At 39.5% G+C, this 251,937-nt stretch overlaps 2 protein-coding genes across 4 annotated transcripts; both read left to right on the forward strand.

The window, feature by feature from the left end:
- Nucleotides 1-11,131: 11,131 nt before the first annotated feature.
- WWC3 (WWC family member 3) lies at nt 11,132-109,679 on the forward strand. The gene is made up of 23 exons (XM_040055602.2): nt 11,132-11,355; nt 46,947-47,056; nt 51,880-52,083; nt 55,079-55,155; nt 57,292-57,371; nt 63,515-63,644; nt 69,836-69,985; nt 71,994-72,067; nt 80,924-81,166; nt 84,052-84,141; nt 85,247-85,821; nt 91,818-91,938; nt 92,705-92,779; nt 93,779-93,865; nt 96,154-96,346; nt 100,010-100,177; nt 100,826-100,977; nt 101,545-101,704; nt 102,838-103,002; nt 104,112-104,204; nt 105,261-105,488; nt 106,259-106,386; nt 107,218-109,679. Exons 1-23 carry the CDS (start codon nt 11,147-11,149, stop codon nt 107,282-107,284), a joined length of 3,579 nt encoding a protein of 1,192 aa, XP_039911536.2. The 5' UTR covers nt 11,132-11,146; the 3' UTR covers nt 107,285-109,679.
- Nucleotides 109,680-110,358: 679 nt separating this feature from the next.
- CLCN4 (chloride voltage-gated channel 4) lies at nt 110,359-154,130 on the forward strand. 3 transcript variants are annotated; one of them, XM_040055322.1, is made up of 12 exons: nt 110,359-110,434; nt 123,556-123,707; nt 124,072-124,171; nt 129,828-130,015; nt 135,389-135,511; nt 137,037-137,243; nt 137,335-137,415; nt 137,933-138,478; nt 140,475-140,661; nt 143,633-144,031; nt 148,647-148,863; nt 150,261-154,130. In XM_040055322.1, the coding sequence occupies exons 1-12, from the start codon at nt 110,431-110,433 to the stop codon at nt 150,349-150,351; spliced, it is 2,295 nt and encodes a 764-aa protein (XP_039911256.1). In that variant the 5' UTR covers nt 110,359-110,430; the 3' UTR covers nt 150,352-154,130. The 3 variants fall into 3 exon arrangements, with proteins under 3 accessions (XP_039911256.1, XP_058275295.1, XP_039911257.1); XM_058419312.1 differs by lacking the exon at nt 110,359-110,434 and adding an exon at nt 110,441-110,523; XM_040055323.2 differs by lacking the exon at nt 110,359-110,434 and adding an exon at nt 112,961-113,047.
- The last annotated feature ends 97,807 nt before the right edge of the window (nt 154,131-251,937 follow it).

Genomic DNA, 251,937 nt, shown 5'->3' on the forward strand with positions numbered 1-251,937 from the left:
TTGTACAGTGCAGTCCTGTGACTTTGTGATAATGTTGACAACCACAGGTTAAGAAAGAAACAACAGTCAGGAAACTCACAACAGGAAAGAGAACACCACCTGAAGTAGTCATTGCTCATTTTCTAGATTTTCCTGACAGCATTTTCCATGCTGACCAAAACTTGAGCAGAGGTAGTGGTTATAGAAAAGTGCATACTAATAATAATGTATGTGAGGTAGATGGTACCAGGAAGATCCAGTGGACTGCCACAGTTTTCATGCACGCAATTACAATGTTCTGAATAGCATTGGAAATGAATGCTTTTTTTTTTTTTTTGCTTTCATTTTCCTTTTCTTCCCCCCTCTGTGTGACCTCTCTATTGTTTTAGATCTGATGATGAAATTAAAACAGCATAATCTATAATCTTCAATTGAGGCATAGATTTAAATTATGTCTCACCGGATTTAAGGCACATCATACATACTATTCCATTTTGAGCTTTTTTTGATTTAGTTTGGTTTGGGTTTTGTGTTGATTTAATTCCAGGAAACATTTAATGGTCTACAGATTTGTTTTCTCCTGGTCGTGTCAGTTATTGGCAGAAGTGGTTTCTGAGACCTACAAGCCAAGGAATCATTTAGTGGGCATCATTAGGACAGCCAGGCCTGGAAGATGGGCATGGCAGCCTCCCTTCCATCATTCCATTGGATGTCTGCAGGGTGCTGGCAACTGTTAAAAGGAAAAAGAAGCAGTGCCTCAACCTTCTCCCATGGAAATTCCCCTCTGGCAATCTCAGTGTCAGCATTTGTGAAGGGAACACGGGCAGCCCTTAGACCTGCACTCTGTTGTCAGTGGCATTGCTCAGTGCTATGCTAGTCATACAGGAAGATCTCTTCAGCCCCATACTCAGTGTCCTTTTAAACCTCTCACCTTTGATTTTCATTGGACTTTGCGTTTTTCCCTTCTGCGTCCCAAAACCTGGAAGTGTTTAGTGCATGAGGCAAGACACTGTGCTTAGAGAAAGTCTGGTGATTAAATCAGCTGCTTCCTGTCCCAGAGAACTGGATTGCAGCACTGTCTTTGCCACAAAATTCTTCATTCTTTGTGATGATGGGCACATTTACAACAGATATATGACAACAGTAATTTATAACAGAGAAAACCAAAGGGAGTATCTTCATTATCTGCTTAGGCAATTCATGGTGTATAACTCAGTTACAAAAATCCAGAGCTTCCACAGCAAGAGTAGTGTCAATAGGGAGGAATATACATTGACTTTGCTAGAGGAGCGTGGAAAATAAGTTCTTTCTATTTGGAGTCAGACCAAATCTGCAGAGTAATATTTGTATAACGCAAGGAGTAACAGCACAGATCTCTCCAGCATCAAACTCTTTGACGGGTGCTGACCTTGACAAGGATTTTTCTGTGCTAATGAGGCATTGAATAAAAAAATAGATTTTCAACCTTGTGCCAGATTGCTGTGTTTAGTGACAAAAGCTCATTGCTGGACACAGGTCTTAATTCAATATTGTCAGCTCAGCAAATGCTTTTCTTAGGTTGTGTTATTGCTGTATCAAGTATAGCAATATGGTTTTTACAATACTAGGCAATACAGAAGATTACTGCTTTTCCTATTATAAAGGTAAAATAAAGAAAAGAGCCTTTGGTTTTCAAGGCTTTCAAAGGGCTGAGAAATCTTAGATTTTGGAAACTAATTACAGGTTTTTAAGCACTGGGAAAAACATCTAAACAGTCCATATGATCATTCAAACTTTGCTTAATATTACATGATCCAGTGAAAATATTAATTCACCTATATTTAAAATGTAATCTCTGGGGATCAGTTTAAATTTAAACATTAATGTAAATTTGACAAGAACTTGAAGATATGTGAACTTTAAGGGCTTTCAGAGCACATTGAAGTCTACCTAGGTAATTTGTCTAGGTAGTTTTGGTGAGGAGATACTCGCTAAGGGACGATGTAGGACAAAAATTTCAAAGGACAATCATCCAACTAATTTTGTTTATTTTTATTTTGCTGGTTCTAACATTTGGTCAAAGGTTGGACTTGGTGATCTTGGAGGTCTTTTCCAACATCAATGATTCTCTGAAATTAAAAAGATTAGAAATTCTTTACACATATATCCTATATCTAGCAATGATCTGTTACAACACTATAAAATATCACCTTGATTTCTGCGAGGGCTGTTGGCTTAAAAGAAGAATATGCATACAAATGGGTTGGCAGTGCTGCCCAGAAAAGTGAAAACAACAAAAAAACTAAACTAAACTAAACTAAGGAAAAAAAAAAAAAAAAGAAAAAAAGCCCTGAAAAAGTATTGATGACTGCTCTGCTGCCTAAGAGGAGAAGCTTTCTAGTTATGAATGTAATATTCCTATAACATGAATGTAATAGTATTATGGTTATATTTTTCTGATCTGGGCATACTGGGGAATTCTGTAAGGAATTCTGCTTTTCAGAACTTACATACACTTCAGAGCTTCTGATACTCAGCACTTCTGTGCATATCCACAGCACATGAAAAATGAACTGAAGGCCAAAATAAACCATTAAATTGCATTTTTGCCCTTATTTCAGACTAGTGGGGAGTATTATCCAACCCTGTTTTCTAATTCGTTGGTCAGCCATCATGGTGAATGTGGGGCAGCGATCACTTCAGTCCAGTTTGAAATAAGTAAAGATATTTCTTCTTCCATAAGACTGGGAATATCACAAAAACACATCACAGTGAGGATGGATGGGAGATATGATGCATCTCCATGCAGAAAACAGAAAATCATCACAGTTTCCTTTAGTACAATAGATAGGAGGCATCAAACTGGTAACAGCACAAAAGATAATACTTCTCCAAGGGTACTGATAAAGATATCTGCTATATATAATGTAGATACTAAAACAATTGGATGAATCGAATAAAGGAAGTCCCTTGGAAACTGTTGAATACAGGGGTGCTGGTTCTGGACAAGAACATCCTGAGCTGGAATTCGCTGAAGATTGGAAGACAGTTCTTGAAAAATGTCACTGTATGTCTGATTTGTCCTTAAACTCCTCTGGGCAGCTGGGAGTGACCACTGTTAGAAACACAGTACTGGGCTGGATGGACTTTGATTTGACTTGCTAAAATCACCCGCATGTTTCAGAGGTATTACATATATATTTATGTTTCCAGTATCCAAATCACAACACGCATTGTCAGTGATGCTCATCTTGCTGAACTGGAATGTGTACACTTACTGAAACATATGGGAGCTGGCACGTTTCTTTAAGATGGGAAAAAAAGGGAAAAAAAAAAAAAGGTGTTGCTGGGGGGTTGTTTTGTGTTGTTTTTTTGCTCCTAAGAGTAGGCAATGCCACAGACATCCTTTGATGAAAATGAAAAATGAACTGTAATAATGTGCTTATGTAAAACAAAATTGGACATATTCTGCACAGCCAACATCTTGTGTTGGAATAAATGTCTCTCTGGTGATGTCAATGTGAGAACAAGCACTCCAGTCTTGTTGAAGTAATTGGGAGTCACTGAGCAAATGTGCTGGGGAATCCTGCATAAAGCCTATATATGGTAATTTATCTAGAATGTTCTCTATTTCTGTTTTGTAAAAGCTCTATGTGGGACAGTGACTACATTTACTGTCTTTCAAACTGACACAAGACACACACACACCAGTCTTCAGGCCTTCCTCCAAGCACCCTGCCCAAGGGGTGGGCAGCACCAGCAGCAGGAAAAGGGCCTCCTTGCTGTGGGGTGGGCACAGCACCCTGCTGGCTCCAAGGTCAGGAGGCAAAAAAGCAACTCCTGTTAGAGCTAGAATGCAGTGGGCTGTGGCCACTGCGTGTATAAAATGCTGACATGAGAGGTTTCTTTGTTAAATCTTACAGGACAAATAACCCTTACTTTAAGTATAAACTGAAGTGAAATAACTTTATTTTCCTCCAAGTTTAATCTAACTATAATTTGGAAAAAAAATCAAGCTAACTTCAACAAATATTTGTAGAGAAGTTGCTTCCAACAACGTATGATTATACAATTAACACGAAATTGTCATTGCAGTTGCTGAAGTTAGCATACAGTACAATAATCCCTAAACTGTCATCTCAGTTAGTTTAAATATATTTTTCTATGCTGTAGTTCACCATTGTCTCTGCTAACATCTCCACGGGTCCTCCCTAGCACCCACCATCTTGTCCTCCAGGGTCCTCCTGGGCAGCTCCGCCCTCACTTCCACCATCGTATTTTATTTTGGGCACATGACAAGTCGGAGCTCAGACTTAATATGTTTCTTCACATTATTTTTAAAATAAGAATTAATAGCAGCACGAATAATGAAGCGAAACAAATAATAATGTGCCAGTATACAATCATACTGCAAATGGTTTGAACCATTAAAGCATTCCAGCTCCCCTGTGGCCAATTGCAAAGACCTGGATGGAGGAGGAAAAAACAATTGCATTCTGTCAGGAGAAGCTGTTAAATTCCTGTGAGTGAATGTGGTCCTGACTTAATTACCACTTCCAAGAGACTATTTATAGTTGTCTGGGAAAGCACTTAAGCGAAATAGGCTTAAGTTTGCAAATAGAGTAAGTGTGTGAGTATTCAGGGTTAAGACAGAGTTGAGAGAGAGGCACTGTGGGGTAACTACCCCCTGTCCTCTCACTCTGTGCTGGGATGCTTGAGCAGGAATTTTATATTGACTAAACTAGCTTGACGACTCATCAGATCTCTACAGAGACTTTTAAAAATCTGAAATTTAAAAATATTGTGCAATTTATGCACAGCACTATATGATGAGCTTCAGACTTGAACATTGGCTGGGACAGAATGTACCACAGGAAGGCATATGAAAATGTTCTTGTATCTCAATAAGAAAAATTAACAATTTTTCATAGCTATAATCATCTGAAATGTTTTAACAGATAAAATGCTGAATCTAGGCATTTAAATAGTTGGCAAGAAGAGGTGTAGCATAAAGAATGGGATTTGTCACGGGGAACATAGTCAGGAGGATTTCCTGAGGAGAGCACTTATGCCGTGTGAAGAAAATACAGCTGATAAATAAATCAAGTGGAATGTTACATTAGAAATGATAAAGAGAAATTCACATTGTTGTTATCCCAGGCTGTTTGGAGACAAATGAGTAGGTGCCATGACAAAGAGGATTAGAAAGGGATATGCAAGCTGAAGGTTATCAGGCCCGCACACTTAGGGAATTGATCTGTATTTAAATCTATTGCTACAGTTGTTTAATATCTAACTTCTATACATTTCATAAATTTTCTGTTTGTAGCTAATACAGTCTTATTAAGCTGTGAAGCCTAGATGATTATCATATCTTACTATTTCTACATAATCTGGTTTATTTAAAATTTGATGTTCAATAATTCATCCTGTATATGGTGTATTAAATCAATGTAATAAAATAAGAATTTTGGCATGCCACGGAATTTTGAATGTGCATTATAAAAGCATATTATATATATATTTCAGTGGTTTATGGGCGTAATGATAGGAGGAAAAAACAGTTGTATATACATTTCATTGCAGTGAGTATGTAAGCATTTGAATTGCATTTATTCAAAGGCAAACCACAGCCTTAATACTTGAAGTAAAAATACTGTAAAGAGGGTATTTTCTGAGCATGCCCAGATGTCCTCTGTGTTGTCTACCTCACGTGTCATCTATGCACACTATGCACTATGGCAATGCAACTCTTTGCTATTTCCCTACCAGGAAGTGAAGCACCAAACAATAACTTGTTATTATTTATTTCTTCAGTTGGATGTGGACTACCGACCCAAAAACTCTAAATACAGACCTTCCATAGTCCATTTAAGTAGAATTACTGTGGAGAAAAGAAGCACGGGAAAAATATTCATGATTACAAAAGTCCCATAGGATTCCTTGTCCTTTTCTCAGATGACTTGTTGCTGCAGAATAAAAGCCTCCTGATAACACTCTTGTTTGTGAAGTCTTTCAGTAATACTTCATGTTAGATTCAGACCTATCCTCTGTTTTTTTCCCCACTGATTTGGAATTTTCAGTCTACTTTTCATGTGGAAATACCCTTCCTCATGAAAAGTGTCAGACATGCTCGATGTATAGAGGGAAAAACTTGCTTCCTTCACATGTACACAAACACAGCTCCTTGCTGTGTAACCCATCCTGAAAGCCCTCAGAGATTTTACATTCCTGTGTTGGTTCCTGGCACCCTTCACACCAGATGAGCCAGAGAATGATCATCAACAGGCCCTCTAATCCTGGAGCCCTGCTCTTGGCTGCTGACACCAAGTGAGAGTTTAGGGTTTGCTACTTTCTGGTTCCTTTGAAATGGATGACTGCTGATCACCCTTCCCACTACACACTGCATCTGGCATCTATTAAACCATCTCTGAACCCTGTGTAATCCCTGGGGATTAGTTCTTGTCCAGTTTCCCTACCATCTCAATCAGTAGCCCTCGGGAAGAGACAATGTCCCACCTTGTTCCACATACTTTAACTCAAGTATCAAAACTCTGCTTTGCCCAGTAACCTCTGAAAGAACATCAGACACCACACCAGCTCGAGGCTGCAAAAGCAGGGAAGCCACTATGATTTCCACCATTCTGGAAGCAGCCCAAGGAAAGCCTTCACCTGAGACAGATTTCTCAGCAGCAAAGCCATTCAACCAACTAACAGATTGTCATAGACAGAGTGCATATTTGTTTGATTTGGAGAGATGGCCCTTACAACATATCTTTCTGTGTATTTGTGTACATGTACATGGGTGTACATATTTCTGTGTCCTCTCTATCTCTAATTTATCTTTGCCTTTATATTTATATTTTTGCATGCATGTGTATGTGTGGGAAACATAAATGACCCAAAGGGACAGAGCTAATGAGAAATTATGCCCCTGTCTCTTATGATTTTGTTCTGTTAGATATGGAAAGAGCAGCAAGCCCCAGCTTGCAGGATAAGCATGATAGATCGCCACAAGGACAATGATGATGAAGGAGACTGCTCTGCTGTTCCAGATGACATCTATGATCCCAGAGCAGTGGCAATTTTTAGTTAGATGTCAAGACAGTACAAAGGTCCCACTGAGGTTGGAATATCTGCTAAATGGGAAATAAATTGCAAATAAGTATTCACAATTAGAAGATGAGGATGGAGTTATTATACACAATGAGATACCTGTTCTGACTGGCTGCCACTTTCCAGCAATTGTGAGAAAGGAGTGGAGAGCCAAAATGAGGTCGGGATTTTTATGCAAAGTTAATGGCTTTTGCTGTGGACAGCAATAAAATTAGAACTTATCTACAACCTACAGTGGGAAATAGTTACATTTTCTGTGGAAACACAATATAGATAGGTTGTGATATCAATCAAGACCTGGGTTTGAGAGCAGGTATAACAGAGCGGATGTGTAGGTAGAACGTGTGATTATAAACATTGAACATGGCAAGGGAGGGCACACGAAGAAAAGCTGCTTATGTAATTTTGAGTTAATGGGTATAGGTGTGCCTAAGGAATGAGTGAATGTGTGAGCAATGTTTGTGGGTGGAAAAGAGTGGAAGGAAAACAGGTGTGGAATGAAGGTGTGTGAAATACATGAGAACTGAGATGTGTATTATGTATATATGGAGAAAATGTGAGACAAAAATTGTGTAAATTTATGTTGTTATCTCTTTATATGAAATATTATTTATTTCTATTTGTTCAGATTGATTAAAATATGACCTGCAAGCATTTAATTTCCTGTGGTGCACTTTTATCTATTTTAAGTCAAAATCTTCTGTGTTATTACATGTTGCATACTATGCAGGTCATCTTTCTTTGGTAGAGTGTTTCTTTCTGCAACCCAAACCAGGTTCTCTGTCCCTCTTTTTCCTTTTACCCTCTGGATGTAGGACAGACATTAAAGAGGAAGGAAAATAAAAGGGAGGGAGCAGCCATGCAGGCCTGGGAGGGGTTCATTGGACAGCCCAAAATGCATTGCAAATTAGTACTTTGGCATGAAAACTACAGTGACCTTTTCAGGTTCTTCTCGACTTATAATGTCACTCAGAAATAATCCTTGGCTCTGAATGCTTTATTCATTTCCTCACAAGGAACGGGCAGAAGGATGAGGTAACATCCAAGGAAGGGTACTGTTCTGGCCTGGAAAATAATTGAGAGCTCCTGCCTAACACCTTGGCATGGATGTGCTGCAGACAGAGGGAGTTTCAGTTCTAGTGAGGCAAGTGCTAGCCCTATCATATCCTACTGGTTCCCGTAGGCAGCTCTGTGCATACCAGGCTGGACTCTTGGAATCAGGTTTTTCAACACTTTTATTCATGAGTGTTTAAGAAACTTCAGCTCCTAACTGAACCTAATGATTTTTCTCTATACAGACAGCCTAAAAGTTAGACCTGAAGTCTAGGATAATTTTAAATCTGATGGGTTTTTTTAGGACATGTTCTCATATTTAGCCTGAAAACTTTGCCCAGGCAGAATCTTGTTCAAGATTTAGGAAAATGCAACCTGTCACCTGCAGAAGCAGCTAAAATGCACCTGAAAATCTTGGATGTGTGCTTTACATGGTAGCATATGCATCTTCAACAGCTTTTATAATGAATCCATGAGATCAGGGCATACTGGATATACAGAACATGTTTTACACTGATCATGTGCATGATAATTCTGCCTGAGAAACCACAGCCCAGCCAAGTCCTTTTCTGGCTCCAACCTGGAGCAATTTGCCAAAGTTAAGAAAAGAATTTACTTGAAGAGCTATGACCTGAAGGAAATGTTCCACACTCCATCCTGCCAGTTTCCCTCTTGTTCACTGCTGTGTTGAGCTCCCTGCCTCCTTTTTTGTCGCCTCCATGGTCAGTCACACACTGTTTCTGCAACTTCCATCTACAGGTTTTTCGCTGAAGCTTGATCCTCTTTTGGGACTCTGGGGAGTGATGAGGGAGAACCAGCCCATGTTGGAGGGCAGTGCTGCACATATCCTCAGCAGGGCTCATTAGTCTTGCTGGATTATTATAGCAACCTGGCTGTACTGCTTCCAGGTATTATGAACTAGTCCAGTGTCTCGGAATGGTGCTGAGCTGTGCAGCTACTGTGCTAAGGTAATTGCTGCAAAGGCATTCAAAGCAATGAAGAGAAAGTTGAGCTGTGGTGCACAGTGGACAGCTGTTTGAGATTTTTCTGAAACAAAAAAATCCAGTGTCCCAAAAAGTTAATATAGATATGGGCCATTTAGAATGCCTACCTCTGCTAAACAAATCTTCTGAAAATCTGGGAGATGTACTTAAAATAATAAAAGCTGCAACCACCAAAAAATAGTTTGTACTGTGCCTGAACTCTATCTGCTCTGAAATACTCTTCAAAAACATCTGTAGCACAGAAGCAGCACCTTCCTTCTGGAGAGACTGCTGAACTCTCGGGACCACATGAGATGGCCTGACAAGTGTTTGCTGAAGCAAACTCTGTCAAGATAAGCTGATCTAAACATAAGCTGCTATGCTTATGAAGATCAGCTCTACAACCTTGCATTTGCTAAATTTTACACCTTTACCACATTTTAAATCTATTTCCCCTTTGACCTCAGAGCTTCCTACACTGCTTTGCATTCAGCACTAAACCCACCTATTACTATATTGCACCTCATGGCTGATAGTAACCCCGGTAAGAAAACTACAGTCTACTGCTATTGAAATAACCTACAAGACATAAGTAGAAAGTCAGATCTGTTCTATTATCTATGCTGCCTCTCTCATGCACTGCTCTTGGATAGCCAGTGTTTTTATGGAGGGGATGGAAGAGAAAGTCCTAAGAAGTTAGGAGCAAGATTCCTCTAATTTCCTGCACATATAACCATACTGCAGCAATTAATGTTCATAGAGATGTAATTTAAAACGGTGAATGCGAGTGAAACATAATTGGAATTGCAATATAATCCCTGGCAGGGCATTGCCAATTTCAAGGGGCTGAGTTAAGGTTGTTTGAGAATATATTGTTAACCCTGTTCCTAGTTTTCAGAAGCTTAGCCTGCATTATTTTAATGTTAATCGTTATGTCCAGATTTTTAATGGTTTAGCTGAAGGCAGCATCTTGCAAAGGTACAGAGTCCCTCACGCCAATTTTTAACCCTGTTTTAACAAAGTTTTGTGGAATTTATTTCTAGATGGTAGCTGGAATCCTGCGTTGTGGTCTCCAGCAGGCTCAAATCAGATACAGCTGCTTTCTGCTCTACAGAATGGGGTTAAGGGACCAAGCTGAGATGTCAAGCAAACCAGATGCATAATTTTCCACCTTCCCTTATCCAGCCTTGAATACAGCATGATCTCCGTGACTCGTGCGGTCTTCAGGACCTCCCCTTCAACATCTTTCGAGCCTTTGCAGTGGACCCCCATCCCTTTCCCATGTCCCTGTGCACATCGAGATTGCTCAGCACCTCCGAGGCATTTCTGGCGGGCACCGGAAAACGCACGACCCGGCGAGGGCCGGGCATGGCTCCCCTTTTCCTTCATTCCCCCCGGCCCCCCACGGGCCGAGGCAGAGCACAGGCCCCGAGGCAGGACAGGACGGGCCCCGGTGGGGCCTCAGCCTCCTTCCCCCGGCCCGGGCCCGGGGCGGAAGGCAGCCGCCCTCTCCTAGAGCCGACGTGTCTGGGTCTGGGCCCGGCTTCCGCGGCGCAGGGTGCGGCCGGGCCGGGCCCCGCTGCTTCCCCCGTGCCCCACAGAGCGGGCCGGGGCGGGAGGGCTCCGCGCCGTGGGAACAGCCGGGCGGGGCCGAGGGAGGGAAGATGGCCGGGGCAGGCGCCGGGCGGCAGGCGGCGGCGGGGCGCTGCTGACCGGCGGGGCGGGGGCGCTCGGGCCGGGATCGGGGGCTGGGAGCCGGGGCGGTGCGGGGCAGGTCCCGGGCGGGGTTAGGAAGCGCGGCGGGGCTGGTCCCGGCTTGGAGCGGGGCTGGCGCGGGGGAGGATGAGCTCGGCGCGGCGGAGCCGGAGCCGCCCGAGTCCCGCTCCCCGCGGGGCCGCCTGTTAGTGCTGGAGGAGGAAGAAGAGGAGGAGGCGGCGGGCGGCCGCGGCCCGGGCGGGACTGGAGCTGCCTCGGCGGCGGGCGGGGAGCGGCTTTCGGCCGGAGCAGGGCGGCGGCGGCGCGGCGGCGGAGCGGCCATGCCGTGGTTGAGCGGCGGGCGGCGGCGGCGGCAGCAGCAAGCGGCGGCGGGACAGGGCGGCGGGCCGGCGGCGGGCGTGCAGCGGGGCCGGGAGAGCTCGGAGCTGCCGCTGCCCGCCGGCTGGGAGGAAGCGAGGGACTTCGACGGGCGAGTCTTTTACATCGATCACAACACCCGGCAGACCTCGTGGATCGACCCCCGGGACAGGTACGAGTGAGATCCGAGGGGAAAGTGGGCCCCGTTCGCCCGGGGCCGGGCCCATCGGCGACATTTTCTTTCCCCTGTCCGGGGCCGCCGGGAGGGTGTGGGCGGTGGGGCCGGCGGTGCCGCTGCTGGCGGGGCGCTCGGAGGCTCCGGGTCGGCGGCCCAGGGTGGGGGCTCTGTCACACCGGCCCTCCGCGGCCCACCCTGGGAGCAGAGCCTCTACCCCTGCTGCTGATGGGTTTGTCGGCAGTGTTACGTGTTAAATCTGATGCAGAAAAAATAGTTATTGAAGCTTTCCGGCCCCCACGACCCCGGGGTGGGTGCTCGGGCTAAGCGTTGTCTCAGTGCGGGGGGAGATGGGGAGGCAGGAGCGCTGACACCGCCTGTGTTTATACTGCTCGCGTACCGGACCAGCCCCGCTGTAACTGAGCGGCTTGGCCATCCTGATTTATTAGCCGGGCTGAACTAATTGGCAGCAGCAGGCTGGAGGCATGCTGGAGTAATTTGGTAGATTACCTCCTCATAAAAGATAACGCTGCGTGGAGGTAAGCAAACCGGGAAATTCCTGCGCTTAATTTGACAAATACGCGGTCTGCTGCAAATTAGCAGCAAAAACCTGCAGCTGCGTGGTGTCCGGGGCAGCGTCTGCACGGCCCCGCGGTGCGTGGGGAGCCCGAGTTAGGCCTTTTCTTCTCATTTAGGGTGGATAAATACGGCCAGGTCTTAGGGCTTTTAGCAGAAATGTGTTATAAGCAGTATGGAAGCGTCGTAGTTGAAATCTGGTGGAAGCGTGGGCTCTGTTGCGGGTGCTGCCCAGTAAAAGACGACCTCGCTTCAAAAGCGGTCGCCTAAAAATTTCCACGCCGAGTTAAGTGAACACAAGTGTCAGTATTTTAGGTGTCTGCGAAATAAGAAACATATGTCTCTGTGTATGCTTTTCTATATTAAACAATGTTTTTATAGTAAGTGAAAGTTGGACAAGGACAGTTTGAACCTTAGCCAGAGCTACCTTGCCAGAAGTATGCCTGGAATGTTAAGCAGGCCACAGAAACATTTAAGCGCAGTCTGGGTTAAAGACTGTAGTAATTTGAGAGATTCTTGTCGTTTTGCACGACAACGCATAATTGTTTAAATGGCCTAAATATTTACCTACCGAATGAAGGTGTTTTGTCTCATTATGTGGACATACTTATGCATGCACTTTTTTTTTTTTTTTTGCTGAGATGCTAAACATTTGTTAATACGCTTTAGATAGCACTTTTTTTGTACGTCAGAATGCAATGTACACGTAGTTTAGGTTACTTCTAATACTGTGTTGTAAAGGTAGTCGATGTCTGTTGCTTCTCTGCATCTCATCCTTTCCATTTGCTTTCAGAGAGTATGTGATTTTGTCTTCTGCATGATCTTCTATAACAGAAAAGATTTAGCCACTTACTACAGCGTTGAAGTTGAGTTGCTGTTCAACTTACGTAGTATTGCTAAAATTATGGCTCCATGTTTGGAAGAAATAATTGAAATGCCACACGTTGCTTGAAATTTTGTCTAAGTATTTCGCTCCAAGGTTTAAACTTAGATCTATTTTTCACGTTGGGTAAGAACAGGCTATAGAGCAGAGATTGAGACATTTGCATTGGGGTAGATAGAAAAGACATGATGTTTTCATGTGCACGTTGTCAGTACTTTGTACAGAATTCAAGTAGCAGGAGCTCGTTCTATGACTGCAGAGTTAATCTCTGGTTGAGAACAGACTACTGTTGTTATTTCAGTGAGATGTCTGGGGTTTGCATGGTGGAAAGGTGACCAGTCTTTTTGGGTTTCATTGCAGCAATTCAGATTTCCCTGGGCAAAGTAGGAAAGGATCAAGGTAGTTGTTTTCTGAAAAAGTTTGGGAAAGAAAGGTAAGAGCAGCAGTGAAGTGGTATTGAATCTGTATTTTTGCAAAAAGTGGTTTAAGTGGAGGGCAGAATAACCTACTTGTGTCATATATACTTCAGCATTATGAGTTAGGCATAGAGTGACAGAGTTCAGCCTCCCATTTCTGTGTTTGGATGGTTTTATTTCTAGCCAGGAGGAATTGGACAAAGTTATGAGACCTCAGGCCATGCTTCACTTGAACAAGGTCTCTGAGAATCAGCACTTCCAAGCTTTCCTATGGCTAGTAGTCTCTAAGCATCCCCACAGGCTCCTCTTTCCATTTAGCTGGCACTCAGTTTGTGTTTTTTTGTTTTTGTTTTCAGGATTCCCCCTGAGATTTTGGAACCATTTGTGCAGTTTGGTTAGTGAATTTGATTTGAAATAATTATTCAGTTAAAAATCCCACCACAAAACAAAACAAATTTCCCTCCCCCCCCCCATTGTTTTCCCCATTGAAACAAAAAAAAAAAAGACAAAGAAATGCTAACTGGCAAATTGCTCTGTAAAGGATTTTGGAGTTCGGGAAAGAGAAGATGATGAGGGTAAGGGAAGCAAGTCAGAATTATAAAGATTGGGAAGGGAAAAAGAACTTAGAAGTGGCTACCTTATGATCTTCTGTGGTAAGTAAAAAGAGGTGGAAGAGTGATAAAGTGAGCTGATTTGAGAAGGATGTTATCTTTAGTGTCAAATCAGTGGTTAGGTTCGGGAAGATTACTGTGTAATGAAGGAATTGTGGATGATTCTTTAGCAGATCCTTAGATCTCAGAAGGGAGCCATTGAGTGCGTGTTTTCATCTCGTGGCAGTAGTCATCTTTTATCTTAATAGATTGTAAGTTCTTCAAGTCAGGGAACTGCCTTTTTATCTTGTGTTTGCGCAGTACTTGCTACATTGAAATTCTGTTCAATAATGGGATTTTAAATTAATTTATAAAAGACTGACCATGTTTGTGGTTGATATTGATGATCCTTATGGCACCAGAGATCTTACTACCATTGTTGCTTGTTACGAGACTGTTTTCAAGTGATTAGAGCTTAGACAAAGTTCTTGGAGTTTGGCAAAAGCTTTCCAAGCTCATGAGTCTTGCTATATTTGCTGTATATGGAAACTTCACCTAAAATACAGTGTTGGGCTTTTTTTAATAGCTAGGGAAGAGAGAGTCTTTCAGCCTCTTAATCTTAGTTGTCCTGGTGGTTTAAAAATTTGAATCATGTTCTTTTGGAGTGAGGATTCTAAACTTATAAGGTGTAGGAGTGTTTTTGCATGGAGAAATCACCCATTTGGACCAGTTGGGGAGGAATTTAATCAGTATGGGCTTGGTTTTAGCAGCTGCAACTAACTTCCTGCAACATGGACTGCTGGTACTGGAGAGTTTTTCTGTTCTATGTCCTCATTAGCATCCTAGTTCTGAGGCCTGATAGCTGAATAATGTGCACAGGAGGAAAACTCTGGCCATGTAGAAGAGGTGGGTTGGATCAAGGAGTATGGGATCTAATGGGGTTGGCCCTGGAATTTGACGGACAAGGGGGAAATTTGGTAGGTTTTGAAAGCAAAGCAGTCAGGAGCTAGGGGTAAGGAGAAGGCGGATGGCACCTGAAGTCTGGGAAGAAAAAAGTAGGGAAACTGGACTGAAAACCAGTAGAGCAGGGAGAAACAGGTAAGGAGAAACTGGTATGGTGAGGGTTCAGGGTGTGAGGGTGTCAGCTCTTTTTTTGGCTGTACAGGGAACCCTGAGGGAAAAAAAAGGAGCACGGGGTTTGGATGAGGAATCTTCAGGGTGAGAAAATACCACAAGAGGCAGCATACGAAATTCTAGGTGAAGAAGGAAAGACGACTGGAAGGTGAAATATTAGAACTATGTGTGAGATGTGAGTATGGGGGTCAAGAAATGTAAGATGTGCTGGACAAGGAGATTATTGAAAATAATGGTAGGGACTGGAAATCAGCAGGAAAGACTAATGGGTTTAAAACAAGGATTCACCTTGGCAAAGTCACTAGGGGCTGTTGTTAGGAGTGCAGAGTAGAAATGTGTGAGTACTGGGCAGGAAAGTCCAGAAGTGTTGACTCCTTTTTGCTAAACTATTTCAGGACTTCTGATTCTCATAATTTATTTGATTTTAGCAGGTATCTGTATTACCCAGTTAGTTGACTTTTCCTATTTGGGTGAGACAAAGTCTGCTGCTACTGTTGTTTCCTCTGTTATGGCAAATGGCGCAGCAAGGTGTTTGACTGTGCTGGTATGATGCTGCATAATGTGATTTCTCTTTACCCAGACTGGCTTTATAAAGGAAAAAGAAACTGTAAGTAAGAAGCCTAAATAAAAAGCATATTCATGCTAGATACTCAAATCTAGAAAATTCCAGACTCAAAGTCCCTTAACTGCTGCTTCTTTTGTATTAAAAGAACATTTTTACTGACAAATTATTTTCTCATAGGTTTTCTTGCCTTATTTCATACATGTAGAGGAGCAGCTCTGAGGGCAGATAGGAGAGCTGTGAAATGATGAGAATTACTTCTGAAGTTTTTTGCCCAATTTGAAGATGAGCCTTTAGTGAGGCAAAGGATCGTTTGACATGCTACCATGTGATAATGTTAGAAAGTCAGTGGCCTCTTTGTCAAGGCAAGAGAATATTTCCTAGAGTACTGGAATTTGTATTCAGCAATCCAAAGATAATCATAAGAAGCATTATATTTTTTTCAAAAATAGCATTTTTCTGGGTCTCCCTTAAACCCCTACACTGCAATTAGTGACATTCATTATTAGAATTCAAATCCTTCTATTCTAGAACATCAGAAAGATGAAGGCAACAGTATAGTTAGTACTACTGCCATTTTTGAACGTTGTCTTTAGGTTTGTATGTTTTCAGACTTTTTTTGTCTACTTCCTGTTTGTTGTATTTTGATGTTCAATTCTGTCAACTCATCCTTTTGTTTTGAGCTAATGGCCATTTGTGGAATGGGAAGAAAACAAAGTGATTGTTGATCGTTACTCCAGTCTTCCCTCAGAAAATATTTCAGTGACTGGACAAATTTAAATCATATGCTGTATTTGACTATGATGCAAGTTATTAATATAAAGCATAAAATGAAACATGTAAGGTACAGAAACGTATTTCTGGAAGCGATTCTTTGAAAATGTTTAAAGTGGAGCAGAACTGTTGAAATACTAATTTGGCTGTGATTTTATAAATTAGCTTTCTAGGCTGTTGTTACCAAGCTCACAAGAGATGGAGAAGCTTGGAAAAGAAAAAGAAAAAGAAAAAAAAAGTTGAATAAGTATAGATCTGGAAAATATGCTCTCCCATGAGAGGAAGAGAGTTGAATTTATTCAGTTGAAGAGGTGTTTAAGAAGTGATTTGAGTACTATTCATAGAAGAGATACCAGAGACTTCAGAACTCTTTTCTTCAGTAGATTTATAACAGCATCTGATAGTTAGAAATTAAAACCAGAAAAATGCTATGTTTTTAATAGTAGTAGATATTAGATGTCAGAGTAGTTTTTCCGCTCCTTTACTCTCTAGATGAAATGACCTAATTTTTTGCCCAATTTAAGTCAGTTGTCATTTGAAATCTCATTGTTTATGACCATCAATTTTTACTGCCTCCGTTGCATGATATATTATTTGACCTGTATATAAAATACATATAGCTAAGTATATCCCATAAGGATTGGCAGAGCAGCCATCCTTTCATTAGGAAGTGGAGAGCTGCTCTGTTTGGTTGTTTCTCTTTATGCACCCAGGAAGAAATCCTATTTATCAACATTACTTCAGGCATCCAGGTTGCTGCATTTGCACTGTTTGATTACCTCACGTTGTCAATACAGTGCACTTGGTAGAATTTATGTAAAAAGTATTGCATATGAAACAGTACTTGAGATCCAGATGTTTTGAATTTTCTTTCTGAATGTCAAGACTGGATGCAGTCACAGTGTGGATGGGAAAGCTGTGCAGCTGTGTAGACTGCTCTCCTGGCATATGCCTGGGAATACAGGCTGCAGCAAATGGTGTTGAGAAAGGGTTGCAGTGCCCTGAGCCTCTCTAGGCAATCTGCACATATTTGTACTTTAGCTCTTGCTCAGACTAATTCAGCAATATTTTTAAGGGCTTGCTGTAGCTAACATTTGTTTTGAAAGCTTCACATATATATATATATATATATATGCCGTGATAGATCTACTGCTCTGCCTTTCATGAGGGAGATACTCGGGGTTTTTTTGGTTGGTTTTTTTTTTTTTTTTCATCCTGTCTGGTAGGCCTTCAGACAGATATTTAACTTCATATTGTGAGTGAATCCCATGAAAATATGTATGACTAAGAATGAATGAAGACACAAGCATTCTAGAATTAATGTTACTTGGTATTAGGTATACTTTTCAAGCTGAGTCTTTTTGTTTGATTGGTAGATTCTGATTAGTTGTAACATATGTTACAATGTTAATCAGCTGATTCATAGTAAATACTTCTAAATTAGTGCCTTTCTCGCTCTCCTCCCTTGATCACACCTCTCTGATTTAAATGTTATTAAGAAGTAACTTATTTTCTTTTCAGGTTTATATTGCTGTTGGAAAAGCAGTGCCTGTATGAAGTGAGCATGCATGTTATCTTGCAATTTAGCATTGTTACAAATGAGTGCTACATCTCTAGTCACTCGGTATTAGTGTTTTTAGTAGTTTTTCAGTGTCTTGAAAAGTAGAGGTGGAAGGCATCCACTGATTCTTCCTAAGATGAAAGGTTTTCATTATAGTGCAGTAATTGTGATTTATGATTTATTTAATTGGTTTTTACTAGTTAAAATACATATCCTTTGAAAATCTGTCTTAGGCAGCATAAAATTTCAAGACCTAATGCATGTGTGCTAAAGCGTCACAATATCTGTTGAGCCACAGAAACCTCATTAACACAAAAGCCACCGCTGTTAAGCTTCTTGACATTTTGTTAAAGGTGAAGGGGGTTTTCTGTGTGTGTGTAGCTCTTACCTCTTCATGGAAGTATTTTCAGCAATTAGATATGTAATGTAGACACCTGCCTTATTGTATTTGTGTGCATGCTAGAATGGATTAAATGAGCAGGTGTGCCCTGAGTGTGTTACAGCAATGTGATGGATGGCACGTGTTGTGGGGGCTGTTTCTTGAAGGGTTCTGTGCCATGGTATTGACTCACATCTGCATTGGGTCTTGCAGACTGAGAAACCCTGACCTGTTGGAACTTGTCCATGCTTGAAACTGTCAGAGAAGCTACCTTGCTATTTTTATATATATAAAATAGCGTGTATCTGAGATGGTATAGACATAGTGGTTGTGTTTATTGTAATTAAGCTGCACCAGGCATTGTGAAAAGAAAACTGGGTGTTTTCATTAGCGTATCTTCTACAGGGTATGGGGAGGGAAGTCTCTGCTTTTCAGGATCTGCACATATATCAATGCAAGATTTGAAATGTCAGAAGGCTAGGGCTGGGGTTTAAGTTCTATTATCTAGAGAAAAAAAAATCCTATTTAAGCTTGGATTCTAGTGATTAGTTCAGGAGATAACTTCATGTTTTTAGCAAATATAAATATAGTGACAACACTGTGTAAACATAAGAACAAATGACTTGTAGGCAATAAAAAACCCCTAGAAACTTATCTATAGTAGAGCCCTGCTAACAAGCTTCACAGAGGTGCCTGTTAAATGTAATGTTGGTTTATAATTTTGTGGTGTTTGTTGGAAGGTAGAGCTTTGTAAGGCTGTATGTGAGGCCAGACTGAAGTATTTCGTTGATACATTGTTGAAAAAAAAGAAAACTAATACATTTCTGCCTACAGTTAAAAATAGAACTTCCTGAATATCTTATCTGCTGCAGATGTGACAGTTCACATTCACCAGCAAAGTCAGCCAGTATTGCAGCTTTTAAGTAATCTTCAACTTGTTTCTGGTTGAAAGAAGCACTCTAGAGAAAACACGCTCTAGGTATTTTTCCTACCTCATTGCCTGCTGTGGGAGGGCAGGGAGCACGCTCAGCAAGGTTTGGCAATACAGCGCTCTTGAGCTAATAATTCACTGCTGCCAAAACCAGTAATGTCCTCTCTGCCAAACCACATGGTCTCACCCCTCTCTTGCGCTGGTACCCTTGCTTATCTGACCTTGCAGTAAGAAAAATGAGAAAAAAAACCCCAGCCCTACGCAATATTTCATGTCCCTTTTTTGGGGAGGGGTAGTGTTCAGCGGGTTTGGTTCCCTAAGCTGACTTAACCTTTGGGGCAGATGGATTTTTATGTCAATTAAGTTTGATTCGATATGGAATTGGATTAGGCAAAAGTGATGAGTCAGTTTAAAACCTTCTTTGAGTCAATCCTTTTTGTAAATGGCAGCCTTGACTACAGATTTTTAAAATACTCCCATAGTAAAACAACACATCTCTAAGCAAGCTTCAAGTTACGTTTTAAAAGGAGGGAACCAGTTTTCAGACATAAGATGGATGTTTAAAGGCCAGCAGAAGAAAAATAGGTGTCAGAATCAGTTTTTCAGAATAGCAGCACTGAAGTGGCTATTAAGAGGTGAGAGAGCTGCAAGTAGCACAGCTGATTTGGGCACTGAGCTTGTGGTATCACTGCCAGCTTGGAAACACTAAAGACTTGGTGAAGTCAGTGGTGAGTGTTGCCATTGCTGACAGGTAACAAAGTTGGCGTGTGAGGGAATTGGACCAGATGTGTGTGAGGGAGGCAAGTATAAGATCAAGTAGATGTGGGAAGGATCTTGACAGTGGAGCACCTCCAAGGAAGATATCAGTTGGGTATAAAAGTGTAGGGTGTGACTGAGGAAGGGATGGGGCATGAAAAGGCATGTCAAGGTAGCAACAAAAGCCACGGAGCAGCTATTTGGGTGGTTTTGTCACCAGTGTTGCGAGTGAGAGCTCCTCAAAAGACCCTTACTGTGCATCTGGAGAATATTTTAAGAGAGGTGAATGTGTACAGGTGGAAGTTGCCAGGTCATAGAGGAGGAGGAGGTTGTAATATTTGTATTAGATGAACAAGGCTTTTGTCTCTCCTTATGGAGAAGAGCAGGGACTTTGATGTGTTCTTTTTCCTTGATACTTATCTAGTCTATTTGGTGAGAATAAATCCTTCAGTTCTTAACTAGTCATTAGTAGCAAGGAAAGGGGATGTAGGCTTTGTTTTGCCGTGCCACAGGGTCTTGATAATTTCTTATACTGTCCCAAATAGCAAAATTAATTTGGACTTAATACAATGAGAGTGTGCTAAGACGTTGGCAAGACATGACTTTTAGTAGCCGATTGAATCCTTCCAGTCAGCCATTTAATACTGCTACCCCACCTGGTGAGGCTTGCTCTAGGTACATGTTGCAGGATCAAATAAGCTGTAATGTTTCTCAGTTTGTTTCTCTACTTTTCTGTGGGTATTGGCTGGAGTAGGAAAGGCTTTTGCGTCCAGTGATGAGCTTGGTGGTCTCCCTGTGGTTTGCAGGATGAAGGCAGTTCTGTGCTGTACTGTTCACTCTTTGGCTGAAGGAGCTGGTTGCCATCAAGGGCTGAGTTAGTAAATAACAAAACTTAAAGCAACGACATTTTTTTATTTTTGTTTTCAAAGACTTTTCTGTTTCAGTATATTTAATTGGCAGTGGGACAAAAATAAAGTGCAGCGATATCAACACCCTTGAACCAGCAAGAGAGAATCAAAGGCTATCTTTCATTGTGTTCTGAAAGGGTTATTTTCAAGATGAAATATCTGTGAGAATCTTGTTGAAACTGTTTTGACTGATATTGTACTTAGGCTGGAACTCCTTTGCACAAAGTGTGATTAGGATTCTTTATGGCAAAATGCAAAGTTTGGTATCAAAGCTGAAAATGCATAACATTTCAAAATTGATTTATTTAATGTTGGGTTGCAGTTTAAACAGCTAAAAATAAGACTTTTAAAAAGCCTTAATGTACAGCATTTTCTTAGAAGGAGTGACCTATGTCACTCAGGAGTTTGGGAAGGCAGCTGAAGTACTGCATAATTGTCTAGTTCTATAGCATAAACAAATTGTGACCCACTTCTCAAAGGTGGATACAGTCCAAAGTTACTTGACTTGAACAACAATTCTATGAGTGCTTAGAAGAGAATTACAGAAAAAAAGTACACTACCTTTTTGGGGGGGGATGGGCAGTGTAGGGATAGTTAGGAAATTAAGAAGGAAGTGTGCGTGTTTGGAAAGAACTGTTTGAACACTTGTGTGTCTTTTGCTTCCCCCAGATTATATCTTTTGGATAAGACTAAGAATCACAGTATTAAAGATATGATGAGACACATAGGTAAAAACCCTTGAACCCCAAACTTCAGGATAAGTTAACCACAAAACCCAAGAAAAAATTGATTTAATGACCATCATGCCTGTTGGATCAAAGGTCAGTTGTAGTAGTGTCTAAATAGCCTTTAACAGTATAATTTATGATTAACACAAGTTAACCTGATGATCATCTGTTAGAGATAGCATAACTGACCTCTACTACGTATAGTTAAAAAAAAAAAAAAAAAGGGAGGAAATAGTTGTAGATGAAACTGCAATAGGTAATTTGACAAAATTTGGTTAAAAAATATGTATATTCATATTGTATATTTGTATATGCTTGTTTTCAGCTGTATACAATGTACTGATTGGCAACATTTGAAAAAAAGTGTGCACTACTCTGTGTTGGTTTGAGTTGTCTTATTTTTGCTTTTCTGCCAGCTCATAGTTTATTCAAGGGAAAGCTTAGTGGTGCTCTTGTGGTTATGAGTGTACTGAGATTTGTGATAAACAAGCACCATGTGCTCAAGACTCTGCACAGGCATTTCAATACTACTTCTGTGCTTAATGTAGGTGCTCAGTTGGGACAAATTACAGAATTATTTTTTTAGAAAAATATTCACCAGTACCAGCTTGCAGAAAGATGGTTAAAAATGCTGTACTTCGAAATGATGGGCTTGTTTCTTGCTTTTCCTTGAGATTCCTCCCAAGTAATCAAAACCAATCCTTGCCTCAATAGACTTACACCTGTGAGCTTCCATTTCTGCATTTGATAATGCTTCAGAGGCCAAATTTTTCACTTTGAAAATCCATTGTAGCCTATTTCTTAATTGCAGTTTGATTTTGATGCTTGTGTCTTGTCTGTATGGCAAAAGACATAGTTTTTACTACTAGTGGTAGGTTGGTATTTTTTGGTGTGTTCTCTATGGGTTTGTTGGGTTGTTTTTTGGTGTAGTCTTTTGGGTTTTTTTTTCTTTTTTAAAAAATAGAATATAGCTACAAATTTTACCCCCAAAAATTGTGAAATAAGCCGTTTAATTTTCTGTTCAAATAAAATCTTTCCCTTTAGCCTATTTTTGGAGTAAAATGTCATGAGGTTTATGATCAGGCTGACTCTTGGATTCTGATGAATTGATGGTGCAATGAAGATACTGTATTTTTGGTTCCAGGAATTATTTTCTTACTGTAAAATAAGCTATTTTGTAAATTCCTGGTTGCCGTATTTAATAGTATTTTGTATGCACTTACATGAAGTTTTGGTGAAGTGTTGCAAACTTCTTCACTTGGACATGATTGAAGGATTTTGGAGCAAAGAGCGTTTTTAATCTACGACTAAGTACCCAAACACAAATGTGCAGGAAGGAGTATGTGAATGATCTGTACCATGTCATTCAATCATCTGAAATTTCAGGCAACTTACCATCTGCAATATTTGTTTATGGATATAATCTAAGTGCTTCTGATAGTAAACATAATTCTGTTTTTACATCTGGAAGGCTGGAGTTCAGAAATGTTTGTGGGGAGTGATCCATGGAAGGTTTGCTGAGCCATGATTAGTTTTGTGGTGGTTTTTCTGTTGATTTCAGTTTTTAAAGAAAAGTCATGGTAGTGTTTCCTGTCATTGGCTGTAAATGTCACTCAGAACGTCCTTAGCCTTTGTACTGAGTCTGTTCTTAGGGATTCAAGGCCTTTTAGGAAATTACCAGCTACCTGAATTCTTAATAAATTTCCAGAAATGGCTTCTGGAAGTTTTGACATACATTTTGATATCCCATCGTTTTGTCTTCTTGGAGTGCGTCATGTGCTTAGAAAAAAGTCTTAAGTTTTCTCAGAAGTAAATATAAAAAAAACCTTGAGCATTTCTTAGAACTTAGATGTAGACCTGCCTTAATGCTAAGACAGATTACAGGGTTTTTTTTTATTACTTAATAAAAGACAAACCATCAGGTGATTCGTATGAATGGAGATACATGTATTTTTTTAAAAAACTAGTGTTCATAAAATTTGCCACAATATTCAAGGAATGGGCTAAATAAAGCTCCAGCGATTGTGGAAAGGAGTTCATTTGTGCAAACTTTTCCCATTGAAATACCAATACTCATATATACAGTGAGCTCTCTTGTAATATTGTGTTAGAGATATTGTTTCTGGGAGTAATCTTGTATATCTGCCCATGCCTGCTCAGGGCTTCTGTTTGGTTACAGCGCTGATGTAGCTGATCTTGTTCTCTGGACATCTGCCTGCTAGGAGTGAGATGTGTCCTCTGTTCTGTCTCATAATCTGCCAAACAACCCTAGGGCAATAATGCACTTCCTTTACTATTGATGGGACTCATTTTGGATTCTTGAGTTAAAGACTCTATCTTTTTCTGTTTTATGGAAAAAGTATCTAAAAGGGAGTATTGGTAATTTTTTTTTTTTTTTCTTCTGACATGGAATGGGTTCAGAATTTTTAAAAAGTTTTGTTGTTTTAAAATGCAGCTGCCTCATTTTATCATTAAAACATAACTGTAATAAATTTCTGGAATATCTCCTTTGGGGTAATTATGTTTGGTATGTGAACATCTGGAGTTTTTGAAATTTTGCACATACGACTGTTTGCCCACATGGTTCTTAAGATATTTGTTTTTTTCTTTATGAAGTGACTTGATAAAGAAAATAATATTCATTTTTTACTCAAATCACAACTGTAAGTTTATTTTCTTTACATTTAGAATCTGTGGAACATTTATAAAAGGTTTTTCTTTAAAATACAAATGACCCTGTGTCCAAAACTCTGGTTTCATTTGGTACATCCCAAAACTACGGGTAGTGTCCTGACTGTGGAGATTTTCTCCCTACCCTCCATTCCCTGAATACGGTTCTTCAAAATGCAAACCTTTGGAGATCCTGTGTTCATTTTTTCTGTCTTTTGCCTTTTTATGTATGTGCTCAGAAGCTTGTTTTTCAAAGTGGATGAAGATTTTAATACTAATACCCATATCCAGATTTTTCTAGGTTTTCTGTAAAGAAAAAACCAGATGTTATACAGATTAATAGTCTCTTAATGTAATATTAGTATGTGATGTTAAAAGTGAATTCATTCCCCTTTATTGTGATTTCTTCCTCAAATTAGGATTTTTTTTTTCCCCCTCCCCATTAGTGAAGATGGTCAGTTGTCCAGATTTTTACAAGAATGATTTCAAAATAGTTGTGAGAGCCCTTTGATTAAAGAATTTTTGGATGTTTTAAGGTACTACACTTGGCAGAATTTAAAATACATGAGCTTTGTTGTGCTTTGTGGGGTTTAAGTGTGTGGAGTTTTGTTTCTTTTAGATGATGGAAATCTGTGCTATGAATAGAGTACTAATACAGATTTTCCTTCAGTCCACATTTTACTGATTTTATGTATTCTATGTATGCTAGGCAGGCACACTTTTTAAATGTTGGGTTTTTTTTTTTTTTTCATGGCAAAAATAGCTTGCCGCTTATTGAAAAACAAGGCAGACCTGTGCCTCAAAATCCCAATGAAACTGCTGCTTGGATGAGGCTCTAAAGAGGGCATTTATATGTTGTGGAATGAATGGCATGCCTGCGCTAACTCCCGCAGGCCGGATATTTCCGAGGTATCAGACAGAGCTGTATATACTGCACTTTTCTCCCTTTGGATCCAAAGGTTTCTCCCTTGGCAAGGTCTGAAGGACCCCTGGCCTTTGTTAGGAGTGGGGGCTGGCAGGAGAAAAGTAAAATGAGCAAGGTGACTGTATGTGTGTGATGCTTTTTTTTACTTTCCACCCAGACTGCCCTTCTTGCACTTTGTGGGCTTGTGTTGTTTTTCTAATCATTGTTCTTTGAACAGTGTAGTTAGGAATTTCCTGTTCACGTTTTACTACAATGGTTTGTTTAAAATGATAGACCGCAGTCTTTCCTGACCTAAAACTAGATTAGCCTTGAATGTGGAAAAGGAGTCGGACAAATAAAGAGGATAGGCTGTATTTGCTTATGTCATGGAGAGAGGCCTTTTAACCGTGGTCTTAGTTGTATCAAATACCACAAGTCATGTTTCTTAAATATTTATTAAGACAAATAAACATAGTTATTGTATGAACTGGCAAGTCTCCAAATTTCTGTCTCTTTGATTCTCATGGGTGGGTTGCTTTTAATCAGGAGAAGTATATTTAGTCAAGACTCTGATATCTACTGGATTACTGAATCCAGCCATAGCTCAGTTCTCCCCTCTCGTTTGCTTAGTTACATTTTAAAAATGCAAAAAAATAAGCCTCAGCAAAGCTGAAGTTGTAAAATACTAAGCAGCAAACTTTGGGAAATACATTGGGTGCCTCTGATAAGGGTAGTTTAGTATCGCCTTTGTATATACTGCCATATGTTTGCTTTCAGATTTTGGAGGAAGAATTCTCCCAAGCCTAACAGTGTTAGATGTACAATGAATTGCAATGTCCTTATTATACAATTTAAGTTTATTTAGAGCAGGTTCCTTGTATAACGCTGCTAATCTGTGTAAACAGCGCACACCTATAATGATGGAACAGTACAGGTAATAGGGCTATTGAGTTTTATCTGGAAAGAGATAACATTTCAGTGTTAAAAGCAATTTATGACCTTGACTTTGGGCTTTTATTTTCCAGGGGAGGACTGTATCATAAATGATATTATGGTGTGGCACAAAAATTTTATTCAGTTTTGGAGGCATATCGACCTGCCTGAGTTGGGTACTGAAGTAATCAGTGACAAGTGTCAAGCTCATGAATATACACTTTATACACTGTTGTTGGGTGTTTTTAATGCAAGATTGTCTGTGACCACCTGCATGTGAAATTCTGGTCAACTTGCTAAATCACTTTTTCATGGGAGATGTCAAATTTGTAAGATTGTGGAGTCTCTAGCTGATATGACACACAGGCATGTCATTAGAAGGGTGTTGCCAGTTAAAATACTCAGCTGTTATGGTATTTCCAGCTTAGCATCTAACTTTGTTCCACCCAGCAAATAGTCACATAAATAGGACTAGCTGTGGATTTTTAAAGGAAATATTTAATGTATTTTTAAAGAAAATAACATTTGGAAGGAAAAATATTTGGGTAGCTTGTCTAGGGTAGGGCAGGGAGATGCCTTGCAGGGTACAGAGTTTGATGTGCTGAAGAAGCTCTCAGTAGATGTTATATGGAAAATGTTACCTTTTACAGAAATCAGGTATTTCCGTGGGGACCGGAACTGGTGAAGCCTGGTTTCCTGTGGGTTTGAGTCTTACGACTGATGGACTTTGGAGTCTAGGAAGGTGAAAGTTCTGATGGGTGCTTTTTGCCTTTCATTTGGGCTATTTGCATTCACTTGCTCCTGAGCAGATTTTCTGATACCTGATTAGGTGTGAACATGTGTTTCTCACTTTCCATTAGGCCTCCTACTTTTCGTAAACTTTCATAGGTATTTGAATTATGTAGGGGGTTTCCCTCATTGAAAACTCATCTCAATAGAAAAAAAACCAAATAGACTTAAGTCTGTTAATTGTGTTACTAATAAAAATCACATATCCATATTTTTATAGGAGGTGGGACTATGAGCCCTTGATTTCTTTTTTTTAATGACCATGTTGTCAGCTAATTTCTAGTAACCAGTTCTGTTTGAAAAAGGCACCAATCCCTAAAATCCAAGTGATGCTTTCACATATTAAATGGTAGAAATACATTTTGAGATTAGTGTGCCAGATTTTGTGGTACAGACTCGGACTTTAATCATTCTTTGTGTGTGTGCAGTGGATGCACTATTGATGCACAAATGAAACAAAGCATTAGATTTAAGTTTCCAATGTAGCTGTTAGGCTGAGTTATGTGTGCCTTTAGATTTGTTTTCCTATATGCATGAGCAAAAAGTGTAATCTTGAGTCAGCCAGAGTTCTGCTGAAGATTTATCATTGAGATTCATGCTGTTAATGTACCTCCTGGAGCTGTTAGCAGTCATTTTTTTGTTCATAAGTGTCAGAGATGTATTCTGTGAAATACTGTCAAGGGCAGTGGGTGCCATTGGTTTCACTGTCAACAAAAATAATTTGCTTTAGTTTTGACCTTTGCTGAGCACAGATTTTTCTGCTTGGGAAAGCTCAGTAAGTTTAGGTGTGAGTAAACAGGGCCCTCGATCTTCCATATGAATGCTTTTTGTGTAGCGATACAGGTGAGTAGTTTATTCCACTAGATGAAGTAAGTGAGGTGAATAAGGTGAGTAAGCAATTTCATTATGAGATGCTGTCAGTTGTGTCTGAACGCTATGCTGCAAATTTGGCTCGTGCTTTGAGCTGGTTGTGAGCCAGTGGCTGTGGTTAATTCATCATCAAACCTGAGCTAACAAGCCCTGTGTAGGCTAGGTTATATTAGATGGAGCTCTGTGCCACACTGAAGTAGCTGGAAGCTGTACTCATGGGAGCCAGGGCAAAGCTGCTTTGGGTCTCCTGGAAACATCCTATGTAGACAAATGTAGAAGTGTTTGTGTGGGGTAAATAATTTATAATATGAATTTACAGTACCTCTAATGTCATTTCTTTTACAGAAATTGGTTAATGTTATTTTCTGCAAGCTGTAGGCTGTAGTTATTTATTCTGGGGTTGTGTTTATAAATTATGCATAAAATCTGTATTATCATAGGATGTATCATCAGTGTTAAATGGATTGATAATGTTCTTACCTCTTGATTTGCAGTAGTACAGCATCTTCTAAATAATAAAGTTATCTTAAACAAAGATCTTTGAAATAAAGCCATGACTTCAGGAATATTTCTAATATGATCCAATCATTTGGAAGGCTAAGTTGAATCTTCCCACTCCTGTGCACTGAAAGGAGCTGGAGGAGCATGTGCTGTGATGCAGCACAGCAGTGCTGCCATGGTGCTCACAGAGATGCTGCTGGAGCTGCTCTTGCTTTTGTGAAATAGGCTGGCTGCAGCTCTGGAGGGCTTAGACTGCTCCCAGTACTGTGAGAAGGCATTTATATGCTTACAGGAAAGAAAAATGCCAGAAAAGAAAATGGAGACAGTACGAAGAACGTGTGTTTGTCATTGTTTCAAAGCTGTATATTGCATACAGTCAAAATTTACATTTACAAAATCTTGCAGTTGGCAGCAATGTAAAGGGAACAGTGTACTCTCTGCCATTAATACGTGTGTGCATGGGAGAACACAGGCCTGATCTAAAAGGTGTGCTTGAGAATGCTTTTGTAGTTCTCTTGTTTTGGAAATTGAAGATCAAAGCAATGTAGGTTCAAAACAACAGAACAATGTGCTGGGCTTAATTGTACAAAATACATGAGGATGAACTGTTACTGAGGGCAAGGCAAGTTCATTTTCATGATTACTTTTGAGAGAAGCAAGAAATTAATTTTATTTTTATGATGGATCTCTGAAGACAATGATTTCTTTTTTTCTTCTCAACATTGATGTTGGATGGATGCTAAAAAATGCCAGAAGAGCTTGTCCATTCTTACAATATATTTAATACCTATAAAATTAAACCATATGTTAGAACAATCTATTCTTTAAAAAATGGCATTTTTGTAGTTTTCCTTTTTAATACCAATTAGAGTCCATAAACTTTTTTTTGTTTACTTTTATGCTGTTCTTGGATCGCATAAGTTGTTACATTATGAACTTGTTTTGGCTCAGTTATCAATAAATTGTGTGTTATCCTTTTAATATTCTGAATTTATATTATGGCAACAGCAATGTCATCCCATCCTCTGCTTCTGTCAGCACTCATTTTCTACAAGGAAGGGAAGTGTCCCTTTATGTGTTTGCTGGAGTGGAAATACATTGGAAATACAGTGGAAATGTGTGTGTGTGCATGGTGTCTGTCCTCAGCATCACTTAGTGCCACCTCTGAAAGCAGTGTGGTCCAGAGATGTCTTAGATAGCTGATCCATTGCCTTGCATGGTGCTCTCTTTAGAGAGTTTGGGCTTTAGAGAGTTTTTGAGGTGTGGGTGGGATTGGTATTCTTGCCCAAATCAGCATTCCACTTGAGACTTGACTGGTGTCTTAAATTGGTGTATTTATTAATGCTTCTTCGTTGAGAGGAGTTAAGGAAAAATAATTGTCTCCATAAAACTAATTTTTACAGGAATTAGAAGCATTAAGTCATTGTGAGTAAGATGCATTGCTCAATATATGGCCAGAGTGTAGGAGGGGGCCTAGACCAGTCATATCTGTAAAATTCAGACTTTCACTAAAATGCAGCACAGCAGCTGGCTGTGCAGTGAGGTTCCTTGCCTCAGAAGGCTGTTGTGAAAACTGAATAAGGATGACCAGATAGACTGAAAAGCCTTGCTGCTGAATGGTTGTTAGAAACACCTTGTTAATTGCATGGGGGAGGAATAGATTTAATGTAGTATGATAATTTATTTAACTGGTGATATTTTCATTGTATTCTAATTAGAATTTGTAGGCAAAATTGTCAGGGAAGTTAACTTGAGGACATTAAAAATTTAGGTCTTTCAGCTTCCATGAAGAGTAAGGAAGGGATGGACCTTTGCTCTTCTGACAGCTTCTGTCTTCAGTAATTCCTTGTGCTGTGGCAGTATGAAATCAGAAAACTAAATCCTGTGAATAAGAATCCTATGGATTTCATGGTGGGAAGAGCAGAGAGTGGCTATGTATGTAAGCATCTGGGTTCACTTATGGGGAAGTAAGGCCTGCAGAAGGAAGCTAGATGAGGAGTGATGGCAGAAGAGAGGCTTTCCTGGCAGCAGCAGTCTAGGAAATGGTGAGAAAATCTCTTCAAATTATTTGTTCAGTTGTGGCATAAGTACAGGATGGGGAGGGAAGCGCTCCTGTTTCTTTTTCCACAGCTGTCTTGGAGAGACTTTCTTCTTGCTTAATAGATAATGGTGAAAGGTTTTTAGAAAATGACAGAACATGAAATTGTGTGGAGAAGGGAATGTCAGAGTCATTACCATGTTTTTCTGGGATTTCCCTGTCAGGCTTGTACGCTGCTTTCCCATGCGCCATAGTTTCCCTTTCAGTTCACTCAGGTTTCCTAATAGCTTTTGAGAAGCCGGTGGTAAGTTTTGAAGTCCTGCTCTGTTAAACGCACTTAAGTCACAAATTTTTCAGCACACATCTGGAATAGCAGTTGTGGTTCAGTTTGCTTCATGCCTTACTTTTACTGGATCTCCTGAAGCATTGCTCATCAGCCCAGCTAAGCAAGCAGGCTTACAACACTTCTGAAAACTGGATTTTTTTTCTCTTTCAGGCTACTTAGAGGCTGAGTCAGTAGATCTTACAGTAACTGGAAATAGGTAGTATTTTTGGGAAAAGTTTGTTACCTATCTAAAATTTTGCTGATGAGCTCCAAAGTTTAGGAGGCAGTCCTACCTACCATCCTCACTTCAGAGGCTGGGAGAGCCCCTTTGATGGTTAGCTCTTGCATATAAGTAGTTTTGAAGAAAATAGGTGTGTTGGAGTTAAAGAAACTAAAACTGTATATGCATCCTCTGCTAGTAACACAAAAGGCTGTGAAATGCAGGGAACAGTTACTCTGACAAGATTTTGCATAATTTCTGGGAGCAGATAATTTTCTGTATTTTAATCAAACATATGTCCCTTCTGCTAGAACTTAGAATTCTAATATGTCAGACATAAACCCCATTTCTCTTCTGAATGCCTCTGTCCAAGCTGCTTGTTACTTCATGCCAGATGAACCTCATGGAAATGCAGATGCTTTCTTTACATAATTCAGTTTTTCCTGCAGTTTATATGATCTACATTTCTCACATCCCGGTGGCTTTTCTGTGGTTGCATGTGAGCAAGTGCTTTCTGTATTAAAGATAGACTTGATCTTATATGAGAGAAAGTAGAGAAGCTGGGAAGAGATTTTAATTGTAATTACTAGGGGAAAATAGTTTTTAGTGAGTATATAGTTGAGGATATGACTCAGAACACAGTAGCTTGTTTCCTTTGCACGCTTCTTTTTTTAATGATTACTTGGTCAATCAATCATTTCATGTGTTTTAGTAGTTTATTTTCTTCATGAATACCTAGTTATTTCCTGTGTAACTCTGGTGTGTGAGTTTCTTTGGTATGTTTTTTAACAATGTAAATGGATAAATGGATTAATTAGTTGATTCCCAAACATGTTATCTGTGTCAGTATCCTATGTTGTTAGGTCTTAACTGTTCATGAGCGCTGAGGCAAGTACTCATATTGGGGATCACTCTTCCAGGGGGCTACAGTACCACTGTCTAGCAGTGCATATTCAGAGGTGCTTTTGAGGTTTTAGTATTTCATTTGCTGTATACTTGAGTTTCTCAGAAACTTCAAGAATAGGCTGTGTTCTTCCTCCAAATTTTAGAAGGTTCTTTAACATATGGATCCTGGTGCCTCAGTGTTCTCTTCCTGAGATGCTTTTGTGATGCATCTGTGTTTTTTTCATGTTTATTAAAATTGCATAGCCAAACATAGACCAAACATTGTAAAAGGCCAGAATTCATGTCTGCATTGTCATTGTTGTGGAACTGTCTTTATGTGTCTGTTCTGATTTTATCTGGGTGAATTTTTTGGTTCTGCTTTCTTCCATCCCCAACCAGAGTGAGGATTAGAGCAAGTTAGGCTAGTAGTTTGTTACTAGTAGTAGATCTTGTTCACCTCGTGCCTTTTCTACATTGCCTCTTTGCTCATCTGATAGCAAAATAAATTCCATGCCCACCCCCTTCCTCCCCAAATTGCTACTTTCCCCTTTCTCCATTACTTTTTTTTGATGTTGTGGTGAGTTGAAGCATACCTACACTTAATTGACTGTCTGGTCAGATGAGTATTAGAAGTAGCTGTGCTGTAGAATGATGGGATGGTTCAGGTTAGGGCAGCAAGAGGGGGACACGCTGGAGGGCAGCAGAGGTCTCTCCAGTTCAATGGACCCAAGTTGTTAATGGAGCTTTCATACAAAACAGCAGATGGAATTTATGATGTAGTTGGAGTGGAGAGCACAGGAGAGAACAGAGCCCTTTGCAAAGTCTCAGAGCTGAGGGATGTAGAGGCTACTTTCTTTCCCCATCCAGCCAGATGGGCTGTGGCCTGTTCACACTGCTGCTGGCCAGTCCCTTCTGCTTTGAGCTCTGCTCTTAATCTTTCTCCTTGTGTTTATCCTACTTCTCTGTGCTTCCTTCAAGCATTCATTGCTTTCTGATTGCCACGGCCTCTTCTTCCTGCGCCTGGTTCCCATTTTCCTCATTCTTTTATATCTCTGTGTGTCTGCTTCCTTTTTTTCCTTCATGATGTTCAGGTGCTAATAGGGGTTGCGTTGAGACTGGAAGGAGAAACTGACTTTCTAGTCTCTTTCCCTGGAAGAACAGGGTTGTACTGATACTGTTTTTCTGGAGCTGCTTCTTGCAAAAAAGAGGAGCAATCCTCTTGGATGTCCTGGAACACTGGAGTTGAGTGGCTGTGTGGCCAAGAGAGATCCTGAGAAGCTGGCATGTGTTCAGTGGAGATTAAATCTGCAAAGACCCAAGCTTCCATAATTGGCAGTGTTATGAGCATGTGCAGTAATACTCCCCTCTTTGCTGGACTTAAATGTTTTTCCTTGGAATAATAGGATACCTGCAAAGTTTGGGTCCCAGGGTTAGCAGTGCTGAGATTATCTAGGAGACTGATGTAAGAATTGAAGCAGGGGGGTGGGGAGGGACAGGACAGCATTTTTCCTGTGCTGTATTGTTTCAACTGGCAGAGCTGTTTTAATTGACCTTCTTACAAGAGATGAGAAGGAGGCACACCCTCAGGAGGGAGAACTTCAGCCAAGGCAGCTCTACTCCAGCAGAAGGAAAAGCAATAAAAAAATTGCCTAATGAGGGAATGCTTAACGAAGCATACCAGACTTCATAATGTGTGGGTGGCACTGCATTATAGTAATGTGCAGCTGATACAACATCATATTGCAGCAGACTTTAGATACCTGCTACTTTTTGGTTGTCGATACTCAGTGCTTCCAGATAAAGAATTCAGATGCTAATTCTGCAATGTACATTTTTTCAATATTTACAAACACTTCTCTTGTCACTATGGAAGGTATGATCTAGGTCACCCATGAGGCTGGGCTAGATGCAAAGACTACCAGCTAAAGTTTTGTGGCTTGTAATGATGTCAGTGACTTTCTGACCTTAAAACATGGACCTGGACAGCTGGGACCACTGTGCTGCCATGGTGGGAGTTAGGGGCTCCCTGTGGCAGAGTTCTTCAAAGGCTCATGGCAGGGAGGGAGGGAGCTGAAACTGTCTTTCTACAGCTCTTAAGCTTTCCTTCCTAGTAGGGGAGATGCATTTGGACATGGGGAACTGAGCACTGTGCACTGAAAATATCTGCATTTACTAACTGCAGAGGAATGCATAAATATAGAAAAATATGCCAGTACAGCTTATTCCCAAAATATGTTACTATGTGGTGCAAGAGACCCATGGGTGAGCAATATCCGAAAGGAGACTTTAGAAGAGGTACCTCCCACTTCTAGAGAGACTTGTCATTTACAAATTATAATAGTAATGCAAACCACAGAAGTCAGTTTCCTGAGTTGCTGTAAATGTGTGTTTTTAACACTCCTTTTCTAACACAAATGTAGGAAGCTGGCAAAGTAGCTATTTCAGTGCTCTAGAAAAGTTTAAAGTGAAATAATCTAAGGAAACGGAAGCCTCTATTTTTAACCTTCTCCGTCATGGGAGATGGGGCGGAAGAAGAGGAGGCCATCTACTGTTGAAGTCTCTTCAGTATCTTACTATAAAAATTTAATCAGATTTCCACTGCTGTTTTAATGAAGGGGTACTCATTTACGTTCAGTTATGTTCAGATTAAGATCACTGTAGGTTTGATGGCATGGTCAGTCTTCTAGAATTGTGCTTTTTCTCCTGTTGACTGGTTTTTACTTTACCATTTTTTGGTATATGTGAAACTTTATACAGTAAAATAACTTCCAACATGGCTTGTGCTGTTTTATAGTTTGATTTATTTTCTTATATCAAAATAAATTTTTCTGAGAGTTCCAAGTGGTTTTTTACATTGGGTTTGAGCAGATTCTTCAAAGTTTTTTTTTTCATACTGCATTATTGTAATTCATTAGAAGTACATTATTTCACTGGATTTCTCTGGATTTTTCACAAAGTATTTTTTTATTCATGTATATTTGTAAAAGCATGATAGTGAGTTATGACTAGTTCCTTGTATTACTTATTGGGAACTACTCTGTTAGTCTAACTGGAAGCTCAAATACACAACTACTGGCAACCATAGAAGTAATGGCATCAAAATTCATAAGTTCAACCTCTTAAAAATGCTCAGAAGCTTATGCTCAGATTAACATAAATCTGTAAAACTGACTTTGGGATATATTACTAAATTGCTAATATTGACTGGGGAATATACTGCGTTAATTTGCAAGGTTAGCATTAAAGAAGACTTTAGGAAGCAAGTATATTTGGGAAATGATAACAATAGTGGGATAATTGCATATTGGGAGAACCCAGGGGCTGGGTTAAGTTTTCCTAAAAGCTTGAAAATCTGTCCCACAAGGGTGCTAACCTGGAGTGTGAAAGCACTTCTAAGAGTTTAAGTCCATGTTTTAGAGAATCTTCTCCACAGCAACTATGTTAACATTATATATATGTAGATAACATGAATTTCTGTTTGTCACTGATAGATTGACACTGTTGAGAATCAAAAAAGTTGAGGAATTATATAAACTAACATGTCATAAAGTGTAAATAACTTGACAGCTGTATCTGTAATTTAAAAGGCAAAGAGTGAGCTGTGGAGTAGGAAATGTACCAAGGCTGCAAATCATTGGAGAACCATTGCTTTTTACTTTATGCAGTTATTTGGCTTAAAGAAACGATTTTACTTTGCAGGAGGGTTGTTGCTCCATTGGTATAAAAGCAGCAAAGATTTTAAGGAGGTGAAAGTTCTTCTCTTAGCTCTCCTGATTATGTTTGGAAACTAAGACACATTTTAAGCACAATTCTCCTTAAGGGGTTTCTTTTTAGACCACTTTTAATATCTTATAGGTAATCATTAACTGTTTTTGTAATACCAGTTAAAATATGGAGCTTTGAAATGAATGGGTGGGTTGAGGATGCTAATGTATACAATAATTAATAATGACCTGTCCATCACCACTTCTAGGCAGCTGAAACATGCATCCATTTATGTTTGACTAAGGGTCTGTTACTCCTGAAAGAGTGGAAAAAGCTTAAACAATGAAGTGATTGCTGTAGATCAGTGCTTGCAAGAAATGGACTCTGAAACCCAAAGGCATCAAAGATCCTGTCAACATATTTCCACTTTGGCTGCTTAGTGCTGAGTCAGGCTTAGTGGTTGTACAGGCAAGTGATTGAAACGGTGCCCTTGGATGCAGTGTCCGTGTCATGTTAGTTGAACTCCTTCACCCTCACATAAAGTATTCCTTTATTAATGTAGTTCAGAAACTTAAGAAGAGGAGCGGTCTGGAAAGCCTTCCTTGCAGATCTGCCTTGCAGTTTGGGCATAGGGCTGCTGCAGTGCAGTGTAATGTCCTCTCTGGTTGCAGGTTTCCCTCCGTGCCCATGGTCACCCACTGCACTGAGAGGGGCTTGGAGCCAGAGCTGTGGCCTTTTACAAGGCAAAATTCTCTGCTTTACAGGCGAAGTCAGTGTGTGACAGCTCAGTAGCACGTTAGAAGACATAACATAAAAATGGTACAAAAGAGTCCATAAAATTTCCAGGAATGTGATAATTGAACATGTTTGAGAAATGCCATATGTGGTACTTTTAGGAAGAATAACAGGATGAGTATAACACATTTTCAAGTGTGTTTGAAGGCAAAGAGGAGAAAAGCTGTTTTGAAAGATTAAATAAGAAACTCTTGTCTTGAATTTCTAATATTAGCTGGCATTGTAGACTTTTCTGGGTGTGAGGCCTTTGTTTACCATTTTACCTCACAATTTGTTTTGAATAGGATGTATGTGAAGTCATGGTATGCATATTCTTTTGGCACTTATCTACACATCACTTTGTTCCAAGACTTGAAAAGAATGGTCTCTTGAATATGTATTTTTCCATCCTTTTTTTTTTTTTAATACTCAGGCCAGTTGCATGTACTTTTTCCTCCCATTGTTTGTCTGTTTCTGCTTAATTTCTCTAGAAATGGTTTCTAGTAACTTATAACATATGTTTTCTTTTTTTATTAATATAATTGAATAATATTTGTTGGCGAAAATAGTTTCCTGAAAATAATTTCAGTAAAATTTAATTGAATATACTCCAAGTATAGCAAGTTTTTTGAGGATTGGGGCTTAAAGTATTTTAAAATATCAAATTAACTAAATTTTCACTGACAGTAGTGCTAGGCTTGTTTGCGCATATAGGCATGACGGATGTCTGTTTCTAGTCTCATTAAACTTCAATTTACATGTAGGGAAACATCAGCTATAGCCTTTTCTAAAACATTGGTTTTTTCAAACTACAGAAATAAAAAAATCCCTTTAGCTCATGTTGGTCGTGACGTTTTCTAGAATGATGGACCTTGTTAGTGTATGAGAGAGATTTCCGCAAAATCATGGAATATGCTGAGTTGGAAGGGACCCACAAGGATCATCAGAGTCCATCTCTCAGCCTTGCACAGAACTATCTCCAAGAGTCACACCATGTGTCCAAATGCTTCTTGAACTGTGTCAGCCTTCATGCTCTAACCACTTTCCTGGGGAGCCTGTTCCAGTGCCCAACTGCCCTTTGAGGGAAGAACCATTTTTTAATATCCAACCTAAACTTCCCCTGACGACACTTCAAAACATTCCTTTGGGTTCAATCACGGGTTACCACAGGGGAGAGAGCAGTGCCTGCCCATTCTCTTCTGCATCATGAAGCTGTTGACTGCAATGAGGTCTCTCCTCAGTCTCCTCCAGGCTGAACAGACTGAGTGCCCTCAGCTGCTTCTCATAAGGCTTCTCCTCAAGACCCTTCACAGTCTTTGTTGCCCTCCTTTAGATGCTCGCTAATATCTTTCTCACATTGCAGCACCTAGAACTGCCCCCAGCACTGGAGGTGAGGCTGCCCCAGCTCAGAGCAGAGGGCACAATCCCCTCCCTTGCCCAGCTGGCCATGCTGTGCCTGATGCCCCCAGGACAGGGTTGGCTCTCCTGGCTGCCAGGGCACTGCTGGCTCATGTTCAGCTTGCCATTGATCAGGATCCCCAGGTCCCTTTCCGCAGCGCTGCTATCCAACCTCTCATTCCCCAGTCTGTCCATACATCCAGGGTTGCCCCATCCCAGGTGCAGAATCTGGCCTTGTTCAGCTTCATACAGTTGGTGATTGCCCATCTCTCCTGCTTTGTCAAGGTCTCTTTGCAGGGCCTCCCTCTCTTTGAGGGAATCTACAGCTCCTCCCAGTTTTGTATTGTCTGCAGACTTGCTTAGTGTCCCTTCCAGTCCTGCATCCATTGGGATGTAGTTGCGTATATACTTCAAGATTCTAATGTTAACCTCTATGCATCTTCAACTACTTGCTTTCTTGTCAGCCCAAAGACTACCAGTTAATGTAAGATTTTCTGTTTTACTGAGACTTGTCTAAAGTGGTTTAACGTGTTCACAAAAATGTTTCACAGTGCTTTCTTTATTGAAGGATGTCGAAGTTAAGCTTGAGTCATTTGACACTTTAATGGTATTTAGACAAATCAGTACATTGTGGACAAATCATTCTCTGTGTGTATGTGTGTGCATTGGTAAAGAAGAATGATAAATTTAAGGGAGGGGGACAACTTCAGTAGTGAAGAGATAGCCATTATAAATGTACAGAAACTTGAATTACCATTGGCTATTAGAAAGTTGTAGAATAATGCCTGCTATAATGTTTGGGACAATCACATAGACTCCAAAATTTTGAAGAAAAGTTTAGTCTAGCAGGGCCAGACTTAAAAGTAACAAGATAGTTAATGCTGATGTAATCTTTCTGGATAAATTACACCTGAGATTAGCAAGAGAACAAAGTAGATGGGCAGACAGTTTTGAAGAAGCTTACACTTTACTTCTCTACTGCACTAGTAAGCAGCAATAGCCAACACATTTTAATAAACTGGTAGTGAAAGAGGCAATGTAATAGTGAGGATGTTCTAATATTTTTTGATAGAAACTTTGAGTGATCATGCAGGAGTCCTCAGGAGGTAGACTGCATGATAGTGGCTTGTGGCATGTAAGACCATTTTACTTTTCACTGAGATGTAATGCTTCTTTTGGTGCCTCATTTTATTCTAACATGTGAAGCTTCATGGACTTGAATTTGGAGTTTTATGTCCCATTTTTGTTCCTCCTTGTCTGCTGGGGACCCTTTTCCTGTCTGCTACATTTTCTTCCCATTTTGAACTCCTCCTTGTTCCTGTGTAAAATGCATATTACTAAGAACTTGCTGGTAAGATCTTGCCAGATGCACTTTTTCACCCTTGCTCGGGTGACTTCCATTAGGAAAGTGCAGGTGTTTCCTCCTCATCTGACAGTTGTATACAGAAGTTGTGACCAGCAATCCAAAGTGAAATATTTTCTGTGTATAGGCATACGCTTATGCACAAGCGCATATGCACTCCCCTGTGTAAGGGTGAAGCACTTGTCGCCTCTCCCACTGACTCTTCTACAATGGTTTAGTGAATGGATGGGCAGGATCATGGTCAAATAAGCTTGCTGGAAATTTATATTCTCAAACCAGAGGAGTCTTTGTAAAACTAAGGTTACAGCTGTCAAGCAGTTTGTTAGATAGAAGTGAACATAGGAATGGTTTTTAATATATTCTGAGGACATAGAAATATGACAGCTGGATGACTTGCTTGTGGAAGGTTGCAGAGTTGTCATTTGCAGGATGGAAGAAATCAATAGATTACTACATGCCTGGCCTTTGCTAACTGGAACCTTGACTATCAATCAGAAGTAGTTGGAAAATGCTGCTATGCACAGATGTTGGATAAAAGTTAAGAGTATTGATTCAGAATCAGTGAAACTAGAGCACTGTATACTTGCTTACTCTAAAGCTGTGCTGTGTCTGAACATGTGTAGTGTCATGTTAGACTTCTTACACAAGTGGAAGAATTCAGCTTTCTTGAATTTTGAAATTCTCTGTTAAATTTTCTTTATTGTTTAGTTTAGGGGTTTTATACTTATTCATTTGGGTTTAGTGGGTGTTTTTTTTGTTTTTGTTTTTTTTGAGTCTCACATGTTACAGAAGTCATCTAGAGGATCTTGTAAATATTTAGAAATTTTTGAGTAGCACTGGCAAAAGAAAAGTTGTAAATGTTTTGCATATTACTCTTTCTAGCCAAGAGCATATTCAATAGGAAGGTGCAATTTGAAATCAGTTTGAAAACAATTTTGGGATCAGTTTGAAGGTGCAATTTGAAGTCAGAAACTGTAGTCTCCTAATTTCCCCTCCTTAGCTGTCTTATTGGCCACACATTCCTGCTGTTTTCCTCTTACAGTTTATACCCAGCTGCCATATATAATTTTGTCTATTTTCTGCTCTAGCTGTCAAGTCATTTACTGTCCAGTCTGCTTTTCTTCAGCCAGATCCTCTAGCAATTGTCTTTGTCGCACTGCTAATCTTAGTATTTGGCTGGTGGCTTTGTTTTACTGGTCACTTGGGGCTACCTATGCGTACACAAACTAAGTGAGTTTTAAAGCATTCATGGATAGTCCTACTTAACCCCTCTGCCCATTTTTTTACTGTTTATTCTCTGTAAAAAAAACCACAATAAATTGCAGGCACAAAAATAGTTTTCTTAAAAGCACTGACTTTTAACCTGGCTGTGATTTTTGAGAAAGGCATTTTCATCATGTACATGAAATATTTTCAGCAAGAATTTCCCATAATATTTGTGTTCTGACTTTGGATATGGATCATAGTTGCTGTTAAGAAATGGATAGCTGCTGGAAGACTTGGCTGCTTATGTGGAACTGTTTCAGCAGTTCCTGAACAGCCAGACAAGTTATGTGAGAGCTGCAATTGGACATAGCATTTTATGTTTCAACATACTAAGCCAGTATTTTTCAGCTGTTTTGGTTTTGGGGATTATGAGAAAGGATAAAAAACAAAAGTATGTTATTTGTCTATTGTTGCTTGTTAGTAAAGGTTTATTGTTTCTAGGATAGTGAAAGATAAGAGGGTGTCCTTGGGTACATTTCTTAGAGGCATTTATAGAAAACGTAAGTTGCTATTACTTTTTGTAAATCAACAGATCATGTAGGTTTTCTCTTAGCTGTGTAGCTTTACATACATTTTGCATCACAAAATCAAATTGTTCAGACTTTAGATTTAAAAAATGGTCTGATAGTGATCACACATTTTTCTCACGCTTCAAGGTGTCGATTTATTACTGTACAAACGGCTAGCTAGTGCCATTCTGTGTGTTGTGGTTTGCACATCGATTTATGTGTGTTGGCTTGTGTTACTGTAAATTGAAGCAAATACACTGATTGGAGAGTATTAGCACTCTGTCATCAGCTTATTTGTTGAGAAAAAAAAGAAAATAATGAAATATGATAATAATAACAGCGTAAGTAAATGCAAAATACATTTTGGTCATAAAAAGACTGAATTTCAAGTGACCTTTAGTAGAGTTGGTGCTGTATTTCCTTGCTGCAGGGTACCGGTTTTTTTTTCCAAGGGAAGTGTATCCCAGCAATGACTCTGAACACACGTTACTTTCTTTAAATCTTTATCCTGAGCACAGAATTTCATTTATGTAAGTTTCAGTCTGGCTATCCATATTGTGGATTTATTTTAATGAAGAATTCAGTAGGTGTTCAGTGAATTACTTTATTCGGAGTCTGAGGTTAAATCACGTAGTAAAATAAAGATATATAAATTTGATTAAGAAGAAGGTTAAAGGAAACTTGTATCTTTTCAAGATACATAGGGTTTGGTGAACTTTGTTGTATTTTTGACTAAGCAGTTGGTATGTAATTAGCCACACTTTATTTCAAAATCCAGTTCATTTTTATGATTTGGCTGCTTGCAGAGAACCAAGTGGATGGAGGATAGATGAGGAGGAAAAGCACAGGGTACTCCAGAGTGCCGTAGCAGTGGATCTGGAGTTCATGGTGGCATTTACTGCCTGAGTGGCGTGTGCTGCCCCGGGTGGGGCTGCGTGGCTCTGGCTGGTGCCTCTCTCTGCCCTGTGGAGGAAGCTGCTTCCCTGGGCAGCTGGGCGCTGTGTGCCCATCGTGTCCCTGCCCCGCTCGGGTCGTGGCACAGCAGTGGCTGCAGACCCCTCTGTGTCTCACAGAGACGATCTTGCTGCCCACACCAGAGCTGCGGTGGTGGAAGATGTCGAAGAAGTCCCTCCAGCACTGCAGTGGGACTTTTAAAAACAATATAATAACAAGCCTCCCATTCTCCCCCTCAGTGTGAGCAGCTTTTCTTACCAGTGTCTGTGAAACAACAAAAAAATAATGTTCTGTTCCTTCTCAGTTTCTTGGTTTGATTTGTTTGGGATTTTTGTTGTTGTTGTTGTTTTTCTCTGTGCAGTCGAAGGGAATGAAAGCCATGGTACAGAACAAGAGGGTTAGTTGAACTTTATAACAATCTACATAACATAAATTCACATTTGAAAGGAGATAAGGAAAGAACATTGAAAGCTTAAAGTGTGTGCATGATTTCTCATTTTGCCTTTTCTCTTTCTTGCCTTGTGACATTTCAGCAATATACTTGACGTAATACTTGGATAAACTGTTGCTAGATTTATCAGATTGCTAATTCTTTTCTGATTGTTCTATTACTCATTTTTAAATTGCATGGTGTTCTTCAGATCTCTAATGTGAATTAATCCAGTTTCCTAGTAAATTAGTAATACAGTTTCTGTATCTGCATTTGTCAGGCAAAATCGTCTATCCGATTAGATGATAATTCAGACTGAGTTCAGGTTTAAGGAAATTTTTCTCCTAGTTAGTTGTGGGGGTGTATCAAATTTTATTAGATTTTTTTTTGCTGCCATTGGACCTGACCAAAATCAGAAACAAATTCAAAAACACTGTTGACAGCTGTTATTGTATTCTTCTCTCTGTCCCCTACAGAGACAGTTCAGAACTTAGTGGTTCTTTTTCATAATTAGCCCCCATGGTTAGTGCTTTCCTCTTAATTCAGGCCCACTTTGAAAGGTGGGGTGACCCTGTATGTAATTTAGGTGTCTAGGCATTGTTTAAAGGTGGGCGACTAGTTTGGAAGACCTTTTCGATTTCCTGTTCAAGATCTTGGAAAAACAGGCTCTGTTTGTCTTTATTTAGTTCCTCCCAGGGGAAGTTTTACTCAATTAGACCTAGGGATTTCAAGGAGCCAGGGCCCTCTAATGTGGCATCAGGGCCATGGGAAGACTGAGGATCTTATCTGATACTTTCCAAAACCATGTGTTTTTAGTAGTCTGGTTCTGGTTTTGAAGGTCTATGACAATGAAATTGCCCTACTCTATCTGTGAAACTGTGCATTGGAGATGTGAAGTATGTCTTTGGACCAAGAAACTTTTCGTTATTATTAAAGGCTAAGGTTTTTCTGCGAGTTTTTTTGGAGGGAGAAAGGGGGTGTTGAAATTAGATGCTGTTAACAATGTATCTGAAGCTGAAGGCACCTTAGAAGTAAATTATCTAAAATGGTATTTAACCATTATCTTTTAATGTCTTTTCTTCTGCCCATCCAGTCCCTGCCATGAACTGATGCATTCCAGAAATACTTGTTTTGCTGCTGCATATTCAGAAAGCTGTAATATTGTGTTCTGGCAGCCTTCTTTGTGTCCTAGTGGATAAAGATATGAAATAAGTATGCAAGAAGGAGAAAAAACTTACTTTAGTCACTTGTTTGGTTTTATTTTACAGTTTAATTTCTGTATTCTAGCTGTTTAGCTTGGTAATTGACGCAGAGAAAATGTGAATAAAACTTGGGTTTTCAGATGTGTCTGTTGGATTGCGTGCAAATACCAGACTTTTGTTTCTCCTTAATAGAAACATATAATTTGGGCAGAGATAGAAGGGACAGATCCGAGGTGCATGACATTGCTCAAAGATTTTTCTGTGGGTTTGATATGCTGCATTTGGATTATGGAAACTTCCTTATGCGATTCTGTATTTGCTTCTGAAAGGTTTCAGAGTCCCAAAAGAGTGGGTGCCTAAGGACGAATTGGGTGCCTTCATCCTTTTGGAAAGGATAAAGTCAGTTAATCTGATGTTAAGGTTGATTTTTTGATCTGTGCAGAATTGGCCCCCATGGAGAATTGTTACTCATACCTGGCCTGTAGGTAGGTCAATGCTGAGTTAATGCTGTAAACTGGTCCCAGAGGATTTTCATCTTCAGCTGAAAGTTCAGAATCTTCTTGTTAGTGTCTGCCAGTTGTTTTTTGGGGGAAACAGGAGGTGATCATGGGTGAGTGTGTTAGTTATTGCTTACTAAGATCACAGATAAATGGCTTAGTTTTTCTTTACTGTGAATAGCACAGTTTGGGACAGCCCTGATTTTTGTTAAATCAAAGATGGCAGCATTTTTGTTGTGTCTCTGTCTTTATAATGCTTTGAAAAGTTTTTTGTCTTTATTTCAATGCTTTGAAATGTTTTAACAGATGTAGTTGTACCTTGTACAATTCTTTATTAAAAAAAAAAAGTAGAAAAGATCTGTTCTGTTTTATAGAATTTAAGCTAATTAAAAACAAACCCAGAGGGTAAATCAGTATTTCCAGAAGATACTTAATTTCAGCAGTTGACTGCTGTAATTTGTGGCTGACCTCCAGTGTAGATATCTGCACCTGTTCCATTTTGTCTTTGTTCTGAAAAAACGTAGTTTCCTTAACTGGCAAGGAACTAATCTTGTCCTCAGAGTTGTGATGGTTAAACCAGGAAGGTATTTTTTCAGTTCACTTAGTCAAAGCAGTGCAAAACAGAGGCAGAAACTTCCAATTCTTAGTTTCATGTCTTTGGCTTGTTTCATGTCATAGGTGTAAATGTGACTGAATTGAGTCAATCTGACATTATGCTTTGTCTGAAGGAAATCCAGTTTGGAGCAACTTTGATTATAGTTTAAAATGAGCAACATGAACTTAATAATGGTCTGAATATCTGGAAGACAGCTTTTTATGTGTTGGGGTTTTTTTCCTACAAATTTCCCTTCAAAACCATTAATTAAACTGTTCACACATGCTTTTATAACACTGTAATGAAAACTGGTTAGACCAGATGCATTGGTTTTCTTCAGTCTCCCTTTTCCAAAAAGTGAACATTGTCCTTGTCCTGCAAGTCTGAGTCCTGGTGGGATCACAGAGAGCATTGAATTAAAGATTTTGTAGTGTGAAAAGTTAAGAGTATCATGTGCAGGTTTTATGTATGAATAAAGGGTGAGGTATGTTTGTGTAACAGGCAAGCAAGTCTCATAACTCATTCCAAAGAAAATCTTCTCCATAGTGCAGTAATTTAGGAGCTGATGTCTAGACTGCTTTGAGAAATTGTAAACATGATGTCTTCAGAGCAAGACCATGGGAGTTTAAGAAAAAATGCTGCACTTTGTATGTTTAATATTTGACTGAATTCCAAGGAGATCAGGAGTGTTTTGGCAATATCTGGTCTGCCTGACTGCTAGATGAATTACTGAGAATGCATATGTCAGTTCCTAGTAACATTTTCTTTCTTGAATACAGCATCTTTGGATTTTCATGAATACATGATGTAAAGTACATATTTGTCAGTAATGGAATTATTTTTACTTTAAATAGTGGAGCACAAGTTTATGTGCATCTTTTTGTTGAACTGTTTATAAGTGTTGGAGAATCAACCAAATAGGATCAAGCTATTACTTGATCTGAATAGCTTGATCTTTCTGCTGTTGTGCAGACCTGTTGAAATGTGACATTGTAACTAGTAAGGATATATTTTTTTATTTTACTAAAGTTAATTTTGAACATCGTAATCTCAATCACTTTAAACTAGTTTCAGGAGGCAGGTAAATACAGTTTTTCTGTTTGCTGTGTGCAAAGTTTTGTGTTCTTTGGTAGTGGTTGAATGGTGTGCTTACTGCACCTTTGGACTAGCTAGAATGTAGCTGCAGAAGTGTTTCCATCATTTGAAGTCTTTACCACTGGATTGTTCTGCTTGGTTTTATTTTGTGGTGAGAAAGGACTTCCAAGTTCAAAGACAGACATACTTTATTTCAGACAAAGTTACTGTGTTATGCAGGTGTTATCAGATGAAGGGCAGTTATGATTTCTAATGGTCTCTCCATTCAGCACTGTATTTGTAATCATAGACCAAATCTGGTGTCAGAAAACATTAATTGGGTATTAGAACATACAAAAGGAATTAAAAGCAGTATTATACTAAAGATTACGCTCAACTTAAGTCAGTCCCTAAACACATTAATGCATGTGTTTAATGTTTGCAAAGTTGTCATCTTTCTAGGTATTAGAAGTGCCTCATGTAATATGTGAGGAAGGTGTTATATCTATATCCCATGTGTAATTGAAATAACTTTATTAGTAGCTTTTCAGTAAATGAATTTAGAGACAGCTTTTAGAGGAAAACATTATCCTAGCGGTTAAATAAAGATTAGAATGAATACTTGGGTAATAAACATGATGAGATTGAGTGTAAAGGCTTTTTTTTATATATATATATATATATATATATATATATATCATTTATTCTTCCTATTTTTTTTTACGTACTTTGCTGTTCTAGAGCAGTGTTGATTTAAAGTCTGTCTGTATGATATGGAACCCAGTACTTTCAATGTTCTGTCAACACTGACATGGCTGTTTCAGTTTTCTATTACCCACTGATATATTAAGACTTTGTCTAACAAGGGCTGTGATATTTTTAAGCTGCTAGATAGTAATGCTGTTACTTACTAATTACTATTTCTGCTCTAATTGATTCAGAATTTTTCAGAGACGTTTATTTGTCTCTCTTTTTGAGGGAAAGGAAGTAATTTAGATATGTCTGGACCGAGAGAATATCATTAATAGTTGGAAATGTATAATTGAAAAGAAGTCTGTTATATAGTGCTGTCTTGAATTTTATGTTATTTTCTTTTTTAAGACAAGCAATTATGCTACATTGTCTCCAGAAAGAAGTTAAGACCTATAAAGCTTCTAGTAGTTTCAGCAGCAGTGAACTCCAGTTTCACATTTGTGTTCTTTGCAGTACAGGAGAAGAACTGGCAGGACTGCATGCCATTATAATTAAATTGTTATACATAGAAACTAGAGGGGAGAAGCTTGTCTTACCTGTTTGGGGAGTATCTGTCAGCATATTTAAATGAAAATTTATTTTGAAACTGTATGTTTGTAATTATCAGCACATTCCTAAGCAGCATAACCAGTTTTTGATCAACTGGCAAAGTTATCTTCAAAACATGTAATAACATTCATTGCATTGTAAACTCTGCATCTTTTGTATTTATTTGTGCTGTTTTTATTTTTACAGGATTACAAAGCCATTGACGTTTGCTGACTGTGTTGGTGATGAGCTTCCTTTAGGATGGGAAACTGTTTACGATCAACAGATTGGAGTTTATTATATGGACCACATAAATCGTGAGTAGATTTGTGATTGCTTTGAGGAATACTAGCAAGCTGGCATTTACTCTTGCCACTAACTTTGCTTCCAATACCATTTATACACCTCGTGCTACAGTGGGAAAATGTATGGAAGTAATTTCTTGCAGAATGTGTTTCCTTACCTTTCATATAGGGGCATAATTGTAAAGAATTTCATTTGTAAAGAATTTTACAAACTATGAGCCATGGTGTATAAAAATATTTTGGTTTTCTTGGTCATACTGTGAAGTATTAGTAATTTTGTTGTTGCTTTTTGTCATATGTCAGAATTTTATTTTTGTCATATTCTTATATTTTCTATTTTTCCAGTCATCCATAGTTCACTCTTCTAGATTGAAAACCAAAATACATTCTGAGAGACATGTGCTGATTTTTTATCAGAAGCACTGTGAAATACAATAATCTCATCCTTGCTTAAGCAATACATGTTTTATGCATTAAAACATAAAACATGTATTAATGCTTAAGCAAGGATGTACAAAAGTACAAAATGCTCTCAATAAGACAACAGATGTCCCTTTTGGAAACTAATTTCCAACACTTTCCCTTTTGAACTATTGCTGAGCTTTCACTGTGGCTCATTTGGTAGTTCTGCTTTAAAAAAAAAAGTCTTATCTTTATAGCTTTGTACTGTGGCTGCTGTTACTGTTGTGCTTTCATTAAGCTTCTTATCGCCATTGAGTGAATGCTTTCAGTATTATGGGAATTGGCAGTTGGTGGGGACTAAGAAAAGAAGAGAGTGGTTATATGGGCTATCACAGCAATGGTAAATAGTATAATCTAAAAAACCAACCTCGATACTATCTACTTGAAATCTAGTCAATTAAAAAATGAAAGTGTAGAAATAATTTTGGGCTTCCAGCCATCATTGGAATTACTTGTGTATTGTGGTTTCACAATTACTTGCTATAAAAAAACCAAACAATAGAATAATAAATGTTCCCATGGTATTGTTTGACCTATACAGGTACTTATTTGTTGAGAAATTGAACAAAGATCATTAACTAAATCATAAACTTTAAACAGGTATTAATACATTCATCACAAGGATAGATAGACAAGAAAATTCGAAGGCAATAAATACAGAGTATTAGGAAATTGTTACAATAACTCTGGGTTTAAAAAAAGTATTAGTTTAAGGATTGCTGTCATGGTAACTTTAGTAATGTTGAAATTTAATGAAAAGCGAAGATTACTTTGGAGTGCAGTAATGGAGTGCACTTGCCCCAAAGTATGTGCATGAATGCATATATTTAAAAAAACAAAAGGAAGGTATTGCGAACTCTTTTTAAAGTTTTAAATTTGCAGGTGGTTTTAAAGTCCCTACAGAAAATGAGTAGAACATGAACTCCTGTTTCAATGCTTTGCCTTAAATAAGCTACTGATAGGCCTCTGTGATAGGAATAAAAATCACCATCACATGCAAAGATGGGCTTTCCTTTTGCTTTTTGAATTTTGTTACCAGCTTTACCACTGACTTCAAGTTTGAACTTACAGAAGGGATGTTTATCATTGTAGACATGTCAGATCTGGCTTGCATTTTTTTCTGTGCAATTGAGATCAAAAAGAGTCTTTGCAAAGAGCACTTGAGTTTCCAAATGATCAGTGGGTAGACAGAAAGAAAAGATGAATATTAATGGCTCTAGAAAAATAAAGCTAATCATATTAGGTATGAAATAAAGCTAAAGTATGAACAGAAGGATAGAAGCTTCATGGGGACAGTGCTGAGCTGAGTAAAAGAAATCATTCAACAATTAACAAGGTTGCAAAATTAGTCTCTTTCATGATAACTAATTACTTGCAGCCCACAGATATTATCCTAAGTGGTAATTCAACCGTCACAGTAAAATGGGTTTGTCACCCTTAGGCTAATACAGTGCTTTCATATACCAGCAAGATTTATAATAAGAGGGAAGACAGAGTTGATATTGTAGCTGGATAATTATTATTCAAATATTAGTAGGATACTTGATCCAATTTTTAAACTGTGGACAACAAGGGTGCCAATCAAGACTGCATTAACTTCCTTTGTAGAAGTGAGAACTAATGAGTGGACAATCATGTGCATCATAAGGTGGTGTCAAACAAGTGGCAGAGAAGGTGTAGGAGCTGAAGAAAGGTTTTTCTGAAACGAGTATGTCTGAACCACTTGGAATGGAAGCTTCAGGAGAAAGCATTTGGATTGCCTTTTGTGGCTGACTGGGTTAAATGCTTTATGCAGCACTGGAGTTCTGTGTTAATTGACAAAACAGTTTAGAACTGCCTCGGTGTCAAGAAATAGTGTGAGAAAATGCAAGGGATAATTCAAAGAGAGTCTTTCTACACTTACGCTTACCAGGAACCTCTCATGCTTTGTGCACTCTCTCAAGCTTTTTACCCTTGCACCTTTTAAAAGAAAACAGCAATACATCTGATTTTTTTCTAAGTCTCTTGCTATGTTTGTTTACCCAGGAAGGAAGAAAAAGATTTCTCGGCAATGGTTTTCCATTTAAACTGGAAAAAAAAAACAAGGAACAGAAGAATCTTCTGTAAATCTCAATGGTGCTTCCAACCCTGATCTCCATCTTGTTCTGTAAATTCAGTACTTTGTTGACACCCTTACTAAGCTGCTCTTGGCTGTTATCCAACCATTGCTTAAAAACCTTGGCAGTTGCCAGCCACAGAATTCCTTTCCCTCCTCCTCAGAGTCTTGGGAGCCTTTGAAGTCTCCTCTAAGCAGTTGGGCATTCCCCAGTGAGGGAATAATATATTCTCTGCATTTGTCTGGGACTGTTCTTGAGTTACTATAGTGGTTTTTTTTTTTTTTTAATCGGTTGCAAAGAAATGAAGGAAGTTAATTTTATCATACAATGTAGTTTTAGTCTCGTTATGTGGCAAAATTGTTTAGAAATCCGGGGCAAAGTTTCGTAAACCAGGAAAAAGCAGAGCTTCCCATGCACTGAAGAAGTTTTTCTACCTCAGATGAGTGCTGCTAGCTTTTCAGAAGGCTTCTAAAGTAATTCTGTGAGAGATGCAGTGCCCTAAGTATAGGATCTCAGAAGCTTAATGTGTGATAGGATGTAACACCTTAGCCTGGGCTGTTTAATTGAGATTAGGGCTAATAATTTACCATTCAAAGACAAAAACTGAATCCTAGTAAGCCTATCTGTTCTATAAATATTTACTAATTTCTCATTGTTTCCTTGGTGGTTTAGCAGTTTTAGGAGTCTTAAAATTTGCACAGATTTCAGAGGTACTTATGGACAGATGAGGTAGGAGGAAATTGAAATGCCCTCAGTGAAGCGTGGGCAGCAGTCAGAACTCTGGTTTTTTCTGCTTGCCCTCCGTGTAGAGAAGGATTTATGGCAATTCAACAAGCCGAAGTGCATCCTGGCCTTAGCTGAGGAGGAGGTTTCGGGACATTGACGCCAGAAGGGAATCAAAGGGGTCCCTGGGAAGTGGGGGTACACTGCAGAACTGTAAGCACTACCTTTATACTGTTTCAGTGTGAGGAGCTGCTGGGAGAGAAAGGTACAGCTGTTAAGAAAAAAGGTTATTTAGGAACCTAATCTGCAAATCTGTTGGAAGCACTGCTCTTTGAAGAGCTTTCTGGTTTTGTTTATATGCTTTTCAGATGGCTCTCAAATGGTAGAGCTGCTAGCATGACCTTGACACCATTAGAATCCTTAATCTGTTGGGCTCAGTCTTGTACAGTTTTGTATTTTGTCACTGGCACCAGTATACTGAATTATGTACTCAGGATTAATGCAAAACACAACTGGCTTTCATCTCTTGTAAGAAACCAAGTTTGAAAATATTGCTAGGTCTCTGCTCCTGATTGTGCTGCAGGTTTTGCCACTTCTTTGAACACTGACGTGGTGTCTGCAGCAGCTTCTTACTGGTAGAGCTTCAATCATCAGAAATTAACATTACATTTAAACACAAGGCTTTACATGGACATCCTCATGTAAAACATATTTGTTGACTCACAGAAATCCCCCAGATGAACCAATACTTTTTTAGGATTTTTGTGTGTCATGGTCAAATGCCTTTGCAGCTGCAAAGAGATTTCTTTTGCAGTAATATCCTTGAAAATCAACAGATATGAGAAAGTGGGAGGTTTTTGTTGTTTTTTTGTTTTGTTTTGGTTGGTTGGTTTTCTGGGTTTTTTTTTTGGGGGGGGGGGGATGTTTTGTTTTGTTTTTTGTTCGTGGAAACTTGTTTTTGGTTTGTGTTTAAATAAAAATTATTCCGAACCCTGGCAAGGAAAAACATCAGACTGCTCTTTCTTATGACAAAAGAGAAGTGATTTAAAAGCTTTATAGATTCAAGATTAAGGCGCTGACTTCTCTGTTGAATTACCTTTTTCTTCTTAACTGTGCAGGGGTAGCCTCTGTCCTTTTAAGATGTTATACTTGTGAAGCTGTATGCAGTATCATAAGATAGTTCCAGCTATTTATAGACTTATGGGTTAAGCATTGAGGTATCTTTCACTTTTCCTTGTGGTTCTGGGTTTTTAGGTAGTGCTTGGAACTTTCAAGTTGGCTAGGAGGGAAGGTTGGAGCCAAATTACTGCTTACTTTCGGTTTGCACTGGTTTGTAAAGAAAAGAATGACATTTAAATGCCTTTTATATTTGAAAAGACCTTTCCTGTTCTTTCACTCTGGATCCTTCCTTCTTCTCTTGCTGGCTGGAGTGATTTTGGGCACTGTAGTGTCAGGTGTGCTGGTTGAGAGTGGACATTAACAAAAATAACTTGGACTTGGTAGGACAAAGTGTCATATTGTTTTATTTTAATGCTTTTGTTTTTTTCTCCTTAGAGCTCACACAAATTGAGGACCCAAGGGAACAATGGAGAAGGGAGCAAGAACGCATGCTAAAGGAATATTTAATAGTTGCCCAGGAGGCACTCAATGCCAAGAAGGAGATTTATCAAATAAAGCAGCAGCGTTTTGAACTAGCCCAAGAAGAATATCAACAATTGCACAAAATGTGTGAGGATGACAGCCGTTCCTATGCCAGTTGTGAGTTTCTGTCTTTCCTTGATTTTACCCACCTTCCCTCACAAGATGTGGTGTAAGAGATAGTGTGAAGTATTTCCATCACCTGATTCTTCTCTGAATGAAGGTCCTGACTACAGCTGTGAGGTGCTATCCTTTGACTGTGGAATTCAGTGTCTTCCAATTATTGTTACATTTATTACAACAGAGATTTAACTTTTAATAGGGATAAATGTTAACATTAAAAAGGGATGTAACATTAAACAGGCATATATCCCAGCTGGTGTTTCTACCCATCTTGGAGGCAGCTGTAACGATGCTTCCTGGAAAGCAACAGAGGGCTCAATGTTACTGGATCAGCTGCCTACCTGCGCTCCTAAACTCAAAGATTATTTTCCTTTTAACATGGGAGGGAGCCATCACCTTGGGGGAACTTTCTGTGGATCCATAGTCTATTTAGCAATTTTCTAAAGAGTTGGGGACAAGCTGTTGTGTTCAAGAGTACCTCTGACCATGAACTAGCAAGCAATATTTCATTAGTTCATCTCATTCTTGAGTGCCAGCCTGTGATACTGATGGTGATGCAGAGCTTTGATTTCCTGCCCTTTTCATTCTTCGGATGTCTCTGGTAGCTTGGAGTAGATGGCACACTTTTTCTGAATTCTGGAGAAGTTGCACTACTGTCATGGCTGTTGGTTAGTGCAGTAAGAAAGGGTGTCTTCGTCAAAGAGTCAACCAGACTAGTTCAAAGACATGGATATACCCAACAGCCACATAGAAATGTAGTGGAGTTTTACTGTTTGGGGTTTTTTTATTGGAGTTTTTCAATGGCTTTACAGTCATTGTTTTAACTGCAGGTTTGCTGTTAAATGCCAAGAATTTAATAAGAATGGGAAGCTCTGCTTTAGCCTTTTTTGAAAATGTTCAAGAAATCTGACTGTGGAATGGGGTTTACAGCAGGTGTCTGGATGGAAGTGGTATTCATTCAGTAGTATTTATTAATCCAAGGTAATTCATACATGTGCCAAAATCCTGAATAAAATATATTTTCTAGAGCTGAGGTGTCCCAGATGTTTTGGACCAAATATTCTGTTACTGTTGAACTGGGATTCTCATCTTTTTGTTTAGTTTATATCTAGGTATTCTGTGATTCAGTTTGTGACATAACTGAACAGTTGTGACTAGTCATATTTCCCCCTCTCATGTTCAAGTTTCTGAAGAAGTAACAAGGTATTTCCTATTAAGAAAGAATTTTTTAAAAAGAAACTATTGTTTAAAGTGTGTTTAACAACTATTTAAGGACTTGAATAGAGTAAAAGGTAGTGTCATCAATATTTTTTGAGATTATAAAATCTAAATTGACATTTATTACAAAACCTTTCTAGGACCTTGGCCTTTCTGTTTTTCTTAAATTTGCAATAGTTCCGTGGGATATTTTCTGTTGAAGATTAAAGTACACTAGAAAAATATAACTTTTCATATTTTTGAAGCTCTTAAAAAACCAAGTTATTTGAAACAGGAACAAAATATGATTGAAAATGACAAAATTGGGGGTTATCTGTAATGAAAGAAAATGCTATGTCAATTTACATATGTTTCTCAATCTTCTTGTAGCTGGGGGTTTTGTAGGTATATCTGGAGTTGATAATGAGAATCTGTAAGAGCAATTTCATAAAACCATTTGCTTGTTTTGAGGTGGAAAAGTATTTTAATGTTCTATGGATGTGTTAATATATTTTGTATTGGTTTGAAATCATATGCATCAGTTTTGAGAAAACGGGATGGGCTGATTACTCAGATGATTTGTAAAATAATTTTTAAAATATCCTTTTGGGATATTACTCATGCTGTCAACTCAAGATTCCCAAAAGCTTCTTCTCCACTTATTTTTCTTAATTTGACTCCCCCATTCCACTGTTGGATGCTTGCTTATCCTTTTATTGTACAGAAATACTAGGCTTGTAATTCGAGTGCAATTACGTGACCGAAGCTGGATGCTTATATAGCAAATATCTTTGCCTCCACCACCACTTGTTTCAAGTTGTTGCATTAAAAGAACTAAAACTTCACAAAGTGTTTTCCTCCACTTTGCTTGTGGGTGCTGCCATTGACTCAGTGTCGTGTGCTTATGAGTGGGAGGTGATGTGAGCTCAGCGGTTGTGGGTTGGCAGGGAGGTGCCCATGCAGCAGTTTTGTGACTCAGTTGTGATCAGCACTGTTAAAAAAAAAAAAAAAAAAAATCCATAGAAAATCCTGGATTTAGAGAATTAGTCCAGGCATGACTACTCATTTTGGCAAGTTCCTGCACGCTCAACATGACCTTGGCATTGCAGTATTCTTTCGAGAGTCAAAAAGCCCAGTGCAGCCCCAGACACGGATATGGGTTTCAGTGCAGCAGCCTTCAGCTCTGCAAAAGGATGGAAGGTCTGACAGCACAACCCCATCCATTCACATACCAGGCATTTTTCAGTGAGCCTTGAATGGCTTACTCCATAAATCATGGTTCCTCTTGCCCAGTCTATCCTCTAGGACCTTTACTTCATCTGTGTAAGCTTCAGCTTGTAATTGTGGCCTGATTGTAGATACACTGCGTTAAGAGCTCACTTGCCAGGATTGATTTGTATTTCAGTTCCTTGCACTGTTGCTTTAGAAGGCCACTTCTCTCCCTGGCTGATAGAATTTTGTTCTGACAATATTTTTTTTTTTACTTTAGTCCCTATCATACTGTTAATTCAATGTACCTAGGAAGTAACTAGTAATTGTTAATATACAAATTGTGTGCATCATCCTAGTTGCTTTTAGGAAATATGAAATGCTGCTGTATGCAATTTTTGCTGTTCAGGACAAAAAAAAAGTTTCAAGTGGGCCAAATGGAAATCTTCAGCACAGAGGATAATTTTAGAGCCTAGTGACTTGTAAGAAAAAAAATTAATGCAATGGTTTATTAAATATTGCCACATCTTAACAATTGTCTTAAAGAAGGGGAGAAAAAGTAAAATACTGTTTTCCATCTGTTTAGCATTCTCCGGATTTTCAGCTAATACCAAGTATGACCCATATCAGATTAAAGCAGAAATAGCCAGCCGTCGTGACAGAGTGAGTAATCTTTTTTCATTTTGTAAAAATATGAATTAGGCATAGGGAGGAAGGGAGGAGGGGTCTGTTTCTCTTTTACTTTAGCATTTACACTGAACATTGCTTGAATGTATAGAAATACAATATTAAGAAGTACTTTTTATCCTAACCTATTGCTCTATATTAACTGCATTTTGGTGACTTGAGAAGTAATGCTTTTCCCGTGTTACAAGTGCAAACATTTTTGTCACAGATGTCAGAGACAAGCTCAGCCAAGCTTTCAGAAATTGCTTTCTCTCTATGAACTGCCACAAGTAGTAAATGCTCTGCAGCCACATTCTTTCAGTTCAATCCCACTGTCTTCATACCATTTACTCATTTTCGGTGAGGTTCCGCTGGACTGTAGGTTTAGCCACTTATTTGGAAATCTCTTCACAATTCAATAGACCTATTGGCCAAATAGAGCTTTTCAGCTTATTGGCCAGAGCTCTTTTATGAGGAGAGCGAAGTTCAAGTATTCTGACAATGACAAGCAGTTCTGTAACAAAAATGTTCCTTATTTATATATTTTTTAAAAAACTAGAGTCATGGTTTTGATAAACATGTATTTTAAAAAAATACTTGTTTTTTTTACTGCACTATCACTTGCAGGATAGTGTTCCAATTTTTTTATAGAGACCACTTTTCACATGAGTGCCTCTGAAAATAAATCCCGTTCACCACCCTTCAAAGGCATTTATTCTATCTGTATATATTTATTACATGCTGACTAGTGTTTGCTTGTTTTACATACTCTAAATGTCAGCATATTCTAAACAAGAAAACAGGCCTTATTTCGGTAATACTTGAGGAAAATAAACAAGGTTTTCACTTAATTACTATTTTTCTTTCTTCCTTCTTAAAACAAAATTACTCACTACATGTATAAGATAGCATGTTCAAGTGATTGTGTGCATAGGCATTGAGTTGTTTCAGGAAATAGAATGAAATGGGTGCTATAAAGTTTTTGTGTACATCATATTAGTGATTCATTCTCTCAGTTTACTTTTGGTGAGGGTTAAAGGAGCTGGAGAAGATACCAGGAGTTTGGGGGCTGGTGTTGTGAGTTTTGACGAAAGGGAGAGAGCTGTGCAGGATGATGGGATTCTTACAGTCCTTATTTGCATCCTGGTATTGGTGCAAAGCCCCTTCCTCTTGGAGTAGAGTTGAAGAAAAAATTAATTTTTTGCTCTCTCTTTTTTTTAAATCTGTTTTGTAATGATTTTGTCATTTATTGATGTACATGTGAAAATCAAAAGTGCTCTGGGTAAATTCTAGAAAATATACTGAGTTTGGTAGCTTAAGAAGAGAGAGCTTTTTCCTTCTATCCCTGCCCCTCTTTGGGCTCACGGTTCAGACTTAGCCTCACATACTGAAGCACCCTTATTCCCCTCATTTGTATGCTGTCCCTTGCATTCTCCTCCTCCTTTTGCCTTCAGTTATCTGTCAGCTTTGGAGGGCAAAAAGCTCTTTCTTTGCAGATCATTCTTGGCTCTTCCAAGGTCTACACAACCTCCTCAGGTAACTGTTTCTGTAAAACCACAAAAACAGGTTTTTGGAAACATCTTTGCTATGTCAGTTTTCATTTGTGCTCATTGGTTGGATCAAGATTAGTGACAAGGGGGTTGGGAGGGCAGGATAATATGAAAATAATTGTCGAAAGCCAGGCTGCCATTTCTGGGAGAGAGACTAGTTCTGCTGCCAGTAATTTTGTTTTTCTGGATTGAAAAATTAACAACATTGAATACTCCATCTTTTTTAAAGTTGACTAAAGAATTGAAGACAGTTTAGGGGTGTCTTTGCTACCATGAGAGAAGAAAATTTATATGGATTGAAACTTGCTAACTGTTAGCATAAGCTATCAGAGAAAGAAACCTGATAGAATAGCTGAGGAAATTGGTACTTTGAAAGCTGAATGTTTTGACTGCTGTTTTATTGGGCCTTATGATATCTAAGAAAGTCTGCTGTTATTTTAATGAAAAATTTTAAAGCGAAAAAAGAGAAATTATCACTTCTAGTTCTTTAAAGTAGCTTAAGATTTGTATTTAAAAATCAATTATTTTTATTGTAGAAGTTACTGTTACTTATTTTTACTTTTAATTATTTTGTATTATTCAGCTTTCTAGGCTGAAACGAGAATTGGCACAGATGAAGCAGGAGTTGCAATATAAAGAAAAAGGAGTGGAAACTCTGCAAGAGTAAGTTAAGGGTTTGTGGATATTTGTTTGGGTATGGGATTTTTCTTTTATCTGCCTTTGAACGAATTTCTCAGAAAAGTATTGTCATATATGTTAAATGTTTGCTTCACACTTTCTGCTGTGATAGTGATGCAGGGTGAGAACAATGTTAAAGGATGGAAGAAGAGTTAGAATTGGTTGGAGTTGTGATTTCATAGGTACATGTGCAAGAACAGCTTTATAGGCCATGTTCTTTACCTCTTACTCAAGAGATTGCCAGACTGGATTTAGATTTTTTGAAATATTTCCCCAATACTTTTTGGGGATACCTGCTGCCTGGAGCACAGCCCACGCTGTAGTTTCCCCTTGGCAGTACCAAGGCTTTCTGGCTGGGCACAGAACTTTTCTTAGGGGGAATTCTGTTCACCACAACACTGCTTCTCCCTGTTAGCTGTTGGCCAGGCCATCTCTTCTACACTGTATGGCTGATTTGTGCTTGTACTGTAAATCCAGTGGCCTCTGAGACCTTGGATTGTGTTGCACGTGTGCAAAATGTCTGCATGTAAATGTGAGTCCTTGTCTCCTCCCAGTAAGGAAAGGAAGCTCAGGGCAATTTGCCGCTGCTCTGAGGGCTGTTAGGCAGCCCTGCTCTGTTTCCTGCGTGCTCAGCGGTGTCAAAGGTTGTGAGATGTTGTGGTGACCCTCTCCCTGCCGCTCTTCCTGCAGGCCATCTGATGGGAAGGGAACTGCGTGACTTCTTCGGTGTGTTGCTTAGTCACTACACACGTAGCTCATACACGAGATGCTCAGTGGGACAGGGAGACAGGTTGCCAGGCCATGAAAAAGATGGCAGGTAAACACAGGTTGTTGTGGCTTCCAGATTTCTTCAGCAAGGCCAGCGCCTAGACCAGAGCTTGAACAGCACTTGGATCCACCTTGGATATGTGGTTGTGCATTTAGACCTTTGCCTTTTTTCTGGCCTGTATGTGAACAAACTGCCTAATGCAGGAGCTTCCTGAAAATGTTGGAATTGTTGCATGTCTAATGCATTTTGCAACATAAATGCGGCAGCTGCAGAAATACTTTGGAGCTTTGGATTTATTGCATCGGTGCTACAAAGCATGGGCTTTCACTTCAGAAATTCTGATGAAATTCCAGGGATCCCAGAGCAGTTAGAGTACTTACTTTCCACTTTTCATTGATACTACAATAACAAAACAAATTAAAGGAAGATTCTCAGATTTAACTTTTAAAAAAGGAGTAACCCATGCACTTAGTATTTTTGGTGCGTTTGGGGTTTTTTTGGTTGGTTGGTTGGTTGGTTTGGTTTGTTTTGGGGTTTTTTTTTTTTTTTTTAAAAACAAAGCTTTCTATTTTCTTAAAACAAGGGTCTTTTGTTTTATAGTGCATTTAGAAAGCTTCATAGACGAAGACTTGTCAACCAAAATACCAAAAGTCTTAATTGGGAGATAAAATGTAATAATTTTCAGGCATAAATGCATTTTTATTGAAGCGTTTAGAGGTATTTGGGGGAATTGGTAGTGTATGATATTAACAGCATTTAGAGGTAGTTGGGGGAATTGGTAGTTTATGATATTAACTATTCACTAGAAAATTAGTGAAATAAAGCACTACAAGTACTTGCAGTTTCAATACGCTAAGTAATATTTTAAATATAGTTAACATCTCGGTATGGTGGCTAGATATGTAAACAATAACAGAACAAAAGCAATTTTGTCTTACGATTCTTAATCATATTTTGAGTAAGAATTGCTATGCTTTTTCTGCTTTTTTAATTTGTTTTCAATCTCCTGGTTATTGGGTTATTTTAAGGGTATAGGTTCAATTATTTTATAAAATGACTAACCGCTTGACTAGGATAATGAAAGTATTTGAAGGCCATTTGAAACTCAAGATTGTTTTAATTAGTATAATTCATTTAAGATAGTCCAGCAAAGTAGTGCAACCTTTTGAAAAGTAAAGTCTGCAAATGATTAAGAATACAAATGTTAGTCTTGGATCATAGCCCAAGTCAAGTTGCCCATGCTCCAGGATGGGGTTATAGGAGAGACATTCAAGAGAGGAATTATTTTAAAGCATATCTGATCAGTCAGTGGTCACTCCAGTCGTGTAGTTTAAAAGTTCAGGCATGACAACTCAGTGCTGCTCCCTGCTGCTGCTGCTCTGGTCGCCCTCTGTCCTGTTGGTGCACTGGGTGGCACTTGTTGCTGGAGCTGGGGAAAACCTTCTGCCTGTGTGTTACCTGGAGCTGAGCTCTGCTCTCTGCAGTGACTTCTTCACTTGTAAAAGATTTGTGGTTTTGGTTTTGTTTCGTGCTTTTAAGTATTTTTTTTTTATTTTTTGCCCTTCTGGTGAGATACATGTGCTTTTTTTTTTGAGTATTTTGCTTCAAGGAGGAAGTGAGCCAATTTGGAGAGTACTTGCACTAACAACTGAAGAGAGGTGCTTCTCTCGCTTCCTGGTGTAGTCAGTAGACAAATTAGCCTGAAAGCCTAAGTGTGCTCTAGGCTGGCCCTGTGCAATCTCTCCCCTACCTCCTGTATTTGTTGGGAGAGAAGAGGTCACTCAAGTCAAGTACCAAGGCTAAAGTAGTTTAATTTTTCCATATACTCCAAGTAAGTATATTGTCTAAAAAGAAATTCATTGCTCCTTCTTTAAAACAAAAATGCTTGGGTTTTTGCTCTCTTCTCCTCTATCCTGCTTCCTCTTCCCCTTTAAAGTTTATTACATTCCAGACATTTCCCACTTCTGTTACGTTGTCTGAGTTTTTGGTCGGCGTCATTCTTCTTCCTTCTTGTGCGAAGTCAAATCTTCAAGTAACTGCCAAACTGCAAATGGCATGCATCCTGTTCAGGTTTTTTAAAAGCATGTACATCACTTTATTTCAAGTGTAAGCCAAGAACAACATTAGGAGCTGTTAAACTTTGGGCTTTACATCTGGCTGAATGTTTGCTTTGAAAGTCTTACCAGAATGGCATCATGTGCAGATATTGGAACTTGCTGCCATGTGGGTCTCTTGTGCAGCCTTTGCTTGGTGTAGCTCTCAGAGAAGAGACAGCTTTTATGGAGAGGGCAATTGCATTGCTCAGTATTTCCATCATTTTATGTTGCTGTCTGATTAAAATACCTTTGTTAAATGCAAATCTCTTACATTGACATTTTCCATGTACAGTGTCTGCCTTGGACTGTGTTTTGTTTTCTGTTCCTTATAATTTTAGTAAAATGGCTTAACCATCTTTGTGGAGAATTAAAAGAAAACAAAACCACAAAATGACTATAGAAGTGGGGTTTTATGAGCAGAGACATGATTGAGGGGGATTTCGATACCTCTACAATTTCACTACTGTCAGAATTCCAGTATTCATAGAGCTGCAGCTTTTTATTGGGACTGTACTTTCTACAGTTTCCTCTAAATTTGGCAGTGTTGTATGTGATAAACCTTTGGACATGGGTTTGTGTTTGCCCAGTGGAGACTTGGTAGAGCTCACTGTTCAAAGCCTGCAAAGATGCCCACCCTGCAGGATGACACACCTCGGCCTCTGCTAGAACCTTTGCCCCAAAGTGCTTCTGATCCTGCCGCAGTCCAGACTTACAGGGTTAAATATGAGCCTTTTCTGGAACAAATTCCTTCCTCTGGTGTGACAGCAGGGACTGAGAAGGAGGAGCAGTTTCTTCTCCCCTGTGTTTTCAGTGACCCTGCTGCTCCCTAGCAGGAATTTTGGAGGAAGAAGGCGTTTAGCAACAAAGGAAATGAAAACTTGGCCAGTTGGCCAGGAGAGCAGAGTGAATGCTCTGAGAAGTTGGGAGTGACAGGGAGTTAGGACTGGCTAAACAATTTGTAGCTACAGACTAATTTAAGCTCGTGGAAGAAAATGGGGAAACATGGAATCTGCCCTTTAGGACTGAAATGATGACAAACATATTAATAGTCCGTGTATCCTGAAAACATCTTCATATCCTTACGGTCTTGCATATTAGTTGAATAGTCTTGCTATTCATACAAAGGTCTGATCTATATTTGTATCATGCTGTTTTCCATTAATAAAATGGAAGACTCTGTTAACTCTGTGCTTTCAGAAATATATCTTTATGAAAAAAAGGAAAATAATTAACAGACAATAAATAACAGGTAATTTTGTAGGCTACTTTAGTCAGTTTGGGTTGACAGCAATACTGATTTAAGCCTAAATATTTTTGGCAGCAGGAACTTCTCTGATTCTTTCCTTAAACAAATATCAATTCATAAGCTGGGCTCCAAAGTGGCGTCCAGGAACATGAATATGTGGATAACTGGACAGAAATCTGGTTGAAATTAAATAATTTCCTTTTCCTGAAATGCCACCTTAGTCCTGGCAAACAGTATAATGAGCAGTTGTGTAGAAGGCATTTTCATGTCTAATATTTGAACATAGTTCTTACTATTACAGTTACCTTCAGATAAAAAAATGTTATCTTTTTCATGTGACTGAATTGGATTAGTTGTTTTACCATGGTTCTATCTGCTTAGGATTTTAACTGAAAATCAGTGAAGACTTGAGGAAACATTTGAAAACAAAAACAAACAAATGCCCAGCTTTAATACACTTGACATTTATGTCCTTTCTTGTTCTTGAACCAGTATTCATAAAAGACTGTATGTTTTCTAATGTAATTTGGGGAAACTTGTGTTCAAAGAAAAATCTCAAGATTCAGACTTACTTTGTGTTGTCTCCAAAAACTGTAACTGTCAGAACAAACCCAAACAAATTAAAACTGTAGAAATCAACCTGGTTTTCCCCTAAATATTGTGAACTATACAATAAAACCGCAGGATTTTCATTTACCCCTTCTGATTTTTCATTTTAATGTTTTATTTTTAAAGCAAATAATGAGATGTAAGTGGAATTGCACTGCTTGTATTTTAACTGGCAGAACATGCTGAGAGACTGTTCTTGACACTCTTAGTTTCATATAATACCTATTTTGAAACTTGTTAGTTTCAGTATTTTAAATAGAGTTGCGGTATTCTTCTGCATGTGTAGCATACCCTTTCCTACTATATCTTTTTATAGACTGATGTCCTTTGTGATGAACGATGTGTGTTTTTATCTTTAATTCTGTTAATCTGACGTACCTTTTCCTGAAGCTATTTGTTCTTAGCATTGGCCTAATGACCTTTACACTTACCACCTTTTCTCTGTATACGTTTTTATGCTAGATTAACAGGAAAATTTAGTATTCCAGATTTTAACAGGAACTTTATATGATTTTTCCGTAATTTTTGTAAAGAGCCTGTTAAAACCCCGTAGCCATTTGTTGTAAATCCAGGACCAAATAGTTCTTCTAATAAGTTCACTATAGTCCCTTGTCTTACTCTTTATCTGTAAATCAAAGGAAATCATTAAGGTGATACACTGGACTAGTCTTCTGCATCCTGATATGTTGTCTATTACTATTGTGAAATATTGGAAAAGAGGTTGAAAACTCAGCCTGTGGGTGTTCCACTTGAGAGATTTTAATAAGTCAAGATGGAAACATTAGTATTACTTCAGTCTTAATGTCATGACTTGTGCTCTTGCTCCTTGCTTGAAGATGTAAAATCTTCTGGGATGTTCCCACATCATGTTTTCCAGTGCAGAATGATAACGTCTTACAGATATCTTATGGAAAAGGTATTCAAAGAGGCCTGTAATGGCAGGAAGGCATTTGCAATAAAGTTTCAGGCATTAAAAATTTCTTCCTGAGAAACTGGAATGCTTTTGTTAGAAAGTTCTAAAGCAGGATCAAGTAGAAGCCCTGGAAGAGATACTGCAATGTGTGATGCTGCATGAAAAATATGACAGCTAGACTGCTCATCTTTGCCTTATGGGTTACAACCATCTAGGCTAGTTTTAGGTTCATTTTACTTTTTACTTACTCGTAAGTAAGCTCTGCATTAGAATATTAAACCCAGGAAATTTGTTGGTTCTGCAGAACCTGGGTAGATAATTGCTTTGCTTTGTCTTTAGAGTGGACTTGGCATTGAGTGCTGTGTTAATTCCAAGTAGAGTATCATTTTTATTCCTGGAAATGAAGTGGTACATGAATAAAATAGAGGTCTTAAAAAGTCTGTGTGCTTTCTAATGATGTGAAAATTCCTGAATTTGTCTTAATATTTTCAACAGGATTGATCGTAAGATGTCAAATGCTCATACAAATTACAGACTGGATGAAGCACAAGCTATAATGAGTGAACTTCGAACCATAAAGAAGGCTATATGCACAGGTGAAAAAGAAAGGCAGGACCTTATGCAGGTAAAAAATATGCTACTGAACTACTAAATATAGTAGTAACCTAGCTCTGTTTTCTTGTTTGGGGTTGCATCAGGTTTACCAAGTTTAAATAAGGAAGTAGGACGGCCTAAACTGATTTTTCTGTTTGATAATTACCAATAGCAAGCAGTTCAAAAAAGGTAAATAGTCATTGTCTATACTACGAGCACAAGACTTCATATGCACTTCATATTTTTGTCTTAAGTAATGTAGTTAACTAACTTTCATTTAGCTCAGTGTTTTCACTGAATATAACTTTCTGTTGTTGCTATGTTGATGGCTTCTATGTAGCAATGGCATTGTATTAAGAAAAAGCCTTTGTGATTTGTGGTATTTGTTTATAATTTTGTTTTATGTCTCTTTGTATTACCTATAATGAAGTAGAATTGAGAGTTCATGTGCTAAAAGGTTTATCCTTGTGTCAGCCATGTTTTTCCCTTTATATGTATTTCACCAAACTGGATCTGTATCACTGTCACATTTTTTGCCCCAAACTCTCAAGACTGAGAGTGTGTCAAGGCTCATGTTAGTTTCAAAACGTTGTTGCAAAACCCTCAAGGAGTATGAATAAATACAGTGTATATGCAAACTTGAAATTGATGGATTAGAGCATGAGGGTTGAGGGGAGATACATACCTGAGTAGTGGTCTAACTTTTGAATGAATTGTGTGCCCTGTCTCAAGTTCTCAGGCACGTTTGTGTTATTAATGTGATAGGAGCTTGATCGAAGAACAATGAGCCTCTGCTACCACAGGGACTTCACTATAGACTTGCTTAAATATGCTGCATGTACAGGGAAGTGAGTAGGACAGTTCTCTTCACCCAGTCTTCAAGCATTTGTCAGGAAAAAGGCATCTTTGTTACCTAAAGTTGTGGGACCATACTAAATTAACATTGCCATGCAATAATTTTCTTTCCATTTTCTCTGCAGTACTGTTTTTTAGTTTTTGGTTGGGTTTTTTTTTTTTTTTCTTCTTAGTTGTTAAATGATATGGGAAGTTTATAATCTACATATAATGAACTTCTATAGTTATGCAATTATTAAGTCTCCAATGCATTACACAAATATGATCTGATGGACCACAAATCCTGGTTCAAGTAGACAGAACACTGAAGTCACTATGAAAAGTTTCTGTCTTGGCAACTTTTAACATATTTGTTATTTTCGGCTGGCCAAGTTTTAAAGTGATTCTCAGTCTTCCACATGCCTGGCTAGAAAGAACTGATTAGAAAGGCAGTTCTTCATGGTTGCAATAACACACATTTAGGAAACTAACTGGTAATACAAGGACTTACATATGAGATCTTGGAGCAGTTTAACTACTGGCCTTGTTTTTACTTCCCCAGTGTATTTTCCTTACATTTTCAGTCCTCAGTGGCAGTAAATCCAGCTGTAAACATTGAGATGCTTAGAAAATCAGATTTGGCAAACCAGCACGGGCTTGCATTTTCTTTAAGTAGTGTTGTGGGAGTTAGAACTCTAGGATCAAGGACTGGGCAGCGCTGGCAGGACCAGAATGTAGAGTTTGCAAAAGACAGAAGCAAAAATGGGAAGCGTTTCATCCTTCTTCATGGCTTTGTGTGATATACATGAAATACGAGTCTAGGAAGTATATTTTTTTAATTAATGACAATCTTTTGTGATGGAATCCAATAATAGAACATTGGACTATATGTAGTCCAGGAGAAGGTAGAAAACAATTGTTCCACACAAGTGTAGCATACAAAACATTGCTTCATGTTTTGTTACAATGGCTGTACAGAATTAAATGCCATCGTTTACAAGGTGTACAGTTGTAAAAATTGTATATTTTGCCAACTTACTATGCTCTGCAAAAATATCCAGCTCTCTTTTTAAATTTTGACCAAAAAAAAAAAAACTTTTGGTGTCATCGAAGTGCTATGCCTTTTAATAACTATTTGAAGATTATTGTAATGGATTTAGTTAGCAAATAAGTACGAGTCTATTTTAAATATCTTCCTAATGAGTTCAGAATTCAATTTTTATTTTCCTATTAATATTGGAAATGTATTGTCTTTGAAAACACTACACTTTAAAGCCATTGTTGTTCAGACAAACTTTCTTAGGAAATATTTTTAATTTTGAAATTTGTTAATAGAGGAGTTAGAAGTATAGTGTAAAAAGTATGGGATTTTATTTCAGAGAAAGGAAATACACCATTTCTTACTACTTTTTAATTTAAATCTGGCCAGTGTAAGCAAAAGAACTAAACATAGTAGAAATGACTCAGTCTTGTGTAGGTGCTTGGAAAATTGTAGCTGTAGTAGAAGTATGATAATTGGTTTAGTTGTGTGGGAGAGGGTGGTCGCATTTAAACTGAATGCTGTGATTACAAATAAAGCAAAATATGCAGTGCTACTGCTCTAAAAAAAGTGGGCAGACCTCTTATATAAGGTTAAATAATAAAGGTGTGTGGTTAGGTTCCTGAGAGCAGTGTGTTTATCTCTCCTCCCCTATCTCTTTCATAACTTTGTTTCTGTTCAGTGTACATATGCTTTTAAAATGTTGTTGACCTTGGAGAGCACTAGACTTTGGTTTTTGTGAGGTTTTTATTTCTTCTTTTTTCTTTTCTTTTTGTTACCAGTTAAATTGGCTAACTAGGTTAGATAGGAAGTGCGCTGAAATTGTGCAGAAATGCAAATCAGCTGGCAACAGATAATGGTGAAATGACAGTGCTCATTTCGCTCTTTTTTGGGTAAGTCTGGGCTGGTGTGCCTAAAACTTCACATTAACACTAGTTGTTTTTGGCAGTTTCTGTGGGATTGCCATAAACAATCCTTAAACTCAAGATGAAAGATGGATTCCTCTGTAGCTGGGAAGGAAATTACTCCTACTGTTTATAATGACAATTATAAATTGTTTCTCTCTAAAAATGTGCTAACTCAGGTCATAATTTTCCATGTTAGGGTTACTGGTGCCTGTTTTCACTCATCCAACTAGAAGGAATGCATTTATGTTTGCCCTAGGGCATAGTCATCTGTGCATGTAGATGTAAGTTAAGGTGGTGCTGCTTGGTGATTGCCACCTATCAAATGCTTTCTCATTTTTACGTAGGGGCCAGGATTCAGCAACTGTGCCTGGATAGGAAGCGTGGCCAGCAGCCAAGCAGTCCTTCATTACTTGCCAGGGAGAATGCTAGAGGGCATCAGGAGCATACTAGGAGTTCATAAAGCAGCTGAAATACAGGCAAAAGTTCAGGTTTAAGTTCTGGCATCAGGATCTGTGGTATTGCACATACTGGTAACATAATATGTATTAGCCAAAGAAGGCAGATGGAACATAACTTATTAGGAGAAACCTCAGGCTTTCTGAATCCTGAGTTTTTGTTGATGCAACTGGCTATGCTTTACTGGGAAGAGGCCATGATCTGAAGTTATTTCCATGTTGCAAACCCATTAGGGATCCCTCTTGATCCTCCATACAGCAAGTCTTGATAGGACTGGATGATTTCCAGTGAGTTATGAAGAAGAAAATTAGACAGGAGTCTACAGTTTTCATAAAGTAAAAGTAGGTTTTTTTCCCCTTGTTGTGGAGCGGTTCCTTTTGCAACAAGTCACAAGGATAAAGGGACACTAGCTAGGGATCTCTTGGTAACGTAACTTGAAATTGAATTTGGCGTTTCAGGGCTGAGAAGAAAATACGTTGTTTGTTTTTGATACTAAAACGGCTCAGTTCACTTGGTAGGTGGCAGAATTTGCTGTTTTGGTGGAACCAAGACAAGTTAAGCTTCTGGGGGAAAGTGGTGGTAACCTTGTCCCAGTGCTAGCATGTCTGTCATTGCTCTGCACTGTCTTCTCTCCTGTCCAGTGCTGCTTGTGAAATCTCAGTCCCTCTCAGATCTGTAGAGAGCAGGCAGAGACTTGAAGGGGGAGCAGCACAAGCTGTCTGATACGTGCTGTGTGCCTGTGTCTCTCCTTGTTGGAGTCCAGGGCATTCCTTTGGCTGCCCTGGAGGGTCAGAGACCTGGACAGGGGGGTCTGGGACCCTGGCCCAGAGCTCAGAGGGACACTGACTTTGATCTCAGTCCATGGGAGAGGCTTCTAACACTGAGAGATGAATTACAGGCCACAAGAGTGTGAAAAATAGTAGTTTAGCTTATCGCAGGGTGAAAAACCAGTAAATTTAGGGTTCTAGCATTGAAGTGAATGGGGGCAAGATGGAGGATTTGAGGCGTTGTCTCCTGCTTCTTCTTTCTTCTTCCCTCACTCCATTTCAGCAGTGATGGTGGCACAAAGTAGTTTAAGAAGATTAGGTCAAAGCAGAGGTGACCTGTTTAGTATAAGTGATAGACTTTGGCAAGTAATGATACATAAAGAATACGTAGCAATTAGTATAAAAGATAACGACAGCCCAGTTCGGGAGGAGTCGGGAGTCAGAGTCGGAGCCTGAGCAGCTGCAAACATCCTTCATGGGGCACTGAGAAAATTGTAAGATAAGAGCAATAAACGAAGTATGCAACCTTGAAAATTCAGAACCTGAAGACTCCGTCTCTTTCTTCCGGTTGGCACAGAGCTTTGCAGAGAGCAAAAAGACTCTAAAACCACCTGAATGTCGGGGAAAGCCCATGACATCTGGCGTCCCTGGGTGGGCTTTCCTTGATAGGAAAGAAACAGTGTGTGACTTGAGGGGCTGGCAGGGAGGAAGACAGGCCCCACTCATGTGGCTGGGGAGCCCACTCGGTCACTCATCCTCTACCAGGCTGGGTGTTCTCCCTCTTTTTCATCTCTAGGGGAGGCTGGCCTGAGGGAGGGTCTGGTATATGGAGAGCAAAGGGATGGACCATGGATGATGGAAAAGGAGGCCATCAGAAGAAGCTGCTTTTTCTGGCTAGTTTCAGGCCTGCTACAGTTCCATAATCCTGGATGTTTCCTGGGCTCTGAAACCAGACACCTTCATCTTCAGCATGGCCTTGCTCTTCCTGTCAGCAGCAAAGTTGGTGTTACAGATGCTTATTTCTGGACTCTACTAATTGTATTTGGTGTAAGAAAAAGCAGCATTGCTGTGTTATCATTTTTAAACTACACTTTGAAGACTGAGAAGTCTTCTGATAGTTGGATATGGACAGTAACCTTGGCTTGTTGCAAATCACCGGTAGTCAGAGCCACTGAAATTCCTGAGAATCAGTCTTTTCCCAATTCAGTGCTTCAGGGTTGGCCCTGATTCTGTAGTTCAGACACTAGAGTAAGCAGTTTTAGGAAGTTTTTAATGTGTATTTTTAGAACCAATTTTTTTGATTGTTTTATGATTTATAAATTACTACATATCTTCAAATTTCTGATTTTTTTTTTGCCACATTTTTAGATTGTCCTTTATCCTGTGGGAAGAGGACAGAATATTTTTAATTTTTGTTTGATGTGTAATGCTTAGGAAATCTGTCATAAATGACAACCAGCAGTGATTTTGTTACTAATACTACATTATCTGTAATTTTTGAACAAGAGAGAATGCACAATGAAAAAAATAAAAGCAATATTAACTATTTTGTCCTTTTAAAGGCTTTTTAAGGGCCTGTCAACCAAGCTTATATTGTCAAAAAAGTTATTTTTATTTTTTTGTGTGATTCTGTTGTATTCCCCTTTCCCCTCAAAGACTGGTGTTTCTGCTTTACTCTGACAAGCTTGTGTCACTGTCTAGACATTTCAGTGATGTCTCTTGCTTAACCTAAAGCGTAAAATATCTCCTAACTATGTGAACACTGGGTAAGGGAGCACAGGGATGATATCAGCTGTCATAAAAGTGCTATCAATACAAGGTATTCATCAAGTTGGATGAGATAACAGTAGTGACTTAGGAATGTAACCTGTGCAGAAGATGGCAAAAGGGCAGGTGAATCACATTTGTCTTCCCTATCAGCTAACGTGAAGTTGACAGCTGCTAGATTTAAAGAGCTGCAAGAAGATAAAACATTCATAGATCTAAAACAAACAGTGAAACAATATGAAGTCTGTTTACTGTTATATGCATCTTTTAAAAGGAGAGGTTTATTTCTAAGCAGACCTTCTGCAGACTAGTAACACAACAATGAATTTTACTTTTGTAAATAGCACTGTATAGGCAAGCTACCAGTCTTTTAAAACAATTTTAAAATTTGTTTTAAAAGTATTATGGAAACAATTTTTTCTAATATTTTTAAATATGTCTTCTCCTTTAGAGCCTGGCCAAATTAACAGATGGATTCAGGAATAGCTGTTGTATTGCAGATTCCCTGCAGGATCTCCAGCACAATTCTAGTTCACTCAGTGACTCCTGTTTACCTCAACAGCACTGCGATGCTTGTTCTCAGACTGACATCACTGGAGAGGTATGTGAGTGTTCCTATGTGAAACATTTGCTGTAGAAAATTAGCTACTTTTGAACTACAGTGATACAGTTATTTGCTCTTTTAATTTAAGAGGTGTTGACTGGAGCAGAAGGAAAAATCCAAAGCGATACTGGCGTTGAGGGAGTTTAATTGCTTGTTTCCACTGTGTGCAAGCTGTGGGCTTGGTGGTTCTCCTGCCTGAGCATGGCAGAGGGATGCAGAGGCATTTTCATGGGCAGTGACAGGTAAAATCAGCTCCTGGACACAGCCAGCCCAGCAGAGCGCTTCTTGCGTTACCACTTTGGTGACTGCAGGTTCACCTTGGAGTAACAGCTCTCGCTTAGGTGTCCATGGACCTCTTCATATTCCTAGGTCTGAATTACTGATACTTATAATGCTGCAGGAAGGAAGGATATTCTTTAACTTCAGGAAGTTGCAGTAGAGACATGATTTTGCATGAGATGTTGACATTGTGGCAGTAGTGATAGTTGTGTATTATTTTAATTTTATTTTTTACATCTTGGTTTTATCATGCTCGTATTCGTTGTTCATAGACATTGGAGGTGTGTAGTAGATCTCTGCTCCTTTCCTCTAAGACAAGGAAAGTATTTGTTGTTCTCAAAGTATTTCACTTAATCAACAAAACTTCCAATGTAGTCCGTTACACCTTTGTGCTCAAATATGCCTTTAAATATGATATTTGAGAAGAACATATGGCATTCCTTGGAAATGGTTCTATCTGAATGAAATTGTGTACTCCAAATAATAGTAAAAATTCAGCTTCCACCAGTACTATGGCAACCCAGTTGTCAATGAGTAATAAAACATAGGTGTCTGTGGATGACTGACACCAAAGCAAGAAGGCAACTTGTTTGCAGTTTGTTAGTTTGGTAGTTTAGATGTTACTTTACATTTAGTAAAAAAATCATCTCATTGTTGACTTTATCATCCCATTTCTCATCGATTACAATCTTCCTTACTGCTGGCTAGTTGTCAGACCGTCTCCAGAGGGTCCTTACAGAACAGGAAATCTTGTTTTTGAGAAGATAGACTCTTCAAGAATCTGAGAAAACTGAGCTAAAGCTAGGCTGTCTTTCAGGGTATTAGGCATATGGTGCCTTTGGGGTGTCATTTTTCAGATGGGATTGTTAAATTCTGAAGCAAATTACCAGAAGGAACACAGGAGCATTTTTCCCATTCGCGGTACACAATCCAAGATAAGTACACTGTGGAAATGATGTGTATGAGGTATAGGCTTTTTATAAGGGAAACAAAAATACATAATTATCTGAAACTTTTCACAGAGCTATTGTTAGTGCTGTGTGAGTAGAAAAGAGGTGGAGTTTTTCTCCATGGGGTGATGAAGACAGAAAAAGCAGCAGCTAGAGAACTCCAGAGGTGCAGCAATGCACTTGTATAGGAGCTTAGGTTTTAACTCTTAGACAATACACAAATATCTGAGGAGGGGAGTGCTAATGCTGTAAAACAGAAATTGCTGTAGAAACACTATGCAGTAGGAGTTGCAACAGAAATGCACATTCCACAACTGCTTCAAGGATCAAGTGGTTTTTTGTACTAATGTTGTAAGTGCTGGATAATACATCACAGTACAGGGAATGTAATCTGAATTGCTTCTAATAAAGGTATTCAAGAAATAGCAAATATCAAGTAGCAAAATATTTCAGTTTAAACACTCTTTGTCTTTTAGACTTGGATAAAGTTGAAAAGTTTTGACCATTTATCAGTGATTCAATTTTCTTAACCCTTGATTTCCAGGTTAATAATTTATTGAAAGGGCTTATTTATCTTCTCTGCTTTTAGCAATAAATTAGTTATGCATTTCTAAGGCATAAAATTGATTTTTTGTTATGTTATTACTTAACATAGAGGTTTCTTTAGTGAGTCCGGTAAGGAAGACTAATTTATCCCTTTCTTTATTGTGATGAGAGTGTTTTTAACTTGTTTCTTCCTTTCGTTTTGCTCCTGTCCTTGCTCTTCACTCTGCAAGTTTGGCTTTGATGACAAAACAAGACTTGTAGACAAAGTAAGGCTGAACTGGCAATATGAAGAGGCCAAGAAAAGGTAATTAAAGATAAATCTATTTGGTTTCATACATACTTTTATGCTTAAAATTTTCAAAGTAGAACTGGAACCAGCCTCCTAGCTGAAATGTCTTTGGGAAGACTGATTTGCTCTCTATTAAGTAGTTCGCAGATAATGAAAGTTTAGGTAAATATATGACTTTGTCATAAGATTATTATACTTGTTTGCAGAGATAAAGCTAAATGTCAGCCCTGTTCTATACTTGTATAAACACAAAATTGCAGTGGTTCAATTAAACTGGTTTACATTTTTTTCACCCTCTTTCTCAAACCTAGATATAAACGATCTTTAAACTTATACTTATCAGCCTGGTCTGTCAGGATACACAAAGCTTTGCATACCTGTATCTTAAGTTCAGTGTACTGAAGCCATGAAGAAGAAAGCATGCAGAACTTCACGTGAGATAAATGAAGATGTTCAGAGCTTAACAAAAGGGTACATAAAAATAAATGTTGAAATTGGGAAAAAAGTCTGCTAAAAATGATAAAAAGTATTGCTTGAAATCGATTGATTCTTCCCTAAGTCCTTCAGTCTAAATGCTTACTGTAAATATTTCTGTTGTAGAGCCCGGTTTTGCAGTGGTTTTTTATGGGTTTATATTTTCTTAAATATTTTAGCAGGTCCTCATTGAACCACATTGTTTTCAGACTATTTGCATCATATTCAGACAATAGTGTGGGTACAGATGATTACTTGAACTCAGTAAATTAATGCACTTATGATTATTTTGATTTGTGCTGATAGAATATTCTCTTACTGAATTTGACTGACACTTAAAAGATTCAATAGAGCAACCTTTAAAACCCATAGTTTTAAAATTTGTATAAATATTTGATTTCTTTTTTTTTTCAATGTGTTCTATTCAAACAGGTTTTTACATCTCTCAGAACAAGAGTTAGAAAAAGAAGTTCAGTTCCTTTGCCTTTTTATTTCATATCATGGTGACTTTTGCTTTGGGGCAATCTGTAATGCTGTCACGTGTCTTGGCAGGAATTAAAAGTTTATAGGCAGTACACCATTTTGTTGTTCTTGGAAAATTTACCCACATTTGGACACAATACAGGCTTCAAAAAACTAAGTTGGTACAAGCAAGTTAGATAAACACAGCTAAATCTTCAGGATTTGTAACTTGAATGGAAGTCTGCCTTGTACATACTGCATGTAAATACCAGTGACTATTACCTAATAAAGGTTAAATAATTGGGGGGAAAAAGGAACGAAACAAAAATGTGTCAGTGTCCTGTTTGCTCACAGGCTAACTTAACACTCCAGTGATAATTCAGCAACTTACAGTTGCTGAAAGAAGAATTATAGAATTTAATTTTATACTGTTCAGTTTAATGGAGCCATTGATGCTGTAAAGATTGTATTAAAATGCTTTTAGTTCAGCTTTCTGACATGGCTTTGTGTTTTTTAAAACAATTCACTTTTTTGTTTATTACAGAGAAAAGATGGACTGGTGTTTTTTTGGAGGGGGTGAAGAGGTGTTGAGTTTTTATGGGTTAAGGGTTTTTTTTTTTTTTTTTTTTTTTTTTTTTTTTAAGTAGCAAAGCATTTCTCAGCTGGAAATGCCGAACATTTGTTTCTGCATGGAATGTAGTATTTCTGAACATCAGAAATGAGCTGGTGTTTGATCTTAATTAAGTGTAGAAAGTCTGGGTAACTAACCTTCCAACTAGAGAATGGTGATTGCAGTAAGAGTAGTTTTGCTTTCCCAGATAGCAGCTCTGACAATGGTCTGTTATTTAGCAAAAGCATGTTAGTTGCTTTAAAAGAGTGGCCTTATTCTGCCCAGTGTGTTGTACGGAAGTAATCAGCTTTCAGCTTTTGAGTGGAACTGCACAAAGCTCATTGCCCCTACCAGTTATCTCTGTGGTTGCATTCTTCATTTATCATGCATTCCTTCCCCTTAGCTTGCTGGCATTTCTGTAGGGCTTTTGTCTCTACTAAATATCTTTGTGTTCGTTCTCTCTTGGCTGGTGAAATATCTACTGTTACTGCACAGTGTGGGTGACGGAATGTGCTGCGATGGATTAAATCTACAAAGTAGAAAATCAAAACGCTACAGTATGTCACAACTGTAAGGCAGTATATTGTGACTGCTTGCTTGTTAAGAGGCTGTGGAAACATACAGCAAATAAGTACTGAAAGGAAAGCAGGAAAATAGCCCCATAAACTGAAAGAGTGTTGCATTTTAGTTGCTCTTGTGAATCCAGCCATATATAAGCAGAATATTTGCCAGATGTTGTAAAAGTCTTTAAAAATTAAAATATGTTCTCTGTATATGGAGCCTAAGCAAGGATATGCAGTGCTGGGATTTTTGAATGAACTGTCTTGAGGAATTTAGGAGATGAAATCCAGTGATTGAAGAAGAGTTGGCTTGCACTCCCAAAATATCCCTCCTCCCTTATAAAGGATAGTTTGATTTTAAGTCCTTCTTCAAAAATCTCTCTGACTGCTGAATGGTTTGGCCTTTGCATAAATTAAGACATTCACATGGCTTTTTTCCCCCCATCACTTTCCCACTGGAAGGAAGTTGGATGGTTTGCAATTTAATTTTTCCCATGGGTATTTCAGATGTTGTGCACTGTGAGTTCTGACTTTTCCAGCACTCTGGGGAAGAGATCCTCTCTCTGGTCTCTGATCCAGGCTCTTGGAGGAGTTTTGTAAATTCTACTTTTTAACTCGCCAGTCATGCTGAAAGGAGGCTCAATCGCTTTTCTTCTGCTCCGTACTCTTCCCCCTCCCCCATTATTTCTAAATAAACTGTACCTTATTTCCATGAAATTTCTCCTCTCAGATCTGCCAGTGTGGCCCTCCAGAGAAACAGGGGGGAGGGAGGACGGTCTTTTTGAACAGACAGCCCCAAGCTGCCTGGGTAAATACTGTTTTTAGTTTCAGTTGCTATTTCAGTGGGACCACCTCTCGTGAAAGGATTTGCACACTGGAAAGTGTACCCCTCAAGCACTTTCCTGAATATACTGCTTCATAGCACAAGAAATCAAAAGCAAATTGTTTTTCTTTGATAACTCTTAAGTTGTGCAGTTCAGTAGAATGACGACATGCAGTATATTCGTAAATGTTTGTGAAATGTCATTGCTGCAGTGCCTCATATCCAGTGAAGTGTGTTAATTAGTAGATGAAAAATAATCCCTCCAATAAGAAGCAACAAAGTTTTAGCTGTGGGTTTTGGTTGGTTTTTTTTGTTTTTTATTTTTTTTTTTAAATAGTCCAGTCTGATGGTAGCTAACTTTAATGAACTAACACATTCAAACATCTTCAACCAGCTTACCTAGTTTGGGTAGTACTTATTTGTATCTTGTTTAAATTTGTATTCAAAGATATTATTTTTCCATTCATTTTATAGAGACATACAGTGCATGTCAAGAGATTTATTTTAGCCTTGAAAAAAACCTCTTCTTCAGAGATGCTTAATATTTCTATATTTGTCTTTAAGGACGTTACTTCTTTCTGTTCAGTACAGTTTGTTGCAAACTTGTCTCATTTCCAAAATTAAATTTCAGTTGGGCCTTTAAAATCACTAGCATAAGCAGAAGTGTGTCAGTGCAATTTGTGCTTATAGTGACAAAGTACATGTTGATTGGATATTGATAGCAACATTCCAGTACTAATACAATAACATAGTCAAGTATTTTCCTTCTAAAATTTATCTTGCATAGGCAGGTTTCAAGGTTTAATTACCTAATCTCTAGTAAAATTCCATGGATTTGTATGCTTTATTCTGCTGAACTAATCTGAAAATCTGATTTAAGGATGAAGTAATTTGTTTGCTATCACATAAGTACCTGGCTTAGACAAACCTAAACCTCCCAATATTGGTTTTTAAACATAAAATATTTTCGTTGGGTCATAAAGGGAGCTTAGACATGCTTTTGAACTTCTTTAAAGTTTTGTACTATTTCACCTGTGCATTTGGAAAAACTTGCTTTGAGCAGATTTTTGCAATTTTCCTAAAACCTGCAAAACGCCAGTGGACTCTAATGGTTTCATGAGTTTCTTAAGCCAGTTGAAGACCTTGTTGTTATTGAATGAGTTGGGATGTCAGGAAGGCTGGGTATTCTACAGAGGGTACTCGTGTTGTCTGCCAAAGCCACAGTGGCACACACTTGCAGGAACAGCCAAAATAGGCACAGTGGAGAAATTCAGTGAGCATTTGGCTGAGTTCCCCAGCTTCTTATTCTTTCCATTTCTTTCTTCGCCTTTCTCTAGTGTTCCCCTCTTTGGATATAAATCATAATCCACACTCAAGAGGGTCAGTAAATACCAGAAATTACCAAATCCTTACGCTCTTCATTATGTGTCCTCAGTCCCACAGCCGCCTCCTTCGGGTATTGCATGTCGGAGATACTCCCTGTTACCTGAAGTGTCAGTTGGGTCCAATTATAAGCCTAGGGAAAAGAGTAAGCAGGGTTAATTTATATCTGATATTACATAAATATCTGATCTTAGCCACTGTTCTCTTTCAAATTGGAACTGGAATAATTTCTTTATTTTGTCCCCACTGGCCTTCTCATACCACAGGTAACAAAGGCCTCAGTTCTAGAGTGGCATGGTATGTCAGCCAAAAGCCTAGGCATTTAACTGTAGAGGAGTAGGAGTATTGTTTGGTTTCCTTTTTTTCTCCTTGTAAAATTCAAACCGTGTTAAGTTTGAAGAACGTGTGCCAGCTGTAGGATACCCATAATTTGTCCATTTTATGAGCATGAGTTAATACCTTTGAATTGGTTCAGAGTATTTCCCTCCCCGGGACATCTGTCCTGTTCATAGTCTGAGTAAGAATTTGACATGGGGTGAATTGTAATTGTAAATCACTCATCTGACAATAAGTGATTTTTACTCACTTCTTATGCTCTAATAAATATCCTCTTGAGCTCAGCAATATAACTTCATTAGTGCTGGATTCATATATCAGCCTTGAAAGTGATTTTCTGGCAATTAACAAAATCTTTAAGGTTCCTCAGGTATTTTCATTGACAGAAGGATTGCCCTGTTTTGTCAGGGAGAGAGGGAGCTGTGTAGAGCTATAATGATTCAGACATGCTACTAAATTTAATTAAATTATGTCTAATTAAATTTTGAAAATACATGCCTATTTTTTCCTGTGATGTAGTTTGTATAGTAAACTACTGACTCTACTGATCTCATGCTGTGTCTGCATTATCTTGAGTGAGACATGATTCTAGATACTTTGGTATGGCCATTTCAGGGCAAGTGTGCCATTTCAAGTCAGTGTTTGCTCAGGATCATCATCAGGTTAAACCTTTGTCATCCCATCTGTGCCCCTCCCTTAACAGGAACTGTCATGTTCATCTCCATGTGAAATTTTTAAATACTGAATGAAGCAGCAAGTTGGCCTGCCTACCTAGGGTCATTTGATACCACCTACTCCAGTGAGGAATGCAAGCTCCTCAGCACTTGTTATGCAAGGATGGGAATGGGCAAAATGCCTGGAATGTTGATGGCTTAAAATTAACAGTTTATTCCACATGAATATGTTAAATTGCTGGATTGGTAGGGACCTCAGTATCTGACATTAAGCCAGATAAAAGCACTCTTTTGCAGTGACTACAGTTAAAAAATAGTATCTTAAATATACTCATTAGGAAGGAAAAATGTATTTGAAAACAGAGGTTTCATAAAGGATCTTAATTTTTTTTTTTCCATTTTAGGTTGCAATCTATGTGAATCTGTGGATGTGGATGTTTTAAGGCAGGTTAATATATGCACCGAGTTTGACAACAGCCATTTTCTTCCAACACAGCAGCAGTGAGAATGGCTGGTGTAGTACGGATGTAATCTGGCATAGGCAAGCAGAGTGAAATGGCTTATTTATGTATTTGTTGTGATTGGAAGGAAAGTTTGTGTTTGAGGAGACAGATTGCAGTTACAGAACATACTTAAGAGGACTTTTTTACTAAGTTCTGAGTATAACTAAATGTGACTACTCAGATTTTTTTCGTAATTTTGAGTGAATGAGACCATAAAAGCCTTAAGGATGTCTTCTAGCTAAGGAGATAAATATTAAAAAGTTTGTCACTGGTAGCTTCTTGGAACAACTTACCATTCAGAGGGGTTCCCCAGTGGAAAGCAAGCAACAAAATTGCCCCGAAACTTGCACTCATGTGCAGGAAATAGAGGTTGCAGAAAACAGGCTTATTGGCACTTCAACAGATTCCTGCATTATGTAGTATTTTGTGCCTGCTTTTTCTTTGTATAAAGGGAAAACTGTAGAAACAGTTTAAGAGCGTTGGGGGAATCAAAGTAAATACCTAATCAGATTTTGGAACTCTTCAGTGATATAAACCTTGTCCACAGCAGTACTTTTCCCCCTTTAATAACAGTATAATTAAGTTATTGTATGAGAACTTCCTACTTTCAAAGCATCACCATAACAGAAACTGAAGGGAAAAAACAAACTTTAAACTGGAATGTCATATACAAAGGGAGTTACGTGCTCTCAGCAAGCTCAAGAGTCTAAATTAAAACCTTCTGTATTTAGTGAAGGTGGTGTTTTACTCCAAAGGCAAGTGGAATCACTGATTTACTAGCATTGAAAGAGGGGGATCTCTTCCCTGATCATACTTCTCTCTTCCTTGTTTCCTTGCCTCCATTAGTGTTCATTTGCGCTCGTGGTCTGCTTCTTAACCAGCTCACCCTGCAACGTAAAATAACTAGCAAAACAATTGAGAGTGTTGAAATGAAGGAAGGGGTCAGTCCTTCAGCCGTCTTATGAAGAAACACAGAGACTTCAGCTGAATCTCATCTTTTGTCCACAAGCTGTGTAAAAGCTTATGAACACAATCAGTCCAGGCTCATCTGATTCACACTCGCTTGCCAAGCTGTGATAACTCAATTGTACCGGAATTCTGTGATTCTGTTGAAAGGATCTTGAGTCCCTCTTTGTTTCATTTGGCTCTGAACACCTGAAAATCAAGCTGTATGTGTTTCAGGAGTGTTTACTGAATCTTTAACAGCAGAGCAGCCTGGGTAGGGGAGAGAAGGGATCCTGGCCCTGACATTTGGTCAGTGGGGCGAGGTGTTCTTCAGGAAGCTGCATCTGGAATCCATGCACAATAGCTGAAGCGTGAACTGTGTAGACTGTGTATTGATCCACAGTGGTGCTTTCAGTAGCAATTGGCAGGAAGTTGGTTATTAATGCAATGAGGAGGAAGTGATAGTGAAGGGCTTGGTAAAGTATTCTGCTTTAGACAAAAATGTGACATAATACCCAATTTCTTTACTTGCTGAAATGAAATCTAAGGTGTGGGGGGGGGAAATGGCAGTGAAATTCTTACTCTTATATGGATGCAGTCACTGCAAAATTACTTATATTGGTAGTTTATTTCCTTCCCCTGGTAATAAGATGGCCAAATACTTCCCAGATGTCAGTAGGAGATAAACCTTATTGCATGAAGTTTTGTTTTCAGATGGGGGAGATATTGCCTTTGTCATGTCTATGCATTTCTTTTATTTATAATCATGTTATCAAACTGTGAATCTTTGGCTTGTGTGTTATGTGCCTTTACCTTGCTTTTTTGTTATTAATTTTCTTTCTTACCAGATATTTTTTAAAAAGATTATTTTAATGAAACCAGTGAACTACATCCCACTTTTATGGCCAGCTTGAAAGTGCCTTTACTTAGTTAGTTAGTTAGTTAGTTAAAGGGTAGTAATCTTCTAGAGGAACTGATCTTTGTTTGAATGCTAACATTTCAAAGTGAAGATGAAGCTGATGTGTAAACTGCAGAAGTGTTGTACCGTTCTTGAGTTTCAAATGTTCAAAAATCAGAAGGCTACCATTTTCTCTTACTTACCACTAATTTTAACTGCTACATTCTAAGTTGTCTAAATTTTCATTGCAAGACAAACATAAATATCTAGCAATAAGTGTTCTCCCTCTTATGCCTAAAGAAGCATTTGTGAAATGTCAGGCTTTAGTGTTCTTGGTAATATTAATAAGAGTTCAAAATTTGTTTTTAAAAGAACATTTCTTTAAAATGTCAGCTGTGGAATTATTCTTAAAACTGTTGTTTCATGTAATGGTACAGCATATTGTGATAAAAGATGCTAATTTTAACTATAAAGCATACTACAGAAAAAAAAAAAAACAAGTTAGCTTATTTAATTGCATCTTTTTGTGATAGAGTCATCTAAAGCCAGTTGTATTTTGTGACCAGTAAATCTTTTTTCCAGACTGATGTTTTTGTTTTAATGGCAGCTTTAAAAATTTGTTGTCATTTAGGGTAGCCTAGTATTTTTGGCCCATTGAAACATTCCTTTATGAGGTGGGACACGATTGTATGCACCTGTTGTCACTAGTTAAGTGTCTCACCTTCAGCTTCTTCAAATTCTTACTGCACTTTTGAATTCCCAATTTAAGATCTGATTGTCAAAGAATGAGGAGTGAAAAAAACGTTCAGCTTCATCAGCTGTACAGGCAGTAAACTCGAGCTCTAAAATATTAATTGATTTATTACAAAATGAGAAAGCTGTGAAGACAGATGTTGTCCATACAGTAGGTAAAAGCACTGTAGTTCTCGCACATCTGCACATGTAGGAACACTTGCAGTTGTTTACCGTTTTAAAAATACGCAAAACAATTTTTAAAAAACCTAAAACCAATCAAGCAAACAAAACCCTCCAAAAACAAATCTACCCCAAAACCCAGAAACCAGTAATCCTCCCAGACTCCTCTAATTTTTCTTGGTTTGATATTTAGGAGAAAAAAATCACGAGCATCAACAGGCTTCATGTTTTGATATTTTTCCTCTTGTCTTTTTCTGCATTTTGAAATATATTTATCCTCTTTTAAAGAGTTTCAAATATACAGCAGCAGCTGGCCTTGCTGGATAATGAATCCTGGCCAGGAATGGCTGAAGCGGACAGGGACCGTCTTCAGCTCATTAAAGAGAAGGAAGCTCTTCTTCAGGAGCTGCAGCTCATCAGTCAGCAGAGGCGATCCCCAGAAGACATTGCACGTTTGGAGGAAGAAAAAAGACGCTTGGAGGATGAAATTCAGCGAGCTCGAGCAACGTCTGCTCATGGGGCCACCGAAAGGTTTGGGAACTTGAATTGTTTTCTTCTCTGTCATGAGCTCTATGTAGGTAGCTTCAAAAGGAAGAGTAGGGAATTTCATTGTGTTTGAGGAAAAAATAAGTTACTAGAGAAATGTAGTTTCAGAAAAGGAGAAGACTGCTTCTGTCACTAGTTAATTCTGCCTTGAACTTTTCTGAAGCAGAGTTGCAGGGTTGTCGACTAGTTAGCTTTCATTCATCTAAAAATTCTGAATAGGAAGAAGAAATCTGAATAGAATCTTGAAAGATGCTTGGAAAAGGTCTGAGTGATATTGTCTGATAATAGAGACTTGAATAACAGTACCTGGATAGTGAAAGATTTTTCTGTTCTTGGCAGTGGAGTAGAAGTCATCTCTAAAAGCATCAGAACAAAGATCCTTTGCTATATTTAGTTTCTACCTTATAACAGGAAAGTTAAATGGTTATGGTTTTGCTGCCTTTTATATACAATATTTCCTTTTCATTTGCAATCTCAGCAGTGGGAACACATCCCAATTCTGACATTTAGAGAACATAGTAAGCAAACTTAAAAATCGAGTTATACATAAAATAAATAACCCAGAAACATATTAATGGAAACACAGTGTTTATTTCAAAGTTGCCTAGTTTTTCCTGCAGCCAGAGAAAAGGACAAAACCTCTTAATCTCTTTTTACCATAGACTGCTTCCAGAGAAAGCAAGAAACTACTTGTTCTTACTTCTCAAAAATAGTTGTAAAACCTCAGCTTTGACACTTCAGGAAAACCTACAAGAACCCTCTTTAATGTGATCTGTGTAAAGGTTAATATTTACACAATTAAGACACCTTAAAAATACTTGAAAGCGCTCTCCACATACAGATTTTGACAACTTCAGTTTCACTGAAAATGCTTCACACAGTAAATTCAGGCAATAAATAGAAAATTCACAGCCAGCCTGCAGGTCAGTGTAATATATTTTGCAATTTTTACCATATCGTTACATTGCCTTTCCAGCTTAAACTGACAGAAAAGGGAGTTCACTTTACTCTGTCATGTAGTAAGTTTTATTTGTTATTTTTGGGCTCTCATGTTAGGTAGTGCATACTGTGTTGGCAAGAAGGTCAAGCTATTTTTCCATGGAGTTCATGCTGTGGAAACCAGCATTCCACTGTGGTACTTGATATTTCAAATACTAGCAGAAAGTTGAACAGAAGTTAGAATAATACTGATGAGCACTCTATTTTTGTAAAACAAATTGGAGGAAAGCTTAACCATTAGTAGCAGTGATTTTTTTGTTTGTTTTAGACTCAAAATAACTAAAAATATTCCTAATTCTGCTTTTGTATTTCCACTTTGTTCTAATTGTGAAATACAAAGGTGTTTCTTAAATAATTAACACTTCTTTTCTGTTACTGAGTTTTAAAGGCACTGAGTTATGTGCAGATCAAAAAGAACTTAAAATCTGAATGACAAAGGTGGGGGTTACATTGCTTTTTGGTTTTTTTTATGATGTTGTTTTTGTTAAGATTGGATGACAGCCTTAGTTGGAGGCATTTCTTACCTTTCAGCACAGGTACCAACCCTGCAGCATTGATCACTGTGGAGTGTAGGTACCTAAATTTTGGGGTTTTTTACAGTAGATGGTGTGAGTATCTCTGCTTTCCCTTGCAGGCTTTTTTAACTTATTGATTAAGTTTCTTGTGTCTATTTGTACTTTTTTTTGGTTCCTGCATGCAGTGCCTATGTGGTGTAAGTTTGTAGCTGAGCTGCAGCCTTCCTTTTTAACCTGGCCTGGGGTGCACAAAGGCAGGAGAAAAGCCTGAGAGCTGCTGTTTTATCCAGGAGAACTCCCTTTCTGTTGATTTTTAAGTCCTCTTCATTAATATGTTGAATTCTAACTGCTGTCTTTGCAGCTGAGAAAGGTCTGAGGCAGTCTAATAACTTTGATCTGCTTTCTCTAAACTGCCTGTCAGAGTCCCAGAGTTTCCGGCTGCCTTGTGATGTAGGGCTGGAGCTGTAACTTCTCTGCACATACAAAATGTGCAACACAAACCAGAATACTACCCTGATATTATCTTGAAGTTTAATGGTTGGACTTCGAAAAACAAAACATCAGGAATATAATTCTGGATCCAGAAAAAGAGTAGATGGTAGATAAAATCTATTCTTTGAAATAATATCAGAATACTGAATTTAAGATGTCTTACAGGTGTATGAGATTAACGGCATTAAAATTACATTCCATTTGTGTTGTGGCAGTAGTATTCAGCATTTCAGCTGCTTGTTAATAGAATGAGCAAAAAATAAGTTGCAGCATGAGATTTTTCTCATAAGGTAGTAGTCAAGATGCTGTATCACCTGCTTAAATATAATGATAAATAAATGCACCTAGAACACATAGAATCAGAGCTTAAATTTGATGTTGGTGGTTATGCTTAACAGAAGTCCTTCAAAAATTTTATTTTTTAAATTTTACATCAATTGTCTTGGAAATTATTTATTTATTTATTTATTTATTAATGACAAGGTGGAAGGGCATAGTATTTTAATAGCAGAATCAGGTTGATGCAAGAGAAAAAAATCTTTTAGAGTATGATATTTTTACCTAGGATTTTTTATGACTATGCTAATTGCTGTAAGGTATTTTCAGCATCATGACTCTTACATTGTGCTTCTGTTGCTTTTCTTGTCAGGGAATTTTCCTGGAGCCTTGGTTCTTGTGTTCTTGCTGGAATTACCATCACTGCATATTAGCAGCATAAATTAAAACTTTTCATTAAACAGTGCAACTTTTTTTAATATTCCAGACTTCAATGCATAGATGTTTTTCCACATTTGGGAAGCTCCTAGGATTTTTTGAACACTACTGTGATTAAGAAAATAGTAATATGTATGTATTTAATTACAGGATACTGTTACAGGAGAAGAGAAATTGTTTGCTTATGCAACTAGAAGAAGCTACACGTTTAACCTCATATTTACACTCCCAGTTGAAAAGGTAAGTTATGTAAAACCAGCAGGTTTTGAAGTAACTACAGCAGAGAAGAATATTAATAACATATGAGGTTTGTCTTTTCATACTTCTGTGTATGTATGCCAAGTAAATTAATTTTTCATTACATTTATACACTTTGCTTTGTGGAATGTGATGATTTGGATGGAGCTTTATAAATAGTTTTAGTGATGGCTATTTAGTGGGAATTTTATATGTTACCTTAATTTCTGAAAAGGAGGTAAGATCTTAAAATCTGTTGTAATGTTGTTACAGTTTTACTATGGGCATATAACATTCTTTTAAATTCTGTGGGTTCTTAATATTCTGATACCTTCAAAGATAGGGGGTTTTGATCCTTGGTAAGTTGACAAAATTTTGCTATTTGAATACAAGGATGTGTTAAGGCCCACACGAAGTCCAGAATGTTTTGCATATTCACATTCACAGCTGCCTTTTGAGATGCAGCTCTTGGGGATTCCTCAGTTTAACACCATAGCAGCATGAAAAGCTCAGTTCCTGTCTCACTTCATCTCTCTCTGGCACTAATATTCTTCTTCCCCTCAACTGAGAATGGTAAGAGGAAGTAGAATAGGATTCATCCTAAAGTCTTTGTATTTTGCATTGGAAAAATGTGTGAGGGTGAGGCTTACACAGCAGTTTGTTAGGACTTTGCAAATCCCTTTGCATTTCTCCCTGGATTGTTTATGACCAATCATTACTGTAAATTTGAGCTGGATCATGGTAATCTATCTTTCCTGGCTTTACATTGAGTTTGCTGAGCTAGAGCCTGCCCTGGCCTCTTTTCTGCTAAATTGCAACTGTTTCCATGTCAGAGGAAAGAGTAGGCTCATGCTGTTGGACTGTTGTCTTCTGGCACTTAGCCCTGATCTGGCTGTCACATGTACTGCTCCAGTCAGGGCTGTGCTTGAGACCAGGGCAAGAGACGTGAGCTAGACTTTAAAATGCCAGATCATCTTTTCATGTCACCATACCGAATACGTGTAAAATTGCTTGTGTAATCTGGATTAGTGTTCTAATGTCTGCGTCGGCGGTTCTGATTATATTTGAAAGCGCATTTTTGTGTTTTCTCTTTCTTTGCGTGCCACAGTCTGTCAGCTAGCACCCTCACCATGTCCTCTGGCAGCAGCAGGGGATCCTTGGCCTCCAGTCGAGGATCCTTGGCCTCCAGCAGAGGCTCCCTCAGCTCAGTCAGCTTCACGGACATCTATGGCCTTCCCCAGTACGACAAATCGGACAGCGCTACAGACTACGGGCAGCATTTGCGCTTTGACATAATTCCCTTCGAGTCTCTCACAAAGGATGTGCCATATGCTGATCCCGTTGTACACTTGAATTTCAATAAGCAGCGGAGATCTCTGGATACCCCGCAGTCGCTGGCGTCCCTGTCATCACGGTCCTCCTTGTCATCGTTGTCCCCTCCAAGCTCGCCTCTGGACACCCCGTTTCTCTCTGCGTCGCGAGATTCTCCGTTGGCTCAGATGTCAGAAGGTTTTGAGGAGATGGCGGGCATAGGAGCCCTGGAAATGCTCAGGGCTCAGACCACAGCCTTGGGTGACGATGATGCACAAGGCACGAGCTCATCTCAGACGTCCGCTTACCCTCTGGACAGTGAAGGGCTGCGAGAAATGGGACCACACCTGACTGCTGTGCAAACTGGTGGAGGTGAGTTTATGGATATTACCACATTGTCTTAGAAAATGTCACACAGACCTAAGCATGCCAGCACAGTAGAGACTGTTCCTGAGTTAGGCTTATTTTACTACTCTCAGGTAAACATTGCATGGTAGGTGCTACCTGTTGAAAGCCTGACCAAAACACAAGAAAATCCCCCAAACCCCAACTAGTTTTAGGGCAAAGAGGTGAAAGATTAGAGAAATCCTTGTGAATAGATCTTAAAACAGCAGTGAATTGACAGGAAGAAAGGGAATGGAATATAGACTTTCATTGGAGCGTAGCCTAGCAAGAATGGGTGAAGTATTAGTGAGAAAAAGTATGGGTTAATTACTTCTGAGGCCCCCATAAAGGCTGATATTGCCTTTATTCTGATAATGGAAAGCTACACAAACCCAGGAGAGATAGGAAATAACCAACAACTATCCCCTACAAAAAAACTCAAACACAAAATACGAGATGATGCTTCTGACAGTGCTTGAAGGCTGGCTGACTACATGCTGAATTTGTACACGCTCCAGCCTGGGTTCCCTTGTCCAAGCTCTGTGATGGAGCAGAAGCCACAGTGGCAAGTCTGTCGTGAGTGCCCAGTGCACACGAGTAGGTGCTTCATCAGCAAAGGAGCATCTTTAGTAGGGGATGTGTGAGATGTTGTGTGTCTGCTTGGCCGGTTGTTTCTGAGCTGCTGTGTGTGCTCTGATGGCAGGGGGGTGATGGGTGCAGTTAGCACAGCACAGGCACTGTTGAGTTTTCCTTTCCCGCTGGACTGTCAGATTGATGGACTCGCTTTAGCTTGCCTTGGCAGGAGCTTCTGAAGCACTGCAGTTAAGAAACATAAATTAGAGAAATCAAAAGAGGAAACAGAAAACTTTTGAAAAAAGAAACAAAATTAAAAGCCTAAGCATACAGGAACCTGACAAATTTATTTTTCTGTTTTGACCAGCCAAATGAAGAACTGCTCTTAATATGAAAAAGATAACCATGATAGCATTTTTGTGTGTTGGCTTGCTCATTTTTTTAATAAAACCACACTAGTAGAGAAAGGCTTTTAGAGTTTAGTTTAATATTAAGTTTTGTGAATTCCATCCCATTTCTGTATCCAGAATCCTGTGTTAGCATTGTGTAGAATGTTGCACTTGGGACTCTTGATGTCAGGAATATTATGTACTATAACCAGAGAATGGATCATATTACCCTACCAAAATCTTATTTGTCAAGTGATAATACAAAGGAACATTGATGGTATTTACAGAAAACCTTTCAGGTTTTCATTTTTAAAGAGAAAACATTGCCACAGTGCTAGAAAGCCTGTATTGTTCAAAAGCATTTGAGACTAGACTCACCTACTTTCCTTAATGCAGCTAGTACTGCCAGAAGATACTGCAGCAGAATTTACTTTTGCTAGCTGTAAACATTTCTAGTGCCCATATTGTAGCTTTCAGACCAAAATAAACAGAATTCCAGAGACCAGCATGAAAACTTGTTCTTAAGTTAGTGCTGTGAAGAGACTTTCTTTAAACCTCAAATCAGACAACAGCATGTCTTCACCCATTGTGGTAAGTGAAAATATCTAAGTAGTTCATTTATAGCTTGTATGTACTTCCTAGAAGTGAAGGCCTAGTGTGAGGGCCTAGGCAGCAATACAGGATGAAGGGCAGCTTCCTGCTTTGATTTTCCTTTTGTTAGTTCTCTACTGAGAAACATTTCAAGTTTGTCTGAAAACCTCTGTGCTTAACCTGCTGTCAATGCTGTAGTGTCCAACTCTTAGTCCAGAAGTTACAGATTTTTCTCTGTGTACAACAGCGTGTTTTGTGTTTCTTTTTGAGGAAGAATGTATGGTTAAAAAGCAGCCAGTTAGCCTTCTTTTGATACTTTTTTATTTTTAATATTTGCATTTGGAAACAATTACTTTAAAAAAATCTAACCTTTCTGATTTTTGCCTATTTTTGAGTTCCACACTCAATAGCTAGTGGCTTGGAATTGAAAGGCAGTTGTTTGCAAGTAGCAGTTGGAAGTTTTGAAAGTATTTTGGATTTGTCCTCTTTTCCTGAAAGAATTGGATGGAGCATGCAGCTTGTGTGTCAGAGCTGGGAGCTCACAGATGCTGGGGATTTGGGGGTTCTCCGAGGTACCAGGCAGTGTGCCCTGCTGCTGCCACCCGATGGCCTGGCAGCAGAATGCTATGCTGCACAAACAGGAGGTCTTGGTTCTGGCAAACCTTTGCCTGGTCCTTCACAAGGCAAAGTGTGAGGTAATTTTGGTAATTTGCAAATAATGGGGGCTGGGAGGGTTAACACTGAATAAACTGCATGAACTTTGCACTGATGCAGCACTTGAGCAAGTTCAAGGGGTTCTTCAGGAACTGCAGTTTTGTTGTTCAGTTGCTGATCTGCTATTTTATTGTTCAGCATCTGTCACAGGGTCACATTGTGAAATAAGTTTTCATGTGTGAATGGAGGGAATATGCTTGATAAGTTAAATCCATCATATTTATAAAGATGGGAGTGGGAGGAAACATGTTAATGAAATACTGGGCTTGAATATCTTTGCTATCTCTTCTATATACCAAATCTTTCAAATTCTAAATTTCTTTTAATGCCTAAATAATCTCTTGTTTATAAAATATTGTCAGTGATCTAAAGGGTGATTTATCACTATGCTTTTTGTCTTGTTTCTCATGCTGCACAACAGAAAAATTCACTGTAAGTGAACCTGAAATTTCTTATTGTGTGTTTTTCTGTGTGATGTGTTGGTTGTTTTGTTTTGGGGTGGGTTGTTTTGTTTTGGATTCTTTTTTTGGAGTTGCATGAGAGAGAACAGGAGATTCTGCTGCATTTGGTTTTGTTTGACATTTTGCTGTATCTGTTTAATCGTTACGGCGTACTTAATTTTTTTGCTATGTCAACTAAACAACACATTCACAGCTGTAGTTAAACTCCTGGGGAAAGTGTTCTTTGACCTTCAGCTTTAGTATATAATAGTAATGCCTGACAGTGGTACGGTAGGTAAGGTCTGTTTTTGTCTCTGATTAGTTTTTATGAGAGTCTTCTACTCTTTTATTAGTGCATTTTGAGCTGACGTGCAGTATTTGTAGTCACCTAAGCCTGTGAAACATGCTTTAGATTTATTTATATGATTTTTTAGCAAATGGAAGTTTGGGCAGCAAAATTTCCTTTGAAGTTCACTTTTTCAACTAATGACAATGAGAATGTTCTTTTATTCAGGGCTGCCTTATATTTATCAAGCTTTGGCACACAGTAGTTCTGGAAAATCATATATATTGTTTATTGATTTTGTTATTTAAATAAGAAAATGGGAGATAAAGGTCTGTTTTAGAAACCTAATTTTTAAACAATTCCTTAGCGTCCAGCATTGCAAAGTCTGTAACCTGTGCTAAACTTTTTTTGTTAAACGAAAATTTGGTGTGTCTTTGGTCTTGACCAGTTTTCCTCCCCTCCCCATCAAAGGCATATTCTGGTGTTTACATCTCTCCCAAATTTGGTGTGATTGTCCAGAGCTTATCGAATGTTTCCGTGGTCTGCAGACAGTGAGCAAATACATTGCTGTAATGTGTCAATTTTTCATTTTATTATACTGGTGCTTGAGACCAGCTTTTCCTTCCAGCCAAGCTGGGAACATGAGCCTCCCAAGGACAGAGCCCACAAGATCTTTCCTCTGCTACGTTTATACAGTGTTCACTGTAGGGGTGAGCCAAGGGCTTATTTACAAAAAATAAGTCATCTTAGTGTAACTTGTTGAAATTAGTACAGAAATCATAGGAGAACTTTAAAAAGAGATTACACACTTTTGTGAAGTTCAACCTCTTTGCAGTCACGCAAAATTTTTGAGAAGCTTTAATATGTAGATGTCTCTACAGATTGCTAGTTTTGATTCTTCGTAAATACCAGTGACAGAATATTATCCATAAATACCAGACAGTGAGGTAGGCTTACAAAATCAAAAGTCCTTTAAAAAAAAAAAAAAAAAAAAAAGGAAAAAAACCAAACCGACCAAGCAAACAAAAAAACCCAATCAAAACAACCCCAAATCACCACTTTTGTACAAGTGATACAGAGTAGAGTGTGGTTCAAATACAGTTCTTTGCTTTCTGTGTGCTCACTTGAACTTGGCTCTCATTTGTGGTGAGGATGTCATGAGTAGCACTGCACAATGTGTGATGTACAGAAGGGTGGGATACTCTAACTGGAGATGGAGTGGAATGGTGGTTCTTTCTCTGGTTGCAGAGACTAGTACAGATTGGGCTGCACTAGCCAGCAAATAAATTTCCTGCATACCTGGAGCTGACTAAATCCTTAATTGAATTTGGAAGAGAGGTTCATAGGGCTACTTATGAATCCAAAGGACAGAGAACTGGCTCTGCTGATATATAGGAACTTTAGCTCCAAATAGCATTGGGTGATTTTTGTAACACCTTTGGTAACATTGTGCTGTTAGTGGTATGGTAACAGGAATGTATCTTGGGCTGGTGCAGAACCTGCTGTGCTTGGTGCCTCTTCTCTGCCAGTTTGACAGTGGGTTAAAGCTGACCTTAGCCAGAGCCTTTTGTGGATAGCAGCAGCATGGTTGCATTGATCTGGAAGACTTTTATCAAGTTCTCCTGTCCTCATGTCCTGTCCTGGTGGTGCTTGTGTGGGAGGTGAGGTGGGTACTGCACGGAGGGGATGCTCCCTGTACCTCAGCTGGATTCTGCAGGCTGTGGCTGGTATTCTGCGGAAGGAAACTTACTGAGTAGGTGTCAGAAATAAATTTGGATGCCTTTTGATAATGTTCAACAGTGGTACTTAACAAGTTGTTACTTCTAGTAAGACATGCTTCATCCCTAGTTGGGGCTCTAAGCTGTGTATGTCAGCTGGTCCTTGTCTCCCATGCATTGTGCTGAAGTCACTCTGCTGAAATTGTCAATGCTTCCATGCTGTCTTAAGTTTGTAAGCATGAGCAGAAGCAAATAAAATGCTTTCTGCACTTTGGAAGTGCCATCTCTTTGCCACTGCTTTCCTGTTTTGAGGACAGTCATTGAACCTTAAGCAAAAGAGGATAAATGTTCTTCCCTGCACAGTGAAGAAACTGCACTTCACGAGTCTGTTTAGTGGTTTTCTCTAGGACTCAAAGGAAAACAGCCTCAAGTTAGGAGCTATTGTTGAAGTGTTGAAGCCTTTCCTATGCAGTTCTTGAACGTTACTGCTTGTGCACATACTTTATAGGATCAGTAGCTGCTATACCTACTTGCTTGTGCAAAACCCAGTGTATAATATAATTTTGTTGGTACATTTACAACATGAAAGTGATTGCTGAGTTGCTATTTATTGTGTGGCTAGTGATTCGGGGAAGGGTGGCAAAGGAGGTTGAATATTGCTTCCTCCTTCCCCCAGTCAGTTTTCAAAGTAATTCATCTAGATTTTGGAAAAATACCCCAGTGGTCTGAGTGAGCTGGAAAACACTGGTTCTTTTTGATAATGCCTCTCAAACTGTAAATAAAAGCTGCTATTATGTGATGGTATAAACAGTATGCTTTGAGACTTTGTATTAGGAAACAAATGAGAACAAAACCTCACATTGTGTTATCTGATAACTTTAAAAAAGAATTAGGCTCTGTGTTTGTTTTCAACCTATTGTATATTCAGTAAGTAAATCTGAAAAGCTTAGGGTATCATGGGTACATATGTGAATTAATGTAAGTCTTCCTTTAGGAAGGAATTACTCTACCAGAAAAACATTTAGTAACAATGCAATTGGTTTATACTTAGTCTTGTCACAGAGCAATTAGCCACAAATTTCCTTCCTTAATTTTCCCGCAGAAAATCTCCGGTCAATCCTATTCTAGGCTTTTAACTTGAAGGTAGAAGAAAAATCAGTGAACTGCATTTGTGCTGTTTTTCTGCTAGCTTTGATCTGATTCATGTTCCTTGTTTAATTTTGAAGAAGGTGCCTTGAGCTGATGTTGTTCTCCCTTTTTTTCTCCATGGCAGCTGTAACTCTGCGAGGAGACAGTGGTAGAAGATCGGAGAGGAGAGCCAGGCGAGTTTCAGCATGTCTCTCAGATCATTCACTGGCTAGTGACAGTGGCGTGTTTGAAGCTTTAAGCAAAAGGTCAGGTGTATAAATGCATAGTAAGCTGGAAATATTCCTGTTCTGCCACACAGCCCAAAAGAATTAGTTGTGAATTTATGTGTAGCCTTTCAAAATTGCTAGTTATTAGTAACATAAAACTACTAGATTGCATGTTTTAAAGGAAAGAAGCTTTTTACATGCAGTCCACTGTCATCTTAAAGTGCCAAGTCCCTTTTGCTTCATTCTCGCTGGTATTTTAACATTGTATCTCCCTTGAAAGACAGTTTCTCATCCTGTTAGTCATATATCAGTAATTTTATTTCAACCATCTATAACAAAATAAAATTATACAGAGTGTGACAATTCTGAGTATCATGGAAGATAGTGGAAGAAGTATAACTGCAAGGAAGAAACATACAAACTGCCAAAATTCTAAAAATATGTAGGTTCACCAAATGATTGGACGTGGAAAGAAGGATGTAGACATGTTACTTAAAACAATTGTTTTAATGCAGGAGGCAGTAACTGGGAAGAAGATCAGGTTTGGGGATGCTAAAGAGAAATGGAAGACAAAATAAATATTAACCTAAATATCTTGAAAGAGTAATTCTAAAGCCTAAATTTTTACTGTTGTGAATTACTACTATTGTATGTTTTTATATAGATACTTCAATTCCTTCTACATTACCAGTCCCTCCTGTATTGCTAAATAATTGCTTATATCCACAAATCACAGAATAAATGCTAGTTCATCATTCAGCAGCTTAGGTCACCATGTAGTTTACAGTACTTTCTGTTCCTGCAGGAATGAAGATCTGGAAGAGCCTGTTTATGGTGATGCTGCCAGTAATGAAGAACCACAAATACATGTTGGATTTCTGTGAGTAATTACTCCTCTTTTTCCCTATCATCTCTACTTTAAGGAATTGCTCACTTCTTTTCATGCTTATGTTTTTTAACTTTTTAATAAAATGAATCACAGTGGGTATTTTTAAGGCGTTTCTGTGCTGACAGTCAAAGTTCAGTGGATGTACAGATTAGTCAGTCACGTGCCACTTTATATTGGGGATATGCTTTAACCAAAGTTCATTCAGTGTCCTTTCAATGCTGACTGATAAAAAGGGCCTTCATTTCTTCTTTCAGTAGCATTTATTTTCATTGTCTGGGCCATTAATGTGGGTGTGGGGATGTGTCTCAGTAGGCGAGATCTTTTAGTGCCAGATAAAGGAGGATTGCCTTAGGAAAATCACAGGTGAAGAGACACAGTACAGTCCCAGCTGTAAAATACATCTTTGAAATCCTGTGCCTGTGGCATGCTATTGTTGGTAGTGGGAGCAGCCTGGGGAAGGGCAGATTATTGTCATGCAAGACAGGATATCGTATCTTAGCTCTCCAGAATCCTGTCTGCCCCTTGGAAACTAATTCCTAAGATTGGAAGTTTTTAAAAATATCAGCCAGGTTTGTTAGTGGCATTTCATAATCCATGCTGATGTTTGAAAGAGTAGAATTTTTTAACTTGTTTTCAATAGCCCATGAAAATAATGCAGATGGATTTGTCTAATGTAACTGATATGTTGTTACACATGCACACACACAAATTCCTATGTTATAACTGTTTAAAGTAAGGAATTTATTTGATAAAACCTGTTTGCTTTTAAGAGGCATAGGAAGGCCAGTTGTTATTTTCAAGCTGAATAATGTTAATTCACTTAGTTCTATTAACTTTGTTACTGTAGCTAATGCTTTTGATTGAAACTAGTTTGTGCAAGAAATTTAACAAAGTGTGCTCTTACATTCTTTAGATCTGTTTAGTCTTCATCTTTATTTCTTAAGCAAAGTATCAGTGATTGGTGACTAACACAGAAAATTTATTTTCCAGGCATGACAGTGGAAGTGAATGTCTGCTAGTCCATGTATTACAGCTGAAGAACTTTACTAGTCTAGTTGTTAAAGAAAACTGCAAAATGTAAGCTTAAATTTCACCCAGAGTTTGATCATTGCTTGTTTTATGCTGCAGTTAAAATACCGTAGATTTATTTGGTTTCATTCAAAATTAAGCCATTTCTGGAAAAGATGGTATGTCTTAATTTCCATGAGGAAAGCGTTAATTTTTTGGTCACAAAAGTATCCCTTTTATAGAATTTGCATCACAGTGTTCAGGTAACAAGTGTAGTCTGTGTTCTTTCTTATTTATTATGCAGAGGAAAGTTTGTTCAAAAATATCTGTGATATTCCAGAGTAAACTTAGTGTATTTTTCTCAATTCCTATGGCAACATCTATATTAATCAGTAAGAGATATACCTTGCCTTTAATCTTTAAGAAAGAAAACCGCACCAGAAAACATGCAAACAGCAACAAAGAATCTGCTTTTGTGTCCTGTACAGCTCTCCTTGAGTGTCCATGAAAGAAGATATTAACACAAGTACTAGCTGAGAATCAGTACAAAAGATTGAATTTTTTAACCTCTGACAGCTTGTACTACTTTTTCAAATTTTGTATCACATATAGAACATAGTTTATTCTAAGAAATATTTCTTAAATAATAAATGTTGTCAAAAAACACTGTTTTATCTAGAGATATGTATCTTAGTGTATTTTAAAGAAATTCAACATGTAAAAATTGTTGATCTTTATCTCTGGGAGAGGTTGTTTGAAAACTGAAAATGGAGGTATCATAACATTATTATATTGTAAAACAAGTCATTTGTTTGGAAGTTTTAAATTGAAATACATCTCTCTGAATGAATTATTCTTGTTGAGAACTTCACCATGCTAACTCTGCAAAAGTGCAGTGGAAATTCTTCATGTAGGCCAGTACATCAGTGTTGGTTTTTTGTTCTGTTTTGGTGCAAGGGCATATAATAGGGAGAAATGTGAGTATTGTGTAGTACTCAGCCATGTGCCTTGTCATCAGAAAAAGAATTAAGCATCATCTGAAGAAAGTAGTAAAGTAGAGTCACCAAAGGAAAAGATTAGTCCAGAGGGTTTGTTGGACATTGTCATCAAGGCAACTGGGCATCTGACTCAAAATGCAGTTCTGTCCTTCATCCTTCTCAATCCTACCTTTGCTGGAATCGAGAAATTGCATTGCTGCAGAGTGAATTGTTTAGTCTAGTCAAAAAGTAAGTTTCTATTACCAGAAAGCAGAAGAAGCTTTTATCAAGTTTAATAAACTCCTCTCTGCAACTGTACATTGATGGAATCACATACTGCAGCAGCTGGGGGGAATTTTAGCCTGCAGCAGCCAGTGAGCAGAGGAGCTGGATCTCTGCCTTTTTACAGCACAAGAATCTGTTCAACTGATGCTCCACAGTCCAGTGTGCTGCAGTTCCACCATAAGGAGCTCTTCCAGTTGTCCTCTAACCATTTATTTGCCTGCCAGTGTGAGCCCTTCTTTGGTGGTGGCATTAGAGTTCCTGCAGCCATGTTGTCAACTTGAGTAAACCTCTGAGCTGGAGTGGGGTTTTTTAATCCTGAATTCTTTGTGGGTTTTTAGCTGGGTTAGCTTTTTTAACCCAGATAAATTTTCTAATCTGGGTCACAACACAATTGCATGAAACTGTTTGCTGGCATGAGGAGAGGAATAGGATATTGCAGGGGCTTGGCAAGCAGTCAGGACAGGGAGAACGTGGAAACAATTCTCTAAGTAGCTCTGCTGCTTATGCTGTCAGATGAAAATGGTTGTTGATTTTGGTTTAGCTTGGAGTCTTAAATGATACGGTATCACTTATTTAAATTTGTCTTTTGAGACAGTAGATATGCCATCTAAATTTCTTAATTTTTTAAGGTGGGAAAAAGGTTGCTTAATGGGTGGAAGAAATGGATCGGTGACACTTAGGGGACAATTCAATTGCCTGAACATAGGCATGTATTTCCATTTGAAATAGCATAGCATAGCACCTGGCCTCCAGCTGCTGCTGCTCAGAGGGAGACTCTCTGGAGCGCTCCCACAGATCCTCTTATAAGTGCTAGTTTGTTTTAGATGTCTTAGATACTTCAGGGCAGCTCAAGTGCCACTTGGTGCCTCTGCTTAAGCACCAAGTTTAAAAAGAAAAGTTTTAGTTAAAAAAGCATTTTGAGATCAGCTTTGCAGATCTGTGTTGGAATGCAGAGTAAATTCTGGTGATGAGGTGATCTCAAGGTAGATTATTAATGTTGAAGTTAACTGACGTTTTTGCTTAGCTTGATTTTGAGAAATGCAAAATGGCTTTCTTTGTCTGAATTGTGCTATTTGTCTATTTTGCTGTTCCCAGTCATGTGAGAGTTTATTTGCCACCACTTGAGTCAGGCACACCAACCACTTACTGCTCGAGAGCTTTGGAATTCCAAATTCCGTTAATATTTAATGAAGTGTTCCGAATCCCCGTGCACTCAAGTGTTTTGAAATTAAAATCACTTCAGCTGTATATCTGTTCAGTTGATCATCAGCAACAAGAAGAACTATTGGTAAGTGGTTGTTTCTTAAAAGCCATGTGATATGAGAAACTAAAGTTACCTGAGGAATTAATTTTTAAGATTAAAAAGAGAATGTAAACACCTAATTTTTCCATAGGAACTTCTGATGGAGTTACATGCTAACGTGTCCATTTGTTCCCGTATATAAGTATAGTTCCGTAAATAAAGAGGCGAGATTTTAAAAAAGACTTCATCTGACGGCTTTGAGATTACAGTTTGCTAAAGACTTCGGTTTCTGCATACTATAATGCCTGTGTGAGGAATCTGTAGCCTTCAAATAGATTCCTGCTAAAAAAGTAACAAATACAGACCCCTTGTTACTACGTAACACTGGATGAAGAGGACTGCTATTACATCAGTCATAACTTTGTTGAAGTATAATAGTGGCGCTGGAACAGTTCTGTTACCTCAGCCTTTTTCTTTAAATTGATTGAGATATCCTGTGCTAACTTCAGGTGTGTTAAATGTTAGCTTCATTTAGCTATTGTCAAATACAAGTATGCATAACTAAATCTGCCTTGGGGCTGATGTCCTGGCTATTTTGAAGTGAGTGGGTTGTCTTTGCAGTGGGGGGTTTGAATGGGGTAGTGAAAAAAAATTTTAAGCCTATCAAAGACGTTAAGAGGTATAGGCATCTCAGTGTCATGCTGGGCTGTGGATAAGAGGTGTTTATTTGAGCAGATCTGGTCAAGAATGTGTGTTTGCTAATCCACCTTTAAATCTAAGTAGCATCTCATATAAATAGGGGTCTTAATGTTGATAGAATTGGACCCGAGATCTTGTCTGCAGTAGGAAGTTTTGTCTACAGTGTAATTAAAGAGAAAGCATCTCGAGAACTGGCTGGATATATTGGTGTAAAATGCTTTGTAATGGTGTATCCTGTTCCTCTGGGAAGCTAAATGGCTATTTAAGTGTAAAGTATCTTTCTATTGAAACAAGTGCGTCTAAGTTTTGCGTGCTATTATTCTAAGTGCTGTTATTGAGTCACCAGAAAAAAATAGGTCTTCAGGTTTCTTGGTAGGTATTTTTTCTCTTTCAGTCTTAATTTGGTTATGTCAGAAGTATCTTTATCAACAGTAATTGGTAACATAGTGTTAGGTAATTTAACAGTACTACTCAAAAACAGAGAAACAGTGCCAGTTTCTTAAGAGAGGTGCATTGGAGTATTTAAACGTTATGATCATTGTTCTCTTCAGCTGTAATTTGAGAATGAGTGTTTTCTCAAATCGAGAAATCATTTGCTACCTGCTGCCTCTCTTTGGAGCTGCTGTGATGGTGCCTGTCAACAAGGCCTCTATCTTTCAAGATGTCTTCCACTGAGATTACAGTTTTTCCCATCTATTTAATAATGCATTTATTTCTCAAATTCTTGATGCCTACTTTCTTTTCAATTAGGTTATGCCACTGTAATGTTTTCCTAAGCAAAAGGCAAACTGGAGTTTGTCCTAATTTATATAAAGTTATATATATATATATAAAAAAAAAAAATCAGGGAAATAGTTCAGTTTTAAAGAAATAAATGTACTGCACTTGTGGGCATTGTCTTTCCATTTTCTCAACCTTTTACTCTTATGCTTTGCACAGTTGAAAGATCTTTTTCTGCCTTCAGTTGGCTTATTTCTTTCCTGGCGGTCTTGTCAGTGTTGAGATAAGGGAATTGTTATTTTCCATGATTAGCATATATATTTCATGTTAAAACATAAAAGAAGTATGAATGCCTTTCTTGCAATCACCTGGCATTGCTGCTTCATTCCCAGTTTCTCATCTTTTACAGCCCTGACCAATTATTCCCTGTGGCTTAATTTATTTGATTTCTTCTTGAATGTAACTTTTTTTTTTTTGCATTTTTTGTTTTAATTGCAGAACATCTGTCCCATTTTTTCAGCATGATTTTTAAATCCTGATTGTTTTCTCATAAAGAGACCTCTGTCAGACATCACAGAGATATTCATAAATATTTTTACTGTTCTGCCATCCAAGTTGTTAACAAATTCATCAGAGCAGTCATGTGATATTCCTCTAGCAGACTCACCTTGGTTTCTTCATCCTTTTGAGTAAGCTCTGAATCTTGAGGTGGACATGAAACATTAATTACTCCTTTCAGCACTGATAGTTCTTAATTGAGTTTGATGGTGATTTTCTACTCACCAGGATTCAATCACTCAGGAATTACTGATTCCCTTTGTAGAGGCAGCTTCTTTGGCAGATTTGCTTTGCTGCCGAATACGTGCAGTGTATAGGGCAGCGTCAGGTATCTTAAGAGTTAGCCTCTGCTTCTTCCAATATTGCTGGCAGGAAAACAGTTTTACTTTCTCCCTCTTGAACTAAACTCAGTGTGTCTTAAACATTTCCGACTGTGATACAAAAGTGTATTTGATATACATTTATATCTTGCACTGCATCAGAGCAAGCAGATAATTACAAGACATCTATGTTACACAGAAAAAAGAAATGCCATCTCTGTAGCCTCTGATATACTGACATGAAATGACTTTCTCAGTAACATGCTGTTTCCCCATGTCAAATTATTTTGTTAGTCTCAAAAACTTTTCTCCATTGTCCTCTATGCACCTGTTTAAACAGAGCCCCAGGGAACATTTGTCTTGGAAAAACAATGTAATGATTTTTTTTTTATTATTGTTTTCTAATTAACTGTTTCTTTACCTGCTTAAAGTAGAAAGCAGATTCTGTCTACATTTCCTAATGCCTTTGTTGTTAGAATCATTGTATACAGTTATTTGACGTGTGAGAGGTGAAAGCCATTTTTACAGGACTATTCCAGTGATACAGAAGAAAATGTTCTTAGCATATGGCTCATTAGACTGGAAATGAACAGGTTGCAGAAATAGACAGAGAAACAAAGATCATTACTTAAAGGCTGACTGTTATAAAACCATTGGTAGGTCTAGCTAGTGAACTGTTTGAAAAAAACAAATAAATAGGAATAGGCAGCATGGATTTGTTCACAGCTGTTATCATTTGGGCGAATATCAACTGAGAAATTTCTTACATAAGCTCTGATGGAGTAGGGCCACTTCAAAGTTTGAGATACTTTTAGTGGGAAATCTCCATTAAAACTATTTTTGCCTGAATCTGGGAGATGCAAGGATGGCCTGGAAAGTAGAAAAATGGCTTTATAGCCCATTTGACTACCTTTTGATATAAATAGGCAGTAAAAAAATTGGTTCACACAACACTTCTATTTCCATTTGAAAGATGCCTCTGAGGGCCAGAGAATGGAAGACTATCAGAATACAGTTACCTCAAAAGCCCCTCCAATTAAAGTAATATTATTAAAGTGATATTAATTTAAGCAAATATTGAAATCAGATATGTAGTTTGGAAGGGTTTTAAAATAAAATATTAATAGCCATCAGGTGTCATTTATATCTACATCAGTCATACAAATTTTATTTTTCAACTTTAAAAAAATGACTGTCTACTCCAGTTATTCCTGTTAGTAATGAAGGGGCAAGAAATTCAGAATCTTAGACATCGTAACACAACAGAACAAAACAGTTGCTTTTTAAGAGACAGTGGTATTTATTGAAGTGGGAGTTTTACACTTTAAGTAAAATACTCTTTAAATGGTAAGGTGTCTATCTTGCAGAGTATAAGTATCTTATTGTGGTCAATGCTTTTTGTTTTTTATAGGGCATTGCTCAGATAAACCTGACAGATGCAGAGAGTTCTGGTGAGATGCAGCTTCACTGGTACCCTGTTCAGATCTTCACTGGTTCAGAGCCCCAGAGAACAAAGACCAAGAACCAATGTGAAGACAGTATTCCTCAGTCTTCTGGAAATGTAACTACAGTTAAAACAGTATGGCTCTAAAAAGTGATTTGTTTACTTTATTTGACCATCAGGGTGATTGTGATCTTACCTTGGGTGCAGGTTATTGAGTTATCACCGGAAGTGATACCTTGATTTAACTCTTGGGGCAAGAACTGGATTTTAGAAGACTAATTGAAAACTAGATCATGTCAGGGCAGGTGCTTGAAACAGTACCCTGTATATGTTTGTATGCGTGTTTCCAGTCCAGCTAAAACACATTAAAAATTTCTGCCACTGCACATGAAGAGGTTGTCAAGAAAGATTGTATCATTTCCATCCTTGGAGATGTTTTCAGCCCTTGACTGGGCTCTGAACAGCCTGACTTGGCTATGATGCCAGGCTTGGTTTGAGCAGCACATCAAACCAGGTGACCCCCAGAGGTTTCTTTGGACCTAACTTGCTGGATGATGCTCCACAGTCAAGTCACATCTGCCCAGTTTCTGTGACAAGTTGAACACCACATACTTTTGATTGTTGATATTCATGATTCAGATTTTTTTGGTTGTGGTTTGTTTTTTTAGTTTTGTTTTTTAAGGAACATATGATGGCTTTGTTTTTATTTTTTCTCTGAATAATATGCATTAAATACATTGGTTTGTTCAAACAGTTTTAATTAAAGTTTAATTTACCTTTCAGGATGCAGTGACAGCCTTGTTAGCTAGGACCACTGCCCAGCTGGAAGCAGTTGAGAGAGAGCTGGCAGAAGAGAGAGTGAAACTGGAGTACACAGAGGAGGAAATCTTGGAGATGGAAAGAAAGGAAGATCAGGCAGAAGCCATATCAGAAAGGTAAAAATGGTTTAAATATCATCAAACAGGTGATAACTAATACTTTCTCAGAGTTATTTACACTATGGGTATAGTCTGAAATAAAGCAGAAAAAACAGTAGGTCTTATTCTGAGATTTGCTCCCTGTTAGGGGAGTAAATCTCAGAATACTCATACTCCTCCCATGTATAAAATTCTGTTATATCATGATCTACAAACAGGAGGAAATTTAGTGGTGAGAGGGGACATTGTTAGGGTTGCAGTTTAATTCCTAATGATACTCCTGGTTTGTTACATGAGTTGAGTTGTTCTTTTTGTTATTGCTTTCTTAGTAGTGTTATAAAGACTAGAACACACACCTTAAGAAAATTAGGAAAGGTAAATTTTTTTCATTGAAATGTGTTTGCCTATTTGCGTTTGCAGAAATGCAAGTGTGCTATGTTCTCCTGTTGAAAATGCCATCTTTTTATTGGAGAAATGATACTCTAAAATTATAAACTGGCTTAGATAATGTAATATGTAAATGTAAGGCATAATTGCATGGGGTTTTTTAACACCTGTGAAATTATTGCGTTGGTCTGACTTTAGGAGCTGGCAAGCAGAATCTGTTGACAGTGGATGCAGTAATTGCACCCAGACCAGTCCTCCTTATCCAGAGCCGTTTTGCGGGGATCCACTAGCTGGACACGTGTTTGCAACTCAAGCAGGCCAGTACAATTCTGGAAAAATGCAGCCTCCACCACTAAAGGTAATGAGAGAAGACACTGCAGCACGAAAACTGCCCCCCTGCCTGGCACAGTGAGCTATTGCTGTGCCTGGAGTTGGAGTCTGAATTGGCCAGGAGAGAAAAGAATCAGTAATGACACTGGCAACCCTGTATGAGCACTGACTTCATGTCAATAGCTGTATGGCTATTGCGTTGGTAGAAATTCACTCTTCAGGGCTGGAATTTTTTTGTTTTCTTACTACTTTCTTCTGAACAGAATTTGGTTCTTACATCAAAAGGCAAACTATTTTTACTGTGGCCTTTATCTAATCTATAAATAGGCATTTGTATCGATTTCTACATATACCTGAACTTGTAACAGAAAAGATGATTATTAAATTCCAGTGCTCTTATTTCTTTAAGAATTTTGAAAGGAATTGTGAAGAAAGAAATTTTAGGACTTGAGTCTCAGCGTTACGATAACATGGAATAATTGTGCTGAAAGTGATGTATTCAAAATCTTTTGTAGTCAAGATACAATAATCCTTCACAAGCTGAAATCAGCAGACTTCCATTGAGGTAGAAGAACATAAGCTGTTTTATGTTGCCTTTAGGGAAGATCACACCTCTTTTTGAGGAGTGAATTTTCTAAAAGTTTAGAAGCTTTGCTAGAATAGCCTATGTTTTCTGTCTTTCTGAATATTTTAGTGTTCTTGTATAATTGTGTGAAGGGTCTTTTGGTTCCTTTTTTCTTCCTTGTCTTCATTGAAGTTCCTCTAGTTTTAAGGTGGTTACTTGCTTTCAAGTCACTGTACTTGTTGAAAGGTGACTCAGTTTTCTTCTGTTGAGGCTGGAGATCAGGTGGTAGTTTGGGTAATGCCCAGCTGCCAATCCTGAATGCAGTCCTTGTGCTCTGCAGCTGTGATAGGACCACAGCTCATAATTGTTACTGCTCCAGCAAAGGCTTCTGAAAGCTAATCTCACAATTTTGAATGACCCAGTTTAAAAACTTTTACAAAAGTTAGGTGATACATCCTCTCAGGGCTCATTTAAATTTGAATCTAGCTAGCAGGGCAAGTTGTTTACTTTTGATATTGTTGAAATGTCTGATTGTCTTTGCTAGGAGAGAGAAAATAAGGAAGAAATAAAAAAAAATTCCTTTGTTGAAATTTTAGGTGGATAAGGAAACTAACACCGAGGATCTGTTTCCTGAAGAAGTTGCTATTCTTCCAAAAGAGAGAACCAGCCGCAGGCCACGGGGTTCTGCTTTTGTTCGCAGTAGCACAATTGTTCGTTCCCAGACCTTTTCGCCTGGAGCACGCAGTCAATATGTTTGCAGAGTGAGTAAAGCTTGAAAAGGAGGAGGGGGAAGGGATCTATACACACAAGTATATTACACATTTTTGATAATTTCATTATAAGATTTCATTGAATTGATGAGAAACATATATTACTTTTTAATAGTAATGAGTAATCTTTAATTGAACTTTAACAGTGCAGTAGGGAAGAGCTTCCCTGACTCTTTTGATAAGTTTTTACCTGAATGGATTTGATTTGAAATTTAAGAATCTATGATAAATTAGATATTAAGCAGTTTTCCCTGCCATTCTTAGATGTTAGGTGAGGGTGGTTGATTTTACAATGCTATCTAATGAGTTGTGTAAGCAGTTAGCTTAGAAGCTGTGTTTAATTTTCACATACATAAAAGTTCGGAAAAGGACACAGAGCGCTTAATCTTAGGGTTATTGCAGAAATAATCATATGACTCTGGTTGCTGTCGTGAATATCAGTCTTAAGGTGCCTGTTACTGTGGATTCCTGGGTGCACTGGTGGAAGTAATTGCGGACCAGCACAGCAGCTTTCAAGGTCACATTTATTGTTTGCTGCGTTCAGTGGCAGAAGACTTATAAGCAGTTGGCTCATGGTATTGTAGCTCAATACATGGGTATTGGTTTTGCAGTATTGGTGAAATATTATCATAGCTTTGATTGTACTCTTTCATAAGCTTCTGAGAGCTTGAGTTTGAAAATTCAGGAAATGATTTTTAAATTCTGTACTCACTTAACCTGCACTTCCTTAAAATAAGATGCGGGGGAAAAGTGGGAGACTATTGTTTGTACCCATGACAGTAAATGTTTTAGGATTAAATATTATTGCTTTTGAGTCCTCCCTCCCTCTTTTTTTACGTTAGATTGCCTTGGATATTTAGTAGAAGGGTTGGTGAAACTCACTTGTAAAACCTTGATGGTTTGTAAGTTTTCTTGAATTATTGTAACTACCATATGAGCACTATTATATATAAACGTTTAGAAATAACTGAAAAAGTAAAACAAGATAGTTTCAGTGTATTTTAAAAAAGAAATCTCAAAGGCAAAAAAAAAAATTCCCAATTTTTTAAATGGAGATGATCTTGCAAGCAACCTTTATTTTCGATGTCTTTTCTAATCAGCTGTATCGCAGTGACAGTGACAGTTCAACTCTGCCAAGGAAGTCCCCTTTTGTCCGGAACACCTTGGAGAGGCGGACTCTACGGTATAAGCAGGTATGCCTAGGATAATGGTCTTGAGCTTCCATTAAGTTGCTAGAACAATGGTACTTTTATACTTAAGAGCTTTAGATGTCTACAGGTACATTCTGATCCTTTTAGGAAATGTACAAAAATTCTGCAGTGTCATTGGGGCGGGGTGCATGTTTTGAGTTTGTTTTGGACTTTTTAAGCTAGACATAAAGATGTAGACATAAAAATGTTAAATAAATTTAACTTCTAACAAGGTAGACGTAAAGAAGTTAAATTTGTGAACAATTTTAAAGGAGGGAAAAAAGTGTGTCAGGTGAAAATTAGTCTAATGGGGACTGAATCTATACTGATTTAGATGTAAAGTTTGATAATCTTTCAAATCTAGTTTACGATGCAGGGTGCAGGTTCACACGTGTGTGTGAACATGCATCTCCTCTCCCACAGAACCTAACAAATAATAGTATTTGAGACCCAAGCATTCAGGAATGAATAGGCTAAGCTCTCCTTTTGCCCCCATGTCACCCCTCATGTTGTCAAACAAGTGGGCAGAGAAGGGCAGATGAGGCATTAATGATGTGTATAGAAATGACATGAAATGTGGTCTGATCAGCAGAAGTTAATGCCTTGCTGGTGTAGGGAGGCAGACAGCCATGCCTCCTGTTTTGATTCAGAATGTATCTTACAACCAATATTGAATGAAGCCCTTTAAGAGCAGCCTTGCTCAGTACAGTATTTTTCTGATGTCATGGTGTCACTGATTTTTTTCTTGCACATCTCTTTTGTTATCATCATAACATGGAATTTTAGTCCATAAAATTCATTAGGTAAGTATTTGTAAGTTGAAAGGAAAGTGTAAAAGGAAGTAGTAGAAAGTATTAATTGAAAAACTTAGCTGTAAGAAATATATATCATTACCTAGCCTTTTTGGGGGCGGGTGTAAATAATCTCCAAAACTTCATGTGGAAAGGGCTTTATGTGGGAAGTAAGTACAGCAAATGTATGGTCCATAGAGCTAAAGACAGACCAGTAAACTATGTTGAGAGTAATATGCATTTTATTTGAATCCTTATAACTCAACAGTCCTGCAGATCATCTTTGGCTGAACTTATGGCAAGGACATCCTTAGACCTGGAGCTGGATCTCCAGGCATCCAGAACTCGACAGAGACAGCTGAATGAGGAGATATGCGTTTTAAGAGAGTTGAGACAGCGTCTGGAAGATGCCCAGCTCAGAGGGCAGACAGATTTACCCCACTGGGTCCTTCGGGATGAGAGGTTCCGAAACTTGTTGAAGGAAGCAGAAAGGCAGGTATGGTAACATGACATGAGCACTCAGTTTGCTCAGAAACTTCTCCTTTCAAAATGTCTTCATTTTGATAAGATGTCTAAAGAGCTGTTTGCACAGAATCTCAAACAGTGCATGTTTTTTTTATATTCTTGAAGTTAGCACAATAAAAATGATTATGTTGGTTATTTCCAAGCTGTGTAATAATTTGAGGACAATTTTTGGAGAATGGCACTGTTTGCTGGCGGCACTTTTTGTTTTGTTCTGGATTTTTGTTTATTTGTTGTTCATTTGTTTTTGTTTAGGGTTTGTTATTGGAACTTTAATAGTTTTCTTTCTTCTGGTGTTTAAAAGAAATTTTGCTGATTTGATATTTATTCTTTTGCAAGTATTTGAGTATTTGGAATGTTCCCTAAGTATGTGATTTTTTTTTTTTTTTTCCTGTTCTTGGAGAAGGAAGTTGTAGAAAAAGGTGGCAAAACTGCACAACAGACAAAATTTTCATTGGACTGTGAGAGACAAAAACTGGGCCTAAATTTATAGTAAGATCTTGTTTGACAGATCTATGTGCAGTAAATTTTGTTAATTTATTACATGTCTTTCTGAAGAGCATTAATAAATGAAACAACTCAGTCTTTTGCATTTATAGTTTCTAGATGATTAGCAATTTCAGACAATGTATTAGAGTGGTTTCACTGTGGTGAATGCAGAAAAAAATCCATTCTTTTACTGTGAATATTCTTGTGTTTTATTTTTTCACATGCCTATTTTAAGCATTATGTTCTTGTTTTCAGACCAGACAGACCAAATTTGAACATCACCAAGAGCAAGCAGCTGAAAAGATGCTGAAGAAAGCATCAAAAGAAATATACCAGTTGCGTGGGCAAAATCAGAAAGAACCTATTCAGGTGCAGACTTTTAGGTAAGTGGTAATGTGTAGTGAAACAGCATAACAGTTCATTACTCAGGTTAAAGCTTTCGGAAACATTTAGCTTAAATTTTGTGTGTCTTTTGCTTTTAATCAGAAGTAATTAACCAGTAATTTTAAACTCTATCTGGATTTCAAATGAGTTCTCTTTGAATGCTTTGTTCTGCAAAGAGCCAAAGCTAAGGTAAAATTGCAGTGTTATAATTCTAGTATACATGACATTAATTAAAAAAAAAAAAAGCTTCAATTGCAAATGCTGCTTAGATGACTCTTCCAACTTAGCCTGGTTGCTCTGAAGTCCAAATGATGTGTCAGTTCTTCAGTACAAGCCTGTGGGCATAAATAGTCTGTTTAATGTAATAGATACAAACTTGCTAGTAACACACTCTCCCTAAAAGTTACTCAGTAATACTGGAATTTTCTTTCAAGAAGCCTTTTCTTTGGACTCTATTTCCAGAGTTGCCATCTTTTATTCCCCTTATTTTTTGTAGACATTATTTGCAAATCTTACAGGGGTGAACTTTGGATTGCAGAACATGTCCTGTGAAACCTTTTTACTATTAACTATGACTGAAGATTAATTAGTTCTATAAAGCTTCCACCTAGGTTTTCAAAAATAGTAATTTTGTTCAATGGAACATTGCCACAAGTATATAGTGAGGTTTAGTAGTTTTGGAAATTTGTTGTGCTCAAATACTGACCGGTTCAGTACATAAATAACAAAAACTAACCGTTAACCAGAGTGAGGAAACGATATTCTTGTGGGGAGGAGGGTGAATATAGGCATAATTTTATTTACTTCTTTTTCTCTTGTTTTGATCACAGAGAGAAGATAGCTTTTTTTACAAGACCAAGGATTAACATACCTCCTCTGCCAGCTGATGATGTATGACATGTTGCATTGTAAACATGAAGTATTTATCGCTTTTATTTTAATGAAGTTGTTAGATTAGACAAGTTTCTTTAAAAAAAAAAGTGCAAAAGCTAATATACACGTTTTGTAAAAAATAAAAAAGTAAACATAAACAAAAACATATATATAAATATATATACATATATATTTTATAATAGCGACTGCAACAAGGCTTGGTTTTTCCTTGTTGTGAAACTGACATCTCTGAAGACAACTTATTTTATAAAAGATCGACTATCCTGTTAAGAGCGTGTACAGTTTTTATGCTGTTTTATTTGACTTAAAGGCTGGAAGACAGAAACAAAGTGAGTTCAGGCAAATTCACTGTAGTGTAATTTATTTATAGTGCCTTTTTTCCTTGAAGGAAAATACCTACTTTAAGATGTATTTTAAGACTGAAATTTTGTTCCTCAGTATTTGTCATACAGTAGAATGGAACCATTGAGCTGGTTTTGTTTCTGATACCTGAAATGAAAATACTATGTTCTAAAATTGTCACTTTTTTCAGCTTTATTATCTGTAGCTTATTATGTACATTGTATTCTTTAGCACTGTCTGTGTTATAGCAAAATATTATCACCTGCAATGTGTTTAACACTGATTAGAAGTGATGTTAAACATTGCAGAATTCATTTGCATGTTCTTACTGTGCACTAATAGAATGTTTTCATTTCTGTTGTGTCTAAAGTATCTTTATATTCTTAACTAGATGCTCAGTTTAAACGGGGGAAGGAAAAGGGTGACAGGTCTCTGTTTTGCTGTTTGATGAAAAGGGAATTAAAGGAGAAGTGTGAGCTAGCTGTGTGGAAAGCCTGCTAATGGGCTATTACAGTAATTTCTACAGTTCTACAGATTCTCATCTGATTCAGGAAAGCACATGTGTTCTGATTTCAGAAAGCAGCTGCTTTAAGTAAGGGTGCTTAAACAAATGTTCATCCTAAAGGATGTGCTTTGTGGTTACTGCAAGCAAGTTCTGTTGAACAGTGATACTTTCCAGGAGGAAGGTGTATAATTCTGGAAGGTACAGCTCACTTGATTGCTAGTTGGACCAGCTAAGATCTGGTAAGAAATAATTTTATTTGTAAACATGCATTTTAATGAAAGACTGTCACCCTAAATTCCCGAGAATGCCAGTTTTGTGTCCTTGCATCCTGCAAGTATGTAAAAATACTTCTTTACTAAGCTATTATAATAGAGTTTCTCATATTTTTCTAATTATACATTACCTGCAAAGAGGGGTGCCCAACACAAGACTGACTTTGGTATTACTGGAATATCCCCGAAGGAAGATCATGTTGTCTCTTAAAGATCAAATTGGTTCCAGATTTTTCTATGTCAGGAAGTCAAAACAAAGGCCAGAACCCAAACAGACCTATCAGGATATTTTCAAATATTCTATAAGTAGGTTTTCTTTGTGAGTTTCAAGAACTTAGACTCTGTTACCTTGTCAAAGGCCAGGAAAACTTGGAAGAGAAATTGAATTACTTTTACTTACCCACTCTTTGGAGGCAAAAAGTAAGGGGGGAAAAAAGATTGTAAGCATAAATGTTAATTAACACAGACATTTAAGGTAGTATTTCTTGTTTCCTAATATGGCCTGTAGTCATTACAGGCATCAAGTGTTGTGATCATATAGCAATTTATATGAAATTGAAGTATATTTAGCATTTATTGTGCTATTCATCCTGAAGCCTGTTTTGCCTCTTTTGGTGGGTGTATATTGGGTTTCTTGGGCACAACTAGACTTATTCAAAAATGATGCAGATAAAAACCAAATCATGTGAGAAATTTGTAGTGTTTGGGTAAAAGTCTAGGGCCAGCAAGCTTTTCAGTGCTCATTACTTTAAAAGACCAGTTAGTCAGGATTTTGTTTCCCATTTCCACGGGAGGATGTCACACAGTAGTGCTTGTCCAAAGTTACCGTGCAGTGACACCAGAAGTGTTTGCTGTGTATTAAGAACAGACAACACCATGTTCCTGTGAGGCTGGTCAGGTACTGGAAGGGGTTGCCCAGAGAGGTGCAGCACTCTGTCCATAGTGTGGATGAGGACTTCACTGGTTATAGCTCAGAGCATCCTGGTCACATTAGGCCTGCTTTGAGCAGGGGCTGGGGTAGGGACCTTTCTTCTACCCTAGATTGTACATGAGCAATGTCCAGTGGTCTCTCGGTCAAAGGGTTTTTAAATTGTGACCGCTGTGAGATGTCGTCAGTGTATCTTGTGGGTCTGTGACTCTGACTGCTGTAATGAGTTCTGTCTTGATGTGGTAATGAGTTATCATATCCAGTATTCATCTCTCTTGTTTTCGTCACAGTTCTGTATGATTGTGTCATTTTTGTATTATTTGAAAGTATTTCTTCTATAAAATAAAATAATTTGCCATAAACAGAAAAAGGATTTTCTTGTTTGTTAAAGATATTTTTGAATCTTTTATATTTGCCACATTACTGATGATTTAATGAAAAAAATTATTGAATTTTTTAATAACACCATCATTTAGGTTAATGTAATGAATTTTCAAATAAAGATAAGAGAGAAAATCTGGGAAACTGAAGTTCTAGGGGGGTTTTACTTAAGTCCTGAAAGAGATGCAGACTGTAAGGTGTGGCAGATACATTCTTCCAAGTGCTTATCACTCATGATAATTTGACAGCTCTATCAGAAGCTCGTAGTTGAATATTCCCAGAATTCTTGGGTAGCTCCACTTAAAATATGTTGAACTGCCTTTTTCTCATAACAAACATTTGCACTTTCTAAATTAGTATTGAAAGCAAGTTGACATTATTAGTTCTGTAATATCCTACTTATGACTAATTCCAAAGTGAAAACCACTCAGAAGAATACTGGCTGACCTTTTTAGGCTGGTGTTTACTGCTGCTTTCACAAAGGAAACATTAAATCTGCGTACTTACAGAACGGCCATTTCTGTTTCCCTCTGCAGCCTTTAGCTGCAGGAGCACAGGCAAAGCAAAATCATAGCAAGGACATGTGACTCCTGTCTCTAGTATTTGCAAGGCATCAAGGGTATGACAGAGTTTAGGTTATTTTTAAACAGTCTGCTGGAAATAGGCATTTGGAACAGCGACCGTCCCTGTCTCGCTGCCGTCAGGAGCAACAACAGCTATAATGGGTACGTTGGGCTGGGCTTTCTCTTGTAAGAGTGAAGTCTTATTTGTGTTTCTTGCTGCAGTTCTTTTAAGCACTTTGCAGGACTTAAAGGTAAGTGCAGTATAAAAAGATTGGTTTTTTAATGAGTTAGATGAACTGTGTCTTTTGCTTTCAGCGGATGTAAAACTGAAGTTTGAATTTTTAGGGAAGAGGGCCCATCACAGCTTGTTTTGACCCCAACCTCCGTTATGACTGTGGTGTTGTATGTCTTTGAGAGGAAGAAGCATTTACAGAGACTTGAGAAACTGCAGGCTAATAAAAGCAAGAGCAGCCTTGTCCAAAATATCATGAGAAGAATTTTTTTTTCTCTTACTCGATTGACTGAGTAGCATTGGAAGAAAATACCAAGGAGTAAAGTTGATTTGGTTTTGGAATCTGTAAATGCCAGTTAAATCATTTGCTTGCACTTGGAAAATGTCTGTATTCTTGGATTTATAAAGTTTCTTAGGAGCTGGTTCTGGTTCCTTACAATTTCTGAAAATCTCTTATATTTGAGCATACATATCTATTGTATTTTCAATAGAGAATCAGGTATTCTGTCCCTTTAGTTTGTCTACAGTTTGACCATCCAACTAAAAATGTGCTTTCAGTAGGAGATTTAATGAGATCAGCTGGTAATGGACAAGATAAAACCAGGAAGTTAATTTAGGAAAGTCTGTCCAGGACAAAAATGTAGGACTTAGACCCTAACACTCATTTGTTAAGTGCACAAAATTACTATTCTGTGTCTAGGGCACAGTGTTTAAGAGTGTGTCTTTGGCACAGAAGTTCCCAGGTGCAGATATTTCACCAAGTAAATGCTACTTCCTGTTTTCCGTATTTTCCTCTCATAAACTGATGGAAGGAAATTGCAGTTGTATTATCAAGAAAATAAATCAAGTGCTCAGTGTTTAGCTTCCTTCACAAATTCAATTGGCCTATTAATACTGATTTTAGTGGGCACAAAGAATAGACGCTGGCAGGAAGCTGGCACTTGTATCACTTTTCCACATTTCACATGGTTGTGAAGGCCTGGGGCTGTTACTGCTCTATGAGTGGTAGAGGATTATGATCTGCAGTGCTGTGTGTGAAGGCCATAATCAAACCTCTTCTCTAAAGGCACGATTCTTGCTCCAGAAAGGTGTGAGAACTTCAGGTGAAGCAAGCTAAGTGTTCAAATTTCTCAATAAAATCCAGTGTATGGCTTCTGCATAGAGAGTCCCTATCAGAAATGCATGCACATCCGTAAGTTACTGCTCCAGCACACTGGGAGGAAGAGGTCTTCCAGAACTGAATTCCTTCAACTTTGAAGTGACTTACGTGCCTTCAGTCCCTGTTGGTATTTCATGGGTGCTTTTCCAAGACCTCCCTCTACTCAGCTGTTGCATCTTCTTGGAAATATAAAACCCCTGCCTGGTTAGCTGTAGGGGTAAAACCGGTCTGCACAATATTCAAATGCAGAAAGGTGAGCAGGTGAATGTCCTGAAACACAACACACTGCATACGTACAAACACGTACAGGCTCTGCAGAACAGTTACAACCTCTGCCTTGCAGAGTACAGCCCTAGGGGCTTGTACAAAATCTGTGCAGCCAGAACTTTGGCAATACTTACCTTCTTGTAGAAATCAAATGCATTGCTGAGTATGAGAAAATTCTTACACAGTCTCCTTGCCCCTCAAAAAAAAAAAAAAAAAACCCAACAAAAAACAAACAACAAAACCAAACAAACAAACCCCAAACAAACAAACAAAAAAAACACCCCTCAAGATGACAGTTGAGATGCTGTACACCATTAACCAAAATGTGAAAGTCAGGCTAATTACCTTTAAAAAAAAATAAAAAATTTAGGAAGTTCTAGCTTTTTAGTATTTGGGAAATCTTAAGCAGATGTTTTGGAAAGGAAAAGTAGGCTGGCATATAGGAGAGGATCTTTCAAGCAGTGACAGTTACACTGAAGAAAAGGCAGAAGTGGGTGGATGGATGGATGGATGGATGGATGGATGGATTTATGGATGGCAGGGAGATTTAGAAGTGAAGGTAACATGGATGACACCTTTGAGGGAAGTTTGCAGGGCATGAATATGACATAGAAGATGGAGGGAAGTCAATTTGGATAAGCTTGAAATGCAGTGCCAGAAAAATTCCAGGCAGGGTGAAATTGCAGTGTGTCTCATTTCCAAGCTGCTGGGATTACATGTTTCCCAGAGCAGCAACCTGGTCTGCAGAGTCACCAGGAATACTTGCTGGTGTTCACCCAGCATACTTCCTACGCTTTTACCTCGTGAAAAATGTGGTTTTGCTGCTGCAAAAAAGACTGCACAGAAGGATTGGTTATCTCAGGTTAGGGAGGGAAGAAAGCAGCATGTGTTCCGATGGTGACGGAAGAGGCAGGGCAGGGTAAAGAGGCTTGCGGTTTAATCCCGCAGGATTGCGGGCCGCTGCGTGTCCCCCGAGCAGACATCCTATAGACGGAGGATGCAGTCACATGATTGTTACTGCTTCCTCCCCATGACATCACTGCTGGTGCAGCCATACCGCCCAAGGAAGGATGCTATTAAAGTCATTGGGATTGGGCTAAATGATGTTGCATTGCAGGTAAGCAACGTAACTCTTCGAGAAAAAAAAAAAATCATTTGCCAGTTGCTCTTGCGCTGCGGTCGTGGAGCTCCGGCTCCGTGGGGCAGAGTTTGTGCTGGCGGATAGAGCGGCGCATTTTCTGTGCGAGCAGAGGGCTTGCAGGTGCAGGGGCTGCCCGCTGATCTCCCGGCTGACATCTCCGCTAGAAATGCTGCCAGATGGAGCTTTATGGCTAAAGAAGGCCCTTTGTTCCCTGTACGTGCCAGTGGCTCCTTCGGGTGTCTGCTGAATTCTGTGGATGCGAGCAGCCGTCATCAATCAGGCGTGCAAAGAGAAAGTGTTTTGCCTGCATCCCCTGCCTTTTTTATTTTCCTGGCCGCTTAAAGGAAGTTGCTCTTGTGTCTAAGCTTGTGAAGGAATGAGGATTACCTTGCTTGAGGGGTTAAGAGGTGTATTTGGGGAAAGAAGCTTTTCCTTACTTGTTAATTTTTGCTCATGTGGTTTCGAAGCACCTAGTCCGACAGGTTTCCTGCATAATTTGCCGCAGTAAAAGGCTGATTTTTCCTTGTGCTATATAAATGTGGAAAATCCTTTCCCAGAAGGAACGTAGGAGACGACAAGCGGATTTTTGCTCCCTTGCTGATCACCAAAAGGCTGAAAAATCCATGGCAAACCGTGCTTTTGGACTTAATGTTTGTGGAAGCAAAGTCCAGAATCTGTTTTCCTGGTGTGGATGTTTAATTATGTGCTCTGTACAAATACATGAATATATAACTGTAAAGGAAAAAATGGTGACTCCTGTGGACTTTTTTTTTTTTCCTGTAGAGCTTTTAAAATATATTTTAGGATTTTAAAATTCTTAAATTTTTAAACTTTATTCTAATGAAAATGTTACAGTGTGGGAAGCTAAATTGATTTTGAGCTTATACTAGTCAGAAAAGAAAATTAAGTATATATATTTTTAACAGTTGTGATAAATAATTCTGTGCCTTTGCCAGAGAACAGAGAATGACTCAGCTTGCAGCTTCATCAGGCAGAGAGTCAGGTGATTTTTTTACTCCTGGTCTACAGGAAGGTTTTTCTTATTCTTCCAAATCCTGTTCTTTGTTCAAATATTTTTTTTCCCGCTATTGGAAAAATGTGAAAATTTGGCACGCTAGAATCTCTGTGTGCTCACCCATACATTAAGTGGGGGGTATTTTGGATCTCTCGTGCTGAAGTAGACTGTACATCCTCGTGAGGAGTGAATTCTGGTTTCCAGTGATCAGGTGTGCACTTGTGTCAGGATCAGAAAATAAGGTGTGTGGGTGGGGGGAAAGCAGATAGTGAATTATTGATGTACAAAAAGACAACGGTTGTTCCAAACTGAAAAGAAAAATCATTTTCAATTTTATTTTTCTGCAAGAGAACCTCTGGTGTTTTCTCAAGACTGAGCCCCTAATGTGATAGAAACACTAACCTGTTGCTGCATGAGGTGCTGGGGGCAGGGGGCAGATTGCATCCCGTCGGTGCCAATGCGGAGTTTCTTCTCCTTGTCTCCCTCTGGAGTCAGGGCTGGCTCAGTTCTCTGCAGCACTGGCCGTGAGCCGAGCTGTGCTCCTGCCCACCGGGCTCGCCCAGAGCTGGCTCTTTGCCTGTGCAGGGAGCACAGCAGGGCTGCCACGCTCGGGTCCTGCAGGGGTGAGGGCTTCCCCCGCTACTCCGGATCGTATGGAGGAGCCCTGTGGAGATCTGTGCCGGGCAGGGGTTCTCCCGGTCTGTCAATTTGAGTCAGACGTCTTCTGTGCAAGGAGACGGGGCCCCAGCCCTGTATGTATGCGGGGGGCCCTCGGGGATTGGGGACCTGAGTGCCTGCAGCGTTCCTCAGTGTGCCAGGGACATCCCCAGCTGGAAGGTGCTCTCCCTGGCACCGCTGGGATGCACTGCCAGGCCTCCATGGCTGCAAGAGTGCTCAGCCCCTGTGCCCAGGGGGACCTCTCTTACCAAAGCTGTGCCTTTTCAAAGGTAGTGGCTGGTAGCTTTTAAACCAGAGGAGAAGGAGATGGGGTGTGTTGACCCAGGGTTAGAGGACTTCTGTCCGCCTGATCCTCTGGAGTGCTGTAACCTCCTGGAGCTGGGAACGGCTTCTTCATGCAGTTGTTTGCTGACCTGGAGGGCAAAGTGAGCAGGATTGTGACTGTAGCCAGGTGCTATAGCAGGGTGTCATGGGTTGGCACAGTTTGGTTTTTTAGTCATGGAGGAATTGCTTTAGAAAAGACAGGGATGCTCCCAACCCCCAGTCTCCTCCTCCACAGTCCAGAGCCATCTTGCTTGTGTTGGAGGTTGGTGTTGTGTTGTGCTCAGCCTCTCTCCAGCCTGAAAAACTCCTACCTCAGCATGATGCTCAGCCCTCAAAAGTGGTGTGGTACCCAAAGGTACCAGTCCTTTTCCTGGTTGCTTTTGCCATCATCCTGCAGCTTTCAGGGTACCCAAAAGGGATGTTTGTGTGTTAATATTTCCTCTTAGAGGTTGTAGAGAAAGAGTCTTAATTTATTTTTTTGTGTGTGCATACATACGTACCAGGGGTAGGTTTTTTTCAGCTTTCTTCCTCTCTAGCCTGGCAGAACTAAAAATTCACACACGATTATTAATGTCAAAAGAGAGACTCTGGCAGGGTTACACTAGGCTGCTATTCCTAAAGCACTTTTAACAGTTTGCTCTAAAACATCACCCCAAGGAAAGGGTTTCCCCATCTTGCAGAAGCTTCCTCTCAGGGAGATGAAATAACTTGAGCAGCCCACCAGCATCAAATGCAGCAGTGAAAGCCAGTGCTCTGTGAACAGGAAAACATTACCCTCCTGTTTGAAAATGACTCACAACCTCCACTCAAATCACAAGAAGTGACATGGTAGAACAGATTAATGGCTTTTCCAGTGTGGGTTTATCAGCTTTATTTCAAGCTGAAGGCTTAAAAAGGTTTTCAGCAAGAGGTACATTGAATGCCAGTGAACATCCCATTTCAGAAAAGAGCTGTTTAGGAGTAACTGTGTACCAGGGCACTTCCCTTCTGACAGTGCAACTCTGCTTTCTCTGAACACATTCACTTTTTCTTTTTGAAGTTCCAAATCTGGTTTTTCCCCTTAAAATTTTCTGAATGAAGAGGCAAAGAGCAGCACTGGCACATGAAAGCTGCAAAACTCAGCTGTGTCTGGCATGAGGAGGAAAACCCTGTAGCACCCCTGACTCTTCAGATGTGGCTTAGAGCTCTGTGGCAGTAAAAACCATGGCTTCAGAAGGGAAATCCTCCCTCTTTTTTTTGTGAAGAAAAGGACTTGAGGGAAACCAAGAATAGAAACCATACATGCTTCTACACTGTTAGGGCTGGTTTCCAGGGCGTCCTGTCTCCTGAAATGTAGCTTCTTACCCAGAAGTTGAAGGCATCCAGAGTTTAACCGAATCAAATCTCATTTCCTTCAAGAAGTAAGAGGGTGTGGGGCTGATACAGTTCATGAGGTTCATCTGCCCAAACTTCTGTGCTATTAGCAGAGGAGCATCCTTTAATAGAGATGTTTCAGCTCAGTTTCAAAGCTGCAGATGAATGTTCCAAAGGCAGTGATGCTTCCCTCCTGCTTTTTCCACAGCCTCAACATCTGCACTAACAAGTAGATTTATTGGAGGGACCTTTAAGGCTCACTGGAAACAGAGATGTGAGTTTAACTTTTTTTTTTTTTTAATACAGAGCCAATTTCTGCAAAAATTCCATTTGGTGCTTGCAGGGAAAGAGCTGGATTTTTTTTTTTTTTTTCCCCTTGCTTTTCTGACATAACTGAACAGCTGAACTAATTTTGCTCAGACTTTCCAAGAAAACTTGAAGGGGGAGCAGGCACATGGTACTTCATACCAAAAGAAATTGTTTTCTAAAGGAAGAGTCATCGTGGGAAGGAGCAGGGAGTGGGATGTCAGGGTGTGGTTTACCCCTCAGAGGAAGGGAATGCCTCTCAAGAGGAGAAAAGGAGAAGAAGGAGTCTGGCTGTGATGGAAGGGTGGGAAGCCCTGTTGGTTGGGTGTCAGCTCCTGTCCATGCCCTGTGTCTCCCTTTGCCTGTGCTCCTGGCCAGCTCTGTTCTCTGTGCTCACCCCATCAGCATGTGTGGTGGCTGAGGAGGGGCAGCTGAAGGCTGTGGTTTGGTCAGAGGAGTGCCTTAGTTTTCTGCCATTTATCCCAAATGTTTCCTCCTGCTTTTCCCATCTCTCCAAAGCCCTCTCCCCTATGATCTGGTGCCCTGAGTTTTTGAGCTCTGCTGTGGCTTCGTAAGTTTTTCCGTAGAGGTTATTCAGGGTAAAGCTGCACATCAGAGACGTGACTGTATTTAACATGACCTCACTATCATAGCTGGAAACTCTATAATATGTGGTGGTGGGGCCATGCAATAAAATGCTACAGTATTTTACACTACTGTTTCTGATACTGCAGCCTGCCTGTGCTAGTGTGGTGAGAGACCGAGGGTTTGCAGAGCTCTTTACTTGTACTTGGGGGCTGTGCAATTAGTCCTTGAATTGTAGGAAAGTCATTTGCCAATTTTATCTTTCGTCCGTATTTTCTCAATTTATAGGGATTTTTTTCCCATATTATGTTTCGAAAACAGGGCTTTAAGTGGGTTCAGTATTTTCTGCTTTTTTCAGGAGCCTGAACTTGATTACTCTGATTCAAGGCCATTTTAACACCTTTTTATAAACTTCATCATTAAGACAGAAGGTCAATAGCTTGTATGGCTCATTCAGTCTGAATCTTCTAAGTGGAATAATCTTAAATTGCCTGGAAATATTTTTCAACCTATAGAAAGTCACTCATTTAACTTGCTTGCTTTTGCTGAAGACTTCTTCCTTGCAAAATCACCACCCAACGGCATCTTACTTCTTGTTCAGAGGAATGTTTAATAATTGTTTACCTGTCTTCTGTAGCCCACGTTGCCATTTCTAAATCATCTTCTGCATGGCAAGTGGTGGAAGGTGAAATACATCCTCACTGCCTTGGCCCTCCTTGGTCTCTTTGAGGCTAAGCAGACCTCAGTCTCTGACCCCTCTCCAAAAGACATACACCCCATTTATGTCTTTCATGGTGACCCTGTTAATAATCTTGCTGGCTGCCTCCTCAGCTGTCAGGCCCATTTTCTCTGGCCAGATGGTGCTGAAGACCTGTGGTGTGACCATGGAACTTCTCCCTCAGCCTTCCCCTCTTAGGGCTCTTTCTGAGCACTGACCCTTCCAACCCGAACCGTTCCATGGTTCCGTGATTCAGCTCACTCTGCTGGCAGCACTGGCCTGTTTGCCTGGATTCAGGCCCTGTGAGGAGAGTGCTCTGTGTCTGTCTGTGACTGGATCGAAATTCCTTGGGAATGGGGATGGATGGATGCTGGCAGAGCATGCAGCTCTCGGGAGGAGATGCCTTTCCCTGACAGATCACCTTGAGCAGATAAAGGCCATGAGGCTGGCGCACCACACTTGGTCCTTGGAGCCAAGGACCAAGTCAATACAAGTATTGGGGGCACAGGGTGCAAACCATCTGCCAGTGCAAAGGGGTCTTGTGAGGACTGCCAGTAAAATTGCCTTGTTCGTTACTGACTGCTATAGAAAATAAATCCCAGGGATTTTCACGGCCCCCACGCTCCTTCACTTCTGCACTAACTGCGGTCATGTCACGGCACATGAGCACAGTTCATCTGACCAACAATTCAGGTCAGTGGTGGGCTCAGCTCTGATGGAGTCATGACTCAAAAGCTTTGTGTCTGGAATAGGATCTCCTGTTTTATCACAGCGAGTGTGTTGGCACAAGAGCACAGAAAAGCCCTGAGACACACCGTGTTCTCCTTTGGTGTGTTGGCTAATGCATGACACATTTGTAAGAGATGGAGCAGGTGATGCCTCGGACACCCTGAAAAAGCCACTCCAAATGTAAATTGAGAAACTTGCAACTGCCATTCAGGCTTCTGCTTTCTTCCCCCAGCCTCTTGCCAGGTTCACTTATTCCTTTTGCCACAGCAGAAGAGAGGTATTCTTTGCTGCCTGCGTCCTGCCATGTGTCATATAGCAACCCCCCACTTCAAGGAAAACAGCAAAGCATGTAGGTGAGCGTTTGTCTGCTAGAAACATTGAAGTGTTGAAGTAATTCAGTAACTGTGATCTGTTGAAAGTAACTTGAAACTTGTTGGAATTGCATTAAAAATTGTACTGCCTGGCTCAGTGCAATGTATCCAATTAAAACAGAAAACAGGATGAGGAGAACGTAGCATGGAACCAGCGCGTCTAGGAGCAATAGCCAAGGCCAAGACTTTTCCTTTGATGCTCATTCAACTAGTTGTTTTCCATCAGTATACTTTTCAGCCTCTTTGAACCATGGGATGTTTTGGTCTGTCCTTGCCATGTCAAATACATTTCATATCCGATCAGTCAGTCAGGGTGCTACCTAGAATGTCAGTTCACTGATAGAGTTCTTCTAGCTGTGGCATTTGCACATGCTGTAACAGTGCTCTAAAGCTGAGAGTTTGTCAGCATTTTCACTGTAAATGTAATTTATTGCTCTTGTATAAAACTTAGCTGCAAGCTGATAGAAGTCAAGTGACGAGTTTACTCACTGCGAGACTTGCAGAAAAACTGTGACCCTAAATGTGATAATACTACTACCTTTTGGTTCTTTAGGAAATAATAAAAAGCGAGTAAATGTAATGAGATCTTGTGTCTATGTAGTACCAGCTGTACTTGTTGGTGTATTCTGGTCCATCAGCAGCTCCCTGTGTTTGCACCCTGGCTTCTGCAGTTTGTTTGCATGAATCTTTTCTTTGCTTTCCTTATGTGTTTAAAAATTATCTGTTTCCTATAGTTATAAAGCTTCACAGGCTGACAGTTGGACCCTTACTTCCAGCTTGCTCTCATGCAGCACCTCTGATATTTGTAGGGTAACTAATTCCTTCTGGCATCGGGATACTGTGCACCAAGCATGGCTAACTGGGAGATCAGGGACTGACCATCAGATTGATCTGGCCTAAGATTTCTGGAAGATGTCTAGGGCTATGTGGCAGCCAGGAAAGCCTCTATCAGGAGGCACAGTTGTCAATCTGTGGCCCCCTTTGCTTTGTGACTCAGTCCCTGCCAGGACTTTGCTATACCTACAGGACCACAGTAGTCTGACATGGGTCTAAATGCGGGAAGTCTGCTAACCAGAACCCTGTGAGTTTCAGAGATATGTGGTTCAGTCAGGTTTCTTTGTTTTCTAGTTCAGTTTCTAGAAAGAACCTGTTTGTAATTATTAAAGCAGAGTATTGACACACACATTCAGTTGTAGATACAGTAAGCTAGTTAGTAAAAATGAGTGCTCACTGTTAAGGTTCTCTACTGTATTGTAGGGAATAAAATGGCTGATGGAATTCAAAGTGGATAAAGGCAAAGCAAAGGGGAAAATGTCCCTAAGAGATTACAGAATGATGGGCTCCAGACTGGCCACTGTCTCTCAAGGATTCACAGCAGATTGCTTAGTGTTGGATTTCTGCCCTAGGAACAGCTGATGGAGTGCCAGAAATTTTGAGGAAAAGAATATGGGGACTAAGCAGGAAACAGTCTTGCACAAATCATCTTTGCATCAGCATCTGCAAAAGCAGTGGAAAGGACAGCAAGGACATCTAAGACTTGGAACAACAAAGGGAAAAAATACAAATGTTAGACAATTCCTCAGAAAGACTCAACACCTTTCAGCTTGTACAATAAGCTCTGCCAGAGCATCCAAATCTCTTAGATTCTCAGTCCGAGGAGCTGCATTTGTAACTAATTCTGCATATCATGGTACTGCAATGGTTTGTTTTGAACTGATAGTTCTGTACTCATCTCACCAGATGAAGATGTCTACTTCTGACATCCCTTTGTGATCAATAAACAGAAAATATCACTTCTGTGAAGTAATCTTTCTTATTCTAATGTGAATAGTTAATTTCCTGTCATCAGCTGTGAAAGGAGTTTAGGTTTTAGTGTCCTGAGTATAGTGCAGATTTCTCATGCTAGATGAGACAACCAGCACCACTGCTGTTCGTGCTTTTGCCATCATCAGGGTGCATTGCTGCAGTACACTTGGCTGTAATTCATGTTTGGACAAGGTTAATTTGCCCTTAATTTATGTGTATTAAAATATCTGTAACTGCCTGATTGGTGTAAGGCTCCAGTTCTGCTGTTAGAACTGAAAGCATTTCTGCAAGCTTCACTTGGAGAGCAAGTTAGCTCCTTCTGAAATAAAGCCTGTAGATTGTTACAGATGCCAAAGTAAGGTGAGAGAAATAAATGCAAAATAAAGAGAAAGAAGGGATACTTATAGTGCTTGGCAATAGGATAAAAGATGGGATCTCTGTAGTACTCAGTTCTAAAGTGCTGTAGCAAGGTTTTATTTGCTAAAATCGTGTTTTGCATAATCTGATATCGCATCTCTGCTTTCAAAAGCGTAGTACCTGAAGTGAACTTTAAGGCTGGCAATCATCCAGTTCACTGCAGTTTACAGGTACTGTTAGGCTACCTTGAGTTCAAAGTTTGTTTGTTTTCTTAGTCTTCCGTGGCCCTGTGGTCTCCAGCACGTTTTTTCTCTCCTTGAACATGTTGGGTAGCACGTATTTTTGGGATAGATTCAGGCTGAGATTGTAATTATCATACATACTTGTGGTCTGGCCTGGTATTATCCATCACCACAACACTGTCATGTGCTGGGCATTGACAGCACACTTAAAAAGCTATTTTTTACATGATATAACTAGTCTGGTGGGTAATTTTCCTGTGGTACGAAGGAAAACTTGCCAATGCATTCAGTTTTCCAGAAGAGTTTCCACAAGTTTGTTTATTCAGCAGAGGGTGCTGCCTTGTGCAGGCAGACAGTCTGAGCTGCATGTTCTTTACAGGTCCTTCTTTGCCCTACGGGAAGAATAGGGTGAAGCAAAAGATCTGCAAAGTATCATGTTATAAAGTAATAGCATGGTCTAATTCTTTCACCTCATTTCAGCTTCCCTTTCCAGTCCTCTCAGGAGACACTGAGCTCAGCATCCCCTCGCTGCTGTTGTCAGCCACGCCATCCCACCTTCAGCTTCTCCTTGTGCTCAGCAAAGGCGAGCGTGCTCTCACCTGCTTGGTGAAGTCTCAGTGCTCTCTGAAATGCTGCTTTTTAAGTCAGCCCGGTTTTGTGGCAGCTTATTTGTGCCCTGCACACCTGCTCTGCGCTGAGTTTCCTTCCGCAGGCTGTGATTCACTTGCGTGATTCTCTTTCAGACAAACACCACAGTTGATTTCCATGTTTGAAAGGGATTCTGTTGGTGGTATAATGGTCACCTGCTGGTTGCCTGTAAGATAATGCTTTCCTCGGCTGCTTGTGCTCAGCACATTGTCTGTGTCACCCAAAACCCCTATGCAGTGGAGAGTGCTTATGACATTGCTAAAGTCACCACTAAGGCAAAAAATTACATGGTAAGGTTTCAAGTAAAACAGTTGAAAATGGATAGAGGGGAAGAAAAAGGATGCTAAGCAAAGAGGGCTGAGCAGGGTATCGGGGTTTATGGGCAGTCCACTGAAAGCTTATCTACTGTATTTTTGCCTGTTCCATTTACAGAGTTGGGAAAGTTCCTCACAGTTTCAAAGGTCCAAATTTTTGTGGAATTCCCATTTCTATACCTGGTGGAACGAAGTGGGTGGCAGTCATTGGCACTGTGCTGGCCTCATCAGTGACCAGCAAAAGTTACCTTGTGTCAGTCAAGGAGCTAAAGGCTCTGCAGAATCTGTTCTGTTACAGCCCCTAAAGTCTGTGTATGTCCCCATTTTTACATGTTTTTGTGTTTTTCCCTTGTAACTCCACGATAACAGGGGTTTTTTAGACATACCATTTCAGCTTACAAGACCTAGGTGTTCTCTGGAAAATCCAATTTCCCAGGCATCTCTTTTAGGATGGATGGGATTGACCATCTTTAGAACAACACTTTGTTAAGTGATGTAGAAGTGCACAGCTGCCTCCTCCAGTCCCAGCACCCCCCTGCCCAGCTGCTGGAGCCCTCCTGGACCCAGCTCCCACTTTCTCATGTGCAGATTCAACCAGTAGCTGAGCCTGTATCCCAGAGGCACACACACAACAGCACTCCAATTAGCATGAGTGGTGGGGTTTATTTCTGCTCATGTTCCTTGTGTTTGCTCTGTCAGGTTTGTGACTCTTGTATGTTTTGATTCTGGTTTCTCCTCTGTTGCCCATCTTGTTCCAAAGTCCCTGATCAGAGCACCTTGCTGGAATAGACATTCTCATATTCCTGCATGCCCTCATCCAAGTTCCCATCAAATGCCTCTGGTAACTGCTTGCTGTAGTTTGGGGACAGGTATCTTTTATTTCCTCTTGTGCCTTAGTAGGATACATGGTGGATAATTCTCCCCCTGCTTTCTTAAAAGCAGATATGAAGAGTTTGTGTGTACAAGAAAACTTGGTTCTGAAATGCCTGACAAAGCTGCTTGGATTTATTGACAAACTTGTTTTTCCTCTACATACAGATCCTAATATGGTCAATGCAGGAGACATGAATGGTTCAGGCAACCTGATGGATTTTCTGGATGAGCCTTTTCCAGACGTTGGAACTTATGAAGATTTCCATACCATCGACTGGCTGCGGGAGAAATCGCGTGACACCGACCGCCATCGCAAGGTAACGGTGTCAGGCTTTGAGGCATCACATCCCTGGGTCACAGCCACCCTGGCAGCGACAGAAACAAGCATTGTTCCAGAGTTATTGCTTCCTTCCCTCTTGCATGACGTGAGGAGAGCTTCTAAACATGTAGAGGTGGGATGACTTGAGGAGAACTTTTAAATATGGACCTGGGATGTCCTGAGGTTGTAAATATGAAAGGGCTGCTGCAACCTAATCAGCTGAGCATCTCTGAATAAATTGCTAGGACTGAAGGAAGTAAAGAAATTGTATGCACCATCTAGGAGTTTAATTATTTTAAACTTTGTACTCTAAAGCTGTCAACCTGAATTAGCAACACATCTATATGTGTGTTTAATTTCAGATTACAAGCAAAAGTAAAGAATCCATATGGGAGTTCATCAAGAGTTTGCTGGATGCCTGGTCAGGATGGGTTGTAATGCTTCTTATAGGACTGCTGGCAGGTATGTGTGTTAGTGCTGCAGCTGGGCATGAAGCATCTCCCCCAAGCTGCTGCAGTACCATCTGCTTCTCTTGGTACTTCTTTGTCTCTCCATTGATGGGTTTTTTTTAAGCTAAAAAGACAACTTTGCATTCATGCAGTTATGATCCTAAATAAAAATACCTGCTTGCAGAGTTTCCTTTTGTGTGCTGACCTAGGAAAAAAAAAAATGTTTTCACCAGTAGAGGGATTATTCTATTGCTTTGGGAAATCTGCATTTGAGTGCTTCATACTCGATGGGCTGCTTTGACTCTCTGAATCTTTGCTTTGCAGAAGTCAATTTTAGTTTTAGATTTTTTTTTCTTGTCATCACTTTAATTCTGCAAGTAAAAAATACGATGTGGGGAAAATATTGGTTGTGGACACTCAAAGGGGAGCTTTATAAACTGCTATTTCCACTGGGTTATCTTCTTTATGTATGCATGAAGGCAAAATACCGTTTCAGACGTGGTTTCAGATCTGCTTCCAGGCCAGACAGACATTACATATTTAACAGCCTGCTCAAACTCACATGGCAAATTCATTAATTTCCTCAATTTCTCCTGTCTTCTCCTTAGTTTAGCACATCTTCCTGCTTGGAAAGCTGCATTTCTCTGACCCAGCTCAGACACATAAAAAGCTGCCACTTCTTATGCTTTTTCAGTGATGTCAGGGTGCTCCTGTGTCATGCTTCTTGGTAAAAGCACCATGCGAAGTTTCCCAGGTTCCAAGGCGTGATGGGAATTTCCTGCTCAGCATCTGTCAAGTTAATATGTTTCTTACAGTTGTTAGGAGCCTCAGAAGTACTGGTAAAATTCTTGAGAAAACATTTCTGAAGTGACGTGTTTGGCAAATTATGTAAGTTCATAATTGTTTCCACAAAAACTTTGTTGGGAGGGTGAGATGGGAAGAGTCTGATAGATTGTGTACTACCAGGGCTGCTGAGTCCTGCCTGAAGGCCAGGGTTGGTCTCATCTGGGATAAAGAATTCTGCCTGCAAATAAAGTTAGAGCAAGCCCTTGAGGGCTCTAGTGACCTCAATAATCCTCTCCTCATACAAAGAATATGGTAAACACACACACATTCCCATTTTAGTAAAAACATCCCAGAAGGTTTTATTCAGTTCTAGTTTGCAATGAAACCTCTTGCTGAAATCCTCAAGGCTGTTAAAAGCCAGAGTCACTGTTCTCTGATAAGCCCTAACACTGGTGTGCCCAGCTTGGCAATGGGAGATGAGGGTAAGCTACAGCTGAGATCTGGTAGCTTTTGCAACTTTCTCAATGACAAGGGTGCCGAGCAATGTGTTTTACCTCAGAGAGTCAAACAAATTAGTCAGGTATCCTAGCCAGGTTTGGGGAGGGAGGACACAGTTGTGCGCTCAAGAGGCACTTTGTGTTGTTTTCCTCTCTTCTTAAAATACTGCCTGCTCAGAGGAGAATGTGCCACGAGGGCATCTGTATGATCAGATGGGATTGCATGGACCAGCCTGGCTCCTCCATGGTCCCTCCTCTGCTGAACAGGCAGAAGCTACTGCTGCTCCAAGGGGAGTAGGCTGGCTCAGTGGATGGACACTGGGTGAATCCTTGAGCAGCTGGGTCCAGGCATTGCCAGAGACAAGCAGAAAGTATGGCAAGGAGTGGGAGAGAAAGGGAAAAGTGTCAGCAGCAGTACTCAAGACATCAGGGTCCCATGGAGCCTTCTGCCCCTGCTGTCCCTGCGCTGGGCATGGAGGACAGCAAGATGGGACTCTTGGGAAGAGGCTGTCAGGGGCTTCCACAAGTTTCAAAAAGCACTTGGGTCATTTACCCAGGCCCAGGAGTTTTAAAGGAGCTTAACTGATCTAGAAGCCTAAATCCCATCGATTTGATAAACTTTATCTTTCAGATTTTGGGATACTTCAAAGGCTGCGCCTCTACTGCCAACATGAGCAAGCAAGGCCAAAAGGAGCAATCCTTGTTCTCCAGTGCATCTGCCACTGGGCTCTGTTGCTCTATGCATGTGTAGCTGCACTGGGCGAGTGAATATTGGTTATGACTTGTTAGAAAAATGGATTTTGGCCAGATTAGTTTCCAGCTGATTTGTGGGCTCAGCAGTGTTGGTCACCTCAGAGCTACAAGCAAACAAAATATAGCTGATGGAGGCAGGAAGGAGAGGACCATCCCGTTTGGCAGTATGATACATGTATCATGTCATACATACATGTATCTCATCATTTTTGGAGTGTCATCAAACCTGCATCCTTTGTTTGTCCCAGAAAAGTGTAGGTGGGAAAGGGATGTCTGGAGGGGGTTCTGCTCTGACTTCTCGCAGAGCCAGCTTCAGGGTTACAGATCACACCAATGTATGTTGAGAATGGAACAGAAGCCATTGGGATCACATCATAGTTCCCTGTGTGAGAGTGCACACATAAATTAGCCTGAGCAGAGCCCCTCACTGCCTCCAGTCTGTGGCAAGTACCCACAGGACCCTGAACATCAGGCTGGAGGGAGATGATGGTGTGTGACACAGTCCAATGGCAGGAAGGGCACTGAGGAGCTCCTGGGAATGAGGCTTTGATAGCCAAAGCCTGCTAATTGCAGAGAAAGGGAAGTACCACTCAAACCCACAAATGTTGTTTGGTGAGGAGATCAGATGAAGACTGTTCACACAATGATCTAGAAAAAGATACTGAACACTACCTGGGCCTCTCTCACTTAGAGTTTCACAAAATGTGCCATCATGATAATGCTGAAATGCTCTGATGGTGAGGCTGGATGTGCAAGAATTCCATTTGCAATTCTGTGCTGCACCACTTGGGTGATGCTGTTTTCTGACCCAGGTGCATGAGGAAAACTGTCTTTTCAAAGCAAATTTTTATCATTCTCATTAGGGCACTTTAAAGGAAGAAATTTGCCATTATCAACAAAAGGAAAAGGAGAGAGGTAAAAGGCTAATGTCTAAAATGAAGTTCAGCATTGTCTGGCTTTGGGGTACTTCATGATTTTTCCTTCCAGGCAGGAGGTTACATGGAAGGGGGAACAAACTCAGCTCCTTTGATTGGAGAAACAAGGAGATAAATTTATGCTCTGTTACAATCTTGGCAACCAAAATAAGCACAAGAAATTAAAAGCTTGACCTTGAGATTTAGAATTGTCTAGCACTTGCCTTAATTTCACTTAAAGCTGCAAAAATTCAGAACTTGAAAAACTTCTAGCTCTGGTCACATAGGTGGTGAAGCATTTACTATTGCATTATTATCCTGGGCCTCCCTGTTATTTGCTTCTCTTGAAGGCAGTTGTAGTAAATTGCATGTAGTAAAAAACATTTTCCTCCTTATGGGGGTCCCTAAGAATTTGGCAAAAGGGATCAGATCCGTCGCATAATTAAGCACATTTTCTTACTGGTGCTGGGGTGCCTGTGGGCTTATTATACTAGAGAACTGAATGTTTGTCTTCAGTGTGGTTAATAACTTTACTGGGGAAGCATTCAAAAGTCTGTCTTCCTTTGCACCTTTTTTCTAGGTAGCATTAATATGCAGCTGCCTGGTTAAGTGTAATGTAAACTTTGAAGGTTACAGAGAACATTAAAGACCCATCAAGAAGTGCAAGAGGCACAGCATTTGGTGGTCATGTCCAAGAGATGAAAATTCCTTGTTTCTGAAACTTTCAGAAAATCGGAGGAGAATTTAGAGCTCACTGCAAAACAGGAAGCTGTGCATGCTGATCTTGCCAGCAATGCAGTGATTCATCGTCATCTAGCAGTATGGTTCATTGTTTCCATAGAAACTTGGGAAAAATGGAAAAGAATAACCAAGATTAAGGCAAGATCTTCATGAAAGAAAATAATTGTCAAAGACATCATCACTCCCTTCCTCCCTTCTGCAGCCTTTTTTTTTTTTCTTTTTTGGTCATCCTGTCTGGTATATCTGTATAGTTCTTCAGATTATTTTTATACAACAGAAATTCTTCACTGCTACCCTAAGCACCTCTGCTTGACAGTGTGGGGGCAAGTATCCTTCTTAAGGGTAGGAGAAGAATCTGTGGGGTTTTTTCTGGTCTTTGAAGTAAAAAAAAGTTCTTAAATTATTTGAAACGTGTTTTTCCCCCTGTCTCTTTTACAGAAATGAAAATCAGAAAACTTTAGTTCCAGATGAAATAAACCAGCTCGTGGACCTACCTGTGTGCCCCAGCTGCTGGGGTAAAGTGGAGCAGCTCCTACCCCTGCTTCACATAATTGCATTCTTAGCAGGAGCCACAAATCTCTAAGTTTTGGAAACATAAAACCGAACCAGTTCGCATTTTACAAAGTATTTTTCCCCAGTACACTAATATGCCTTGATAAATTCTGTTCAAATCAATTAGCAGTCTCCTGAAATTTTATTAATGATTATTTGTAGAAGTAATGATGACTTCTGCTTTCCGCTGGATATGAGAGGGTTCTGGGAAACACTGAATGACTCTTGTACCAGCTGGTGGTTTCATTCTTTCCAGGGAGTATGGCTCTAGGGACAGAGCACAGCTCTGCCATTCCTGCTGCTCTTGCATTCCCGGGGACCCCCCTGCTCTGAGCTGCTGCTGCTGCTGGGGCAGGTTCTTATCGCTCATCAGCCGATGATCTAGAGAAGCAGAAATGTTCTTTTTTTGTGTCTGGTGGCCACCGGGTGTCACTGTAGCTCTGTGTAATTACCGGGGAGAAACTCGAACGAGCCAACGGTGTGACGCTGCGGGGATTTGAAAGAGCATTTTATTCTGCACGTCCAGATTGCTAAGCAATGTACACTCATATCAAAAGCCCCATTCTGTTAAGTTCATAAGTCAGAATTTGGCATCCACGTTATGTCTGTAATGAAACCATCCTTCCAGAGGGTTGCTGTGTGGGGACCGGTAAAGCTGTACATAAACATACGTCTCCTTCTCCTGGGCTGCCCCTGAATACTCAGGGAGGTTCGAGACCCGTGGCCAGGTGTGTCTGTAGAGACCCTGCGCGACTTCGTCCCCATCTCAGCCCCACGAGGAACCCGCCTGGGACGGGCTGCGGGCCTGACACTGGTCACATCTCCCCTGTTTGGCCATCAGTCAGTATGACGATGATAATGTTTAAAGTGAAAGCTTCTGAGAGAGTATTGAAGGTCAGAAAAACTTGTTATTGCCCCCGGTTCTTTGGTCTATTTGTATTTATTGATGCAGAGAATCGTTTGGGTTGGAAGAGGCCTTTAAAGGCCATCGTGTCCAACACCCCTGCCATCAGCAGGGTCATCTTCAACTGGATCCGGTTATTCAGAGCCCTGTCCAGCCTGACCTAGAATGTTTCCAGGGATGGGGCATCCACCTCTCTGGGTAACCTGTTCCAGTGTTTCACCACCCTCAGTGTAAAAATCCTCTTCCTTATACTTGGCCTAAATCAACCTCTCCTAGTGTAAAATTGTTAGCCCTTGCCCTACTGCAACAGGCCCTGACAGAAAGTCTGTCCCCATCTTTCCTGTTAGCCCCCTTTAGGTACTGGGAGGCTTCTTTAAGGTCTCCTTGGAACCTTCTCCAGGCTGACAATACAGCCTTACACTGCTCCTGCTTACCCAAATCACGGGTTTTATTCTGTTATTCAAATTCAACGTATTATCCTTGCAGCTCGATTATTTTTAATGCCAGCATTTCTTTTCCCAGGTACATTAGCTGGAGTGATAGATTTAGCTGTGGATTGGATGACAGACCTGAAGGAGGGTGTCTGCCTGTCTGCCTTCTGGTACAGCCACGAGCAGTGCTGCTGGACGTCTAACGAAACGACATTCGATGACAGGGACAAGTGTCCCCAGTGGCAGAAGTGGTCTGAGCTCCTTGTAAGCCAGTCTGAGGTAGGGAGGCCTGATCAGCTGGGCTTTGCAGCAGGCCAGGCAATGCCCTTTTTTCATACTTTGCTGAGCTTCCCTCCAGAGGGTTTCTCTGAAAGAGAAAGTAATGAACTGAGCACGCTGCAAAAAAAGACATTTCCACAAGCAATTATCTGCTTAACTTGAAGGAGGTCCTGTGGTTTAAGAGCAATGGAAACTGGAAAACTGTGAGATTGCGCTCTCTTTTTACCAGTATTGAACTAAAAGTGTTTCATAACACACATAGCAACACATAGCATAATCACCAGGGGACCTGAGCTGCATTTTCTTTTTTTCCTTTTTAAACATAATTTTATGGGAGGGGAAAAAAAAAAAAAAAAAAAAAAAAAAGAGCACTGACAAATACACTTAGGAAGATATTTTTGGGATTGCAGATGGGGCTTTATGTATTCTGATAAAGGGAGCTGCATAAGAACTGCTAGTCTGTCCCTTGCAATCAGTTTGTTTATGGCACATCAGGAGACCTAGCTAGCACCAAAAACTGGGAAAAGAGTGGGCTCTCAGGAGGTGGCCAGAGAGAAGGATTTGCAGGGGTGTTGGACAGGAAGGGAAAAAACTGATCTGGACAGACATGAAACTTGTATTTTAAGACTTTTTTCCCCTTACACTTTCTTTTTTATTTTTTTTCCATAATTGTAGTAATTGTAAGTGCAAAGAATGCTGTTTCAAAGCAAAACAGCTGAAAGTTGTATTTTGAATACAATAAAGTCTTTCTGTATACCATTTGGCAGATAATACTTGTAAAAAATACAAAAACCACATTTCATTTTCAACCTAAGTTATTTAATGTACTGAACAATATTCATCCCTTCACAACTCAAATCTTTGGCAGAATTATTGTTTCAGATCCCCCCTTCCTCCTTACTTCTGACTTGAATTTGACAAAAACTGAATATGATGTGTGGGTGGGTGATTTGGAGAGGTTGTCTCAGATCTTCCCCCAGTGTGGAGTTGTCTGGTCCTGCAGACAGTGTTTGAGGACACCTTCATTGCCAGGCAGGTGTGTCATTTGTGTTCCCTTCAGTGCTGCTTTCGGTTTGCAGGACAAGCAATACTATGTGAGTGTCTGTGCATATGTATAGCTCAATTTTCTGTGGTTCTAATGAACTGCAGTGGAAATAGTGGGGTGCTCAGTGTCCCTGAATATAATCCACATAATCAGAGACAAAAATCTCTCAGCACTGTTGCCAGTCACAGTGCTGAGCTTCCCTTTGCCAGAGGTTTGCTAGGTTCACCCTGGTCTTCATCAACAGATGTTTTGGGTGTCTTTGTGACAGTGAAGAAATATTACCCTGATACAAAGCTACAGGATGGGCCTGATGTCGTAATTTAAGAGAAAACAAACAAAACCCACCAAAAACCAACCAACCAACCAAACCCCAAAAATACCAAACGAAACCAAACCAAAAAACCCTAACAGAAACGTGGGAAGGGAAAAAAGAGGAAACGGTTAAAATTATTAGGGGATTTGGGAATCTGTGCTTGTGTTTGACATACTGTTACTTTGGCTGAAGTATAGGAAAGATGCATATCCTTGAGAAGATATATTGCTTTCTCCAGCTTCTCAAAACCAGCAGTCATGACTGTTTGCTGTGGCCTTTAGAAAAGGTGTCGGCCAGGTGAGCACTGTGAAACTTCACTCACATTGTGTTCAGGGCTTCTCACCCCTGGTGAACTGTCACAATAGGACAAAGAAGAAAAGGTTCATCTTGGTTTAGTTTTAGTTACTTTCCTAAAACAAATGGGCCTCTAAGATCTGTGGATTCCTGAGGGTCTGATGGAGGTTGTAAATATTATTAATATATCTGTCTGTTACTGTTACAGTGAAATCCCAGGGAAAGCCCAATAAAACGTGAATTTGGAAAGTAAAAATTCAGTTTTGTTCAAAAGGCTTCTTTTCAAAAGGCTTATGATATGGGCAAGTTTTGTGCTGTATGGTTTCTGTAGAAGTAGAGGGTTTTAGTAGGTATCAAAATACACTGAACTTGACTAAGTTTCAGAATAATTTTGCTGTGTTTTTTTTCTGTTTCACGTTGTGCCTGAAATTTACATAAGAGCTCTATAAAACAAAAGTGCTCATTGGAGCCCCACTTAGGCAAAAAGTATTTGGAACAGTTTCCCTAAAGGTACTCTGGTCAGACATGCCTTCCTTTTTTTAATGCATGACTGTGATTCTTTCTCATCATAGCCAACTAAATTTGACATTTTGAGGAGTGAGATTTAGATCAGTTCTTCCTTGTGGTTTTGCCAATTTATGGCTGTGATAAACCCCGTACATACGTTTTCATGGAGGATTGTGACATTTCTTATGGCATCTCTTGAAAAATGTTTCCATTCTAGTGCTCCCATAAAATGAGCCCAAAGCACAGGCTTGATATAAATTAGTATGGAGAACATAATAGCCCATTAGACACATACCAAGTTGTGTTTTCTTCCCTAATCACTGTTTTGTAGGCCAATTATCCTTCACCCTTCTGGTCTTGAACTACTTCCAAAGAGGGAGATGAAGAGGTTTTTTGGTGTGAGAGAAGTTTCCAAACCTCAAATTCGCTGGCATATCAAAAGGTCATCAGGTGTCACTGGTGATCTAGACTTTCCCTGTTCTGCAGATTCAGTTTGGTCCTAACCCCAGCTTCACTGAAGCTGAGAACCCCATTTTTGATGGCTTACCCATGTCCAGGGTAGGGGAAAGGACCCCATGTCTCCCATGGATCATGACACTGGATCCGGCAATGGACTGAATTCCTATCCCAGGACTTCTGGATCTCCTGTCATGAAGCTGAGACCTGCAGGACAAGGAAGCCCCTCTAAACCTGGAAGCCACTTCTCAGTTTTGCAGCCCTGAAGCTGTCAGCCTTGAGGACACACACGGCTGTAACATCCATAGGAGAGAGTCTGCAAACTGTGAGATCCCTGTCGAGTCAGAGTTGAGCTCTGGGCCTCTGGAGTAACCACACACTGGAGGGCATCCTGAGGGATGTGGTTTATTTCAGTGCTCTGAGTTTGTGAGAGTTGTTTTCAGCTGTGTTCCATTTGTATGTAAACTAGACTGACACCAGATCTGAAATATTTCTTGGTCTTCCAAACTAAAATACGAAATTTGCTCAGTTCTCCTTCTTGCTTCATTCCTATTGCATCCAGGGTGAGTCTTTTGAGCCATCACGGGAAAGGTCATAGCAGGATCATCTCTGCTGGTGATCTGCTTCACTCTGACTCCGGTGTACATGCTCAAGACTTTCACTGACTCAGAGCCTTAGTGATGGCATGTAATGGATGAGAAATGAACCATTTGCTATGCTGAGTTACTGCTACTTCACTTCCCAAAGGTTTTCATATTATTAATCATTAGAAGCTGCTGCAGTTGAACCTGCAGAATGCCAGATATCTGGAAAATGTTAACAATGAAAGATGTCCCAAGGGAAAAGGTTGAACTGGCCATACGGACTCTTGTGGGGTCCTGCCACGGCACTGTAGGTGTATGTGTGACTGCAGTAACGAGCTGACAGAGTTTTCTTATGACTTCTGAGATGTAAAAGAAGAAGTAAAAAGAAACAAAGTTAATTTTCCTCCAGTGAATTTAGAAGCAAAACTACAGCTTTTGCTCAACCTAGTAGGGCCAAATTTTTGTAATGGTGTTGGCCGTCTTTGGAGGTATTCCAGGTTCACACTGACAGGAAGGTTTTGCCCTGAGGCAAGATATCCAGAGTTTTCTCTAGAGGAAGAGTAAATATTGTCATAGCTGTTTGTAATTGAAAGCACTAGGAGAAGACATTCATGAGACTGTCTTCAGCTGTAGCAACAAAGATCCTTGGTTACTACAGCTGGATGTCAATCACTGCAAGTGTGGGAACCATGGCTGCCTAGTCTCAGGGCACTGGGGGATAACATCGTATTGCTTCAGCATTCTTCTATCATCAGCAAAGCCAGCTGCTAATTTCAGCAAGCACCAGCTTAACAAATTGCTCTTCTTCCAGATACATCCATAAGGATAAGGGTTAGTGGTATGCTTGCTGCATTTTCATTTAGACAGACCTGGAAAATGAAGCTAGCAAACATCCGTGCTGTTAACAGTTGCCTCCTTGCAGATTTGAAAACAGGGAGACTTCTCATCTCTGAGTTTTTTATGACTGGGAACAAGGCTTGGCCAGCTCTGTTAACTGATACAATTGATTAATGCCTGTTTTCCTACTTGATTTATCATAATGTTGATATCCAGGCTGCTGTCCTGCAGAGCAGAGACAGGGGCCCTGATGTTCTTGAGCAGCTGGGATTGCATCCGGTAGGAAGAGTTCACGTAGAGGTGAAAGATTCGTACCAATTCATGCACTGAGATTCATCTCAGTTTTTTATTCTGTAGTGTCATGTTGCTATAGGATATTGTTTGAAGCCTTAAGGTCCTTGTATTGATTTGATGCTGCTGAGTAGGTTCTCTTTTGTCCATGTAGGTGGGCTTTTGAAATGAATCTTAAAACAATATGCACGTGAAGAGGCAGAGGTATTCCAAGGCAGATTTTAACAAAAGTTTAGACTTGACCATTGGAAAAAGGTAGAAACTTGAAGGTCGCTATTGACTATGCTTTTGCTATGGCACTGCACAGTCAAACATTGCTAATGATTGTTAGCATTCCCTTTCTGCTGGAATAGTAAAGTTATCCGGTTTGAAGGTAGGCTTATTACTGACTGGAATGATTTTAAAATATTAGCGCAAAAATGACTGAGGTGTGTGAGTGGGTTCTGCCAAGCTATGGTGTTTTCAAATTGTTTTCAACCCTATCGTGGACAGCAGAATATAGAAAGAAAGGATTTATTTATGGTTTTACCCTTCCTGTTTGTGAACTGAACTGGCTACTGATATACACAGGGATGTTGTTTGAAAAGATCAGCATCTGCATGGAGAACTGCCCTTTGAATACCAGCCCTCAGAAAAATACCTATCAGGGTCTCATTCCTTGTCCCCCTCCATGGGATGAACACAGCAGATTCCTTCATTAGGTGCCTTTTCATTACCTATTGCCCTTATGATGTATTTGTTTGATGTTGTGGAACTTTATGTGGCCTAGTTAGATTTTTTAGTGCTTGAGAGATGCTCAGTGTAAGGTATTTGGGTCCCTTGCATACAGACTGTATGGCCTGGGTTAGGTATTTACTAGTATGCTGCTTCTTTCTATGAGTAATAAAATTGTTGAAGTATATAAAGTTATTTGTCCTTCCTGAGGAAAAGCAGCACTTACCATGTAAATGAAAAATCAGGCTCCATGCCATCATGATCCCTAGTAGAAGTGTGAGATTTGCCAATCTGCATTTGTCTAACAATGTTTGTTACTGTTATTTTTCTAGGGTGCAAGTGCTTACATTCTAAACTATTTTCTGTACATTATGTGGGCTCTATGTTTTGCTTTCCTGGCAGTCTCCCTGGTCAGGGTGTTTGCTCCTTATGCCTGCGGCTCTGGAATCCCAGAGGTGAGTTTCTCTTTGTTCATGACTATCCAAAAAACCCCAAACAACAACAATAACAAAAAATTACTGCCTTTTCCCATTCCAGAACTGTACTATGAGATAGCATAGCAACAAGGAAATTGTCTTTCCATCTCATCTGCCTTCATTCTTTTTTTTATGCTTTTATGGTGATCATCTAAGTTTTTCAAAGTAAAAAGTGTTCATATGTCACTGTGACAGATTAATGCATGTACTTGTTCATTACCAGAGTATGAATTAAAAATCAACATCTCCAAGAAACATACTCACTAGAAGATTATAGAGAATTTTCCTAGGATGAAATTACTTGGGCCAGTTACAAAACCAGTTATTTTCTAGACTCTAAATAAAAGCAAAATAAAAAGAAGAGGGTGGGCTAGAAAGCTTAGGTTTCCTAAACTGCTGAAGATGCCCATCATTTGGGATGCCTGAGAAGTGTCTGGTGCATATCTTTTGCAAATTGTGCTCCTGGAGACAGAGTAATGTACATTGTGCCAGCATGACAGCATTTATAGCAGCCAAAATATCTACTTGATTTTCAATATTTTTCATATTGAGCCTCAGTCCATATTTAAATTGTTAAATGAAGAACCTTGTCATTCAACCCACAGAGTTAATAAAAGTCTTTGAAATCAGGGCACTCTCTTGTTCAAAGTGCTATGGAACCACTGGAATTATTATTTAGGAATCTGGCAGACAGAATCAACAGCCCAAAGCTCAGAAATCTTGGCATACTTTTGTTCTTGATCTCTAAGAGAAACATCCAAACGTTTCAAAAAAACTCACCACCACAAATAGTTTAAAATATTTGAATAATTTCCCCGTTTCCAAGTAGTAATGTGTGTCTTTGTTATGTGTTTGATATATCTGTGGTTTTAAAAAGTTTTCATTGTTAACTATAAAGCCAGTTTCCAAGTGGTAAATCCCTCGTGTGAGGTGATGCTCAGCTCCAGCCCATTTCCAGGCCTAGAGTCCAAACCCAAATCCCACCCTGCAGCCTTTGTGTCGTATTGTGCTCTTTCAGAGCCACTCACTAGTAAAATTAAGACAAAATGTGTAGAAATATGATCTTTTGGACTTTCTCATTTCTTATGTGCATGTTTTTATGGCAGAGGGATTCCAATACCTAGAACTTTTTCAGTGTGTTTTATCTGGAAAAAAGTCTGTTGTTGTTTGTTTGCTTTTTTCCTGCTTTGTTAAACTCAAATCCAGTTTAACTCTGAGCTTGTTATCCGAGGTGATATGTAAGAGTTTCATATTTCTATTGATCTCTGTGAGAGTCCTTACTGCCTGTTATGGGGACCACCCGTAACAGCAGTAAAAGTGTGGTCTGCTTAACCCCTGCTCAGATATTGCTGTGGGAAAGCTGCCCTACCTACAATTTCTTTCTCTCCATCACATCTCCATCAGTTTGCAACTTTTTAAACTCTGCTGGAGTTTTAACTCCATTTGAAAGTTCAGAGTAGAGAAGAGTTGTTCATCTTTTCAATATGTTCTTCCTGCTTTCCAGATAAAAACCATCTTGAGTGGGTTCATTATTAGGGGCTACCTGGGAAAATGGACACTTTTAATCAAAACAGTCACCTTGGTTCTGGTGGTGTCTTCAGGCCTCAGCCTTGGGAAAGAAGGCCCATTAGTCCATGTGGCCTGTTGCTGTGGAAACTTCTTCAGCAGCCTTTTCTCTAAGTACAGCAAGAATGAAGGAAAGAGAAGAGAGGTGAGGTTGGCTCATAAATTTCTAATTTCCCTGTCTGGATACCGGGGGTTTCAAGCAACTCATGCCTTGTACGTGAACATTTGCTTTGCAGGTACTTTCAGCTGCAGCTGCTGCAGGAGTTTCTGTTGCCTTTGGGGCTCCAATCGGAGGTGTGCTTTTTAGTCTGGAAGAGGTGAGACCTGGCAGTTCAGTTGCTTCATTACATATATTTAATTTGATACCTTTCTCCAAGATTACTCATTATTTTTCAAATACTTATATGTTTATTTTTTCTTCTATGACAAAAATAATCTATGATTTCTAGTAATAAGAAATAACCAGATATTTTAGCATAGTCTGAATAGCAGAAGGGCACTGTTTTTCTGGAAACAAATCAGATGATTCAATATGGAAATATATCCCTCTGCTGAGGCTTCTCCAGCCTTCAGCTTGCTAATGCATGGACCAAGCTGTCAAGCATTTCTTATACTCTCTAGACAGAAACTCTGGATTTAAATGTATCAGTTTTGAACTAGTTGCTACTCCTTTTCTGAAATCTGAAAATGCCTTTTCTGATACCTTCGTGGACACATTCTGGTTGTGGTAAGGTCTAGTGCTCGCAGTAAAGTCAAGTGAAACAGTGGTGGTAGTTAAAGGAAGCACCCTCTGTCACACTCAGTGAAATGTTTATGGTCTTTGCTTGGTTTTAGGTCAGCTACTACTTTCCTCTGAAAACCCTCTGGAGGTCATTTTTTGCTGCTCTCGTGGCTGCCTTCACACTGAGGTCCATCAATCCTTTTGGGAACAGCCGACTAGTCCTGTTCTACGTGGAGTACCACACCCCCTGGTACATGGCCGAGCTCTTCCCCTTCATCCTGCTCGGCGTCTTTGGGGGCCTCTGGGGGACCCTCTTTATCCGCTGCAACATTGCCTGGTGCAGGAGGCGAAAAACCACCAGGCTTGGGAAGTACCCAGTGCTGGAGGTCATTGTGATAACAGCTATCACTGCCATCATCGCCTACCCCAACCCCTACACCCGCAGGAGCACCAGCGAGCTCATCTCCGAGCTCTTCAATGACTGTGGCGCCCTGGAGTCCTCGCAGCTCTGCGACTACATCAACGACCCAAACATGACCCGGCCAGTGGATGACATTCCCGACAGACCTGCTGGCCCTGGAGTCTACTCTGCCATGTGGCAGCTCGCCTTGGCTTTGGTGTTCAAAATTGTCATCACGATATTCACTTTCGGCATGAAGGTAAATCGGGGACGGGCACGGAGGGGTTGCCGTGGGCAGCTGCGCTCTCTCTGGCTCTGACCTGGCCCAGCCACAGGGCTGTCTGTCACTGAGATGCTGCTGCCTCACCTGCCGGCCAGCTCCTTGCCCTGTGGGTCCCTGTGGCAGTGCAGGGATGAGCCCTGCTTTTCCACCTTCCAGTCATCTGCGGTTCTGTTAAGTGAAAAAGAAATCCCTATGGGAATTTAAACACGCTGTTGCCAATAAGCAATTTCAGGATGATTCTCACTGCAGCTGTTTTTTAGCTCTCTCTGGCTATGGGCTATTTACATTGTTGTTTGTCTTGTTGGATTAATGTCTTTGTGTGCCTCAAGGTGACTATGCTCAAGGAAATAATAATTTTAAATTTACTATTTTACACATTTAAAGCATCACAGAAATATAAAAGTGGCTGAAAAGGTCTGGTTTTGAATCTTTTTAAGCACTGTAGCTTGGGGAAAAAGGGGGCATGAATGAGAAGACTAACTGATGTGTCATTTGAATATTCTGGATTTGCAGCTTATTCCTTCAGCAACTCCTTCTCCCCATAAATGAGTGATGAAAGGTCCAAGAACAGTTTATCCAAGCCTTCCATATATATACCAAGCAGTTTGTGGTGAGCTCTATATATCTGGTTAATAGAGCACATAAAAACCAGGTTCTGTCTGTCTACAGCTCTCATTTTCTGAGCATTTATTTCTGTTTCTGATGGCTGCAGACAATGAGAAATTTTTCTTAGTTATACGCTGCTTAGTTTATACCGTGCCCAAAATTGAAGCATCTCATTTCCTCTTTACTACTACACTTGAACTGAGGATCCATTTTTAGCCTTTCACTCTAGAAACTAATTTATGGCTGATGGGTCATTGTTATGCTTATTCATTAAAAACCTTGGTTCTGTATTTGAAATGTGATTCTTTATTTATCCTATATATTTAAAATTCATTAGAAGCAATTGATACTTTCAACCAATCTGTAAAAGAGCAGACCCTCTAAATCTAGAAGACTCAATCCAACTTCTTCAGCAAAGTTAACACAATATGGTGGGGGCTGTAGCATCTGCTGTTATCAGCCCTAGATGCTTCTGGGCTGTGCTGATGAGGTGATTATTTAAGTTCTCTAGGAAGCTCAAGGTATATTTTCAGACTTAAAAATATATAAAAGGCTTTCCTGTCTGAACATAACAAAAACCCCATGCAAGCCCTTGTTACAGATCTGAATTGTCTTCTCCAGCAGGAAATATATCTCCCACTTGCTGGTACACTTGGCATCTAAGAGGAAATGCACTTAGCCAAGGCAAAGTAAATTTTAATTCTCTTTCCTCCTCCCCCTTCTCATTTAAATATTCTTTATAAATGATTTGTGACTTGTTCTGTATAGCAGACAACAAAGTAATGATTCACAGAGCTTCCTGGAAAATATATTGTAAACTGAGATGGAGAATCAGTTGCCTCTGAGCAGTCAGCCTCCTTTCTCTGAATTTTTATTCTTCATTTGACATTTAATTTAAAATCTGGTCTGATTTAGCCTGAAAAACTAGTAATAAAACCATAAAGTACTCCATCTGATAGAGGGTGAAATCAATATGTTATTTTTGGTTAAGCTTATTCTCAAGGCTATGACAGAACCATCAGCATCTCCTGACTTCCTGCTGAGAAAGCAATAAAGGCAAAGCCAGGAACATCTTGACTTCAAAAGCAAACTATTATTCAGAAAGAGCATTTTTCTCTCTAATTCAGTGGGATGCAGCAGATAGGATTCAAAATTTCTTTTAAAAAATGCACAAACCTTTTATAAAGGTATTAATACCCATGTAGCCCCATAAACTCAGTCACTGCAGAAAATTGTGTCAGACCATGGGCATCAGCCCTGCAGGCTGCCATGAGTCTGTGGAAACTTGGTTCTCTTGCTGTTAACTGAAGTTGTTTGATACTGGTAATTTTTGTCAAGGTGCTCATGTGTCTATATTTCATTTCAGATCCCTTCAGGCCTTTTCATTCCTAGCATGGCTGTTGGAGCCATGGCTGGCAGGATGGTTGGGATCGGAGTGGAGCAGCTGGCATATCACCATCATGACTGGATCATCTTCAGGAACTGGTGCAGACCTGGGGCAGACTGTGTCACCCCAGGGCTTTATGCTATGGTGGGAGCAGCAGCTTGCTTGGGTACGGTCTCTGCTGGTCATTGGCGTGTGTGTGTGGCCAACACTGATGTTTGGGGATGTGCTTTGGAGGGCCCTGTGTTTGTGTTAGGTGCTGTGTTGGTGTTCTGGGTGCAACAGAGGTTGAAATCAAGACGTGACGGGCTAAAGAATGGGCAGCTTCCTCTGCTGGTTGCTCCAGTGATATGCCAGATGGTCAGCAGCAGAAAGGCTTGCAGTTATCAATGCCTGCTCCTTGTAATCTGCAAAAAAGCAGAGAAAAGAAAAGAAAAAATCGAAGTTAGGCTGCAGGTTTCCAAGCAGGAGTATTTTTACTTGCTTTTTTCCCATTCTGTGTAATGAAATTCACTGTAACTGGACTAAAACAACTTACTTGTTTAGATTTAGATTGTGCTGTCTCTCAGCGCAGGAAGAAAACATCTTAGTTTTCGCTAAATTTTAAGCTACACAGAGGTAAAAATTTTGGGTCTTATTTTGGCTGTGTGTCACGCCATGGTCAACTGAGCTGTATTTTGGTTTTCATTTTGATCATAGGCCAATATTGGATTACGCTTAATCAGTAGGATTTATTGGATATAACACCAATGATCTGTTAACTGTTAAAGCAAGATCATTGAGTAATACCTCACACATCGAATTTCTAGCCACAGATGCAACAAGAATGTTACAAGCATACCATTTGAGTATGTTTTTACCTGATCATATTTTTCCCCTTGTGTACAAGAATATTCTATCTCCTTTTGCTGCTGTTACTGATATCATCATCAGTGCATGAAAAAATAGTGGAGAGGCATAACAAATGATTACTGTGACTGGGTAGGTTTGAAGTGAAAGATGTACTTAAGGAAGAGATGGGAAAGTTTCAGATTTGGATGCTCGTATTGGAAAAGCAGGATCATTTGTGTGATCAATATAGAGGAAAGAAGGGTGGGATTTGCTTGAAAATTTAATGTTTGTAACGTAGATACCCACACCTGAGCTTAACTGTCTTGATTCTCCTAACAGTCAAAAGAGAAATATGAGGTATGGGAAAGATAAGATTTATCTGGCAATACACATCTAAAACCAGGCAAATGAACAGATGAATTTGGCCTCAAAAGGGCCTGTTTTTATCTAGAGGTTATAAAGGCAATCTGGATCATCCCCGTGGATGTGAACATCCACAGCAGTGTAGACACATTAGTAAAAGCTGAGATGAATCTTACTGTCCAGACAAGTAAAGCAGTTCCTCTTCACAATAAATTATCTTAATGTTCATTAAATAATGCACAAAAATTTGGCTCTGATGTTGCAGTTCACCTGCTAGGTAGCATAGAATGTGCTGAATTGGAAGGGACCAATCAGGATCATCAAGTCCAAATCCTGCCCATACACAGAGCACCCCAAAAATCACACCATGGACCCAAGAGAATTTTCCAAATACCTCTTGAACTCTGTCAGGTTTGGTGCTTTGACCACTTCCCTGGGAAGCCTGTTCTACAGCCCATCCACCCTCTGGGTGAAAAACCTTTTCTTGATCTCCAACCTAAACCTCCCTGACTGAGCTTCATGCCATTTCCTTAGGTCCTGTCACTGGTCACCAGAGTGAAGAGATCAGTGCCTGCCTCTCTGCTTCTCCTTGTGAGAATGTTGTAGACCAGAAGGAGGGCTCCTGTTAGTTCCCTCCAGGTTGAACAGACTGGGTGACCTCAGCCACTCCAGAAAAGGCTTCCCCTTCAGATACTTCATCATCCTCATAGCCTTCCTTTGGATGGTTTCTAATAGCTTAATGTCTTTTTTTTTTTTAATATTGTGATGCCCAAAACGGCACACAGGACTCAAGTTGAGGGTGCAATTTCTTCCTTTTCTAAAAGGTCCAAATTAAAGTGCAGTGGTTTTTAATAGTATAGCAAGATATACAGTAGAATGGTCACAATTTGTTCTTAAGCTGTTCTGTACCAAAGCCTATCTTGCCTAAAGCAAGAGATATGGAGTAATTATTAAATGATCCTTACTCTGGTATTTGCTCTCAGCTTTTCACAGTCAGAAGTTTAAGGCATTCCTCAGACAAAATTCATAACTGGATCATAGTGTTAAGTAATCAACAATCTAATATTTCTGTGTGCTGCTAGATAAAAAGCATCTTTTAATGACCTGTTTCTGATTTTTCTCATCTAAAATGGGGCTGTATTTTGAGACCTAAAAATAGCAGATTTATTACATTTACCTTTTGAACAGAGGCAAAGAAATGTTACCTAATAATTCAGAGATACATATACACTTGTCCTCAGTTATGTGATCATTTTTATCCTTTAATGTAAACTGAAGGAGCAAAGAGCTTGCTTATGAAATTAATATGGAAAGACTAGATTGAAAATACAGCTACAACCCTGCCTATGGCTGCATGCCCGGATGGCCTCAAACCAAGCTGTACTCAGTTCAAACTCTATGACTATAGTGATATCCAAAGCAAGGGTTTAGGCTGTAGCATAGCTCTTGCAGTGGCCCTAAGCTGTTCCAAGGCAGGATTTTGTAACCCCATTGTGCCCAAAGATAATGCTCAGCTTTCTCTTCAGTATGACTGCAATAGATAGGCCAGTGTGAAGGCCACCTCTCCACCTTCCTACCTGCCTCAACCAGGGCGCTTAACTGATTCTTGGAGTCATTTTAGAGGGCTAATGGCAGGGTTCCATTTTGCTTTCTCAAGTACCCTTTAAATCTGATTTTTTTGGCATCCTTTCTGGTTTTAAATCTCTGTCTTTCAGCATTTGTTGTTTGCTTTTCAATGCTTGCATGAGCAAGTTCACTCAGCCTTTTTGATGAAAATTGCAGTAGATGAGAAATGCCTTTCTTCAGAGAAACAAGACTAAGAGTATAAGGGCAGAGTACTCAGCATAAATAATTACATGCATTTTTGAGTGTAAGGCTCAAAAATATGAGTTGCTTAGTGTGTATACCAGCACTGAGAGAAACTTGAGTCTTTTCCTTGTTGGCAGGTGGTGTTACCCGAATGACGGTCTCTCTGGTGGTGATTATGTTTGAGCTAACTGGAGGCCTGGAGTACATTGTACCTCTTATGGCTGCAGCTGTCACAAGTAAGTGGGTGGCAGATGCCTTTGGAAAAGAAGGGATCTATGAAGCTCACATTCATCTGAATGGCTACCCCTTCCTGGATGTGAAGGATGAGTTCACCCACCGAACGCTGGCGACTGACGTGATGAGACCGAGGCGCGGCGAAGCTCCTCTCTCCGTGCTGACACAGGACAGCATGACGGTGGAGGATGTCGAGACACTCATCAAAGAGACCGATTACAATGGCTTTCCAGTGGTGGTTTCAAAAGACTCAGAGAGACTTATTGGATTTGCACAGAGACGAGAGCTGATCCTTGCAATAAGTAAGTAGAGTATCAGTGTCCAAAAGTTTGATTTTGAAAGGAGTTTTTACAAGATAGGAGGTTAGCAGTGTTGTTCACCTTGAACAGTGGAAAAACAAGAACCAAATCTAACGTTTTCTTCCAATCTGACTTTTACTGGTTAGTAGAACCTGGAAGCTTTTCTATTGCATCATACCACCTGATAGAATTTTGTGGGCTTGACCCTTGTGGGCTTAATTTTGTTGTCACTCAGACGAGTAAAATATAATTCTTCTAGGGATAATAGAGAAAAACTCAACTTGTATGGCCAGGATTTTTGTCAGAACCAGACCAAAAGCCACTGCAGTGCTCAGTTTCTTTCACTTTCCATGGGTTTCCAGAAGCAGCTGAGGCAGTCATGAGCTTTGGTCACCCAGTGATGAAATAGCCTGTACTCTGTTGCTCTGTCTCAGTTTTTCTTCACCAGCAGGCTTTTAGTGCTACAGGTGGGGAGTTTTCAGTGCACAATGGTTTTTGGTAAAGATGGGTGAATTTTGTCTGGCATCCAGTGGACAGCTGGCTGGTTGCCTGAGAGTCTGAATCCAGGTCATTAAAGGTTTTGACTGTCAGGTCCTTTCCTGGTTGATCTGATGACTAAGTGGACATTGAAGAACAAGTATATTGGATGGAAGCAAGTGTTTCCACCTTTCTGGACCCTGGGCATCCAGACTTGTAGAGGTCTGCAAGGCTGCTCCACTGTCTGCTCGAAGTTCTGGCAGTCCTGTGGTGCTGAGGGCCAACTGGGTGGGCAGGCAAGATTCCATCTGAGCTTGGTTGCCTTGTACTTTGCAGGAAAGTGAAATATCTGCTGTATTCAAATCTCCTTGACTTAGAACTATTCTTCTCTGCATGGTCTTGTTTCATGCCTGTTGTTCAGGCACCTTTAAAAAGCTGTTGTCTCTGATGGAAATTCACATATTTTTCAGACAAGAAAATGAGTAAATGGTAAATTTAGGTTATTTTTGAAGGCCACTTCCCAGCTTACTTCCCACAAAGCTAAAACAAAAAGTGAAATAACAGTGGTCTTCAAAGCACATGTTTTAGATGTATTTAGCCTACCCTGGGTCTGTCTTTTATACTGCTCATGCCACGTCATGGCTTTAACACTTGGTGTCTTCCTAAGTTAATAATCTTTTGCACCTCCTTTTCAGTGGGAAAATTGCATGGACTGACGATGCAGAGCCCTCACTTTAAAATCAGAAAGATCAGAGGCTGCTTGAAGTGAGTCAAAGAACTTTGAGGCACTGATACTTTTGATTCAGGTCATAAATGGCAGTGTGGCTGAATGGTCTTGCCAGAATATGTGAGGAAATGTCCAGCCTATGAACTGACAAAAAAGAAATCAGTTAAAATTAAACTCAGTAAACATTTAGATCAAAATGCTTTCCTGTGCAAAAATTGTTTGACATCTGTACCATCTCCTGTTCAGTTCTAATTAAGAGCATCTTTCACAGGAAATGAGACAGAACTTAGATTTAAAATCAAATTGCTATATCCATAGATAAGTTTTTCTAAAATCCTCAGCCACAAGAGACCTTTGGTAACCCTTTTCCCCTTGGGCTGAGTGTGAGTGTTGTCATTTTGTGCTGACACTATGATGAATGGTAAATCTTTCCAGTATGGTTTGTGTCCTTGTGAATTAAAATCTGGATTTGGTTCCAAAAGACACAGTATATGGTTCCAGTACAGGGCAGGGCAAACCATGCTAGCCACCTTTTGGTTTCTAATCCTCTTTCTCTGAAGTTGTTTTGCCTGAATTTCAGAAGTTGTTATTGCTGATCGTTACCACAAGGGTAGCTAATGTGTTCTGAACCTCCACCTCAGCTCGCTTCATGGTTGTGATCATGGAGCCATACAGCAATTCTCCTTAAGCTATAAAATTCCTTACCAAGAGAGAAATATCACACGTGGTGAAGTATCTCTTATTCACCTATTCAGGTTCACCTGCTCAGCCTGACAGAGATACTGGAGTTACATCTCAGAACAGCATAAGCCCCATCCGAGCAGCACTTCAGCCAGGGAATGAGGTCTTAAGAGAAGGAGACTCAGGCTCACTCCAGTACTTCTTCTTTCACCAGTACCTCTTTTTTCATGGCATTGTGCCCTGCAGAATGCCTCCTGAGTTTGAGCTGGTACCTCCATATAAGAACACTTCGCGCTTCATAGAGACATGGTTTCAACCAAGAATTTCAGCTTCTTTCTCAGGTCCAGTTAACTGTGCATCAGTAGTATGGTGGTCCAGGGGAAGTACTCCAGTTCCCTCACACATCTGCCTTCTTGGATGAAGGCAATAGCTGCTGTGTCTTGCATCAAATAGCCATTCCCACAAAGCTATCTGCCTCATGATTTACCCTTACATAATTTCTTTCTTACTGAGGGGAGCATGTTCTATAAATGCAGCAAATACTTGTGAAGTGAATGGCATTGCCATTTCCAATTGCTCAGCAGCATCTTCTGGAAGATTGTGTCCTTCCATTGATCCTTATTGAGTAGGTAGGCAGGTGAGGTGGCAGAGTCACCCTCTGGGAAGGGGTGTCTACATTTTAGATGACACTTACTTTACAGAGTCTTACAGAGGGGAGTTTTTGACACTGTAAAGTTTAAAATTGGCCTGCTCCAGAGGCACCATGCAAAAGGCAAAGCCTTGGACAATAGCCAGGTGGTCTGTATAATATGCTTTTTCCAGTGTGGAGTAGAGAGATCAACATAGTTGATACAGGCTGTGAAATGTGAACCCCTGAATATGAGAGGCTGTTTCACATTTGCAGAATTAATTCACTCTCTAGCTATGACAAGAGCCTTCTGCATAGATTGCTCTGTAAAACCAGACATTGTCATCCATTTGCTTTGCTCTTTTTGTTAATCTGTATCTGTTTTTCTTACCCACTGACTGCAAAAATTATCTTTACTCCCACTCCCCCATCCAGTGAGACTGCTGTGCACAAAATCCACCATTTTTCTGATGCCACTGAATTTAGTCCATAGTACTACGTTGTTCAAATTTCTCTAGAGAGGTGTTTGACATGGAAGAGTGAAATCATTGCTTTGGCTAATCACTGCTGTTCAGGGTCACTGCTGCCTAGGGAACAGCAACGTGGTAACCAAAATGCTTGGCCCTATTTCTTAGGGTGCAGCTTTGGGAAGGAAATACCTGGTTGTCAAAGGTTTTTATCAAAGGGTGGGAGTTACCTTCAGTTTGATTAATGTTACCTCTTAGCACAGATCATATATCAAAGAACTATGCAGGCATATTCACACTTGAAATTGGATGTATGAATTGAAACAAGCTGAGGCAAAACTAACATCATTCCTGTAAATTGCAATAGGGCTTGTAATATGTGGGGTGAGAAGTTTGAGAATCATATACTGTACTGATACTAGGTTTGAGCCAGCACTGCTCCAGTTCCAGAAATATTATGAGATTGTTAAATGTAAAAAAAAATTGCAGCTGAAACATGTTGGAAACCATCACTGTCTACATATTACAAGTCACAGGAGCAGGTTTCTCACTCTGATTGATGGCAGAGAGTTCCAAGAATATTTACATATGCTTGGAGTATAACTTGCTATACATCTCAAGAGCAGAAGCAACCTATGTTAATTGTGAAAGTAATAATTTAACTATTTCCAAGAATTTATTATAAAAAAAAAACCAAACTTAAGACCTCAGAGCCAAACACATGATAAGCTTATTCTGGGGAGAGAAAAGTTGTCTGTCATTTGGAAATCTGTGTCATATAATGTTTAGATCCTGTTGTGTTGAGTAGAGATGAGGTAAGCACCACAAAGAAAATAAAGTACTCCAGTGGTAAGTCTTGGGGCGTGCTTTAAGTAAAAGGCTTATACTAATCATGCAAACTCCAGATGCAGAGTGATGTTCACTTCGTAGTTTGATCAAAGTATTAATGATAGCTTTTGAACTTCTGAAAATGGTCACATATGTGCTGTTTATCCCTTTTCCCTCCCTTTACTATTTTCCTTGAAGTAGGAAGATAATTTATTTTTCCTTTTAAAAGTCTAGATATGCAAACTATTTAAGGCATTAAGTGTAAACCCACAAAATTTACCCTACATGCCAGTGAGGTCTGCTGATCTAGAACAATACCCACACTGCCCCTGGATCCCTGGAATGTGAATTTTTCTTTCCTCAGCTTTGTGTTCATAAATCCATTCAGCATGTCCACATTTTCCCAACTCCACTGAAAAGTTTTGCTCCAAACCAGCTGGGATCTTACACAGCTGTTGACTCCAGTGCTTCAGGCATGTAATAAAATTTCTGCTGTGATTCTCACAATGGAGGAAATTACATACAGTGATTTGAATTTGACAGAAATTGGATTAGTGAAGTTTGTGAATGCAATAAGCTGCATATTTATTCAGAAAAGCATTATCCTAACCAAGGAAAAGTATGCACCTATAAAAATACCACATTTGCTTTGAGGAAGCAATGTCTCGAGGAAATTCAAGGTTACTCAGTAACCCAAAGTTCTGGGACTTTGGTGTGTTCAAGACAAAATCAAATCTGCTTTCCAAGGGAGGAATCCTTTTTTATAATCGAGCCCAATTCACTATCTAAGCCAATTTTTGTGTTGTACAGAGAATGCAAGACAGCGTCAGGATGGGGTGGTGAGCAACTCCATTGTGTACTTCACTGAAGACCCCCCAGAACTTCCACCCAACAGTCCCCACCCACTGAAACTGCGGCGCATTCTCAACCTGAGCCCTTTCACCGTCACTGACCACACACCAATGGAAACCGTGGTAGATATTTTCCGAAAACTTGGACTCCGGCAGTGTCTGGTGACTCGCAGTGGGTGAGTAGCTGACAGTCAAGTGAATGTTTTAATTTTGTCTTGTTTTGTGAAAGGATGAATGGGGGAACCTTGCCCATGTCTCTCCAGGACAGCAAAAGAACTGACTTGGAACCAAAACGGTGTTTGCAGGGCGTTATATTTCATTCTGTTCTCCCAAATCCTTAATGTAGTCTCATTTAGATAAGGTAAAAATAAATACAAAATAAACTGTTCTGACTTCCACTATCATTCAGTTTTCAGCAGAGGCAGATCTGGGAAGCAATATTGTTTACAAAGAATATGCTTTTTTCAAGACATCCAACTAGATGTTTGTGAAAATTGTGATAAAGATGTCACTGGAGGAAAATTAATCTGTTCAGCTTTCTTTATTGGATAATGGAAAGGTGTATAAACCAAAGGTTCTCAAATAACAGCTGAAGGAGATGGGCAAACATGAATTAGGAGAACAAAAAGCTTCACAATGTGGACTAGACATAACATCCCATAGTTCTGAAGGAATTTGAGATCTTTGGGCATCATGGCTCATCTCAGGATCTAGTTGGTAGCAGGATAGCTAAACTGCAGCCATAATTTCCAAACGTGGAAGACTAAAATCTATTCTTCTGTTTATCTATTCTTCTTTTTATTAGTCAAAAATATTGCATATCACTTGTTACTGTCATTGCCTCAGTAGAAAGTATCCTCAGCATTAAGAAAATAAGAACCATTATTGGGACAGAGATAAAGGTTCTGGTTTTAGGTGCCTGGATTCAGAAATTTAGATCTGGAGTTTTAGACCTTACATGAAATGAAAGATGGAAAAACTATCAACAATGACAGTTTCAATATTCAGTGCTTAATGGTCTTCAAGGACTGGAAGTAAAAGCCCTTGAATACTGAAGGTTATGAAATTTTTGACTCTTGGGGCCAGACATCCCATAGGCTTCATCTTTCTTGACAGATATAATTCATTTAGGTTCACATAAATGAGAAATTATCATTTAAATTTGAAGGAATTATGCTGTCAGGCAGTGAGAGTTTCAGAAACCCTGTGCTTTAGCTTACTTTGTGTATTACCAAGCACTGATCCCTTGGGTTTGACTGCTGGTCCTCTGCAACCTGAGCCTAAGGAAATTTATTACTTTGTTGTACAAAGTATTAGTTGTTGTAGCTCCTCACTCAGTCATGTTCCCAACAAAAAGAGGTAACAAGCCAAAGTATTTTGCTTAATTATTGTGGCTGGGGTAATAGAAATACATAAGGTGAGAATACTTTTATAAAAATATAATAATTGGGGAATAGATGAGATGGGCAGTACTCTATGGAAACACTCACAAAATGACCCTGTAGCTGAACAGGGAAAAACCTGGATGATATATGAGATGATTGTTAACCTTTCACTTCCTTTTCTCCTACAGGAGGCTGCTGGGTATCATAACTAAAAAGGATGTATTAAGACATATGGCTCAAATGGCAAACCAGGACCCTGAATCTATCATGTTTAACTAGACTGGCAAAGAAGAAGAAAGTAACCCCAAAGGAATCCCTTCTAGATTAACACGAAGGCTGTGTTTGGTGTTTCATCTTGCTTAAAGAGGAAAAGGTAATGTATATGAAGAATGGCCTGATATGCCTCTGACAGAGGGAGTGGATGCAGGACAGCACTTATTTTGAGGAAGGCAGTTTAGAAGCTCTGAGCAGCTGCAGACATCAAGCTGTGTTTCCTTAGTGAGACCCCCGACAGCTCAGTTGGAGTGCCGGTGGGTGTAAGTGATGCGGTGCTTGGAGACAAAGAGCCACGAGCACCAGTGGGAGGCATCAAGGTCACAGGAACTCATGAGGCAGGTGTGAAGAGTAGCAGACACTGTTTATGTACAAGCTGCTAAGAGATATAAAGGTTTGTGTTCCGAGCCAGAGAGTGTGGATGAGTAATGTCAGTTGCTTTTGTTACTGGAATCATGGCTGTTTGTTTGCTACTGAGTTATACCGTTTTCATGACGGACAAAAACTGGCATATTTTTAAATTAAAGATTTTGTCATCTTCATTTTATTTTGTAAATCTTTAATGAATCAAGACTAGAGTTAAGTCATAAGAAAAGAGTAAGATTATGCCTCAAATCACTTTAAAATGTAATGTCCCTTGCTCCCTGCTTTAGTCTTTTGAATTTTATACTGCTTAGCATTTCTGTCAACCAGCTTTCCCTTATTAATGTTGAAATGGGATTTATTTGTAAGAATTTATTATCTCTCTATGCAATTTTGCATACAAGTACTGTAAAATTTAGTATTTTGTGGTATGCTGTGGTAACTGGAAAAAACATAGAAACCCATAAGATAGTTTTCAAAAGCATTAAAAGGACAGTGGTATCCATCTCTCATCAGTGTTAGTGACAAGAGATTGAATCCCTCACCTGTCTTCCCTTGAGTACATCACAGTTTTTCACAAATGAATGACATTCTGCCTTGATTCTTGGTTCTCCACTTAAGTCCTTTTTGTCATTGCTCTTTCTTGGCATTTGTCTGCACTTGCCAAGAGATGCTGAAATTAATTCAACAGTCACAGACACTTATTCTGTAAGAGATCTACTTTTTATGCACTCATCAGTCATAGGACTGTGGAGTTCCTCTCCACAGCACTGTGGCTGCATAAAATCAGAGTGACTGAGAATGTAATTGATCACAAGAAAGCTTTAAGTATTTATCTGTTTGCACCAAGAACGCCAGATTTAACAGACCCTGGTAGAGACCTCTAAGTCACTCAGGTAAAAATGTGAAATTTTCCTAAACCCTTGTTCTGGTCCTATGTGAGATAAAGAGGGTCAACCCTTTAGTCAATACTGCTATCAGTAACAGAATACCAAATTGTACACTCTGTAACACATAATTCATGCTGCCCAGTGTTCACTTTATAGATGTAAACTTAAAAGATTGCAGTAAGGTTGTGCCCTGAATTCCCATTCAGGGCTTCTGGTCCCTTCATTTAGGCATCTAAGACCTCAGGTATTTTTGTTCAAATTCACGCAGATAACTGGTGGTATTTGAGTGGTCCTCATGGACAGAGATGACCTCTCATGCCAGAAGAGCCTGTTGCTTACTCCAGCCCAAACCCAGACTGTTGATCTAACACACAGGCAATGTGCATGACTATGGTGTCCCTGAACTGAGACAACTACTCAGGTGCACCCTGAGTTAGATGCTGAAGTTCTGTGTCACAAATTCCTCCTCTTATCTCCAGTCACTCTGCTTCCTTCTGGCATGTGTCCCACTCCATTCACACCGAGTATGGCCCAGATTGCTGAAGTAAAAGAAACGGAAGTAAAGTACTTAATTTGTTAAGTACTCCACTTAACAATGGTGTTTGCAACAGACTGACATAAATATACATAGCTCTGGCCAAAGCCCATAAATATTTGAGTGTATACTTTTTGTTAACTGAACAGCTGCAGTACAATGTATTATTAGGGGGATATTGTTAAATGTATGTAAACTATAGGACTGAGCAACCCCTTTCTTCTGAAAATAGGAAATACAACATAATATGGTTATTTCTTATGTTTTTCTGTGGAGCTGTCAGCAGCCAAACTTATAAAAAACCAACCAAGTCAACAACAACACTCATAAACACTAGATTCCCTCATTTGAACAAGGATGCCATCATAAAATCACTTCATTCCCACAACTAAATCCAAGTGGGGCCTTATGCAATTGTCAGTTTCTACCCATAACTTCTAGAATCTAAGCCATGTAGACTAAGCTAAAAAGGCTGAGTTTTGAGAGCAATCTCATTCTTGGATTAAAACTGTATGACCATGTTCTAATTTCCATGTTTGCTAACAGGAACTAATATAGTGTATTAACACTGAAAAACACTATAATTTTCTGAGAAAAAGACATGGACTTGCCTAACTGAGGTTAATCTGGCTATGAATACAAATTCACATATATATTGACTTGGTTTATCAGGTTAAAGTCAGTCTGTGGTTATTCATAGGCATGGACTTGTGTGCTTAATTCCCATTAATACCCAGAGGCCTGATTTACTGAAACCCCTGTGACAGCTTGTTGCCTTGCCTTATTGGGCTACTTGGGAGGAGCCCTCAGGGCTTATAACGAAGATCCAAAAAACCAACCTGGTGGTTTGTAGCAAGCACCAGCAGAAGGAATTGAGATCTATGTAGTTATTGTGAATGCGGTCTGACCCTGGACTATCACCCAAGTAAAAGGCAGGTAAATGGGTGTACAGCTCTCTTCTATCAAACACATTCCTTTCTAGATGGAGAGCTTTAAACACCTAAGGGGTCAAGGGAAAAACCTTTGGACATGTAACCGTGTAGTGCTGCTCCTTGTTCTGGTGTCTGTTCAAAGGATGTTAAACCCTTCAGAGCAGGGGCTGCTATCTGGTAGCAGGAATGGCACACTCATGGCTAACTTCAGCTGCTTGCTGTTATCATCAGGGCTGAGGCTGATGCTAGAATGACATGGAGGGCTTTGAAACAGGACAGACTTTGCTAATTAGAAAACTTCCTCTGTGCTACAGCCTCTATTACTTTTCACACTGGTGTCTGAAAGGGAACACCCTTAATATAAATTAATAACATGCTTATCTCAAAAAATGCAGTTATGATGTAATGATTTATTTCCCCATGGCAAGCCCATTATCAGACACTGTTTTCCATCTGTATCCTAAAATTTGTCTCAGAAGGTACTGAATAGTCTCCAAGAGGCATAGATCTCAGCCCTACTTATTTGAATTTGTAGAGCTCAAGATAGTCACGTAGCGTTATCAGTCTGAGTTACATGAGTATTTTAGTGTATACTGCTGATTTTATGCAACCTCAGTTCAGTCCTTCAAGCAGCTGGCCTTCAAAAGTGCCCAACTAAACTAAACAGGGGAATAAAAATCTTTGAATGATGGAGGTCCAGTATGTACCTTTGTTTTGCATGAACTGTGTTAAGTTACATTCAGCTTCTGATGTGTACTTGAAGCAATCTGTACTGGAAAGTTTAATAATAAAGTACAGAAATGGATGATATTAGACAGACTCTTTGGCTGTCCCAGTGATACTAATTATTAATTCTTATGCTTTGAAGAAGCAGAAAAACAATGTTACAGAAGACTCAGTGATTCCATGTTTGAATGACACTCTATTTATGACTATAGTTTTGCTTTGGCTCTGTTTGTTGTTTTGTTTCTTTTTAATTGTAGAAAACAGTGTATATGTTGCACCTTATAAAAAACAATGTTTGGACTCTATTTTTTAAATAAAACTGACTTACAGTATTGAAAACATTTCTTGGACATCTTATTAATGAGAAAAATATTTCACTTAATGTCTCTATGATCTTTATGTTTCTTTTTCTCACTTTTAGGGATAACTCAAGCCTGAGTTCTAGAGATCTAGGATATTCAGTTCAATTACAGGTTAGTTCATATTAACTAGGGAGTTAGTAAAATTCATGCAGTGGACTTCAGAGAATCAGCCTTGGCAGCTGGCAATTGTATTTTCAGAGAAAAATGTTTTTTTCTTCAGCATCAGAAATACCTTAGAAATCTAAAAAGAGAAGAAAAACTATTTATCTTACCTAGTTGTTCTGTCTATACTGATCATGAAACTTTAAAACTAGATGTTGCAAAGCCCCTATGACGTATTTTTTGTATATATTTTTCAGTTGCACTTTAATTCAGAACTAAGATCAAAGACTGAAAATGACAGGTTCAATCATCCCCATTTAACTGGATGAATCATACCCTAAATCTCTGTCAGAGGCTAAATTCTAGGTATTAGCATAGAATATGGGCTTGATCCTGATAAACATGCTAACTAAGGTGAACATGCCAGCAATATCCTAGTTCAAATTAAATGACTCATTTCAGGAGCTGTTTTTGGGAGTCCCATGGCCTTCAACTCATTCCATGGATTGCTGTGCCCTTAACACAGCCCAAAACACACACCAAAAACCCAGGAGCCATCGGGCATGCAGCAACTTTAATAAGTAGTAATAATTCCTGTCATTTGTATTTGGTCATGGGGTTCTGAACTTTACCTGTCATCGCTTGCCATGGCACAGCTGGGAAATGGAATGGAAAACGTTTGGAGGCATTCAGCGCTGCCGTGTGCAGCTGTGCCCCACATACCCTGGCCTACCCTCCATTCATCCAAACCAAGCAGCCTGCTGCCATCCATGTGCCTTTTGCTCCTTTAGGGGAGGCTCTTCCTCCACGTCTACATCCTACAAGCTGTGCTACTCCCTTTTGCTGTTCTGCTCCTCTGCTCCAAATCTGATCCTGCTTCCAGCTCCTCACTGCTGCGGTGGCCCACGAAGCACAATCTCACAGACACCGTATCTGAAATAAGGAAGGTGAAGGGCCTCCACTTGTGGCACCTGGGATTTGCGTTGCTGCTTCCTGGAGAGCATGGCAAACAGTGTTGTTGGAATGCTGCATATAGTTTTTTGATTGGTTTTTGGCTTGCTGTCTTTTAGGATCTGGTTATTGTGTTGTCTCTGCCTGAACTAAGGTGGGAACAGTAAATGTCAAGTAGAGAGATAGAAGAGAAGGGGCAGAAAGAGAAAGAGTGTGAGAGAGAGAGACTAAGCAAAAATATCACCACCATGTGGAATCCTGTGGTGTCCTGCTGGACCTTCTTCATCCTGGTCTGTCTGGTGGGGGTTCCCATGTTCTTGTACAACTTTTATACAGTCCAAGTCCTGAGCATCCATAAGGCATGGGTGCTGTTCTCACCTGTCTTGGGATGGCATGTGTGTAAGATACTTCCTTGCTCACAGTTTGCCGTGGTGGGAGCTTTTGTCCAGGTAGTTACCTTGATCTGCTTCACCAGGCCTGGCACATTCCTGTTGCTGTGAGCACTTTTCCTAGTTTGCACAGTGGAATTTTGCCCAGTATGTTAATTCCAAACATTCAGCTCTGGTTAGGCCTGGTATTAATGCCTTCTTTTTTGCCATCTGTACTTATTCTACAGTCCTGTCATGATGTGTTCCCTTGTGGGACCTTTCCTGTTTGACAGTATTTGAGACTTCTCCAAGTCCTCACACTATCTTAATGCACTATCAAAAAGATGAACTTCTGAGAAAAATAGCTGCTGCATTTCACAGATCAATCTAGTACGTTCACCTTTTCAACCAGTAACTAGTGACTTCCCAGTGAAGTCAGTCTGGAGCTAGGATGTGACTGTGAGAGCTGTATCCTGTTATATAACATATATATACACACACACACACCACACACACACACACACACACACACACATATACATATATATATATATACACACACACACCCCATATATATCATACATCATACATCATATATCATACATCTAACAGTTATGGGCTCTTAGGCAGAATGAGACAGGAACTGCTGACGTGTAGCTGCAGCATCTGGGTAACTCTCTATCCCTTCTTTAACCTTATTGTATTCTCAGCATAATTAATATTCTTGGTTTGAGCACATTATAAACCCTGTTTTAGCACAGTTAATGATTTCAACCCTTACTATCTTTCAGAATGATCTTGATCAGGATTAAAGTAATCTGAGTGTTCCTACTGGCTTTCCCCAGCCACAGCAGGTAACTGGCTAGGAAGACATAACCATATGTAACTGCCAGCTTGGGGAAGAGTCAGTATTTGGCACTTCAGCTGTGTTTCATTTGAGAAATGATTGTGCAGCCTGAACAATCAGTGCACAGCTCTCTGTGGGGATTTGCAAAGCTTGATGATTTATTCCAGGCCTGAACAGCATTTAGAGCGATGTTTGTGGCCAGCTGATGTTACATACCCTTCAGATTAACCAGTCTTTCTTAATCCACAAAGATTCAGTAAAGGGCACTGAAAAAAATGTGCGGATTGCGTAGGAAAGTAGACAATCAACTATATTAGCTAGGAAGAGCTGCTTTATTGTCTCAAAGTTATGACCACAGAGTCATCCCACTCTCAGGAGAATCATACCCTGCAAAGTATTCACTCGCTGGTCTCACTACTAGGAAGGAGTAATGCCTAAAATATAAAATAATATCTGTTTGTATTGACTGCAACCAATGCTATTGTTTTTCTCTCCTAATATATTCTAAAAGACAGCTTTTTTCCCTGAAGTAAGCTCAATGTTTCTACAGTTACTAGTGAGAGCTGGACTGTAGCCATGCACAATTTGATGTAGAGTGCTGCAGGACTAGTGCATTAAATGCTAGTTAAGTGTTTCTCCTTTGATAAATGCAGTAAAAAGGAGTGGCTGCCATAATTGTACCATGCAAAAGAACCATTCCAAATAATTAAAAAGTCATATGAACTATAGTTCTCTGCTTCTAAAGATTCCCAACAGGTAAGACTGAAAGGCTGTAAAGCCTTATGATTTAGATATCATTAGATTAGATATTAGATTAGATATAATTTAGATAGCATTATCTTTAGATAATTTCCAAAGTTGCAATTTTTCTAAAGACAGATTTTACTTACCTAACTCTCAGATTACGTGACCATTAGAATCCAAAATTTCTGAATGATGTACAGGGGGCAACCAGACCCTTGAAGTTCCCAAGCCTGGGAAGAGAGAGAAACACCTAAGCTCTGCTATGGTTCAGGGATGAGGGAGAGGACACAAACTCTACCAAAGGCTCCAAAATTACCCTGGTCAGCAGTGAGATTCAGAAAAAAAGCACAATATGTGCCATCACCAGCCCTTCCCTTCTTCACAGTAACCTCATGGTTAGAGACTCTTTGTTAGGTAAATGTCCATGCAATACAGGTCTTGTGGGTGTTGATTTCAGTGCAGCTCCCTGAGTTACCATAGTGCAGCTCCTTCTTTGCTAACTGCTGCTCTGGCCAGAAGGAGCACTGTCGTAAAAGGGACATTTGTAGACTTCTACTTAAAGATAACTCAGGTAGCTACTCTGAATCACATTGAGATGCAGATTCTGTATCTAAATTGTTATAAGAAACTTATACTCTCATATTCCAGATATTGGGATGTTCATCACATTTTTAGACCTTGTTGTAGCCTGAACACATTATTTTTCTTCATGTAATTGAAGTTAAAATCTAACAAACATTTGTCACTAACCAGAATATTTTACCATCTTCTATGCAATCACTGCTTGAGGTCAATTATCATTTGGATCATTGTACTAATCCTTGATTTTTAATCTGTCCAACATTTAAGCACCTGTTTAATAATAACAATAACAACAACAATAACAATAATATTTATTTGTCCAATTAATTAATTGAAATGGTACAACAATTAGAGGTACAACAAAGGTATAAATAGTCTGCCTGAATATTTTCCACATCATAGATAGTTAACATTGACCCTGAATTATGTTTTGGCCCTGACTCAACTTTTAAGGAACACTACAAAGCACTAGTCACAGGAACACAAGGAATAAATCATAAGTTCCTCTGCACCTCTTCCTTCCAAGCCTGTGGGAATATGCATGAAACCATTCCTTTTCTTTCTGTCAGGCCAGGTTTAGGCAATAGAAATCCCTGCATATTTGATGGCTACAACAACTCCTGGTTAGTAAATCTCTCCATGTCAGACTGCTGACTTCAAGACAAACAGGCACCAATGTAAGAGTACCAGTTTTCCTTCTGTGTAAGGGTAACCAGGTAGGGCAGGTAACTAACACCTCCATCCCCTCCTCCTTTTCTCACTCTGCTGTTTTTCTCCTCATTCAGTCCCAATCATCCAGTCCCAACCCATTCTGCCTCTTTGCTGGAGCTTTTCTGTAATAACTGAAGAGCCCCCAAACAAATCAACACACCTGCTTTTTCTTTTCACTTGGGACTTCTGCACAGAGTGCAAATTTGCCAGCAACAAAGTCAGTAGCTAAGCTACAGTCTAGCTACCAGCATAATTTCCACCAAATAAATGTTCAGTGTTCATGAATTATAAACCATTGAGGGACTAGAACAGGGGTCAGCTTGATCATTTGATGGCCTGGGACATACAGACCACAGTAACATATACTGCCTTATTTGCTCTTTTTCTCGCTCCATGTTAGAATTCTGCCATCCTGCTGTTCAAGCTTCAACAATATAGAGGACAGGAGGAGTTCCTTTTGCCAAGATCCATTTTTTTTTTTTCAGAATAATGCTCCATTCATGAGACTATGAAGTTTTTTTGCCTCTTTTACTGAAGCTTTTTCATTTTCATCATCGTACACATTAGTCCAAGGATGAAAGCAGCCTTCTTAGCAGTGGTTACATTTGCTCACAGACAGAAACAGCAAGTGCTCCTCTCTACCTAGTGACACAAGAAGAGCAATTGGATCAGCAGCAGACACCTCCTCCCCAGCAGAGCTGGAGGCCACTGCCACCACTACCTCCTCCCAGCTTCATTGGCTCTAGGGCTCTGGGAACAGGAATGCACAGAGGAAAAAGCTGGAGAACTGCAATACTTGGCTGATGATACACCCTGTTGGGACTGACTTTTAAGCTGGTCCTCAGAAGTTCTGGCTGGCCTCTTCCTTCCCACTGCTCCCCCCTGCTAAGCTCACGGTTAGTTAAGGGAGGAGTACTCAGTGAGTACCTACATCCCACCTCACAGCCACACCAGGAATTGTGTTTAGCTTTTCTGCAGTTGCACAAAGTCGGCCTCTCTCAGATCAGTGGGAAACCAAATCCATGGCTGTGCCTACTGTGGGCCTGACATTTCTAAGTCTGAAGGGATTTTAGCCTGCTAGCAGTGCTGTTTCCCAAGGGAAAAGTTCTCAAGAAAGCCTCTTCTCAAAACAATCTTGGCAAAACAACTATCCTTTCTCAAAACAGTTTTTTCCAGGTGGTGTTTTGCTGTTTCTCTAGTTTCACCAATGGAATTACAGAGCTGTCGTTCCTAATCACCAATCATGTTAGGTCTGTATCAGAATACCTTATAAAAGGTAGTAAGAATTAGACAAAAAAGCCTTCTATAGTCTTTGCCTTCTGAAATACTTGGAGTCTTGTCTTTCTTGTGTGTCCTACAGCGACAGCCTACCACAGCTCCATGTGCACTGAGCACAAGAGGCTGGCAGTTTATCGCAGCAGACAGCCATGGTCAGTCCTCACACCTTTCCTGCACTGACGAGAGGGCCCCGTGGTTTTCCTTACATTTAGATTTTCTGTGAGCTTCAAAGAGAAGATATTATCCGTTACAGCAGTGTTCAAGTACCAAGGACACTTGAGAGAGGCCGGCATCCTCGTGATAAGGAGAGTTAGCAGTGCCACGTTCTGTGCTGCCTCTGAACAAGCAGCTGATATTTTGGGTACATCTGTGACATGCTGGGGCAAGCACTCCCGAAGGGGTAATGGCTTTAGTCTGAGAGAAGGTGTGGATGCCTCATCACTGGAAGTGTTCAAGACCTGATTGAACAGGACTTTGAGTAGTCTGGTCAAGTGGAAGGTGTCCCTGCCCATGTCAGGAGGGCTGGAACTAGAGGATTTTTAAGGTCCCTTCCAATCCAAACCGTTCTGTGATTCTGTGATTCCATTCTGTGCTGCACCGAGTGCTCAGGGTGTTTAGTGTTCCACGGCTCTAGGCTCTAAATGTAGCTGCAGTTTTCACGAATCAGCCTTAGGCCAGCGAGCAGGGATGTGGCTTTGGCAGCTCCAGGGGGCTGGGCCAGCGGGGTCCCTCTAGGTGGCAATCCAGCCCTGGGCACGGCTGCGGCGCGCTCAGGGGACAGGGCCACCGCCGCCTCCTTGCTGGGCGCTCCCTTCTCATTCTTGCAGGCTCTAAATGTACAATTTGCCTCGTGAGTTTTCGTAGATGTGCCAACCAAAAGTTATTTTTTTAAAACAAGGTATTTATCTAGGTATTTGTTTATTTTAGGTATATATCTTCTGTCGGGAGAGGGAGAGGAAAGAAAGGAACCGTTTTCTTTGTTTGGAGTGTTTGGCAGGGCTAAAGCACAACTGTCTGCTTTGGCTCCTTAAACCACATATCACATCTGTAAAAACATAGTGGCAAAAGGAGGAAAAAATAATCTGCAACGCTTTCCTGGTGGTTTCTATGAGGCTTTCATGTAAACAATACATTTTCATTAATTATGCATTTAGGTCACAGGAAGAGTTGGTTGAAGGGATTCTTCTGCCATTTCGAAGTTGCTGTCGGGAGGAAAATATAACCAAGCTGATGAAACTAGAAGAAATACAGCTTTGTTCTTCTGACCTGATATTTTTCTTCACTTTGCCATCATTCCTGTTTGTATAAGAATATCCTTCGGCATAGCAGTATCTGTGTAAGGAATGCACAGAGGTCCTTTGAGCATGGAAAGGTCTCATTTTGCAATGGCAATTCTAAAACATGTTATTGTTTACGTTGTGTACATAAAAAAATTAGAAAATTGAGTAAAATGCCTTCCCTGTAAAACATTTGGTCAGATCTGGAAAACAGCATACACTCCTTGGTAGCATTACCATATGTAACCTTTAAGCTTCTGTGTAATTTACAGCCCCGTGTTACATGCTTAAATATCCTTTTAAAAGAATAATGAGAATTAAGTACCGAGGAACAGGTTTCACAGGAACCACCAGACAGAACAGGCAACAGTTGATATTAGCTACAAAAAATGCTAGAGAAAACTTTAAGATCTTACCATTTCCCTGTCTCAAAAGGGAATCACAAAAGTCTCAGAGTCCTTACTTTCTCTTTTTTTCTTGTGAAAAATGTCTGAGAACTTGTGGAAATGCTTCTGGCTCTGTGGTGCATCTTACATGTGCTTAGAAAGTTGAACAAGAAACAGAAAATCAAGGGTCAGGGCTTTTCACTCCTACACCTAAGGAGGTTGGCCCCATCCTGCCAACACTGGTAAAATTAACATGTAAAGGCAAAAAGGAGAAGAGAGAGATCGCTGCAATTACTAGGAGAAGGAAGCTCTGCATTCCCATGCCTTCTCCCAGCTCTGCTTAAGTATTTTATTTACTTCTCTCAAATGTACAATAGAATACCAGGCTTGGGAACAGGGACAAAACAGAAGCCTCCCACCCTGGAAGTAAATGCCACAGCAGTTAGGCTAGAGATTTGCCCTGCGCACGCTGTGGCCAGCACCGTGCATTCCTATGGCCCAGCTTCAGCAAGAAAAGGCAAAGACTGCTTTTCTCTCTGTTCTTTCCTAACCTGAAGGTCAGGACCCCAGACTGAGGAGGATCACAGAGCTGGGTGATGCTTTTCCAAGTTCATCACTTCTTCCTTGGGTCATGTACCTGAAAGTAGGCAGGTGTGACATTCAGCAGTGCCAGAGCACCAGCTCACGCTGGGTGACAGGAGGCTGGCTTGGCTCAGACAGACCAAATTGTCCCACATGCTGTGTCCATGGGCTTAGGGACTCATGGCAAAGCACAGCATGCTTGTTCAGAGATCAGTAGCTGGCTCTGAAACATATGGCTAACAGGAGTCACCTTGGGCTGGCACCCACCCTCTCTCCTAGGAAGTGTGGGGCAGAGATTAGCAGAGAGTGAGTGTTGTGCCCACTGAGCTGGAGTACCCTGGGAGCAGGCTTGGTGTCCTGGCACAGCACATACTGCCCTGTGCCTGCTCGTTTGGGCCACTGTATTTGAGAAGGAGTAAATTGCTTCCTGCTGACCCTGAGGGATCCGAGAGAGGTGATGGGGAATTTGCGAAACATCATTTGAAGTTGTTACGGACCAAAGCTCCTTTTTACAAAAAGGTACCTTTACCACCCTGCTCTGAAGTGTCTCTCTGCTGGGAGTGAAATACCGAGTATGCCTCTGCAATCCAGAGCAATTCTTATTAATCTGTTTTCATTTTGGAAGTGAAGAGCTAAGCACTACTTCAAAGGTTAAATTTAGCATATTTGATATATGCATAATCATTTCAGATATTTAAATTGATTCTCAAAATAGTCTTACCACTAAGAAGAAAACCCCCTAACTGCCTTAAAAGAAAAAAAAATTAAATTCTGCTATAATTAAGGTCACACATGCAAAAGTTAGCAGTTTTTCTATGTTTATGAAATAAATCTGTCCTATGAGACAGGGAATTTGGAGGCAGGGCTCTTTCATGCCTTCCTCTTGGAGGTGTCCTATTTTCCACAAACACATAAGTATGCATTTCACAGTATGAGTGTGCCTTTAGCATTGCAAAGGGCTGCCAAGGAAAGTGGTGGATGGACCACCCCTGGAAGTGTTTAAGAAACGACTGGATTTGGCACTTAGTTCCATGGTTTATTTGGCATGGTGGTGGTGTTCAGTCAAACACTGGAGTCCATGATCTTGGAGGTCTTTTCCAATCTTAATGATTCTATAATTCTGGAGAAACCTCTAGGACTTTTATCTAAAGCCGCTGGTGCTATTGCTTCCTGGATTTCTTTAGTAAGTTGCTAGTCAATACTGACCAGTAAAAATATAATAATAATAATAATAATAATACAAAACCAGAAGTTTTATCTGATACCATCTGCTAATCCTGGTATTCTCCTGAGAATGACCCTTAAATCACTGGACTGCTGACTAGCATTAGAAAGAAAAACTGGCATTTCTGAGAGTAAGAGTCTTAATTTCCTTTACTTTTCTTGCAAATACAATAAAGTGGATCATGTTGAAGGAGAGAAAATCTTTTTGTGACATTTTTGTGAGGAAAAAGCACTCCAAAATATTGCAGTCTCCCCACCCCAAAGAATGTAGTTTTATTGCTTTGTCAAAAGCATAAGTCATTTCTACAGCCCCCCTTAACCCCTTGCAGGCACTTAGATCTTACCATTTCTTCCAAGGCTGTATCTTACTAAATTGTGGGAATGAAGACTTGTCCTTTGTTCGAGTAAATACTAAGCCATCCATTTACTTTGTGGGGCCTCAGATTTACAGCCTGTTTCTGAAAGATAAGAAAAATCAGGCTTTGAAATTCCCACTGACAAATTTTGCAGCAATGGAAATGTTAGCTTTTCTCTTCTGCTTATTCTTACTAGGAATTTATTTGGGTTTACTTTGCTCTAAATCCTTTTTACTTTCTGTTTTCCAGCATTGCTATCAGCCAGAAATTACCTTTCACCTTAGAACTGTATTTTTTCTACTTCTGTGCAATAGTATATATTAAAGTGTGTTAAGTGCTTTTAAGCCATAGACTGGCAGGTGCTATATAAATATTTATCTTTGTTATGATTGCTTAAAGCAGAAGACTCAGAGGTATATAAAAGAAAAAAATAAAATAGCCCCACCTTCTGCCCTTAGTTTTCACATCTGTTTCATAATCAGTTCTTAAAAAAAAATCCCTCACAGAAAGGAAATATTCAAACTGCCTTGCAGCACAAACAAGGATAATTTCACTTCATGTTAAGTTCCCACATCTGCACTCACAGGTGATTTAATTTTGAAATGGCCTTTGGAACAGTTTATTGACAAAAAATGTAACTGAAGGGCTTCATAACAAAATATCAATTTTTTATTCTTTTCTTTGCAATCAACCCATATTCCTTCTTGCTTTTGTTGAAGTGGTGTTTATTCAGACTATTTGAGCTGGTGGGATGGTGGAAATGGGAATGAGGTCTGTCTTTGAAAAAAAATCTATGTGACACTCAGCAGAATATGAGTTTGCTGGACTGTTCTATTACTATTGTTTCAGAACCACTAAGGTTTACTTAAAAAACCAAAAGTTTCAGAGAGGCCAGGTGCCTTATATTATATGCTTGAGTGTTCCTTCCTGGCTGAGTTGCTTTTCCCATTAGAGGTTTTTGTCCCATTCCCATTTGAGGTTTGTTTCCTGTTCCTTTTCATTTCACCTTAGGTTTTCATGCAATGACATCCAAATAGAAAGAGACAGTCATTGCCATGGTTTTCACTCTAAAACTGAACTTCCTGGCTTTTATGGCTTGTAATCAATCCCATAATGTCCTGTGATTTCTATGTATGAGTGGCAAGAAGTAAGAGGGAGTTTATTTTGCCTTTATGCAGACAGGCCAACTTTCACACATTAGGAGCAGCAACTAATCACCCACAACATTTCCTAAAGTTTATGGTGCTGGCAGACAGCTGGTTTTGTTCCAGTGTGATGGTTTCTTTGCAGACTCCTGCTGCCAGCAGTGTCTCAACCACTTTACTAGTGCTCCACGCACCGCACATCCTGGACTACTGCCTTTAAAGCTCCTTTCCACTTTATACAAACAAATTCAAACTAGTCTGCCAACAAATACTAAGGAGACAGACACGTTTTTGCTGTAGCCATATGCTCTCTGGAAGGGAAATTTCAGTTAGCAACACCTAGAACTGAAAGAACAAAATGATAGTGCATAGGCATGCACCCCAGGTCCTTCAATAAAGATTTTAGCCGTGTATTTTGTTCTGAATTTTTCACCCTTATAAATCTTGGCCCTTGACAGGATGAAAATTCACTAAATCTACTACTCATGATACAGGAATTAAAAAAAGTTACCTATATTCACCAGAAGTTAACCAACATTACTGTGAATGCATTTGTTCCACATGTTATAAATATATAGAAGTGAGGCCTTGCCTAAGCAATTATTGATAACAATATTTAACAGCTCTTTATTGTTTGACTTGATTAACATGTAGCTTAAGAGGCTGAGAAAAGCATTTATTTCATGTCTGCAATGCTTTGCCTATAATCTCCTATCTGCAAACTTGTCCTGATGCTCCTTGTCTTGAAGACTTCAAAAGTGTGTCCTTGAAGCAGGGAATACACCCCACGGCTGACAGCCCAAGTGTCTGTCTTTAAACAGAGCTGGTGTTGGAAGATTGGCATCCTATGCTATGGATGGCACGAGGCTGAGCCCACAAACACTGGTCAGCCTGAAGATAAAATTTTCTAGAAAAGAAATATGTGAAAACCTTAACAAATTCAGCAGAACTCTGAACTGCAATTACTAAATACAGGAGAAGAAACAAGTGGATTGAGGAAGGAAAAAAATTCCCTTTAATCAAACCATTAAACAATCATCTCTGACTAATGAGGTGAAAAACTCTGAACACTTGAAGCGGATTCACTTTCCTTCTCTCCCACTGATACAGACACATTTGCAATCATGTATATTTGTTCAGTACAGTCATGCTGGTTTTAACTTCCATCTAATTATTATTTATATGATGATAGTTTCTAGGAGCCCAGTCACAGACCAGAAGGCTGCTGTGCGAAGTGTAGGACGCTTTCAAAAAAATTCATTGAACCACAAAGATGATAGGAAATCCACCCAATAAATTCAATGGCTTTGTAGTGGCTTCTAATTAATCTCTTACAAAAAAAAAAAAAAAAAAAAAGTAGTAGCAAATATAATTTACTAAAAATCAACCCCACCTTGATCTTAAATGTTGCGTGATTTGCTGGAGAATCTAAATCCATGTTACATTTTAAAATTCAATGAAAAGCTTTGAGTGTTTTTTAGAAACCTTACAACCACAGGTTCAATAAGTAATGTGTGAAGCCATTGCTTTGTCTTTTATGTGAGCAATTGTGGTTGCATTAAAAAAAAAATCCTGCAATCCCTAATGCAGGAATTTGAGTGAAATTCTGTGGGTCCTTCATTATACAAGAGCTCAAGCTTGTCAGTTATAATGGCCTTGTGCTACTTCTAAGGGATGTAGATTTAAAGAAACTGAAATAAATGAATAAATAATGCTCCTTTTGGAAAGTGCCTAATGCACAAAAGAAAACATTGTCCCAAAAGACACCAAAAAGCACTTTTCTTAAGCAGAAAAGAGCTGCTTGCCTCTTGCAGAACCGCTGGAAAGGATTATCAGAAACTACTTAACTAGACATCAAGGGATGTCCTTCCTCCAGGGGAATTTAGATTGGATATTAGGAAAAAATTTCTTCACAGAGAAGGTAACCACACATTGGAACAGGCTGTCCAGGGAAGTGGTGGAATCACCATCCCTGGAGGTGTTCAAAAGGCTTGTGGATGTGGCGCCTGGGGGCACGGTTTAGTGGTGAACTTGGCAGTGCTGGATTAATGATGATCTTAGAGGTCTTGTCTGACCTAAATGAACCTGTGACTCTTCAGGTGGTTTCTCCAGTGGCTCAAAGGCACTGGCACAGCTCCTGCCATGCTCCTTTCCATGACAACACTGGAGTTACTGCCATCAGACAATACCCCCTGCCTCAGCTGGAGAGCAGCCTTTGGTGCCAGCAACACCTCTCACAGCATAACGTCACGGTGAGGATGGGTTTGACAGTCAGGTGGGGGGGAAGAAAGAAGAGATATCCTCGCCATGTTTTAACTGCTAGTCACAGGGCACAGTATAACCAAACTTGTGGGTGCATGGCTGGCTAAATACAGCAGTATATGGGAGCTACTTCGACATCAGCTAGGTTCCTGTTAAATGCTTTAGGGGTACTCTTATTGGGAATGGTGCCTGGTGGCTTGTTTTAGGGCTCAAGCCACCTTAGGCAGAGCATCTCTCTAGACCCCAGAGAGATGAATACCCTCCAACAAGCCCAGCAAGCACAGCCTCAGCGGAACTTCACTCAGTGTGATCTGTCACTGCTCCCCTCCTGGGCTTTGTTTTCAGCCAGTGGGCAGATTCCCCACTGCCCAGGAGATAACAAACATCTCCAGTGGTGCTGCTTTTGAAATATCAGGGGTCCCCTGCTGTTAGATGTCTGCCTGAGGAAGGTCATTTTGCCTCAGCAGTGGAAACACGGGCTCAGAATTAAAGGCAAGAGTAAAGCTGAGGCCCTCCTATGGGGCCACATAACAACATCCATCCTATGGATTGGCACAAAGCAGGAGAGGCAACCCTTGAGAGGCTCCCTTCATGTCAGGCCCCTGACCTGGGCGTGCCTGTGCTCCAGGGATCCTCTTGCATTTAAAGAGGCAGAAGCTTCTCCTCTGAGCTGTCTGCTGCATGCTGTGCTGTTTCTGCACTGGCTGCCTAGGGAACCAGCATCCCCTGTCTGGAAACATAAAGGTCTTAAATAGATCGTGTGAGAGACTCCCGCCTCTGCTTCACCTCATCAGAGGGTTGGCAATTGGTGGTAACACACATAGGTGCGAGGAGAACAAAGGAAATCTCCTTTATTGCTGGAAGAAGAAAAAGAATATTCTATTTTTCTTTTAAAGTACGCAGGATTACCAATTCATTTATTCATAGTACTTGGGTTTTAATCTGTCAGGGAATAATGACCCATTATTTTATACTTATGGGAAATGACACTTTCTAGTACCTGGTATTTGCAGCTGTCAAATTATATATGTCAGCATCTGTCACTCTCCAGCGTTACTTAACAAATGAGTTTTGCATATCCCAATGTGCTTCTACTGGAACGGAGAAAAATATTAACACCTCTTCTGGCAACTGTACAGACTGACTGCTTTTTTGGCATATTCACTTCTTCTCTGTATAGTCTTATCATATACAGCCTAGGCTGCATTGTTACAAAGGTTGTAATAAGCTTATCAAATACACTAACAACACATATTTCTGCTTCAATGGACTATTTTCCTTTCCTAATTCAATTGACTTAATGAAAAGTGAAAATGACAGCGTTAAATCACAGAGAATCACAGAGAATCACAAAGAATCACAGACTTGTTAAGGTTGGAAGGGGACTCTGGAGATAATCTAGTCCAACCACCCCCAAGACAGGATTACCTAACACAGGGGACACAGGAATGTATCCAGGTGGGTTTTAAATATCTTTGAAGAGGAATATTCCATTACTTCCCTGGGCAGCCTGTTCCAGGGATTGGTCACCCTCAGTGAAAAGAAGTTCTTCCTCATGTTGAGGTGAAATTTCTTGTGTTTTAGTTTATGGCCATTGCTCCTTGTCCTGTCTCTGAAAAGAGTCTGGCATCCTCTTAGCATCCACCTTTGAGATATTTACATGCATTAATGGGATTTCCTCTTGGTCTTCTCTTCTCCAGACTAAAAAGACCTCCTCAAGAGAGATGTCCCAGACCTTTAATCTTCTTTATGTCCTTCTGCTGGACCCTCTCCTGTAGCTTCTGGACCTTACTTGGAGTATCCAGTTTATAGCTGATCCATACAGAGAGGCAAGATCCTTTTTTTACACAAGCTCACAGAAAGAACCCTTTTCTTTCTTTGTCACAAATTCTTCATATTTTTCTACAGTGCAAACTGATACAAACTTTAAAAAACAACTTATCTGCTGCAACATAGAACAGTTTACCTGGTCACTATTTACCAACAACAAGTGGGCAACATTTACCAACGCCGTTTACACTATTTACCATCACCATTAACACAATAGACCAAGTTTGCTTTTAAGGCTCATTGAGGTTCAAGTAAAGCAAAAAAGGACAGAAGCCAGACAAGTCAAAGAGCAAGGAACAGGTGATGCTGCTCCAGGGAGGAAATATATTTTTAATATACTAAAAGGCATATTAGGGTTTTTTTTTGTTTGTTTGTTTTTTTTTTTTTTTTTTTTTGTTTTTTTTTTTAATATGAGAGACTCCAATGGCAGCTTATATTCAACACTAATGAGCTTTCCAGGACTATTGGGGCTTTTGGGCTCTTCATGCCGTCCATTGGCAGGACCCTGGACACGTCCTAGAGACATGAGTCAACCCTCAGGCTAGAAACTTTGAAAGCAGCAACATATGGGGCTTTGGTCTAGGCCCTTTGCTATGGTGACTATAACCTGTCACTTTTATTTTAGGGAAGATAACTATGGTATATTGAGGCAACTGTATTTTTTATTATCGAGTTCTGTGCATTCTAACATGGTGTGTTAATTTTTCTCACTGGAATTTCTGTGAGGGAGAAGTGTGATTTCCTCAAGTGAGTCATGCAGAGGAAAATTCCTGTTGAAATTTCGTGTCCCGGCACAGCTGCTCCTTGTATCAGAAGCAAAACCTAGGTATTTCAGAATCAGTCTCTGTGTTTTAAAGAGGATCCCATTTGCTGGGATTCTCTACTCTGATACGTGGCTGTTACCAAATCTCAGTACATATTTGGCACTTAACAAGTCTGTGAGCCTACATGTTTTCCATGGCTAAACTTGTGGAAGTGCTCTAGGCCAGGTTGGAAGGAGCTCTGTGCAAGCTGGTCTAGTGAAAGCTGTCCCTGCCCATTCCAGGGCCACTGGAACAAGATGATTTTAAGGTCCCTTCCAATCCAAACCATTCTGTGATTCTGTGATTGAAACACTGAGTTAGCAACAAGTAGGACCAATCTGCCAGAAGCCTATCCCCACCTTGCTTCCTTCGTAGACCTATTTTTCTACAGTTCAAATAGATGAAAACTGACACACCAAAAAGAGATTAAAGATACTGAATCTCTCTTTACACTAAATTGAACTTCGTATTGGCACATTTGAGTCTCGAAAATTTCATGAAGATTTCTGCTGATGAAACTGGTGGATGTCACCCACAGGCAAGAGAAATCCCTACAGGCAGCTGAGAACTGAAGGACAAGGTAGTGAAACCCTTCATCCTGCAGAAAGTCCTAGAAACTAAAGCTGGCTCCTAGTTCCAGTTTACTCATACCCACAAACATCTGTGTCATTAAACAATACATTTGATCACGGAAATAATTTAAGTAATTCCCTTGGTCATACTATTTTAACAATTGAGCAGAAAATCAACTCTGATATGTTTCTTTCCCGATAGTATTACATAAGAAACAATATATGTCTGTGAGCTAATAGCCAAAATGGAAAGCCAAGATGAAGATAGAGCAATACTACAAAGGAAAGTGAAGCAGTGATGTCATGAGTTCACCAAGTACTGCTATTAAAAAAAGAAAATTATTTTCTGAAATTCTTCTGTTGTTTCCCTGGCCAAAGTTGGTTATCAGATTCAAACTGGATACATATGCATATGCATATGCATATACATATACATATACATATACATACTGAATTTATATTCTAAAAGTAAAATTTTCAGCAAAGTGCAATTCTTAAATAGCACTTCTTGGGCTGCTTAAGGACTCATAGAGTTGTCTGATATACCCTAATATCTGTGATTCCTGTTATTTGTTTTTTGGGGTTGCTTTACAAAAAAAAATTCCCAAGCCCTTCTTCTATGCTTGTATTGACAAAAGAAAACAAAAACAAACAAACAAAACCAAAAAACCAAACCAAAACAAAAAAACCCACAAAAAACAAACACCAAACAGAGCCAGTATTCATAGTGTCTGGAACATATTTAAGCAATATTTCAGATATTAGCCATGGGATTAGTCTGACTAAACAGTTACCTGCACTGTAGATGTCTTCTATCTCTCAACTAATCAGCTTTGGCTTCCTCAGTGTGGAAAGGAGCAGAGGTATTACAACACCACCCAAAAGGCAACATCTAAAATACACATGCAGTGAATCTCACCACGCATCCAACTCTCCCTGTCAATGAAGGAAGAAACACGGAGCAATGAGATGAGCTGTAGCATCTATGGGACAGAAATCCAAAGTAAACTCAGAGTAATTCTAGGATCAGAAACCACAAGGATTTATGTGCATCAGATTACCCTCAGGTTTATAGGTGATCAGCTCTGTACTTACACCAAAACCTGAGTACTCAGTGTTCCTTTTTATGGAATACTGTATGCAGTAGGGATCACGTGGGCAGCATGTTTAATGGGGAATAACAAAGTTTGCTAGATCAATAAGTAACAAGAAATCTCAACAACAAAGATGAGGATAGCAGATCTCAGTTGGCAAAGGCTCAAATTAAAGCGCTTCAATGAAATCACCAATAGTAAACCAGGAAATCGGAGTCGCTGACCTGAAGCACAGGCTAGACCTAGCATCACAATATTTTTACTCTTCTAAAATGCTTAAAGACAGTATTTCCTGTTTTAGCCATTTGGATATTATTTCACCACATTTTAGTGGGCCTACAAAACCTTTTTCAATTGGGGGAATGACCAAAGTAAAATATAAACCAGCAGTGAACTAATGTAGTTTGTGTAGCATTAAAGATCATTCATGATAAATTTTGGATTTTAAATACAATAAATCAGTCATTAAAATTTAATATAAGATGCATAATTTAATTCTGCTTCATTAGCCTATATAAACACAATAAAATCTGTCAAATGCAAACAAAGGGCCTCCTAGAGGTGATATTTTAATTGTAATAAAACTGTCATCTAGATTAATAGGCCAGCCGAACAATTAATTTCTTCATAGAAGATAACACTGTTCTAGAAAATGAGCTTTAGCTGTAATTTCTACTGATGCCCTTGTGCTCTGGAAACAAGAACTTTGCTTGCAGTACAAAGCAGAAACAATCTGCTCCATGGCCTATCAGAAGAAAAAGGAGAGGTGGGGGACGTCTGGGTGACAGCATGAAGCTCTGCTTCCACTGCTTCCCTTGGACTGTTGTGTTTAACAAATGGGCCTTTAGCTTAGAGATGGGATTTAGGGAAAGACCTTTTAAGCTAGTCAGACATCAACCAATATACTTTAGCCAGGTAGGAAGAGGGGGGTTTTCCCAGATGTGCCCTGCACAGACCAGGGCACCGCAAATGCACACCTTGAGTCCTCTGGCATATTGCCTCCCACAGGAGTCACCACTCAGCAACACATACTCACTAACAAAATTGTACCTGCATTTCCTTCTGTTTGCCAGAGGGAAAAATATATTGAGTTTTGGAATTTTTTCCCCCCTTAAAACCTTAATACAGTTTGTTGTAGGTTTAGTTGGCTGAGAAAAAAAAAAAACAACAAACCAAACATTCAGCTCTTCCACTGATTGGCTTCAATTGTTTCACTAGATGTCTTTAAGCTGGTGACTATGAAATACTCACAACAGATAGAATCTAATTCTAACTGGGACAGCTGACTATCAGAGTATAGTTTTGTTGCCCATATACATTAGTGCTGGAAAAATATACATTTTCCATATTTTGTTGCTTCATCTGAGATCCTTTGTAGCCTATACAGGGAAAAAACAGCGAGGGCCTCTTTCATCAGCCTGTTGTGAAAGCACTAACCTGCACTGAAGCGACAAATCATCTTTCACGTTAAAGAGTTATGTGAAATTGTTTATCTTATCCTTTGAATTTTAATCTCCAGAAGCATTTCTTTCCTAAAAATAGAGCTGCATTCTTTCTAAGCCATTTAGCAGCAAGACAGAAAAATGTGCCACCAATGTGCCTTTGACTCTGTTTTATTAATATCACACTTAAAAAAGAAATATCTCTGGGCCCTTCTGGGCAACAGAAACAATATAAAGATATAACAGGGGACAAGAAGCATCGTAATTTCTTCACCAAAGAAAATAATCTGCCACAGATTTTTCAGATGTATTTACAGTTCTTTAAAGCTACTTTTTAAACTGTGTCAGTCCCTTGGATTTCTTCATCCTGGGCTGGGTATCTCTGCTGTATGCAGGGGCCAGCAGCTGCTCTTTTATTTGGCTATCTGGGCACCTGCTCCTGCCAAAGCCATTAGCTGAAACATTCATAGCCGAGAGGAAACAGCGAGAGCTTAGATTTCCAAAACTTGCGATTTCTAGCACTAAAACAGCCTCAACAGTTCTGACAAGGCCCTCCTGCATCTGTCCCAGAGCCTGCACACTTTTCCCCGAACTGCAGGGGAGGGTTGGGTCCTGGAGCCAGTGCGACTCCCTGCACTTGGGGAGCCCAGAGGGAGGCTTGCAAAGTTGCCCATGGAGCTGGTTAGACACATCCTGATGATTGGTACAGCGCCCTAGTGTTTTGTCTCCCTTCCTCAAAGCATAGCCTTCCCTGCCAGGTATTGGGTCTTGGAGCAGAGAGAACATCCATCTTCCAATGACCCAGACGTGTTTTTAACAGAGGAAGTGTCCTGGAAGACGAAGTGCTGTATTGGCCTTACTAGAAAAAAAGTAAAGAAGTCTTTCACATTTGTTAGACACTTAATGAATCAGGGAATGGCTTGGGTTGGAAGGGACTTTAAAGATTATCTCGTTCCAGCCCTCCCGCCATGGGCAGGGGTGATATCTTTCATTAAACCAAGCTGATCAAAGCCTCACCCAACTTGGCTTTGGACACTTTCAGGGATGGAATGTCCACAGCTTGTCTGGTCAGTCAGTTCCAGTGCCTCACGACCTGCACTGTAAAGGATTTCTTCCTATTGTCTAATCTTAAACCTATCCTCTTTCAGTTTGAAGCCCTTCACCCTTGTCCTGTCACTACATGCCCTTGTAAAAAGTCCTTCTACAGCTTTCTTGCAGGCCCCCTTCAGGTACTGAAGGTATTACTGAGGTTTCCCTGAAGCCCCCTTTTCTCCATGATGAACAACTCCAAATCTCTCAACCCATCCTCATGAGAGAGGTGTTCCATCACTCTGATCACCTTTATGACCCTCCTCTGGACTCACTCCAGCAGGTCCAGCTGAATGAAAACATTTCCATGTCCCTTTGATTTTCATTGTTGTGGTTTTCTTGGCCCCCAAAGAGCTCTCGAAGATTCAGAATTAAATGTTAAAATATCTTACAGGGTTACCAGATCTCTAGATATCACCCTTATTTTGTAGATGAAGGTAAACACAGTCTGTGCAAATTATAAACCAACAGGAGACAAAGACAGTTATAGCAAGTTTGGGATGATGGGTTTCTGTCCTTGAGAAGCACACCCAGCCAGCTGGTGGGCACAGTGGGAGTGGGAAGAGGAGACCTCCCCACCACAGCCAGCTATCATGCTGCCCCAGAACACCTCTCTGGGCTCACTCCTGGGATGTTGTCTGTGCTCATTTCCTCACTCAGCACTCGCTGGGCTGAATGGATGGAACAGGGGCTCAGGTGTCCCTCCTGTTTGCACTGCTCTGCACCCCCAGCAGGCACCAGAGCCTCTCCACCATCACCCCTGCCATGGCCCCAACCATTCCCAAATGTTTCTGTGTTCACAGAATCCAGGTTAAATCTGTAAGACATTACAGGTAATTTCAGCCTCCAGAGAAAATGTAAAGGTTCTCTCTAAATCAGTCACATCCCATGTTGATGTGAGGGTGCAGGAGTGCACACTGGCCTGTGTGTACACACTTCCTCTGAGCTGCCTCCAAACATCTCTTCCTGAAGCCCTGGGGCCTGTCTGAGGCCAAGGCCAAGACACCCCTTTTTTGAGGCAGCTGAGTCCCTGAAACAGGTTGAGATCCCAAAAGCCTAAGAAGTACTTTGACAAAGTCCACCCAGCATCTTTTAACATTGGCATGATTGCATAGCTTTAGGAAGGGAACTCATTTTCACTTGGCCACTTCAGACAGGAACCAGTATAAACACAGTTCTGTCCAAATATATACATATAGCCTGTGCAAATATTAGGATACTGTGCATGCAAACAACCATATCATTCACTTCTCCTCAAAGTCTAAGGTCCCTGGAGCAAACATTGATAATTGCCTTTGTGAGAGCATGATGTCATTTTTTCAGTTGAATTTAAGTGTAAAAATGAGCTGCAGTAAAACTTACTTTGTAAAGTTTTGGGTTCAAAGTATATCATCGCAGAGACTGTGAGACTATGGTCAGTTTATATGGAAATGGAAATTGTTTAATACAATAGAATATAGAACAATAAATCAGCTAGTGTCCTTAGACTTTATGAGGGTATATTGGTTTAATTAATTAATATAAAACTGTGATTGGAAAACATTTCCCCCTTTCTTTGTGCTCTCTTTTGTTTTCCTGGAGTTTAAAATTACCTGGTTTGTGTGAGCCTTTCATTTAGCAGGAGAATGATGGAAAAATTCCTGCATGTTTTTATAGCAGGAGGTAGTAGTGTAAATAAAAGCAGTTTTAAGTTCATCAAAAGGGGTTTAAGTTTGTTGCATCAAGCTCTTCCTAAAATAGCTGTGAGTCATTCATACTCCTGTTGGCATATTACAGCTTTTACCCATTGGGAATCTTTAAAGTCTCTCTCACATACTTTTTGATTTAATGCTAAAATGAAACCAAGCAGGAGGGCAGCAACCAGCCATTTCCGACTGGTTGAAATTCAACAAGTTTTTATTCTGATCACTTAACAAAACTGCAAGTCACTTGAGGCACCTGTATAATCAATAGTATGCTTGGCACTGTTAGGTGAAGTACCAGCAACAATGCCTTTAAGCACTGACACTGGTATTTAGATCTTTTTTGGCTTTAGAGATGTATCAAGGTCTGCTAAATGTATAACAAAATTCACATGCAAACACATATAATTCTGCTGTTTGGCAGAACCAAGGACATGGTGTTTGTTCTGCAGTCCAGGAGAAATGTCCCTGGCTGTGGCATGCTGGCTATTACATACCTAACAAAGAAGGGATTTTTCCTGTTGTAGGACCTCCAGATTGTAGTTAAAAGAGTGGCATCTAGATCAATATTAATGAATAGTCTCATTTCTTGGCAGTAGAGAATCACATTTTTGGATCCTCAATGAATGTAAGATATGATGTAAGAGCAGCACCCAGTAAAATAAATTGAAATTTTTGGCACAGATACCCCTGGATCAAGATTTCATCAATATATCAAATATAACTGCTAGCAACAGAAATGAGAAGGAAAGTGGTTTTCTCCTCTTTGATAATTTGTGAGGTTATGGTATGTTTTCCATCCAAAAAGGAATCGGAGAATCACATTTACTAAAATTTCCATTGTCCAGTAGTCTGAAATATTTTTCTTTGGGTAGAGAAGAAAGAAGAAAAAAGGGAAAAGGGAAGACTAATAAAATGGAAATAGCAGATTTAGTTCTGTTTATAGATGCTTAAAAGACAAATTTTAACTTTGTATATGTTCATAGAGATATTTCAGTTTCAGCTGACTTCTTTATGGTTTGCAGTCTGCATCCAAAAGCTAATTTAATGGCAAAACTTTTGTTTATACAATGGGAGTACAAGAAGGAAATGTAGGTCAAACCCAACAAAACCTAGCTGATATTTCTCCTGTTTTGTTTCACCCCCACCTTTTCATGGCATAGTGCACAGGAAAACTCCTGGACTCAAACCAATCCTCATCCATCATTTAGGAAATGCAGAAGCAGAAATGCTGTGGGAAAATGCAAAGGTCTCTTTTTTCACTTGTACTTGGATTTAACAGCTGGGATTTTCCTACCAGATAAGCCAGTGTAAAAAAAAGTATGCAGGGGAAATTTGGGACAAAGTGACTTGGAAAAAATAATTAAAGATCACAGATCTATCAAATATTGGGTATGCTTATATTAAAGGACAGTGAAGTTTTACAGCTCGAGACCTGGGGATTTATTTCCTTAGAAGCTAATTATACCACTGTAAATGACATTTTAATTAATGAATGGATTTTTTTCATACAAGGGTTAGAAAATTCTAAACAAAATTTAGGATATATTTAGGGAATTTCAGTTGTTCCAAGAATTTTCTTCTTAATCCAGAACTGGACACCACATACTTTATGAAATAAATTAATAGAAGGGAGCTTGTGTGTGTTACATGCTCTGCAGTAGTCAAATGACTGTCAAAAAGAAAAAAATAATGTACTTGAAGAGAAAATACCTTTCTACTAAAAAAAATTAAGGTTCATATGTCATTGAAGTTTATTAAAGCTGGGCTCAATGCCATGTTTTGCCATGATCCTTCAGATTCCAGTAAAAGATTGATTTTTCCCCCCAACAATTAAACTCCCCTGCTATTCTTACAGTCATGCAGAATAATACCAGTTAGATTAATAATAAATTGCTTACATTTTTTTCTGAGCATGAGGTCTGTTGCTTTTGTAACACTAAGCATTTTCTTTCTTTTCTCTGCCATGCATTTTTGGCTGTTTAAGCCATACAGAGGCGTGTCATGTATTTGTTGCATGACAAATTTGCTATTCTTAAGGAAAACCACACTGGCTGTGTTGGAGGTAGAATATGTGGACAGGGGCCACCATTCTGTGGCTTCAGCTTCAACTTTTTCTGGTCATTGCATTCAAAGACAGAAAAAAATTGCAGACAAAGCTATTTCTGTGAAAAACTTAGATACTTCTCTTTGTGTGGAGAATAGAACAAAGCCTCCGGCAGAAAACTCAGCAGTGCTGCATAGGAGGAAGTTGTACTTGATTAAATGAATGACTGACTGAATGCACAGCTTATATTTTCCCTTTGTGAAGAACTACCTGTCATAACCCTTTTACCCTTTATCTTTATGCCCACTGTTCTTGTCTTCCTCTTCCATGATTTTTTTTAGCATTTTCTCTGAGTGCTTCATTGGAGTCCTTGGAGGACGTAATTCTTCTCGACTGGCTCCCTGGGAGTTGCCTGTGGTCAGTGCAAGAGGGACAGAGGGACGGAGGGCTACAGCTCAAGAGGGTAGATCCAACAGGTTCTAAAAGAAGTGTCCAAGATAGGTGGCTGAATTCTCCTCTAAAGGTTTCTGGTATTATTTTAATCAGAGAGTGAAAGTTTAACCCAGCCCTTTTTTAGGCATATGAAGTTGGTTTCCACTCAGCAGTGTGGGCATAAATAACCTGTCCCAGACTGGTGAAATAATTCATCTGGGCTTTATCCAGTCCAAGATACAGAGATCTGGTTGTTATAGCAGTTGAGAGGAGCTTCAAAGAAGTTATTTCTCACTTAAATTTTTCAGTTGAACTATGAAGGCTTACAAATTAATAACTCCCAGATGGCATGAGAGGAATTGCTAATAAAATTCTTCTTTTCTTCTTCCTTCACCTCTGTAGATTCAAATAAAACATGGTGTTAGTTAGGAATGATGATTCCACCACCTCCTTGGCAGCCTGTTCCAATGCCTGATCACTCTTTTACTGAAGAAATTTTTCCTAATATCCAATCTAAACCTCTGGCATAGCCTGAGGCTGTTTACTTTTACCTTGTCACTTGTCACATGAGATAAGAAACCAAACCCCACAACCTCCTTTCAGGAGTTGTGGAGAGATAGAATGTCCAAGTGAACCTCCTCTTCTCCAGGCCAACCAACCACAGCTCCCACAGCCACTCCTCATAAGACTCACTCCTCTCTAGACCCTTCATCAGCTCTGTTGCCCTTATCCAGGACACCTCAGTGTCCTTCCTGGAATGAGGGACCCAGAACTGGACACGGGATTCAAGGTGTGGCCTCTCCAGCACTTACTACAGGGGACAATCACTGGCCAAGTCCTGCTGATCACACTGATTCTGGTACAGAACACTGGCCTTTTGCCTCCCTGGGCACACATGGGCTCACGTATAGCGGCTGTTGACCAGCATGCCCAGGTTGTTTTCTGCTGGGCCATTTTCCAGCCACTCTTCCCCCAGGCTGTGGTGCTGCATGGGGTTTTGTGACCCAAAAGAAGGACATGGCACATCACCTTATTGAGACTCGTACAACTGACCCCAGCCCACTGATCCGGCCCATCCAGATCCTTCTGCAGATCCTTCTGCAGATCCTTCCTACTCACCAGCAGATCAGCACTTCCTCCCAACCTGATGTTGTCTGGAAACTGACTGTTTTCTATACCCTCATCCAGTTTGTCTTTTAGATAAAGATATTAAACAGGACTTTTCCCAAAACTGAGCCCTGGGGGGCATCTGGATTGGTCTGTGGTGGGAGTCAAAGACTAACTGTGTGAAGAAATCAGTGTTTTCTCAATACATGCCTTCAAGTCTTAATACAGTCCAACACTTTTGGCCTCAGATTTCATGCCTTCCTGACATCAATTGTTGCTGAAGTGGCTGCCACCCTCTCCTGCCCTTCTCTGCAGCACCTTACATGTGTTAAGAATTGTGGCTATACACAGGGAAAGCAATGCGGTTCAGACACCTTGGGTCTCTGGCTGCTTTCTTCCAGTTAGTGTAGTTGTAAATGTCTTCATTATCTATATACATAATATTAGGGATTAAGTTTGTTGGGTTTTTTTCCTTTCCCTATAGAATTTTTCTTCTCCCCCTTAAGTTGCTAAGAGACTAAATACTGATGCTTAAAGGGTACTTGATCCACACAAAAGAAGTGGTGAGTGGTAGATCAGTTAGTTTGGGGGGGAGGGAAAGGCTCAGGGGCTCCGGGAGCTGAGGGTGCTCCCTTCTGCTCCCACTTTCTGAGAGGACGATCAGGTGACGGCTAGCTGCGTGAGGAGTCCACTGTTAACGGAGGGTCCGGTCCTGGGAATTCTACCACATTCCATCATCTGCTGGAGTGCCCAGGAATTTGGAGTTCCTCGCCTGCCCTTCTGGAGCTGGGCCAGCCCTGCCCAGCCATCGCAGCTCCTTCAGCACTGCTCACTTTGCCGGGACACCCCCTGCCTGCTGGGGACCCCCGCCGTTCCATCCACCAGCCCGGGAGTTTCCACCATTCCAGCTTGGTGCTCTCGGGGTCCCAAGAGATCAGACTGCCCCGGGCTTTGTGAAAAAAAGCCCCTCGAGGTTCCTGGTTCTGTTTATTATCATTTTATTATCAATGCTGCAGTTGTTGTTTGTTTGCCTTGTTATACTTACTAGTAAGGAACTGTTATTCCTTTCCCCATAGCTCTGACTGAAAAGCCTCTTTAATATTCTAAATTATAATAACTTGGGGGGAAGGGATTGGAATTCCCTATTCCTAGAGAGGCCCCGCCCCTCCCTAGCAGATACCTGTCTTTCAAACCAAGACACACATACAGAAAAAAACCAGCAGTGAAGAAATTCCTTCACAGAGCAAGTACCATGAGACCTGGGGTGAAGGAGTGAGCTGCTTTGTCTCATGTTTCTTCAGAGCTGGGGATACTTGAGCTGTGAGAGCTTGGGCTGGAGAAAACTTCCTGGAGATAAATTTCTGGTCTTGCAGGGGTTGGGATTTCTGGCTAAGAGATAGATGCCTCTGGCTGGAAAGTGCTCTCCTAAAGACTATTTCAGAATTTTGGTTGTTGCAAAACTTCCATTTACGTTCCCTGTCTACAAAGTCTCTCATATGAAATATCTAAGCCTTGCGTTAGTGAAACAGACTTGTGTATAGACTGGGTACTGAAATTTTCATCCAGAATCTGTCATTGTTTTGGTTTGGTTTGTTTTGGTTTTTGTTTTTGTTTCTGTTTTTTAGGGTTTTTGGGGGGTTGGGGTTTTTATTTGTTTGTTTTTGTCTTTTTTATTTTTTTTTTTTTTATTTCATTAAGCAATTCAGATGGCTCCAAGACAATTAAAAGAAGATAGACAGAAAAATTTTAAAAATTAACACTGTTGCAAATGCCAATACAGTCTTCAGTGAGTTGAACCATGAGGGTCTTCTTCTAGGCTCATGCATATTCTCTTCTAAAATATATATGTGAAAATGTGTATGTATTTCTTCCCTCCTTACCCAATATTCACAGCATTGTTACTTGCATTAAAAATTGTCTTCCTCTTCCTTTGACCATTTTTTGACATAGTTTCTTTGAAATAAAGGAATAAAAAAAAAAAAAAAATAGGGAAAGAATATTGGTAAGGGCTCCTGTTCTGTCATCTGGGGATTATTAGTTTACAAACCCTCAACCTTTGACCTGGCATTTTTGCTGAAGTCTGAGTGAAGAGCAAGATCCCTTTGAAGATCTCCACATCATGTCCCGAGGAATGCAGGATCACCAGCACTCTGACTGTTGAAAGCCTGGATGAGTTATTGTAGCAGGTTTCACTGGCTTGGGGTGGGGGCAGGGCTCCTTCCCCCTAAGAACAATTAAGAGGGATCCATCTCATCCATTTTTTTCCTTTGCAAAAGCTGCCTATCTATTCTAAGCAATCATCAAGGAACCCTCCATGGAGACATGCAGGCACCCAGAGAGAGCGTTTCAGCTGACAAAATAGGATGTGCCTGGAGGTGATTATTTCTCTCTGCTGAATGCAGAGGGAGACCATACAGATGAAGTCTGATCAGACAAAATCAGCCAAGAAAAGATTCCAGTTTATAGACACAATTTGAAAGGAGGCCAAAGCCTTATTTCTTCAGTGTTTGCAATGCCTCTCTGTTACCCAGCACTGCGACACTCAGCAGTCCAGACAAAGGACTTGGGATTACTTCTCCAAAAGAAATATGTTAATCTATGTATTTTTAGCCAAGCTTGGTACAAACCATTAAAAAGACAATCTTGTGTTTTTTTCCTTATTTTTCCAAATAAACAAAGAAAGTTGAGGGAGTCTTATTTCTTATAATTTGACAAGAACTGGTGAAATCTTGGTACTCTAAACAGCATTGCGAGTTTCACAATTTCTGACACACTTCATAAGAATTCACACTGCTTAAAATTGTCTTGAAATCATCCAATATTCAAGACTTTTCTTTTTTTAAGAAGAGAAAATAGTGGTTTGGTCATTATGATTACAGAGAAAAGGTAAAATATGCATATGACTGAAATACACTTTAAAATGTAATAAATGTTAGAATAACCTATGTTAATTACATTAATATGCTCAGTCTCTTCTATTCAATTTTGCTCAGTTCAGCTTTACTCTATTCTACATACTTAAATTAAGAGTCAGCCAGGAGGTAAACATGTTTCAGAGCAAGGAATAAATAAAATAAGATCAAGATTACAAGCAGAGCATAGAAAAACAATCATGCATGAAGAAATTAGTGTATTGCACAGGAGATACGAAAGAGAAACAGCAGTTTCCCAGTTACTTCAATCTGTATCCTATATGCTACTTCAAGGACCTAAACTTTCCTAAATATATAAGTCCACAAGCATACTTTTCAGAGACATGAGCTTCATTCCTAAGAGCTATTGCAGTGGGAAAAAAGGTATTAGATAAAAACAATGAGACCTATTATTTGGAGCTGCATTATCTTTAATAGTCACTTTATTATTGGAAAACTAAAAATTTGTATTTGTTGTATTCTTTCCTAGTTTAAAAAAAGGATTAAATGGTTACACTCTAACAAGGATTTAGCAAGTGTATCATCTCTTAATCTGGAATTTACTGACTGTGGAAGGAGAGTACCTTGTTGGAAAGCAGAGTACTTTGGAAAGAAAAAGAATACTTCCCATTTGTCCCTGCTTTATTCTAAAGGGAATCCTAGTTTAAGGTGCTACAATATATGAAGTTAAAAGACACAGGGGCGGTGGGACCAGCACAGCCCTGGACGAGGCTGGAGCGTGGCGTGGCCGCGTGGGCACCGACAGCTCTGCTCGCTCCCTCGAGCCTGGGACAACTCTTCCCTCCCCACAGCTGCCCCCCTAACAGCTGTCAGGTGTAATAAGGATTCCAATTTGTAGCACACTCTGAATGACAAATCATCGCATGTTTTACCCAGGAGACATCCCCAAACCAGACAGAAATTCCCCATGTCGCACGAGACAACTTTACTAATGTACCCAGGCTGAAATGGAGACTGCAGCCAAATGTGGTAAAAGAGGGGAAAAAAAGCTTAAAAGGCAGCACATTTGGGAGCACTAACAAATGATGCAAACATGACAATGAGTGCAGCTGAACACTTTTTAACCTATGAGGAAACTGGGAATAAGAGCAATATCCCAGAAGGTAAAAAGCCTCCTTATCTACTAGGATTATTTGGTATTAATGTAACTCTAATATAAAATCCAAACAAAAGCTGAACAAAATTGTGACCTGTTATGTTTGTGCTTCCTGGGCAAATGTGCAGTTCTTGTCAGAAAGGGGAAAAACAAAGACAGTAGCTTCAAAGACAGAGGGTTTGTGGTAGGTAACTATATTGTATTCATTTTTTTCTTGTCCCTGGCCCTGTGACACAGGAAGATGCATAAGAAAGTGAAATTTGTTGGCTGGATCATGTTCTCTGCTGGCTGGGTTGTGCTCTCTGCCATTACCACCATTGTTTTAAAAAGATAAAAGGTGTGAAAGACTCCTGTCTTTGTTTTACCATCAAATGAAGACTGATGATGGCTCTAAGGTATGATATGGGATATGTTGTCTGGAAGTGATTCTGGAATTGGAATTCATCCTACCTGACTCGAAATGTCTGCCATAAGAACATTGGCAGTACCTGGGTTACTCACGTATTTCTCTTTTCACAGTCAGAGAAAAGAAAGGAGCACTCATGGCATTTGGCTCTCGTAGCATGTATAGAAACATACATTTTGGAAGGAATTACTTATTTCCAGATGCATTTCACCTGTTAAGTCCTTCCTAGGTAAGACCAACTCAGATGCAAACATCTGCATCCAGTCAGATAAATCTGAGCATCCTGTTGGCTGAATTTCTAGGGTACTGTGGAAAAAAAATGCATTCATGTCTGCAAAAAGCTGTAGGGGTTTAGAAGGTAACTGGAATTTTCAAATATGCCTATCTCATTTAAGATCACACAAACCGATTTACTGGAAAAAAGTCTTCTTTCCTACATAAGATACTTCAAATTTTTTTCATATGTCTTATTTTATCATGAACACAGATCATGACAAGAAGAAATAAGTCAGTGGTTGTTGTGTTCCTGAATAGTTTATACATTTTTTCTTTTCAAGAGTCTATCTATTTTTCTACAGTTATTTGGGTGCTTGTTTGTTTGTTTGTTTGTAGTTTGTGGGTTTTTTGTTTTTGTTTTTGTTTTTGTTTTTGTTTCCTGACATGCTGCTTGATAACCTTAATTTCTGATGGCTATCTCAGTTTAAAGCCTGGAAATCCAATGGAGCAGAGAAATGGTTGGTGTATCTCACAGATCAGCATTGCATACATTGGATATGGGCTCTGAGTGTGGAATATTTATTCTGACATAGAGTTCTGATGCTGTGCCTGCTCTGAACTATTGGATGCAGAGCCTTATTTGCACTGTCATGCTTATTACTGAACCAGACCTGTCCTACACTGAGACTTCTGGCAAGACCAATGCACTTCTTTAAAATGTAACATTCATCATCAAAAAATACATGTACTTTACACAGTTCTAAAGCAAGTCCCAAGAGATTTAGGCTACTTTTTCTTCTCATCTCAAAGCATTTTCATTCATATCTTCCCAATAAACCTTTTTCTATTATTCTTTGCTTGATATGACTGTACTGAGAAACAGACAAAAATCAATATGGACCAGTTAGAGCATAACACTTAGTAATATTAAAGAGTTAAAAGCAATGTAAAAAAGAATTTAAATGGAAGAGGCCAGGTGAAAAAGAAATACAGTGCATCATGCACAGAGAATGTGTTTATTGGAGTAGTCCCAGGTCCAGATCAAAGATATGGCAACAGTGCTGGAAACGGTGAAGGATTTTCAGTGCTGTAAATGTTTTGTAAATCCATACAGGGACATTTTAAAGTGTTCTTTTTCAGTATCATATTAAAAAAGGGAAAAAAAAAAAACCCAAACCCAAAACCCCCAACACAGACTAGAAACTGTTAAACCTCTGATGAAGATTTTCCATGTCCTATAAAGTACTAGAAGACAGTTGTTTCAAGTACAAAGGCTGATGTGAAGGAAAAAAAGGAAAAAGGAAAAAACTTGGAATAAATGCTGTCTCCTGAACAGCAGCCAGAAACTGCAGCAGGAGACTCGATATCAGAACCATGAGCAATCTCAGATGGGTGCGGAGAGGATCAAAGGAACAACTTTGAAGCAAGACCTTGTGTCTGTTCCCTGTGCCCTGGAGTTGCCTTTGGCAGAATGGGAGAGAAGTCCAAAGCAAGAACCTGGGCATGCTGAAAAAGTTTCTAGAGTAGGGCATGGATAAGACCTTACCAGCTGTGTTTTCTTTGGCTGTGTGCTGATATGATAACTAGAAATTAATAAACCTGTCAAAAGAAAGGCTGTGGAAGACAAACTAAAAAAGTCTGGTGTTGAGGTATATACTAAGCTGCCAATGTCACTTTGGGCTACTGTTAGGGAAACGGGACTTATTTCTGAGATATTTCTGCTCTAGCAATGGGCAAAAATATGGATGAGCAACCCAGATGAAGGAAAAAGCATGAGAACCTGCACACATAAGAGTTGTCTCCATTCAGGTATACCCCATCCTGCTCCTTGGTACTCCCAGCATGGGCACAGCTTGGACCAGGGCTGTAGGAATTAATTTATGCAGCTGTCTTGTAAATCACTGAATTAAACATCACTGTCCCCAGATAACAGATACAACCCGAAGGAATGTAAGCCTAGCTAAAATATTTTTACTATATTTTTGCAAGGTAGCTTTCCCATTTCCCATCCTCTTCTGTCTTTGACCACTTACTCCTGTTCTTGATATCAAAAGAAAATATTTTTGCTTGGGAATTTTATCAGTTTATGTGCCAAATTTTCTTCTTGGCTAAAACATCTCTTTTGCACTTGATGTCTACCAAAAGACAGAGACTATTGTGACTGAAACAATGAGAGTCAAGTCAAGGCTAGATAAATTACTGCTATACTTAATTAGATTAAAGGTACTATTCTGAGCTTGAAAGCTATTACTTCATGGTATTTCAGATTTTAAGTCACCTCACCTAACTTGAGAGAGACTTCCAGGGGCACTTTGTCACTTCAAAAAATAAGAATTTAGTGTAGGTAGAGCAGCTGTGGGAGAGGAAGACAGACTTGGATAGTGCATCAATAGAATATAGATTAAACATCGTTAACAAGGTCAAACACTGAATTTTTTATTCAACTGAAGTACAGTGAAATGTATAACCCTTAAAAGCCCAGCTACATCCCTTGTAGAAATTTTCCAACAGTTTCTACCAGCTGCTCTCTGGAGCTGAGAAAAAAATACGTATGCTGAACAATTTGGAAACCTTCCCTTGAAAAATACCAACAATTTGTAAATCCAGTAAATGAAAGTCAGCATCTTCCACCTGAAAGTCTTCACATCCGATGGGTATTTAAAAACTAATACAAAATACAGTTTCTTGGTAGTTCAGATTGGAGTTCTATCTGGTGTGCAATCAGAAGTTGCATTGGCACCCTCTTTGCACATTTGGCATTGCTGTGACTAAATAGGCTTGGATTATTTATCTTGCAGGAAATTTAGAAAAAACCAAAAATTTTCTATGAAAGGACTCCAGTTTCTAGCCAGCACTAGCAGTATGAACTCTATCACCAATTATCATAAAGCTCCTCTGCCCAGTTTTCTCCTGGCTCATTTTGAGATTTGACCTCATCTCCACTCTCTGCAAACATAGGCCAGCAGTCAGATCTCTGATATCTCTCTGGTCTTGTATCTCTTTGCTTACAGCTTTACTCCGGCTACAAGGAGCATGTGCACATCTAAAGTGTTTTGAGTTGCCAATAGTCACCTTTGAATTGTCTTCACAGCCCTGTGGAGATAAATGCACACACACAGAACACTACCTGCACCAGCCTGAGCGAGTGGGGACTGAGCACATTCACTATGCAAGTATCTCAGCAGAGACAGTAGAGGTTTGGCAACCTATTCAACCAGCAGAAGAGGCCAAGCCTCCTGTTTGAGGAAAGAAATCCTCACATTCAGTAAGAATACTTAAAATGTAATTTTTTAAACCTCAAAATTATCTTGCTCAGCTCTATTAATTTCAGCAGTTAAGGGAGGACTGAGTTCGCAGGTAGCTATATCAAAACTCCACAAGAAGAAAAGCTCTCACATGAAATTCAGACACAACTAATGTCAGGAAATCTTACAGTAATTGTCCCATAAAGATATATAACAAGGCTCTCCACTCAAAGAAGACAAAATTTGTGGAAAGAAAAACATCCAAGCAATAGTGTATTTGTACCCTTTGGAAGTCCATCTATCACCTCTGCATCTCCTAACCTTTAAAAAATAAATAGAAAATTATACATAGTTTACTCTTATACTGTTTTTGTGATTCTGCTAGTAATTAACAATATGTCTTTCAGAGAAAATCTTATTTGGATTTTGATGTATTAATTACCATGTAAAGCAACTTGCTAAGATTCAGTCTGGTGACTCAGCACTCTGAAAAAGAGCTGTTTGGGGAGTAATGTCTACAAAAGTTATCTTTACCCTCTATTTTTCATATGCCTGCTTTGCTTTCTGGCAGGCAAACATGTTGGCCGACACAAACCTTGTAGGCTTGTCAATGAAAGTCTCTCCAGATGCAACCGTCTCTTTTTAATGGAGCTTGTGCAAAAATTTGGTATTTGAAAGTATAGTTTTTTTCTCCAACTGCTTGGTCTATTTCCAAGAGGCCTGTGGCAGGGGAACAACATTAGGACCTGAGACAACATGTTCCCTTATGCACTGTTTATACAGACCATCAGTCTTGGCTAGAAATTACTGTCTTTAGTATAAGAACACATTCCTTCAGTCTGTGTCTTTCCATTAATAAAACCAGAACATCTTCACAAGTACTGTACCTTTGAGTGAGATTCCTCTCTCCTGACTCTGGATAGTGACTGAAGATACTTGCACCTGAGAATACTGAATTGTCTTAAGCTTCCTTCAGTCAACAGAGAAATCATCTAGGGTGTGATCCATCTGGCACATTCGAGATCTCACAAAATGATGAATTGCACTTAGATGAACATCCTTCTTTCTGTTGACTGCCAAGTGAGCCTGGAATATTTACCTGAGGTGTTATTACCCAGTGCTATGCTTGTATAATGAAAAGAGGGAAAGCAAAGTCTTGTTGGAATAATGCCTTATAAAAAGTACTCAGTACTGGTACTTCAGGCCGCATAACTAATATTTCTGACTGTGAATTTCACGTATCGGGTTTGGTATTTCTGCTACCTCCTTTTAACTTGTTTATTGGGTCACCTGTAAGAGCTTATCAGTTGTAGTCCCTCTTTTTCTGACAGCTGTTGGCCCAGTTGTCCAAAACTGTAGGATCTGATTCACGACCTTTCTTGACCTCTCATTAGGATTAGAGCTGGGCTCCAGTTTATCAGCAACAGCCTGAAACAATTTTAATCAGTGTTGACTCCCCCAGCCAAGCAAGCAACCCTATTAAAATTAATGAGATGTCAATTCTGTGAGAACAGGTAAGACTGACTGATGGAGAAGCTACTTGATAGCAGCAGAGTCTCTTGGCAAATCACACACACTCAGGTGTCTTGTCAACTTTGCACTCACTTTATTTTCCCAGATGAGCCACCAGAAATAAGCACTTCTGCTTCATTCCACCTAGCACTCACTTCCTCAGGGTGAGCAACTGCCCAAAGCAATCCAGTCCTATTACTCTCAAAGGACCATATAGGAATTATGCAGCTCTGCCACAGCCATGTAATTCTGACAGTCTGAAAGAACAATTTGTAGCACAGTGAGACACAGAGAAAACACTACAATGGGAGGTGGAATTCTGCTTATTCAACAGGAAAAAAGTCAACAACCTTTTTAAGCTGTGTATTTTTAAAAGCGGGAGGTTGATTGTTTAAGTCTGTTGAAAGTTCATATTAAAAGTGGTATATCTGGTACTGAAGAATGTTTGTAAAAGTCCTGAGGTAGCAATGATGTCTCTGGAGATCTGCATTTGAACATTCTATGTCCTTCTACTTTTTATTTGGTCAAGGTTGTTTTTCTTCAAAGCATATAATAGCGAGGGATTTCTTTTCTCTTGAGAAATAAGAAAACGAAAACTCATGTGTAGTGGTGCAAGAATTATTTTATTGAGTTATTAAGTTATTTTTGTAAGATTTATAAGTTATTTTTGTAATGGTTCAGTCCACTGTACCCCCCTGTGTTCTGTAATAATTTTCCCCCTTATGAGTAAGTTATATAACCAGACGTTTTGTGTCAATCATTCCTCCTCTGCACTTGTCCCTGTCATTCCCCTCTCTCTCCTCTTGGTCGCCCTGTCTGTCACTTCGGGACCCTTCCCTGGATTCTGGAAAGATCCAGGAGAGGCATCGAGTGATAGGCTGGTGTCCAGGGAATCCCCTCCTCCCCTCTTGTGATTTGTTAATTGTTCAGAAGTTGACACCCCCTGTTACACCCCTGTGTTCCCTGGTTGGCTGACCCGTTGTCACCACCCCTGGATCCTCCCCGTTTATAAGTGGCCGCAGGGCTTTGATCTATGCTCTCTCTGGGCAGCAGTGGTCTGAGGCGGAGCTCCTTGCCAGATTCCCCTTAATAAACTGCCTTCTACCCTGCTCAAAGAGAGTCGACCTTTTTTCCGTCGCCGCAGTCGTTATGCCATCAGGTCCATCCGCCAGTGTGGAGAACCAAGAACCCACCGGGAGGAGGTTACTCGCCCTGCCTGTAACCCCGACTGATCCACGCTGCTGCATTGCAGAACTGAGCTAGCCTGTGGTCAATGCCTGCCAGGCGTGAGGGACACAGCGACACTCATGGAAATGAAATCTGATGAAGAAGAAAAAATAGAGTGAAAATTGTTCAGATTCTCATAGATACTGCTCTGAAACTTTCTTTAAAAACATAATTTGGAAGGATTTATTTTTTGCAAGAAAAGTGAAGCTCTGTCAACACATAGCTGTGTTTTGCAACCGTTTGGAAATGTTAGGGAATGGCCTACAGACCCCATGAACATACAGCCCAGATTTGCTTGCTCTGTCATGTTTTCTGTGGCTCAGTGTTCCATCTCATGGGGTCTCCCCCCACACAAAAGAGGTAATTTTTAAAGTATCTGAAAAATTCGGGTTCATTAACTGTTGGAGTGATGTGGCTTAACTCCACTGAAACTAGAAGAAAATGCCTCACATGTTACTCCTGTCTAATTCTGAGCCTTTATTATCTAAAACCCCAGCACACACTGGATGTTGGAAGTTCATGTTTCTTGGCTGATGATTAGTGCCAGTGATTGGAGAATTCCTCTGGTTAGCGTCAGGGACAAAGCTGGCAATCTCTGGTTTTCTTCAGCTCTAATCCTTTAGCTGGTCAGGAAAGCTATTTCAGAGAGCATTTGGGAAGAACACACAGAAGGGGGATAGAGGCCTCTGTGCTATGCAGCTTTCACAATCAGGTAGGCTGCAGGGGACCTTTGAAAGGGTGACATTCATAGCATAATTTTCAGAGCTTCATGCAGGGGACTGACTCCATGGCAAACTAGCGGAGAGCTGAAGAAGTAGCTCAGAGCAAAAGCATTTTTTGTTTCTTATCAAACACTTCAAGGTTATCAGAAAGAGTCTTACACATTTGTGCTGTGGGGCTCCATTTAGTGAGATTCCTTCTCCAACAACCCATTACATTCTAGGTAATTACACATGACCTATAACTGAAGAGTGGTTTTGGTTTTTTGTTTTGTTTTGTTTTGTTTTTGGGGGGGTGTTTGGTTGGTTGGCTGGCTGGTTTTTTAATTCAGTGAACAAAAAGGTTGCCTTAAGTTTTTGAGATTCTTGAGCATCTTACCTGCAGGGGCTGACATTAATATTTAAATACTCTGTGGTTTGGGTTACCATTATGTTTTGTGCATAAGCAGCCTAAAATGTGTGAGGGAGGAGGCAAAAAAGCAGCTATGGGTTTGTTTGCAATTTTTAAGTAAGTTGGAGCATATTTAGACACCAGTACTTTCTGCAACTGACTTCAAAAGAAACTTTTTAAAATATTGTAGCAGGTCTTACATTATTTCTGCAAACTATAAAGAAAAAATACCCAAGAACTCTGATGGATGCCATGATCCTACAAACTCCCTTACAAATATTACACAGGCAGTTCCACCAGCAGAGAAAAAGTATTCTTCAATATTCCAGACTGAATACTTAGGGAGGTTCCATAGAGTGTCACATTGAAAATACTGCAGCTCCATTTGTTAATGCTCCATGGAGTGAGATGGAGCAACCAAACTCAGCCTTGATTACAGAAAGTACAGGATGCTAAAAGTCACTCCTGAACATAACAGCCTGGGAAATTCCTTAGGAGCAGGCAGTAAACAAGCAGAGTGATGTTTCTGCAGTCAGGAAAGATAACAGGAGAGCTATAAACATGGAAGACCTGGGCAATACTGCACAGCATCTAATAATAATTTGTTTCCTGTACCTGGAGACAACAGAACTGTGTTCAGGAGGGATAAAGCTTGGAAAGAATGGTAGGCAAAGGGTCTCTAAAGGCAGTTTTCTTTGTGTTTTGTATACTATTTTTCTTCCTTGTTTCTCCAAATCTGGGGTATTGAATTTGCTTCCTTCAGACAATGTGATGCAATCTCCCTATCACCCATATACTCTCCCTTTCAAAATTAAGAGAACTAAAACTAAGGAACTAATACTAAGGAACTAATACCCTGATCCATGGGGATGGGAAAGAGGAGGCCTCTGCTGTATAATTGATCTTGGCTTTGTATCAGACCTTTTTCCAGCCGTCACAAGACTGAGGTATTGACATGGCCTAGAAGCATAAATTCTCTGCTGCTGGAGACTGAGCAAAGTTGTTTTGTGAAGGAAACTCTGCAAACAGCACTGGTGACTGCTGTCATTAATTGAGCATGGATGTGGAGAGCTTGTTGCACTGTGAGTGGGACTAGGGACTGTGAGTGGCTGCCAAGTGACATGGCAGCAGCAGATTCCCCCTATGTCCCTTTTTTACCATTCGGTAAAGCCGTCCCTCAGTTGTAAATAAGAAACACTGCTGTGAAGAGTAAAAGAGAAAGCAGGATGTTAAGAGCAGAAAGCATACCAAATGTACTTGTCTCTTTTAAGCTAGACCTGAGCCAGAAAATTAGTGAGACATTTCATGCCTAGTCATATTTCTTCAGAAAAGCCTTGCAGCATGTCTTTTAACCTACAGGACTCACAGCACAGCTGACATTGGGAAAAGATATATGTATTTTTGACAAGGCATGCTCAAAGAGCTGTTGTGCTGTGGGGTGCTTGTGACAAGCTCCTCCCTGACAGCACCAAAAATTTTAACACTGCAGCTCCTAGATACTTGCTTTGACAAATAGAGAGAAGCAGAGTCCCATGGTCACCCCATTAGTGCCTTTCAGAGCCAGGGCAGGACAGCTGAGATTCTGTCAGCATCTGTTACACTACCACTACAGGTAACAAGAATGAAAGCTGGACACCTTAGAATACGGGAAAAGAAAGCACAGAATGGTTTAAAAGCTTAACATCAATGTGGATGATTGATTCTGAACCAGTATGTGGGTGGATGTAGTCACAAGGGAAGGAGAGCATGCTAATCAACACTCTGCTGCTAGTAACAGTTAATGAAGGAAAAACAGAATATTGATGTCGATTTTTGTGATTAACTTTTACTCTCTTCTTGTAATCACCGATGTCCTGGGGATTTGAGGTTCCTGAAACCTGGGATAATTCACTCTGTTCTTTTAGAGTAAGATGAGGAGTGGAAGGAATGGATAAAAATATTCTGTGTTGATCTGTAATGTCATGTCATCTTACTGCCTTTCAGTGTCTTAGGAAAAAATAACTGTAAAATATTAAAAGTAGATTGCTTTGGGGGGTTTTTTTTGTTTGTGTTTGTTGTTGTTGTTGTGTTGTTTTGTTTTGTACTTTTAACTGCACCAAGTTAAATCATAGTGTATTGGTTTGGCATGGCCTGGCTTTTGGTAGCGAGGGGGGCCACAAAAATGGCTCCTGTGGGAAGTTGCTGGAAGCTTCCACTGTGTCCAACAGAGCCAGTCCCTGATGGCTCTGAAGATGAACGTGCTGCTGACCAAAACTGGGCCCATGAGAGAGGCTGGTAACACCTCTGTGATGACATATTCAAGAAGAAAATTAAAAGATAAATGTTTTCGCTTCTAGTAGGAGAAGAGGAAGAGGTGAGAAGATGTGAGGGAAACAATATGGCAACACCAAAGTCAGTGGAGAAGCGGGGGAAGGAGGTGCTCCAGGTGCTGAAGCTGAGATTCCTCTGCAGGCCGTGGTGAAGCAGCTGTGCCCCTGCAGCCCTTGGGGATCCACAGGGATACAGAGATTCACCCACAGCCTGTGGGGATGCACAGGGATGCAGAGATGCACCCACTGCCCCTGGAGATCCACAGGGGATGCAGAGATGCACCCACTGCCCAGGAGGATGCACAGGGGATGCAGAGATGCACCCACTGCCCCTGGAGATCCATGGGGGATGCAGAGATGCACCCACTGCCCCTGGAGATCCATGGGGGATGCAGAGATCCACCCACAGTCCCTGGAGGAGGTGCCCATGCTGGAGCAGATGGCTACCTGGGGGAAGCTGTGATCCAGTGGGAGACCTGGTGGAGATTGTGGACCTTTGATTCCAGGCTGGAGCAGCCTGTCCTTGGAGGACTGTGCCCCATGGGAAGAGAGCCACGTTACAGCATTTCTGGGGGGGATGTCTGCCCATGGGGGCAGGTGAGGTTTGGCTGCTGCTCATGGGAGGAGACTCATGCTGGGGCAGTTCACAGAGACATGGGAGGGACCCATGGCCTCACAGGGGAAGTACTCCTCTCCTGGAGCAACAGAAAAAAATTTTGGTGATGAACTGACCAAAAGCCCCATGCCCTCTCTCCCTGTGCTCTCAGTGGGAAGGAGGGAGGGGCTGGGGGGAAAAAGGTATTTTAAGGGCTTATTTTACTTCTCATTATCCTCCTCTGATTCTATTAACAATAAACTCACTTTGAAACTAAAGTTGAGCCTGTTGTGCCTATTTCTCCCAGTCCTTATCTCACTCGCTAAACCTTTGTTAATTTTTTTTCTTCTTTCCCTCTTCACTGCCCAGCTGTGGAGGGGTGGGGTGAGCAAGCGACTCTCGTAGGCCTGGTGTTGGTCTGCTCTCAAGCCACGACACATAGCATACATCTCACTGAATTTTACTTCTGCCTTATGGTGCTCATGATTTTGGTGGCAGTGCAGTTACTTGTATTGCAGTCTCAGCTCCAAACAGAATTTAAATTTTTTTAGCTCAAAACTCAAACTAGACATTTGTTATCTGTACAGATGTCTTCAGCAGACAAGAGAAACACATTCAGTGTTACCATTTCTCTGTTCTCTAAATGGTGACCTAATTGTAAAAGGATAACCAGATCCCCACTCTGAGCTGAGACCTTATATTATCTCTTCGCCTGAGTTTGGCACCTTGGTCCAAGATATTTTTTTATGGACATCCTGATGTAAATTCAGGCTCCAAAAACATCTTTTTCATATTATTGAAACCTTTCTTTTTGTTTCCTTTGTATTTAACTTCTTTAAGGTATTTATTCTTTCTCTGATTTTGTTACCTACTATCATTCAGCAGGGAAAACATTTTCTCCATGGAACAGTAAGGAGGGGTATTTTGTCTTCCTCTTTTCCGAAGACACCCTAAAATCTGCCAGTAAGTTCTGGCCTCCTGCCTCTTGTATAGGACTTAAGACTGACATGTCCCGCAACCTGGAAAGTCCCAAAACTCTAAAGGTTTGAGAAGTCAGTGATCCCGAGGATCACTCTTTACTCTCAGGCAGGTAATTGCATTAGAAAAGAAAAGAGTGCTTGTAAATATTCTGAGTTTATTATCTGGGTAGAGCTTTGTGGAAGTTTTTTGGTGGTTTTGTTATTTTGTTGTTGTTGTTTGTTTGTGGTTTTTTTTTTTTTTTGTTTTTTGTTTTTTGTTTTTTTTTTAAGCAGCACATCCAAATGCTTGATTTTATTTGTTTCTTTGGAAGGAGGGAGATGTAGAGAGATTTCTGCCCAGCAGGTCCTTTCCTGTGATGGCCAATTTCATGTGACTGCTGTATGTGATCATGACAGAGACACCTTCAGCCAGCCAACATGATGGGACAGCGTCCCAAGGAGCTGTGGGAATGCTTCATGCCTATGCTCACATTGTATTCAAAACTCTTAATCAAAGAAGAATTTATCTTGATTAAAAACAAGTGTTATGTCAGTTACAAACAATTTAAACTCTTGTTTGAGGCCCAGAGCTAGAACAAAAAAAGAAAATACAGTGAAAGAAAGTTTATGTAGCCTTGTATTCTTTCTTTCATTATTCAGCCTTTTGATTTTAAAAAAGATGTTGCTTTCTTAAAGAAAAAGGATTTTAGCACATAGTGACAGGATTTACTCTGAGTACACAGCACTTTTTATGAAAGATTTAGGTGCACATTGCTGAAGGCTGAAGAAAACATGAGGTTTAAAAGCAAGCTGAATAGGAAGAATGCATCAAGGATTTTTGCAGTCTCCTTTAGTTTTCTATGTCAAGTCATTAGTTAAATTCACTTTTTTACTTTTGAAACCAAAGTTCCTTATAGTTTAAGACAATTTAACTCTCTTCAAGAACAATTCAGAGCCATATGCAGCACAATTCAGAGACAGAGAAATAGATTTTTAATGTCACTGAACTTTCATTTTGAAAAAAATATGATCTTCAAAGTGATCTGCTTTGAAACAAAGGGTCTTTACTAGCAATGACTGTCAACCACACAATATATTTTATGTATTTATAGAGCTGTATAGCATGTTGCATAAGTGACCATATCTCTGTCTATGGGATTGGTAGGAGTTATAGTCCCTAGTTTGTTAGGTGAGGCAACTAAATCCTAGGGATGGTAAGTGACTTATTCAGTATGATATACTACACAAAAATAAAGTTTTCCAAAAGATTTTATCATGTTCTAAGTGGGAAGGATCAATTATGTTAAAGGTAAATAACATTTGATTTCTCTTAAGAAGAGTTAAGAATCTGATCCTACTAACCATTAAAAAAATTATACAGTGTACATAAACTATTCAATCAACATGTAAACACCTAAAAACCAATGGTGTGGACAACAGAACAGTAAGAATGGAAAAAGGAATGATTCATGTGGTATAAAATACACAATGATGTAAAATCCCACCTAGGACTTCTGTAAAAAAAGGTCATGAGATCCACCAGAGACATTCAATCCATGAAACTCTCTCTGTCAAATGGTCTGAATATGTTTTTTGAGTGAAGAACTGCAATTTTTCTGATTCTTATAGTCAGCCACAAAAAACTTCTTGTGCCCACAATGTTTATAACTGTCTATTTTGAGAATCATTTCATTGCCCTAATTGAAACAGTAGGTGCAATAAATTCTAGGAAAGTATGTTCTTTGAAATAATATTGTACATATTTAAAATGATAGAAAAATTATCAAACTATCAGTACATTCAATAAATTAATGTTTAAAGTGTAACAAAAATAGTTGACATTTAAGGAATATAGGCAATGTTATAAGCACAAGAAAAAGTAAAAATTCAATGTCACCAATGTATTAATGTTTTCCAGATGTTGACACTCCATCTTCGATGACTAGACAAATGCTAATTCCAACGCAAGTGGCCAACCAATGAAAGAATACAGAAGCCATCCAATTAAACCTAGCCAAACCATAGATGCAGTGCTGACAAGAACATATTTGCTCAGGGAGAATCAAAAAGCCTCAAAGGAAGAGGCAGGAGTTATGTCTCCCTTGTGGTAGGCATTGTATACCCTTGTAATAAAGAAGACTGTCTGCAACTCAGCCGTCTTATGTTTCATGCAGTTTGGCTGTACACAGTGAAAAATAGGTTACTTCAGCCTTGTGAGATTCCAATTTTGTACAATTCTTGGAGATTTTAGAAAAAAACCACTGTCCATTTAGCTGCTCATATTGAGAGATCTGAAGAAGCAAAAGAAAAATTATGAAATTTAGTTTTGAAGTTTTGAAGACAGTTCATATAGATATCTTCTCAAAAAGAATACCTGTCTTTAAGGGTACGAAAGTCACTGCAATGCACAGAGTTAACATTACGTGAGGATGTCTGTAGTCCAGTTTTACCATACCTCCATTTTGCCAAGATCAAAACTCTTAAGGGAAAGCCAGTTATTTACTTCACACAGTACATAATAAGAAATGTGAGACTTATAGCCACAGGATATTGTAGAAACTGAAGCCAAATATGACCAGAAAGACACTGAATAAATCAATAAAAGAAAAGATAATTTGTAACTGTGAACCCAGGGTAGGTCAAGATGGGAAGAAGGTGTATAATGGTTCAGGCCACTTGTGAGAAGATGGTTTTAGATGTCTACTTATGCATGGTTCAGAGTGTGCTGAAGTATGCATTCCTGTTTAATCACTGGAGTCTTAAGCAACTTCTGAAGATTGTTCAAGTGCCTGAAGGTAAACTGTTCAAACCCACTGGGATAGATTTCATTACTACAGAAGATCAATGTTTTTAATGTTCTATGCCCATAGCCTATAGCCAAATAGAGAAGCAACAATTGAAAGGTCTTGATAAGAAAAATCCTTTAAATTCTTTGTTTCACCCTCCATGTACCTCATTCTCTAATAAGAAAGTGATATGAAAGTATTCTTGGCCCTTTATCACAAAGTGCATGTGTTAGTGTTCTATTATAAAGCCCATGAAATAGCCTCCCTCCTCCAGTAAAAATCAAACTCTTTAATAATCATATTCATGATATACAAATGTACTTGCAGAGTGACTTTTTTTGCATACAAAGACAATTTTGAATGTAGCTGCATTGCACCCCTTTGTTAAGACATGAACCTTCACATCCATTGTAGGAAAATGCATTTGTAACAATTTGCTTTTTGTAATAATTACTGATTTAGGCAAAGCCTAATGTTGTCATGTGTTTCAGTTTAAAATATTCTTGCTTTCCTTTTTTTGTTTCTATAAAATATTAAGAATCTTTTATTTTTCTGTGAGTGATCAGAGTTTACAACTAGGTTTGAAGAATATTCCCACTTTTTTTGAGAAACACCTGCTTTTTCATTTAAAGAGCTCAAACTGTAGTCCAAGTTAATCAGCATATAGATTTAGACATCCAGATGTTAAATCCACATGTTAAATCACAGTGGTTTCTAAGTATACAGGAAATCCTTTTGCAGATGTTTAGTGCATATGGTACTTTTGAAGTTCAGTTTTGTTTTCTTTCTTCTCTTTCCTTCTCCCCCAAACTTTCTCCCTTGCTTTTTGTTTATATTGTTATACGCCTCTTGGATGGCAATGCCAGGGACTTTTGAAGGCCATTTCAATGCACAGGTGCACAGCTCTGCATCAGATGATAGTTTATCCAAGGTACATGCACAGAAGCAGTAAACATGACACAGACCAGCTTCTTTCTTCTTTTCAGCATCCTTGTAAAGTAGCAGGACCCCAGAGCACCTAAAACGATTGCATGCCTACATTCAGCAGCTGAGTCCAGCTGCAAGTGTTGGTAACATAGTGCAGTGTACATCTGCCTCTGAGCTGGATGTCTAACTTGATGTTATAGTCCATGGTCAGGACTAGGCAGGACTCCCTCCACTCTAAAGCTGGCATCTAAAATGTTAAGAGTCATTCCCACAAGATCTGTTTCTCTCCCTTGACTATGAAAGGTGCAAACCACAAAAGCTAAGTAACAAGATTTACACCTCAATGTCCACGTAAACTGGTATATTCTATGAAACTACTGGCCAAGTCAAGCTTTACTTGGTATGAACACATAAAAAAAATAATCCTGCATCACCTTATTTTATTTAAAATTTTATATGAATAATTTTGGTAATTCAATTCCCTTGCTTGCCTTTAGTTGTGGGAAATTAAAGATTTTCACCTTTTCCATTCACCTTTTCATTTGGGTAAAAGAATTTTTCAGGAGTGAGGAAGTAACCAATACTAATTATGAATTATATAAATATTCAGAGTTATTTAACTACTCAGACTTCCACAATCAGTATTCAATTAATGATATTTTCTTGCTACTGAATTTTTCTGAATATGTTTATATGACATGATGCAAATAGGATGCTACATGGTCTTTATTGGGGAGTATTTACTGCAGTTCCTAGGGTGCAAATACTTCTGCAAACATTGTAGTCTGCAAAAGTTTCACAGACTAAAAATTTGTGAGATCATAGAGTACCTGATTATATAAAAGAAGGTCTAATGTACTGCAGCCTTCAGTGCTATTATATGAAATATGACACATACTTCGTGTATTGTATATGAAACATATACCTGTTCCACCCAAGAATCCAGAGCACAATGCTTTCATGATAAACACCTGTTGCTGGTCTGTTTAAAGTACGACTATCACAGAACCTGAATCCCTTTACCCTCCGGTGACACTCCGAGACATGCTGCTATACCCACTTTAGTGAACAGGCATACAGCACAGCACAGGCTGGCAAAGTGAAATCCCAAGGCCAGAGGTGAAATTGAAGCTAATATTAGGCACTGAAAATTTTACAGACTATCCAAACTTGCATCATACGTAATCTTAAATTTACTTAATCTTTATATTCTTCTAAATCTCATTATAACATTACAATAATCTTAATCTTTGGTACAGGTATTACATGCAAGATAAGGGTTACTACTTAAATTTAATGGTCATCAAAATGCATTCATAGAGGAGAAATTTAGAACTAATTTTTTTAAAAAAAAAGTCTGCTTTGTATTATGGGGTTAAAATAAGAGGATATTGGACTCTATTAATAATGGTGTATAAAGAATTAATTGGTTTGTATTAATCTGGACAAATCTGGTTAGGAAATCAGCAATGTTGCAGAGGACTCCCTTTGGGAGTGAAAGGACAAAAAGCTCAGCTGGTTTGACAGTGGTTGCTCAGTTTACCAGAAAAACTGGCTGAAATAGGAAAGGATGAGACTCAGTGACACAGGAAGCCTTTATTCCTGTGAGAGACTGAAATGTTAATGGTCAATGGCTCAAACAATTACCCATTTACAAAAGCAGCAGAGTGCTTTGCTTATTATATTCAGGGTAACAGCCCAGGCAGAGGGCAGGGGCACCAGAGGATATAAATGAACCTTTAGTTACAAGTTGGGTTTGGCCCAGAAAAAGGAAGGGGCTGATGAGACGCAGGTCCTGTGAGGTGTGATAGTGCTTTTTACCACAGCAATGTCCCCTTTACACAAGCAGTTCAAGTGTAAAACTGCCCCTTCCCCCAGGAGAGATATGAGAATATTCACACATAGGACTGGATGTGTTCATCACTTCTCATGGGCATAACTTGCTCAGCTACTTTGGTGTGAGAGGCAGCTGTCATGTCTTAGAAGGTCTCATAAACCATCAAAGACTCCCAAAGCACCCTCAGACTCATTTCTGGGGCCTTCCACCAGAGGACTGAGTATGATCCACACACAGTGTTGCACTCCCCAGGGGAGGTACTTGGGCATTCCCATGTAAATAAATCTAAGAGTATATTAACCCACTGAACCAGGTGTTTTGTGGGCACTCCCCACCCCTAATGGATCAAGAGAGCAAACAACACTTTGACCAACGAACATCTAAATTGCGACAACCAAGTCTTGTTTCTGGATCCATGGGTGGTGATGTGTTTCTACTCTTATCCTTTCTTTTTCCTTCTTTTTCTCTTTCTTCTCCTATCTTCTCAAAATATATTGTAAGTCAAACTAAAAAACTCCAGTCAATGCCTTAGTAAGTGCATTGTTATGTGTGGATAAGTTAAAGTTGGCTAAGTTTAAATTTAGTGAAATGCCTTACTTTGTCTAGATAGTGTTTTAAAATTTGCTATCTTGTTCTACCTTAATGTTCTTAAGCTTGTGAATACAAGTCTGTTATTGAATCTCCTAAAATTTTTGTTTGTCCCATGCATCACCCAGAGTGAGTCAAACAACCTTCCTCTAAATCTGCAGAGCAGACTGGGCCATAACAACTCATTTGAACCTCTACATTTCCTGCCATTTGATGACTTTCCTTTTTAAACTCCTTAAGGGAGGCCTCTTGCATTTTCCTTTCTAGATTTTTATCTTTTGTTTAAAGAGATAAAATATTATACTAGGAGGTTGAAGGTGGGCTTCACTGGTCTATTCCTTATTCTTGCCTTATTCTCTTTGTTATTAACATTCTCAGTTTCATTAAACATCTTCTCCTTTTAATTCACTGCATTACTCATTCTTTCAAAGCATTATGTGTCTGGAGGAAATGAAATATAATGCAGCTTCAGTGAAGAAGTTACATTCATAAAGAAAATCCAAGATATGATATTTTTGTTAAAAACAAGCCTCTGAGTTTGTGTGTTTGTTTTTTGTTTGTTTGTTTTTTGTTTTGTTTTGTTTTGTTTTTTTAATCCAGGAGAGAGGAGGTTTTCCTGTAAAAATCAGAAGTCAAAGACCATGACTCTTTAATCTTGTAAGGTCAAAAACCCCCAAAACTCTCCCAGAGTAAAACACAAACATTTGGACCTTATCCATTCGCTTCTCAGTCTCATGTGTTATGAAGTCAAGCAGAGACTCCAGAGCAGGAGCTCCTGTAACAATCCATAATCCATGAAGTCTTGTTCTTGCTGAGTGGGTAGAAATAGAGGATGGGCGATCTGAACAATTTGAATTTCCAACTTCTGTTGTTCCAACTTCTGTTTCTCAGTTACTATTATTCGCTATTGAAGTGGTACAAACTGAGAGAAAGCTTCTTAATGCAGTGTGATAGCCACCAGCTTGGAAGACTTGTTTTAGATCATTCTCCGCAATCAAGGAGCATCAGAACCTTTTCTAACACCAGCTAAAGGCAAGAGGCCAGCTGCAATAGAAGGGTCCAGGTCTGAAAAGAATCAGCTGAACTGTCGTGCACCACTCAGTTCTTGGATACTGCCCTTCTTATGCGCATGAGTTGTGTTGATTCTCTGATCACAGCAGAGATCTGACCTATAATGATGCAGAATTTCCACACAAAATGTGTGATTATAAGACCTAGTGAAACAAACTGCTGAGCAAAATCTGTGCTGATGACACATATTCAAGAAAAGGGCCTGAAAATAGGGCCTTTTATGTATCTGGGAGCAATTCAAAGGAAAATAATAAGAAACCTATGTGCTAGAATTACAAAAATTGTAAGTTACTGTAAGAGAACAGAAACAAAAACCTTCAAATCTGGCAGATTTCACTGGGTTTTGTTAATCTTTGTTTGACTGGTTATTTTTTGTGAGTTTTTTGTTTGTTTGTTTGTTTGTCTTAGGAAAAATGACTAAGTGTTTTTAAAAGAAGACATTCTAAATAATATTTAAAGCGCATCATGCATAAAAAATAATCACACGCATGCTTAGAAATCCAGCCCAAGGGGCCCTGTTCAGGCAAAAGCCCAGCCACCAATAGAGCCAGGAGTGTGTGTCGATCTGTTGGAAGGTAGGAGGGCTCTGCAGAGAGACCTGGAATGGTTGGATGGATGGGCAGAGTCTAACAAGATGAAGTTTAATAAGTCCAGGTGCTGAGTCCTGCATTTTGGCCACAGTAACCCCCTGCAGTGTTATAGGCTGGGGATGGTGTGGCTGGATACTGCTCAGGCAGAAAGGGACCTGGGGGTGCTGGTGACAGCAGCTGAACATGAGCCAGCAGTGTGCCCAGGTGGCCAAGAGGGCCAATGGCACCTGGTCTGTATCAGGAATGGTGTGGCCAGCAGGAGCAGGGAGGTCATTCTTGCCCTGTGCTGGGCACTGGTGAGGCCACACCTTGAGTGCTGTGTCCAGCTCTGTCCCATCAGTTTAGGAAGGACGTTGAGACGCTTCAGCGCGTCCAGAGGAGGCAACCAGGCAGGTGAAGGGCTTGGAGCACAAGCCATAGGAAGAACAATTGGGGGAGCTGGGGTTGTTCAGCCTGGAGAAAAGGAGACTCAGAGGTGACCTTATCCCTCTCCACAACTTCCTGGAGGGTGGCTGTAGACAGTTGGGGGTTGGTCTCTTTCTCCAGGCAGCACTGACAAGACAAGAGGACACAGACTCAGGCTGCGGCATGGGAAATATAGGTTGGACATTGGGAAAAAGTTTTTCATGGAAAGAATGATAAATTATTGGAATAGTCTGCTCAGGGAGGTGGTGGAGCCACCATCCCTGGACATGCTTAAAAGTGACTGGATGGGGCACTCGATGTCTTGATTTAATTGAGACGTTAAGGCGTGGGTTGGACTTGATGATCTTGAAGTTTCTTCCAACCTGGTGATTCTGTGATTCTGTGATTCATGAAAAGCATGTTGGACTGACCCCTTCTGACTGATACACAGCAGGATGCATATCAGATTAGGGCATCAAAAAAGAAATAACATTAGCAACATGCATGCAATTGTCTCTGGGTAAATGTTTAAACATTATTTTAGATGTTGTAGGGCCTTCTGCTTTGACCAGCTTCTCCAGAAGTTTTCCCATGGCATCTGAGTCATGCCTGCTGGTCCTTTATGGCTATGATGCATTCCCTGGCGCATTGACATGAGGCACCTACCTTTGGGCTGAGGTTAGCAACTAATATTTTTTCTATAGCTCAAACATAATCACCTCAATTCACAGGTCTTAATCCCAGGCTGAATTCAGCCTCCACATTGTCCAGCACATCACTGGAAAAGAGCCATGGTGACATCACCTGTGTAGTTCTAACAAAAGAAATCAAGCAAAAGAGCAGAAACATAATTCAGCAGTAAAGAAAGATAAGTCATCTGGGCAAATTGCACTAACCTGCAAAAAAAGAGGTGATGAGAGGACAGTAATAGAGAAGCATGAAGCAGAAAGAGCATTTTGTTGACATTTTTTCCTGAACCCCATATGGGAGACCAATAGACTGGTGGAGTTCTCTTCTCTTGAAAGAAATGCAGTGGATGGAAGCCCAGCAATAGTCAGAGGAAACCTGACCCTCTGGACATCAGGCAGGAGGAGAGGAGTGGAAAATTTGATAGGAAGTAGGGGGAGTGGAAACAGGGGTCGCAGGAGGATCCCTTCCCAAACTCCCTCCTCTTCCCAGGTACCTTTATGGAGTTTCTATGAGGCTCCAGAACTCTAGGGTCAGGAGGGTCTCCCTGGGGGGCTTGCCCAGAGCAAGTCAGTCAAACACAGGCTGTTTTTACAACAATCTCTGTTAAGAAAGAAGGGTAGCTCTAAGTGAATCTCTTCTGAGGGGAACTGAGTGTTGCCTATGCCAACCAGACTTATTGCACAGGGTAGCCTCCTGCATTCCTAGAACTCAGGTAAGAGATACTTTTAGGAGACTACCTGGACTGATTTGGTTCTCTGACTATTACCCACTTCTGGTTGTCCAGGTCAGTAGTGATGAGGTTGAGGAGAGAAGTCCTGAGCCGATTAGAAACTACGCCGTGGCACTGAGATGACTGGTTGAAGGGACAGGAGTACAGGTAATCTGTTCCACAAACCCTTCTGTAGCAGATAAGAATGCTGAAATGAACAGGAGAACCCACCTGATCACAGGTAGTTTAAAGGATGGTGTCATGTGTGGAATTTTGGCTTTTTTAATCGAGGGTTGGTTTACATGGCACCAGGCCTGCTGGAGGCAGATGGGGTTCTCCTGTCTAATAGAGAGCAAAGGAACGTAGTCCATGAGCTGTCAGGACTGTTTGAGGGGGCTTTAAACTATGTTTGAAGGAGAAAGAGGATAAGACCAGGAGATGAGCCAAGAGGTGGCACTCCGGTGTTGGGGGTGAAACTGATAGCCCAGCTGAAGTGCATCCGCACCAATGCACTCAACATGGGAAACAAACAGGAGGACTGGAGACCATTGTGCAGTGGGAAAGGTAGGAAGTAGTCAGCATCACGGAAATGTGTGGGATGACTCGCATGTCTGGAATGCTGCAACGGATGGTTATAAGCTCTCCAGAAGGGACAGGGAAGAAAGGAGAGGCAGTGGGTTGGCTCTGTACAATAGGGAGTGTTTGGACTGTATAGAACTCCAGGATGGTGATCACAAGGTTGAGTGCCTGTGGGTAAGGATCAGGGGAAAGGAAAAACATCCTGGTGTGATCAGGATACAGAAAGCAATCACACGGAGACGAGATTTTTGCAGGGCAGAGAGTTCCTCTGAGAGAGCTCAGTGCTGAGCTAAGGCCGAGAGCTCCTCTGCCTTTTTATTTCATACTTTTTATAAGTTTGTGGGTCTGGCTGTAGATTGGCTTCTGGAGTTTTCACCCCTCAGCCAAATGGCCAGACCAGCTGTCAGTTACAATTGTTTTCAGGTTAGAAATACGCAAACAAAGGACAGAGAATGAAAAACAAAGGATTTGTTTATGTTACATCTGTGGGAAAAAGTAGAAACTGCTCCTAATATTGTACAGTAGCTAAAAAGTCTGACTCCATTTTATGAACAATCAAAAGGCTTTAAAAAACTCAGAAAAACCAGGGTGACATCCTGGTGCGAGTCTGTTAGAAAGTCCCAGTGAGGATGAGGAGGCAGATGAAGATTTTACAAGTGTGCCATTTTGCAGTTGCTAGCCGCTGTTGTGGGAGACTAACTTGCTGGATGTCTGCTAGAAACTCAGCTCAGCGGGAAGGAGACGGTCTAGTAGATTCCTGGAGTGTGTGGAAGGTAAATTCCTTACCCAGCTGGTAAGCAAGTCTACCAGGAGTGGTGTCCTTCTAGACCTGCTGTTTACAAACAGAAAAGTGCTGGTGACAGACCTGGTGGCCAGAGGCCATCTTGGGCATAGAGACATAAGCTCATAAAGTTTTCAGTTCTTGGTGAAGTAAGGAAGGGCCTTGGTCTTCTGGAGGGTGGCCTGTGACATACTCAGAACACTGGGTCAGACTCCCTTGGGAAACAGATGTTAAAAACAAAGGGGTCCAGGAAGGCTGGACATAACATGAGATGAGAATCTTATAGATGCAGGAGCAGGTCGTCCCTGTGTGCTGGAAGGTGAGCTGGCAGGGAAGGACAGGCCTGGATGAACAGGGAACTTTCTTAGGACTCAGGAGAAAAAAAAGAGAGTTTATGACATTTGGAAGACAGAGCAGGCAACTGAAGAGGAATACAAGGATGTTGTTGAGTCATGTAGAGAGAAAATTAGAAAGGTGAAAGCTCAGCTAGGACTCAGTATAGCCACTGCTGTGAAAGATAATAAAAACTGTTTTTATAAATACATCAACAACAAAAAGAGGGTGAAGGAAAATCTCCCTCCTTTATTGGATTCCCAGGGAAATGTAACCCAGGATGAGGAAAAGACTGAGGTACTTCCTGCCTTCTTTATCTCAATCTTTAACAGACAGACAGGTTATCCTTAGGGCTGGTAGACAGGGATGGGGAGCAGAATAGACCCCCTGTAGTCCAGGAGGATATAGTTAGTGACCTACTGAGCCACTTAGACACTCAGAAATCTGTGGGGCCTGATGGGATCCACCTGAGGGTATTGAGGGAGTGGGAGAGCAACTTGCCAAGTCACTCTCCATCATTTATTGTCAGTCCTGGCTCACTGGGGAGATCCCAGATGACTGGAGGTTGGCCAATGTGACAACCATCCACAAGAAGAGTGAGAAGGAAGACCTGGGTAATTACAGGGCTGTCAGCCTGATCTTGGTGAGGGGGAGATTATGGAGCAGCTCATCCTGAGTGCCATCAGATGGGATGTATGAGACAACCAGGGGATCAAGTCCAGCCAGCAAGTTTTGGAAAGGCAGATTCTTCAGGAAAAGCTTGACTTATATCTCCTTTTATGACATGATCTTCCTAGTGGATGAAGGAAGGCTGTTGATGTTATTTACCTGGACTTCAATAAAGCCTTAAATACTGTCTCCCAGGGCATTCTCCTTGAGAAATCTGCAGCCTGTGGATAAGTGCATTCTTTGCTGGGTTAAAAACCAGGCCAAGACCAATTGCATAAGGCAAAGTGACGGGTCCTGCACTTTGGTCACAATAACTCTGTGTATAGCTACAGGCTGGGGAAGACTGGCTGGAGAGCTGCCCAGCAGAAAGGACCTGTGGGTGCTGGCTGACAGGCAGTTGAGCATGAGCCACAAGTGTGGTCAAGAAGGCCAATGGCATCCTTGCCAAAAACAGTGCGGTCACCACGACCGGGGCCAGTGACTGTCTACCTGTACTCAGAACTGGCAAGGCTGTACTTTGAGTCCTGTGTCCAGTTCTGAGCCACTCCGGACAAGAAAAACCTTGAGGTGCTGGAGACTGTCCAGAGAAGGACAATGGAGCTGGTGAAGGGTCTGAAACACAAGTCCTGTGGGGAGGAGAGCAACTGAGACAGCTGGGGTTCCTCAGGGGTGACCTTATCACTCTACAACCTCCCGAAAGGAGGTAAAAGCAAGATGGGGGTCGGCCTCTTCTCTCAGGCAACTGGAGACAGGACAAGAAGAAACAGCTCAAGCTGTGACTGGGGGGTTTAGATTAGATATTAGGAAAAATTTCTTCACTGGAACTGTGGTTAATCGTCGGAACTGCCCGGAGACATGGTGGAGTCAGCATCTCTGAAAGTGTTCAAGAAACAACTGGATGTGACACTTAGTGCTGTGATTTAGTTGATACTAGTGTTTGGTCAAAGGTTGGGCTCAATGATCTTAGAGAACCAAAGAATTTATGAACCTAATGATTGTATTCTATGATTCTATAATTTTACAAGGAAAACCTTCTTTGAAAGTATACAATAGGTGAACTGAATACAGGGAGATTTTCTCATATTTTCAATGTTTGGTTTGTCATATCTGCTATTTGGTTGTGTAGACAAGTCTGAAGACCAGGTGGCACTCCTGATAAAATTTCACATAGCACTAAGTCCCTAGTTATTCATAAAAGGTCACAGAAACAAAGGTAGGTTGATTGAAGGAAAGTAACAGAGATATTCATGTAAGGAAGTGTGCAGGACAGATGCATGAATATTATTAGAAAAATTCATGATGTGTCCCCATGGTGAAATGAGCAGCAGGTGCAGGGTTGCTGTGAGGGAAATTAAACAGGCAGTTTGAAAGGGCAGATAGATAGCATAGCCCTGGGACACATTCATTATAGCAGAGGAGATGTGAATGTTCCCTTACCACATGCAATTACACTCTGCTGATTTGAAAACAACTGATTTTATTGTGAAAAATAAAGTCATAAGTGGCCAGAGAGCCAAAAGAGCTCTCTTGAAAACTTCTGAGTACCACTATTTTTTTTTATTAAATGGGAGTGCCAGACAAGTTTGGAACTATTAAACCAGGGCTTTGGGAAAGATATTATTCTCAGCTTGCAGGACAGGAGCAGTGAAGAGGTCTGGTTCAACAAAACTCCCAAAAGCCAGAGGAAGTTGGTTTTTTTTTTTTTTTTTCCTTCATAGAAAGCAGTCATTGGAAAGTAATAAGAAGATGTAACTGGTACCTCTACAAAATGAGTACTTCAGTATAGGTGTGTCTTAAATATTTCCAACACATTAATCCTATAAGGTGGCAAATGAAATCCTATTCTAATGAAGGCCAAATACTGCTCCCCAAGCGATAAACTGAGAATAAATTCACTGATCTCAGCGGAGCTAGTGTGGATTATAGAATCGTGTTATGAAATGAAAGTACAGTTTGGCTCCTTCTCAGCTAAGCAAGGGAAATGTCAACTTTATAAACGAAACCAGCCACGTAGCAACAGCCTGGTTTTCCTTATCCAGCACAGACTCTGCTTTTAATTTCCATCTGTATTAAGGAAGTTTTATTTGTGTCATTAGGCATTTTTGTATCAGCACATCTGCCTTTGACTATAGAAACCAGTGATATGGCTTCCAAAAGTAGCAGCAAAAGAAGAAAAAGGAAGATAGAGGAGAACAGCTTTAAAACATTGTAAAATGTGTTAGTTATAACTAATTATTTTAATCCATATATTAACTGGCTGAAAATACCAGATGAGTTGCAAGATTTTATAAATACATCAAAGACTTCTGGTTACATCAAAAGGCATTCACATTCTTTATCTATTATGCTTAGGGCTTAAGGTTTCCTGTTCAAATCAGTTGTCATTTTTCCCTTTGAAGAGCAGATGCTCTAAAAGAGCATTGATACTTCAAAAGAATGTACCTTGTACATCAAGTAACACTTAGTAAAAATTTTCTTATGTTCCTCTCTCCGTTTCTTGCAGAAGAGAAACGTGGAACTTGCTAATACTATTTGTCAAAAAGTCCATCACCATTATGTTTAAAAGAAAATGTGTCATATCTTACTCCCCTTCAGTCCATCCTATACTTGTTTGAGAAAAAGAAAAGGTCTGTATTCACTGAGTTGGACAGAAGAGCAAGACCTCTTTACCCTAACTCTAGTTTGTGCTGCTAAGCCTCACACTGTAAACGTAGGAAACTTCACTGGTGTGAAGTCATGCTGCACTTTTAGTTCTGGAATGACCAGTACATTGGAGAAGAGCTGAATCTCCTGAAGCTGAAATGAAACTAGGGTTTTTGAGAAATTTCCCACAAGATTTCAGTGAACTTTGAATCATTCCTTCAAATGCTTCATAAGTCAAGCAAAATGGAGAATCTTAGAAATTTTACAAGATAAAGATAAATGTGATGCTTTTCTTCATAAGAAAATACTAAAACGGCCATAGATTTTGGAATGTAGAATTGTCAGGGAACATAACTGATGAGTGGGAGACAATAAATGGGTAGAGAAAGTTATATTACTGTAAGTACAGAACAAACCAAACCTTGCCAAAAGGGCAATCCTTTTAAGAAAGGTAGTTACAAAGATGATGGACCCAAGTCATCTTAATTTAAGTTAAAACAGAAGGCAACATCCAGAGAGTGGGAGCTTAGTTTGGATGTTGGAAAACTCTGGCAGGCAGGATGTATGAAAAGTGCAGAAGGGCAGTACAGCGCTGGAACAGGTGCATAGAGACATTGTGGTAAATCTCTTTCCAGAGGGATGTGAGGATGCCAGCTCTAATTACTGACAGTGGCCCAGCTATTTAAGCTAAGTGGCTCCAGAGGCTTCCTCCAAATTGTTTCTACAATTGCTTTGGTGACTGAAGGGTAACATCTGCTTAGAACCACCATGTGTTTTCTTGGAATGAATCTTCCTTAAAATGCAGCAATACTTTGTTTACATTGAATGTAAAAGGGCAGGTCGGATGTACTGGGGGTGTGTTTGTAATCAATATAAACATGTCACTTTATTGGCATTTTGGTCCAAATTTGTGTAGTAGAAAGGTTCCCATCAGCATCTCCCAGCATCCTTGACACCTATGGAGAGGTTTCAAAAGGATTTTCAATTCCAGGAATTGCTCCTTTGAGCACAAATCGGAGCTGGTCTTCTAAGTGTTAACAGTTCCCGTAGCCACCCATAACAGTGAATTTCTTACCTACTGTATTGATTATTCCAGAGAAATTGTTAATCCTAAGGGGAAAATGGTCATTAAAAGAATGCCTATCTATTTCATATTTGTTATCAGCCTTTCTTTATGCCACTCTGACTTATTAGAGTAGCTAGCTACCAGTTTCAACCCTCTGCAACAGTTACCTCAATTTTGTAGCTCTAGTCTAGAACAATCTGAATGATATTCAAAATGTATATAACCTGCAACATATCAAGTAATTAAAAAAAATGATTGACAGACAGAATTACTGTGAACACCTAGTGTAACACCTAAATACTTCTCTGAGTTAATTTCTTCTCTAAGATGATGCATACATTTCAGAAGAGCATGCAGCCTTGATTTTAAAATTGCTGCTGCTGTAGAAACTCTCATTATTCTAAATAACTGCCCCAGAGTTCACCTATTGTGGTGAATTCATGTTTATTTTGTATTTTACTTTGATTTTATTTCCTTTCATCTTACTTTCAGTGTATTTTGTTATATCAAAGGTTGTTGCTATGTAAATAATGTCTAAATATTGCCACTTAGGTTGGTTTTCAAAGAATTTGTAAGAGCACATGTTAACAATATGATACTGTGTCTTATGTGCTTGAAATTATACAAATGCCTTAAACACTGAATAGGAAGGACAGTTCAGGTTTCTATTCCCTCTATTATTGCAATTAAATGAGGATCAAACAAGCTCAACTGAGAAATTAAATCCATGACAAAAAGTACTGTACATTTATAAAAACTCATTCCCATGAGTTTAAAATGACAGTAACACTGGCTGGGTCATTGTTGATTTATATCAAAGGCAATATTTATATCAAAGGCATCTAGTGCAATTCAGTCAATTGGAGATCAGAGTTTTGTCTGAACTATATAACTCTACAAGTTTAGAAAGGGAGGATCCCAGGGGTACTTCTCTTCTGAGTGATGAGCAGAGGTTTAACCTTGTGACTCATATCAAGTTTAAAGCAGACTGTGTCCCCAAATCCCCACCTCTCACATTCCCACTCCCACTTGTTACAAATAGCATGTGTAAATAGTAAGAAAACAAATGAGCTAATGACTTCGTTTGTTTATGTTCCCATTAATGTATGAAAAGAGCTGTGGTTTGTCTTTATAAATGTATTAATCAAGGAAATCCCATGGTGGAGAGGAGTTCTATTTGGGTTAAAGAACTTAGACAACCTGGCTATAAAGAAGCTTATAGCGATAATTAGGAGACTTCTAGACACTATTACAGTGAAGATTCATAATAACTTTCTACTTGGAGGCATTAAGGCAAAAAAAATCTAATTAGCTGAAAAATAGGCCTCGATCAATTATAAACCTATGGGGTTACATGATGTGACTGCAAGCGATGACAGGGGACTGAACTCATTGAAGTTTCTCTGCTGCTTTGATTCTTACTGGAATATTTCTACCCTTCTCAGTTGTTCTCCTGCCTGTGAGAGAGGAGACACCTTGTTTATTCATGGTATTGGAAGAAAACAAGACTGACAATTTCACAAGCCATTTCAGTTCATTGCATCATGTTCTGCTCTGATTCAAGTCCTCCAAAGCAGTAAGTCTATCATTCTCTTTTAACAGCAAAGTGTGCACTTCTCCAGCACTGGTGTGAGTCCCTAGAATTGTGTTCAATAGGTTGGTGTAAATCTGTAGGTACATTTCTATTCTGCCTCACCTCTTCTGCTGTTACAATGGTCCCCTTGGGTCCCTTCTAACTCAGAACATTCTGTGATTCTATGATCCTGAAATAATGACATTGCTCAAGACTTGCACAGATTTCTTTCAGTGATGATTCCCCCCCCATTCCCCTGAGGAAAATAGAAGTTTCCTTTGCTTTATTCCACTGCCGTGGGTACACATACTCCATTTTGACATGTTCAGAGTATGACATCCTCTTACCTTAGACAGTAAGGCCAGCTGCCCGTCTGCACCTGTACTGGCTCAGGTGTCCTCCTGCAACAGAGCTCCTCTGAACCTCAAGGATCCCAGGCAAACCTGTGACCGTGTGTTTTCATTTTGTCGTCCTCCACAGGGCTTATCAAGCATGTTAAATGTGACACCAAAGACAGCTCTCCAGCTGAATCTGGGCTTGCAGAGGCAGACACAGCTGGCATGACATTGACATTTCGTAGGCACTTTGGGACACCACAGAGAAGATTAAGCTTCCCAACCTGACAAAACTTTTGGCAAAGGATATAGACCCAAAATATCCTGTGCCTCTTTTAAGCTCACACATCTGAAAATGATAACCTGTGGCATATTTAGTAGTTCATATTTACTCACTCTCTTCTACCTTATTATACAGAATCACACCCATTAATCTTCATGAAAATAAGCCCATGCTATAAGAGTGGCTGAAAAAAACTTTTATCCCTCATACTTTCCTTAATTTGAGGACACTGCAACCAAGAAATTTTGAAATAGGACAGAATAGGAATTTTGTCTTATTATATCTTAATTTATTTTAGACTGGGATGGATACAATTACCCTGGAAAATGCTTTGGGTATGGCATCATTCAAATCTGCTTTAAACAGGATCAGATAACTAGGTAGGAATAAATTACCTGCATTCTGTAAAGCATTGCCTGTAATCACTTATCATACTTTACCCCATGAAATAATGAGGTAGATCACCAAAACAGTAGACCAGATGCATAAAATAAAACAACAATTTCTCTTTAGATGTTTATGCTTTATTTTACTGTAAACTGCTTGGGATTTTTCTGTTAGCCAGCTCTAATTTCCTTCTCCGAGCTTGTAGAAACCATTCATTTTGAGGGGACATAAGCCAGCCTAGAGTCATGAAGTTGAAGAGGTTACAGAATTTAATCAGCTTGTTTACATTATTAATATTTTTAATTTTTGACAGCCTACATTTTCTCAGTAATTCTTCCAGGGCATTATGGCAGCAGTAAAGCTTTTCCAGATGAAGCTGCCAAGCTTGAGTTTTCAAAAGTTCTCCCTTCACGAATGCCTTAGGAAGGCTGACCTGAAACAGAGACTGGACTGAGTTATAGAATAAAGTAGATATTTATTGAAAGCCCTCTAGGATACACCTTGGGCAGGACAAGAGCCTGATCAGGGCTACATTTAAGGTAGACTTAGAATGGTCACAAAAATGGTTAATTGGTCATGAGGTCTTACATTTTTATAAGTTTTTGTTCATTTGCATATTGGGGTTTAATTTTCCAATTAAATCTTCAGGTTGTGAGATCCCATCCTTCTTGTTCCTCCCTTCAGTTCATGGTTGTTTATGCTTTTGGGCCTGGAAGTTGTCCTTGGTCTCCAGCAGGAAAAGGATTTGTCTACCTGCTCTGTGAAGAGGGTTTACCAGCACTTAATATGAGGCTTAGAACTACAGGCAGCACAAAATCTGAAAAGCATGGAAGTTAAAACTTTAGGCATCATTACAGCTCAGGATATATTCCACTATGGTCTTACTGAGGAGATTCCAGATAAAAGTGGAACCATTTCGACTTATAAAATCTATAATGGAAAAGGTCTGAACTTGGAATTAGGGTATGTTCTTGGTTTTTTGGTTAGTCTGCATGGTACATATCCCAGGCACTATCCTCCTGGTGCTTAGAGCTCCACTTTTATGGATGCCCCTGTCTCCCAAGAAGGCTCTCCACAGAGGCCACATGCCTTTCTTATCTCTCCTGCCACAGCTCTCCTGGACAAGGAGTGACTGGGGCTGCCATGCAAAATTTGCCCTGGAGTCAAGGGGCCCAGGAGATACTCTTATTCTTTTTCCTCCATATGTAACACAACCTAATGCTATGGCAGAGAAGTTTTTGGGAGGACAGGAACAGGAGAACAGGCACACTCACAAGTGTGACATGTAGGGAGCTCATGGGAAAGGATAAAGAACCCTTTTTTGGCTCCTAAAAGTATAACAAGAAACTAAGCAAATTAAACCAAGAAAGTGCTAGAGAAAGTCAGAAGAATTGTACTCCAAAAGTAGAATTCCAGTGTCTGATGCAGAGATTTGGGACTTCGCAGTGTATAGCCCAGGACTGGGCTCATGTCAAAGCCACGACTGTTTGAGGAGTAACGACCATCTGAGGAGAAGCCTTCTAGTGCTTCAGGCTATAAAAGCTGCAGATGTCAGGAGTATCTTAAAGGGAAACAGCCTTAAGAATGAAGTGCTTGGAGAAATCTTGTTGAGACATACCACGCTGAAGATAAATCAATGCAATCATTCCTGGAAAGCCTGGCTGACAAATTTCCCAATCGCATAGTTTGTGGGGATAACATAAAATGTTTCCTGCCTTACTGATGCAAACATTCCGGGTAATTTCAGTAAGACCCAGACTAAATCTTGGAATGAAGAAAATAGGATTGAGCCAGGAGTTTCCTGGTGCTTATGAAAATTCCCCAGGAGTCAGAAGGAAAATTATAGCTACATTAAGGTAGCCTAGAATGTGAGAGATAATGCTTGATATGGACTTTACAGGGGAATTTCAAAATTGATAGAAGATGTTTCTGATTAGATTCACTTGCTGCAGAGTGAGATTGCTACAGTACGGTAGTGATTTTGGTTGGATAAGTTTTCCTCCATGATATGAAAACAGCTTTCTAGAAGACAAAAATGATACATAAATGAATATGGCATACAGCAATTGAAAAATTATGTGTCCCAGTCTCCCATACATGAAGCTGATATGGCTAGACTTATTTACAAACTGTTTTAGGTCTTCAGCAGAAGTGATACAGTTGCTTATCACAGACAATAAATACATATACTGGGAAGGAGTTTAGGTTCAGCTGCAAACTACTGAACTTCTCCTGACAGAGTGGTTCTTCTGGAAAGTTTCTGCGTCCTCCAACTAGCAGTGAACCAAAACAATGCTTAAGCTAAGGGACCAGCTGCCATTTATCCTATTTAGGAAATGTTCCATACATATTGGAAGTATGTTTTTAATGCTGAAAGTACAATTCTTTCAGGACAAAACCACTGCTCACAAAAAGTGACCTGTTTTGTAGCAACCTGGTGCCTCTAAAATGCAAGTTGCCAAAAGTTGCTGGCAGTGAGCTGGATGTGGATGAGAGCTGGGGGGAATTCCAGGAGGAGCTGGGCTCCAAAGAGGCAGCATGGAAAGAGAGCCTCTGGGAACTGTGACCCCAGTCACTGTGAGACACACATAGGGAGACACTCCCCAACGCTTGCAGTCACATCCTTGTGAAGGAGATTTCTGTAATGACCTTCCTCTAGGGCTTCAGTAAACGCTGAGACTTTTCTTCTCATCCTGTTGAACAAACTGCAGGAACAAAAAATGTCTCAGGACCCCTTGGGAACACTTGTTGGCTATCCAAGTGCAACACAGAATTATATAGCTGTGGGTTTGGAATCCTTGCTTGGATCACTTTTATTTTATTGGTTACATGTAAAGTTATGTCATGCTGGTTGCTCACCTGAAGCCACACAGTAAGGATTAAAATAGAAAAGAAAATAAAAGATGTAGCCTTTAGGACATGATTTCCAGAGGTGATTATTTTGGTCCAGTCAAAACATTTCCTTTTTTCCTAAGAAATGAGGAGGAAAAAAGACAACACTTTTCCCCATGGTATCTTTCTGTGCTTCTGCTGCAACAATTAATATATCACATCTGCTGTACATTGTAACAAGGGATCCTTACCCAACTCATCCGAGAGCAAGAGGCCTGAGATGTTTCCCTCTATAACCCTGCAAGCAAAGCCTTTATTATGACTGAGGAATGTGACTCGTACTTAAGTCCTAGACCTTTTCTTTTTATCTACAAGCAGTTAATATAGATTGATTTTCTAGTTTTCCCATTCCAACAGCTATAACAGTCCTTGTTTTTCTTCATAGAATTCCTAACCTGGAGACCAGTGATTAGTGAATACCCCACTGGTGTCTCAACATCTAAGGCACCATCAGTCAAGGAAATAAGAGTGTAAACCAAAATTAATCAGTGAAATGAAAAAGGGTCTGAAATGGCTTTTTTTTTTTTTTTTTTTTTTTTTTTAAGTAAGTGATGAGAGGTTTAATTTTTAGGCTTTCAAGTTACTAATTTTGACTTTTGAAAAAAGGAAAATAATCTAACCCTCCAAATAGTTTCAACCCAAGTGGAAAAAGAAATTTTTGACTCACAGCTTCTAAAAGGATAATTCAGCTTAATCCAATCTTCAGGAGTAGCAAAAATTCTGATGCCAAATTTCTGTTTCTAGCTCAAAATGTTTTGTTATGCCAAAAATGTGTCTTGAAGAATTAGACTGCCTGAGGTTAACTTTTTTTTCCTCCTGATTTACAGTGTTTGGTTAAAAATGTATTTAGGCCAATGACAAGCAAAGCAGGGTGTAATTTAACTTGAAAAGTATTTACTGTAATGTTGAAAACCTCACTGAGAAATTTTGGATTTATAAAAGATAAAGGGAAATGCTGACAAACCAGAACTATCACAATGCCAGAGAGTAAAATGGTCTTAAATAATGTGCATATATTGTGAGGTATTCTTTTTATAATTGGCAGTGGAAAGGTGTATACTTTGCAAATTCTAATCATGGCAAGTGCTGCAAGATCAGCAAAGGTTTATATATAACTTCATCTGCATAAAGCAACTGCAGTGAGCTACATCCCATCTAAAATTAATGAATTTACAGATTAAGCCCAGTATTCAGACACCCATATTTAAGTGCCTACCCTACTCTGTATCTGAGTAAGGTGTTACAGTCTGCTAATCCCAGTATTTACGATTGTTTTTCATCAGCTGAATAGCTCTTGAGACCCAGGGAAGGGGAAAGTTCAGCCATCTAAACAGAACCTTTGAAATGGCAAATACTTCTACTTGGACGTTTTCAATTATTCTACACAACTTCAGCTACTGCTGCAGAAAATCATGGACTCAATCTGCCAGTCCCTGATGGTGACAGCCTTGGGTGCCTTGGGCCATCTCATTTGGCACTGACAGCCTGAGTCTGGGTAGCTGAGTTTTGTTTACTGTGGTTAGCAGAGGCTTGATTCACTTGTATGAACAAAGGTGGGCTCAAAATAGGCTATTTCAGAAGACTCAGGATGTCAGGAGAATCTACTCAGGTACGACAAAAATGAGTCAGGCCTTAGGGGATAGCCATGCTGTGCTGGCCAGGCAGCCAGCAGAAAGGCAAAATGTCTTACCTAGGTCATTTTAAAAGGCAGTGGGTGCTAAGCTGGGGCAACTGAATGGAGATGTCAATTTTCATTAACTCTAACAGGAACACAAGAATCTGGAACTGAATTTCTGTCTGTGTCTTTTGTTTAAGCTGAATATCTAAACTCCATCCATGATCAGCAAAGAAAGATGTTTCCAGGGTCACTTGTCTTAGATGTTTATTTCAACATGGAACAAACCTTTCTGCAGAAAGTCCTCACCCATTCTGTGTTGATTAAAGGGGGAACCTATATGCAAATCTTCAGGAAAACAACAAAGGGGAGATGAGAAAAAAGCCAACTATGTCATGTATTATTTTTCTAGAATATCTTTTTATTAGTTCAGATAAGGTCTGTTGAGTTCACTGTAAAATATTTATGTTTTAATAAGAAAAATAGAAGGTCCAAAGATACTTCAAGTTGATGAATTCAAAAGAGGTTTTGCACAATAATACACCAGTCTGTTCTGCTTTTATAGCCCACTTGTTTTAAGTGAAATACTTGGTGGGCTTGTATTTGCAATACAGTGAATTTCTGGGCAATTGCTACAGGACCATATTTCAGTAACTGAATAATTTTGTCCTTTATGTTCTTATAGGGCTACCTAGAGATTATATTGGCCAGTTCTTTTCCTCTAAGTCATTCACTGTCATTTTCAGAAAATGCAGGGATATGTAAACTCTCCTGCATGAGCAGGTAAGTTCAGAATTGAACCTCTAGTTATTGCTGCTGCCAGGCTATAGTAACATTTTTTAAAGTAAGACTGGTTCTTCCCTTAAAAGAATTTTCAGGGCAGGATCTCTGTTTCCACCTTCTGAAAACTGGAGGCTGGCGTAGGGTTGGTGTTGCTATTTGGTTTTGGGCTTTTTTAAACAGAGAAACCCAGATAATTTTGTGACTACTTCTGGACCACACACTGATTACAAGTCTTTGTAAGAGGCAAGAACCATAAGAGAAAATCGAAGGGGTTGTCTTTGTTTCATGTATTTTTTAACACAGAAAATAAAATCCAAAAGAAAAACCTGCTTGCTGTGGAAAACAAAATCTCTGCCTCTCTCTCTAAAACACAGATCTAAAATAAATGCTATTCCAGCTCTCTGGTATTTGAGTAGCTGGACAGTCTAGGCTGAGTATTGTCTTTTTGCTAAAACATAGTTTCTATGTGCCAGACAGCTAATAAAAGAAAACAACTTATACTACTGTACTAAATTAAATTAATTGCCGTGTTAACTAATTTTCCTCTGTAGTTCAGATTAGATTGCTATGGATTTTCCCATAAAAATACTGGATGTCATCTGTATTTTAGTATTAGTCCAGACCCATCCTGACTCTGATGTGAAGAATTTTGCTGTCAGGAAGACCTCACATTATTTGATTAAATGTGTTCACAAAACACAGTACTTCGAGTGATTTCTAAGCATGCTATGGTCACAGCAGGTAAGAAACACACATGGTTTAGGATTACATACATTTTTAATGCTGTTTATCAAAAAGGGGTATGATACTATATGATATTACTTCACCACTTTCAGTGGGTTTTAATAAGTTCAGTGCTACAATTTAATGAGAAGTTGAAACAGTTTCATGCCAAGGGCATAATCACTAGGAGAATAAAATTGTGATTTGATAAAACATACATTTAAGGGAATAAATGGTATAGGGAATTAGCAGTAGGGTAGTGCTAGAAATGGGCATCTTTACCTTTTAGGAAAAGGAGAATACTTAATCTTGATTCAGGGCAGATTCATGTTTCAGCTAAAACTTCAGGCCTCCTTTTGATCCATCTGAATATGACAAAGGACTTCACTGGGTAAGACAGCAGCTGAAAATGAAACCTGCATTATTATTTGCTTTCCCACAGTGCTCACCCAGTAACCAGAGCAAGTCCTTTGCAGGCTGTGCCAGGAGGACAGGCCAGGCCCGTGACCGTGACCGTGACCGTGACATCCTGGCGGGAGGACTCATGGCAGCGGAACGTCGCGCCCTTGGGAGAAGCTGCCCAGGAGCCTTTCAGTGCAGTTACGGTGTTTCTCTTGGCAGCGCATTTCACAGGTGAGCAGGGAGCTCGTAACGTTTAAGGGGTATCTAATGCCCAGTGTGGAGTCCCCTCTATGAGCCGTGCCTGTATTGGCTCAGTTCTGAAGTCTCACTTTGACGTTCTGATGTGAAAGCAGAAACTGAACTAAATTGTGCAATGCTGAGGGGAAATAGCCACAGTGTGCCAGCTTGCCAGACTGCTGTGTCCTACCTCAGCTTTTCCCCGAGACAGGATGATTGCATTCCACTTATAAAAATAGCCCCTAAATTTGTTTTAATGTCATACTTTTGAAAACATTATCCTTATGTAATTCTTTACATTTTGCAAAACATATGTAACTCTGTTAGAGCCCCAAGCACTGTATTTTTGTCCCTGAACGCTGGATTTCCAGTACTTGAAGAGTAAAGCCCCACCTGCATACCTGATACATTTCAATTTATCATTCTGTTTTTCACTTGCCAATGCATAAACACGAAGACCTAGGGAAACCTTTTCAGAGGGCTAATGGGGAACTCTCCGGCTTGACTGTACTAGCAGGGTGCAAGGCTAGAGCAGAAAAGGAAGAAATTAGTCTTTCACCCTGGGAAAGCATTACCTACTGATATAAGGTGCCATTTAATCTGAGCAGCCTTTTTAAACAGTTTACATGAAAAGAGAAAAAAACCCCAAACCCAACAAACAGAGGGAAGAAAGGAAGAAAGAGATTTCTGTTGCAAATTGACAGGAATGGTTGTATTGAGTTTCTGCTGATAAAATCTCTCCACAGCAAAGAGTTACAAGGAACAAAAGAGGCTTTATGACTTTTTAGAGGGAGAGAAATGAGGACATAATGATGAGGCTGAATTTACAAGAAAACTTCTCCAAACTCACCTGAGATGACAGCAACTCACTAGGCTGTTTTAAATGTGAATTTAAAAATCTGGGTTACTGTACCAGCGGTATGTTAGCAAGTGCAAGTTAGTTTAAAATAGGCCATACAAATAGCATTTATATATAATAATTCAAATGTTTGCCTTTCCTGCAATATCAGTACACAAAATGGAAATCATTTGAGATATCCCTGAAATAAAGAATAATATATTCAATACCAATAGATGGCAGAGAAGAGAGAAAAACTTCTAGATGATCTTTTGGACATGAGATTAATATTCAGTGGGAGATGGTTAAATCCTGAAGTTTAAAAAAAAATGCAAATCAAATTTTTTTTCCTTCGATTTGGAACCATCCAGGTCAGAAATATCTTAAAATTATTAATATTGGCCCACTGACAAGAAGTCAGTAAAGCGGTGAATATGAATCAATAAACTGCATAAAAGATAACACACAAAATCTGAGAACTTAATTCTTGACTATTATTTCCTAAAGCAGCGAGAATGCCAAAGAAATACATGAGGAAAAAGTTTAAAGAATTCAAAAAGGGACATAATGACCTGGGATATGTAAATTAGATGTTCTGCCCTCAGGAACCCAGGATTCCACAATATGAAGTCTCTGGCAGAAATACTGGCTGCAGGTATTCTCATTACTATCTTTTCCTGATTTCACCTGCACAGTCTCTTGAATAGATAGGTTTAAATTGAATGGGGAGCCAATAATTTCAATATAGTTTATGGAAAGTTTTTGATGTTTGGTTGTTTTTTATGGGGTTTGTTTTATTTGTTTGTTGGTGTTTTTTAAGTTCAGAACAACAGCACAAAGACTGAAGCTTGAGCTGCTACTTCCAGTTCCTACTTTATATTGTGAAATCTATTAGCTTGTATCTAAAATCTCGATATAGCAAAGCTGGTGTCTTGTTGATGAGAGCAAAGACATTGAATGAAATAAATGCATTAAAACTGGGAAAACTGGTAAAAGATAACTACCCAGAATCTAAAGGTTTCAATGTCATCTTGGTCTCTTAATGTCAGTCAACCACTTTACGTCCTTAAATATGCAATTCCAGTGAGTGCTTTTTCATCCTTCACTGATAATAGTTCTGAGTTTAACCAGCCAAATTACTTTTTAATGGGAAGGTTCACATTTGTTACATCTCCAACGATTGGTGTGAAAACTTCAAAAGCTATTTTTATTCTTTCAAGAGAATTCCCAGCATACAAGTCTTCCTTGCTTACCAGATGTATTTCATTCATCAAAAATGTTTCTCTAGGCTGCTACCATGTAAAACCAAACTGACCCATTGCATCTCAGAGCTGGCTGTTGCCCAGTTGTTTTTGGGGTTCTGGGCACGACTAAACTGGACCAATAACCTGTTTAGAAATGCTCCTCTGGAGAACATATTTCCTCAGATGTAGCTAGCCATCTTAAAGCTTTATCTAACATGAAAAATTTGCAACATAAATAATTTTCATAATAATTACAAGGATTAGAAAGTAATTATTGTGTTCAAAGAGAAGTGCCTGGAGATTCATAAACCCATGCTTATTGACTCTGGCTTTTGGTAAGTTCTGTAAGGGTTTCCTCCTGCTATTTCAACTAAAAAGCTGCTGGCTGTCAATGGGGATGCTTTTCTTCCAAATAAGATAATGCACAATCATGAATTCTGTTTCATATATTTTGTTCCAAACTGAATGATCCATTGCTAAGGAACTCTTCCCAGCTGGTGCTTATGATTAACAAACTTTATTCAGGTGTCAGTTTTACTGCATCTTGCAACTGCTGACTGCCCATCGGAGTCTAATTTCTCTTCTGTATGGAGATACTTTTAACTATTTGTGGGTCAAGGTCAAGCAGAAGCCTTGCCTGTAAATGTATCTATTTCCTGGAGGTAAATAAAATATCCTCCAAATGATTTAGTACTTCTGAGTGCTACTCAAGATTTTTGGAGAACTACTGGCTTTCTAGACATAAATTCAGTAACAACTTGTCTGTATTATTTTTCAGTAAACAAATGTGAATTTATATTCTTCACAGGGCTCTGCATTTTTTTCATATCTATGTATGGTTACCCTCAGCGTCTTTATTGTCATCTTCCCAATAGCCACTGATTCTGTACATGTCACAAGTATCTTTTTGCAAGGAGTTTTAAATATGGTTTAGGGGTATGCTGCAATATCTAGAAAAGTGATTAATTTTGATTTATTGCATTATTTATTGCAATAATTGGATAAGTGGAAGAGAGGAGGTGCAAATGCAGAAATCATGATAAATAGGTGGTATAGCATATAAGAGGTACTAATTCAAACTCTCTGAAACAATGTAATTCAGATATGAATTTAAGCAGAGCCAATGTATAGTAAGGAACAGATGGAACTGATGTATCTCAGAACAAAACAACATAGGAAACATTTGGAAATTATCAGGAAAAGCAAACTAACAAACAAACAAAGAGATTGCCTTAAATCCCACAGTTTGCTAATCATAAGCTATTGCTTAAAAGAAGCTTGAAAACAGAACTATTGTGAACAAAAAATGGTAGACCCAATCCAGATCATCAATAAAAATAATAAACAGAAAAAAAGCTGTAGTACCTCTACACTCTGAAAATGGGTTTCCCTGAATAGCTCCTCTGGAGTATCTTGTTTGACCCATTTACTGAGAAGATATTCCAGGTCTTCATTCTACATTTCAGATTATGTTCTGAAAGACAAGCATCTCACATATGTGTAACACCTTACATAATTTCGTACTTTAGGTCTTCACTGGTACTGGCCCTCCTTCCTCTGTGGTTCTCAGACAAGAATTTTCTGAATGATCCTGGAATGTACACAAAACTTGCCCTTTATTTATTTATATATTTACTCCAGTTGTGTCATGTTATTTTGGAATTCTGCGTATTTTTAGGATGCCTAGATGAAAGATACCAAAGGAATATATCCAATAGAAGACATTTTAAATGAGCAAAAAAGGGTAGCTTTAAGTAACAACTATTTTAAGATTTATATATCATTTATATAGTCAAATTTAAAAAAAAAAAATTAGGTTTCAGTTATTCCTTCATTTCTTTACCAAATTTATAGTTCCCACATGTGAAATTTGTCAGTCTTATGAGAATAGCCAAAATAGCCCTAACTACCTTGGGTTTAACTTGAATTTAAATGCTCTAGTGTGCCTATTTTTATAGAAATAAAATCTCTTCAGGGTTAGCTTATTATTTTTCTAATTTGACTTTTTTTATGTGTAGCATTTTAGTCCATATATTTCAGACTTCTTTTTCTAATTTAGCTTTAGTAAAGTGGAAAATTTTAGTCTATAAAACTTTACTGGAGAAAAAAAAAAAAAACAACCAAACCTCTAAGGAAAATATTTTCAAAAGCAAAGAACTACAAAAAGTGTGAGATATGTACCACAGTCTGGACCAGACGTTGTCTTTATCACAAATTTGTTGTAATGGGAATGGAGACAATGACATTTTAGATCACATCGATAGTCACATGACCAGAATTCATTTCAGTTCACTTTCTAAATTTACTATGATACTCAGGGTTACACATCAGCCAGTGATGCATTGCCCTATAATGGGGGCAGTGAAAATGCAGTGAAGAAAGCGACCATGTGTCCAGCAGTTTGTTACCAAGGTCCTGCACTGGTGTAGCCTTTACAACCCTGTAAGAGCCATGTTTATTAGCACTGGGCATTGAGACATACAATTCACCAATAGCAAGAGAAATGAGGGGTTTTACTTTCTCTGTCAATCAGATTGCTGTTCAAAACCACCACCTGTCTGGAGCAGATAGGGTAGTTGTAGGTAGTTAGTGGGGAAAGTCAAGGCTGTCTGACAAACACAGCTCTTTCACAGAAGATTGGAATAGTGTATTTGGGTCTGTATTGTTATATGCTTTTACTTTAGTGTTTTGCTCATCTTCTTAAAACCTCTATTGGTCATAACAAGAAAGGGGACTGGGATTAGGAAATTTTACAGCTGCATTTTAAGAATTCTCTCAACAAACACCTTCAAGAAACTGTTCCAAGAGAACTTTGGAGATACATTTATTTCCAGATAATTCCTGTTGGTGCCTGTTCCTATTAGGTATTCCCAACAATGATTGAGCTTGGAAAAGAAGAAATACAAAACTAATTTATAGGAATTCAGTGAAAGAGACTTGGATATTCGGACAAAGGAAACTGTTCCAGAAATTATTTGTAAGCATAGTCTAAGCAGGGGAAATCCTCCTAGAATTCACTACGATGGATGTGTCCAACACTGAGGTGCTAGTTATACCTTCCTCAATGAACTACACAGAAGATAAGGAAACAAATGGGAAGAGTTTTCTGTACTTTTTTGTTTCAAAATCTGTGTTTATAGATTTATTCACTGTAACTGTTTCTATTCTGTCTTAGTATGATATATGCTAATAACATATATTATTTCTTTTCAGATTTCTGAGAGGGAAGGGAAATGTTGGCCAAAATATAGGGAAGAAAATACAATGCTGCTGGAAAATACAAGGCCCTACTGGTCTGCAAATTATTTAACTGCAAGTGGTACAGGCATTTATATTCTGAGAAACTTTTTCTGTGGTTACTGCATTCACAGCCAGGGTTGGAAGTTTTTCTTCATTCTTTTATTTTTCTCCAGGTTCCATCTAGTGATGCTTTTAGAAATGCTAGAAAATTATAGCACAAACCCATTATAATTCCTTCAACTTTCAACTAATTGTCAATCAAACTTCCCACACAATTCTCCCTGATATTCCTCCAGATCCCATAAAAAGTATTTGGCTTGTTATTTTTTTTCCCCCCTGCAACATTGTTAAAACATGTCTGATTCCATCCCTTCAGCTTCTAATGGCCACTATTTCAGTGGCAGATCATGGTGAAGCCTTTTTTCCAAATAAAGATTCATGGCACTATTTCCCAGCTTTTTTTTTTTTTTTTTTTTTTTTTTTTTTTAAAAAAAAAAAAAAAAAAAGCTTATTCCAAACTAAATAAGACCACACTACAATGGAATGCTTTTTTCACCAGATTATCTCTTCCGTCTTTAGCCATAAAGAAATTTGCTGTTGCTTCTTTTGATTCACCGTTCTATAAGTATGAATATAAATATATAAAAGCAAAATATTTCTTAATGCAGTAAAGCAGAATACTTACTTTTTAATGCTTTTCCCCCTTGATTCTGAATGTCAGAATTATTGTTTATTCATTGAGCAGTAAAATGCAGAAAAAGTAAGACTTATCACTACCTGGTAGCAAGATACTTTTCTCCTACTGCTTGATGAGATAATGATTGCTTGTTAAAAATGTCTAAAATGGGAGGTGCCTGCCTCTGAGGAGAAAGGGAGCTGAGACACTCTGGTAGCTCACCAAGGTTCAAATCAAGCAGACTTTTTGTTCCCACATGGTTAGAAAAGTAAATGTATGTGAAATGGAAAATCCTCAGCTCTGCAATTAGCCCTGAGTTTATCTGAGAAAACAAAGGCCTGACTCAAGCTTTAGGTGAGGATGTGCTGCAGCAACCCTGAGCACACAGTGGTGTCCACTCTCAGCAAGGAGCAGCTGATTTGCACAGCCAAAGCTTCCTGGGGGGATTTCTCACTAAGAGCCCAGCTTCTGAAGGGTAGCACTGCTGGGTATCACCCTCTGTCCATGGACTAAAGAGGCAGAGGGTCACTTTTAGAGAAGCTACTGATGCTAATGGACAGCAGGGAGCCCAGCAGTTTGCTGTGGCAGCCCTGAGGCACTCGAAGCATTTTGAGGCACTAAACCTTTGGAGAATACATCAGGTGCTGATTTTTGTCATGCATTTCTGACATAAATCCTCAGACACTGTTCTGTGGCTTGCAAGGTCAAGGTTAGAGTCTGTGCCTGTGTAAGAATGATGCTCTTAGAACATATCCAGACTTTGTGTTTTCCCTTATTCTTTGTTGGGAAGCTGCTTGGAGGGAAACTACACCAAGTTGAAAGCTGAGCTCTTAGAGAGCTGAGCATGTGCAGGAAACCAAATATTGACTGTAAGGAGCTCACTATGCCCATTACCATGAGTAAAATCTCCTTCCCGTGTCTCTTTCAGGTCCCACCATTTCAAAGGAAACCCGTCATGCAACACTAAAAGATTAACATACTATTTACCTAGTATTCACCATTATGCATCATTAAATACAACATTACACTCCATTTCCAGACCTTAAAATATTCAACAGCTTTGCAGTTTGTTGACTTTTTTTTTTCCTCGTTAGAGACAGAAGTTTATGTTTCTGTTACACTTTGGTTTAAAATGAAAAAAGCACAAGCTTGTCTTTGCCCAGATTAGGACCACATTTTAACTCTGGCTGACTAACATGTACCAAATTAAAAGCCAGCACAAGAAGAAAATGAAACATCTCTGTCACTTCTCAATAGCCACCAAATAAAAGCCTTTATATATTTTTTCTGAATTTAAATACAGCTTGATATGTGCTGATACTATCTCCTATTCTAAAGAGAAACTTCTTACTTGCTCCATTGCTGTCACTCAGGAGAGGAGCTGCCCCTGGGACACAACAGTCTCTTCAAGGACCACTGGAGAGTGACTGTGCTGTTTTATTTAATAGCCTTCCTGAGAGCAGAAGCCCATACTGAGAAGGAAGGAGCAGACCATAAGCTCCTTTTCATGCCCACAGAGACAATTTAGATCAATTATAAAAGTGTTTGTCTCTTGCCCATACTCTAAGCTGCCCTAACATTCTCCAGCCTAGAAGAAAGGTGTCCTGTGCACTAGGGGAGCATCATGCCCGAGCTCTTATACATTGCCACTGAGCACATGCTGCCTGCTGGTCTTGTCAGATTCAGCATGAGGAGACATGCCACCAGCGTAAGGAGAGGTGCTACAAGCAGAAGAATATGCATCAAAATTTGATTTTGAATAAAGGCAGACTCTACACACAAAACCACAAGCATACAGAAGGATGGTTTTATTGATTCAATGATTAAATACAGGCAAATTTATGAGATGTTATGACATGTTTTTTGTTGAAGTAAAAAAATATGAGTGGTAAATAAGAAATTATTATCAGGAATAAAACCCAAGTTCCCAGCTAAAGGTACTGGGAACCTTTACCATGAAACCAAACAAAGGATAGAAACTGTCATATCCAATTAAAATAACCTCCTACTGCTTGTGTTTAATGTTAAAAACCCATGATACATCCACAGGGAGACAGCTGTTAGCTGCTCAGAGATACTGTTACTGACCTCAGTAGGAAAGGTTAACATGTACCATGAACCTGAATATCATCAGTGTGCTTGTGATAATGAAAGCCATATGGAACAATCAATGCTGCAAGGACGTTTAATTTTAATGAAAGATCTGAAAAGCTCAGGACAGAGCCCTGAGGCTCACTGACACTCAGAGAACTTATAACTGAAAAAAGCTTGATCAGCACATGGAACTGAAAGGGTGCAGAGTAACCAAATCTCATTCCAACCCACAGAGCTTCTCAGACAACAACCCTTGAAGTGGTGCCAAGGGCAGCTGTTCAGCTGAACAAACCTGAAGAAAATCTGAGGAATGTCACTCAAGATCCTTGCTCCTTACAACAACTGTCCGAAAAATACAACTGCACCTTGTTATACACTAAACAAATGGTCAGTTTGAGATAGCATGTGCTAAAGGATGTGTGGAAGAAAGGGCCATAAAAATAAGTGTAAACTTTAATGAACTATAGGAGATACTAAAAGTTTGGTTCCAGTCTTAATGGAACCCTCATATCAGGCTTGGAATTCTGGTGTGAATCCAGAATGACTCACTAAACTAATAAAACTGAGAGTTTTCAACATGGTTTCCTTCTCTAACCGTTAAAACTCTTAAATTAGGCCCATTGAGCATGAATAAACAATCTTTTCCCTCCCTAACAATTAATTCCCTAGCTGTTGGCCCCACACCTGACCCAAGAACACATTACATTGTGTTACTGACAGATAGAGTAGTTCTGGTTTGAACTCTGATGCAGACTCCCAATAGGGACTCTTAGGGTGTGTTTAGTTCTGTGTAAAGAGTCGCAATTTAAGTCATGCATGTTGTATTGCACTCCTGAATATTCAAAAGGTCAAGAAACGTTTTCTTCTGCTGAGCCCTATTTCTATGACTGTGCTGTTCAACTCTGTCACTAAGATTTTTTAAAAGCTCTGAGGTCAATAGAAAGCAAGGTTGAGCTACGTAATTTAATAAGTGGTGTATAGGGTACAGTTTTTTACAGATAAGGAAATGACTAATTTGACTGGACTTTAAATTCAGTTCAGTAGAATCTCTCAGATATAATATTTTCTGTCAATGACTTTCAGAAATCATGACATGCTGTAAAAAATTTGCTTCAGAAATACAATTTCAGTATTTCTGTTAGGATACAAGAATCTCTACAAAACTCAGAATCCCAAAGTAGAAAAAAACCAAAACAAACAGCACAATGGGTCCTTGGATACTTTGTTCATTAACTAACAACCATCCTGTTTTGGAGAACATAACAGGATTATTAAAAAAATCTGTGTTAGACTTGCCATATATATTTTGCAAGGAAAAATTTAATAGATAAGGTTTTTGTAAATTATTGGTGCTGTGCATCTGTTGTCATTTTTCTCTTGCTAATGAAGGTTTTGGGGCATTTTCCCTGAACAACTCAGAAATTAGATATTTTTTAAAAACCTCACAGATGAGATATTTTTTTCTTATATTTGTAAATCAGTAAGGAGTCTTTTGGAAAACAACAACCAGAAAAAAAGTCTTAGATAATAGCAACAAGTTCACAGCATATTAATGTAACCTAAAATACCTAGAATGTTCTCAGGAATATTCCAGTGGTGACTGGATTGTTAACACCTACTGTTTCATCATTACGCCATTTGTATACTATTATAGTACATAATAAGAAACAAGTTACAAACAAATCCCACAATTTGGCTTTCCTGACTGCATGCCAGCCCTGTTTCTACAGAAAAGATGATGAGGGGTCCCCCTCTCTCTATCCAGTGGATAGAGTGCTCCCATTAGATGTGCCAACCTGGCCAGCTGCTCAAACAGGCAACACCTGTAATTCCAGAGCCTTCAGTTTGCTGTAGAAGTTACATAACCTCTACTCTTGTTGTTCAAAGGAAGGAAATTATTTCAGGCATGAAATACCATTTTCCCAGGACACCTTTTACAGAAGTAGCATCTTAGGCAAATACAGACACTGATGCCCTGCCAGACAGATCTGTCTTTGGTACCAAAGAGCTGGCAGTGGCAAAACCCTGTCTGAAAGCCTAAAGTGTCCCCATACAGGGTCTAGGTCCCTTCAGGCCTCTAAATGAGCACTTTAAATTTGGCTCTGGGATTTTGAGCACTGTGTTAACACCTGCTACATCACCGTGAGTACCAAGTTGAATGCCTAATTGGATATTTCCTCACGTGCACGGCACATATGTGTGCATGTGCATGCATGTGTTATCATTTATTTGATCACTGATTTATATGCAAAAGTATCTTCAATATAACTACATTATTAACCTGCTCTTCATACATTATGTATAGGCAAAAGAGCAAGGACAAGACCTTGAGCAGTGTTTCAAACAGGTTAGCTTGAGTCCATTTCTCTGTAAGCATACATAAAATATGTGACAGCATGACATAAAAATGTCAGCATTTTTAGAGAGAGCGGTTTGTCAGCTGACCAGAATGGAGACTGAACTAGCTATGAAGGACATGTGCAGCTAGCAAAGGCAGCCAAAAGACACAGCACTTGGTGCAGCAGATGGTGCAGAGGAGTGTACACTTGCTTGGCAATGATGGTGACATGGCACAAAGCACGGTCCCAACACACATGGGACCAACTTCCTGGCACAGCAGAGACTTTGGCCAAGAGCAAACTTTCCCAGGAGAATGGAGGTCCAGAGCACTAAAGGGTGCCCTGTGTCTCCCTCTGGAACCAGGGCAGAGGTAGTTCTTACATGCAGCCATGTGTCTGGGGGAAGGATCTAAGTCAACAGGGAAAGGAGCTGGGAGAAGAAGTCAGCAGGCTGCATGGCCTCAGGGATGATGAAAAAGAGGGAAAATGGTAAACTGAGTTTTCTAAGCAAAGGATACAGGGTCATGTGCATAAGATAGACTTTGTAATCAGGAAATTGGGGGTCTGGAGTTCCCGCTCAAACATATGCATGTAGATAAAGACATGCCAAGAGGACAGCAAAAATATGTGAACTATGTAAATGAACAGAGAAGTGGACTAAAAAGTGCCTGAATTGTCAGACTCAGATGGCTGTGACCAGCAGCCCAAAGTCCAACTGAATGCTGGTCACAGGGTCTTGTGTGTCGCAGGATCAGCCACACTTAGTGCAAGTGCCTGTTTAGTAACCTCAGTAGCAGCCTGGGTGCTGGGAGGAAATGTACTCAAAACAATTTTGAAGGTGCATGCCACGATACTGGGACAAGTGACTAATATCCTAGATTGGTGTGCTGCCATCCAGGAATCCTTTGCAGGACCTGGGTGATCTGGTGAACATCAAACTGACCACAGTCAATGTGGCAGCATTTTCTTGTTCAGAGAGACATTCCAGTCAATACCTCATACAGAAGTCAGAGGGGGAAAAAGAATCTGTATATATCTATCTATATCTATCTATATCTATATCTATATCTATATCTATATCTATACCTATATATCTATATCTATATCTATATCTATATCTATATCTATATCTATATCTATATCTATATCTATATCCATATCCATATCCATATCTATATCTTTATCATCATCTATATCTATATCATCATCTATATCATTATCTATATCTATCTATCTATCTATCTATAGACATATCGCTTGCAATTTTCAGAGGATACCAAGCAATTCAATCTCACTAGAAAGGTATTTCTCTACCAGCTAAGAAAGCACTCATTTTTTGGTCAGCTTGTCTGCAGCTGAGGGCTTTTAATATTTCAGCTGAGTTCACCAAGCAGTGTGTTACCACGGTCTTTAAGACTTTACCGGAGGGAATGCAGGAACTGTCAAAGCATCTGTTTTCCGGCACTTGTATACATAAGGGATTTCTGAAAAACACAGATATCTGGAGCCCTGAACTCTTACTGCAGTACCTAGGATAGAGAAGCAGAGATCATGGCTTTTTTTCTTCTTTGTGTCCCATTTGCTATTTATTTACGATTTCATCTCTTGTATAGTGTTTTTGGTTATAGCCTATGCTCAGATCATTTTATTTGCTTCTCCTATGTTGCAAGGTTTTTTTATTTCTTGCTTCTTGTCTTCTTCCCCTCATCTCAACCTGTTTTAAACATTGGAACTAGATAAACTTCTGATTTTTATCCATTTCTGATGCAACATCTATAGATTTTTGACCACGATTTTGAAACCTTGCTGTGACCTTCTCTTCCTGTGGTGGAAGGGATAATTCAGAAACAGATTGAAAGCTGCTGTCTGCCCAGGTATGTGTCCACAGTCTCTGTATGATATCGAGACATTCACTATAATTGGGGAGCTCCAGCATAAGCAGCACCACAGTAAAAAATGTACTATGAAAGTATGTGGGAGAAAAAAATGGAGTACTTTAAAACTTCCTTGAAAAAAACTTTTATGAGTTTACAGAACAAAGAGACAGAAGAAGGATGAAGAAAACATGTCTGTGGAGAACAGAAGTGCCTGCAGGGAGGGACATGTTTTAAGAAGGAAGATATGTGAGTGGAGTAGGAACTAACCGAAAGAGTTATCCCCATCTGCCTTTCATCTGGTGGTGAAAAAAGGTCAAAGATATATTCTCAGGCGCATTGTTAGACAAAAAGCAACTCAAAATTAGAGGTGAAAATTATGGCAGATCTACAATGTAGTTATTTGAAAACTCAATCAAAACTGTGAAGAGCCACAAGGTAACAAAGAAGGGAAGTCATTGCTGACAACAGCTGGATTTACTTTTGATATGCTGTAGAGAGAAATGCCAACTGGTCCTGAGCACACGGCAGATTTTTTACTTCCTTGTGCCCTGTGGCTTGTCTCAGTGGAAAAATTCAGGATTGTTTTACAGTCATTTCAATGAAGATCTCAAACTTGCTGAAAATGTCCTTTCAAAATAACAAAAAGTTGTAAAAGGTCAAGGAAACCTTAACAAAGCTTCGGAGTTAAAAGTGTCGTTTTAGTTCCTTATGAAGTCAATAATTTCTTCTGTAATTATAGGTGATAAAGGAATAAAGATAAATGTCTATCAGCTAAATTTATCTAGAAGGCTAATTTTCTCCTGAAATCACACAAAGAAAATCATTTTGCATATGGCAAAATCCTGGCATGTTCTTTAGCCATCCTGATATCTTGATCTGATATCTCAACAATGTACCAGCCTAATTTGGTTTTGGTATGTTTTTAGATATAAATACAAAAACAGTGGATCCAGACTTTGGTCTTTCACACTGAAAAATGATTTATTTTTTGTTTTATGCCAATGTCTGCAGGATGTTTGAGGAAGTTGGATGGAGGACAGCCTGTTCCAGGGTTAATACTCCTGGTCCAAGGTGCCCACATGAACAGACCCATTTATGCTGCCAAAAAGACTTTCTTCTTTCCCAGCAGCACCTGGCCCCAGCAGGGTTCTCTGTGTGGTCCCAGGAAACACTGATTCCCAGCCCAATCTTTATCCCTTCTGCAGCTCTTTAACCTCCAACACTCATTGCATGATTCCAAGCAGGGACTCAGAAGTCTTGCCTTGCTACATAACCCACCAGAAAATGGGGGAGATCTCAGTTCCTTTGGTTTGCTTGCTTCCTGAAGATGAACGCAGCTTTTGCTGGGAACAGCAATGCCTTTCCGTGCACATTCCATGGCTGGCTGTTGGGACAATAACGAAATATTTTTCCTCTTCTTATTTTTGGCAGTGTGATGACTTGGGATACACCACATAGAAATGAGGAACTGTGGACTTTGGGGAGCTCTGTGCATTACATCTGTGTAAGAACTGTCCCTGAGATTGTGTCTGTCTTTCTGTCTATCTATCCATCTATTTATCATCTGCCTTTATCTGACTGTATCTATGATTTGTATTTTCATTTCTCATTAACCATAGCATGATCAACAACCAGTAAAGGCCAGTTTTCAAAGACTGACTGTCCTTGAATTAAACCTAAGACCTGTCTGTAAAGAACTCTCAACTTGTTTTGCAGAAGAAGTAAACTAAATGTGACAGGAACTCACAGGGGTAGAAAACTTTCAGTTGGTCTGGTAGGTATTAACCACCTCACTACCCCAGCATAATGAAACTCCATTAAACAAAGTTAAACTCTAGAAGCCCCTAGGATTATGTGAGCTGCCTTCTACAAAGCAGATTTGTATTCTCCCTGACTGGTGAAAGCCAGTGGAAAAACTACTAATGGAAATTTGTCAATGTCTCCTTCAAAGAATCTTGTTTGTCAGGCTCCCTGAAAATAGGCCTCATTTCCAAAAGAATAAGGAGCTTCAAAAAGCCACATCACCCATTTCCCTATCTCCAGGCTGGGAAAATTGATGAGAGGCAGCAAATGCAAAGCACGTGACATCTGCCATCATAATTTGTAACTGGGATGAATTCATCCTCAAGGAACTATGATATTCTGGAGGACCACGACATCCTAAAGTTCCTTTTGTTTGGCTTTCTGCAGCTCCAGAATAGCAGAGCATGAGTTTCCATGCCTGGAGTAATTGGCATTAGTGTGACTTCAATTTTAATTCCTTAACAAAAGCCAGAGATTCATGATATACAATAGTCTTTCTAGCCTAAATGCTCTTTTTCCCCCATATCTTTTCAAAATATTAAGGTATAATTTGCGATTGCAGTGGGGTGTAAAATGATGTCAGGCCCACAGAAGGCTCATGATTTGACATAGCCAGCACCATTCTAAGATTTCTTTTCTTTCAGAGAAATATAGAGATTTAGAAAAATCTAGACATTTAAATCTAGAGATTTAGGAAAAGTCACTGAATCAGATTATCCATTCCAGACTTCAATAATATTATCTGGAAAAAAAGCAGTAATTAGCCAAGTACGAGACACTTCCATTTATGAGGCTGGATAGAAGCAGATGCATTTGACATTTGTCTGGACAATTGACGTCAGCATGCAGAATGCCTTATTTTAATCATCAGGAATGGAATTAATCTCATCTAGTTTAAGATGATTCAAAATAAAGTTGTGAGTTTAGCTAATCATCCAGACTTCTGTATTCTGTGGAGATTTATAGACATTTATGAATGGTGATTCATTCCACCCTGGATAGTCAGTAGCAGTTGGAATAATCACTCTTTAGAGGTGTCTGTCCTTTTCCCTTGGCTATAGCAGGAAGCTAAGTGCTAGTTTAGGCTAAATGATTAGCATTTAATTGGAAGGCAAGATTAATCCCACTTCATTTAAAAAATTCCCTGGCTACAACAGGCTTAATCCTGTCCCATGAATTCTGTAAAAATACTTTACTATTGCCTAGAGGTGGAAATGAAGTGTGTTTCAACCTATGGAACGTGGAAACAGATTTCTGCCTAGTGCCACATTAACCCTTCATCCCAACTTCCTCCTGGGTTCCAGTTTGCAATTAAGATTGGTTTGAAATCTGGATCTTACTTTTCAGTGGTGACAATTATCTGGGTCTTACAGAACTGCAAAGAGCCAAGGCAAACGCCCTAAAGGACATGAGCCTTTTTTATTTCTTGGATTCCCTTACTCAGGGGCTTCATGTGGAAAAGGCTGATGTTTTTCCTGCTTTTTTCAGAGCATAAAACTGAACCACAGACTTTTAAGGCCAGGAACTGGCTTGGGGGATTAGGATTAAAAATTATCCTAGACTGAGATAGGACAGTTAAAATCATGAACTAGTTGGATGCTTAATCAAGAATATAATATGAAAATGGTTGCATATCACTCCACCTTCTGCTTCTAGCACAATTCTGAGAGTATTTTAACAATTCCGAATTCCTTCCGAAATTCTTCTTCCAGTGAGAGTCCACTCTGATCATGATAATGAAATCCATTTTTTCAATAGTAATACGTTAAATTGCAATTGTGTAGTATTGAGTTTGGATCACAGTCTTTCCTAATTTTCTTCTGCAAACCTGGTGCTTCCTACCATCATTGTGCAACAATGAAAGAGGTGAATCACTGGCCCTTCCTAGGGGAGGGTCAGATAACACAGCTTCAGGTTTCTATTTCTCAGTTTTATAACAGTAATAAGGTAAGAATTTACTGCTGACCTGATAGGCAAGAACAAAATCTTGCCACTTGATAAAGCTATCAAATGTTCTGGATTTTTCCCGCGTAAGAGATCAAAAATTACAACAATACCCGAATTTCCCTGGCACTACAAGGGAGCATTTAATGGCATTATACAGAATCATATGGTTTGTCCATAGATTTTATAATCCTGGAAGATACTGTGTCTGGAAAGTGGTTTTATTGCAATTCAATACATCCTAGATATTGCCATCAAAGATTAAACATCCCTCTATCCACAGTGCTTGTTAGGGAAAAACACCTGGTGTCTGTGCAGCAAAGGTTATTATATTTCTCTTTCACAGCAGAGGTTTTAAGTCTTAACAATGGACAAGCTTTTTATAGCTGAGATTAAACCTGAGAATATGACAAGTAGAGCAAGGTGCTCCTCTGTTTATTGAATTATCTGGTGATTTAAACAGGAAGGGAAAAATATAACTTCCCCCCAAAATTTCTTTTAATTTCCCAAGAAATCATATGTATAATGCCAAGTTCTAAAAACATTATTCTTCTAAAGATTTTTCCATTTCCGTTTTTTCAGGTGCAACTGTCTCTCACAAATAAGCAAGTTTTAATTTGTCTAAATCTTGATTTTTGTGTTTTCACATGCGCCTGACACTAGATTTATTAAAAGTGGAATTAAGGTAAGACTTATTTTCCAAAACTATTAGTCTGTTACATTAATCACCAGAACAGTTTCAATATAAAGACTCTCCTGCTAAAACCTTTAAAACCACCTCCAGATGGCCCAGATACACTGGGAAGAAAAAAAAAAAAAAAAAAAAAGAAAGAGCCTTCTTTAAGTTAAACAGCTTCACAATGAAAATTCATAGTAGCTAGAACACATTTAAGAATGGTTATAATGTTCTAGCTGTTCATTGATCAGGAATCATGGCAATCACATGCCTTTCTAGTTTTTAGCATTAAGTTATCCTCAAACAAACTTTGAAGGATTTGTGAATATTTTGAATGCATTTTTCTTTAGCATTTTCCATTTTTTTTTTTCAAGCACAAAAAAAGAGAAATCTCCAAAACAGACTGTGGGCTCTTGTTGCCAGGACATTTGAAAAAAAAAGCGGATTACTTGAAATCTGTTTTATGATGACTTAGCTAGTGTTTGACTTACACTGATGGATGAGATTTTGATTTTAGTGTGGATGAACATATGGATAGAGAAGACCCATGCTTTGGGAATGTCTTCTGTAAGCCTGCCTCAGCTGGAAATTGTATGGCTGTGCTAGCATGAGAGTTACATTGTAAAAAAGGAAATGCAACTCACTGTTTCCACTTTGCCTGCCAACCTTGTACATTAATTAGGAAAATCTGATGTAAACAGAGATCTATACATTCCAGAACACAACCAGCTTGGATATGACCAGCCTAGAAACGGGGCTTTTGCCCAAGTGGACATACCTAAAAGAGAACATAATGACGTGTGTAATGGGTCCTTGCCACGCAGATGCTCCTTACTAATGCTGAAGGCAGCGTGCTGATGTCACTGGCGTTCATCCCTCGTGTACAGCCCCGGACTGCAGAGCTGCCCGGACTGCAGCCTGGGTGGTGCTGCTGCAGGGGCAAGGGGCTGCTGCACAAGAGTTCCCTCAGGGTTCTCCAGGCTGTGAGCAGATGGGACAGCCAGCCAGGGATCTGGCTGCATCCTGAGCACGTATGTGGGGTGCAGAAAGGACATTTTGCATTTCCCAGGCAGAGTGCCTGGTCCCCCAGTGAATGCAAATCCATCTACCCCCCTGCAACATGTAGAGCAGAGCAGCAACAATCCTCTGTGCCCCTCCAGCCACTGCAGACAGAGAAAGCTGGACTTAAATTAATAAATCATACGACAGAGATGGAGGAATCTGTGCCTTCTGCTTTATACTTCTTCACGTCTGATAAAAAGCTGCCTGTTAACTTCTTCTGTGTAAGTAAAAATAGCTTCAGCTTTTTCTTTCATTTTCCTTATGCATATTCTTTTCTGATTCTAAGATTCCCCATTTGCATCACAGTGCTCTCCTAATTCTCAATGGTATGAGATTATTTTCACATGTTCTTTTTCCTTCCTAGATTAAGCTAGTGATTTATTGTATCCACTAAAGGCCTTTTCTAAACTCAGACCAGTATGAGAATCCTTTTTCTTTGCTCCCTGACTTTTAAAAACTTGAGGGAGCACCAGTAATTCAAATGCAAGTAGCAGTGCTGGGAATGGTTTCTGACTCACTGTAATTACTGGAGCAAAGGCAGTTAAATAGAGATACTGATAAGTCTGCTCCAAGGAGTATATAGCAAAGGGAAAACAGTTTCCTCCTCCCTCTATATGTAAAAATAACTATACTCTAAAGGGCAGGAAAACACAAAAGAAAACTAAGCCTCTTTTAGCCTGAGCTTCAAGATGATATGCCCAAGAGGGCCTACCAAAAACAGGGGACCAAAGTTCAGCTTTAGCATAAAACTGAATGAGCAGAGATTCCATTAGAGATTAAACTGACAAAATTAAGGTCAGTTAATTTAGGTCAACCAAGGAATGACCCAGTTGTTAACTATGGGCCATTTTCCATGTCTAGAGTATCTTGCCTGCTGCTCTGGGAAAGCCCTGTCTCCTAGAGATTCCGTGGCACATCTGCCAGTCCCTGTAGCTATCTCCTAAACTCTGGGGGTTTCCCAAATGGCAATAGATGCCAGTGATTAGGCACTGGTCACACATGGGCATGTAGGTGTCTTGGTTTTGAACTGAGCATCTTATAGAACATCTGTTTCCTCTTTCATTTCTCTGAAATTTTGGGGTGATTTTTTTTGTAGTTTATGTTGCATATAAATCTGTAGAAAGCATTTAGCAGTCATTGGAAAATGAATCACATTTTTTTTTTAGAATAACAGTCATTGTCAGCCCTTTGCGTGCCTTTTCATGTAAAATAAATTGGCAAGCACCTAGAAAATAGCTTCAAAATGAGTGTAAGTTAATATGCATTTGTCAAGAACAAATGTATCTGACAAATTTTATTTCCTTCTACAGCAGGGTAACCAGAACCAGGAAAAGACAAAAGGCTCTGCTCGTCACATAGTTCTCATTGGGGCTTCTGGCACTGTGACCTGTGGCAATCTTAGAAACAAGGGAAATGTTACCAGACTGAAACTACCACAAGCAGGTATAGGAGCTGCTGGGAAAACTGCTCAGAGAGTAGTTGGCATTAATGCATTGTCACAGCAGCGACACTGATGGGTGTCTGTCAGAGGAACACAAGGTCTGTCCCAGGCTTAACATTTTTCCATCAGCTCCCAGACACCCCAAAATGTGGAGCAGAGGATATGTTTATTATAATTGCAGCTGACACAGAGCTGGACTGTGAATTCACTGCAGCACAGGACTGGAAATAAACACATTCCTGATGGGGTGGGATTAAATCCACACTTGTCCCTGACAAGGTGAAGACAGAGCAGAGGTAGCTCTCCCGAGTCCACGGGTGTTGCAATGGCTGTGAGAAGAATGTTATTCAACTTTGACATGGTGTCGTGAGAAAGGCAAGCACTATATTTGGGGTTGAAGACTTGAGTGATTGTTTTTACACTTTTGCTCTAAACAGCTGACAAAGCCTTGCACTGAATTTTGTATTCACTTTTGGATACTGCCCTTGTAGTAAAAGCAACATAGGATGAATTGGAAAGAATCCATAGGGAAGCAATACAAAGGATGCGTAGTCTGAAAAAAATGACTTATAGGAGAAGACTGAAAAAAGACTGGGGACTTTAAACCTGCAACAGAGAAAGAAAGTTGGGGGGTGGTATCAGTCTTCAAGCACAACAGGGAGGACATTGCCAGACTGCCATATCTGGGTGCTGGAGGTTCAACACCTGCCCTGACCAGAGCAAGGATGCTCTATTCATCCTTCCCAGCACTTTGGGCCTGGCCTAGCCCTCTTGGGAGAACTGATGGCACATCAGATCAGGACTGCGACAACTGTAGGCTGAGAGTTTGCCCTGGCTAAAGTGATCATAAAGCATGCTAATTCAAGTAACAATTAACTATGTATCACGTCATGCCTCTGCTGGGAGAGAAGTGTACAGTTCATAAATCACTGTTGGCTCTTCTACCTTTTTTTTTTTTTTTTTTTTTTTTCAGTAATAAAAGGTGAATAAATAGGTGTGATTCTTCTAGAGTGAACTTGAGTAGTTCTGAGCAAGTTTAGATGGGTATCTCTGAGGCAAGGCTTTGGGAATGCAATGGAAACCTGTCTTTCAGTTAAAAGTTGTTTTTTTATACTGATAATTGGAATTTATGACTCAGAGATAATCCTAAAACTATGTTGATTTAGTAAGAAGGAAAAAAAATCCTCTGAACTTCATTTCACTCATCTTTCCCACAGCACATTAATCCCAGTAAAATCCCTCTTTGTTCTCTCCTTACCTGTGCACCTTTCCAAACTTAGCTTTGCTGTTATTACCCCTGACTTCAATAGTTCTGCACCACAAAATCATTTTGCTTCAGAACTGTTTCAGCTCCTATGAAATATGACACGGAGGAGAAAGCTTGTTTGAGAAGGGAAGAGTGGCTTTGTTTCAGGGAGTCACCTTGACCTAATGAGAAGGTATGAGGCTGGTAGCCCTTCCCTTCCCTTCCCTTTGCCAGGAAGGCTGTCATCCTTGATTATAAAAAGTCAGGGGAGTCAACCCATTGGTGGTCTGTTGTTTTTCCTCACTACAGCCTTCACTGTTTTCCTCAAAGCTACCTATGGGATAAATTTCTGGAAGCCTGCCTCTAGCTGGATGTGCTCTGTGCTCTCCCTTCAATGGGAATTCCTTCACAAGGCTATGATTGGGTTATTTGTCTGTTGACCCTTTTCTTAATCTGAGATTAAATAAGATTTAATTACTACTCCTGTTTTTGTGAAGATCATTCTGCCCATAATAAAATGGCTACTGAAATTCACAGGTTTACTTTAGCAGAAATTAAGAGGTAGAGTTAACATTCTTTATTACAAAAATCAAGACACATTCATACAATCCAAAACTTGCTAATAAATTGTTATTTCTTTTCATATCTACAGTTTCCTTAGCCTAGTAAAAGAAAATCACTGACAGGTGGTCAAAGCACCATCTTTAATAACCCAAATAATCTAGATTATACATTCATTTATATGTGTCCCACAATACATCTGCAGTATCTTATTCCAACAACTAAACATCAGTTCATTTACATTTACATAAATTCCATATTTTAACCCCATTTAGAGCACAATAACGTTACAAAGATTTTGTCGAATTCCTTTTAAATTACAGTGACTGTTGTTACATTTCACTAACTTCTTTGACAGTGACACCTCACCAATGCCTTGGCAAAACTTCTTCATCCTCCGGCATCAAACATCTTCACCACCCTCCAGACACATTCCATTCCAGCAATTCAGCACAAACCCACACCATCTGCTGTAATCACTTAATCTGTGCCTTCTTTCATGTAAAAGACAAATCAACCAACTTCTGCCACACCAACCCAACAACCTCCCAAACCAAGAGGCCTCAGTACCTATCAAGTTATATAATTTACCAAGAAAACCTTAGCAGTTTCAACTAGAGACAGAAAAAAGTATCTCCACATTCCTTACTGAGCTGTTGGAAGAGCCCAGATTTTATGAGGAGATAGGATTAATTCCATGCTTCTCTGGTTGGGAAACACTTAGGGATGTAAGGCCTTGCTTGCATATAAATCAAGATTGAAGGCAAATAGAGATTTAGGCACCAGAAATGGAGGAACATTTTTGCTCAGATAACTAAAACTAACAGAAGTAATGAATCATGTTGCCACAACCTGTGAAAATAAGTTACAGTTTAAAAGCTGTCTCCATTTCAATTCCCATCAATGTTACAAATCCAATGGTAAGAAGACCCATTTTACAGAAGTTTTCCAAGTATTTCCTGTTCCCAGTTCCTTCTTTCTTGACTTGTATTTCAGTTCCATTATTTTCTGATGCTGCTTCCAACTCCAAGATCCCTAAGCAGGATTGACCAGGGCAGTTTCACAAGGTATTCCTATATTCTCTATAAACAGAAATCCTCAGACTGGTCCCTCCAAAGTACATCAGGCTACCTCAGTCACCTTTCACCATGACTTCAACCCCACTAACTCCCTCTGTGTCACACCTTTTACAAAATATTTCCCTGGTTTGAGTGATTTTCTGACAGTTTTCCTTATTTGACCTTCCTGGGTTGTTAATCCTTTCCCCAAAGAAAGTGCTTCCTGCAGAAACTCTCACCTTTTATTTGAGAATTCTTTTTCTATCAGCCTGAAGAAAATCAGCAATCTTAACTTCAATATTTCTCCAGCCTGAGTAATTTCCTTCCCTTTTATGAACAAGCAGAACAATACCTTGCATGTGAAGGTTTTTTTCAACTGTGCACTCTATTAACCTGAAAAATGAGGCATACCTCACCACAGCATAATTAGATAAATACTCATGCTGTTTAGAAATAGATAAAATGAAACCTCTGAAAGTAACCTATACAATACAGAGAGGTGAGTCTAAGTTAAAACTGAAAAAAGGGATATTTACATCCTTCTATAGAATATTTTTCTCTGCTCATTAAAATTTTCTGGAAGTCAACCATATAAAGCAACCTACCATGAATATCAAAAGTTTTCCAGTCATCCTTCAGAGAGCCAGCTCAGAAGATGTAAACAAATAACATAAAAAACCAAGTACTTTTGAACTCAGCATCCAACTTATATGTTAAAGAGCCAGTACGTCTCAGCTATCTCTTATGCATTTCTTTTAACTTGTATCTGTTGGCAACCTCTCTGTTAGAAGACAGTTTTGTTGAGGAGCTCTTGATTCCTTAACACAACCAAGTAATTTAGCCCAGGAAATGCTATTAATGTATAGCATTTTGCAGCACTGGGTAAGCAAATCAATTTAGAATATAAAATACTTGTGCACAGGATCAGTGCAATAGAATGCATATGAGCACATATAATCTCAAGCCAGTTCATTTTGTGGTCAAATAAAAGTGTTCTTATTTGTTGATGCTGCCTGAAAGGCCATATTACTGAAGCATTATTATAATTTATTTCTTTTTAAAAAACAAGGGCTCAGTGGCTAGAACACTCCTTGTCAAGAGATGTCTACATTTAATATGACTTTGACCTACAATATTTCACCTTATTCATATTTAAGAGGCAATATCTAGGCTTCGCTGAGGCCAGTGAAAAATTGCCTTCCTACTTCAGCATAGTGAGGATTTTAAGACAGCAGCTGTCTATAGATTTCTGTATTATACCCAAAGAAATTGATTTACTCTGTAACCACCACTATAAAAATGTCAATATACCATTTGGTAAATATATAGAGTGGTAGTCACTTGATCTGGCTTTAGCTATCTAAAAGACAAGTACCAAATACGCTCTAGCTATCTGTGACTCCTCATACGACCAAAGGTCAAAGTTCAGGCATGGAGCGGGATTTTCCCTGTTCTGAGTTAGGTGGCTAGAGTATCTAGAATGAACATTTGCAGGTGCTATTTGTTTCCCATTCCTTATGGAAGATGCCTAGAAAATATGCCTGGTTGATTAATATTTGCTCATTTAGACTGAAGTGTGAATAATTTCACACACAAAACTGAATCTTGAAACAGCAAGGTTTCTTTACTCCTCTTGCCACCCCACAAAGTAGCCTTCTTGGTTTCCATAGACCTAACTGTTCATGAAAGAGCTGACTGAATTTATTCTTTTACTAATTTTGACTTTTACATGGAACTGTTACTCTCCTTTCCTGGGGCTACCCCTAATCATGTGTTTAAAAACACAACCAGCTTATTATCTCCATTCAGACTGTAGTGGCTGCGCTGCCACATTTACATCTCCCCTTACTACCTAGGCTCTTCCTTGGCTTTCCCTTAGGATGAGCCCTTATCTGATCCTGTGTTATTGAATATCGTCTTTCTTTTAGAACAGAATTTTGCAGTCTTCCAGGTGAGCTTCTCCCAGACTCACTGCGCTGTGGTAGCAATGCTTCCTGGCTTTATCCCCCCAGGTGTATTTCTCGGGGTTGTTCTTTCTGGCTTTAATCTCTATTTCTCTCTTCCATTATCCAGTAATGGCTACACTCCACTTTGTTTCTGCCACTATCATAACAGTACTACTAATCTGCTACTGTTTTATTAGTAGCAGACTAAAATATGTCATATATGTCAGCTGTAACAAACCATTTTTTTGCACACAGATGTTTCATTGCATTTTCTTTAGTTTTGTTTTATTTCTATTTTTTGTTTTGTTTTCTTTGTTAATTTTAGCATTTTCTCCACTTCGACAATGAAGAGCAGGGTTATGAGCCTTCATGCAATGGAATTTGACAGTTTTTTCTTCCCATTTGTCAAGCTTTTAGGAGAATGGGAAGAAAAATTGTGGGAAAAAGATTTTTCACTCTTCAAATGAAATGAGGGGCTGCCTGCCCACAAGCACTGCCAAACCTGACACACAAGGAGGCAGCTTTCCATGCTTCCATGGAAACATGGAAAAATGTATCCATCTTCCTTATGCAGACCTTCCTATGAGGATGAACAACAGGTAAAATCTTCCCTTTGATCCTATGGACATGCCTTAGAAAATGTGCCATCCTCCTAGCTTGTCCTGCAGCAGATTTCCCTTCTCTTTCCTGACTACGGCAGAAGCTGGAGAAGCTACTTGGGAAATATCTAGACATTGTTACTGGACCCAATTCAGCCTCTTTTTCTGTGTGGTCAAGTTCCAGCCCAGAGAAGCCTGCTTAAAACTTCACAGCATAATTCTGTTGCCACACAGGATGTGGCCATCCTGTGCCTTTACTGTTCCCACCATGGGAAATGTCAGGGAATAATTATAGATTATGACCTGTGGGAGCTGGCTTGCTTCTCCTTCTACTTGTGGGGAAGCCGGAATAACTGGGACACTGGGGTGAGTTGTACCCATACACACCAACCAGACCCTCAGCACGATTTGCAGAGATTTTGAATTCCAAAAATAGATAAAAGGTTGTCAAGACTTAAGGCTTCTCTGTGCATGTGAACCAGCACAAGCAGAGGTCCGTAAAAATATTTTCCTTTCCCTGTACCAAGTATAGCTTTGTAGTTGATTGATCACTTTTTTTTTTTTTTTTTTTTTTTTTTTTAATGCTACATGTTTCTACTGGCACAGTTAAATACACGTGAAAACATTCATAACTTGATGGTGATTCAGTCTTAAAACAGGGTAATGGCTAATGCAGACTTCAAGATTATTGAGAATGCTGTACTTGTTCCTATGAAATGTCTCCATCCTGAGAGATTTCCAAGTAACACTAATTTGTAGCAGTGACTCCATAAAAAGGGAAAGAAAAATCACTCCCATTTCATCCTTCCCATGGAAGGAAGCAGGAAAATATGAATTAATGATAGTGAATAAATAACATTTTTCTTCTCTTTTTATGTACAGAATTCAAAGGTTTATCCTAGTTTCATCAATTTTTGCATCTTTTAGAATTTACAGCATAACTCAGGGCACTTTCCTAATAATGAACCCTGTTTGCCTAAATATATGCCTAAATATATGCTAAATATATATTCTCTATAGAAGAGAAACAATATTATTCTGTTCTGCCACAACCTGCTGACATTGTATCAGCAATATTTGTTTTTAAAAAAATGTTTGACTAACCCAATATGTAAAAAAACCCCCAACACTCCCAACTCCAACTTTAACAAATATTCAAGGAGCATGTGGATGTAAACTGCTGGATGAATTGAGACAGAGGCCACAGTCACTAGAAGAAACTAAAAGGATATGTTACTGATTGTACGAAGGAAGAAATCTCCATTTGCTAATTTCTAGTTCTGGACTGTGTGTGTCACTGGTTATAATTACTAATGCAACGGAGAGGCTTTCCACATCTTCCTATACCTACAAATCTGGATTAATCTATTTCATCCTCTGGCCATCACTACTACTTGCATAAACAAGATGACAGAAATACAGATCAAATTATCCTCTGGTCTCGCTATGCTGGTACCACGCTCACACCTGCCATGGGTGTGGAGGATTTTTTGGCTATTCCATAAGGGATTGGAATCTATGCTTCCCAAGAGAGACACATACTTCTAGGCTATGAACTATGGTTAGTGAAGACACAAAATATTAATACTAATAATAAAAAAGAACCCCCAAATCCCCAAGCTGACATTAATGAGGTTGAATATATACATTACTGCTATTAAAGGGAGCTGATTCAAGGGTTATCCTAAAATAATCTACTATCTCTCTGCTTGTGCTCCTTAATCAGGTCTCCTAGTGCTTCTAATTAGAGAGCAATGCTATTAAGCCCAGAATAATGAAACCAAATAATTCAGTAATTGTACAAGAGTGACAGGTTTTTCTGCATTCCTTCTTTAAATTATACTTCAAAAATATTCTTAGCATTCAAGCTGAAATATGGCATCAGTATTTTTACTTCTCATTTCATTTCTTGTGCACATCCTGAAAATTTTTAGGAAAGTAAAAAAATAAAGCCAACTTTTTGAAACACACATTTCTTGCAACTCTAATATTTAAAAACTAAAAACGAGACTGAAAACAGAAAGGTGAAGGAATAGAAGAATATAAGAGAAACATTTTCAAGTGGAATTTTCTGTTTTCCAAGTAAAATAAAAATAAGGGTGAAGTAAAAAAATTCTAATGAATTTTTGCTACATCCTGTCATGTAGCAGTTAGCTGTCATTTGTTACGTTTCAGTGATCTAAACATCTTTTTTTCCTGTACAACACTTGCTGTACAAAACACGATGCCTCCATTTGCTGCCTTTTAAGGGCTTGATTATAAACTATTGAAAGGGTTCATAATTTTCAGGAATACACCTAATTACATTCTGTCCATGTGTATTAACAAGAAATGAGGTGTTATTCCTTAAGAGGAAACAGCTCCATGGATTCAAATAACTCCATAAATTAGGGCAGTTAGAGGAAGCAGACTTCTAAACTTTTTAGCTATTATCCATTTTTAAATGGAAATCTAAGAACAATAGTCTTATGCTAGAGCATTATATCATAACTTGTGTATCTGCTACTCTCAAGATTTTTATAAAAGTAACACAGCACCTGCTAAGAGAATTGTTCCCACACTTGGAGGAAACAGCAATGCATTGCCTGAACAATTCACCCTAGAAAAATGTTATTGAGCCATACATTTTAAAAGAACCAGACATTTTAAAACACACCTGTGCTGGCCTTGGGAAACAGCTCATGAGAAACTGCAGTTTTGCTAGCAGCTAAAGAGCTTTCTCCAAAGACATGATTTAATGGGAAGTCTGAGCTGTTCTCACTGGGGCTCCTGCTTCACTTGGATTTGACTCTTTAGAAAGTGAAGATTCATGTACCTACCTCTGTGTAAATCAGGACTATCTCCTTTGAAGTCAGCAGATGTAAAAATCTGGGTGAATAAAGGAGATCGAGGCCTGGGGCTGTCATCCCTGCCCTGCTGCTTTTATTCAGGTTAGGATTTCAAATATCTAATTGCAATAATATTTTTCCTGTCATTTGGGAATGTGGATTGAGGCTGAGCTGGAGCTAAACGATGAATAGGTGCAGGCTTGCTGTGCAGAGCTGCAGCATGGTGCCAAGGCAGGTAGTGGTGGCAGGTTTTCAGCTGCCCTGTCACTCTGAGAGATTTCTCTCAGCACAGCTCCAGAACTCCCTCTTTTGCTACTCCATTCCTCTCAGGCAGCAGTAATAATGCCACTGTCGATCACACTGTAGTAGAAGACTTCATGACTTCCTAATACATTGCTGCGCTTCTAAATCAGAACTGCCACAACAGTGATGGTTTTCTAGCCCATATCTTTCCTATATCACCCTTGAGCAATAAATGTGTCCCTCACCTTCAACTGGTATCATGATTTGTGCTGGAGCTCCTTACTCAAAGCAGGATGAATCCTACCTGGGAAAGTTACACACTTGGTCAACGTCTTAAACATCAGTCCTGATGTTGGAGATGGGGTTGTAAAGGTTATGATTGCAACTGAGGTTCAGCGACCAGCCAGAGGCACGTGATATAGCAGGGCTTGCTAAAATTAGTAACATGATGAATGATTGTATTATTTACAGTCTCATTAACTGGATATGCACTTGAATCAGAAAACCAATTAAAAAAATTAAAGAAACAGAATATTCCACTCAAAGAGTGGAGTTAATGCAAAAGCCTACCTCAGAAGAAAACACCTGCACCTGCACTGTTCAACTCCCACATGAATGACAAATTAATCTGTTCTGGCACAGAGATTTGATTTATGTACACAGATGCCCTAAACAGCACAGTCCAAACCAAGGGTCTGGAAGCATTGTTAGCATCATTGCTCTTTAGTCTCTTAACTTTTTACAGGAAAAACGAGTCCTAAATCAAAAGTTAAAATGTAAAGAGGGTTCCTTTCATTTCAGAAAGCACATTAAACACAAATACCTCAAGATCAGTACTTGGAAGTGAGCAGGACTTTCCTCAGTGTGGAGAAGACAAAAACATTGTGCTCGTTTCTATATGGGCAACAAACTCAGTAAGACAGGAAAATACCACATTTTACATCCCTCTGTCTCAAGACACACTTCCACTATTACAAAGATCAGTATGTGAAAATACATCAGAAATAGTGTAACAGTTAAACTCCCAGCACATCACTCCATAAGCAACTTGTGCATGTTTTTGTTTATCACCAGCTTCCCAAAGCTGCCCTTCAGGCCAGGTGTGCGTGCCCTGGCCAGTTACTGAGGTACTGGTGGGTACTTCCAGCACTTCACTTCTAAACCAGTAACTAAAACACTGTTTCCAACTAAAATGAATAGTTTTGATGACACAGATGAGCCACTAGCAATCCCCACTTTGTTCTGGTCCATGGGCTTATCCGAAAATTGTGCTGCTACAACTAAAAGCAGAATTTGCTAACTACTAGACGGGGTTTTTTTATGATAATAGAAAAGAAATGTTTGCTGTGTTATTAAATAATATTTTAATGGAATCTCCCACAGTCCTTCATGGTGCTGTAAATCTCAAAATGAACTGGTTAATGAGCTGACATTTTAATTTGGTCTCTCAATAGTGTCCTGTTGCGTTTTCTAATATGTAAAGAATATAGTGGTTGTAATTAAGACACGGGACTAAACCAGATGATGCACGCTGCTGTTTAGTGACCTACTATTGCTAAAATAATGAAGAACATGTTTTCACCTTACTTGCAGATTTCCTGCCCTTCACAGTGTACCCAGACCTGAGAGACTTTTATGCTTCCTACCCTTGGGACCCTCTGCTCACTGAGAGTCTCTTTGTTGAGCAGTTGAAAAATGGGATACCCAAAACCAATAAAAAATAAACTAATGGCAGAAAAAGCAGCAACGTTATTGCTCTCTGAAAGCCAACAATGGGAAAATACAATGGACTGCAGACAGTCTACTAAATAATTTATGACATATAGCCCATTTCAGAATGATTTTTTTTTTTCTCTATTAAGTGTGCATTAACACATAAAAGTCAAACAGATGGAAAATCTTACCTGGTCTCAGAGAAAAATAGTCTCCACCTTTCCATTTCTTCAAGCTCAACACTACTCTGAGCTGCTACTATCTTCTAAAGAGATTGTGTTATTTTTTGCTCTAATTCTGCTGATCCCCAAATTGGGTTTTAAGTATACTTTTGAAACATTCATTATACCAACACAGGCTTTATCTACCACTTCCATTGTTTGCATCTCAGCACATTCTTCCTCAAAAATCTGCATTTGTTAAACACGGAATTATACAATGTGACCTCATTCGTTGTCACAAAACTTTCAAAAAAAAGGGAAGAATCCTCATCTAAGACTGCATGCTATATTAAAGTACCATGTTTTATTTTTATACAAGGGTTACTTCTTCCCCCAGATTTCAATTCATTACTATGGACCATGCAAAATGCCACAGACCACAGAAGCTACATTTTCAAATGGAAGTTTTTATTGATTAATCAGGCATTGAATCAAGTACTGTAAAATAAACAGATTTTGTTTGTTAAAAAATGTCCAGAAGAATACTGTTCATAGCAAACTTGTTTCCTCATTGTTACATAGAATATGAAATTGTCCAAGAAATGAGCAAAAAAGGAACACCTGACTAATTGCTGTCACTTGGTATGTGTATATACATACGTGTGTGTATACACAGATTACACACTACATTTGTGCATATGCTGGTGTGTGTATACCCATACATATGTGTACATATATACACAAATATATATGCACAAAGAGTACTGACTGATTTAATAGGACATTGGAGAAATGTGGCTTAGCTCCAAATGAAGCTAAAATAAAAGATGTTAAAATAAAGATGATACAGCAAGGTCTGTAGATAACTGACCATCCTTTTTCCATTGGCCAAAATCACAATGTCTTTAGACTCATGCTCTATCTTTACAATGAAAATAGGTGAAATCATTTGGGACCTCTCCAAATTCATGGTATTATTTCCATCCAGCTCAATCTCTGCCAACATTGTATAACCAAACACTGAGCAGTGTTTTCAGTTTATCCACTACTGAAATCAGCTTCTAGATCTAATATTTCTTGCAAAAGAGAAGATACACAGCCTCGCTACATGTACTTTGGTAATTCACTCTTTCCTTTTAGGCAGAAACTTGGCAATAACCCTAGAATAGAAGTCCTTTCTTCATGCATCCTTTTATCACTGCTTTGCATCAGACATCTTCTGTCAGCTGATTTTCGAAATTTTCATACCATCTCAGCTAACTCCCAAACATCCCTGGCCAGATCACCTGGGCCTTGTATATCAGATTGCACCAGTAACATTCTACTCAAATTTAAAATGTAGTACTTGGGGAGTGATTTACATTTTCATTTTTGAGGGTATACATTTCTTGATTATTAATGACACTAAGATAAACACTGAGGTTCACTCTATGTACACATTTTGCCTTTTTGTCTACATGGGAAAGATCAGTGACTCCTACCTGTGAACTATGGGATGTTGCCCAGCTGAAGCCATGCTATCAGCAACGTACTGCCCGGTTTTTCTGCATTTAATTCTGCACTTAGCAGGGCATGTAAAGGGAAATCAAAGAAACATGGAAAGGCATTTATTTTCTATCAAAAAAACCCCAAACAAACCAATGGGCTTGTACATATTCTCCTCATCTTGTTCATAAATTTTTGATATAATCATAAGGCAAACTGTAGTAGAGCTTTGTACCTGGAGAATCAGTATTTAAAAAATCTGAAGCTGAGCTTGGGGCCATTTTATTTTGGACCCATTACTGAACAAAGTGCATTAAGGCATCTTTTTCAAAAGACACCTAAAGCATGGTTATAAATTACTGAGCAAATTTTTAAAGCTGATATTCAATTTATCTTTTCTCTACACAGGCAGATTTTCACCACTTGCATAGTAACAACAAAACAGTGTAGGAAAGCCATTCTTTAAAGTTGTCATTTCCCTCAAGCATCTCCCAAAATTATCATTTATACATATGTATTGTAATAATTACACAAAGCTTCTATCTGTAAAGGGAAAGAGAAAAAAATGCACCTGATTCAGTTCTGAGATAAAATACATACACCCTCTATTGCCTCCACTGAAGCTCTTCTACCAACACCAGGATGAACATGGGGTCTCCCTATGCAGATTTTTACTGCTGCTGAGAGCTTACTCTTTACTTTTCATTCACAAAATGAACTGCGCTTTCCCAAACAGCCTAGGACAACAATAACCATGAGTAAACTCCAGCTGCAGTGTTTCTCCATACAGCACATGTAAAACAGATTTCCTTGCTTTGTTATAGACACTAGACAGTGTATGACAATGAAACATTTGTATTTAACTTAAAACCAATGGTAAAGTGGCGCATGTCTCACTTCCGAGTTGTTGGCTGGGCTTGCTATGTTGAACCTTGTAAAATCAGCAATAAGCATTCACATGTCTACCATCAGAACCGTGACATCTTCTATTACAATCAATCCTTAAAAGATGCTGTGCTCTATCAAATTAGTCTACTGTCAGACCTTGGATTGGCTGTTCTCCTCCAGTGTTGCTGATTCTCAGAGATGGTACTGATAGGTCTTCCACATCCTCAGTGATTCTATAATGTTCCCCAAAGACGAAAGTGAAGCACTGGTAGATGGGAATATTGACATCAATAAAATAAATCACCAGATGATTTATCCACTCACATTTCTAGGAGATATTCCACATGTTTTTTATGAACTGAGAGAGCACTGCCCTGTGAACAGAAGTAAATGAAAC

The sequence above is a fragment of the Hirundo rustica genome, chromosome 2, assembly GCF_015227805.2.
Source record: "Hirundo rustica isolate bHirRus1 chromosome 2, bHirRus1.pri.v3, whole genome shotgun sequence".
Lineage (NCBI taxonomy): Eukaryota > Metazoa > Chordata > Aves > Passeriformes > Hirundinidae > Hirundo > Hirundo rustica.

Coding starts and splice junctions, on each gene's coding strand:
- WWC3 (XM_040055602.2), top strand. CDS start 11,147: ATGCCGTGGTTGAGCGGCGGGCGGCGGCGGCGGCAGCAGCAAGCGGCG. Junction 47,057..51,879: donor TTATATGGACCACATAAATC/GTGAGTAGATTT, acceptor TTTTCTCCTTAG/AGCTCACACAAATTGAGGAC. Junction 92,780..93,778: donor CAAATACATGTTGGATTTCT/GTGAGTAATTAC, acceptor TTTATTTTCCAG/GCATGACAGTGGAAGTGAAT.
- CLCN4 (XM_040055322.1), top strand. Junction 123,708..124,071: donor ACACCGACCGCCATCGCAAG/GTAACGGTGTCA, acceptor GTTTAATTTCAG/ATTACAAGCAAAAGTAAAGA. Junction 144,032..148,646: donor AGAGCTGATCCTTGCAATAA/GTAAGTAGAGTA, acceptor TGTGTTGTACAG/AGAATGCAAGACAGCGTCAG.